Here is a 263,504-nt window from a genome sequence, read left to right on the forward strand (position 1 = left end):
CTGGCTGCCCTCCAGAGCTGTGTCAATCCACCCCTGCTTCCCAAGCAGACAGTCCTCAGCACTGACGCAGGAAAACAGCCTACACTCAAGCCCACACAACTGAGACCGTTCCAGTAAACATCAGCCTGACTCTCACAACTGGACCAGGATCCTTCAGACTTCAGACAGCTCTCAGAACTTATGCTGACTGATGTTTTTCCCCCCTCACCTCCCTCAAAGGCAATCCCAAATTAGGGCTCATCACACATATCTTATTTCTGACTTGACTTTTTCATAACATTGTGTGGTCACCTCGCAGCTGTGTCCTGAACTAATGAATCCTTTGTCCTTTGCACATCTAAATTTACCAAAGATCACTTCAAAATCTTGCTCATTTAGTTAAATTGTAGTTTTGTTTAATGTAGTATTATTTTTTTAGTTTTATATTCTCTCATTCCTGTTTCCTAATTCATACTACAATGACATAAAATCTCCTAATGCCAAAAAAAGTGTTAAGTTACATCAGACACTCACAGGAACTTCTGCCATTCAGAGTTCACTCGTGAGAATGACAACGGACACACAGCCCTGCCTGGGAGAAGGGACAAGCTCTGCTCCCTCTCCCTCATCCCTGCACAAGGTCCCTTTGGAGTGCTACAGTTTATGTTACTTTCCTGAATATAACCCTTTTCTCTTGAATCATTCTGACAGCTGCACTCCTGTCCAGGTCACACATCGAAAACCAGCAATCACGGAAGATGCAAAAGAAATGAGTGCAAAAATGCCACCAGCTGCTGAGCATCTGCAGCATCCTGGTGGCATCCCAGCTTACCTGGCCTGTCTGCAGGTAGGCAGAAAAAATCTGTTCTGAGAGTTACATGGAGACAAAAACCTATTCTTTTCACTTCAGCGGCACCTTTCCACTACAGCTTCTCCTTGGAAATGTTAAGTGCACTTTCCATATCAAAGGCAAGAGGCTGATTTGGCTGCATTTGACATGCTAAAGGGCTTTTTTCTCTTAACAAGCAGTGCAGAGAGGATTCAGAGGATAGTGTAATCAGGGAAATACCAACACAATAGGCTCCTTCAGAGAAGGCTGCCTGTGTGTAGTGATACTTCATGGCATCTGCAATGTAATAAGCAGTAGAAAGAGCTGTTCAAGCTAAGAGAAAGGTAAATTGCTGAGTTTAGAATTATCGTACAATAAAGCAAACCTCAGCACAGTAGACTAGAAGGAAAAAAAAGCTCCATCAGAAGTTACAAGACATGGAATAGGAAGCCATGTAACTTCATGCCTTTGAAGGCTGACGTATTCATCAGCCAGCAGTAGTTTTTCACTCTATGTCTATATACCAATGCATGCAATATTTTTCTGCCACTTGAGTGCCTTAAAACACTTCTTGGTAATTACAAACAAGAAAAATGCCATACAAGGAAAGTATCCAGCTTTTCAAGAGTATTCCAGTTAGTGCGAACGTGGTCTGAGCAGCTGCTCAGTGCCTTGGGTCCCAGCACCAGGGTGAAATAAATACCTGCTCCAGTGCAGAGACCAGCATCAGTCCATCAACACACAGCAACATCCCGCTCCAAGCCTCCAGCCTCTCCAGGGTCATTTCAGCCGTGTAAGCATGCAAGACCTTACTTTTTTTTTCCTTCCCAAGATCTGCCCACAGGTAGTCCTGTAGGGACAAACCACCCGGTGAGCTGTGACATAAACCAGGACACTGGTGATCTGGACTAGAAACAACTTTCCCGTTCTCCTCGCAAACGCAGGTTACGAAGGTGACAGTCAGAGGGTGAAAAGGGACCAGGACAAGAGAAGTGAGAGCACCTGAAAGTGGAGTTCTTTTTCCAAGTTCAGTTTGCCAAGATGAATCAGATAAAACACATCTATATGCATCAAAAGAAACAAGAAGTTTCACAGGTATTTGGCAATCACATTTGAATTTCTTGCTAATTGAAGAAGCATAAAGGCCTACGCAAAGAGGCCTATGCAGAAGGCAATGAAATGTGCTCTACTCTTGGTCCCATCTCACTACATCTCATTGAACTGTTCATTCAAATTTCCCTGCTCAAAAAATAATTTATTCATAAGGCCCTTGAAAGACCCAAACCTTGGGGTCTACAGCCATTCTCCCTAACAACTGCATACAGCACAAAAGACGGCTAAGATTTTAACTATGTATGAGATCACAGCTGAATTATATGAGATGCATGCAAGTTATGAGTTGTTTTAGTCTAAGGTTTTAGCAACAAAAAGCTACAGAAATAGCAACAGAAACAATCTAATTAATTTCAGCAGCAACCACAAAACTATTCATCTAATTCAGTCAGTGCTCGGAGGAAACTAATACCAAATATGCCACCAAAAAAGATGAGACAGGGATACCTAGGTCAAAGGAAAGAAACCTGATTTGCTTTGAGAAAAAAAGAAAAACATTTAAGGAATAAGTATCAGAGCCATTAAGGAGTTGCAACAAAAGCATTTTTGAAAAGCCATCAACGTAATAATTCCGTGGAACAGGTCAGGTAGCACCAGAACTTCTCACAAGGTAACATTTGAAGAAGAAGGAAGGGACTGGTGCTAGTGATGGGAACATGAATTTCTATAAAATCAACAAAACCTTATCTCCAGGGAACTGCTGCCATCCCGTGAGAAACTAAGTTTCTCACACTCTTCATAACAGCAGATGCAAATTAAGAACATCGAAATGTGTGTAAAGAGTTTGATTTATCAAGGGTCTGGAAAGTGGTGAATAACAGTGAATCAGAAACATTGCAAAGCAGCTGTCGCAATCTTGGTTCAAACCATCTACGAGAAATTCAGTTCCAGTTTTCCAATGCCATTATTCAGTAGTTTAGCAATGTGATGTCACAGGAATCAAAAACACATCATGTAATTAATGCTGGTGCACCAATACTACATCACAGCAGCAGGGATGAGGAATGTTTCACAGCAGGGTTCACCCTTGGCTTCACAAACATCTAGGGATCCACGCCAACAGTGAGCACTAACTATAACACTGTAGGCATATTCTTAACACCATTTGATCAAAAGGAAGCAGTACAACTTTATACAAACACTAACGCACCGATAGCAAGGAAACTAGCCAACAACATGTCCATCGACCTGACAGCTTCATTAAACTGTTATGTTGCATATCTAATCTCTGCTGAGGCAGCTTTGCATCAGAAGGTCTTAAATTTTACTAATTTCATTCTATACAAAATTTAGCCTGTAATAGCATGTATCTGCTCAACTACAAATCTAGCTGAATGAGAGGGCTTGCATATTTTTAATTTTATTTTGAGAGAGGAACCAGCTACAGTGTTCTGTATTTGCATTTTGAGCTTTCTGTCACACCCAAATTGTTTCCTAGGAATGCTACCACTTCCAGCAATATCCATGGACAAAGTCACATCAACACGACAAGCTGGGGCTGTGAACGCCTATGGAGCGCTACTCTGACTGGAACGTATGTCGCGTTTGACTGAACCACACCGGCTGCATTACTCCAGTGTTACCAACAGCATGGATATCGTTTTGATATTAAATGGTCTGTTGATTAGGACAGAAAGGTTTTTGGGTCTCCTTGAAAAATGTCTTGCACTCCTGGGGTCTCTCAACCCTGGCAATAAGTAAAGGACATTCTGTACCATAGGTGGGGACCAGGATATTTTTCCATTCTTTTGAAAATTATTCTTGTTTGTATCAAGTGATTAGGATAGACCACACGTTTCAGAAGGAATTTCCAGACATGGGCAGAGCAGAGTTCTTATACCACCTTCCTTGGGAGCAGACCCAGGTCTTGCACACACTTCTCAGTGAGGGTCATCGAGGCAAGTATTAGCCACTCCTACAGACAGTGATGAAATACAATCGGCTTTTGAATGCAACCAGAAAAAATTTATTATGGATCAATGTAATGTTTTAATTATTCACACAGGACTCTGCCCACATCATGCACCATGAGCACATGCTCTTGTAGCAGTGACAATGATGGGCTTTTTACCCATCTATAAACAGACAAAAATGTGCATCTGTGGGAGTGCAGTTCCATGTGAAATGTCACAAGAGTAGCTCAGAAGCAGCCCCACTTATTAGCTGGCACCATTTACTGTAGGCATTTTACAATGGTAAATTTTCAATTTAAAAGATTAAGAACAACTGGGCCATGCTTAGAGTTGCCTACAGGGCTTTTTCTATGAGTCAGTCATTCAGTTTCCTGACAGGATCACTAAATGTTGGGGGATTTCAAATCTGAATAAGAATTCAAAGCTTAGTTTTGTAATCCATGTCTGTCAAAACAATATTGAAAAACAGCTCAAAATTGCAGGTAGTCAAAGTATGAATATAGGTAAGAATTTTGCTGTCTGAATAAGTTGCTATTCAACTAAATGAATTCTTCATAGATAACTGAAGCCGAATTGTTATCCTGACAATGTGTTTTCATGTTTCCAGAGAAAGAGAGAGACAGAGAAAAAATGAACAACATGGAGGAAAGTTTTGCAGTACAAACCACCCACTGGTGCTTTAGATGGCCTATTATATATGAGCTTTGATGAATATTGTTAGCAGTTCATGCATAATCTTAATAACTATATGACAAATTATGCTGTCAGTTGTATGTTCCACAGTCAAGTTGTTGGGCCATATTACAAATTTTGGAAGCCGATTACATATCCATGCATAGAAAATTAAAACAGATTTAATGTCACATTGTAAAGTCACTTGCAATCTTTCCTATTAAACAAATGCATGCTTTCAAAATCCTTATTTAGATTGTTTTCAAGTTTTAGTATATGTAAGTTCAAGAACATTCTTTCACAAAATTCATTGCAATGGCTTTGACTTAATTTTGTATATGCTGCAGTCCTTTAAAGGGATGAGACATCTTTAGTTTAGAAAATCATTAAATACTATCGTGCATGACCACTGGCTAACAAATGCAATGACCAGTTGGCTATGAATATCGTCTAGTTAGGTACAACCTATGAAAAGGTACGTGCTTAAATTAAACTCAAAAATGATTATTACTTAATAGTGAAGGTATGTAAATAATGCAGATTATACCATGCTGCATTAAGCAGTTAGTTATACTTCTGGCAACAATTTCTTTCCTAGGAGTCTTGGAACGCTTGACACGAAACAGAACAATTCACTGAAAGAAGAGATTCTGCCTTATGAATCCTTCCCCCCGCACCCCCATTTTTTCTCCTTTATGGAAGGATTTTGTAGATTACTGTTCACTTGACTGATAAGTATATATGCACAGTTAACCTTCTTATTAGTTAAACATTTCCTTGGGGAAGTCTAAGATCCTTCAGTAATGACCGGTATATATACTTTTTAATGCAGTTGATGAGTTTTGCCTTAAGAGATGCTGAGGGCTAAAATGAGCTCAAGTAGTGTATTACTTAGAAATCCTCCTTTGCTTCAGAAGCACAGGCTTAAAAGATATTTTAGAGAGCTCAGCAGCCTTAACCCTCTCATTGCTAAGAAGGGGCAGGTTCACTGTGAAGTCCTCAATGGCATATTGGTGTATTGCACAACATAATTACTGTATACTGATATCTGTATACTGATATCACCAGCAAAGGCCCTGTTTCAGGTAAGGAAGCTGCGTGAGATGAAGACCTCAGGAAAAAAAATAAAAAGTGTATCCATGATTTATCAAATGTAGACAAGGTCAAGACCTTATTGCATTTGCCCTCAGTATATAACAGGGAGTTATTTCCTAAGGCTGATAAATGCAGTGATGCCCTCACTTGGTCTTTAGTTGTACATACTCAAATTTAATGGTTCTATTTAACTAAAGATTTTACACTGGAGTCACATATAAAGAAGTTAGTTATATCTAAAAAGGAACAGGAAGATGACAGATACTTACAGTGATCTCCAACTTTTTCATACAGCATTGGGAACAGAGGATAGATGAATCAGTGACAGGTCTGTATACCATGGGAACAAAGGTTTTTTTCCAGTTTGACTAAGAAATTTTGAGCTCTCGTGCATGTTACAGAATACAAAATAGAGGAGGAGGAAGGGGGGAAAGTGGAGATATAACAATTAGGGTCAGCCATGCAAGAAGCTACTTTAGTTTTGCTGTCTCTTATGTAGATCAATTCGAGGTCCGAGATATGGTGGGAACATAACACTACCAAATACAGTGTCTGATATCATCAAAAGAACACTCTCACCCCTTTTAAGAAGCAATCAGAACTGGTTTCCTTCACAATTAATTGCACTGGGCTGTGATCTTATTTACAGCCCATTTGGGAGGAAAAATGTTGAGAAGAATGAAGGTGTCTTTGACCTTCATCATCTTCGAAGGATGGAGATAGTGCTGCTGTCTATTTCCTGTTCCATCCTAATTTCCATGGCACTGCACTGCTCATTTGGGAGACATGAAAAATAAGGTTGAGTCAGTTCCTCCGAGTTATTCCTGAAGAGTTAGACTCTTGGTAAGACAGAAAGTGATTGAAATTCTATGGCTCCACTCTAAGTTATTGAAAAGAGAAAATTGTCAGCTGCACAGTACTGAATACAGTACAGGATCTCGGCAGAATACATTAGAGCCTATTATTTTGTTGCAATTACCTATTGTGCATTTTTAACCCTTAGTGTTCACTCCAGAGATGCTGCCCTACAGCTAGAATTCGGATCAGTGCACACACGCAAAATAATCACCGCAGCGTCCCCCTCCTGACAGTCATTCTACCTGGTCAACAGCACTAACTTCACTGAGTTTCATCTTGGTGTTCTTCAAAAATCAAAACTATGGAGGAAAAACTATGCAAGTCTGGGGAATTCAGTCCCTACAGCCATTATGGTACTCACTATGCTACCTTAGAAATCTCTCATGAAAACAGATTCTGACATGATTTCAGATTATTTCACATCCTACACTCAGCTCATAACTATAAGGAAAAGTGGGGGGGGTGGGGTGACAGGGAGATGCTCCACATTAAGGTTTCAGACTACAACTTACATTTGGAAAAAGCTTTCAAAAATCTCACAAATTCTGGAGGACAGTAACAAGATGGAAGATACTGGTCCAGGACGAGATCAAAGGGCTGGGGCCCAGGATGGGTCTGCCATTCAGCTTATTTTCTGGGTGACAGGTGACATTATCACACCTGAACGATCCCTCACCCAAGCAGACTTGGGCTACTGATTCCACGCTTCCATTTCAGCTCCACAGCACCACACAGGTCAACCTATCTAGTGTCTCAGCTTGTAGGGCAACTTGAGCCTAACATGATAGGGATCTCATCATTTGGATATTTACTAAGGTCATAAAATGCAACAGCAAAAATCTCCCCAGATTCAGCAGAAGGAGCACAAATGTGTGTGTACACGCATGCACAGGCGGGTACCTCTGTGAGAAGGCTCTAGCACCCAGTAGGTTTCATTTCATTACTGTGCAACTGCACCATATGTGGTACAGTGTCTTATCCTTTCAAGCAATTGCTCACTTTTTGGAACCAAAATAACATCCTGATTATTTCCAGAGTTCTGAGTCAGCTGAGGGTGGCTTAATCTTCATACACAAAGGCTACAAAATCCTGATGGGTTTTGTCATTCATCTCTGCTCACTATCCCTCTTGTTATCCTCGAAGCTTCATTTCCCCTCTCACACTCCCCGCATCTAATGTTCCTTTAACAGTTACTACCTAACATTTTAAAACCTTAAAGGATTTTGGTTTTCTATGAACTGTTTCTGTTCTTATAGCCAGGATTTCAAACCTGAACATGTAGTTCTGTGTGCTGTTGAAAATGCCCCATTGTATGTTAACTTCATTTTAATGTACTTTCAGTACTGACTTTCCCCTGTTCCTGAGAACTAATCAGAAAACCTGAAGTGCTACAACAGAAAGTAAGTGAAATTATTTTAAATTAACACTTGCTCCATGGATCTGTGTTTCTCCAACTAATTTCAATTAGGAAATTAGTAGATATCTAGTGGGGAGAACAAACACTAGTTTTTTATAGCACTAGTTTTTTTTAGGTGAGAAGAGTCTATGTTAAGGCATCCACCTAGGATCTGGGATACCTGTGGTCAAGTCTTAGCTCTGCTACAATCTTTTGTAAGCCTGTGCAACTCACTTTGCCTCTCCATGCCTCAGTTTTCCGTCTGTAAGACGGAGATAATGAATCCCACCCTCCTCAGGCCCCTGCTAAAGCCAAAACGAGGAGCCACAGAAATAGTAAATAAAATATAAAAGGCCAGGGCTTGTTTAGATTAAAAGCAGCTTATGAGAGATGCAAAGAAGTCAATTAGCAGCAATTTGACTACTATATTAGACTTCATCTAATGTACCATTTCTGTCTCTCTTCCTCTTCCTCCAAGACTGGCAGCATCCTCAATATATTAATCCATACTAGGGGAAGTATTTACAGCCATCCAGTCAGCTATAACAGAACAAAATTATCTGTCAGAAAGTAGAGGTGGCAGCAATACATTTTGTCGGGTTTCCAAGATACTTGAAGTTCACAGGGATTTAAAACATGTGGTGTTTGTTCTCTTTAAATGACGTGAACATGGAGACTCTCTGCCTCTGATCCCAGCTCTTGCACAGTCATTTCAGAATCAGGGCCCTGCTGCTCAGCAGCTCTAGTGACAGTGACCTCACCTTAGTAAGGGAAGATATTTTGCAAGCTACCCACACACCCACATTAAAAAAAAATATGTGTATTGTATATATATATATATATATATATATCTCAAGATTACTGGAAAGAATCCAAGTTTCATCTATCACACTCTTCCTGTAGGGCTGACAGGTAGGAGAGAGCCTAATCGTCTTCTCCCCTCAAGCTAGTCAGTCAATCAGCTTCCCATGAGCTGGCCAAATACCGATACGGCTGGAAAAATAAAGTGATGTTGCCAGATATATGAACTCTCATATAACTTTTAAATACCCACGTGGGGAACAGAGCTGCTAAAAGCTAGGAGCAGGAAACTGGGACTGCTGTCGGAGCACCCCGGGTATCCAAAGCCGCCCATGCCGCAGCGAGTTTCAAACACGGCAGGAATTAGCAGGTCAGCAGGAAAGCAGGACAGATTTCATCTATCTAGAAGTTCAAACTTTCAGGTTGAACTCATGGAAGAGGACGTGGTATTGATAAATTCAGACCCATCCTAATTTTGTAACTAAATGTAGACAAGGCAAATAACCCATAAAACAGGTTTTGTGAAAGATCCCTAATATTCTTCAGGAAAGTGAATGCCATGCCCACGAAAGGAATGGTCAGATAAACAACAAAAGATGCACTTGCATTTAAAAAACAAACAAACAAAAAAACTGACCAATTTTGATTTGAAAAGTAACATAAACAAGACTGCTTAACCAAACAAAAGGATTTTAATTTTCTAATTATTTATGTACCTTTCACAACGATGCTCTGTTCCCAAGATTCCCTTTAGGCTAACCTCCTTTTGCCATGATAGCAGCTGCTTTTCTCAGATCCAGACTTATTCTGGATCAGGAATAAAGGGAAAAAAATTCCTTCAAGTAAAACAGTCCTTTCCATAAGAGAATAATAGATATTTATACTGCATCAGAGGAAAAACTAGGAACTTTCAAGCACTCATGTGAAGCTGTCTGTTCTGTATAAACTGGTGAATGATAGGTTTAATCATGAAGACAAGTACCTGACAAGCTCCCCCATGTGCAGAACAGGGAAAAGTCTGTCGTCATGTTTGGAGAACAGAAGTTATCCCGCTTTTCCAACCGGCCAGCCTCCTGACACGCTGGTGGGCAACTGCCTCCACTATCTGATTCCTCTTCGAGGACAGCAATCAGCAAATTACATCTTGGAATTAAGACAAGCTTTCTAGTATATTTTCCACAGGGAAAAACCCAGCTCTGAAGTAATCCTTCCAAAGTACGTAAGACAAACAACTACTGTAACCCATTTTAGCAACCAGATTTTTGAGATATTCACATTATATTGTTAACACATTCTGTCTGCAGCTCTCCTATTCCCCATACAGGCACTTACTGTTTATTCAAGTAAAGCCTCGGTCTGACCTTGAAGACTGCAGGCAAAAGTGAACAGTTACGTAACTAGTGACAGCTAAAATTAAACAAATATTACAGAGCTAGAACTAAGACATGCATCACAAAAAGGAAGGAAAGGTCTTCAGCCAAATAGAAATTTGAAACTGTATCTCTCCCCAGGTAAGGTCTATTGTTGACTCTACATATTAGCAATTATAAATATCAATATTATTAACAGCATTGGAATTAGAACACGATTTACTCACATACTGGGCTACCCGCATCTTATTCAGACAAACACAGGTTAATATTAAAACACCAAGAATCAAACTTAGACAGATGGAATAATTAAAATTGCTAGATGGTGACGACTATATTTGTTCAAACCTGATTTTGCAAGGGCTGAACTACGACATGATTTATCATCCATAACCATAAAAAGATAACATTGTGAAAGTAAATGTATTAGAGATTCTTTCTGGGGGAGGTGGAGGTGTTGCATCTTGTAAGTCAGCAGTTTTCTCAAAGAATATAAGATCTTGTTTACTACCATTGTGCTTTTACAGCACTCGCCTCACTAGTCTGACTCATAAATAATTATGAAGCCTTGGGAATACCAACTTTGTTGCAGCCAGCTGGTTTTATTTATGAGCAATACAGGCAGCCAGTCGCTGCATGCACGCTGACACCAGCTTATCACTACAAGGAGGCAGCAGGGTGATGGGGAAAGAAAGGTGCAAGGTGTTACTCCACCTAGGAGGCAGCAGTTAGCAACTCACCTGGCATATATTTTTCCATTGCCACCAGCAACCGGTGTAGCATTTTGCAATAAAACCTTTTAGTACTTACATTAGTGCATGCACACACACACACCCCCACATCCCTCCCCACACACAGATCGATAGCGGGAGGGCGGAAACTCCCTCAAAGGGAGGCAACTTGCACTACCGGGCTGACATCAAACAACATCTCCTAGTCACGTCCCATGCAATGAATCACAGCATGGATGAATAAGACTGGAGGGAGGAGGAGAAGACAACAGCAAAACAAAAAAACCAAACAACAACAATTAAAAAATAATCCACGCACCACAGCTGCTGATTAGGAGTAGCAGCCCCCATCCAAAGCTATGTGCTGACATTCCTGCAAACGGGGAAGGCATGCTGAAGTTGCTGTGAGAAAGGTTACTAAATGAAGCAGAATGTGTTAATAGAGGAAATCCCATTCTAGCATCTGGAAACACTTTGGTGCAGGTTTTTTTTTTTTTTAAATACTTGAGGTTTCTGCTCTATAAGCACAAGCAAGCCTAGGTTGCATAGCCCAGTCCATCCATGTCAGGGTGCTTTCAGACCAGGGCTGTGGTCCAGTGCACATACCTGAAACACACCTACATTAAGTCCAGAAAAAAAAGACCCTCCCAGGGGCTAAAGTGGCACACACATCATACCCTGGAACTCGTCCCCTGAAAATAGACAAGGCAATGGAAAAAGCCACCTCAAATAATTGGTTGTTTCCAAGTATGAAGCAGTCCGTGGGCTGAGGTCTAGAAGCCACTGGCCAGAACAGTTTCTAGGTGGTGGCATCCAAGCAGGGCTGGGGACTGCCAGCCCCAACCCCACCAGCAGCCCCACTGCAACCATGCTGCTGCCCCTGCTCCACGGCCAGGGAAGCTGCCCAGGGGCCTCTCAGCTCTGCTCTGTCAAACTGCTTCATGCCTCAGTCCTTTTTTATAACTCTTAACTATGGTAGCAACTGTTTCAAGAATTACAGTCACGTGAATAAAAGACGCACACAATCTTTAATCAATCATTTGTCCTTTTTTTAAGCTTGCAGTTCTCCAAATGTTGCATCTCTGAACCAGCCCTTTCACCCAAATAAGAAATTCAGACACTTACACATATAATAGTAAGATGCCAAAACCTGAACATTACAGCTAAAAGCGGTGTGCTTTTTCGTTACAGGGTTTCAAATTTGTCCGGGTTTTACCTTCCTGCTAGTAACCAACATTTGACGTCCACAGGGCTTTTGCTAGGTCTCTGAAGTGTGATTATATATGACAAAGTGCATTAAGATTCCTGTTTAACTTGGTTAATTCATGATTTCAGAACTTACAGGGGAGGCTGTGCAGAGAAAGACAGTGAATGGCCAGCAATAAAGAACTAATTACAGCAGGAAGAAAAACTATACCCTAGGGAAGCTCTACAGACCATTAGGGGAAAGAGTCACACAGCTGAATGGGCTTGCTTTTTTGTTTTTTCAACCCAGAAAAGAGATGCATGTATCACACTAATGTTTTCCACCTGCACACCTGTCTTCATTGAAGTATGGACAGTCCCAAGAAAGGGCTTCCGTTTTAATAGCTATATCAAGTTTTCCTTCTTTCAGAAGACTGTGTATAAAGAGAGAGCACTGTACTTCGAGGTACAAACTGAGGAGCCTGTTGCTGCAACAGAAAGGCCAGAATCGTTTGTTTGCTTGATCATTGCAAAACATGCAAAACAGCGCATAGGCAGTGCATTATGCTGCAAAGTCCTGGCAGCACACAAAGCGTGTAAAGTATATTTTACAACTCTATTACCCAAACAGAAACTAGACCACATTCAGCACAGGGCAAAATACGTGAGGTTTTTTTGATTTTTTTTGTTTTGTTTTGTTTTTGCTTTGAGCTGATACCATCATTCCAGTCCCTGGATGAGTATATACCTATACACCTTTCTCACGTCTACTGGCTGATAAAGGTTGCTGACTTTACAGGAATGTTGTTCCTACGATCCTTCCAAAAACATCATGCTCTAAGAGGCTGTAGTGCTTTAGGACTAACTTTGGCTTCACTTTCAAATGACTGATTTGGGGTCTCTAACCACCTCCACAAAACATCACTATTAACTAGTGAACTTAAGAGCTTTCAGTCTTCTCGTAAACACAACAAAGAGTTTGTCTTAAGTGTGTGACTACCTTCAAAATCTTAGTCTTCAATGGCTTTCAGTTTGCAAGTCCATTACTGTTGCAGGGAAGAAACCTCAGCTCTCTTCAGCGTGTCCATATTCAGCCTAATAGTCTAGTTCCAACATGTGCTTAGCATTTTATCATTATTGCAAGATATTGAATTGAATCTAACTGGGTATCATCTTGAAGAGTAACAGATGGAGTAGTCACAGCCAAGGGCTAGAATCCCTTTTACTGCCCACTTCATATTACATAAATACTTCTGTGGCTGGGCTAATTTCCAGAAGTGCCTCCAAAAACTGCAACTTGCCGGGTATCTGGTTTGATTATCTAGGTCACTGTAGTGGAGCTCACCCTTGACATTATGAACCATGAATATTTTAATCTGAGGTAAATCAGCTAATAGTAAATAGCTAATAGCTATTTTCAAGTCTGTTCCATTGTTTTCAGTCCTCAATTTACCTGATGATCCTCAATATATCCACCAGGCTGCCTGTATCTTTCATTTAGCTCCACCAGATAATAAAGATGCCCCTTCCTCAGAAAAAGATTTGAAGGTCCTGCAGTAGTTTTGCAAAAACTAGTGGATTTCACAATGCAACAGTATCATGAGCAACAGATCAGTATTACCAACGTCTAACTTGCTTTTGAAGTCTCTCTCTCTGAAGTGTTTTTGTATTTTGTTAAAATGCTGGCCTGGGAGTGAACTGACTGTTTATTCTCTTTCCTCATGCTGAGAATATCCTGGCTACTGCAAACAAATCTGGGGCTTATTTATCCTGCTGTCCTGTACTGCATGGTACTCCTTTGTGTCAAATTCTAGATGACCCGGATTTCACCATGCGCATTTCTTACTTGTGGCTTTTCTGTGTAGCTGGGTCTACACTGCCACTCTGCAAAAAATGAAACCTGTAAGGGATCGTATAGCAGGGAATAGCAATCCCTGCTATCCCAAAATCTATGCCACAGAGATTTTCTTCTCTGGAAGTCACCACACTGCCAATCACTATAGAGCCACAGCGTGTTTTTTTCTGCATAAGAAAGTTGCAATGTCCTCATCAAAGCTTTTAGCAGTTCTCTTTCTCATAGCCTTTGCACTACTGCCTTTGGATTGCTTCTCTTCTCTTCTTGTAACATTAGATGACTTCCTACTGTTCACATCCCAGCCATAACCCTCTCACATCATTCACATCTGATCCACTTTGTGAACAAAGCCAGGTAGGAGTCAGTTTTCCTGTCACACCAACTGAGGGGTTGAACCTGCATTGCACACATCCCAGCTGATTCACATTAATGCCATGTTATTTACTTCGAGTTTCCAGATTTTCTCTTTTTGTCCTCACTTGTTCTCTCTTAATGAAAATGCTAATTAGCCTATGTGATCCTCCCAGACAAAAGCCTGTTTTGAAGGCCATCAGATTTGAGAGCAGAAAATGTATTCTTAAATTGAAAGATTGATCATATTTAGTCAATTGCTTTGTTTGCAGGCAGTGTCATCCTGATATTTCCAAATGACTGAAAAAAGAGTCCAGACATATTCACAAACTCAAATTCATTCAAAATGAAAGAAAAGAAACTGCAGCTCTTCAAATCGCACAGAATATTTCTTGCAATATTTTGAAGAATGACATATGGATAGACAAAATAGACTCCAACAAAAGTAAGCTGTTTTAAACCTCTGGTTTGTGGATGATGGCATAAATATTCATGAAGAGTTCAATGAACTGTATAATGTACCCTGAACATCAGCAGAACTAATTGTGTCAGTAATTAAAGGTGTGTTTTATTGCACCTACAGCTGAGAAACTTCACTGGTACTGATCATGCTGTAATAGGATGCTGCTGCCTGCATTAGGTGCAGCAGCCACATTGCAACAAGAACCACCAGAAATTTTTATATTCATCATCACTGGTGCACATTAAATTGGGCAAGCTCAACACTACTGAAATTAGTAATACTCCAAAAGATCTTCCTGGAACTTCCATGCAGCTACATTCATTTGAAAGTCACCTAAATGGAATATTGCATTTCAGAACATAAAATAGTCCTGAAATACTTCAAATGCATCACTGGGTATTTGGGTTCGCTGTCCAGCAAGAAAGGCTGTCCATAAGGAAGCATTAGCTTACTCAGTCATGTAAATTTACTTCAAGCCACACAACTGGATGACAGGTAAATATAACTCCAGGAGCTAGTCCAAAGAACTTTAATGAGATCAGTGTTCAAATTCACAAGGAAGAGAGAGGCTTCCAAGAAAACTGCTAATAGGAGCTTGTGACCTGGAGCTACCCAGAAATCAAAGATATTTTATAAGCACAACTACCTGAAAAATAATTTTTAGAAAGGATCAGTTCTCTTAAGTCCTTAGCATTTTTTCATTCAAGAACAAAAATCTGCAAAATCATCCCAGGATCATGAGATCATGACATCCGCAGAACAATGCCAAGCAGAGGGGGAAAAAAAAAGTTTAAGCCATACTTGATGTGTTTAGTTCTGATTTCAGATGTGATTGACTGATTGCTCAGCTTCAGCTGCTGCAAACAACATGGCAGCTTGCAGAAAGATCATGGAAGTCAGTTCAGAAATATTGCAGGTAACTCAGCCAAACTGAACAACCTTTCCAAAGTCGGGGTGGCTGGTTATAGTAGCCACTAGTAGCAAAACAGTAGTTTCAGGGCCCTATGATGTGTTAAAACAGGAGCTCAGTCCACAATAATCAATTAATAGCCACAAAGCATAATCAGCTTTATACACAACAAAAGAAGAAAGTAGAGATGTAGCAGAAGCAATTTCAAGAAACTCAGATCAATAGTAGCTTTTTAGGGCCTCTGCTAAAGGCTAAGATAATCTTTTGCTGCTTGTTTAAATATTGTGAATAGTTTTGTACCATAACTGCAGTGGTCCACTTCTAACCTAAGAAGATAGAACGGCTCTTATTCAAAAGTTGGTATTTACTTAATGAATGCAGTCCCCAAGGCCTCCAGCTGTTTGTGCCCAGGAGAAGGATACCAGGAAACCTTTCTCCGCACAAGGCTCTGAAGACAAAGGAATGCACATTTAAACAATAAATAATAAGAGAAGGGACCAAGATTGGCTTCCAAGGAGGAAATGAGCCTGATTTCTACTGGGAAAATGTTAACGTGCAGGCTGCTTAATTGAAAAGAAGAGATGCCCTCCTGATTTTTTCCATCTAAACTACTTATGTTCTGCCTCAAAAACATGCATTCTTGATGGCTGCTGACATATTCTTAGAGGCATATCAATTTGCACAGTGTGGATGGCATTCAGAGAATGAGCTTTTATGTAAATGACATACCAAAGACTTCAGCAGAACAATGCTTTAAACCCCGTGTCAGCTACTGTCACCTCTCGCCAGCTCCCCTGCCACCGTTGTTAGGAGAGTCATACTCTTTCCTGCGACACCCCATCCAGTGCCGCTCCAAGCGCTGGCAAACCACAGCAGATGGGGTGGTAGAGGCAGCACCCTGGGCCAGGCACCCGCCGTGCCAGGCACCCGCAGCCTGCCTGCTGCCTCGCACGAAGCCTGCCCTGGAGCGGAGCCCCGTCCGGCTCGCGTGCTGCCCAGGGCAGCACCACACCGGCAGTCTCAGGGCTGGACATCCCTGCTCTGGCCAGCGGCCCCAGTGCTTCTTCACGCCCTGAGGCAAGTTCCTTGTCACCAGCCATCTATAATTTGCAATTACTGATTTCTCAGTATGCAGGTCCTGCCCCTTCCGGCAGATGCAGCACAAGCGTGCTGCGTACCTCCTGCTGCGTGGAAGGCAATCAGGAGAGCAATCCTTCTCGGTAGCTATCCCGCATGGCTGAGTTTCTATTTCTCTCTCATGGCGCACAGGTGATTCAAGCAGGTTTGCTTTTAGTTTTAGGTTAATGCAAAAATCACAGGAAGATTGATCTAAAGTGACCTAACAGCTACTTAGACTGCTAAACGCTCCGTTCCACTCTGGCAGAACAATTGATACATTTTCACTAGGTTCTTTCATCCTAAATGATGGGGGCGGAATTTCTACTTGATACTGAATTAGCCCCTTCCCTGCCTCTGCTGAGCAATGGGTATACAGGCAAAGGAAAGCAGAACCAGTACAGAGGCATTACCTTTTCATCCCGTGCAATCTCAAAAACGCAAGTGCAAGTTTGAGGGAGCAGTGGCCATGTGCCTGCAGCTGGAGGGGTTCACACCCATGGTGCACGCAGCCAGTTTCCAGGGCAGACAGTGCTCACCAGCACATGGAAATGCTCACCAGCACATGGAAATCCTCTGGATGACAGCAGAGGAGACGGTGCACAAGACCTGGGATGCAGTGAAACCCAAGTCCTTTTCGGAAATGGTAGAAATTCTGCACAAGATTGAGGAGGTTTTCTCCATCCGAACAGACCATTCTGAAAGCCTGGTCTTGACTCCAGAGTTGTGTTGGGTTTCCTGTCCCCCCTTCCTCCCCCCTGCCCCGCAGTGGAGGTCTTGTCCCCCCTCTCCCCATTGACTTTCACAGGGGTGCAGTCTCCCAAGCGCTTACATTATCTGTGAGAACTGACTTCAGTAACCAGGATGATTTGGGGCTTTAAGAAAGTGATACCGTTTTTAGTATCCTGCAGCACAGGGTCTAAATGACTGCAGCCACAATGGTGTTCAGTCAACAACAACGAACACTGAGGCTGGTGACCCAGTACTGAATGCCAAGGTTGGAAAATACTGGGCTATGCCTTGAGCTGAGGCTCAAGGCAAACTGGTTCTTCGCTATTCACTGTATTACTCACTACATTGCTATATTACACTATAATTGAACAACTAATCTAAGTTTAAATAATGTAATATATGTTTTACTCTTGAGAAAAAAAATTCAGATGTACTTCAGTTAAAGTTAGGTGCATTTCTACAATATTCACTAAAATGCCATTAAAGGTCGGTTGGTTTGTAGAAATCTTTGAAATGTTACTGTTTTAATTACAATGTCATCCATAATTTACACATAATCAGAATTCAGATGTAGCTGAGTGGGTCCTTAGTACAAATCGTGAATCCTCCCACTTCACATTAAAAGCACTGTTCAAAAATTATACACTCGTGCCGCACAAATTCAAGTCTTGTATTGTTAAAGAATATCACTACTCCCCTGTGAAGCAGCAGACAGAATAGGAGAACCAGTAACTGCTAAAGAGTTGAAAAATCAGACTACAGGCACTTGCAAAGAATTAACATAGAGCCCATAACTTGTTCATAAATCCAAGCCCTCATCCTAAGTATTTACTGACACTGTCAAAAGAGCTTTTTCTTCTATTTCTTGTAAAAATCATAAATTCAAATTCCAAAGCTTATTTCTATCATTTTAGCACGGTCAGGCAGCATTACATGGATAGCCAAGATTACTGTATGGGGAACGTACCCAGCAGTGTCAGCTGCCCGCTCCTGCCATCGACTGCGCACTGCTGCTTTTGCTGTTCTCGGCACTCTCAGCTGCTACACTGGTATGCTAGCTAGGAGATTCATAGGCAATAATCTGCAAGACAAGGATTTTCTATGAGCTTGTTATTTTGGCAGCACAAAATGAAATCATAATAGTACCTTTTTGTTCATCTGCAAATCCTGTAGCAGGAAATACACATCCAGTACTCTTGGCAAATTCATTCTGAATTCAACAGAATGCAGCCATGTAATTTCTGAAGCCTATAACAAACACATCACTGCTTTGCTTGACAAGAGCTGGAACTACCCCAACTGACCATCAGGAATTATCTTAATGGTGCACCACTAAAGGCACTTGACAGATTCAGAAGGAGGTTTTTTCTAATCTTACAGCCCATTTGAACATGCCCCAAAGGTGTAACAGGGAAATCAGTTGACCTCACTTAATGTGGCCTCGCTCTTTAGAAGGCTTCTGTCAGTGTCTCTGTATCATGGTTAACACACCGTGTTGGGGTCTAGGAAGCCTAACACAAAGAATCCCCTGGGGCAGACAGATGCCTGTAGATACAAGCCAGACAGAGAAGAACCCATCATCCCACAGAAGCAGCTTCTGACTTCAAGATTTTAGAGATGTTCCTGTCCAAGAGACAGTTTAATATAGGTAAAAACACTCCTATAGATTACGTACAAGACACCTGGAAAACATGGATCATACTGGACATTCCAAGGGGAACAATGATATGCCAAAGACTATGAGAGGCGATGAGCTGTCTATCATATAGAAAATTGCAAGTCCTGGTTTCCTGATTTTACTGAAAAGGAAAAAAAATACCCACAAGGATCTGGCAGGTTTCTGTATTATAATTCAATAGGAATGTTTTCCTTCTTTGCTCCCTGTCCTGTCATTTGCAAGACAGGAACAAGAAAAAAGTGCAGCAGAGCCAGCACCAGATAAGCTAAAACTACTATCATGTGTTGTTACTTTTAAAGTACATACGCAAACCTGGAAGTACACTGCTGATATACCAGACTTTCTATGGGCTTCGAGGCATGATAAAAGTCTCACCCTGCAAGAAGTCCTGTTTCTTAATCTACACTCTAAAGAAGCTTCATAAAATCACATGCTGCGTGTGACCAAAAGTAGTACCTTGACCATCTGCAGATCTTCAGCGATAATGACAATTTGCAAACAAAGATGCATCATCTCTTGCCATATGGATCCCAGTCAACTCTCTCCCCCCCAACCCCCAAATGGTAGCCTTACGCCTCGGCAGGAGATACCACACAATCAGTAAAGACACACGTTGTATGCAAGCAACTGCTATTATGTATGCTGTTCAGTATCCTGCCTATCATGAGTGTATATGAGATTAGAGCTTGAGAAATGTTAAGTTGTCAAAGTGATGAAGTTTACATTAAGCTGCCCAATTCAACCAGAACGTGTATTGTGTGTGGTGTCGTTTCGTGCTCTTTTCCCTCTCTGCTCCTTGTTGCCTCTTTCAGAGCAATTATGTACCACAGCACAAACAAGAGATTAGAAACACCACTAAATCCTGTGCATGCCATAATCAGCACATCATAATGTCCAAATCATGCTACAACAGTTTGTGTGCTACTGCATAAAACAACCAGTCTATGCCCCAGTTCCAAAAGGTCAAGTACGAACCATAAGGGGAAAACAAACAAACAAAAAACTCCTCCAAAATGCAAGACCAGATCTACATGTTTCTCTGCAAATGCCAAGATTTTAAAGAATTTAAAGAAAAAAAATACAATGAATTCATGCTGTTAACATCTAGGTTATTTTTTGGCTGCTGCTTTTGAATGAGGATCTAGTAGGATCCAGAGAGATGCAGACAGGGATGACAAGAACGAGCAGAGCAACAGCAGAGCTCCAGCAAGAATTCAAATGAAGCAGCACACCTGGGCCTACAAGGGACCACAGAAGGACCGATATGATGCAGCTACATCAAATCATGATCATCACAGAGAAAGTAGATGAGGAATTCATTGGTCACCATTTCTTGTAATGCAAGAATAAGGGGGCATCAAATGACAGGACAAGTAGGAAGTTAAAATAACAGAAGGCGATACTTTCAACACAAAGCAGATATAAATTGCAAAAAAGTGATTACAAATTTATAGAAACAATGTCCATCAAGGCCTAAGAAGCACAACGATTCAGAAAAAAATTTCAGCCTGGAAGCCCTGCACTCACTGATTTCCCAACATGGGAAGGCTGTCGCTCAAGACTCGCTTTTTTCCAGCATATTTTGGAAAGCGGCCTGGTGGGAGGGTGCCAGCTAGACAACAGCTCTGATGCCATTACCATTCCTTTCGGGATGCAGGTGGAGGCATCAGTGGTTTAAAAGGAAATAAAGAGAGGTAACCCTTATCATCTACACCACTACTACTCGGTCCAATTCTACCTGAAAGAGATGAGGAAATCTATGTCAGCAGTGTTACAAGTAGACAGATAGGCCACAAATAAAAGGATCAGAGTAGAAAACAAGATTTTAAAGACTCATATTTGCCTACACCATGACGGGAAATACAGATGGTGTTTTATTAATTTCTACAAGGGCAGAAGACAGACCAGACATAGAATCAAACCAAGAACCAGCCATTCTGGGGCCATCAATAAAAAACAGGGAGGCAGAAAAGGGGACAGAGAGAGCAAAGAGATGGATCAGATGGCCAAAAAAGGAAGAAAAATCGGGGTATATTTGTATAGATATATTCCAATTAGAACTTTGTGTTCACTTAATGGGCATAAAAAGTTACTGACTGATGCTGTTTTTTCTCCCTAGGAAACAAATATTTGCTTCTATGTTCAAACAGAGCTGACACTGACATGGTTATTGGGATTTAACAGCATGATCAGCTTCCAGGCCAACGCATGAAGACATTTTCTGCTTCTGCGTCAGCCTTGCTAATTGAAAACATTTACAGAAAGTTTACATCAAACTAGTTTTCCACTGGAAATGTTACTGTATTAAACCTCTTAAATAATCAATTGACATTTCATTGAACACTACAAAACAGAGCATTTTAGTATTGATTTTCCATTTCCAAGTTTATGTTATTACTTTCCAATACCAGACACAAAGATTCAGCATATAAATAAAAGATTTTTATTGATCTTAGATTTTCAAAATTAAATTAAAATACTGAATTTAAGTCAAATGTCAAAAATTTAGATTTCTGACCCTGTTTGAGACCCTTTTTTGGATCCTGTTTGAGACCCTTTTTTGGAAGTGCATGTGAGACAGAGGTAAACACAACCAGGACTTGTAATTCCAACACCTTCTTCCTGCTCTCCTTGCCTGCGCCCTGGCCCACGTGGCAGGTCCTTGCACCATACAGAGTCCCCCTACTTTTAGGCTTCCTATAGATCATTTCATAGCAGCTGAGACTTGAAGGCACAGATCATTCTCATTTTTAAAACAAGCCTGAACCTGTAAGATTCTAGATTTTGAGCTGCCACAAAAACAAGAATGAAAACAATAGTGAACTGTACTGCCAACAGCTAATACCAACAGATATATCACATGGTGCCTCCCACTTTTTAACTGAAGAAAAGCCAGTTGTAAAGAATACCTCAGGCCCAGTCCTGCTCCCCAAGGAATGCAGGTGGACAGTTTTGGTCACAGAGAGCCCCATGGATTTAATTCAGGCTTATTCTGTAATCAAAATAAATGGCTTGTCTTCAGTTATAGCTCTGCATTAAAAAAATTCAAAATGTTACTTTAAGACTGACCTGAAGATGTGTCCTTTATTTAACCAGCATAAAAAAAGGACATCTTTTGATTAAAGAGACTACTTTCACAAATTAAAAGATCATTTGAAATATAAACCTTCCTTTCCACATCACAAGAACAAGATAAAAAGAAATCACATTCTGTTCCCTGCCAGTAATTGCACAAGGGCTCAATATTAACTTGGTCAATGAAATTCAATCAGCTGATCATCACAGGTAGCACAAAACATATCAGGTCGTTCTTTCTTGGGGACATTTTCTTGCAAGTGAAACAAAGGAATGTTTATCCAATATACATTCTTTGCTCGCGAACTTCAAGCTCACTCCGAAATTGCATACTTAATGGAATTCTGAACGATCACCCGCTACCGTTGAAAATAACCCCCAGATCACAGACTTGCTTTGACAAAGCCTGTTCTTACTGGGTAGACTGTGATCACCAGTCACTAACGAGGGATTTTATGGAAGGGCCCTCAGTTAGTGATATTAAAAAAGCAGAAAAATCTTACAATAAAGGAAAAAAAGTAATGATTTCAAAGTAATTGGAATTCTTCCTAAAAGAACAAAATAAGTCTAAAGCCACAAAAAGTGCAAAAGAATCTAAGATGAGAGAGCAAGAAAAGATACTTTATGCTTACTCTGCAAGTCCTACACAGAATTTGTCCCGGGTTCTCGACAGAATAAGAAAATTAGTGAATTACAGTCTGATCTGTCAGAAGATGTCAACCCTGCCTGGTTTGGCTTGCTGGTCAGAACAATATCCTTCTACCAGAGGGATCACCTGGCACCGATTCCACTAAAAATAAGGGAAAGCAAATACAGGAGTACACCATGGTACAAAAGGTGGTTCTCAAAAACAAGGGTGCGGGATGGCCACACTGGAGGAAATCCTCCTAATATAGATGTGCCTTCAACTGCAGCTACTGTCAAAAGTTAAAGGCAACGGTGAGCACCCAGCAAAGACGAAATAAAACACCTGGTGTCACCACAGCACCCCACACGCACCCTTGTTACTATGGATTGCTTTTACTGTTGTTAACTCTAATGCATTGCAAGCAGCTAACACTGAAACAGCAGAGTCTAGCTACTTGCTCAGCACTTGTTTGTTACCCTGAACTCGAGTTATCCTGTATTTGGCTCGGCCTGCACCGAAGAAAAAAGGAAAAAGGACCTGTTCTTGGTGGCAACATCAATTTAAACTGAGGTTCACAACCTTCACACTTCAGACAACATCTTACAATGCTGGGTACCACTGGAGTAGACAGTTCCCACGGCAGGGACTGAAAATAACTATTCCTATTACATGTCTGGGGAGCCAGATACAAAGGAGCTGATTTTCACTGGGATCCCAATTTAGCTGTCACCTTTTTACACACACAGTCCATCAGCTGCACCGCTCTGCAAACGAGAGGCTCAGCAGCAATCCCTGTGCAGCACCCGGTGTCCCTGCACCAGAGGAACATCCTGCTTCCCCTCAGGCTGCTCTGTGCTCAGCTGGAGGCCAGAACACAGAAAAATCAGAGCCTTCAACATGAAGCTCTTAGGCCATGCAGCAATAGGATTAGAGATTAAAACATGATTCAGAAGCTGCCAACCACTCCTATTACAATTGACTAACAAAATGTACAATTACAACTTCTGTTCCTTCCAGTGCAGCCAACAGCTGAGATTTCTATCATAGGTTTTGCAACACAGGTACTTTTGGTAAGCTGCAATTTGTGGGGTCTTGGGGTTCAGCCAGAATCACAGACACTAGGTTTTCTTCCTTGCAGAGCAAAGCTTGAAAGAGGAGCGAGGCATAACCCATAGGCTCAAAAACTAAAACACAAGTCAGAGACTCCCATAATATTGGTATCTGCACACAGAAGTGGACCAAGGAGGCTAAGAGTCACGGCTTTTGAACACATGGTATTAGCAGAGCATCTCCTCTGATGCAAAAGAGATGTCCTACCTGGGCTTCTCAGTGACTAGGGAGCCCAGGAAGACCAGCAGTGTCAGTGAACCCAAACACACACCACGCAACAGCCAAAGCAGCAACTTCCAGTTATAATCATGTCACATGGAAGCAGAAGTGCATCTTTGTGTGCTTTTTGAATTTTGTGGCGAGTACTGATCAGAAAGTATAGCAGCACATGGCTGATCAAGAAGCTTGCTTTCTTTTTTAAAAAAAAAAAAAAAAAAAGCTTGCTAAGACAGTAGCTACATTTTCTTTCTTCTCACTAGCAGAATAAAATGCCAGTGATTCCTAATGTATTTACATGCGTGCCACACAAAAATGAACCAATTCCACATAAGTTTTTTTTTTTTTTTTTTTGGCAATAGTCTGTCTTGGCCTCTTGCAACATTAGTTCAGCCTCGTTTTCTTTTAAGATGCAATTCACTGTCAACAGCTTAGAGATTCACTCTCTTAAAGATAATTATGACTGTACATTTCATATTTACAGTCAGTTTTGCCAGTTCTGTGTTAAATACCCTGCTGGGGGGCAGCAAAAGGTCAAGCTGGATTTGATCTTTTTCAAATCTTTCTTTGTTCACCTTTAGTTTATCTACAGTTCCAGTAAAACTGAAATCCCAAACAACAGAGCAAAAGTGGTATTTCAATGACATCTAAAAAAGGCATTTCAAATCATCCTCAGCAAATCCTGCAGCCTTCTCCAGCTAACAAAGGTACCCGACAACATGCAGTTGGGAAGCTATCTAATCAATAAAATCAGAAAACCCTGCTGTTCCTGCTCCTGATTTCTCAAGGAAAAATCATGCCCAAGTGCACTGCATTGCCATCAAATCAGGATTTAGCCCCATCTCCCAGGAACTAATGTCACTGGGGCTTGGCCTCATTTCATTAAGTGAGAACTGCTTCTTCCTATCAATAGGAAAGGAAGAGGAAGCTCTCAGCATCTCAAACATAATTTGTCTGGAAAAAGCACTAAATAGCAATACAGTTACAGTGTTCTGAATGAAGCAGTTAAGTAATTATTCCTCACAGCAAGCTGAGAAGTGGGTAAATAATTATCTGTTTTACAGCTGGAAGAAACAGACATTGAGGCTAAGGGACATGCTCAGCACCAAACAGTAGAACAGCTGGTGAAGCTGAGCTTAGCACTGGCTCAGATTTATTTGCAACTCTTATTTCTGCTCAATTCTTGAGACTGTGCTCCATGCCAATGCCAAGTCCTCAGCCCAGGCATACTAGCCTGGCTCATGAACTATGACTGATAAATATTTGATTCAGCTTCAGAGGAAAGACTGTGGCTTCAAATAACTATTTTTTTTGATGTCTCCTGTAATTTGCTTTGCATCTGCACTGCTTTAGACTCATCCCCACACAGCTTACCTGTTGCAGCATCTAACAGTGGAGGCAACCCATGCCACCAGCACTGAACAGCCAGCAGTTATAAATACTTGCTCTATTAAAAGGTCTGGATCATCCTCCATTAAAATCACTGACAAAACTACCAGTCTTAGTGTCAGCAGTATCAGACTATTCTGGGTAATTTCAGTTGAATCTAAAGTTCTTTGGCACTCAAAGTTGCATGTAGCTTTTTTTTTTTTTTGTGAGGTCCTTTTTCACCCAGAAGGTGTTACTTTATTTTTAATAGCATAGAGGATTTGACCCAGGCACAGTCCTTTCAGTACCTGTTTTGAAGGAAACTTGTCAGTATCTTAGGGATTGGTTGTAAACCACCTATCCATACTACCTTTGAGTTAATGACAATTTCCTCCTGCCATTAAAAAAAAAAAATCCATAAAAGCAGAATTAGATCAGTATCTTATGGATATTTTATATATTAAAAATATCAATCTCATGATTTTATATCACCATTTGTATCTTTCAAGATGGAATGTTAATTTGGTATCCTATTGCATCACTCCCATGTTGTAGATTTACATTCTTCCTACAGTTTTAATTAGACACTATTCTCTACTAATTGTTCAAAACTTGCCTTTTGTTCAGAACTCCTTTCTGCAAACAGACAGGCGAGATAACCCCTCTATTTCAATGATCAATGTAAATGAAGCAGAATTTTATTACCAGGCAAGAATGCACTACTTTTAGTTTTTAACTTTTTGATCTTTCAGGGCATCAGAATATTAGTATTATGTTGACACAGTACGAACTGTGTGATCACACAAGTGTCTTTTTCCATGGTCAGAAGGCACCCAAAACACATGAAGTACTACTGCTTTAATTAAGTCATTTTGCTTACACTTTTTATAGCAGGGAGTTAATGAACCTTGGATTATCAATGAAACGCAGATGAGAAACTAGAGTTACGAGATCCTTATTTGAGCTACAGTAGATACCTGCCTGGCAAAGCCTTTCTCTGGCACACGCTTTGTTTACAAATATACATCATACAATACCTAGTGCCTTTGTCTCCCAGAGATCTAGCAGCTGGGACTTATAATTTTATTCTTTTTCTTTCTTGCCGTCTTAGCTTTGATGGGAACACAGCCCCAGATTTCACGGTATTTTCCAAAGTGACAAGCAGGTGCAGACAGTGCTACACAGCTGTAGCTTTAGTTCAGCATAAGAATGAGCCAAGCAGAGCCCATTGTGCTCTGTGTAATCCACGTCTGATGAGATCTGTGTCCTTTCTCCAAAGGACCACACAACTGCAATTCTTTTTATGATAAGAAAATATTAACCATTTTAGGAGAAGAAGGAAGAAAAATTCATTGTTATAGGCCACAAGGTGAAATTCTCATCCAGGGTATTAGTTCCAAATAAAAGTATAGGTAAAATAATCCTGAGATACAAATCTTCACAGATGAGTTGCATGGAACTGTGACAGTCTTCACTGCAGACAGCTGTACTGAGGGTCCCTCTAACAGACTCAAGCTGTGGCAAGACAAGTATCTGAGATTCCCAAGGGCCTAAGTACTGCTGAGGCTTGGGCTTCTCTTCAAAAACCTTGTTACAGGTTTTATTGCAGGGAAAGGGAAATACATCTTGCTAATGAGAGAGAAAATGGCTAACACTACACATATAAGCAAAAGGTACAATGCATTGCTTCTGCCATCTGGAGGCCTTTCATAAAAACATCACCAAGTGATTTCATCTACTAGAGAACTGTCAGACTTAGTTAAACTCAAGTTGGAGCTCCAGAACTATTGCTTTTCCCCTCCCCCCTCAACTTGTGAGAGCAGTGCAATGCGAGGCATAGATAACCCGTTAGCACTGAGCTCTGATCGCTTGTTATAGCCAAAATTTCTTCCGTTATAGACCTGCCAAACTCTTCTCTGTTCTGGCCTCTTCCCCCAGTCAAAAGGGATGACAGTAAAGACACCTTACAATTCTTGTTCTAGAGGCTTTCAATGCTTGGCATTAGAGTTAGTATTGGGGGATGCTTCAATATTAATACAAAGAAGAGTTGATTTTCAGAAACCTAAATTGAGAGTTGTCCATTGCTACAACCATAAGTTGAATTTCCATGAATTTATGTGACTTTTTTTTCAGCTTTAGTACTGATGCATGCCTACAATTTTATTGCTACTTTAATCTGGTACTATTAGCAGCACAATCTCTATGGCAACAAATATAAGCCTATAAATCCATAAACCTATTAATCCTATAAAACCATAGGTAAATCACCAAATTATTTTCCTACCCTTTCAGTATGGAAGGCTTCAGACAAAGTTTGCAGGGATGGAGTATACGCGCAGGCTTCTGAAATAGGGAGACATTGTGGCAAGTCTTCAATAACTATAATATCTCTGCAAGGGACTGCTTTAAATCTGGTTTGGACTCAGAATTTGAGTGTTAGAACGGAAAGAAAGCAGCCAGCCATGGTACTCCAAACCAAAGACGTGTTTCTCCCCAGCACATGGGAGTACGTATGTTTTCAGTACACTTCAAGCTCCAGGTGGGCAGCACAAGGCTCGCTTCATTAACTAAAGCACTGCCATCCTCACTGAAAATTGTGCCTGTAAGCACAAGAAGTATAAACATTACTAAAGAAGTTGCAGGAAGAGAACGTACCTTACCGCCACAACTGATGGCATTACTCACTTCCCTGCACATCTATCTTGAAATAAAGGCTGTAATTCTTGTACCCATGCCAGACAGTATGTTATCTGGATCCATAATCTGAAAATGGCAAAGCAATAGAAGCCGCATCCACTAAAGCTATAGAGGTAGGCAGAGCTGCTGAATGTCATGTAAATACATTATTGATTTTTTTTCCTTCCTCCAGATGGTGCAATTCAGAAAAATTGTTTTTAAATTATGCCTTGCAGAAACACTAAGAAGTGCAGCTAATAACAGGCATATTTCAGGTGAGTACTGACCTCCTTTTCCTCCCCACCAAGCTAAAGCATCCAAAGCACCACAAGCACTTTGTATAAATTACCTGCAGCCTATGAACTTAAACAGGAGGCACTCTAATTGGAACTACATAACCACAACCTCTTACCTATTGCTCATTTATGTTTCCAGCAGTATTCAAGGATGGCTACAGAAAACAACTCTGATTAATTGCATTGTTCAGTACAATTAAAAAAAAAAAAAAAAAAAAAAAAACTTTTAAAGCCAAATAACTGAGGGCACCTACAGAATATTAATTTGACTGATGAACCTAACATATATCTACTTTAAAGTGGTCACACAGATTTCAACATGCAATGTGAAAATAACAACAGCCAGATGCCAAAAGCTAGTTCCTGATGACTGCCTTTCGGGGGCAGATGTCACTCGACGCACAGCAAAGCCTGCAAGCTCTGTGCCTGCAGCATCATCTCCATCCGGAAGATTGCCAGGACCAACACCTGCACGGTAATCTAGAGTGGAACATGCCAAATGGAGCTGTTTTAATAAGTCATTAGTTAAGAACTAGGACTCCTATTACCAGAAGTCAGTTTAAATCTGACAGATGGAAAACCGGGTAAGGCTCCACAGAGCTAAAACAGTTTTGATCTGTGAAGGAACAGGAGATGGTCTCCTTTGGAATTTTAAATTGAAAAAACTGTATCAACGTTTTCTTGTTGTGAAACACTGAAGCATCTTTTCTGTCCTTTCACCTTCCAGCTTCTGCTGGAGTACTTGGAATCTTTCCATTAATTTTGGTGGGACTTTCCATAGCAAAGCAAAGACAACAGTGATGTTGCACAAACTTTTTTCCCTAGTAATCCATTTCCCCTCTGAATTAATAGCAGGTCAGCCAGTGTTAATTCACTGTTTCCACTACAAAACGCCACTTGCAGGATACCTTACTCCCTCAGGACTTTGAAGTAGACCATAGATTTTGGGCTCAGTCTTGCTTCTAAATTTATGCACCAAAGTAGAAATAATAATTTTTGGCTAACTGAAATTTTTCAATTAAAGTGCATCACTTCTATGCAAAATGTTGCCATTTGCTAGAAAGCAAGAACTCAAATCCTCCTTTTTGCCTTTATAACTGCAGTTCTCTCAGAAGACACAGAGAAATGCCATAGGTAATAAGGAACACCTCAGTATCCCAGCAAGTCCAAGAAAGTTACATGCACACAGTGACAACAGGGCATAGGGAGAAAAAAAATAGCTGAAAACCTAACAAAATAACTTGTCTTTCATCAGAGGAGTTAACAGATTTCAAGAGCTGCCATCTGAGATCATGGAGAAGCCAAGGAAAGAGCAGCAAGGTGAGCTGGACACAGCTGACACAAGCAGCCAGGCAGGGCACTGCCCTGCTGGTGCCGTACGGATGAGAGATTTCAGTCTCTCCTGCCCCAGAAAGCTGTCACCCTTGGACACACCATGCAGGGGTGACCTCAGTTAGACAAGGAGCACTTACAGTGACAAGGAGTAAAGCACCCTCTGGTTACCTGTGACCTACTCTGCAAATTGCTTCGAGATCTTGCATTAGGAAAAGCAAATATTTTTGTTATTATACAGGGAAAATACTTTTTAAAATGGTGGGGGTTTTTTTTTCTAACTATTTCATACAGTTCTTCATGTTGCTTGGAAGCATGATGGAACTAACCAAATTCCACTTGAAATCAGCGCTTTCAAAATAAAGTTAAAGGCCTCTCTCAGTAAAACATCCAACATCCACATCCTACCTAGTAATGTTCCAGATGAATATTATCCTGTACAATTTATCACTATTCTTGCTTAGAAAAATACTGTCAGCACTGCTAAATATACCTCAGTCCAATGACCATATTTCCTTCTCCTCTATCAATATTGTAAGGATAACCTTTGGATGCAAGAAATCACATTGCTCTTGCATTTAAATTTCTTTCCTGATGGAAACTGATAACTTTTTTTAAAAAAAAATTAACCCTGTCATTTTACTGTTAAACAGAAATAAATTGGATAGAGAAGCGGAACAGTCAAAGCAGGAATCTCTAAGTTTGCATTATACCATTCATGCACTGAATACTTCTGCCTGTAATTTTGTCTTGTGATAAGTAGCTTAAATCTGGATTAATGACACTTAGAAGGAGGACACAGTTTTCCTCCCCCATAAAAACAGTTGTAATTATAAGTTGTACCACATACAGAGTGCAGGGGAGACTCCAGGTCTTGTACTTGCTTTCGTGTCCACACACCACTGTCAAAATCTCTGTTCTCTTGGCAGCTACGGAGTTTGCAAAAGACATGAGAAATCCCCAGTTCACTTGGGGTAGCCACATTCAGGCCAGAGACCAAAACACAGACCATCCATGCCCCAGCAAGTCCCCTCCGATCCAGGTTGCTGTTTGTTTTCGGGAAGACACTCTCTCCACTAGCAACTGTCATGACCGAGTCTGTTCCAGTTACAACAGGTCTGTGAGTTTCCGTGAAAAGTTTTGGTTATGACAAACCAGGAATATTCGTGTTGTCTTTTTTTCTAAAAACACTCTACTAGACATATTAATGATAAAGGAATATATTTTGTAGATGCAATGTTCTTTTGGCATGAAAATTTATTCCTTCTTTCAATGAGGCATAGAGACAATGTTACAGAGTACATAATGAATTTCCTGTATGTTCCTGGATACTCTTCAGATAAGCTCATATAAGAGTCTGTACATATAAGTCTATTTCCTCTCAGAAAACCTGACCAAATATTTAACCTTTGCCTCATATCCAGAAGCTCAGTAAGTCTAGTCACTCTCCGTTCAGGAAGGAGGAATGACTTCTAAAATTACAGATCTTGTTACAAAAACATCCTTCCAGCAAGCACCTCCACAGCACCACTCTTACAAGCCAGCATAGGGCTGAACTCACTTGAGAGAGCAAAACTTCAGCAGCACATTCACCACCTGTTTTGTTTCTTGTAAAGAAAGACAGAAGCTAATGGGCCAACCTCAAAACAATTAAGACTTAACTTTCTGGCAATTTTCCCAGAACTTTAAAAAAAAGAAAGAAAGAAAGAAAGAAAAGAAAAAAGAAAAGAGAGCGCTGTAAAGTAGGTCACTGTACAATATGGAATTTCCCAGTTATTTGCACTTGCTAGCAGAAAGCTAAACACTGTTTGCAGAAGGATTTATACCAAGTTAAAAATGGGCTCGAGTGTGTCGCAGGTGTGCAGAAATTCCCTTGGAGCTGCTCGTGGCTCTCCGTGGGCACGAGAAGCCGCTTTCCCAGGTCCCGGAGCACCTGAACATAACTAACGCATTACTGTTACATGTTCTGTTTTTGGGAGGTCTAGCAAGAAGAGTTTAAAACCCCTCCAGAATACTCCCAAGCATAACCAGTGCATTTCATCTAGCACAAGATGACACTTTTATAATCATTTGAAAAATGAGCTGGTAACTTGCTGTCCCAGTTCCTACGCACAGGCAGCAAAACCAGGGAACAGCCACAGCCACAGAACACGCGCACGTGTGACGGAGAGGGCTGCTTCTCCAGCCTCGATGAAGCACTCAGACACCTGCGTTTCATTGCATCCGATATATTTGAGACACTGCCCCAAACCTCAAGCTGAATCTAAAATCTGATTAACGAAATCATAAGGTCGTTATTCCAGCTTCCTAGAGAATGAGCTAGGTAATTAATTTACCTTGGTTCGTTGGCTGTGAATCAGCCACACAGGATATCATTGCCTGGTTTGTTATTTCAGGACTGCTGTCTGCAGATGATCTACGAGCCATCAATGGTTCAAGCAAGGCACTCCAAATGCCCTAAGTCAAATCTTAGCGTTAGGGGGCAAATTTGCATCGACTGCAATGGTGGGGGGTTTTGGGGGGTTTTTTTTGAATAAACAGGGCTTCTTCTGTGATCAGATACGCATCTTTTGTGGGGTCACATTTCAGGTACAAATATTTACACTTGGAGTTAAAAATCCTTTTCTATGAGTATTCGCCAATTTTCATGTAGAATGAACTGCTTTTGCAAGAACCCTGACAGTAAACTCAGGAAAAATGAGCACAAGGTACAAACCTGACTCTTTATCCTTCTCCACAAACTTTCACCAGATACATTCGCTATCAGATCAAACCTGACTTCCTCTCTACAGCTACTTCCATAACTCAGCACATTTTCCAACTCCTCTTTTTGTCTGGCAGCAGCAAAGATCACATAAATCCCATGAAATCAAATTTGAGTATCTTTACAGAGCTATCCTGAGAAACGACCAACTTCTCTTGCTGCACAATGGGATTCTAAGTACCGCAATTATTAAACAGTGCCAAGCCAGTGAAGGCTTATTTATCATGTTTTTTTTTAAAATGTAAACTTTAAGGATGTAGACAGTCACTGAGATGAGATACATGCAGATTTTTTTAAAAGTAAAAATATTTGCTTTTATGTACTAACATATTTTAAGAGAAATGAGACAGGGTTGACTGAAAAAACACTGATTTCTCATTTTAAAAGTTAGGTTGCATGACTTCATTTTCTGTGAACTTCGTTAGGTAGAAGAAACAGAACATTTATCTATCAAAACTTCATATGAATTCCAATTCAAGTGTAAACACAACCAGAAAGCAGACTGCAGTGAAACAGTAACATCAAGAGACAGCTGACACCTTAGCTGAGAAATTGGAATAAAAGTATTATCCCCAATACGTATCATGAGGGACGAAGTTATGTATCATTATGTTTATTCTCATAAATTTAAACGTATATTACAATAGAAAATACAGCTATGTCCACAAAGTAGTTTTTTGCTATTGGAGTTCATAAGCGTATCATAAAAAGCCACTCTAATAAGATGTACTTTAGGAATTGAAGTGTTAGATCTTCACATTATCTTATATTTGCACTCCTTTGTCTAGGTCCAGTGCAGAGAGTCTAGCAGCCAAATTCTCCCATTTCATACTTTTTCTGACATAAGTGACATAAAATTGGACACAATCCAAAAGAGAATTGTTCCCTTTTCTGTAGAGATATTGTTCCAACCCACCAACAAACAGCACTGGAAGGGATATTACAGGAAGGGAAGCTGGCACTGGCAGGGGAATTGACAAGATGGTTTGTAACAGATATTTTTCATCTTTGAAGTCTATGATTCCAATACTAACCTTTATATCATATTTAACACACATTTTTATCCTCTTTTAGATTTATAAGCAAAAAAAAACCTACTGAAAAATCCAAATGCTGTATCTTATTTCTGAAACATTACATTCTTCACTATTTCTGTTTTACTCCCCTGTACCCCACATACCTAAAATAATGTTAGGTTGATGCTGGAAGTAATTTCCCAAGAAGATGATGATTTATTTCATCCAAAAGAAGAAAAACAAGAGCTGGGACACTCAGTCCTGTCTTGGTGCCCTTCCCCTGCAGGCAGGCCTCCCACCGGGTTGCACAGCCGGCACTCTGTGCCTGGGCGACAGGCAGCCCTGACGAGCAGAAAACCTGCTATTTTTGATGCGTGCAGAGGTAGGAACGGGGTGCAGGGGCCTTGGTCTGTGCAGGCCCAGGAATGTGAAGCCCTCTGGTTTCCCCACGGCGTGACGCTCCCCTCCCTTCTGTGCACCAGCCTCCTCTGTACTCAGTCCCCTCAGCACAAGCCATACCCCAGCTCCCCAGGCAACTCAAAAATCGCCATCCATCTGAAATGCAAAGATCTGCTCTCAAGTCTCCAGCAGGTAAGCCCTCATGCAGATGGGAAATAAAGCTATGATGATATTTGATGTGTCAAGCATTCACACCAGCTCCAAGAGATTCAGACCACAAATGCACCTGTGAGAGAAGTAACAGAAATTTCACTAAATCTGAGGGGGTTTTGGAAAGAGGCTGAGGACCTCAGAGAAAGAAATCCTTTTACGTGGTGTCTTGAGGATTACTTCTTTCCTTTTCCAAAACTTGTTCTTTTTCTGGAGCTAAAATGAGTTGCAGTTGTAGAGTTCCTCTCATTCCCAAATAAACCAAGGAGAAAGAAATTTGCTAACAAGTTGCGGGTGGGTTTTTTTTTTTTTTAAATAGCACTTTTTCAACATGATTTTTCCTGAGGAATTCTCTGCTCTAAATAAAAGCTCAGTATAACACTCCCAGTATTTAAAGCAGCAGCTCCTCTAAGTTAACATTCTCCACTTACCCATGTAGCAAGGATAACAGTCTTGTTATTTATTTACAGCCTGTACTGCCCACAATATTGAAAGATTTTAAAACCATATGGAAGAAAACTTGATCCTTACCGCAAAGAGTTGACCCTCTATAAACTGAAAAGGATACCACATGCAAGCAAAACGATTGAATTGATGAACAACTAGTCATTTCTTTGGTTTAGGTATTGGCAGCTTTTTTTGACTGGGGCATATCTGCTTGGAAGGAAAACGACAATGCAGGAAATAACTACAAGCAACCGAATGATGACTCTTGCATCTAATTCTACATCTGGCCTTCACTTCCCCCAGGTGAGTGCCCTAATCATGAATCACTATTTTCCTTGCCTGGTCCTTCAGGTAAGATTTACTGCCTTTTATCTGAACACAGAGGCAAAGGATGACAAAATCAGCCCTATTGAGGAAGAAGCTGCCTGTTGTATTCAGGGCTCAATCTGCTGAGGTCAATGCTTCATCTAAATAGGGCAGATCACAAAACATCCCATTACCCTACGATGCTGCTGTTTTCAGGCACTGCACTGAACCAGCCTGCATCAGCACTCTAACTAGCTGCACACTAAATAAAGCACATGGGACACCACTGGAATTTGCCTATCAACGATGCGTTTGTGTGAAAGGTGCTGTTATTCTGAAAAACAAAATGGTGCTGGTGTGAAGCCTTGATCTGATCCCCTGACGGGGCCCAAGAAACTGCCTGCAGACACACTCAGGCGAACCACCTCCTGATGCCCGAGATTAGGCTAAAGGGCCAAGTACTGTACTGGGGGATTTAAGTGGAATTTAGGCACTTACCTTATTTTGTGGTCCTACCCCTAAATAATCTCCCACTAAACATCCCCTAATCTCTTGCCAAAGAGAGCTCTTAATATCTAGATTTCTGACCCTGCTTTTTTATTTTATAAGATAAGGGAAATTGTTGGAAGGGTTTTTTTTATACAATAGTGAAGACGCATGCTAGATTAGGTCAAAGATCAAAGAAAAAAATTAAATAACTGGATAAAATCCACATTTTTTTTTATACAACAATCGCTAGTAATTTTCTGCTGTGCTTTTGAATACCACTGTGGTACTCTCGCCCCTGTGGTTCAAACTCAGCTGCTGTAGTAGAAAAAACTTATCTGTAGTTACACACACTTTTCAGCCTTGTAAACGAGTTTTAGTCATGCTGGGTTATTATTAATTACTACCTTCATTTATTCTAAATTTCCTCATTACAAAGGGCAATTTGTGGGTCTCTGCATTGCCTGCAGAGAAAAGCAATCGTAGCTTCATTGTTCACAGGTAAAGGGGAATTTATGGGGCTTTCGGAATAAAATGTACTATGCTTACTTGTTAATGAGATTTATTCTAGTATTTTGTTTTATTTATAGTGCACTGACTTCAAACCTTTATAGACATTACACGATAGCTTTCATCTGACCAGTTTTAAATATTTAAAATCTTTTTTCAGAGACATTAAGAAGGTAAAAGCTAAATAGGGGGAAGGAAAATAAACTTTCATTATAAACCTCACACAGAAAGTTGATTTATACATTTTTAAATATGAAGAAGACTATTCAGATTTTCCCTCATTTTCAGAATAACACTTGCCTTTGTAATATGTATTAGTTAGTACATATTAGCTATATGCACATACTTTTGTTAAGATCAGCCATGACATGATTCATAACAGCTATGAATTGTCCACATAAATAAAGGACTTTAAAGTGGAAGTTAATTGGAGTCAAGCTTTTAGAGAGCTGGCAGTTGTCCTCATAGATTTGTGGGAAATACCTTCTCTCAGGACTACCATAATCTACATTTACAAGAGTCAGAGATGTAACACCATTTATTTTTTCCATTCCTTTCTCCTTCTTCAGGATGGAGAAAGAGAACAATACTTCAAACACAAGATTCACTCCTAACAGAAAAACGCCTGCGTATTCCTGCATCTTGCACTGGGCAACAAGAGCGACAGGACAAACAAGAGCATGAGGAAGATCACGAGAAGCCCCTCAGAGCCTCTACACAGATAGGTAAGCTCAATTTCCATAATACATCAAGGGTCTGGTAAACACAGAACAGTGTGCTTCTCCAAGAACAGTCTGTCACAAAAATTTCATCATCCCTTTCAATAAGATAACCCTTAAAACAGAGACTTAATCTTACCTGAGACGTGGGTCAGAAGCTGCAGGAAGCACCAAGAATGCACGAGGACAGCACAGGAGCAGGGCAGCTTGGCTCCACAGCCTGAAGCACCCCTCCATCGAAGTCGAGGGGCCGGGGCAGCCAACCGAGGCATGGGTGGAGCCACCTGCTTCCCATCAGCAGGCAGGTGGGTGCCAATTAGCAGCAGCCCCTGGGCCTCCCATGCCCAGCTGCTGCTCCTGCCCAGGGCCCAGCAGCACCAGCTGCACCTGGGAAAGCCCAGGTCACAGCCTAGAGGTAGTTCAAACACATCGCTGCTAAGAGAGAGGATTAAATATAGTGTTAAGGCAGCCAAGGAGACAGTAGTCCCAGGTGTTTTTATCTTAGATATCAGCATCACTCTCTTACTCATTCACTTATGCAGGAAGTGCTTTACTGGCAAGGCCAAGGACCAGATTTCTCTAAGGAAACCACTTGATCACTCATCTTTTATCATGAAAGAAACCACCAGCCACGTAAAAGCTGGAAGGGCTTTGTCACAAAAGGTATATGCAAAGATCCTGTGAGCACTCCTGTTGCTGAGCAGGGGGTTTGTCCCAAGAAGGCTGTATCACGTCCGTCAGACCAGCGTTAAACTCGAGGTAACCAGAACTGAAGATAAAGATGGACACAATTTCCTTTTTTCCTCCCTGCTAGCCATGCACTGCACAGTATCACCTCCCAGTAGCACAGCAGCTTCTCCCTTCTCATTCTTACCCATGCCTGTGGACAAGTATTTTGGTGGCTAACTTCTAAACTCAACTCTATTTGTGATAAACAGCTGCCTTGAATCAGTTGCAGGAACTACAGTCACACAAATACATATAACTCCTATTTAAATGAGACTCATTAAAGTTTGATCAATTTTCTGTGCATAAATATTTGTAGAAGTTCTTTATCTTCTTTCTCTCTTAAAGTTGTATCTTTCTGCTAAAGTGCCCAGAAAGCCAGCTTTTTATTTGTATTAACTATGAAGAAAATGCTAAGCTTAAAAAAAAAAGCCTGTAACAATGTGAGAAATGTTATTAGCACAGCATGCCTTTCAAATGGAAACGAACGTATACCTGACAATGGCTCATTACATGCACACTGTACCTGATCATGCTAAGAATGAAAAGTTTCACACAAGATACCATATCACAGCCCCAAAGAAATAAGCAGGTGGGTCATAAAACTGTTTGTTTGCATCAAGGTTTGGACTCCCAGCAAATATAAGATTTCAAAGCTGTGCCATGCAGCCTGTTCCATAACTGTTGGCTACATCAGTCTGTGAATTATGTTGGGAATAGGCAGGATTTCTGGAAGAGTGCCGTTCTGAAGGCAAAAATTGAAGAACGTGTATGCTTTTTTCCCCCCAGCTTGTCTAATACTGTACTTGCCTAAGAATGAGGCAGAGCTGTTATTATAAAGCTTCACCAGCATGACTCTCCTATGCATTACATTGGTTCAGTTTGTTTGAGGCTGGAACAAGGCTGCACACTGAGGTCCACTGACCACTTACTCTAAATCTCAAAAATCTTTGGCTTCTGCTGTTTGCTAACAGAAAAGAAAAAAGTTAGCATTTGGTCCGATGATGTTTTTTCCATCTCCCTGTAAATGCTTCCCCCTCCTCAGCCCATAACATACAAGGATAGCAGGGAGTTGATTACATGCTATAGAATAATATAACTGTAATGTTACTTTTAACCATGAAAAAGAGTTTAATATTGTCTATTCACAAAGGAATCTTGCTTCTGACAATAGCCAAAATACCTCTGGAAGGGGGCACGGATGCTGCAGCCAAGCACCCATGCACAATGTACCCGGGACAGCAGGAGTCCTGCTGATGGTAGTGACATCCCAATTTGGATAGCCAGCAATTACTAGACATAAGGAAATGGGAGGCATTAGACTGCCTAGAGCCTTTTATATGTGTCACTGTAGTTGACATAAAAATACTTGAAATGTATGTTCAAATTCACCGTGAACCACATGTAACAACCAGTTTGCAACTGCCAGTCAGAGGATTCTACTGTTCCAGAAATAAGAGGTAGCCCTTTCACACAATAGATCCCGAGATCGCAGAGAAAAAAAGGATATTTGCGCATAAAAGAGAAAAAGGAAAGGACAATATTCTAAGCTGTCTTCACTGATTTTCAGATGTTATTCCAAGGTGTCCAACAAAGAAAAGTGGCTAGTTACATCTGTGATATTTCAGATTCTTAGCTTCTTTGTCTACATCCTTCCCTACCAACAATTGCTGAGGCTGGTGTATCGAGCCCAAATAATAAGCCCAATGTTACATAAGAATATAAATCAGGAAGGGTGTTTGTTTGGCTTTTAACAAGAAATAACAACATTAAAAAAAAACTTTCTATAAAAGTACATTTTGTTCAATGTCCTGTTTTTGTAAGACTACACCATAATAGAACTGAGTCATCTCGTGGCATTATACCATGATTTGATCTAATTTTCCTAATAACTCCCCCCAGTCTGTTCAGTCACTGTAGGACAAATTGCCACCCTGAGAGTGAAGGACAAAAAAGACACGCAATAGCTACAGATTATTATAATGTAAAGTTAAAATTCATCTTGTTATTCAAATGCAGCAACAAGCAAGAGTATGAAATAGCCAGAAACACAATGCGATTTTAGAAAATGGTTAAGTTTAGGGAAAAATTAGGACCATTTCTTTAAACCATGAAAGTATTATTAATGATCAACAGCTAGGACAGCAATTTTTGAGATCAGCTAGTGGACGGGGGTTGCCATAAGTCTAGGAGAGCGTTGCCAGAAGCACCTCAAACTGTAAGAGCAGAAGGACAGCCCAGTGGCTTGGCTGCAGAAACAGTTATGTGTTCTTACACGGAAACACGCCACACCACCGCAGACCGTATCAGCAGGCAAGGGCTGAGGCAAATGGAAGAAACCGAGTACCACTTAAAGGAGGGTGGACAGAAAAGCAGATGGGCTGGCAGAGACAGCTTGGTGCCACATCTCTGCGGGTGCGGACTTGCCCGGCCACCCCAGCCTCACCCCTGGCAAAGCCAGCTGCCATCCCACCCACCCTCACAGCTGGACAGGCAGGCGGCTGTGCCTTTGCTTTCCATTATAACTACATGTAGGTGATAGGGTCAAGACCTTTTTTCATGCAGGGAGGATATTTCTTTCATGGAAGCCTTAAGTGAAATTTAACAATATTAAAGCAAGTTAATACCTGTAGTGAAATATTTCTCTCTTGCTGCTTTATGAGGTGCCAACGAAAAGCACTTCTGGCTTTAAGTGGCTTCCTGGAGTTGTTGCAAGGCTTACATACATGAAAACATGCCCTTAACAACCACTCAGCGTGTGCTATTTTTTGTAGGAAAACCAGCTAGATTGTTTGTTGATTATAGTAATATAATATGCAGAAAATGGGACTATTAGTCCCCCTATTCTAGCTATTTCTGTTGTTCTTTGATATCTCATCTCTGTCTCATTACCTCCCTTTGTTTTGGCAGAGTAGAAGCATTATTTTTCCATCTCTCACGACTGCTGAAGAGTTTCAGGGGGCCCGCTCTGCGTGTTACAAGCATGGGGAAGCATTCCCACAGTGAGTAGCATGGTTCCCCACAAACTGTCAAATTCAGTCTTATCCCTGGAAAAAATGGTAGTAGGATTTGTCCAGGATGCATTTTAGCTCCTTGGGGGTAAATTGTTGCTAATGTTATTTACTGTACACTTCCCGGTTGGGTACAGAGAACAGCTGTAAGAAATTACCTGCACAAATATAGCCCCAGAATAGTAAGTATTCCTGTCTTTATTTTGTTTTCTGCTTGTTCTCCCTAACAGCTTTTTTTGGTTTAACCATATCCAGTCATGCAGAATAATAACTAGCTGGAAAGCTGAGATATAAACATTGGTCACAAAGAACCGTGAGGGATAATCAAGGGAACATAAGGTGTGCGTGTTCGATTGCTGCTGGGATATTTGCCCATATGGTCTGGTGTCCACACTTCAGAGAGGGCTGAGAAACGGGGGAAGGTTGAGAGAAGGGCTGTCAGTATGAAGAAAGAATTGGAAAACATGGCTTATACTCAAGGACATCGATTTCTTTAGCTATCAGAACAGGCTAAAAAATGACTTCATCATCAGCTGTAAGTAACTTCAAACCAAAATTTAATCATGGTGAGCCCTTCAGTCAGTTGGGCAAAGGTCTTGCAAGAGCCAGAGGTTCGAAAGTTAAGTTAAACCTCTTATAACAGCAAGAGTAACTCACTGTTAGAGTATCTATGTGAGTGGGGTTGATTCTTCACCACCAGGCATTTTAAATCGACCGTTTTTTCTATACCTTCTAATGCAATCCTGGACTGGAGGCAGGAATTGATTCAGAGATGTACTTGGCCTGTGTTATACAGAAAGTTAGAGTCAGATGCTCACAAGAAGTTGTTCTCACCACAGTCGTGGCATCTGCAAACCTCAAAGCTGGACACACAAATGAAATTTTTGGCCTTTTTCTTTTCTTTTCTTTTCTTTTTTAACGTAGTCCTGTTGGTCATCTCTTCTTAGCACTCACACTGCTCTGGCTACTCTATCTTAAAATACAATATTTTTTTTCTTTCCTCATACTAATAAAAATCAATATTCCCCGGGTCTCCAGGTCACTTCTAGTCAATCTACGCCACCTTTAAACGACTTAGCAATTTAACAGGGAGATATACAAAATATACAGCAAAAATCCCATGCGCTAGTATACGCTGCTGATGCTGCTGTCAGTCGGCCGCGGTGCTCTGGTCCAAAGGATGAATCGTGTGACAACACTACGCCTGGGGTACTCAAGCGAAAGATCAATTCACTTTGCTAATGCCCTAAAGTGGTATTTGCTCCTGGGAGTCATTTTGTTTTTCATCTTGTAATGGAGCACAACTAGCACCATCTTTCCAGCTGTCTGGGCTCCCTGGAAATGCATCGGCCGAGTCAGGAAACACAGGTTAAGCATCCCTGCCCCTGAAACAGGCAAATAGATTTGTCCTTTCTATTCTCTTTAATTTTTGAAGCAAACAATTTATCCCCACTGCTATGCCAGTCACCTTGTGCTGCCTATTAAATTTACCAGTAACCTCAGGGAGGGCTGCAAACCCAGTAGCAGGATTTTTCTGCAGCTTGTGGCATTAGTCAGTTCCACGTGTCACACACTAACACAGATGGGCAAAGATCACCCGCTGCCTTGGAAGGTTAAAAGCTTTTCCATTAGCAACTTTGTTGGATGCATTTTGTAAAAAGATAAAGTATGAGAAAATAAAGCCCTGTCATTTACCTCTGCAAATAATTCAGGGATGATAATGAGAATATATCAATCAAGACAGAGCAATTGTATTGCAAGGTCTTTCCAAGCAGTATCAATGGGAAAAGCATATAAAACCCTGGCACTTTAATGGCTTCTCTATATTCTTTTGCAAAAGAGCAAGACTGTCAAAGAGAGTCCAGTCTATTTCTCTTGGCTGAAGAACTGGGATGTTTAAAACAAATCAGAATCAAAGCAAAAGGAAGTGAAAAATAGGTTGGAAGGAATTCTGCAAGGTAGGATGAGAAAAAGAAATCAGAGAGTACATCACTGGAAGAGAGAGAGCATGTGCTCAGAGGCAGATTCCATATTTCACAGAAGCAGTCTTTTAATAATTGCAAAAACAATTGTCTAAGTCAGAGCTCAGAGAAAGACTCGAACAGAAACTGTCAAAATTGGCCAATATAAAAGTTGAGAAAGTTTTTGCAAGGATGGAAGCCTGTTCCTTCTGAAAGTACAAGGCAATATTCTTCACATCAAGACAGCGAAAATGTGTGAAATGCTGGTGTGAACATGTTTCTCTCCCACCTGGAGCAGCAAACAGATCGTTAGGCCCAGCTATGGTGCTCCTGGAAAGGATGAAATTGAAAGGTACCGTCCATTTGCCTAAGAGAGCTGGAGGTGCAAATGGAGTGGTGTTTGTCAGTCCCCGAGTGCCAGGAGGTCTTAGAGCTGGGTCGCAAAATCAGCCCTACCAACAGCACAAGATCACTGCTAATGGGAGAGGGTGCCACCACAGAGCAAATCAGACTCTGCAAAGTTTCTGTATTCAGAGGACCATGTAAATTACTCACACAGCTGGTGAGCTTAAACTTGATGGTACCAGGACTTTTTCTACATCCGTGTCATTCAAACAGATTGCAAAAGCAAATGTAATCCTTTGGGAAGCAAGATACCAAGGAGTGAACAGCCATCCCTTTGCTAGATTTTCTCCTAAAAAATTCAGATTAAACAACAGTACAGAGAGCTTCCAATTCCCTCAGACTTTTCCTGCTACTTTTTCCATATACAAGATTTCCTGTAAGTCTTGGTTTTAGTTATATATCATATTTTAATGACATGTGGAAGACACATAATTCACCTTGACAGTTTTCATACAAACACACTGTAAATTCGAGTTTGAGGCCAAAGCAGGCTCTTAATTTCCTCTAGAAGGAAAGATCCACTTAAACACACACATGGCAAAGTTAATTAGGAGGTTGGTTCATAACATGTCACACACACACAACTGCAAAACTAAATGTCTGCAGCTTTGTGCATACTCTTGAGCGTCTGTTTCTCTGCAAACGCTAAGCAAGGACTTGTCACATAACGGAGGAGGAGACTCTCTCGTACATTTAATGCTGCCTCTGGAGCCCACACCAGTAATGGAGCCCAGCAGGACTTCCAGACGCGTCTAGCACTGACCTCCAACCCATGTCAAGTGCTGGGTTTTTGTTCTTAAACCTCACCACCAGCTTTTATGTACATAAACACTTTGTCAAACCTGGCTTTGTTTAGCACCAAACCGCAGCCAGAGATATCTATGAAGGCAAATTTTAAGTGTGCAAGTACTCGTATACCACATGACCATACTGGTCTGGTTAAAGTCACCAGAAGGAAGCAGTGTGAGCAGTGCTAATTCTCTGGGCAAAAGCTGGCAGCTGTGTGCATGGAAAACTGGTCTGCACCTTTAAAGAATAAAACATTTGAATCTTGCACAAAGCAAAGAGCCATTTCCTGACATTTGGAACACTTTATATTTCATATGCCTGGCATCTGGTAGTTAAAAAAGAAAAAAAATAGTGGAAATTTACTGTCTCTTTCCCACAAAGACAGTGTTCGTGACCTAAGATTACAGTGATGTCCCTTCAAATGTCAGAAATATTTAAAACACTTTCTGTTTACAAGGCAACAGAAAATGTGACAATTTTTTCAATGTGGTACTCTAAAACACATCCTGCCTCTTGATAGCAATGTTCCTTTTCAGAAGTCTCTCCTAATTGATCGTGGGAGCAGATGAAATTATTTTCTCTTTGAAAGTATTCCATCATGGGCATTCTTTATTTCCTTCTTAAATATAATGAAACTTTCTTTAGAAGGAAAATACTTTCCACCATATATTCTGCACTTTTAAAAAATGGTTTCTAAAAAGTACAAAAGATCAGTCCACCGAGTCCATTTTTTTCTGGACACTTTCTTTCTTCAGCTAATGCAAAATAAAACATAATAGCATTAGATGGATCCAGAGAGTTCTTTATTTAATTGATCTCTTGTCTGCTCATTGCTTTTGCTTCTCTGTATCTGCTGTTTTGGGCTCCTAGCCAAATCAGACTTTCTAGTCTCCCACTAAGGTGAGCAGTTTATTCACTGAAAAAAACAAAGCTTCTGGCAAATTCAGCAAAAGGATTTGGACTGCATAAAGAACCATGAGACAAGATACTGAGGAATACTGAACAATCATAAAACTTAAAAAAAGAAGAAATTCAAAAATGCAACTTAATTACCTGCTTAACTCTCTGCCACAAAACAGGTTGAGCAGAGAGGAGCAATGGGGATGTGCAGCCAGGCGCTGACGGCTTGCTTTCCCTGCATCACAAGAGCCAAACTTACCAGGCCACAAAGTGTGCTGTAGTAGCCAAGGGTCCTCAATATCGCATTTTCCTGTTGGATACATGCTACTTTGTACAGAATATTTACTTCAACATCATGGATGAAAATATCCATTACTATTGAGCCTAAGGGAGATTTCTAAAATGCCTTTGTAGAAGATAAACCTCTCCATTTGGAAAGGAATCTCTACATTTTGAGGGTTTTTTTGAGATCAAGATTTAAGAAATCAGCTACTTCGTCATCTTATGTATATGGTTTATAGATATTTTATAGTGACAATCTCAAAACCGAATGATGTGCAGTAAAACAGCAAGAGCATTACAAGCATCAGATTGTAAGCACTAATTTCTGAGACTTACTGGAAGTTTATGCCATTTCACACCAGTGTAACTGAGATCAGTCTGTTGCACAGGTGCTGAATCCTGTATTTGATGAGCACCCTCATGGTACGCTCTCCTTATGGCGTTTCCTTCTTCAGCTGTTGACTTCTAATACATTTTGCTTCTTGTAATAAGTAGGATTCACTGAAACAGCTTTAATTACCTGTCATGTTCAAAACATTTTCTTGGTTTAAGGTGCTGTTTAAACACAGAGAATAAGAGTACATGATCTTCAACTCTAATGGAGAATTTGCCTAAGAAAAGATTCCAGGATTTGGTTCTGTGCAATTGCAGCTCTCTCATGATGCAAATTAATCACTATGCTGTAAAAACTGTTGAGCACAATAGGCACTTTAATCATTAAACATGGCAAGCATTTACTAAACTCACAACATTAGAATCTTGCCCATCTTTTGTCTTTAAAAAAGGTACTTTGTGTAATAAAGGAAAAATGCAATCAGTATTAAATAAGAAACTCCAGTCTGTTAATACCTAATTAGTGGATAGCTGAACAACTGTTAAAGGTGATTCATCCCCTTATGATATTATAAATGCTAAGGCCAAAACAGTCACTATTTTAGGATGAGCATGCAAAAATTCTGAACTCTGTTAAAATCAGAAGGATAAGTTCTGCGACAGCTGCACATCTAGTTAGTTTACGGGGCTATCCCAACCGCAACGCTGACGGCATGTCCTGCAGGCCAGGCAGTCCTGGTAGGAGAGGGGATATGAGCAGTATGGATCGCACGCCAGCCAGTCTCCCCCCCGAAGATGGGACCGTCAGCACCAGTGAATACGAGAAACCAGTGGGTGGGCACAAAGGATTTGCCTCAATTTTAATTTGGTGTTAAATATTTTTAGCTTAGTGAGGCTGAAAGTTTTACTCTCAGCTCCATTCCCTGGAGGGCACAAGCTCTTCCAGCTGTTAAGGTAACTAGAAATTCAGTTTTTCCCCAAGGCTCCATTATATCTCCAAATAAGGTAACTGATTAATATTAAACTTCATAAGCGTTCTAAATCTTGCCACTCTTACTGAAATGTTTGTATCATTAATAAGGCAAACATGAAACAGAATTCGCAAAACAAGAAACAACAAGAAACAGTAGAAAATAATACACGCCTAAAAACTGGGAACATAGCTTTAAAACGCTGCTTTCAGATTGCTGCAAAACTATCATGAATTTAATTAATTTGTATACTTCAGAGCTGTCAGCCTGTCAGGATGAAAATGCACACTAGGTCTGGGGAGGGCAAACTTCCAGATTTGTTGTACTGTAAACAGCAAAACTGCTATTATATCAGCTAACCAGGAACTGCAAACACTGAGTGAATAATAACAGCAATAATAGCGCTCAGCCCTTGGACAGAACTTTTTATTATCACTATGTCAAAGAAAGCTGCTACCAAACTGATTTCTTATTCTCCACCATGTTCCTTCCCTCCTCTTTTCTCCTATTCCCTTTTTACATCCCAGCTCTTTTTAAACTGTATGATACCTGCGCCAACCTTGTTCCTTGCAGAGTAATTTTATGTAATTTTTAGCTCTTTTGCACTTCATTTCTCACTCTAGGCAGTGGGAAGGCAGTGCATTTTGGACAAGCCCCTCATCACACAACCCCATGACCATCACAGGGGAGGTTTTAAGGCCCCTCACAGGGCCAAGCATCAAGGGAAGGGGCCACACGGGGTGGAGGGAAGGCAGGCGCTGCCCCGGGGAGTTTGTCTTTAGCTGACCACGCAACCTCCAAAAAAATAGCAATTTATTTTTTTTCATTTAACCTTTTTTCATTTCAACCTCATTTTTTCCCATTTTGATTTTTAATTCAGAGTTTCTCTACAGATGGGTCTCACAGTGTTGTCCGAAAAGCGGATTCGTTGCCCGGTGTGCAATGAGCCAATAATTACACACTCAGGAGAGACATTTATTTATTTATTTCAGAGTTGCGCAAGCCTGGGTGCTCGGTGGTCTCCCACAAATCGAGCACACCCCCCCAACTTTTCAGGTAGCATTTATACAAACAAATTGCCAGATTTGCGACTTTCCCTTGTACACTGATTGGTTAGTGATTTCTTCATTCCCTGGGTCCCACCCCTGCTTCTCAAGGTCCTGATCAATTAACACTGCCCCAGCTAGGTCAGTAGACGTTATCTCCCAAGGTCCTGACGAAGAGGACATAATCCAGACCCCTTAATTAACACTGTTTCAACAGTGAGAGGAGGCTTTGCTTCCCAAGGTCCTGGCACCCAAACAGGCCTTATTTCTCAGCCTTGGCATCCTCCCTTCTGGAGAGTGGGGCACAGGAATGCAGACTGCTTGTAACTCCCTTATCTTTCCAGCCTGCACCAGCTCTGAGGCCTTTTCTTAACGAACTAGGAGCGCGGCCTAAGGCTTCAGCAAATTTAGCTACTTATGCTAAGCAAGTGTGCGGCTACTCATGCTAAGCAAATTCTATCTAAGATAGAAATTATCCAAATCTACCTGCTTCAAACATTCTTTCTGAGCTTCTCAGGGTTGCCTTGTAACAACAGCATTAATACTCTACAGCTCACTGCATTATGTTGTTTTAATTATTTGCTATCTAGCAAAATGCGGTGCGGTTTTTGTTCAGCACTTTTTTTTTCAGAGAAAACCAAGTGTCTCCTACCAAAAAAAAGGCACTTTTTAAAAGCACAAGGATGAACACATTCAATCACACATGGCATACTATGCTCATCGAAAAACAGACGAGCCAGCTTCCCAGCCTGACAGTTTGCTCAGCCATCGGGGGCCTCGCGCAGCGCCCAAAGCCTTTACGTGGCCTGACTGCTGCTTTCTGCGTAACCAGGGTTATGGCATCATTAAATAAGGTCTACCTGAGCTCACATCTGGAATACACAAACTGGGTTTCGTTTTTAAGAACAAACCAAAGCCCTCAGTTAAATTCCAACACTGGTTTTGTTGCAATTAAACATCCACAGCAGAAGCCTGTTCCCAGTGAAACTATTTTCCTCAGGGCCAACTGTTCAGCTTGCTCATGTGATAAAATGTATGTCACCTCCCTGGATGAGCAGAGCCGCGCATATGTCACGGAAAGATGGGGTATAACAACTTACACGGTTTTTTTCAGCGTTTGTGCTGCTTCTTCCGAGTCGCAGCCAAGAGGCAGCGTGTGGCGCTTCAGACACCTGCGCGCGTTTACAGTAAATAGACGGGAAAACGCGGATCGCGGGGCCCGAGGGAGGCGGCGGCGAGGGGCAGCGCTGCGCCCGGGAAACGCCGCCCCGGGAGCCCGCGGGCGCTGAGGCGGCTTCGGGGTCACTCGCGAGGAGGCGGCGGGAGGCGGCGACGCCGGATCGCGAGGGGGGGGCGCCCGTGACAGGGGAGAGCGCGACGAGGGCGCCCGTGAGGGGAGAGCGCGTGAGGAGAGCGTCCGTGAGGGGAGGGCGCGTGAAGGGGGGAGCGCGGGCGACGAGGGCGCCCGTGAGGGGAGAGCGCGTGAGGAGAGCGTCCGTGAGGGGAGAGCGCGTGAAGGGGGGAGCGCGGGCGACGAGGGCGCCCGTGAGGGGAGAGCGCGTGAGGAGAGCGCGTGAAGGGGGGAGCGCGCAACGAGGGCGCGCGTGAGGGGGCAGAGCGTGAGGAGAGCGCGCGCGGCGAGGGCGCCCGTGAGGGGGGAGCGCGCGCGCGACGACGGCGCTCGTGAGGGGGGAGCGCGCGAGGAGAGCGTCCGCGTGAGGGGGGAGCGCGTGAGGAGAGCGCGCGCGACGAGGGCGCCCGCGCAGCAGGGCATGAGGGGAGCGGCGGGCTCCGCCCGGAGGCCCCGCGGGCGTGACGCCCCCCGCCGCCTCGCCACAGGCAGCACCCGCGGGGCCGGGAGCGCGTAACGCCCGCGGCTTTGGGCCCCCTGCAGCTTTTCCCGGTAGTTTTTTTTACCGCGTGGCCGCTGCCGGCCCGAGGCGCGGGCTCCAGCGCCACCGCGGTCCTGCCCCCCGGGCGAGGGCCCACAGGCTCCTGCGTGGGGCCTCTTCCCACACGGGGAATGAAGTGATGTGGGAACCTACCGGCTATTTCCAGGAGCCTGAAATAAAGAGCAATGGCTGGTTGAAAATTACACCCCTGAGTCGCTTGAGAGGTTCTGAAAACTTGCCTCAATTAGACTGATCACAGCAGGAAAAAAATTGAAAACTGTTAATAAACACAGCACATTATGATAAACATTTTTTTGTTAGGTGCATGAAGTGAATTCATCGTGAAGTTTTTCTAAAAGAGCTGTGTAAAAGTTCATGCACCACAGAAGGATGAAAACTACAAGAGGACAAACAGGATGGATACACTGACTTTTTATAAATGTTTTGTAAACAAGGAAATGAATTCCAGCTGACATTTACCATACACCATTCATGTTTCAGGGATGAGAGTCGGGTATTAGACAAAAAAACTTTTTAATGGAAATGTTGATAGATTAGCTTTAATGGAACACCACAACACAGTAATTGAGTGAAGTACTCATTCTCTCAATTTTAGAATTATAATTACATTACTTCAACATTTTTAGACCACATTTATGTAGCAGTTACTTGCATACATTTTTAGCCCACACAGAATCAAACAACTGCATATTATGTTTGTTTCATAAAACAATCTGGGGCGGGGGGGGAAGATTGTATTTCCTTTTCTTTTATGATCCTGTTATTTAGAAAAATAGGCTAGCACAAGTGCCATGAGATAGCAATTTCTGAGGGCCTAGTGTTGTCAAAACTCCCACTGTTCAGATCTCAGAAAAAATATTGCAAGCAAGTCAAATCGTTATTTAAACCGTTATGGTTATAGCTGGCCAAAGTTTTAGACGTTTGAAAAATACATAAAAAGTATAAACAATGAGCTTTCTCCTTTTTTGAGCAGTTCCAATTTCAGCATCGTCTTTATACCTAGAGACTAAAGTTGTATTCCTAAAGCTAGTAATCAGTGTAACAAAACTGAAAGGGGACAATATCCAGTCAGTTAGTTTTCTGTATTTATCTGGAAATACCTATCTTTATCTTGGTATGGCCATATAAATCATGAAAAACATACAGATACACTTATAACACACACATAGATGGATGAAATTAAATGCCCAACGAGATTAAAACGTGCTTTAACTAATATGACATTCTCCCTCACTTCCAAACGCTCTCTGGTAGCTGCTGCCCCCGTTAGCCTGTCAATTCAGCATAGTCTGGGAATTGCCATCCCTTGCTCCTGAAGCATAAGCTGTTGGAATACAGAAAATGGATCTTTTTTTTTGATCATTCACCACAAGCAATATTAGGCTGAATGTGACCTTTTATTTCATTCCATTCCCATCTCTATGGTAAGCAGCTTCCCTGAGGAACTTGTCCATCACGTCCTCTGTTTCCTGTCAAAGTCACTTTGCAGAGTCCTATGGGACTTTGTCAGTCGTGTTGACAAGAACTTCTTCGATCTCCCCGTGGCTAATGATTTTGCTCGGAGAGGATGCAGGAATACCTTTCAGCAGCAGGATGCCTTCAGCTTCAGCAAGACAACCAGCACTTGCAAAGATCTTCAGTACAGGAACTACTACCCTGGTCCCAAAATTCACAGTGATGCAGGAAGAGATAAAAATGTTAGTCCTAAAATTGCACATAGCACTTCAAATAATTTGATAATTTCCTCAGGCACACAAAGCAGTAACTCAAGAAGAATAAATATGCTAATGAATGTATTTAGTCTTGGTCATTACATTTCATAAATATTTACTGTTCAGCCTTCAGAGTCCAGATTCAGGAGAATCAGTTAAAAAAACAAAAGAAAAAAGATGAAGGAAAATATCTTGCTCCACTGCGCCAATATAAAATACAGTCATTTCCTAAGGACCATGTCATGGTTCCTCATCACAATGTATGTGTTTTCCCAAAGTGTAAATTATGGAGTACCAGCCATGTAAGCCAAAGTATGTGGATTTACACTATAGGAGAGCTGGTCCCTGACTACAGTTTGTAAACTGCATTGTTTATTAGTACACTCTCGTTGAATGTCAGAATAGGATAGTTCAGACTATTAACTAATGACATAGGCAGGTCCATAGCATTCAGACATAGCAAAAGGAAGAGCCCACAAAGTTTACATCACATTTGAGAAAATAAAATACAACCCACTTTTGAAAAATACAAAGCTCATCATTTCGCTGTCAGACTATCAGCAAATTGGTTCAAATCTCCAGAAAGAACAAAACACGTTTAGACGCAGGCTATTCTAGTTCTTTTATTTTATAAAAGATACAAAATTAGCATGGTGTGCTATTGCAGAATGGGGATGCCATTTAGTAAATGTACTCCACCTTCACACTTTGTATTTTAGCTTGCGGTCATGAAACCTTAGGACAGTTGCATGATGGCACCGCAGTACAATATTCACAGTTGTGGTCTGAGAAGAAGACGGGCACAGCTATCCAACAATTAACATACATACAAAATAAGACAGCAACATCTCCTCGCATGGCTTGGTAGAACTGGCAACAGGCCTCCAGGTCAATATAAACTGCTTTCTTGCCAGATTCATGGCTCTATGTCATTTACTAAGGCAACAGTGGGTATGCCTAGCAAACATATAAAGGTGATTACTACCTTCCATAAGCAGTTAGCCAGCTGAAATGTGCTAACAAATGCATTAGCGAAAAGGACTCCTACTGCTCATGTTATAATTAAGTCATTTTCATCTCATTGCAGAGCTCAAACTCAATATAATTAAGAAATGATTAATTGTATTTGGAAATACAGTTTGTCCCTCAATTTCCCAGGCTCTTGGACTTCAGAAAGCTTCAATTCAACATTTTATTTATGGATTCTTTCAATTTCAGGTATTACACCTATATGCTGGATTCCAGCACTCACCCACCCACCCCAAGAAGTTAACAGAGCTGTATGGTTTTGAAAAGCCGGTCGCTCATTTGAGGCCCAAAAAGAGACGGAACAATTGAGACTCAACAGTCTTGGCCTATGCAACAACAATCATCTGCTTGTCCTACAGTGAATGAGCTATGTTCAAGCAGCCTGTCTCCTCAATCAAACAGAAACACTGTCATCGTGGAACATCTTGGGAGTGTTAAGTAGTCATCTGACTACTGCTTACATGTTGTTTCTCTATCTGGTCCATTTTAAACTTTAATATGGTTTTCTACCAGATCTACGCAGTTGTCCCATCTGAGCTTCCAGATAACTCCTGCTGCATTTTTCACAACGCTGCTTGCATCAGACCAATTTTAAAAACTGGATAATCTCAGAGGACAAGCAGTGCCAGAAGGGGGAGGTCTGAACGCACTCTCAAATAGGTCAGTAGCAATAAGCTACTAAAGGAGCTAATCTAGCCTCACACATTTCTTATCACATGGAGTTTTTCTCTACACTTCCTAGCATGAATCATCCTTTAAGATTTTTTTTTGTTACTGTGTTTAAATTATTCATTCATTAGTCTCCTGCAAGATTATGCAAGGATAAAGCTAAAATATCATCCAGTTAAGATCAGAAGTCTCTCTGAAGAATAGAAATAGTATGAAAAACTGGAGTACATTATTCCAAAATTTAGAATCACGCAGAACAATTACAAAATAGAGAGAGAGAGAAGGATACCAAAACACCAGGATTACTGTCAAATTCATTAACACATTTTCTTAGTACAAGTGCTTGTCCTTTTATGTATCATCTTCCAACTGAAATGAGTGGGATAAATTTTCACACTTGGGCATGCCATGATATTTCTGTCATGTCAAATACTGGATATGCAACTTGTAAGTCAAGCTTCACTTTTTAGATGCATGTTTTAGTCTTAACCTTTTTAAGCAACTTTTTACTTAAAAAAAAAAAAAAAAAAAAGTTTCTTGCCACTTCTCTAGCCCACAGGGTTGGAAAGGACTTCATTGTCTAGTCCAATTAGTCAGCTAATAATAGCATTTCCTTCAATCCACAGAAACTTTATTTCGCCTTTTGCTGAATTCCTCTAGCAACAGTGATTCAAGTCTCTCCCTAAAATCAAATAATGTTCTCATTAAAAGCTGAACATAATGTCATCTTTGCTTTTAAAGCCCTTGCGCTAGGGCATTAAATACAGAAGTCTTCCGGCACTTGACAAGAGCGTATGGATTTGTTCAAATTTCCCTTCTCAAAGTCTTCCATAGTGAAAACAATTATGCTTATACTCATCATAAGTACTTACTTGCACCTTTTAACACTATGATTTCAGTGGCTCTATTTGTAGAGTGTGATACTATTCAGCCTCAATAAGAGTATCAAATCTGGTTTGGGATTATCTGAATTTTAAATAAATAGTTTAAAATAAAACTATCCTGTTGCAGTGTGTGTAACAAAAGGAGGGAAAGTATATGAGATTCTCTTTCTTGAGAGCTTTACTTAAATTTTATCAATTCCCCTACAGATTTCCTTTTCTGTTCAGAAGCCGAAGAAAAGAAACAACTGAATAATCCAGTTGTTTCAATTGAATTGAAAATATGCACTTAAATATATGCACTTTAAAACTTGTATTGAGGAATGTCTTTACAACCCAAAATAATCATGCTGGCATTGTTATAACAACCAACCATTTCTAACACAGCAATCAGGACTGAAATAATTAACACTGTTGACCCAAACTGAGAATAGTAACCCTACTCAGCTACCAGAATTGACCTTCATTTTTGTAGGACAAAATCTCTATCCTACAGAATTAAGCTGTGAAGTAACCAAAACCCAGATGCTTGCATCTCCCTTGATAAGACGAAAAGCAACTGGTTGACTTGAGAAGGATCTCTTCGTAGCAACAAGGACTATTTTTGGTTTGTTGCTCTGTTTTCCCTTACTGGATTCTTAGTCTCTAGAGATTACATCACCAATTCACAGGAGGACGCTATTTCCAAGGTTACATCTGTTTCTCCATGATTTTCACATTCCCTTAAGTAGTATGATTCCTTAATCTTATGTAAAGGATTTGCGGTCTTCTCTTCTTCCAGCTGTGCATATTAAATTCTCTTTCCTCAGTGAGATGGTACCAGTAAAGTTTTGATAATATCCATGGAAATTCTGATGGCAATAAAGATACACTGTGTCAGTGAAACTCCAGACAGATACATTTTCATCTGTAAAAGCAGGGAAAACAGGTTTTAGAAAAGCATTTATTAAGAGGTAAATCAATAGCTATTTGCTCTTGTTCTGAAGCTACTTTAAGAGTTGACCCAATCTTCCTTCCATAGATAATCCTTGGAGATGCTATTTTTCAGTAAAAAATCTTTAGATACAACTAATGTCTTATTTTACACCAAGTCTGACTATCACACTCATGATATGTTAATAGAGGACAGAAGACATCACTCAGAAGTCTTAATCAACATGCTCTTAAGAAACTCTGGAGCAGTGTTAAGTCTAACCCTGCAGATCATTATTTTTCTTGAAAAATGCGTAAGTGTTGCATAGTATTTGTAACAGACAAGAAAAACATATTTATTTGTAGAACCAAAGTGTATAATGTGCAATAGATACCACAAACTCAGAACATTTTTTCTTTGTCTGTAGTTGGATGTTGTACTCACGACTGTTCATTAGAACGATCACCCAAACTGCTCCTGAAGAAGTGTCTCCATTATTTTAATACCCTGAAAAAAGCACAAATAAATGCCAGTTTTACACACAACTTAAGTATTTCATACACTAGAAGGAATATCCACACAAAGTACCAGTAAAGTCTCCTAAAAAATGAAGCATTTTATGATCCAGTCCTAACTCAGTATAGTTCTCCCTACTGCCTGGAAGCCACAGAGAATGCTTTTATGGCACAGATGTTTCCAGAGGGAAGCTGGAGGGGACAAGAGACTGCTGCAATTTGCAGGCAGAGCTTTGTTCCATGTTACAACAGAGCATCGGATTTGGTCACACGTTTTATTCCAGTTCTTCTACCAGTTCGTTCGGACCAAGCCATCTCCCCTTTCACCTGGATATACGGAGATATCATCACTTGTATTCTTTGTAAGCAATTTGGTCTCTGAGGATGAAAGCTCTACATAAAAGCCAGTTATAATTATTTGTAATGAAGCAAAGGAACATTGAAAAAGGTCACAAATATCGTAAGAGGACCATGAGTATATTTCTTCTCCAGAAGTGATCTGTGAAGGAAAGAGGAACTACAAAATAATAAGCTGCTATTAAAGCAAAATAAAGGATGAATCTAGATTTTTTCCTCACTGCAGATTAGTCCCAGTTTCTAGAACATGAACTAGTCATCAGCTAGCAACAGCTCAAGTGCAGACTACCAAACTATTTACAATAAAGCAGCCATTTAAAAAACTGGGGGAAGCTTGGTTCGTGCCAACAGTTCTTCTCATATCAGAGCTAGAAACTGCTCCAGAGCAAGACACATGTGAGTCTGACAGCTGAAATGGGGTTTAATCGATCAAGCGGAATCTTTCAACCATAAGCAATATTCTGTTTATTCAAACTTTTATCAGTAGTAGTCGAATGCTCTTCTGTCCCAAATCAAGTCACCCCCTTGGACAGTTAACATGTCATGGTTGATTATGCGTAACTTTTCATCAACTTCTTCACAAATGGAAGAGAGCAAACGGACTTCAGTGAATGCCCTGCCTGATAATCAGTACAGGTTGTTGTAGTTTGGGATTTGTTCTAGTAGAAGCTGGGCGGTGGAACAAAGAGGACAAAAGCAAAATGCTTTGAAGATACTTGCACTTGGCTTCTGCAATAATGGCAGTAAAAACTCACACTAAAGTATTTATCTTTCCACTACATCCTGGCAGTCAATTCTGTTATCTCTATTTTCTAAGCAGAGAACCGCAACAATGGGGAAAGAATGGTGATAATTTCTCTAGAGGGAAAAACACAAAAAACTGCTTAACAGTTAGGTTGGTAAATGCAAACTGAATAGCTCGAGGTCAAGTCCCAGGCAAAGTACACAGCCTGTAACTTCTCTAAAAAGATTAGCAGGCCAAGAAAAAGGCTGTCACCCTGTTCATCCTGTATATAAAAAGACTTATGGAAGTGTGCAGAAGTTACAGACTGTTTTGTCTCCACTTAATCTCATTGTGAGTTATTTAATTCACTTCATCCAGTTAGCTCAGTTTAGAGCATCTCTCTCTCTCCTCATGGAGATAAATTCTTAAGCGAGGAGCTCCCTTTCCACCAGCATCCCAGAGGTATTCATAAATTCTGAACAATGCCTTTATTTAACAAAATGATCAGCTGTACAGTTTTTCTGCTGTATCAACATAGAGAGGCATTTCATTCTTGACAGTTTCTAAGTATTATTTTTCTTTATCTTGAAACGAATTCAAGTTGAAGGTTCACTACAAAGTGAGAGAAAGTTTCGGTTTCGTGAAAAGCAAAAAATATTGTCCATTCCCCGTCCCCTGCTTTTTGGTTCTGCCTGTGTACTGAAATTCTAATCATTTGCCAAATCGTACCATTAATCTTTGGTCAAATCTTGTCAACATTCAACTGAAGGAAGCTTGGAGTTTAGCTATAACCTGTGTGGGGGATAAGACTTACCCTAGTATGTTCTCTGTTTAACAGGATAAAAGAAAAAGGATTTCTCAGTTTGAGTCACCATGAGGCCAAAAAAAAACCAATTAACTTTTAAGAGTTCAGGAGCACATCTTTCCACAACTCTACATAAAAATTGGATATTTTATATCTATAAAGAATAGTTCATCTTTCATGGCTATTCTCTGCATAAGGCAATAAGCCAACTACCTTAGTCTATCAATCTAAATCAAACATGCCACTGTTGACAGAATAAAGCACTAATTGACATAAGTGAAGACTCAGAGGTTTGCCTGGGGAATTTAAAAATGTTATTTATTGAATCAATTATGTTCGCAGTGGGACAACTGTTCTTCTTTTTTTCTCCTCATAGCACTTCAGACTTTTAAGCAACGTTGAGGAAGAAAAGGGGAATGAGGGGGGGAAGCTACTAAATGAATAAAAATACAGAAGGGCAGGTACAAGTCATTACCCAGTATCTTTTCAGTGAGGAACAACTAAATCAAAGACTAATCAATATATTTCTTTCAACTAAAGTTCAAACACTTATATCTCAGCCCCAGGAGATCAGGCTTAAAGGAGCTAAATTTATACTACTTAAAGTGCAATGATGCACTTGAAATGCAGAACAAACACTGCCTACCCATTAAACTCTCCACCTTTACAGCTACAACTTAAAAGCTTATCTGATTGCCAAGCCATAGGACAGTTTTATTTTTCAAAGGTGGAGGTATCCTGCTACTGTAGGAAGCTATCCTGCTGAAAGTGTCTACATATTTCTGTACCTATCGACATAATACCCCACAGTACTCAGATGTGCAGGAGTCCCGTGGATTCCCAGGTCAGCAGCATGTACTTATAGGTAACAACTTCTCTACTGAGTGCCAGCTTGTCCCCTCACATTGCTACCTCCTACTTTTTCCTTGTACCCTCATCTCACCTGAGCGTCTCTGAACACCTGGACGGAGAAGTGCTCTCCTGGCAGGTTCAGGAGATAAAGTAGGAAAAATGGTTAGGCTTTGAAACTCTTAACATCCTTACTTTTTCCAACCGCTAATAATACCAGGCGCAAGTAAAACATGCCTTTTTGATCAAATGGTTAAGAAGAATGCAAGTCAGGTTCCGGACGATGATTAAGCACTAATGAATTGTTCTATAATTCCTTCTCCAATACAGAAAAAAAAGCCATTCATCAAAAGGGTAAAGTGACTATCCTTAGTAAGAGATTGAAGATGATCACATTTCTGCCACGTGCCATTCAGTTGGCTCTATACAATGGACAATTCTGTATGAATAAGTCTTCCATTTAGCCCTACCTTTGCGAATACAGTAAACCAACCACAAGGGAAGCTTGGAGAACGTTTATGAAGCATTGTCATTCATCCAACGTATATTATTTTAAACCTTTCAAATAATGTCTTTAAATTACTATTTAAACAGAGTTGGGTAAAAGTGCCTTTCAAAACTACTCTATGGCCAAGCCACAAAAGAAACCCCAATCCAGAGGCTTAAAAGAAATCACAGGCATAGATTCAGCTGCTACCTGAGGAAGACGGTTTTTTACACAGGGGGAAAAAACAGATAGGTCTGCATATTTCTCCGTCAGATCTGTTTTGTTTGGATTTTTCTTCTTCACAGATCGGCAGACGTAGCCAAAATTATTACAGAATTTCTAATGCAGCACTGTACAGACACTGTGAGCTAGTTTATCTGCTAGCTCTGCACTGTCATAAACTTGCAAGACATGTAAGGTTTCACTGCTCCATAATGACTGCTTGCAGTAGCATAGCTGTCTACCTTTTTTTTCTTTCTTTCTTTTAAAGCAGCAACAAACTGATCTTACAGTTTATCAAGAATAAGCAAATGAACAAATCCTCATGATGTGGTCTGAAATGCATTGCCAGCCGCACCTCCTGGGGCACAGATTCCAAAATCAGATTCTACAGCAGGAATGAGAGATTACAACTGTCAACTGCCCCTTGAAAATGGAGAGTCTCAGAATGATGTTCCAGAAAGGATTTAGAGTGCTGCCCAAACCCTGCACTTGAATACCCACTGACTTCAGTGGGAGAAAAGATAGGACACTACTAAGGAGAAACACAAAGCAAAAAAACAAACAAAAAAACCCAAAACCCAACTACCTTTAAAAATATTGACCACTTGGACCACATGAATAATTAAAGAATGGCATAAAGCATGATTTGAACTGTGGACTTTTAAGTTCATCTAAAAACTAGATTTCTCCATTAGATACTAAAAATGATAAACAAAGGTAAATGTAGGCTCATTATAGTCTTGCACTAGGTAAGATCATGATCCCAGCTGTGAAAATGCCATCTTTCCAGGGACGTACTTACACTTTACTTACACTTTCATTCATCTGATAAACAAGATACACACTGGAAAAAAAAAAAAAAACCCTCATTTATCTTCTCATCAAAAGGGTTTACTTAAGTATTCCATCCAGTGATTTCTCTTGCTCCTCTTCAGCAGATATAAATTTATAAAAGCCTACAAGGAACAACCTGAACCTCCAAACCTCTCCAAGGCACAAACTTCCAGAAAATAAGATTCCACATAACTTCATTTCCTGAGGAATGCTTCAGCAGACATTGCTGCTAAACCTAGTTTATCAATATGACATGACTTCCAGAAACTAAAGGCCTTTGAACACTAATTCCTTTGGGATGCAGCACCGGATAACTGGATAGCTTTTATCCTCTTTCATAATTCTTATTGAAAGACAGAATTATTGAGGTATATAGAACTGCTACAGGGAGATTGACTGCAGCTATTGTAAATGTATCAAGCTGCCAAAAAAATCTAACATTATTGGAGAAAAATGTGTGACATGATATAAATTCATGTTGACTACTTGACTATTTCAGTGTAAAGGTGGTACAGAACTGCAAATTATTATTACATTATTAGCTGGTAAAATGGGACATTAGGAAGAAAAAGCATTTCAATGCCATGGGGAAATCAGGAATAAGAATGAATTACAGAAATTGATGCAGTCATACCTGCTGTATTTTAAAAACCTATTTGCAATAAATCTATTACCATAATAAACCATAATTACCATAAAAACTAAATCCATTTTTGTTCTGCTTATTCTATGTAAACAAAAGAAAAGATCAAGTATTTTTTCCAATAGTTAAAAGATTTAAAGAATCCAAATCTAAAACACCAATTTAAGTCCAAATGATCTGGCAATTTTAGAAGATTTAGAATATAATCTTAGGAAGAAATTCAAGCAATAAGTAAACCTACCTTCTTCACACCTTGTTTTAGAAATGATTGAGCAAAAGCTTCCAATACACAGTTGAGCAAACCTGCCCCTGTAACTGATATTCTGCCTTTCTGTGTGAAGTCTGTCCTACAAAACAGGAAAATAACACCATTTTATTTCTGTCTACTTAGTAAATATTAAATGTAAACTCTACTTCAGAAAGTTGTTGTTTTGATACCTGACTATTAATCTGTTGCACTCATATACTTTGTATGACAGTCTCAAAAACAAATTAAGGATACATGGTCCAGGGAAAAATACTACAGGATAAGTACAGCTTTAGAAGAACACATTTAATGTGGAAAACACACCATTATCAACAGCTCACTCTCCAAACGGAAAGATGCATTAAAGGGAGCTCCACAGGGATTGACCAGCAGCCCAGCACTACTCAGCATCCTCTTAAAGGCTGGATATCGGAGTCAGGTGCGTGCCGCAGCCCTCATCTGTAGATGAACCCAAGTGGGAGGGATAAAAGTCACATTGAAGACATGCTAAGAACCCAACACCATCCTAGCAAATTCACCCTGAAGGGAGAGGATTCAGTAACCAGCAGTGCAATTTGTTCCAGTTAGCCAAGAGCAAAGACTTTGGGAGGGTAAATGGTCAACTGCTACAGGATCCGGCATAAAGGGAGCTGGGAACTGTTGGGGCTCTCAAGCTCAAAGGCTGTTCAGTACTGCCATGCTCATTGCTGCTGAGGAAAAGACAAACGTACTGAGACGTAGAAACAGCAGTGTGACGGGAGGATGCGTCGCAATCCTCCCCCTGCAATCAGCACTGCTCAAGGTTCAGCGGGACACAAGGGCTTCAAGAAAGATGTGAGCGACCTGGAAAAGCCCAAAGAGCACAGCAACAAAAACAGAAGTCGAGAAGACATCACATATGAGGCAAGATTGAATCAGCAAGGTGGCTTAGCCTAAAGAAAACAGAAGGAACACAACAAGCAATCTTCAAATACAAGACTACTGCAGAAACAGTAAGCTAAATTTATAGAGTTTAAGCTAAATTTATATAGTTTATCTAAAGAGTCCTCAGGAAGTCATTCCTCTCAGCCTAGGTAGGGACAGTGATAACAGCGAGATCTGACATGAATGCCTTCCCACCGCTGGCACTGAAGCACACGTCGGCCTGGCACCATCGGTACTCGCGGTGGGCCAGGACTATGTCTTTATCGATGCAATTTCGTAAGAAGGAAAACGCATGGCGTTCAAGTGAAAGGCACAGAGAACAAGAGAAGTTCCCTCCCCAGCCACAGAATGGATGACAGCAGTAAAAACCCACCATTAAACTTAGTTACCCTGGTTGGGATTTATTTATTAATTTTGCTGTTTCACCATTCTAAGAGACAAAAAAGGGACGCTCAAGGAAAATATTGATCTCTGATTGATTTTCGTAGCACACAGCTGGCAGTGCTGCATCATTACAACACCGTCAGAGAGAAGTCTATTAATGAGATCCAGCTACTAAATTATTGACTAGTTAAGTACAGCAAATTTTGTCTAATTGTTTTCATGACGGGAGTTTAATTAAAGTGTCTTTAGTATAAAAAGTCTAGCAGTATTCCCGTTCAGATAGTGTCAAGGAGAGTTTCCGAAGCCTGCATGGCTTTCGAAAGTAAATTAAAAGTCACATTAAGTGCAAGTTCCTTCAACAGAGGGAGCTTTTCTATGGGAACCTTTTTTTAATTCCTTATCTCTAGTTTAAGACAATTTTGACCACTACTCATGCACCATATGCTTTTCTTGCATCAGGGAGACATTTTCTAGTCCTGTGCCCACTACACGATGGAAAAAAGAAAACTTCAGATCTCTCAGGCTTGTACGTATAAAGGAAAGGGCTCAGCGATAAAGGAAATCTGTAGACAATTATGGGATACAAAAATGAAACAGCAAAGAATTCTACTGCAGGGGAACCAGTAAAATCAAACAGAGGGATGGCAAATGGCACTGGAGACAAAACGCAAGCCATATGGGATTTTCCAGTGCTGAAAGACAGGTAAAACTTGCCTAGATACACAGAAACATGGAAGTTGCATACTGGCATATAAGTCCAGCAAGTAACAGCAGGAGTTTTGCCACAGACTTTTCCCTAAGATCTGGGCAATATGTACAGAAAAATCTTCGCAATATCCTTCCCTTTACGGTCAGTGCAGAAATTGCTCAGCTCAGCTGAGCAATTGTGTGGAAAGTAAGACCATACCTAAAGTATGTAAAGCAATTTCATAGGCTAAGTGTATGCAAATTAGTCTAGAAACGTTCATTAATCCAAGCATGTGAACATGCAACTACAGGAAGAGGCTGACGAGGTTCAGATTGGTTTGATATATCAGTAGTGAAAATACAGCAGTACAGCAAGGCCAGCACGGAGGCACCAAGCCCGACGATCTCTTTGCTAGCACAGTATACACGGCCAACGGACCAACCTTTTTTGTGCCGTCACAGATGGCATACACCAGATAGATCAAAATAAAAAGGAGAAAAATGTATTAACTAATTATCCAAAACTGTAACATAGGAGAAATGTCTTCCTCAGCCCAGCTGCTCACCAGCTTATCACCTGAAGCACAAGGCTTAACAGTCCATGTAATTTTGGTTATGTTTGCACTGCAAATTTATACAGCTACATGGCATTTGCAAAGACAAAGAGCAGGGTGACAGCATTTGTGTTTTAGTCCCTTTTAATTTAACAGATTACGGAAGCACAGCTTCCAATACCCTGTTTACCTTTAGAGTAGCTAGAGCTGAAGAAAAAAATCATTGCTTTGATGCTGAACGAAGACTAACATTCTAAAAAAACAAAACAAAACCCCAAAAACAAAAACAAAACACAGGAAAAAAACCCAACCCCCCCCCCCCCCCGAAGTTTCACACCGAGTTGCAGGCTCAAAAAAAATTTTTTTTTTTTTTTTTAGTATGGAGAATACAAAAGCAAAGCCTGACTGTGTGTTGAACCAGGTACTTTGAATTACATCCAGTAATTAACTTTATAACATATCATCCATCTGAAGTTAGGGTAATTCATATCAGCAATAAAGTTCACATTTTAATAGCAAAGGTAATTAGCCACTGTTACAACTTTACTAAGGCAAAGGTGGTTGTAGAGGATGTTAAATAACTGGCTTTTTTTTTTCTTTTTAGACAGCAAGATTCAATGTTTGGCTAAAACAGGAATTAATTCAAGGAAACCCATTAAAAAGTGTCATGAAGGAGGTCAGCCAAGACGATAATATAGGTACTTTCTCGCCTCCTAACATACAGATATACTTCATCATGCCTTTTCAATGACTTAAAATTTATTTCTGGTAATATTTGTTTGCTACTAGATACCTTCCAGACACTTACAGCCTCTGCTTGGAAGCACCCACAATAATTCACTTTGAAAGAATATGTAGCACTTGGCACCACTGCGTTCATATTTATTTGAGACAAAATAACTGTCTAATTTTGAGAGGAAGAACTCTGCTGTGGTTAAATGGGCTGGTTGCAACTCAGGAAACATCAGTTCAATCCCCCAGTTCCATTAAAGACATCAGGAAGGTCACAGTCTCCCTTCCATGAGCTGCAGTTCTCTAGCTGAAAAAAAGAGAAATGACATAACTCCCCACTTCAAATTGGGTAACCTAATTCATATCCTGTGGATGAGGTCCCACCTAATGCAAGCCACTGGTCCCAGCAGGGACTGGGTTCCTGGGGTGAATTCCCACAGCATATTGGTCTAAATTCATAGCAGCTGTGCTCAAGTCAGCAGTTTAAGATAGTTACAACTTCATCCGACATGCACAGAAATATTCTGGATACGCAACAGCACGATCAATATCAAATACGGCATCCCACCACCAGCACCCAGGGAGCTGGGCAGGAAGAGCAGCAGTCCTGCAGCCATCCAAAACAGTAACTCTCTCTCTAACCCCTCTGGCATAAGATCTGTTTGAAGAGACACCGAACTAATCCAAACGCTGTGGGCTGTAATGCACTCCAGGGAACACCCAGTAAGGTTGTCTGCAGCCCAGTTTGAACCATCCAGGGCTCACAAACCTCTCTGAGCTACCAGCTCTCTTCTCTGCTCGAAGATGCCAGTGTCTGTCTGCATCCACTGCTGAACCAGTTACACACACCAGAGGTGCTGGGGGACGCAAAGGCAGTCAACCTGCTGGAGGAGCCGATCAAGATTCAGGCCAGCAAAGCAGCACTCTGCTTTCATTCATCAGTATCTTAATAATGTTACATTAAAGCTAATTAAACAAACAAATATCCTGCTACAACATGCGCATGGTGCCTGGCTGACATGCGGGGTTTTGATGTTCTCCTCATGCTGTTAGTGCCCTGAGAAGTTTCACAAAGTTGCTATTGAAAACTACTCAGCAGTGCTTAGTAAGGGAAAAACAAAAACACCTTTTACAGGAGGTTTCTATCTTTACTCAGGTTACCCTGTCTCATAATGCTGCTCTCTCTTCAGGGGCATAAGGTATAATTTTGCCACTAACCAGGAAACTTGAGTTTCCTCATTGCATGTTTTCTTATTTCTCTCCGGTGCCACTGTACATCATTAATGTTATGTCCTTTGCATAATTCCTGCATCAATTCAAATGTCAACATCCCAACATGTACACTACAGGAAGCTGAAACTTTCATGCATGACCTGCTTGTTTTGGCAGCTAGCATTTGTTAAATAGGGTTCTCTCTATAACGTTCCTGAAGAGGTGACAGCGGTATGCACGGACAGACCCACGTTTGGTTGAATCTAATTCTCTGGGGTAGTAAAGCTGAGGTCCATGGGATACTACAGGCATATATATATATATTTACACAGGTATATATACAGGATATAGTAGAGCTGCTAACCTTCATCAACAGCTACCTTATCTCCAGAGGCACTGCCATGCCTGGCAGGCAAGCGAAAGCTGGTTTAAGTAAGCTTGCTGAGGCTGCAATCACACAGCTATTGGCAGCCCAGATACACCTTTAATTTAAACTGCTTCTCCACTTTCCTGATTGCCACAGCATGCTTTAAGACAAGAGTGAGCAGTAGTCACTTCTGAGGTTAGACAGCTCTCCTGCTCCAGCCTCAAGGAGCAGAGGAATCGTGCTGAGGACAGCATCTTTTCTAAACTGGAACCAAAGAGCCTTGAAAACAGAGCTCAGGTGACTGATTAGTTGAAGTACTTAGGGTTTCCACACCAAAAGAACCAAATCTACAGTTGCAGCATAATTCTGGTGCGAGGCAAATTTTTGTCTTCCCCAGATGAAGATTTAGGTGAGGCCCTAAGCTGCCACTCTCAGAAGCCTCAATCAGGCCTTAACATAAGGCTAGAGGATCCCAGCAAACTGAAACAAAATGGTTTAAAAAGCAAGAAAAACATGTCCTCTAACAGCTAAGTCCTAGCCTGGGGCTTTCAAAAATGCCTAAACCACAAGGAACTAAAGGGTTTTTTTTTTTCCTTAAACATCAGAGCTTTCAAAAGTAACATGGACCCTGCCAAGCAACCCTGATGTGCTTCCCAGGGAATGTGACAAGGCGAAAGTAATGACTAATTACAACGGACACCAGAGCAAAGTAAGAATTAATGGGAATCTACGTTCCGCTCTGCATGAGCATGAATGTTTGTTTTTCCAGGAAAAGTCCTAAGATAGCTTGTATCTCTGGTGTCATAGGGGGCCAAACACTGGAGAAAGAAAATCGTTTGGGAGCACGTAGCTCCGTGCCAATGACTGGCAAGCAGGCGTTAGCTGACGATTTTATGCTGCTGGACAGGCATCTGTTGGCAGACACGAGGGCAAAGGGAAAGCCCTGGCTATGCCTATTGCACAGGAACAGCAGGCTAGTGTCCTGTGACATGGAGGGAAAATTAATTTGGGGCAATTACTTGTGCTCTAGCCAGAGAGCCTAAGCTACAGGGCATCTACAGCTCCTGGCTTAAATGCTGTCAAGACATACCAAAGAAAATCATCAGTCAGACCCCTCTCTCTCCAAGCATTCAAAGGCAACAGGAAACATTTTGTCAGGGCTCCGAGGCTGCGGCAGCCAACTCCGGCAAGCACATACACACGTCTGTATTCGCAGGCAGCACTCACCAATTGGGATTTTCCGAGCTTTCCCTGAAGACGGATTCCTCACTTAGCGACGCGTACTGTGTCCACGTAAGACAATGGGTTTTCATAGACATTTTTCTTTTCCGCATATTAAGCCAAGATTCCTCTTCCAAGTAGATGTCAGACACTTTTAAGACACTGACCTGGCAAGTAGAAGAATTACAACTTTGAAAGTAACTGTTTTGAGGGCAGAAGCACTTCTCAATATTTTGAATATATTACTAGCCTCAGATGACAAAACTGAGGTTTAAGGAAGAGTCACCTGTGTTTAGCCCCTGATGAGAATGGTAAACTTCGACAGCAGCTACTAAACGCCATGCAAGTGCTCAGAGGTTTTCAGAAATTGCTCAGTCCCCAGCCAGACTTCCAAGACTACTAAACGCTAAGTTACCTGAATCCCTTCATATTTCCTGTCTTGCTGCTGATGGCCTATTTAAAACAACGAAGGATAACAGAACTCATTTACAAATAGTTGCATGCAAAACACAGACAAAAACTGCCAGTCAAAACACACAGATGCAACAAAAGCTTTCACCTTTGCACCATCCTGTTATCAGCCTCTCACCCCGTCTAAAGGCTACAAAACGCTGCCTGCAGCTGCAAGGCTACATAATCCGCCTTCATTCATAACAAACCCATCACGTTCTGCAAAAGGGATTACAAAATCATAGTCCAAACACCAACTCTAACTCCCTTCTTCAGTTCCTGCGCTGAAAGAAATCTCCCTCAGCCAGGCCTTCCACTTTTAGAGCCCACTTGCCAAACTAAAAGACTTTTATCTAGCACGTGTGGGCTAAAGAAGGGATGGAAATCTCACCATTAGTTTATTTTACATTCTGCATGTATAGGACAATGATATGTTCTCCTTGGTGGATGAGGCTTGAAAAAGAAAAACAAATATTTAGAAGCATAAACATACAACATCTTGAGTACCAAGAAAAAAGGTACATACTGTTTAAGCATGCAAGCTGTAAAATAATACAGTTATTGAACCATGCATAAACACAAATATACTTTTCTGTACATAGACTATCTTATGCAAGATACTCTACAATAAAAAATATAAGTTAAGGCTAATTCTCATTGCACAAACTGTAAAGAAAGGACTGATACAAAAAGGGACACAGGAGATAAACAATTAAGGGGTCACACATCCCAATGGCTTATATTTTCTAGAGCTTTTAAGGATTCATGCCTTATCTTTTCTATAGGGATACTATATTTAAGTTGCAACTTGCTATGAGCACGTTAATAATAATTTTTCTTTCTGAATTCATTTACAGAATGGCTTTGTAAGAGGCTACAACCCAGTGTGTTCAGAAGTCATGGATCAGACATCCAAAATCCATGAGATCAGCTTAGAAATAATTGCCCAGCGTATATGATCAGCCGCCTTCTTTCTGAGATTTACATGCATCTTCTCCCATCTGAGACCCAGGAGATTGGGCTTCATAAAAATACCATCAACCATATGAAAATTGTGAGAGCTGACAACAAGGTTCCTGTATTGGAGTGGGGGGAAATGCCCGAGTTTCCACTGCGGCCCGTTGATGGCAACGGCAGCGGCATCCCGGGACGCCGGGGATGCAGGAGGGCTGCTGCATCCATCCCTGCCCGGGCTCCCGCTTGGATGCGGCTGCGGGAGGCAGCCCTTGGCTGGGGCAGCCCTCGGCTCCCGCGGGGAAGGCACCAAAGCAGTAACTGGATACACCTTGCACGTAACATTTCCCAACGCCCACGCGCTGGCTTTACAATGGCATAACACATAACTTGATTAAACTGTTACCTTTCTTAAGATTTCAGGAATGACATTCTGACAGGTTGCAATTCTCCTCCGGTAAATAATCCCCGTAGACAAATCTGATGACAAGAAGAAATTAGAAACTTACAGCAGCGAATATTACCATTTATCAATAAAAATAAAACCGTTGGAGGACTTAGCAGGAGGCCAAATGTGCAAGCAGAAATGCTGGCAAATTAACAGTACATTGTGATTTTTTTAAAGTATAACCCAGTATTTCTTCTCCTTTGCCAGACAGAAGGCTGTAAAAAAGACTGTTACAGGCATTTTGCACTGTGCCTCAGGAGGAGGGTTTCTGCATCCCCCACTACTACCAGCCCCCCTTACCCCCCCCCCAAGAACAGATGGTGCGGTACAAATATTTTACTGGCATTTACCCCAGTACTGAGCAGCAAAGCCCTGCCTGCAGAGCCACCTTCTCTGGGCAAACATACTGCATAGGAGATCTGCAAAGAGTCCTGTCTCATTATACATTTATTCTTCTATTGAATTGGACCCAGTGACAAGGACAAAACTATCTATTAGGAAGCAAATTATAGTTATTTAGTATCTCCAGAAAAATGTCTGGCTTTTAGAATCACTTTGCATTTTAATATTTAATGACCTAGATCAAGAGCAGAAACCTCCGGACGCTCTCAAACGAGAGGCCAGCTGGCAGGCAGCCCACGCCGAAGGCTTCCCAGAGATAAGGGAGCACCTTCCCAAACAGCAGCACTGGGCAGGATCTGTGAGACGAAAACTTCCCGGGGTTCAGTTTCAGAACTCTAACACACACATCACACCAACAGCAACATGAAGCATCTCCATGCGATGTAGAGCAGAAGCAGCATTCTCCAGAAAGACTGGTGTACTGCATTTGAAAAAAACTGCAGTGGCAGTGCTAATGCTCTGTTCTCCTGAAACTCAAAGCAACCTCAGTACAGCTTGCCTAGAAAGAGAGCACAACCCTGGAATTAAGAGCCACCAAACCTAAGCTGCAAGACAGAAGACGACTCTAGGTGTATGATAAAGAGCATCCATGAGCACGTGGGACTAATACTTGAAGTCCAATAGGTCTTGTCTCATCCCAAATGAGAATTTGACTGCAATTCCAGTATGGGGAAATATCATGGCTATTTCCACACAAAGTTTCACAAGACTTGCTTCCCATACAGCAGCATAACTGTTTAATGCATATTCTCCATAGGTGTATTGCTTTAAGTGCCTAATTGCAAATATATGTTAAATTGCAAACTCGGCAACTGGACAACAAAAATCCACGCGGTACCAGCATCCTGCTCTGACCGATGTGCTCCCACCTGAGCAGATATTTTTTCCCCTTCAGTATCATGAATGACTGGCAAATGGTGTAGTCCAATTTTCAGTATTTCAGGAATTCTAATTGCAAAAGCAGCAGACTGAGGATCTGTGTTCACTTTGTAACCATTCGCATCCCATGAGACAAGTGGGCAAATACCGATTCCTGGAACTATTTCCTGATCTGTAAAGTGGAAACAGCAATATACCCCGCCTTCAGCAGGGAACAGGAAACTGCAGTAGCGAAATGTGTGTGGAGCGCCTGGCGCTGGATCTGGAGCTCACTACGGTTAATGCCAGAAGCCTTAAACCTGAGCCCGAGAGCACTGCAGGCAGAAATCGTCACAGAAACATGAAGAAAATGTACTGCAAAAGAAAATACTATAGAGCAACTAGGCAAATCACACCCAAGAAGCTCAGAATAAGCTGAAAATTCAAATACTTAGTGCAATTAAATGCTTCTGGGAGAAGGTTTAACATTTTCTTGTCCCTGCTCACACCACCCAGCACTCTGGAAGCCCACCCACATCTGCAGCGCCGCCTTCCACTGACACACAGCTATTAATTAACCTTAAAGGTTGTGAATAATCTTAGTGATCCAGCTTACCTGTTTTCTCTTCCACTGTTTCTACAGCCGTGACATGTTTCTCCATGGGACTAGGATACTGGGACAGAAACGCAAAGTGTAAATGTTACCACGTGTCTGAGGGGTAGAAGAAAACAGCTAATAGTCACCGATGAGGTCAAAAGCAGTTTCATAGCTTCTCTCAACAGGTGAGAGCTGCTTTATGTTAACAATCTTCAAATTAGCTAAAAGGAAGAATCTCAAATGTTTTATTGAATGTACAACTCTAGTTTATGGCTGTAATATTAGTTTAGCTATTGAAAAAAATCAAAACAATAGAAAACCCACAATAGTGCTACAGAAAAACTGCTTGAAGGGGAGGTTTTAGCTCCTCTGCAATGTACAGACAGAACCAGACGTTTCCATTTCCAACAGAAATGAAGTGGGACATAAACGCTGAGCTCTCAAACTGTACCATGTTTTTCAACCCGGAGCTAACCCCAGCTTGCAGCAGCTTGGCAGATCCAGGTCCCGTCGGGCCGCTCCGCGCAGACGAGCGGCGTCCCCAGTTCCTGCAGGGCTGCCTGCGCCCGCCGCCGAGCACGTTCACCCTGCAACCCGCTTCCCGAGGCAAAGGAAGGACAGCGACCGCACAGCGTCACCCCAACGCCGAATATCGCATGCAACGTTTCACCGTCCTGCAACCGTTTCTGGAAGACTCGGCAATAGGACATCACTCGCGACCACTGCGTGCAAACCCCTTTCGGCAAGGGAGCAAGCGTGCCGTCCTGCTCCGGAGGAGGCAGGAGCGAGGACTTCCCACCGCCTCCCCCTCCTACGGATAACCGCCTCGCACCTCGGCTGCGCAGACGGGCTGTTTCCAGGCTGAAAGAAAGGGATCTGCGTACAAGAGCAAGGCTGCAACTCAGACCTGCTCTGCCCAAAGAGGAGCCAGAGGAGGCTACCAGGCCTGTATCGCCCATTACAAAAAGCAAGCAACATCCACAAGAATTATGAAATCTAAAATTTAAAGCACAAGACACCAAACTCGCAACCTCTGTGTTAATACAGGTGCCAGACTGAAGAAATACTTACTACCAGATAAAGATTAACATTAAACGAAAATATGAAGCATGAGCAAAGATGGGAAAATTGCATTCCAAGACTAAGGGAGTTTAGGCAGCGCAATCATTACAAGCGATAATAGTTGCTCTAAAATTCCGATTTAGAAGAAATCTTGGGTTCTGAGCTAAAAAGATCTATAATTCCAGAATAGGCTGTTCTACAATCCAGCTCTACTATTTTTTCTTGCTGCAGAATAAAAGTTGATTAGAAAAAAGTGCAAGGTTTTCAAGCCCTATTCTGTGCAAAGATTGGAGGCTTCTCTGCAACACGCTGCTTTGAAATGGCAGCAGTGGTATAATTACGTTATCAATGTAACTTACACGGCGAGGCCCAATCGTGTGAAACAAAGAGCCATTTACATAAATCTCTCACTAAATAGCAGGCTCTATTACCCAAGTGTTCAAACAGAAATAGACTCAATTTCCTACACAGCAGAGTAAAAGAAATAATGCTAAGAGCTTCCAAGCAGACTGAATGGCTAAGAGAGTCTAACAGCCACAAAAACAGGCTCTCCAGGCAACCCCAGCCTCCCCGCGAGGTGTCCGATCCCTGGGGATGCTAAAGCTAACGGCAGCGCAGAGCAGAGATCTCAGCCCGGCAGTAACTCCGTGCTCGGAAAAACTCCTCCCCAGCACTTTGGGCACACAAGTCCCATCCCCGCTTTGCAAGACTGCCCTGAGCCCCAGGGCTTCGGCCCTGCCCCGGAGAGCCAACGCCAACCGCCCCGCAGTCACCCCTTCTGCTCGGCACGGCCCGGCGAAGTCCGTGCACTGCAATTGCTTTCAGAGGTTACAAGTGACATGGACTCCCACGTCCTCCTTCCCAGCTCCTCCTTTCGCGGCAGCTCACACGACAGCAAGGGCTTGCAGAACTCCAAAAAGCCTGGAGAGAAGCGAGTGCAGTCGCCCTCGAAGGCTCACGGCTTGACCAAACGTGTGCACCAACTTCTGACATGCTCTTTGGCAGCACCACCGCACCAGCAAGAACCCGACGGAGGATAAAGTCAGACATTGACCTATCAAAGTTATAATTTGGTATGTATCTATCTTGGGAGAGGCAGTTCCTGAAATGGCAAACAAGCAAGATTTAGCCTGAGATACTTGTTAAGCATAAGACAAGTTTCTAACCACCTCCTGCAATCAGAAGTGTCCAGCAAACCCAGCTGCGGACACGAGTGCCTGCTGCAGCCTCAACCCATGGCCGCGCGTGCACGGCAAGGCTTCCCTCGCACACTGCCCGGCTGCAAACGCCACCGCCGGCCACGCGCCAAAGGACCCCCCTGCCCCGGGAGGCAAAGGACACGGTGCCGAGACAAACCGGAGACGGGCCGCAGACCTGGTCTCACCACGTGCTCCTGGGATCTACCAAGGTGAAGCTAACGTCCCCTTGGTGTCCTCTATCCAGCTGGATATCATCGGCTATGAATGAACTGCTTGGAAATAAGAGCAGCAACTGCTGAGAACGGGGCCTTAAACAGCTGCTTATTTCTTGGTTTTATGCCAGTGGGACATGCACACCACTAGATGTACAACTCGGAGCTCCCGGGATGGAAACGATGCCCTCAGAGCACGCGAGCGGGTTGCAGCATCTCCGGCGTCGCCCGCCAAGCAGGGAATGCCATCTTGTGGCCAGGCCTGCAAACACGGCAGCTCCCTCGCCGTCCCCAGGGCCCAGCCAGGCGCGCGGGGCGCTGGGGACAACCCGGAGCACTCGCGGGGCCCAACGCCCGAACCGAGCCGAGCCGGAGCGCAGGCACCGGCAGCGACGGGTCCAGCGTCTCAGACGGTCCTCAAAACACAACGCCAGCGCGTGCTGGGACATGGGTCTGGCGTACACACACAGCAGTCTCCACATCTGGGAAACGAGGAGACACCCGTGATCCCTCTCCTTCCCTTGCTTTGTCCTGGCACAGTCACCATCTCCTTCTGCTTAGGGATAATCTTCACTCCTCGTCTTCGCAAAAGACTTCTCCGGCAGCTGTTATCTAGATCTCAGAGTATATCTGGGAAAAGCGTAACTCAGAGCGCTAGTCTTTCTCAAAAGAGGAATAATTACCCAGATGAAGTGTGAGCATTTCTTGTAATTCATTAGTTCCAATGAGTTTCTGTAATACATTTTTAAAAACATTTGCCCCTCCATCATTCTGGAAAGAGCTCTGACAAATTACTAATAGTGGAAGCCATGGGGCTGACTTTGCCTCTAAGCTATCCATATCTTTGAAGTGACTCTTCCCTGCCCTGACTGATGGCCCTGGGTGTTGGGAATACGTCAGAGCGGTTTTACAGACGCAGAGCGGCAGACGCGGCGTTAGCGAGTGGCGGTCCAGAGCCATGGAAATGGAGGCACTGCATTCCCTACGTGAAGAAAAATGGCAATTAAATTGTAAAGAGCGATTCTTGTGCCCTTATTCGCTCTTCCTAGAAACGACGAGTACGTTTGCACAAACGACAGCAAAAGGAAGCGATTCCAGCGGTCCTGACTCCGAACCCGGGGTATTTAGACCCATCCTACCTTTCTTAGCTGGAACGCACAAGATTGTTTATCAAAAGAAGCAGTTTCTAACCACACTTCTTCAATCATATCAAATTCCTGGTCAGAAGCAAGTAACGCACTTTGCTGGCACAGATAAAAGAGGATTATTTTAACCTTTCTGCTCTGTGCTGTCACAGTTAGGGTCACTATTCACCTCCAGCCGCCCCTCCCGCGTCCTGCAGAAGCTGCCACTGAACGAAACTGCTGGCTGCATTTCTCCTCTGGTTCAAAGCTTTTGCAATAAAAGGCGCCAGCTCTGCTGCTCCCCGACCTCTCACGGGCAAACGCTCAAGCAAACCACGAAGGACGGCCCCGGCCTCCCCCTTTCCAGGCTCATCCGGAGGTTTCGGATGAGTATTTCGGAGCACACCCAGCAGTCAGCCCCGGCGCGGCGGTCCGCAGCGCAGCGTCAGTGCAGACGACCGACCGCTCGGGGCTGCCAGAGCCGCGGGTCACAGCTCCTGCAGCAAGGCGAAACCAGAACACGCCCGTGCTCCTCTTTCTAAAGGCACGAAGCGCACTTTTGCAGAGTCCTCTGCTGGGCCGGGAACGGAACAGCTGCGGGAAATTAACAGGAACAGAAAAACAGAAGCACTGCAGACTAAGCGTTTCTGTCTGGATTTGCTGCTCAAAAAGTTTTCTGGCACTTCAGCTTGTGAGAAAAAAATAGAAATGTTTTTTTCCCCCTTGCAGAAGAATTTAACACACGAGACATTTCCCGTCCTCAGCGCGGGCCGCGGCGCCACCGCCGCGACCAACCCACACGTCAGAAAAGACAAAAAAGGGGTTACTGAAAATAAAAACAAGCTGCCCCGTTTTTAGGGACTCGTTTTTCGGCGCCCACGGCCGGGGCGGCGCCGGGGCAGCAGGAGGCGGCGGCCGCGCTCGCCCCCCCCCGGCCGCCGGAGCCCCGCGGCGCCCCCCTGCAGCCGGGGCGGGCGCGTTACCTTGCGGAGGTAGCTGGCCACCACCTGCTCGAAGGGGTACCGGTACACCCGGTGCACCTCCACCGTCACCCCCATGCCGCGCCGCGCCCCGCGGCCTAGAGGCCCCCGGCCGCGGCCCGCCCGCCCCTTCCTGCCCGCGCCGCCGCCGCCGCCGCCCCCGGCACCGGCACCGCCCCCGGCACCCCCGGGCCCCGCCCCTCGGCACCCCCGGGCACCGCCCCTCGGCACCTCCGGGCACCGCCCCCTGCACCGGGCCCCGCCCCTGGCACTGGGCCCCGCCTCTCAGCACCTCCGAGCCCCGCCCCTGTCACCAGGCCCCGCCCCTCGGCACCCCCGGGCACCGCCCCTCGGCACCCCCGGGCCCCGCCCCCTGCACCGGGCCCCGCCCCTGGCACTGGGCCCCGCCTCTCAGCACCTCCGAGCCCCGCCCCTGTCACCAGGCCCCGCCCCTCGGCACCCCTGGCCCCGCCCCTCAGCACCCCTGGCCCCGCCCCCTGCACGTTATCGATTTCCCGTGGCCCGGGACGTTAATGGGGTCACCGGAGTCGTCGCGGTGCCGCCTGGGGCCGGACCCGCCTGGGCGGGCAGAGGCGCCAACCCGTGCGGCGGTTCCCAGCGTGTCACCGCAGCCCCGGCCCCTCCGAGGCCCGGCCCTCCTTCCCGGGGTCCCCGCGGCGGCGGCAGGGGGACAACGGAACTGACCAAGACCAGCAAACCTCGGCTTTACGATGTATTTGCATCTGGTTTTATTGCAAACATGAAACTCTCAGGCAGCAGTTTTGCCTAGTTGCGTCTCGTTTCTCTGGAGCCGGCAAAGCTTCAAACAAGCACGACGAAGCTCTGTGCACTTTTTGCAAAAATAAACTGTCCATGCCCACTGAAGAGTTTCAGGAGGAAACACGTGGAAGCCCAAGAGCTAAACAGCGTTGCTTCGAATCAGTTTTGGTTTTGGTGCAGCACTTCCTCGTAATAAGGCTAAAACTTTTATTAAAATTAACTATTGTAAAATTTTCTTTTTATAGCTCCCGATTTTGGGAAAGTCTTGGGGGTCCCCACCTAGACCAGACTCCCGAGGAGGAGTTGTGTCTGTTACAGCAGGGCCAAAAGCAGCAAAACCTTCAGGCTGCACTTGTGCCGCTACAGCATAGAGTTAGCTGCAAAACATGGTGTGAGTTTAAGGTTAGCTTAGGGGAAGCGTTCCCCTGCGCAGGGCTGAACACGGCGCGTTTGCAAAGCGGGGTCTGCGCTAGCCGGAAGGTTGCAGCGACGCATGCGACACCCAAAGGGAGCCGCCAGCAGCAGAGGCTGGGTGGGAGCGTGCCCGTCCCGTCGGCCGAAAGCTTGCCGGTGTAACTAGGCTGCTTGAAGCCTAAATAATTCAGTTTTCAGCACAGCGTTGGTGGGTGCTTGGAGCTGGCTGGCGGGACGGTGGCTGCGATCAGGCCGCGCAGAGCGGGCAGGGCTGCCGGCCGCTTTCGTTGCAAGCGGGACATCGGAGGGCCCTGTAGGACTCTCTAAACCTGTTGGCCAGCATGGAAAACTTGCTTCCGTGGCACAGCGAGCAGGGAGCGGAGCCCGAGCCTTTACACCGGGAACAGCCGCGCTCAGCATCTCCTTTCTGCAACAGAGCGTGCAAAAATGCGTTACTCGGTGGTGAGACGCGCTGAGCCGGGCTTCGTCTGTTCGCGCCCCTCCTCTCCCGCACCCACCCCCCATCTCGCGGCTCCTTCCAAGCTGCCCCTCGTGCCCGCGGCTCCCTCCTGGGGCGCCAGGAATCCTCCTCCAAAGCCCTCTTGAAATTCACGGCTTCCACAGAGCCCAGAAATGATCAAACATCCCGCGCCAGGAAAATGCATCACTGCCCGGGTTCCTCCCTCTGACCTCAGATTCGGTGGTTTGCATCACTCCTGCGCAGTGCTTCTGCCTCACAGCGCAGTACAAAATTATTCTTAAAAAAAATCATGATCTTGGGACCTTCGGATTTTACATTTTATCCCCAAACAGAGGTACTTTGTTGAGCTCTTACAGGGTTAACAAATTACCCTGAAACGATGCCTTGCAGGAGCTGTGGTCCTTCTCCAAGGTGTGCTCTTTGCAACTGGATGGGGGCAATGAATTACCTTGCGGACATCCTTCTCTGCATATATCCCCCAAAAGCTAGTAGTGATTTCTGATGGCTCAGATAGGTGCCTGCCGGTACATGGGATGAATCTGGGCTTTTATGATGAAATCCTGTTTCTGAAAATCAGGTTTATAGCAAAGCTTACACAAAACCAAGGCCAAAATCGCTATTCAGTTTTCCAGAGTTGTTTTCAGTTTTCATGGTGTGCTCACACAAACGAGCCATAAGCAGGATTTGTGTCTGCAGAGCGTCTAGGACAACCTGCACCAAGCCCGGGAAGGCGCTGCCGGTCTTGCAACACAGCAATGCTCCAGAGCTGCCTCACACAGCAAAATTATGCTCTGCGGGACCAAATTATGGTCAGACTAATTGGGATGCTGACCAGGGAAGACTAACCCACGAGAAAACAAGTGGAAGACATAATCTTATTTCAGATAATACTAAAGTTTTAGCCTCAGGCAGGCTCAACCACACAGCAGCCGTGTTGAGCCCGGTCAGGCTGGAGAGACTCTCAGGCCTGGTCTCCTCCTCCGCCGGGAGCCAGGGCTGAAGGACAGACCCAAGCCAAAATACATAAACAGTGTAAAAAACCTCTACAGGGAAAAAGCCTGCAAGGGGAAGAAAGGACTGGGAGACGTGAACATGCTGGAAATGGGGCAGTTGTCCCCGGTGTGCAGACAGCACGCTGCAACGTTGGTTAGTTACCTCCCCAGCTGGAAGAGGAGCAAAACTGATGCTTTATTCCAGCGTTAGTGGAAGTGTCAGGTAAGACATAGATGGGGCTCGGTGGGAAAGCTCAGCAGCCCGACCAGGCCTGCAAGACCCCAAAGCCTCGGGGAGAAAACGCTGGGCTGCATTTTCTCTTACCTGCACGTACTGGCTGCAGGCAACCTTTTTCTCCACCTCTTTTCTGTGTCCATCACTCAATCTTTCTTTCCTTTCCCGGTATTTGAAGGCCCAGTCATTCATTCCCTCAGTCTGGATGATTCTCCTCACGAGCTCTTTCTGGTCCATCGGCGCCCGGATGATTTTCAGGTTATTAGTGTAGATGATGATCTTGCCAAAATCTAGAATTGGGGAGGTCTGCAGAAGGGGCTCATGAGAATCTCGCCTGCACGAAAACACCCTGCGAACTCTGCTGCTGCCCGGCCTTCCCGGGAACGCGTGCTGCGCCTGGGCACCCGCGGGGCTGCCGCTGCAGCAGCCAACGGGCCCGGGAGCGCGGAGCCGAGCTAGCGGGAAGGTGGCCATGCGGCCGTGAGGGCAACGCCGGTGGGAGAGTGGCCATAGCGGGCCGGGAAGTCAGACTGAGACTTCGGATCAAAGCTTGAAAGTCTCGCTTTAATTCCATGTTCTGGACGGGGAAAACCTCCTGGGATGTACATTCTCACTTCAACCCCACATGCAAGGGGAAAAAAAGCAATTCTGAGAACAGTGGAGCAACCTCTGCTCTGCAAACTGACCTACACTTCTTTGAAGGTTGAATAGTTTGTGTAATTCTTTTTCCCATGTTTTTTCCCAGAAGGAGGAACGCTGAACAATGGTGACGTATTCTGTAGCATTTGAGGGGTTTTTTTTTTCAGATTTAAGAGTGTGAGAAAACAGTTTGGCTGTTTTGGATCAATTTCTTTGATCCAAATGAAGAGGAATACTGAGAGGTCCATGCAGGAGTAACTCAGGTCCTCGCCAGCGTGCTCTCCCCTAAGAAATGCAAGTTCCAGTAGTGAGGTCTGTTCATGAACCACCTCATATACGAGCTGCACTGTGTGCTTATACAGCCAGTGCCCTGTCCATCTCGATCGTCGTCACCCTTTCTGATCAAAAGGCAGGTGACAGAAAGGAGGAGAAGCACGATCTCGTTATTAAAATGCAGGGCTGGCCAAGGAGCATCCTTGGACCTCCAGGCTCACCGAGCCGCCGCAGCTTCAGCTGATGTAATTCATGCTACCGTATGCGCTGGCATCCTTGTAGCTGTTGTGGAGACGAGACCTTTCCAATACTTTGGACTGGTCAGAAATTTTTTTCCTTGTCCAAAAGCAGGAAAACCTCTTTTCTTTGCAATTTAATGCTTGCAAAATGGTCAGATTTAAAAAAACCAAAAAAAACACATTATTAACTTAAATACCTGTCCCTAACAGTGAGGAGCCAGTGTAAAACAGCCAAGGAGACACCCTAATTTGCATTATTTTCTAATGCTTTTAAAACTAATCTTGGTCTGGTCGAACACCTCTTTGAAAGCAACATTTTGCTCACTGTCCCTTTCCCCTTATCTCCGAACTCAGTATCATGTGGCAGCTGCCATAGCCTCTTGCTTTACACACTGTTCATATTTCGCTCTGTGCAGGTATCTGTGTCAAAAAGCAATGCAAGAGGAGATGCTCTGTTCTGAGAAAATACCGTGCCGGGCTTGCGTGAGCTGAGGTTAAACTGCCTGATGGCTCCCCGGCATTTGGCACCTGCCTCTCTGTGTCGGCAGAAGCTTGGGAAGAGAAAGCAGGTGAGCAGAAATCCCCCCCGCCTGCAGAAGGCTTTTTTAAGAGCCTCCTATTTGTTACGCAGACGTGGTGCTTCCGGGTGGATGTTGATCCGTACATTGGACAGGGTGATTCCTCAGAGTAGTTGTGGTTAGGGAAACGGGGGAATAGAGATGAGCGTTACCCAGGAATGCAGAACAAATTAATGGCGTAGACAAGAGCACCTGAGTGCTCTGTCTTTGGGCAAATATTCATCGTGGTTTGGTATTTTCAATTAAACCAGACGGCCATTGCATCGAGTAGATACACTTCAGCTATCAGCAATTTGGGATTCCTGCACGTAACTCTGATTAGCACCGAGAACTAACAGACTTCTAAGGTGGAAGTAAAGTATTCAACAAAAGCCATAAAACGTATTTTATACTTTTTAAAGGGCTTCTTCAGTCCCTGTAGTTGTGGGAGTGCCAAAGTGACTGTTCAAGGGACGTTCCTCATTTAAAGACGAGGACAGACCACAGTACGACTTGCTTTGCACTGCAGCTGTTGATGCACTTGAGTAAACTCCGATTTCTCCCTAGGGATATACTCAACTCTTGACCCTTCTGCTAGCAACTGGGGCAAAGAAACCAGTCACTGTAGGACTGGGATGACGTGTGTCAGTGTTTACTGGACGAAGCACTGCCTTGTTCGTTGATAATAACTGCTCGTTGCTGCCAGTCTGAGCTGGATTTGCACGAGCTGTCTACCGGAGTAAGGCTTTATACAGAGACCAATTCGCCAAGCTACCTAGCTTACATGGTCTTCCTTTTTATCTTTCTTTCCTGAGCAGACTCACCTTGAATTTTAGAAATCTGCCAACTGCATCAATGTAACGCACAGCATTTAGAGTTTGTGTACTTGTAAGCGTAATGTGGCGGTGTTATTAATAGTGCTCATATGTCATCATTATTATGTGAGTTATTGTTTAGTTGGTACATGAAGACTGGATAAAATCAAATAGCTGCATGATACATATCTAATTTGGCAGGATAAGAATCTGAACATAATCCCTGTCTATTAATCAATCGAACATACATTACACATACATGCGCTTTTCGTTATGGCTGAAGAGGCACTACTAAGGCAGCGGCCCTGGTTATTTGCCAGTGAAACGAAGCTGGGGGTTTCAAGGCAGCTGAGGGGCCCCTCTGGCTCTCTGCAGGATGCAGGTGCCTCACTGAGGTTCGCTCGTATGCTGCCAGTGCCACCAACCTTCTCACCAGCTCAGGTCATGCAACTTTAGCATTAAAGATAGCTAATTAAGGTAATCTCCACCTTACATTCGACTGCTAGAAATCCTAATACAGCTATATGTATAAATATTGATACACACGGCATTGCAGTGTATTATTCTGTAAAACGCAGCCGTGCAGAGCTGACCAGCACAGATAACAGATGCTGCTCCTTTGCTGACCGCCCTTTCGCAGAACACGCGGCTCCTGCAGTTTGCAGAAGAAGCAGAACATGGAATTTGTGGCATAAAGGCGGAAGATTTACAGACACATTTTAAAAGACGGGATTGGCAGAACCGAGTTGCATCTGGATGAAGCCCCAGCCTGGGATTCCAGTTTTCTATCGAGAAAAGGTCTAGCCTGAAGCTGGTTTCCAACGAGTTTGAAGGACTTAGGGTAGAGGTCACTTACCCTGCAAAGGCTTTCACTTGACTGGCAGTCAGTGAAGAGAGGAGAGTTACTCGTGAGACTGTATTTCTTATCCTCTTTGAATATACTGATCCTCTGGGCAGTCAGCTTGGCTGGTGAATGAAACCCGTGTTCTGGCGTCTCCCCAGCCCCGCGGAAACGGCCCTCCGGCTCGAAGCTGTGGCGGACGAAGCGCCGAGCGCGTTCCTTCGCAGGCGGCTCGAGCTCCTGGCCGTCTTCATAGACCTGTTTCAGCACGCGACCGCTGTAGGCTGAGGATATTTTGAACCTCACTTTGCGGGGTCTTCCCTCATGCCTTTGGTTGAGTTTCTTCTGAGGCTCATCCATTTCTTTGATTTCAAGCCGCAGCTCCTGGAAACCGGCTCAGCAAGGAGAGATTTGGGTCCAAAAGAAAACTCTGCCCAGCTTCCCCAGCCGTGCAATGCATAATTCAAGGTTTCTAGTAGTTGCTCTCATCTTACAGCAAAGCTGACACCACTGTATTAAATATTGATAGATATTCACAAAGAGAAAATAGTTATGGTGGTGGAATATAAGGCAAGTTTTACTGGACTTTGCTGAATGGTGGCGAGGTTGGCTTACAAGATGAGAAAAGGAGTTAAATTCGGAGGATAGGATTAAATTAGGAAACTCTGCCCATCCTCTGAAGCCGTGGAAATGCTTCTGCTATACACTGTGATAAGAACCAGCCCAATACACCATCCCGGCAGCTTTTCACAGTTTTCTGACAGGGTGAAAAGTTAAAAAGACAAGTTCAGAGAAAAAGCAATCCAGCTTCACAAATAGCAAATGTGAATAATTCCTCTCCCATTCTTGCTCTGAAGCCCTGCGAGTACAAAGCTCCATTTCATTTTAATCCAAACGTGTTTCTCTACAGGTTGGTGGAGATCTAATTAAGATTTTTCTCTCCTTAGCTTCCACTCCCTATTTGTAATTCCTGCTGGCTTTCAGGGCCCTTTGACCATTCTGCTTTTGCTTTTCTCTTTCTAAACGGCAGTCACCTCCCGAGAGGCACAGGAGGCCCAGGCCGCTGCTCTTCTGCAGCCCCGCACACAGGTACGAGGAGGGGGAAAATACAGCTGCTCCGATTTGGCCATTTTGGTTTTTACAGGAGGCCACGTGCAAAGCAGAAGGGGGTAAAGCCCCAGGAACGCAGATTTTCCCTGGAAAAGAGCAGCCTTCAGTGCCGCGCACATCTGCACGTCGGCGCGTGGTGCGGCAGCCCCGCAAGACACTGGTTTCTGGTGGACAACCCCGACCGGTGCCCGAGCCAAGCACGTCGACGTCCTCCGCCCTCCCGCTGCCCTGGGCCCGCGCTGCGGTTAGCCGTGGCCCAAGCCCTTCACCTCCCTGCGAGGAGACGGTGTTTTAAGGGCTCTGCCAGTCACCAGCAGCCGATGCCTTGCTGACAGGTACTTTCTTGTTCTGTTAAAGGAGATGTTTGCTCTTCCCGTGCCCGGCTGTACGTATACCTTGGGGTTTTTGTTCCCTCCTCTCAGACAGAAAGCAATGGAGAGGATATTTATGAAAAGTATATTTAGCACCAAATGCATCAGCGGAGTAACTGCTCTCTGCCTCCTAAGGACCTCGTAATACCATTTATATCAAGCACACACAGCAACAGCTACAATCTTTCTGCTTTTGAGTTTCCATATTTCAGTAAACTGCTTCCACAATTAAATGCAGGTTCCTCACGTGGGGCTTAAGCTAAGCTTTCTGCCTACCTCCTGCCCAGCCTAGAGCTCATAATTTAAAAATAGAGCTTTGGAAGCTAAATATTCTCCATAGTTTCCCGTATTAAGTTTATTAAAGTGATTCGTTCACAAAGCAGGAGGCAGACAGCTCAGAGGTGTGCGCGTCAGTGAAACGCTGAGCGTTCACTCGGTGCTGGAAGAAAACCTTGCTCCGTACAGGCCTTGCAAGCGACGCAGCCCTCTTTATGCAGTGAAAACGATTCCTGCTGTGGCAGACGCTGCTCTTGCAGGTTCCTCGGGCTGCTGGGAGCCTCGTCATAAATATATTTAAAAGATGCATATTCTGCCGACAGAGCACCGTGCACACATGCATGGATAAACGCGTACAGCCCTGGAGGGGGTTTTTTCATTGCCGAAACACTGTTAGGATGTTCGTTTTCATGCCAGCCTATCTCAAATAGGAAAGGCTCACATTATATGAAAGCAACTTTAATTTGTATTAATAAAGCTTGGTTCTTACTGTATTTGACTGAAAAGTCTGATCTGCCCCTTTCCCTCACGTGCACGGTGTGAATCAGCCCTCAGCACTGCTGCTTCTTCCCAGGCACAGCAATAATCCGTATTTGACCCACGTCATCCTCGCTCAGACGTGCTCGTGTTCCTGTACAGATCAGTCTTGTAAAGAAAAGAGTTTTAAACAGCCTTCTTGTATTTCTCAGCTGTTCTACACAGCTCGGGCCAACCGTTCTACGTTAAATATCCCAAGCAGAGGGACTTTCCGGGCAGTGTTTTACGAAGCCTTTCCCCAAACCAGGCAGGTTTCGCTCCCGCCGAGGAGCATCACGGCTCGCTGCGGGCAGCCGCAGCCCTGGCCGCCGGCAGCCCCGCTCCGTCCGCAAGCCTCAGCGCCGGTTTCTCCCCCAAAGCTACTGCAAGCCTGACTTGAAATACAGCAGCAACAATTTTGCATGCAACAGTGAAATCATTGCGTTTCCTAAACTACATCATCACGGCACAACGTTTCACTGCAGACTTCCCAGCGTTTCCACCTGCGGGTTTTGCTGCGTTTTGCTGGGCTTCGTTTCCCTAAATCCAGCATGGCCGCGCTCCTCCTCGTGAAGGCACGGGGGAAATCGCAGGCGGCGAAGGGGGATAGGGAGCAGCGTTGTTGCTTTAGCCGCGGAACTTCCCAAAGCTCGGTCCTGTCCCGCCCCGGAGAAGGGCTGGAGGGTCGGGGCACGCGGCCAGGTCGGGTCCCAAGGGAGCAGAGAAGCCAGGCGGAACCTCAAAGCAAGGGCGCAAGCGTTGAACCTGCTTCAGTGCGGGAGCAGCAAGCGGAGAGATTCAGGCCGGCAGGTCGGGGAGGTGATGTGAGCAGCCGCAGATCTGATGGATTTAAAGGAGCTGGAGGGGCTGGGAATAAAAGCAAGAGGGAAAGGCCCTGCCCGAAGACATGTGTGAAGCTACTTGCTGCTGAACTAAGAAAAAGTTAATATGCTGAGAATAAAATCTCACCAGCTTTTGGACAGCTCGTGGACGCATGGGCAGAAAGCAGGGCAGGAATCACCCACCAGCTGCGAGACTCGGCGGTGGGAAGACAGCGGCATCACCACGGCGCGTGGTGGGGAGCGGGAGGAACCAGCGGGCACGCCGCGCTGGCCGCAACTCGCTGTTAGCAGAAGGAAGCGCCTCGTTTCTCGCAGCTCTTCGGGATTTCTCTGCAGCAGGGGGCAATCTGTCCTCAGCTATAGCGAGCAGCGGAGCCCGGGCGGCACCGCTCCCGGCGCCGGGTTTGCCCCGTCGCTACCAGGCACCGCCGAGCGGGAGCCTCCGGCACGCGGGACCCCGGGTCGCTGTGCCGACCCGCTGCGGCAGCCGCGTCGCGGAGCCCCTCCATGAACTGGGCTGTCGGGAACATCCCTAAGCTTTGGCCTCTGCTGCTTTATCTGCTACAGAGGCTCATTCCTCGGATGATGAGAGAGCTGCTAATTTCCAGCCTAAATTTATTCACTGCCAATTGATGCCCACTGTTTCCTGCACCGATGCTGTCCTTTAGCTTAAATATCTCTTCTCCTTCGATGGCTTTTACCTCCTGATGTTTTTATAGAGAGCAACCACATCCCCCTCAACCTTCGGCTTGCCGGCTTGAGCAAAGCAGGGACTTCAACGTCTTCGCACCGAGGAGACACCGCGCTCCCCCGTCAGCCCCCAGCCCTTCCCAGGCCCTGCTCCGAGCTCGTTCCTTTGCCGCGGTGCGCTGGGATCGCGCCAAGGGTCCTGCGGCACCAGCCCCGCCCTGCCTCTGCTGCGTCGCCTTGTCGGATGCTCCCCAGCTTTTCGTCCCCCCTTCAGACGAACGGCCGCTGGTCGCTGTCGCTGTGAACCTCCCTGCAAGGGCAGGAACGCAGTTTTCCTCCCTTTCTGTTTTCACTGATACTGTTTCTTTTCCCCCGTAATGAAAGCTCGGTGCAATAGCCTCCCTCCCCTTTGCCCCTGCCCCTCATCAGGACGCAGAGCGCTGTCCCCCGCCTCGGTTTCCCAAGCCAGTCGCCTTGGCTAATGGCTCGGGCTTTGGGTCAAGTTCCTCAGAGAGCAGAAACACAAACAGCGTAAGAAGCCGCAGAGCCAGGAGCTCAGGACAGGAGCTTTGTCCAAGCCAAAGCTGTTTTTCAGCTCTTTGGGTGTTATTCATTTCTCTGCTCCTCAGTGTCATTTTCCGACCCCTTCTGCCACTCCCCGTTCTCCTCCGAGCTGCAGAACTGCCCCACGAGCCCGACTTAACTATCCCGCGGCTGCAGGTACGTTTCTGTGGTCCGGGAGCCGGTCCGGCCGGCTCTGCACCCGCCGTAACCCGCGAGCACCGAGGATCTGCCGCCGTGCCCGCGGGACAGCTCGATTCCGTACGCCCCTGTTAACCAGACTGTCCAGAAACTGCCCTAGAGCTCTCCTTACCCTGGAAAAACGGTACCCTCGTATTTCTGATCTCATGAAAGGGGAAGAGGGGAAATCCACAGAAAAGCTACTTCCCTGGTTGGTAAAAGTGCCGCTAGCACAGACCGACGTCCTCTCCCCGGACCGACAGCCCTCGCCGGGCCCCGAGGACCAGCCTGGCCAGCGGCGGGTGATCAGACGTGGCCGGGTCACCAGGCTGGCACCAAGCGGGTCGGGAACGGGAAAAAGTGGCTTGTTCTTCAAATAGAAGATGTGTGACCCTGCATTCCCTACGGTCAATTTATTTGCAATCATTAACAGAAAACAGATGCAAAAGAGCGACAGACGTGAACCGAAATGGGTGGTACCCGAGCGAGCAGCAGGGGAATTAATTACCCCAACAACACGATTTCAAAATCGTGGAAAACATTGCAAAGTTTGCTCAGCCCTGGGTGCGAACGTCAGCACTAAGGCTGCGGTCCGGCAGCGCCAGGCTTCTCTCCCCGCCGTCGGCACGCAGAGGTGAGCCGCCTGCCCCGCAGATGCGCTGGGCGACCGCAAACGTCCCCGAGGCCGGGGGAGCCGCGGGTGGCTGCCGGAAAGGTGTGTGAAAGGAAAAGTCCTCGGAGCTTTAGGCAGGTAGCTTCAGTCCTGCTGCAAAACACGGGGCAAGCACGGATGCTGCCACTCAAAGGCAGCCGAAACAGGCGTTTACCTCCCAGGTGTCCCCACCCCGCGCACACCCCCAGCTCCCGCAGCCCAAGAGCCTCTACGGCTTCGGCTGAGATCTGTGGGGTGAAGCCTAATGTTCCCACACGCCTCTCAGAGGGTTTTCCTAGTTTTTGGGAAGCAGAATAGCGCTAGGCAGCAGCTAGCCCTGAATCATCAAAAAGTGCCCATCACGAGCTGATGAAGGGACCTCAACAGGCAATAAAACGCTGATCACCCACAACCAGCCCCGCAAGTGTCTCTGATCCCTGACAGCCAAACGTCTTCCTTATGCTTGTTGCAACAAGGGCTGAAGTCTGTTCAACGCACCCGTACAGGCCTAACGCGGGACGGGAACAGAGCAGGAGTGAATCCACAGATACTGTAGTAAAAGGTAGTAGGTCAGTGCATGCAGGAGCTGAAGAAAGCCTGATTTCGTATGGATTTAGCTCATGGTTGGATTCTCAGATGTCTGTTAAGGTGCAAAGGGCCTCTCTGGTTTGGATCACTTTCAACACCTCTCTCCTGTGGGCATTTTTGAGGGCGTAATTAGATTTGAAACAAGGTTCGACGTCCTCTCGCATCATATCCCTTCATGAAGGCACTAGCAGAGTTTCCTTCTTTTGCGCCCAGCCTCCTATTTTCACAAAAGTCACAGGATACTTAAGGTGCTGGATGCTCCTGCTCCCTGCTAAACTGGATCCACCAGTCATGAGGGTGCACAGACAGATACAGACCTATACATACACTTCTGTACGCACACGCGTTCACGTACATAAACACTGCGATTTCATGAGGCTCCGTTTTCCGAGGAAAGCGGGCTGAGGACGTCTGCGCTGTGCCGGCTCCTGTCTGGCCCGCACCCGGGGCAGGGCCTGCGGCGCGTCCCCGCAGGCTGAGGTCGGTGGGAGGGCAGGACACGACACGGCTCCTCCGGGAGTGGCTTGCGTGTTCCCGGATGGAAGCCAGTGTGCCTAGCACCCGCCTCAGCCTTGGAGACTGTTACGCGAGCAGTTAGGAGAAGAGCCCGAGGTGTAGCATAAAACCTTGCAGTTACAGAGGAACACAAACCAGGAAAAGAGGGAAATTCCCCAAGGCTGAACTTTCCCTGGGGAGTAAGTTAACCTCCCGAGACTTGCTCCTGAGGCTGCTCTGGACAGCAGCACAGGACAGAACATCATGGAACCTCATTTGGAAACAGGCGTGTGCGCTAGAAAACAGAGGACGGTGACCATAGCCAAGGAATGAAAGAAAACGTCACCTCCCGAGGAGCGCGTCCAGAAACGTGCAGCGGTCGCAGCCTGGAAACAGAAGCCATGGGACAGAAAAGAGCTTCTCGTGTGAAAGGCACCGCACGTTAGAGGCATGCCGCCAAGTAACACTAGTCCAGAGTATGGCTGCAATACGGGTTCCAGACACCTGCAGCCGTGGTCACGGGTCTGCAACGCTGCACGACGCTGCCACGAGGACTCGGCTCCCGCTGCGCCTTCCCGTCGTGCTCTGCTTTAGCTGGGCTCAGGAGCAAGGCTGCATCCTCTTCCCTAAGCTCCCCCCATGAGTAGCACTGAGCTGCAAACAGGAACTTATGGAAAAACAAACTCACACTACCAGGCCCCAAATCACCAAGTGATAAAAAGAAAAAGCAGCAAAGAGCTGAACCAATTGCTTCTTAATCTGGTAAAAAAGAGATACATTTGCAACAGATTTACTTCCCGTGCAGGCTGCCGAGGACTTACACTGCCACGCGTCCCTGCTGTACCCCAGCTTTCCGCTTCATGACCGGAGCTGAGGCTTTCTGGTCAGCAGTGCTTACCTCCTCCCTTGCTTCCCTAAGCAAGCTGCGGGCATGCCGGGGGCTGTGGCAGTCGCTAGGTTTCCACTGGCTAGAAACATCTGGGAGCAGTAAAGGGTGATGTGTCCCTGCGAGGAATGTTGTTGGTTGCATCTGTGTTTAATTAGCTAACTGAAGCCTGACATCGTCTGTGGTCAGGCCTGGGTGAAGAGCAGCTGAGAAGTGCTCAAAGCAACTTTCCAAGGGCTGTTAGGCTGCTTCTCAAGGTCTGCTGCTGCTTGAAAACCTTTACTTTTTATCTTAAAAAATGAAAATTACTTCTCTGCAGATTCAGCCCTTGTTGGGCAAATCCCAGTGAATTTCACCTCCCTCGACCTGCTGGCAACACTCTTCCTGAGGCAGCCCAGGACACCTTGGCCTTCCTGGCCACAAGGGCATGTTGCTGGCTCGTGGTTAAGTTGTTCACCAGGACTCCCAGGTCCTTCCCTGCAGAGCTGCTTTCCAGCAGGTCAACCTCTGACCTGGCCTGGTGCCTGGGGTTGTTCCTCCCTGGTGCAGGACCCTGCACTTGTCTTTCTTGAGCTTCATGAGGGTCCTCTCTGCCCATCTCTCCAGCCTGTCCAGGTCCCTCTGAACGGCAGCTCAGCCCGCTGGGGTGTCACCCGCTCCTCCCAGCTCTGCATCACCAGCAAACTTGCTGAGGAGGCACTGTCCCTCCATCCAGGTCACCGATGAGTGAGTATGACCGAGAGTCGTATGAACAGTACCGACCTAGAGCCCCCCGCCCTGGAGCCCTGCCCTGGAGTCCTGGCCTCAGCCGGAGCCCGTGGCGGTGGCCTGGTGCCGGCAGTGGTCCCCGGCGCTCAGCACCCCTGCGCAGAGAGACGGAGAATGACCCAAACCACGTCACGCTCGGCACCTGAACAGACCCGCTCTCGCAGGAGGCGACAGAAGAAAACTCACCGCTTGCTACTGCCACACTTTGCTCCTTAATTTTAGCAGGGGGAATGTGGACAGTGCTGGAAGCAGGGGTCCTTCCCCTGTGCAAAGAAAGAAGCCAAGAAGGCAGAAACACAGCAGCTCCAGCAGCCAAGGCAGCCCGCTCCAGGCCCCAGGACCTGACCCGGACCCTGCCGAGGTCCCCTCGCTGCTGCCCGGCCCAGCTCCACCCCACGCTGTTCCCAATGCCACTTCAACAAGTGCGTAACATCCTGCCTTAGGGAAAAAAAAAGGTGTTTGAATTTCATTTAAGGATATTTCTCTATTTCTGGATAGACACCACACTGCTCCACTTACTTCCGAATTGGCTGAAGTCTTTGTGTTACCCGAGTTCCCAACAGTAAGACTGTAAAAGGCTATTTGGTGTAAAATACAGCGTGTGAGTGTCTGAGATTAACGAAGAGCTTTCTAAAGCAGTCACTGTTCTTACACAGGTGTAGAAGTCTTCACAATGTTTGGCTTTTCTCCAGCAGTTGATACATACCTCACTAAAGAGGCTGCTATTACACATAAATGCATACCGCACAACTCTTAGCTAGGTCAAGGAAGCATCCTGAACTTCTCCTGGCAAGCGCGACGGCCGGTGCTGAACGGTCGTGTTTAACCCCGCCTGCCTTGGAGGAGCAGGGACACGGTCAGAGCTGTCAGTGGCTGCAGACCCGGAGTTCAGCCTCCACGAGCATGGACAACATCTACCTGGCAGGGATGCTCACGGCAGCAACACAAGCAACAGAGTTAAACCCAAAATGTCTGAGTTTGTCCTTGCTCTTTGCCTGTCTCTCATCGCTGCAAACCAAGGCTGTCAGAGCCAGGGAGGCAGCTGGTCCCTCATTCGCCTGCCCGTGTTACGACAGGCAGCAAACGGCTGAATGTTCGGTTGCGAGCTGGAGAATTTCAGGGAGGCTTTTGCTCTGCTCGCTTCAGGTCCCCGTGCCGTGCACGTCCCTGCAGAGTCACGCTGGCCTCATTGTGTTTTTAAGCCAGTGCAATGTTTTTACTGAATGCGAAGGCTTTTCTAAATTAGCGTTAGGCCGTACGCACAACATCCACGGCTGCAGCTATGCCTAGCTGGTTGCCTTGGCCACGTTCCAGGCCCAAAGGACGCGCTGCCCTCGCGGACGGGGAGCAGCGGCGGGAGGGAACCCGGGTGCCGCGGTTGGGCTGCGAGGCCGCTGCGTGCACGGACACCTCGCTGCCCGCCGGGACTTCGGAGGCGCAGGTGGGACCCGCCGTTCGCTCCCCTTCGGAGGCAACGACGCTAGCTCGAGCGTGTGTTGTGCTTGTGGGTGGGTAGGAGACAAGCTGTTAGTTCTAGATCTATAATTTGTAGCAGCTTGTAAGTGGCACCCCCTCTCCCTGCCCTCCAGCATCTAAAAACAGCGCGAAAGGTCCCTTTTTTCCCCGGAGGAGGAGGAGTGCGGCATCCATTTGGGATGTGCAGTGTAACAGAAGGCTTTTTATAAACTCCCCAGCGCAGCGCTGTCATGCATTTGCCCTCTGCCAGCTCCGTCTCCTAGCACGCAAGCTTTCGGTACGTGGCCGTCACGCAGGGTGCCTTTAACCGCAGCCCTGCGCGGGGCTTCGCGGTGCCACCGCGGAGCTCACGGGGAGGCCGGGGGACAGCGCTGCTTCCCTGCTTGCGCCTTCCCCTGCCGCCCTGACTCTGGGGGGGGTGATGGGCCAGAGGACAAGAACGAGGCGCGGTGCCTCGGGAGGGGGCTCAGAGCGCAGGAGGCAAGAGGAAACGGAGAGGAAAGCTCCTTTTATTGCCTCAAAGCACTCAGCCTGTGCTGTCCTGCCAAGCGGAGCGCACGAAGGCATCCAGAAATGACAACGCTTCCACCGTTCCCGCTCCAAAGGGAGCTTCTCCGCTGCTCATCACCAGCCCGGCGCAGGCTTTTCTGTCCCGCTGCAGAGCAATATCGTGGAGGCTGAGCAGCTTCGGCCACCGCGGAGCATCTCGCAGGGGCGCAGCCGTCGCACCAGCGTGACTCTCTGAAGGGTAAAGGCAGAGACGCTCTAACGCCTGTCTGCGTCCAGCCCCAACACCGGCGGACAGCAGAGCACGGCGACAGCGTCCTTCTGGCAGGCCAGGGCAAAACCTGGTCTGTTGTGAGAGAACGGGCAGCTTGAAACACCGCTTTGGCTGTGTGACCCGGTGGTCTGCAATAGCGGGATGTTCCCTAACGGTTTCACCATGATCAGCATAGAAAATGTCTGATATCTATGAAAGGACTGAAGCTTCCCCTTTCTTATCTTCTGTTAACTCTGTCCAGGTAGCCACAGGAAGAGCAAGAAAATTAGTTTCAATATGATAAGAATGCATCACAACATGTGAGGGCATGAGCGAGGCAAAGCTGAAAACAGAGGTCATTTGATGTAAATGCTCTTCCTGAGTCTGCTACCGATTGCGTTCATGACCTTGAAAAGTCCCTCCGCCTCTGTTTTCCCCCTCTTTAAAAGCGAGTAACTATGTCCAGCTTCATGAAGTTCTTTGAGATCTTTAGTTATTAAGTACACAGGCTTGTTTATGCATTAGTGTATCATAACGATGAGAACAGGAAAGAGTCAGGCATGTCAAAATACACCAAATTCAGAACTGATAAAAGGAAACACTTTTTCAAGCAGCATAATTACACTTTGGATCGCCCAGCCACAAGCTGCTACCTAAAGCCAAAGGATGAGCTGCACGCACCCAGATGCATACAGAAACCTCACATTTTGTCCAAAACCAAGCAAAGCAAGGTTTGAAGCAATGTGCTGGGATACAGCAAGGGTGTCACACAGCAATTGCCTTGACAGCCTCGAGAAAACAAACCTAATGCTTCTTGCAGTGACAGATCTCGCCAAGTCTCAAATGCCAGCAGCAAGAAACTCAACTGTAAACCTTCCTTACTCCCCGAAATGACACAGTTCATTTCCAGTTTTGCACTGTTTGCTGATAACAGCAAGCCTTTCTCCTCGGAGAAGCGAGTGGACAAGTTCCTACAAAGCTGGGCACGTTCGGTCTGTCCACAACAGTTGACGTTTGCCTGGGCAGACGGAAACTCCCACTAGACAACGAGACTCCCGAGGAGACAACGAGGACAAGGTGTATTTGCTGTTCGGCTTGGAATTCATTTGAGCTGTTTTCTAAAGGAGTGAGCCGAGGCGATGGGGAAAGGCCAAAGCACGCCGCTTCTCTGCCATGAACGCATGCACATGCACGTCTTGCAGGAGTCAGGACAGGCACGTCAAAGCAGAATGACTATTTCTGCTCTAAGTGCTGTTTCCCAAATTCCAGCTTCCCGATGAACCACTTCGATTAAAAGACTTCAGGAATATGCATTGCACGGGCTTCATGCCTTCAGCACAAGTGGAGGAGGACTCGTGCAGACGTGCAGGGCGAAGCTGAAAGCAGGCCGGGCGTAGCCATGCCCAGGTAGGAGCTCTTTCCCCGACAGCGCTTCGCGCTTGCAGGAGCAGCAGCATTCAGCATGCTGCCAGACTGAGCACGCTGCTGGAGCCAGCCTGCGAGTTAATTACAACACGAGCATCAAACAGAGACTTTTTAAATGAAAGGGAAGGACTAGCAGCTTTCTAGCTCTGCCTGTATCTGTTAATTCCCAGTTGTGAGCCCCACTGCAGGGCAGAGGCAGTGGCAGATAACACGGCTCAATGGGACGGTCTGAGCATCCGGGGGGAAACAGGGAGGCCTCACATCCTCATCCCAAACTGGACATTGATTTGCTGTGTGGCCTCATCTCCTGCACTTCTCCATGCATAAAAAGGGGATGTTACTTGGCCTGAGGGGTGCTTCACAGGTGAATTAGCTTTTGGAAAGTGCTTTGAAGATTTAAAGTGTTATATAAATGCTAAGTGCTAGCACCATCTCTTTTTTTATACTGCACCAGAACCCAGAGACTCCAATTAAGATCAGAGCCTCACTGTACAAGGCAATTTAGAAACTCTTGGGCAGAAAAAGTCCCTGCTCCTCCCTTCAGAGAATTCACAATCTGTAAATATGAAGCAGACACAAGGTGGGCTATAATTACTACCAAATTCAGGAGGAAAAGGCTGCCCAAAGTTTTAGCAGGCAGTGACATTCTCAGGCAATGAGAACCACTGCGTGCTTCCAGCAGCGAAACATTTTGCTGGAGAGAGTCCTGAAGTCCGCGCAGCCCCTCGGCATCCCCAGGGACTGATTCCCGGTCGTCCCGGCCGGGCCGCAGGAGCCGCGCTCGGCATCCCTCGAACCGGCAGCACCCAGTGCCCCGGCACCTGCTGCCTCCACCCGCCTCGGCGGCTCTTGGAAGGGTCAGGAGGGAGAGTTTGAAGCGTTTGAGCAAAAGCAGATTGATTTGGCCTGGTAATTTGCCACGGACTACAGAACTATATGCTTTAAAATACAGATCTTTCATGTGCATATTCAATCCTGTCCCTTGTTTTTACAGTACAACTAAACCAGCTTAGGATTTACTTAAGGTTTAGAAAAAATTTTAGAAGTATTTATAAAGCAAATTTGATCACATTTAGCATTAATTGATATACACAAAAACAGCTCATCAACTTCATTTCTCATTGTTTCTCAAATATGAGTTATTTCATATTTTTATTTCATTTCTAATCACACAAAAATACAACACGTAAGTATTAATCACAGAATGAAAATAGGGAAGAGAATGTAAAAAAGAAAAACCCTCAAGAACTTTGGTGTCAGTATAGTTTATGCCAAGCAGTGAATTTAAAAATGCCAGTACATTCGATGACGTTATTTTCAACATCGTTCATTGAGAAGTTTGCACTCAGTCAGCCAAGCACAAATCAGCATATGACAGACTACAAAGAAATACCAAAGTAAATGGAAACCTGAGATGAAACAGAATGGAGGAATTGTTTTTTGCATTATCCTGAACATGTTTGTCAACATTTTAATTTAGCCAAATAGCCACTATTTAGAAAAAGAAAACAAAACTTCTTTGCTGCAACAAGATCACATTCTGTGGGGGAAAACAAATGTTTCGAAAATACACATTAACTAGGTCCACTAAGTACCTCTGAAAACAGACCTTCTAAAAAAACCGAAGGAAGGTATGTCGTATGTGCCGAATACCAGGTGAGCGCATCAGCCCTGAAAGGAACAAATAGAAAGACTTCATTTAGATCTGGAATCTTTTCCTCTCCCGTGGAATATCTGCAGTTCTTGTATGTTGTAAGCACACAATTGAGATATGGTGGAGGTTGTAAGGAAAAAATATCTTGGATCTTCCCTACATCTGCTTATCGCTCCTGTTAGGCAATACATCAGTATGTATGAGCAAGGACAGGCATCGAGATAGGAATTGCTCTGATAAAGCGAGAGACGTTATGCCAGCAATGCACGTGAAAAGATGCCGTGAAATTCCTGTTACCTTCCCGTTCCATTTCCAGGCGCTCTGTTTCGTTGTCTCTCCAAATTAGGGGGCCCTTATCGTTCTGCAGTGCCTCACTGAACAGAGGCAGCGAGGAGGGGATCGTTTCAGAGACATACGCTATTGCTGGACAGGTTGACGTTGTATAGGGCAAAGAGGTGGCAGGGCCAGCACCAAGCCGCTCAGATGAATGGTGCACAGCTCATGTGCTGCAGCCTCACCGATTTAAATGTGCACATCGATCCCCGCCTGCACTGATAGGACTCCTGGTGAAGTAACAGCCGGAGCAGAAGTCTACGGTCTCACCGTCATTTCAGACTCCAAATACTGTTGAAAAAGCAAACAGGGATGTGGGTAGCTGCCGGGAAAATAAATCTCATAAAAATCCGCACGCACTCCCGCAGTACGTGGGTCATGAAAATCCATGCCAGGCTGGAATGGGAGTAGTTCTGTCCCTTTTGAGGTGGACGTGCGTGTGTGAATACTGTTTGTCGTGGTGAGACCTGGCCGTACCTGGCACCGCACTGGAACCACCACACTTCAGCTCAAAACAGGTTACCTAAGAAGTGGGTATCGGCCTGGAAGCTCCTGGGACCAGCTGCTCCTGCCCGGGGGACAAGGCTGACACCCGCACCTGGAGTTAGCCCCAGCCTTGCTAACAAACAAGATTTTTTTCCCTCTTATCTTGCGTAGCTGTTGTTGCTTACTCAAGCAGTCGTAGGAATGAAGCCTTCAAAGCGGCCTCTCCCTTTTCCAAGAAACGGGCCCAGCTGTGCGCAGAAAGCTGGGCTACAGCCTGACCTCACGTGCGCTGCGCAGACCCCGGGACCCCCAAGGAGGCTGGAAGCAGGACCGGAGCACTGAGCAGCAACTCGTGGGAGCCGGTCACACAGCGGAAGAGCTAACGGGGCTGTGCCAGTAAGTTGGTCTTGCTTTGCAAGGAATAAACGTAGTTAAAGTTTTCAGGAGAGCTGCAGCCTGGGAGCGAGAGGGAGCTGCTACCTCCCGAGCCGCGCAGAGCTCATCTGTTGCAGCAAGGTCACGAGCACCAGGTTGGTGGCACTTGCAAGAACCAGCAGCACGTCCTGGCTTCTTTTACAGCTGACGTTTTCTGCTGCAAGCTTAATAAACGACCGCTCAGTTACGCTGTCCACAAGACCTGCTCGTTAGGGGGTCGGGTCCCAGTGCACATCACCCGTATTCTAGGCAAAGGACCTCAGAAAATCTGGGTGTTCAACGTGGGCAAACGTGCTGTGCTGTTTTCAGCAGGGAGGCTTCAGCGTGGTCAGCGTTTGCTGTAACACCGGAATGGAAAACACTGCTGGTAAACAGGCGCTCGTTAGGTTTCACAAGCACACGCGCTGAAGCGCAGAAACGCTGAGGAACTGCTCTGCTTTCACAAGTCCTGACTTGAATCCAGAAGTTGTCTATGTTTCAGTTTAAATCAGCTTGCAGTTTTTAAAGGAGCTGAACAGGTTGAGTGACTCCACGCTGTGGGAGGAATAATCTTCCCGGGCGGCTTTAGGGAACCAAGGCCGCCAAACTGGGTGAGGATGTCGCTGCAGACCTGACGTCTCTCTCCCAGGTAAAAAAGGATGATATTTGTGTATAAATGACTTTTTATAGAACTGCTGTCAAAACTGGTAGATAGAAAGCTTAATTAGGACTGATCTTGAAAATGAGGCAATGTGTAGGTGTGCGAGGGACTGTGTGCAACAAACGGCTGCTTTAAACGAGAGCGGAGAGTAAACAGGTCCAATCTGATGTTTATCAGAGCATCGTATCTCCTGAGCTGCTAAAATTTTCACTGCGCTGTCAATTTTGTTCTACAGAACAGAGAGCATTAGAGAAAACTCTGCTTTCAGCATGAGTAAGACTGAGCCCACTCGTCCTGTTTCAGTCACCTCCGCTTTGGATGATGGGCATGGATTCGGTTACCTCGCCGGAGCCGCGGCTGTTTATCTGCCCCAGTGAACAGAACCGGGGTCTCCTCTGCACCTGGCACGAGCCCGAGCACGGTTCTTCTCGCTAGTCCTGATTCATAAATGACTCACTTCAAACTTGGATGCGAGCGCAAAGTATACATTTGCAAATTGGCTCGTGAGGCACTACTTTGCAATGTAGGTGGGATATATTACATACTGTAGCAGTCAAGTTCTGCTCTTTTTTTTCCTCCTCCCTTTTCCTTCGTGCAGGATGGTTGTCTGAGCCTAGGATTTTGGTGGCGTTTCCGAGGGTACGGAAAGAAGTCTCAGCCTGAATGTACCATGTGGATGTCTCTGGCTCTGCCTGCGACAGGAGCGCTTCGCTGAAGATGGATGATTTAGCTTTACTTGACCTGTTGGAGTGTCCCGTGTGCTTCGAGAAGCTCGACGCCACAGCCAAGGTGCTCCCGTGCCAGCACACCTTCTGCAAGCCGTGCCTGCAGAGGATCCTGAAGTCCCAGAAGGAGCTCAGGTGCCCGGAGTGCAGGACTCTCGTCCTCTGCAGCATCGAGCAGCTGCCGTCCAACTTGCTCCTCATTCGTTTGCTGGATGGTGTCAGATGTGGGCAGAATGTGTCGAGGTTTGGTTCGATTCAAAGGTCCGGGGTCCTGTCCTCCCCTGCCTCCATCAGGAGAGTCCCGAGAGCTTTACAACTTAACCAATACAGGCTGGCACCGAACCCCAGGGTCTACATGGAAGGGGTAAGGAGAGTCCACATTTTTTACTATTTCCATAAACATAGAAACTTATGTTATTGTGTGCCAAGAGCTATGAAACTTTCACGTTACTGATTTTGCAGAAATGTTTTAAGTAAGAGATCGTTGATTTGTTTGCAAATCTGGCTGTTATTTCCCTGTGATATTTGACTATTTTGAGTTTGTCACAACAGTAATTGCATCGAGTCTCGAGCTTATTCAAAAACAACTCGTCTTTCTCCTTACAAACACTTCACAGCAGATGTTTTTCTCAGGAGTTTTCAGGTGCTTCCTGACTTTTGGGGGAGGCATTTTAGATGCTCCAAATTTCAGGCAACATATTGATTTTTGATTGACAGCACTTAAGTCAGTAAGTGCAAAGCTGTAAATGTTAGAGGTGGAGAAGAGGATTTCACTTCTCTGAGCCTCAGTCTCCCCATCGGTTAAAAAAGGAGGAGAGGACATAATGACACTTAAGTCCTTGGCAAAACACTTTGAGATTAACTAATGACAAATTTGAAACAAGTTACTTGTTATTTTATCTAGGGACTGATTTGCTAGGTTAATTTTAAAATTCTCAGTTGTTTCTGTCATTTTCTATAGGAGTACTAAAGCTTTTCTTAAAGACTTAAGTCATGTTATTAGACCTGTTAAAGCAGCTTGGCTCAGATTGGATTTGGGGAGAGATTGACTCATGGTTTCATTTTACCTGCATTATATTCCTGAAGTATTCTTTGTATAAAGTCTCTAAAAAGCTTTTCACAATATTTAATGCGTAACTCAAATGACTGTTAAATCTCAGAGCATTTTTCAGAATTGCAGAGATATAAAGACAGATATTTGCCTGCATAACATAAAGGTACATGCTTGCCTGTACTGTTGTACACAGTGCATACAGTGACGTATACCGTACCTCGTGTGCGTACGGTGTGGTGTATGTATCCTAAGGAATCTCTGTGGTGTTGGTAAGTCATCTGGGATGTATCACACACAGAAAAGATGCATCTTTGGAGCTCAGGTCTCAGGTTCTCCCATGAGAAAACGCGGCAGTGTGGCTCTGAAATGCACGAACTGGGGTCCCTCCCGGTGCGGGCAGCAACGACGAGCGTAGGGTTTGGGGTTTTTTCTGTCGCTGCCTCAGTTCCAGCCCAGTCGCGGCGGTGCTCAGTAAAAACAACGGGGTTATTTTTATTCCTGTTGCAGCCCTTACCAAGATCCTTTGCTTCTCTCATTTCCATATACCGATTTTTTTTAGGACTAGGCAGAAACACAGTAAGGCTGTAGGCAGCGCAGGTAGGCTTGTGCTGCGCCTCGCTGCCTCTGCAGCGAGAGGCTCGGAGGTCCCGGGATCTCTTCTGCCGAGCAGAAGGGGAAGATGTGCCGACCAGCAGCTCCTGCGAGGAGACCTGCCTGACTCGGTAGCTCAGGAGCAGGTACGGTCACGTCCCGCTGTGCACCACGGGAGCGCACGGGCCAGCAAACGAGCATGCGAAAGCCAGCCTGGAAGATGTCATCCGGTTCTCTCGCACGCATCTGTGCAGCCCGGAATCATGTTGTGCCTTAGACGAAGCAGCTCGATCCCCAAAGGCACGGAGCAGTGCTCCGTAGGTAGCACTGGGGGAGGCGGGGAAGGCGGGAGACCCAGCACTATACGGGAGCAACGTGCTGCTCGCGTTATCATTTCGGGTGAGGAATGACCGTGGGGGAGAGCAGGGCGGGCTGCAGCTTCGCTCGCCCCACACGTTGGAGATATCCAGCCATGGCATAACAGCAGCTGAGCAGCGGCTGCGCAGATTTCCCTCGACGACAACCCGTAGGCATTTCCCATCCCGAAAGTGCCACGTGGCGCTTCAGCTCCCGTCACCGGCTCCTCTGAGCCCCCTTCATGCAGGTTTCCAGCTCTGAGACAAGCGGTGCCATGGCCAGTTAGGCATCTTTCTGCTATCCACGCTCTCCCCTAGGAGCTGGAATTAGTCGCTAATGTGGTTCACACGAGATGGGAATCATCGAGGGCAGCAGCTTTCCGTCACTATCGCCATGGGCTGCATTTCAACCTAAAATGGGAAGGGCTGTAATTCTCCCAGCTGGAATCCCCAGGCCCCAGATAAAAAGCCCAGATGTGCTCATCTCTTTTCCTTCTCTCTCATACATTTCACATTTCTCTTATTAGGTCTCAGAACAGGTAGAAACTCGTTATTGATATTAGGTGATGGTGACATTCATCTGTTTGCAGCTCCCAAAAACATTTTAAGATCAAACTCTTGGGGATCAGCAGAAATAGTGAGGAGAGAGGTCTCAGCAATGGCACGGTGACTCTCCAGCCCAGCTCTGTCCTGCTTTAGCACGTAACACTGGGACAGGCCTTTAGCTTCCCATGCCTGTGTGACAAAAGGATATGGAAGTACGTTACACTGAAATGCTCTTAGACTTAATTAGTTAATTAATTATAAAACACTTTGAAGTCCTCAGCTGCGAGGTGAAGAATGCAAAATGCTAGTCACACTTGGGGTTTGGTGGTTTCACACACATGCAGGACGGGCCACGCGTTATTTCAGCTGCTCCAGGGGGACATGAAGGCACACGGACCTGTCACCGAACTGAAGCCTGGTAAGATGCAGCCCTCGATCCGCGAGCAGCCAGAGTCACCCTGGAAGTGCCTGCGGTGTGAAGGTACCAGGCAGTAACAAGCGACGGCTTCTCCTCTCCTCACAGCAGGGAGTGCTTGAATTTACGTGTTTTTATCACTGAAGTGATCTGGATAAATCAGAGGCCTCCCAAAAACTTGGACTGAAGAGCAGACACTTTCGTTGCAGTCAGCTTTTGTAGAACTAAGCGGCACCAGATTTCAGCAAACACGGAGGGAAGGTGGTTTTGCGGGCACCGCACCTACAAGCGCTGCGGGCATCTGCGTAGCCCCCTCCACCTCCCCAGCCCGGCTGCGAGGAGCCGCTGAACCACCACGAACCGCTCGGGCCGGCACCAGGAAGGCTGCGGCTGGCTGACCTCCCCTGGCAGAGTCTCCAAAGAAGTTAACGTTGGCAGATATTCACCAAATATTTTGAGACTTTAGATTAAAGGACACTAAAGGATCCTTCACTAAATCCCACTGATACCTTTCCATGGGCTTAAGACCTTCTAAGTCCAAAACCCTGTTGTTATCATCATTTAACAAGCACAAGGACATCTTCCCAAACAGCCGTCTAGTCTTACAGGTATTTTTAGACATCTTTTGTGGAAAAGTAAGCTTAAGCTTCTCACGTGATAGCTCTCCAAGGCTTTGACAGTGTTCTTAAAATGACTTGATTATCAAAAAAACCCAAAACAAGGGGGAAAGAGTGCTCAATGATAAGTAGTAAAATCTGCTGGCCAGATGCACGGAGGACTCTCGAGTTTCTTGACTTCAGCCTGATTGTTTGCACTCACATGATGAGTTCCAGCAGTTCAGCTAATTCCCTTTCCTCTGTTAGGGATGTCTGAAAAACTGCTATTAGTTCTAGTGCAGAAGAACAAACTGTTCCTAGGAGGAAACCTGGGACTACTTTTCATTTCTGAGATTTCCCATCTGATGCACAACAACGCACGCAGCACCAACAGCCATTTCGCAGACGCTATGCAGAACTGCTAAGGAGCGTTATTAGCATCTAACTTTCCCCACCCGCTCTCCATCCCAGCACAGCCGTGCGCACCGCGAGGCCAACCCACCCGCCCATGCGCCCGCTCGGCCGCTCCGTCTCCTCCCTAACACCTCCCCAGCCCTAGTCCCATCTTCCGTCTTTCGCCACCGCGCAGACGGCACCTTCCTGCCGCGCGGCAAACAGCTCTTCCCGTCCTCGGCAAGCCAGCCGCTTACGGGCTGCATCTGCGGGAAGCGTTTTGCATGTGGCAAAACGGAAGGAATTGACCTCGAAGGGGATTTTTCAGCTCATACACACACAGTCTTTGCAACCGTAGCCTTTTGGGGGGCACCGAGTTCATTATTTAAACACTTCTCTCTTTGGACTTGACCCAAAGCACCGTGAAACGGATGGAAAGGTCCCCAGTGGAAGGAGTGGCCTTTAGAGACGATCCTTCATTTCGTGCTACAAATATCCACTTTTTTTCCCCCAAGAATCACTGTGAGAACAACCACCATGCAATCCTGCTCCGTCACGGTTACCACCACCACAGCCACTTCCTTGGGTACGATTAAATGCAGTACCCATTCGCAGCTGCATTAGACGGCCATGCGATCTCCAGCAAAAGACTGCCCCAGTTTGCACAGACTACTGATTATCATTAATACTATATACTACAGCATACTACAAAGCAAATAAAATTACATAATATGCACCACGCTGCGCTGCAGCCAGATACGTCATCGAAAGTAGGATGCAAGACGTGTTTTGTTTTCAACAAAGAAGTTTTTCCATAAATAAATTTCCTTTACTCCATGGAGCAGAGGAAACCACAATTTGACTGAAGTCCCTCCTCTCAGCAGAGACATTTTCTTGCCAGCTTGTTGCTCTTCATCCTCATGAGCTCAGGAGCATCCATGAAGCCAAAAACTAAAATAAACCCCATCATCATCAAGCAAGCCAAGAGTTCATATGATTCCAAGTGCGGAGAGCAAGCAGGAGCCCGCAGAGTTGCTAAATTAATATTATCAATAATATAAGATAGAGGCTGCAGTCAGGAATTTCACAAAGTCCTAAAAAGCTTAGGGAATATTTTAGTTACAGCCCATCCCAAATTATTTCTTATCTGGTAGCATTTAAACCACATTTGAATGTACTTCTATGTACTAATACAGGATGGGTGCAATCTGGGTGTCTATATACAGACAGAGTGGTGTATATCCAGCATATAGCTGTACATGCACAACAGAGTATCCGAAAGACACCGTGAAAGCGCAGCCACTTACAAAGTATTGCACTAAGACAAATTAGAATTGTCCATTAAACTATTCCAGAGAAGTCTGGCTGGGTTTTAAGATCTTTAACATCTATGCAGAGAGGACAAGACACTGTATTTTTCAAGATCTCCACGTAATAAACTGTCTGGAATTCAAGAATAAAAGGGTTTGCTAGGAGGTGAATGCATGAATAATTCGCACAGAACCCTTTGAACTCTTAAGAACCTCCCCAGCCTGTGCAAGATGTGGTTATTTTTTACATTAACGTATCCTCCTTATCGGGCTTCAGCCCTAATAAAAACTAAACATGATTTTGCCACTGGTGAGAAAACAGAGAGATGCTGCGTGCTGAAGTATATACGAAACTACCACGCTTCCCAGAGGAGCAGCAGGCCTCAGCTATACCCTGCACACGGCGATAACCTGTGCAGGCCACTGAACAGCTACCTGGATGGTGAACTTTGCAATGCAGCAAATATCGGGGCAAAGCGAGCCGGGGGGGGGGAAAACTCAGAGCACGAAAGTTTGCCCTTGGAAAACACAGGACATACAAATTAAACTGTGACTTATGCTATTTTCTCTTTGCATGAACCGAGTGCTGTAACATCCCCCTCCAGCAATTTATGGGAGATAGACAGATACCTCCTCTACCGGGATAAAAATAGGCTACGCTCCAACGTCGCCACCTTCACATAGACATCTATAAATAGCGACTGTGCCTTGGTGTTTTCTTCTCCTCCAGAAACATCTCCAGCTCCTTTTTCAATTTGATAAACAGGATTTAGATTGCTGGATCTTTGTGAAGCTTTATTCAAAGCGACCTTCATGCTTGCACCTAGCAGGAGCAAACACGTTTTCTGACCCACTCGCTGTGCAACATCCCTCCCCAAAACAACCAGTTCCTATGCAGTCGCGGTAATGACTGGATAACTGAGTCACAGCAGGCTTGGGCTGGACAAATGCTGAGCATACATTATAAAAAGGGGTCTCCTAGGAATACACATTAACTCTGGCTTAGGAGGTGGCACAGGCTCCTTTTCCTCTGCGAAGGGAAAACAGGCTCCTTTTGTGCAGCAGCTGCTACAGGCAGTGGCCTGTGCACCAGGCTGTTGCACCACATGCCACGTCCAGCTGTTCCACCAGCTGAAGACGAAACTGGTTCCTTTTGCTAAGAATTTTGTGTGGCCTTGTGACCATCTGGGAGAAGAGATTTACCCCACTTCTCCTCCACAATTTGTCTCACTCTAAAAAAAAAAGCTAAGCGTGCTCTGACTAATTGCTTCCCCACTGCCAGCTTGCACCTTCTATAGATTTATCACTGTATGCCTTTTTCCTCTTTCGCATATAGTTTTAGCACATTGTATGTACTGTAAGGAGACAGTCGGCCCCTTCGACATTGAGTGCCTGACAATATGCACCCCAAAAGATGTGGCAGATTCAACAGCCCAGAAACAAGCAGCTTTAGGGTAGCTGTGAACATTGCTGCAGCCACTGAAAAACCAGCTGCTGCTTAACACAACCTGGTAGCAAGGCAGTCACTCACCCTTATTCAAGAGGGGCATAAAGCAAAACTACAGCCTCAGAGTTAGGGAATTATTACTATTATTACTATTACTAATGACTATTCCCCAGCCATTTAATGCTGCCCAGAAGCGTCCTCGTGAACTCTTGCGGCTTAGCACCAGGGTACTTCGGACACGGCTCTACGTGGCAGGAGCAGCGAGATTCCTCTCCCAGGGGAGCAGGAACACAGAAGGAAAAGGGCTGTTCTAAGGTGACATTGCCTGGTTATAAAAAAGCAAAATGACCTCCACTGTGAAATATCAGGAGCCAGTTTCCCTGGTTTTACAAAATTAGGTACTGAACTGCAAACACATAAAAGTGTTTTAATTTGTTACCAAGGCGATGAGTCAGACTCAGATGGCAGGTGAAGAATAGAACAGCAGGATTTCTGCAGCGTAGTACGTTCACCTACTGACTACGGCGGTCAGCGAGGAGGCTGGAGGTCTGAGACGCTTCGCCCTCTTTCTCCCCCCGGTAGCCAGCCCTCACCTGCAGGACCACGAAGCTCCAGCCATTTGGACTGACTTTGTGATTTTCAGCTCTGAAGGGAGGGGACAGGAAAAAGGCATATTCACGTGTCAGCTACGCTGATAGCCCAGAGGTGAAGCTAGAAATGATCCGAGAGAAGAGGAGGCTAGATCCCGACAAGCAGCACACTGACCCAGTGCTTCGATTTAAACTCCTCCCTTGCTCTTTACTTCTGTGCTCTTCTCACAAGTAAAACTAAAGTGCTTGCTCTTAAATGCTGGGTTTTGTTTTGTTACTATTTTTTGGGTAGTCAAACTCCATGTAGCATCAGGACTCCATTGGGCAAGGCCCTGTGCAAATGAATAAAGAAACATTTTTTTAAAAAACAAACAAACAAACAAACAACACTTTTCCTCAGGAGCTTGTAAAGTCGATATTTGAGCTTACTCTCTCACTTGATTCAGGGAACCTCTGTTTTGTTTTGACACCAGGATGGAGGACACAATTTAGAGCTCTGGTTTTAAGAGAGATAAATATTTATCCTTTGGAAATTAGATCCCTTTAAGAGGCTTTGCTTTGGGTCCCAGACAACTGATGTATCCAGAAGTTCTTATTAGCTTTGCAGAGGAGAAAAGCCTGTTCGGAAAAAAACTTGTTTGCTTGGATCTTGCATAACTCAGTTAGAATCTGTCTCATTTAGGAAATGGAAATACAGAAAGGAGAAGAATGGCTTCTTTTTCTTAGGCCAGGTCTGGATAAGAGCAAACACATGCAAGACCATGTAGACAATGAGCGCTTTAGTCTGGAACTAGTGTTGACGCAAGGCCCAGTAGACCATCAGTTTCATGATGATCATTAATTTTCCATCCAAATGCCTGCTAAGGGGACGTTGCAGAGCAACAGACAGATGTACCGTCATTAAGCACTTCTCTGAAATAATAGGAAAACCAAGTCTCTGGTTGTAGGGAAAACACAAGGTGCAAGACTAAGTTTTTAACAGTGGTGAGAATGGGGCACAACGACACCAGCATTTCGCAAGCTTGCTAACTTCATGCCAAGCCGCTGGAGCAGTGACTGGTTCAGTCGCCAGTGCTCCATTCCCTCCGCCGGGACAGCTGGGACTCGGAAAGCATCCATCATCTCCAGCTCCTGCGTCCCTTCGAGCAAGTGAGCACTGCTACTCCTGGCATTTGGTAGCGTTAAGCAATGGGAGAAGTTAGTGTATTCCCCTTTTCTAGCAAAAGGAGACTAGGGAAATAGCAGGAGCAGAGAAGGAGGCTCATATCTAGGAGCAGAAACAGAATACAGATTTCCTATTCGTATTTTAAATAGCCCTTACTACAAACTGCAACTCTGGAGCACAAAGCATCGTGACCGGGCATGCCGAGGGCTGACACATTTTGTTTTCGATGCGGCTTAAAACCATGACACACAGTTTAACCACTATCCCAGACTGCTGACAGCAGCAGAAACAAACAGATGTGATAGCAATAACCATGAATGGAAGAGGCGTAAAAAAGTTTCACGCAGACGCTGCAGCTCAGACGCAGCTGCTGTAGATACCGCCAACAGCAAACTCATTGCGCCCCTCGTGAGGAGGTTCCTCACTACCGACAACCCTTTCTTTCCCCTGACAATCTCTTCTCCTTTCCCTCCTCAAGAAAAGACGACTTCTTAGGCCTGTCCCTGATCTGCCTTTGCCTAATAGCGCTGCCTGCACAAAGGACTGCGCGTTTACGAAAGGAAGCCAAGTCCAGGTGTAATTCCTGCATTGCAGGAGTCTTGGCACCAGTTCTGCCGACCTAAAAACCTCTCCCCGTGGTTTCACACAAAGTAACGCCTAATATGGCATTGTCCTCATCTGGAGCTATTGTGAAGCATTGCTGAGAAACGGCTGATGCCTTCCACCCCGGGGATGGGTGATTTCGGCCGTGAGTCATGCGATTTCTGGATGCAGAATTCGCTGAGCTGCTTTGTGATAAAAGCTGCTCTGTATTTTCTTTAATCATTTTTCCCACTTTCCATTTCACCTCTGCAGTACAGAACCAGAATGACAATAGGCAAAGTTCAGAAGTGACGTAAGTTTTGATGTGGTTGCATATCAAAAGCATATTAGTTAGAAGATTATGTAAGTGCTCCCATTTACCACTGATGTCTCACCATAAGCAACCGTGGAGGTGCACAAATGTAGCAACAGAGAAATTAGCCCTATAAGCCTCGGTGACAGGCTCTAATACAAGCTTTTTCATAATCCTTTGGTGGCTTTTCATCTCTTTAGTCTGTAAATTACACCCACTTACACCTGTAACTTAAGACAATGTTTTCCATATTCAGTTAAATGCAAATAATTTACATCCCCAGCTTCCCCATGAGCGAGCACCTGCTCACACAGGGGTTCAGTGCAGCTCGTTAGGTTTAGCCACAAGCAGCTTTAGCCTCGTGTCTCAGAGAGGTGAGAAGGAAATACGGCGGATTTGGTGAGCTCTTGGTTAACAGCAGGACTGGCTTTGTTCTCCTCCGTGCACAAACAGCCTGTTTGTGCCTGGAAGATGCTGGCAATCCTCCTTAGGGGAGAAATAATGCAGAAACCACCCAACTGTCTGAATCCTCAGAACATAATTATACGAAAAGATTGAAATGACAAGTTCACTTTTGATGGTTTTGTTCTCTGTGACAAGGCTGAAGTTATCTCCTCTGATGAAAAGCAGAAAAACAGAATCGTAATGGCAATTAATTTACATTCAAATAGCTCTTTTCATCCAACCGGATCCTAAAGAGCACTGAAAACTGTGCTAACTGATCACACAAAGGAAACGGATGTAGGACTCATTCGTCCCAGCTAAAGTCCCATCTTTAGCATGACGTTAAGGGATGCTTGCAAAAAGTTAGTAATCAAAACAAAGGGTAGTTTTTACGGATTACCTTTCTTTGCAAAAAAGCCAGTGTTTCATTTGGATTCAATATGTAAATAATAACCAGCTCTCCATTTACAGTAATTAAATCACTATTCATGACGAATATGGCCTGGATATTGCTCAGATCTGCTCTGGACTTCCCGTTTGCCTTTGGGCAAGTCAATTCAACTCTGCCTGCCAATATTCCCCAGACAAAGCAGGGATGATATTTCCTTCACTCCACCCTTCATCTCTGCTGTCCTTTTAGATTACTTACTCTTCAGGGCAAGAACCGCTTGTCATGATGTTTGTACAGCGCCTGACACAGCCATAACCTCGGTGGTGGCCTCCAGATACGGATGACAGCAGTGGCAGCTGACTGTCCAGCTCTTGTCATGGAGATCTGCTGGGCTACATGGCTGGGTCAGAGCACAAGCTTTCCATTTCCTACTTGCTTCATATATTCTGGATATTTCCATTTGCGCAGTGAAGCAGCCTGTCACAAGCACGGCCAAGGTCCCCGCAGTGAAAATCACACATACATATGCATATGCCACAGATACATAGGCCAAAACAGCTGCTCCTGCAGCTCTGGATTGCTCCCACAAACACAGGCTTTGAGAGAAGAGGCCGGTCGTCCTTGTGATGGGGAACCCTAAGCAACCAAAGGAGCTACAAACTGCACTAACAGCTGGCAAACTCCTGCTTTTAATATCACTGCTAAATAACACGAACACCAAAAATTAGTTACATGCAAACTAACCCTAAGCAAAACTCCTTTGCTGTGCCGCACCTCCTTTGGGTCACAGCACAGGCTCATTGCAGGGGTTGTGCTCTGTCACCTGGTGCTCCTGGTCACCCCAGGCCAAGGAGGGAGCAAGTGTGATCTATCACTTCTGCAACCAGCCTCAGACATCTCCAGTGCTCATCTTCGGCAGGGAAAGATGCTTTCACCTGTTACATATCACCTCTTTACGCCTTGTAGGAATTCTTTAGATATAAGGAGAAATGTTAAGTGGGAAGAGCTTCCTCCATCCTTTGATATTGATATTTTTCCTTTACTCCTCAGTGGCTTTCAGGGGCAGGTGTGTGTGTGGGGGTCTTCCAAACACCTCAGTAGAGTTTAATATTTAAACTATACTTGGACTCCTGCTTACCAGGCTTAGAGCCAGCATGGTGCAGTTAGAGGCACGCAGGATCCAACTTCACATGTTTCCCTTAAAAACGAGCCTTAACAACTCCCAGCTCCCAGCATTCCTAAGCTGCAGCGCTCGGCACAGCCGCATTTTGGTCACCTCAAACTGGTGCCAGAAAAGCCCCAAATGGCTCCAAGGAATTAGAGGCTCCAGAAAAAAAAATAATCAAAAAACACTTGCAAATTGAACCCAAAGCGTCTAGTGGGAGAGAAATCAAACTGGAAGACATCCAGGACTGGATTTCTTTTCCTCCTGGCAATGATTAGCACCATCCTAGAAATAAATTGTTCTTCTCAAGGAGGCTGTTATGTGTTATACAAATCATGCATTTACGGCAATATCACTGCCTCTGCACAGCATGGGTGTTTAGCTCTTTTGCACAAATAACGCAGCGCTGGAAGAGAACACGGCGCTGCAAGCACAGCGTGGGAGCCCGTCACCTTCCCCTCCAGCGCAGGACTGCGCACCAAGGAATGACCGCGTCTCCGCTCGGCAGCATCTCTGCTTCTCCATGGCCTGCCAGGCTTTTTGGGCTACACATCTGGGTTGGCCTTGCTCTTCACAGCTCATTTGCAGTGTTCCCGTTCCATTTCTGGTCAGCTGTTTTGTCCTTCCAGCCTGACAGCGACTGCAGCCTCCTTAACACTCAACGCAGAACAGTTCTCCAACTGCTACTGAAATTTCTGCCCATCAGAAGCCAGTGCTCTACGGACATTTAGCACATGAATCGGTTTTCTTATACACCAGACCCTTGGGAATAATTGCCTTCCTGCAAGTGAAGTTACACCCACGAAACTGAGATCAGAATCAGGCCCTTATTATTTAGTGCCAAGACATTTTATGAGTCTGGGAGGAGACCGCAAGCTTGGGATGGCTTTCTGTATTCGAGGGAATAGATGCAGAGAAGAGCAACTCCAGGGCATTCCCTTTGCAGCGTTACTGAAATCGGAGCTAGGAAAACCACTTGGTTGCAAGTCCAAACTTGTCTGAGACGATTCCTAATCAAACCTGCCAAAAGCCCCTTCAGCCCGTGAGTCTGTCTCCACCATTTAAACCAGCAGCGAGCTAGGGGAGGGTCACCTGGACGGCCGGTTAAAATGCTGAGGTGCATTCACCTCCGCTGAAGTAAGAAAATGTCCAAACTACAAAAAAACAGTATTCCTAAGGCTCATTCCTACTGAAACGTATTTCAACATAGCAAATCAGGGTAGACAAAGTATTTGTACGGTTTTTCCCTGGTGGGGACTACCACTTACCGAAACACAGACGCATGGTCTGATTTTTAGCTCACCAAGGCTCTTCTAACACTGCTAGACTAGAATGAAAGTTTACCGCAGAGGAAGAAATGGCCGCGGAGCAACAGTCTGTGCATACAATACCTTCACAAGGGCAACACCAGTTTTCTATGACACACTCCGGTTCTCTGCTAGCATTGACCTAGGCCCACAGAAATAGCCCCGAGAAGAGAGCACACCTGAAAATGAACAACAGGCTATTCAAAGAAATACATTATCATTCATTCCTTATGCTCACCTACGTAGTTGTTGACATTACTGGAATCAGCTATTTGGGAAATGGGAGGGATCCACTCCGACACCCTTAGCTTGGTCTCACTGAAGTTATTTGTGGTGAACTTGCTTGGAAACGGGATGAAAGAGGAATTGGCTCCCAGCTGCAGAGCAGTTCACGGCCTTATGCTTGTGCTCATCTTGCGTATCGCAGAGAGCGGCCTGTCTGCTCTTGAAGATGGGCAGCATCGCCAGCCGGGTCGCGGTGCTCGTCACGGTGGCTTTACATGGAGTCGCCTGGGACAAGGTTCATGAACGCTCACAGCGTTAGTGTTGTACTTCCCTTCGTTGTTCTTCCCAACTATATTTTTCTTCCTTTCCTGGCAAGTTTTGATGCGTCTCTCTGGTCATCTCCCTGCCCTTTTTTTATGCCAGTGCTGTGATTGTGTGATCTTATAATAACACATTGTCACTAACGAGGAAGTTATAACTAGTTCATTTAAAATAATTACAGTGTGCATTTCCCCTAGCTATGAAGAGATGCTTTGAATTGCTTCCTCATACAGGCACATACACAGTTTTAATTTGCTTCTTTGTTTTGTATGGAGGGAGACTCAGATGTGTTGGATGATTGCCCTAGCACAGTTGATGCCAAATGCTGAGAATAATAATAATAATATAATCTTTTCTCCCATATCAGCCTCAAATGCACTAGCTAGGGGGAAAACACACTGAGGTGCATTGCTGTGCTCACCTCTGGGGTACAGTGGCCAAGGAGAGAAAAATACCTTGCACAGAGATTGTGCACTGTATTGCAGTGATGTGACATGGAGTTTCTTAAGCCTTTAGTTCAGCTGTTGCATTTTCCCACCTTAAATCTCACAACTGTTCTGTCAGCAGCTCCACAAGGCATTCATAGCCCCGAGGACTGGCCTCACTCACTGCAAGCAGTGGGCAAGTGCCTTTTCTAGCCGTTCAGAGAGCTGGGGACACCTCCTGAAGGGCTCTAACGAACGGGTCATATTTCACTCAGGCAGAACAGAAGAAAAAAAATGGAGAAAAAAAACAGTAGAAAGAAAAATGAAGCAGGGTCAGAAGCAGGCAGCTGAAACAGTTACAACCAACCACAAACCACGGAGACAGAGAAAAAGGCTTTTTAGGGGGAGAGAGGTGATTCTCTCTGCAGTAATCAAAGGCACACATTTCCACTAGCTGGAAAATTTGCATTTCCTCAGCCTGAAACACACACGAGTTTGGGTTTATAAACTCTAACTGGACAAGTCCCAGAGATCTTGCAATACTTGCAAAACATAGCATTGATGTATTTCTACTTGATATGATGAAAAATATCTCTGGATGCTTTAATGTACTAAATTATTCCCTTTTTCTACTCAACTTCCAACTAATTTTAGAAGCTTTCACATAAAAGAACATGAAAGATATGCCTCTTTCTTTAATTTAGTACTACTAGAGGTGCAGTACTGCATGTCATCATGGAAAAAAAAATCTTTTCCTTTCACCAGTGCCTATTATTTTTTCATACTTGCTGCCTCTGCCACTACTGGGCAGCAATTTGGGGTTCTAAATACATGCAAAAGTTGATAGGAGTTGAATGATTCTCAAAATAAATTAAATAACCAGAATCCAGAAATTTATTCTGCACAGATTTTCAGCAATTTTTAATTAAGCTTTACATGGAGCTTTTTGTAGCATTTTTTCCAACTGAATTTAACAAGAGACGTGGAACCCAATGTTTGGCAATATTTGGGCTGAACATCTTGCTGCCACTACCAACTCACGAGAATAAAATACTGCCTTGGATTAATAAAAAGCAGCTGGACAAATTAGCAGGAGAAAAATCCATCAAAACTTAAATAGAAGGACACCAGGTCTGACGCAGGAACTCGGGCACATTTCAAGACCAGGAACGGGACTGGCAATGCACACGGCCGCACACTACCTCCAGGCACACCGCTTCTTTATCGCCGAGTTTAATTAGCACCCTGGTTTCTGCCATTACAATTAACCTACTTTAAATAAGGCTAAACAGACTTCTTGTAGAGGATCCGGTACAAATCTAAGAGCGGACAGAAACCAATCAAAGGCTGAGAAAGGAATCAGATTTTAGATACGCTCGAAGCTGCCAGCACTGCTGTATTTTAGCACCATAAGGAATGATAAGAAATGGCAGAAGATGTCTACAGAGGGTTTCTACTTGCTTCTCTCAGCAGGGGTTGTTTAGTGCAGGTTTATTTAGTTACTTCTCTTTTTCTGAACATGCTAAAAAATGGTGACTCTGATGTACCTCTTTCTGAGCACTTCAGTTTGAAGATATACCGTGTGAAAGTCCTCCGAAGGAGGAAAGCACCCTGTACAGTGAAAACTTCACTGGTAGCTCCATCTGGGTAGATAAAGGCTTGTTTTATGTCCTGAATAAAGTTGAGAAATCAATGGGGTTTTTTGGCTCAGTGTCTGAGCAGACAAACAAAATTTAAACAGGCATAGTAAAACCTTGGTAAAAAATGACTTGGACCTTAGAAAAAAAAATCAGTTTGAACTGAAAGAGCTTTTTGATGAAATTAAGATCTTGAAAAACTTAATTCCAACTTAATTTCAGTTGGTTCCAAAATGAAGTGCTTTGTTTTGCTATGGCTCTTTTAATCCTTCTCCTCTTTTTAAAATGACATTGATTTTTAAATATTGCTGTTATTAGAGTATTAAAATATTAGAAAAAATATTTTGGCAGTTCCAAAGAACATATTTTGAAAATGTCAGTTATCAAGTGCTGAAACAGTCCAGCATGATTAAAATTTTCCCTTTTTACATAATTAGAAATATGCATCAAATCTAATGTGACTCTTCATGACAACACCAGTCTTTTTGAAACTTTTAATTCTGAGGTGTTTTTAACTGGGTGTTTGTGGAAAACAAAGACTGGTCTCCTGGTTCTAGTCCATCTAGTGCAAGGGGAAAATTTGGCTGATTCTGTTCTTAGTGATAACAAAAGAAGGAACTGCTGTATTCCACCCAGATTTGAGCTACCTCCATTTCTAATCCTAAATCCTAGTGAATTATAAAGCCAACAGAGACCTTCCTTGGATTACGATGAGCTTTGGAGGTGAATAGAGTCAAATACATCGAAGAACCATCAGCATTATTATAATTCCTTAACAAGATGGCAGTGAAGGAATAGACTAATGTTACTTTGTGAGTGCTCAGAATTAGCAACAACTTCCAGAATACAAAAACTCTTTACTACTTGATAAATAAAGGGAAATGAACGTCATCTGTGGTCTCCTACTGCATAATTAAGCATAAACCTAAGTGTTTCCCATGCATAATGTAGAAAAATCCAAATGTGCAAAGGCAGATTGAATACTTTTTGGATGCTGAAGAAGCATATAGGCGTTAATATTAAGTACTATATGTTTACCTCCATAAGAGGTTTGCAACAAACTTCAATGAGTGAAAAGATGCTCTCTGCTACATGAAGTCACACGCAAGGTTGGGTCTGTGTCTCATGTGCCCAGACTGAATCTGCCGACTGACTGAGGAATTGTAGAGCTAGAGGGGAAAGCAGAAATGAGAATAGAAGGAAAAATACAGAAGACAAAATGTGGAGTGCGGGGCTGCTGAGTGACAGAATTAGAGAGAGGCTCTGCCAGGCACAGGAGGAAACCTGTATGGAGGAAAGGCAAGAAGTGAGTGGGAGGAGAGGAAGGAAGCTTTAAGAACTGAAGGACGGCTAGAGATAGGGGGGCGCGAGAGGCGGTGTAGGAAGAAATGATACAGAGATACATGTAGAACTGAGACTGTAAAGACCTCTCACAGTGATTCAGCCTATCTAGAAGGAAGGGGTATATTGCAGAGAGGCTTTCAGGGGGACAGGATGGGAAGAAACTTCATATGTTGCATTTTGGATAGTTTGTAGGCCTGGGAAGTGCAGAGAGATAAATTTGTAAAGAATTAATCACTGCAAGTTCCAAAAAAATAACAATGGGAAAGAGAAAACAAGATTTACAGAGAAACTCGAAAAGGAAGAAGCAGTAAGATTTGAAAGGGCATAAAAGTAAGAGGAAAAGGTTAAAGGAGAGATGAAGAAATGAAGGTTATGACCATGGTTAGAGGGAAAAAAAGAACGGTGCATCATCCTTAATGTTATGCTCGAAACTGCGGGGAAGCTGATGCGTCAGTTGCTGCCACATTCCCCCGCTGAGGGCAGAGCACGGGAAAGCCTGCGCGAAGGAGCTGGCAAGGCCAGAGGTTTCTCACCCCACGAGAAAGAGCAGCTCGTACAAGAAACGCTTTCTGGAGGCAGGCCACAAGCACAGCAGCGATTTGATGAGCCACACAGTTCCTTCCCACACGGATGGCCTCGGGAAGCTTTGAATTCCCTAATGCTGGGCACCAGTGCCATCTGCCAGGGAAACACACAGCTGACTAGGCTTGTTTCTCCCACCACGTCTCAGTACCAGACCACAAGCCATTTCCATTTATTTCTGAGCAGCCTGAGACTGCCAGACTCGCCTGTGCTCTGGGGAGCAGGCTGTTCACGAGGGCAGTCTCGGCCGGGAGCTGCGGCCGGTTCCTCCCAGCCCGCCGCAGGCAGCTCGTGCTCCGCGTCTGGCATCAGGAGTCTCTCCCACCTCCCGCAAAGCGAGGTGGGGTCGGCGCCGGTTGACTCGGAGTCAGAAGACCCTGACAAACTCTTTTCCAGACAAATCAGCAGTCACTAACGGGGCCACATATCTCGGTCAAACTTTGCTTGCCAGTCACACCACTTCCAATATTACAGCAACTCTGAACAGGACCTACCTGAAATAGTGTAGCAGCCCACTCACGTCCCGTCAGAAGGTGCATCTCTTGTCCTCATGCAGCTGAGCGATGCCTAGAGGAACAGAGACAGTCTGAATATTCTGAATATGCTGCTATATCCTTACAGTTACACATTTATACAATGAAAGTTCCTCTTGTTTAGGTATAACTTAAAACAGATCAGAGCAGGAGCCAGCCCTAGGTTATGCACCTAAAGCCAAATATTATGTTACCCAAATATTAAGCATTACCCACAAAGCTTAATTTCAAAGAACTTAGCACATTTAAAAAATTGCTGCGAGCCGGAGGGACTAGGATTGAATTCAGTTTGAAATCTCCGGGTAGCACTAGTGCCATTTTGCAGGTTTATGTAATGAATTTTTTTTTTCCTCCTATGGCAGTCACAAACGTGACAGACTTTGCAGGGATTAAAGGACGTAGATCCAAACCCAACAGGCTCAGGAACCCGTCGCACCAGACGGCAGCCCACGGCAGGGCACCCGCCTGGGACACGGCCACGCTTCGTGTCTCAAGCAAGCACAGCATCGCCCGTGGCTTGTGCAGGGCAACTCGCTGAAAAAAAAAAAACAAAAAACCAAAAAACAAAAAACATAATCATTTTCTCTAATTCCTCCACAGAGGATAGATACTAGGGAATGGGGGCACTCTGTAGTCTGAACAGATATGTTTGCCTTTAGCAAAGATGTCTCTGGGGTGAAAAACCTCTGACTGTACACGTACCCCCCCAGCCATCCCCGGAGGGACACGACAGGCAATCCCTCTCGAAGCTGCCCGCGGAAAGGCCGGGCCTCCCGTCTGCGTCCGAGGGATGCAGCTTTGAGTCTTCAGCTATTTATTCTGGCTTGCACTCCCCGCTCATTAAAATTAATTCACAAAGAACCTGATCACCATTTTTTTTTAACCAAAGGAAAGAGAGAATATTCCAGGCTCCTTAGCATCCCATTGCTTGCTCACCTTTCCCCAGGTAGTAATAGATAGGCATTTCACATCAGTTTCTCTTATTTGCAATATATTTCCATAACTCGTTCTCAATGCCTTTTATGTTCTGATTCTTTTGCACAATGACCGTTCTCCCATTACCCCTGTATGCTTGTGCTGTTCCTCTTCAGGCCCTGTTTTCACAGGGCTTTTTCTTTTCTTTCCCCTCCTCCCACAGAGCGTTTTTGGTTTTTTTCTGGTCACTCTTAAGGCACTAATAAAGGTCTCTTCCTATGAAGACGAGAACATCCGCCACGGAGTCTTTTTCTGAATGAGATTTAGCGCTCCTGACATCCTCAATCCTGCAGATTATCCTCCCGAAAGACCCCACGTTCTGTTTTTTGCATGAAAAGGCGAGTGTGTGCTGGAAACGGCAGCTCCAGAGCTCCCGGGGGCCGGGCAGAGTCGGCGTCTCCAGCAGAGCAGCTCGCTCGGCGGCTGGCGGGAGGACGGAGCTTGCACGAGCCCCATTTCCACGATTTTCCTCTTTGCCGGAGACGCACTTTCAGTATTATCAAGCCAAGTGCACGCGTGTTTACTATAAGCACAAATTAACAGGCAGGATGACTTAATTAGAACTAAACATTAAATTAATTGCTTCCTGTTTCAAACGCTTTGAAGCGAACGCCGTACTTGGACTTGTTCTCTTCCCGGTTCCCTTTCCCGAGCGAGGACGGGTGTTGGGGAGCGCTGGACGATCGTCTCCCGCCATCTTTCCCACACGCCAGGAAACCACACGTCGGATTTCTCCCCGCCGCCCGCCCGGCGTGGTGGAAGGTGGCCAGGGCTGGGCGAGGCGGGTGAAGCTCCCCGGGACGCCGGCACCTCGCGCCCCTCCGCCGGGGACGGGGCCGACGCCCGAAGGGGTCACGCTGCGCGGGACGCTGAGGCGGCGGCGGTTTGGCGGCCGTTCCTCGAGGAGCCAGGATCACCAGCGCAGACAGGAACACGCACACAAAATAGATAACGCATACAAAATGAAATAAGTAACACGGGGAGGGGGGCGAGGGGGCCCTTCCCCGCCCGGCCGCGGTGACATGGACGTCGCCTCCCCTCACAGCGCCGGGCCCGGCGGCTCCTCACCTCCGGCCCGCAGCAGAGGCGGCTCCTCACAGGAACCGCTCGCCTCGGGGTGCGTTCGGCCTCCGAGCAGGCCGAGTTGGTCCCGGCGGGAAGTTTTTCCTCAGAATCGTCCCAAGGGCTGGGGAAGGGGAGAGGCAGGCAGCCCGGCCCGGCCTGAGGCAGCGGAGATGGCCGCAGCGCGGCGTCGGGGTCCCTTCGGCACACAAGCATACGTAGGTACGTTTTACACGTTTTTGTGGGATTTAAAGTTACAGCTCACAGAAATAAGCCAGCTTACAAACCGATATTTCATTTTCTGTGAACAAAACCAGCTGGCATCACTGCTGCAGCATTTCACAGCCAGGGAATGCGAGCTGTGGGCGCAGAGCAGCCCCAGGCCTCTGAGCAAACCAGGGCCGGAGCCAGGAGTTAAAGCCCGCTGTAGCGCTGCGCCGTGTCCTGCCCGCAAGGCCCGAGAGGCAGAAATCCGCGTTCCGCCGTGGGGGGCCGGGGCACCTCGCCTCCCGCCGCAGAGCACGCGGCTTCCACAGACGCCTGCGGCCAGCGGAGCAGCGCTCCCAGCTCCGGAGGCTCCTTCCTGCGGCGTCCACGTGTGACGTTGCAGTCGCCGAAAAACGGAGAAGGACAACCTAGATCTCCAGAGAGTGACACAAAAGAAAGTTTAAAAAGCCTCACAGCACTTCTGCCTACAACTGATCTGAACTGGGAGAAGGCCCCGGAGCCAGGGGGGAGTCTGGCTTCCCGCGTTCCCAGCACGGACCTCGCGCAGCTGCCTCCCACCAGCGAGGAGGCTAACGAGAGATCGGGGGTTTCTACCTTAAAATTTAGGGCTTTATTGTACCTGGGAGACGTAACGCCGGGTGAGGACAGGCAGCCACAGGGCTTCGACAGAGCATAGGTCTGTAAGGGTGCAGACCTCTGCTAGATGTGGCCAGCAATAACAGTTTATTTATTATTATTATTATTTTTTTAATCTCATCCTGCCTGCTCCTCTCGTGCTGGTAGATCTTACTCTACTTGCTCCATCCCCACTTCAGAGACTCCCTTCACGGTCCAAGAAACCCTTTGAAGACGACACTACCGTATTTTGGAAAACAGACAGAAGCCAGTAAATGGCTCCGTTCACTATTTCACATCAACTGCAGTAAAGGTCCCAGAGCCAGAAATAACATAACAGTTAATCAAAAGGGATTAAAGAAAATGAACGCCACAATGCAAGATATTATTGAAGCAAAGAATCTGGTATGATTCAAGAACAAGCAATATCTGCAGCTATACTACTTCGCATAATAGTTTAGAATATATATTCACTGTCTTCATGCCAAAAACAATCACAATTTGCCTCAAGAGACAACGAGATTTCTCCCGCAGGCATACTGTTGCAGAACTGCCTAGCATTTTGTGTTGGCCACTGTTGCAAATTGGATATGAGACTAAATGGACCACCAGTCTGATACATGATAGAAATTCTTGTATTATATAGAAACAAGAGTCTGTGCTAAAATAGCATCATTAAATGATCAATGCTTTATTAGCAAACACGGAGCTATTTGTTCTCATGATTTTTATTTCTAACTTCTCTGAGAGCTGCAGACGGTCAGAAGAGTGATCTGCTGGCAGTCATGCCTCTGAAGGAAAACATACTTCCTTACAGCATTCAAACCCAAAGTGAAATTCATTTCCATCTAAAGGGCCAGCAGGACAGAACACAACTCTCATCACTGCTGAACATCTTTTCCCAGTGTTCTGCATTTCACATAGAATTATGGTGTTGCAAATGACAATAACAGACCAACTGCTTATTTATTTTAGGATGGAGTTTTGTGGAACACACTCCTGTCCAATAAATCTGCTTGCTCACTCAAGGTATCTCCATCAGACTTCAGCACAAGCACATAAAGATAAAAGCCTTTCAGTTTTCCTGGTTTCCTGTGTGCATAGACCCACAAAATGCATACCTAAAACAGCTACATAAAGAGCAGAGAACATCAGCATATCTGCACTTTCTATGAAAAATATGTGCCAGACTGCTTTCAAATTGTACCTCTTGGATTCCCAGCAAAGAGTCCACGGATGGCTCTAGTTTTTATTCAGCCATCTAAATGATCTGTTGTACTGTATATTACATGGAGTTTTCTCATATTAACAAAGGTCAGTAAAGTAGTTACTTTAAGTTAACTTTGTAGTTTCGTTTTCATGAGAGTCAAGATGGTAAACTTCTCTCATCTCTTCCGAATGTGGTATATCTCTTCTTTCCACTCATATTGTACTGCAACAACACCACCATTAAGAGAGTCTCTCTTCCTGTAATCCAGATGAAAGACAGAAATAAAGTCACGGTCACAGTGTTAAAGCAGGAAGATTACCCTGGAAAAGTAATAACCTGCACTTGCCTTGTTCTTCTAGCTTTTTCTAAAACATGCATTGCTGGCCACTTCGGGTGACAGCAAGTGGGTTAGCTGGAGCAGTGGTGTGACCACCAGTCATTCTAAAATAGAAATAGCTGAGTCCATTAAAATAGGTATTTGATTATAGGAAAACTTACAGGAGACAATAACATCCCATGGGAAGACTAGCTTAAGGAATTAATTGTTTCTTAATGTTCTTAAACAAGCTGAGCCTGCTTTTCATGTTGATACAAATTTGGAATAAGGGTTTAGGAGCTTATCTTCAGTAGAAAAAGACATGAAGAAAGGATGTGGGTAGTTAATTGCAATAAATGCTTGCTTAAGCCTTAGACCTCTAACTTTTTCCCAGCAATTACCAATACTCCTGGGACATTCTACCTACATTAAAGATCACTGTCACAGATGAACTTAAGGGTTGCTTCTTGTCCCACAGGTTCCACGAGCCAAGGCCCTGTACAGCTACCGTGGGCACAATCCCGGGGAACTGAGATTCAATAAAGGAGACATCATCATGCTGCTCCGACAGCTAGATGAAAACTGGTATTTGGGCGAGATCAATGGCATCAGTGGTGTTTTCCCAGCCAGCTCCGTACAAGTCATCAAGCATCTGCCGCTGCCACCACCCCTCTGTAGAGCACTTTACAACTTTGACCTAAGAAGCAGGGACAAAAATGAAAACAAAGACTGCCTGACATTTCATAAGGTAACATCACCCTTTCAGCAGCCAGCGGCTGGGTAGTATGGGTTGGGCGGTTTTTTCACTTTAGACTGTGTCATATCCTACAACTTTACAGCTCCATAGTATCCTTCTTTTTAAAATCCTAAAGCTCTCTACAAAACCAGTAAGGTTACCAAGCCCCACTCGTATATCAGACACTGATGTCAGTGGCTGAAAAAATCTCACACGTAACTTCCCTGAGGACACACTGATATTTATAAAATGAGGAGCATCTTGAGAGGGATGCAAGCACAATCCATGAGTAGCAATTTCAGTCCCTTGTTTCAGCTTCTCTACAAGGCTTCTCTAATCAGTCAGGAATGGTTGATAGTTGCAGTCTACCTTCGGTACCAAAACACTCCAGTGGTATCTTTAAAAGATGCTTAATGACATAGTAAAGAAAATTGCTTCCGAGTCTAGGGATATATTGTTTACACACCTTGAACATATTCAGCAAATCTATTAGAAGCATACATTCACAGAGTAATACCTGAACTTTTGCTGCATCTTTTTATTCCCCAAAGGTTACAGAGCTTTCATTTATCATCTGTTATGAGTACACAATTTTCCTGAGTAACTGCAGCTCCCAAAGTCTGCTCTCCCTACAGTATCAAAACAATGGAGCAGAGCAAAACAGAGAAAGCAGTGCCTACGGGCATCAGTCTCCTAACAGAAAAGTCACCTCTTCTTCTTCCCAGCTGGCAGCACAGCTCTGATGTTCTTCTAGCTCTCATTGATGGAAAGAGGCCTGAGAGGGAGGCCAGGCCAGGTGTCTCCAAGGAGCCAAGAGCTGAATGTGGGGTGGTCAGGGGACAAGAAAAATCAAATAGCCAAGAGCCAGCTGTGGTTTCTGACTAAGAAGGGGAGGAACCAAAATAGAAAAAACAGGTCTCAGATAAGCATCACACATCACCAGCAGCACTATAAAATATGGGTTTTCTCCTTGCTAGTGCAGACACACAGAACCTGGAGAGCCAGCAACCCTTTCTTTGTCATTATGATTTACTTATGAAGGGGAGGCACCTTCCTCAGTTTTCTCCTGTCTGGATTTGTTTTTTCTTTTTCACTTTGTCTTTGTTTCACTGCTTACTCATTCTGTTTATTTGCTTTAGGAGGCTGTGCTCATCTCCACTCCCACAGCAAAGTTCACACATGGAGAGTTAGCACACATCTAAAACAAACAGATGCTTCTTCAAAGAGGCAAGAACATCCTCCTATACCCATGCTTTGCAACACCAATCAGTTGCTGTATGAAGTGTTGAAAGATTGGAGCAGTTACTTCGGTAGCTTCCTTCTGCAATAACCTCGAGGAAATGCCAGGGCCAACACTGCATCTTCCTCCAGCTGAGCACAGTACTCCTGGATAACTGGCCAGCTGCAGGGGGTGACTAGGGAATCCCTCCTCTCTGCAAGCCATCTTAAAGAAATAATCTATGCTTCCTGGAGCCCTAGCAGATAGGAGAACCTTAACACAGGCATGCTGGAGCCTTGGATGGGTGATGCGAGACTTGCATTTGTCCACGGTGAAACACAGCCTGGCTTTAGACCAAAGTTCTGCTGGAGGCAGCTTGATTAGTTTTTCAAAAGTAAGAGCTGGCTTCTGAACTGGCTGTTTAAAAAAACAAAAAAACCCAAAAACAAACAAAAAAAAAACCACAAAAAAAACAACCAAAAAACCCACCTCCAAAGCTTCTGGACAAGATACCTCTATCTTTCTGTTTAACATCCTGCTGTTTGCCCCATCTTCACATACCCTTGCCCTACCTCTGGGGTAATCTGACAGTCATTTGGCAACAAACCTGCCTGGAAATTTATGCAGTGATTCTAGCACACTATCAAGTAGCGATCTCTTATTATTCAAGGAAGTAGCCAGCAGATAGCCTTGATTTGCCTCTCTGAACATCAAGAGCCATTTACCTCACTGCAAGATGAATACAAACTCCCACCAATCCAAACGGAAGTTTTGTGCACGTATTCTGTGCAAAAGCAAACATTTTGGCCAGCAGAAGCCAGCCTCCTGTGCCACCTGGAACCTTGGAGTCAATAAAATATTAGCCCCGAACTTTGTGTATTAGTTCAAAGGAGAGAAAAACATAAATTTGTTCCTGTAAAATTCTTTACTCCCTCCAATACACACACCCTGGCAGATATCCTTAAAAAGATGAAATTAAAATATATTAAAAATTATCAGGATTTAATTTTTGCTGGGTTGCTCAGGGTGTAGGTCTTTCCAAAGAGATTTAGCTATCTGTCAGTACAAACTAGCTTTTTTTCCTGTGGAGCATTTCAACTATTTCCACTTCAATAATATCAGGATTTTTCAACTCCTAAAAGTGATCCGAGTTTCCTGGCAGCATGACACCACTCACCTAGACACTTGCATAGTTTTTCTCCTTGGTACACAGGAAAAATGCCATTTTCATTATTAGTTCTGTGCATGGTGAGTGTAGAAGAATCTCCACATGATGAAAGCCTTCAAACAAGTTAAAAGCTCATGTGCTTTTCATGCATTTTGCATCAGATTCATGTCCATGGTCCTGATTCAGCCAGGCTTGCACCTTTAAATTAAAAACATGTTTAAGCATGGTGCTGAATAAGGACAGACAAGCCTGTGTTCCAGAATACATACATACCAAAAGCTTTGCTGAACAGAGGACTTCATAGGGGACACACCACTGAGGCTATTTAACAAGGTTGCTTTGTGAAATTACAGGGCGAACCCATCTTCACACCTACTATCCACCTCTCCCACAAGAGACGGCTGGTAACAATGTACTCCTGCCTTTCAGGGTGATATCATCACAGTCATCAGCAGAGTTGATGAAAACTGGGCAGAGGGCAAGTTAGGCGACAAAGTAGGGATCTTCCCCATCTTGTTTGTGGAGGTAGGTACAGTCTGTTCTCAGCCATGTATTCGATCCGTCACAAAACTGAGCAGACAGCCCTGTGTCTGTACCCCCTGGGGTTAAAGCCACTCTCCATGGGGCCCGTTACAACTCGCTGGCTGTCTCTCAGTTTTAAGAAGCAAGAACAGCTTTCCCTCTCCCTCACTGAAATGAGACCATCAGAATATGGACAGAATCGGGGTACAAAAACACCCAGAAAATTTCTGGCAGAATATCAAAATAATATTTATAATTAGTTCTGCTATAATTATGTATAATAACTATGTTTCATTGAGGATACATATCATAAGTCCAACCAACAGACTTCGGATCACAAGGGCCTCAACTTACAAGCAGCCTCTCTCTGCCCAAGCCAAACCGGAGCGTCAGAGGTGGCGTTCATGGCCACGTCAGTCTCCAGAACCCTTTAAGCCACCTGCTCTAACAATTTTTTTCATTATTAACACTGGTCTAGACATTAATTGTATTCCTACAGTTAAGCTTGAGTTGCAGGGCGTAAATGGCACCAACAAGAATTCCTAGAAATAAAATTAATTTTAATCATAATTACTGCAAGCACTTCCTCGTGACTATTTTATAAAAGGACACTAGTAAAACGTCTTATTTGAAGTTCTTATATATTTTGTAAAATGTCTTTTCATTTAATGAAATCATTTTAATTCAGTAATTACTTACTTAAATCTGGCTTTAACAGAAATAAGTTAACTAGGACCATATAAAGCCACCAAGGAATTGGAAATAAATTATGAAGAGGGCAAAGGTAGGTCTAGTTTGGCAGATAGAAGACTCTTCTTGGCTTTGACACTTGAATTTGTGCCCCATTTTATCCAGGCCCATGGTGCTGAGTGAAGGCAAAAAATGGTTCTGGTTTAGGCTCAGGTTTAATTACACACAGGAATGACAATATTACCGCTTCATATGTGTATACATGCGCACACTATGGTTTTTAAACCTTGATTTAAGAAGTGAGGAGGAGGGAAACTTGAAAACAATCCATGCTTTAAAATGATAATGCTTGAGACAACTACCTATTCTGTGTTAGACTAATTCTCGTTCATCCCAGGAGCCAGGCATATTGCTTCACATGAGTGGGTGAGAATCTTAAAGTTTTGCAATTCGTTAATGTCAGCAGTAAATCATGATTAATTCCTTTGGCAGTCATCGTGGTAAAAAAAACATTGTCACCACATGCCCTTTGCTATTAATACTGTAGTGATCAGCAGTTTCCAAGAAATGCTGTTTAAATGTTGCCTCTATGCAAATTCAGGACCTGACTCTTCTCTCATTAAAACCAATGGTTAAAAAAAGCTGTTCTTTTCAATAGAAACAGGATCAAACTAGGTATGTCTTGGCCTAGAGAGATGTAATTGGATGGATCTAATTCTGCTCACAAACCATCCACTATCAGGGAGGGCTTCTCTAAACTAACACCTAAAAGACGGCTGTAGAGGTTTAATATCCTGTTGTGAAATACACCCAAACTTGCTACCACAAAATGGAAGAGGAAGATGTGCCCAGATGTCTCTTCTAATTTAGAGTTAAGTTTCTTATAACACTGCTGGAGAGTCAGCCATCTCCTCTAATGCCTCTGTAAGTCAAAGGTTTTCATAAAAAATGAAGCTTTCTGTAAAGCAGTGGGGAGGACTGAGGGGGGCAGGGATGGGGAGAAGACATTCAAGCCTCAGTAATGTTGTCTAAGCAACAAATTTTTCAAACCAATTTTAATTTGGCTGTCAGGTTTGTATCAGTAATTTTGCATTTGAGATTTGTCACAGAAAACATAAGAGTAACATAAAAAAGAGCCACAAATTTTTAAAGATCACCTATGATGTCATCTCAAATCTGAACACAACTGCGCTTCTAGACGGGAAAACACGGGAATAAAAAAAGAGCAGTCACTGGGCTGAATCTGTGAAAAGTGTAACTTCTGAAATAGCATCATTAATTTTTTTTCTTTCTGTTCCAGCCAAACACTACCGCAAGGCAACTCCTACAGACAACCAAAAGCCACCAGTCCTCTCAGTTTAAATGTGCATCACCTTTAAGAATGGTGTCTCCCAAATCAAGAGGCACAGATTCACCAGCTTTCCACAAGGTATCAGACTCGAGAAGGAAGAGCCTGAGACAATTCTCAATCACAACTGCCTTAAACACTCTCAACAGGATGGTCCATTCACCCGCCGACCGGCAGACCTTGGAGATCAGCTCTCCTGTGCTCATCAGCTCCAGTAACCCCACGGTGGCAACCCAGAGCAGTGAGAAAGGGGAATTTCCTTATGGCACACCTGTCCAGGTAAGACAGCAGCGGTATGAACACTATAGGAACAGTACTATGCCGAAATGTAAATTCTAGGTAGAAATGCTTGCTGCGCAGATAGAAATTCAAAGAGCTAAAGCACAAACAAACAATAAAACAGCTCTTTTAGGAAGGATTAAGTCTGGCATTTAAGGATTTCTATTGGTGGTGATATAAACAGTATGCCAAAGCTTAACCGAACTTGGATCCTTTATTAACTTAAGACTCGCATATTGTTTAGAAAAAAGAAAGATGACAAAATTTCCCTGGTAACAGCATCTATAATGCAATATGTCTCCTCTGAAGTCCATACTTTTCCCCCTCCTTTTGAACTGGAAAGGTGCGACTTCAGAGTTCAGAGACCCAAGGGAATTCATAAAAAGAAAGATTAAGTTATCAAAGTGACTAAACTTGGATAAAACACATTCCCATTCTGATTTTTTTCTATCCTTGCAGCTTACCATTGTAGGAAAATGAGAAATTGGACAGCTTAACTTACAAAATAAAATATTTTATGTTTTAGAAACGTACTGAGTGGGTCTGTACTGCCAGTGATTATTTTAATGGCCTTTTCATCTGACACTGCTTAAGGAAAAGTAGAAACCTGCTCTTTTCTATTGCATTTCAATTTTGTTGGTAAGCTAAGTACACAAGGAGCCCCCCAACCTCAAAAACTATTGATTAAAACCCAAATCTCTGAAGGATATCACGTGTTTTGATATCCCTATGCACAACCTTAGTTCTACCTGGTAATTTTGTACAGGTGGAACCTGAGGACTTTGAACACTTACATAGGATTCCTGCACATTCAGCAGCCAAACCAAAGTGCCTTCTGCAACTAGTCTGCTGCAAGCTACCCACCGCACACGCACCAACCAGCTCTGCAGCGCACGTACCACAGGGCTTAGGCACGTGGAGCACACAAGATCTCCCGGACGTGCACTGCACAGCTGCTCGGTACCCATGCACTAAACCCAACGTGCTAGGGGCTTGCTTCACAGCTGGTTTGCAGGGCATATGCAGATACTTCAGCATGGGAAATCCTGTCCAGAAGCATGGAGCTTCACTACTACATTCTAATCCACTATGTTTTCTCCAAAGCCAAACCATCTACAGAACAGGCTTCCTCACAAAAAGCAAAGGTGTGTTCAGCAGTGCTATAATACCTGCTGAAATAATTATCTAGCCTCCTGCTTCCTCTAACCAGGGTCCCTTATAGCATAGGGCAAAGACCCTGAATGCCTGTATCAGTCTGCTACTTGCACCTATCCACTTCCAGATGAATGGTTTCTACCATGAGAGAGTAATTACCACGGAGTCCTGGCCTGTCTATGAGCTAAACCTAAGACTATGCTGAGAGGGGCTGAATTTGGGGCTGAGATAATAAAGCTAGACTAACCTTTGGACTATATTCTCTCCTTATTTTAGGAGAAAAAGTCTCATTCCTTCTTCACACTCTGACCTAAGATCTCAATATAGAATCTTTGCAGATCATTTGAAATGGGAGAAAAAAGCTTCTGTTTAGATTTATATGACATCTGTCATATTCAAGGTTGCTTTAAACGCTTTATAAAGCAATAAGCCAGCCCCTAGTAGTTCAGTCTCTATGCAATAAAACCCAGCAGGCATTTTATACTTAGCAATAGCCTACAAAGAGCCTTGGATGTTAGATCCTGTTTTATGTGAGAGGAAATGAAGCCTTACAGCAGAACTATAATTCAATTGAAATTGTATCATGTCTTATGAACCCAATATCATTTTACCAAAAACAGCTCAGTGTGAACTATTGTCAACAGCATAAGCAATAGAGTGAAAATGTTAACTTCTTGCTTTAAAACAGTTCTGAATTTCCTTTTTACTATATGATTTTTTTTTCTCCTGGAGATTTACAGAAGGGTATATTTGTTCTTCTTGTGGCCACACAGGTTGCAGTTTTTCTCTTTTTCATATCTGGATTTGGGTTGCTGTATTTGACTGACCTGCAAGTTTGAGATTCTTATGCAAGTCTAGACACAAGCTGCCAGGTTAGACAGTGTTGTTTTTTAATATTGTTTTCTAATATTTCTAAAATTAAACAGATTGAAAGCTACAGTGGGCAATTTGTTAATAAGGGAACGGTCACGATCAGAACAAAAATCCAAGGTTAAGAATAGAGAATAACAAATAAAGAATAATTATAAAACAATGGGAGAGACAAGAGCTGATGTTAATTCCACAAGTTATTTTATCCAGAGCTTGCCAACTTCTTGTGAAAATTTTTCCCTGATAGTAACAGACTTCTGAAAAAATGGTAGTGCATCTCCAAAAGCAAGGTATCATGACAATTTTATATACATGACATCATCTGGAGGGGAAAAGATCTGTTTCTTGGATTTAAACTACTCCAGATAAGATAGAAAACAGTTGGAAAAAACGAACAGCTGAGCACCTAATGCCAACGCTGAAAGTTCAGCCTTGGAGTCTGAGCATCAAACTGTTTTGGGTTTTTTTTTGTTATTAGCAATGATATAAATGAAAGAGTTACACAGATTGAGCTGCACCCTTAATTACTTCTGTGCATTTTTGTGCCTCTACTAAGCTTTCAGAAGTTGAGCAGCCTAGATCTTTGTGGGTGGTCACAAATACGGTGCACCAGATGGAGCGAGCCTCCAGCTCAGCCCTTTCAACTCCTGGTTGTAATCCTCAGCGCAGTTCATCCAGGTGTCAAGTCTGCACTCATAACTCTGAGTAACGAATATGGATCCTTGCTCGTGATCCATCCGAGAGCAACCTGCAAACAGCACAGTGTCTCAGAATGGTTTTCCAAAACCTAGCAGGCAAGACTGAGTAATTTTTGAGAGTAAAGCAGGTAAGGATTTCACTGGTTGTTAAATGGAAGCTGTCCCATGAGACAACGTATAAGGTTGGATAGTTTTAGCTGAAGAAGGGCTTAGCTATACGCAGCAGCTTTTGAAAGGGGGAAAAATCCACCCACAGGAGGCTGGAAAATACTTGCCTTGCCAAGCCCTCTTGAAGGGAGTGCTGATGCCATGCCTTTTTGCCATACAAAAGGAGGTACAGTGCTGGAAGGGAACGAGTATTTGCATAAGAATGAGGAGCACTGGGTGAAGACTTAGAGGCTCTGCTCTTGCGGTTAGCGGGTGAATCACTGGCAGGAGGAATGCACACCGCAGCATCCGCCCACCCTGGGAGCGAGGGAAAGTCCATGTTCTCCTATCTGGTGCTTCCATGTGAAACCCAACAAAGTCCGAGAGCAGCCACAGCCCCCAGGCTCCACACCCAAACCCCAGAGCTTTTTTCCCTCTGAGAGGGAAACTGCCCTCGTCAGCAGCATCCCTGAGCCCTGTTGCTCGCACCTCCCCTCGCCGGCACGTGCTTGCTCCGTTGGTACACACCGTCCTAAGTGTGCCTGACCGGGAATTTTGTCCTTTCAGGCAATGACCTCGTTTCATACCCCCTGTGAGATAAGGATTTAAGGCCTTATAAGACTAATTGGAAGGAAAGAAGTAATGCTGCAATCAGGTTTGAAAAAAGCAAGGCCTAGGATCGCAGAAGGGAGAGTCTTAGCATCTGTGGTCATTTGGGGATGGCGCAGAATCTGAAACTGAAAAACAAGTGACCCTATTACCATTTGAGCCTTTCAGTCCATCTCCTCTGCAAGGACATGCTTCCAGACAGATATTGAATATAGATTTAGATCTACTAGCTTAAAAAAAAAAAAAAAAAAAAAAAAAGGCATTTTGAACGGAAGTGTCCATCCCTTAATTCCAGGCATTTAGGGCTTTTTCTCCCCACGTAAAAGTGGGAGTTTTCCAGGAGTCTCTAGTTATGTGACACTTGCTCTAAGCTATGAGGTCACCTGTGTTCCTGGGAGACAAAGAAGAGTGTCAGCATCTTGAAGAGCCCTGTGCTCACATCCCCAGGGAGGCTGGCACAGGGCGGGAGAAAGCACAGGTTATATCAGCAAAAAGAAATGAAGGTTAAAAAAGCTGTGCCAGGTACGTCTGGAGTTTCCCGAACATTATGTATCTTACTGCATGGCATTTCCACCGATGAGGATCGAGTCAGACTCATTTCAGGCCATAAAAGGGAATAACCTGGGAGAGGCTGGCAGTCCTACAGGCCCTCCTACCGCCTCTCTAAGGGCTGGCACATTAAACACTCTTCCTTCCTTTTCACATTGCACCACAGTGGAGCTAAAACCAGTTTGCAGGGCTTGTGGCTCACCCCGTCTGTGCGTGTGCTACGTTGTGCAATCGAGCAAGCTGCAGGGGAGAGGGAGAACGCTGCACTGCTAATCCGAACCTTTCCTCTCTGCTTTCAAGAGAAAATACATGAAGCTACAGGAATCTCTTGTCAAACTGCTGAGCTCATTTCCCAGCCACAACTAAGCTTATTGCTGTGGGCCTAGTAGTACTTGAGTCAGGAAACATTTGACTAGAAGCTGCTGCTACCCTTTACTACTCATTAAAGTGAGCCAATAAACCTGACACCCACCATCAAGTACATTTGGGTTTTCTTGTATGATAAAATTATCTGGAACATGAAGGACTTTCAATAGCACCTAGAACATTTTCTGCCTTTGCAATGGAAAGGGGAAAATATCCCTAACCCACAAATCATCTCATGAACACTCTTGCCAAGGAATTCCCCTGCTTCAGCAGGGAGAAGTAAGAGCTCTAGAAGAAGCCAAGCTAGAAAACATGTTAGGGACAAACTGGATGGGGAGATGGAGTAACAAAAGGTGTTAAGAGACAGAAGACAAAATTTTGTACTTTCCAAGGCTTGCATGGTACTTGTAGGAGATGCAGCAAAACTAAATGCTGAAGTTGCCTTCATACTTATGAAGCTAGAAAACATTCAATGAAATATTTTCTGTTGAAAATACAAAAGCAGTTTTGACACAGGCTCTGAAGGGATTGCTGCTTATGTGCCAAGTAGGAATGAAGACAGATCAAAAAAATTAACCTCCCCAACCAGAAGTGACAGTTCCATCATGAATACTAGCAAAAGGCTTTAATTTTGCTCCAGTACAGGAAAAGAACCCCCAAATTTCAATGCTGTTGATTATCAAAATTAATTAAACAGAATGATAATTTCCAATGAGCTTCATTTATATGAAAGGCATGTCTGATCCCCACCAGGACTAGAAAACAAGAAATGCAAAGATGGTTTGACGCTTAGCTGCCATTCCACATCCAGAAACAGAGGCTATACTTTAATTAACTAAATTCACTGCAGAGAAACAGAGCTGGTGAGTCACTTTTTTCTCCAAGATCCATGCTAAGAAAATGCCCCAGCACTGTATTAAAGACATGACCACTAGAAATTAGGTTTGAAATGAATAAGAGATGAAAGCTCTGACTACCTGCATCATTAAAGATCCTGTGGTCTTTACTGGAGAGCACAACTGCTAGCCAAATTCCAGCCTGCTAACTTTCCGCTGGCCTAGGATTTCCCAGGGACTCTCCACTGAATGAGTTCTGCTGGGAACCTTGTTTTCACCTCCCAAAAACAGCTGCACTTCTCCAATGGTGCGATACAGCTAATGCCCTTCAGCTTATGTAGGGCTAAATTTCAAATGTGGACGAACTGATTGCTCACATCAGTTTCTCCCCAGGACACACTTTTATGCTTCAGAAGGGATAAATCAGCAGAGCAGAGTATCATGAAAATGCCAAATTGAGCAGCGCCATCCTTTCCTTCAAACCCTTGGGTCCAGTCTGTGAAGACGGGCCAATACACTGCTTACTCCATTCCCTCATGACAACCTGCCACCAGAACCTGTGACCCAGACTGGCTGTGTTGTAAGCATAAAGACAACAACAACAAAAAAGCAAAGTTCATGGGTAGAAACTGGAAGGCACGTAAGGAACACACACCGATGGCACAGACCAGCACGCCCAGTAAGATAGACCTTCCTGTGCAGGGCTCAACTGCACTGCTTGTTTTCACAGTTCTTTCAGAAACAAATTTTGGCTGTGAAAGGCAGTAGATCAATAACCCAAGAGGACACAGATCCCAATTCCCCGAGCTGGTGCAGTGCCAGGTGTGGCAACGCTGCTTCTTCCATCTTGTGCAATAGACCTCAGCCTTCCCATCTGTGAAAGAAAGATAACAAAACCTCCTTGCTTCTGAGGGTTTTCTGAGACTTCACTAATCTCTTAGTGTTTGTAAAGCACTTGGAGATCCTCCAAAGCAAGGCATTACGGAAGTGCAGGATATTACTATCACGTGCTTCAGCCCTCTGCCCGGAGGGACCACCTCTGGAGGAAAGAGATTTCATTGTCCTTGTTTCATTTAATCCCCTGCCTCACTGCTGAAAGAGTGAACAAGGAGGCAGCCAAGGCTGGTGAAAAAAAATCCAGATTAAACTGTTTTGCTTTTGCTATTTGACAGAATTGGACTTTCAAGTGAAAGGGAAGGGTCTGCCTTCCCTAGAAAATTTTCAGTTGTCATTGAAAGACCTTGCACCCCAATTGCTAAAGCAGTTTGCAGCCAACAAGCAAAATATTTCCATTAAAACATGCTGTCATACAGCTCCCAGCAGGATATAGCCCAGTGCCTCCACTCTTTGGTGTGGCAGGAATTTCCTAGCCAGATAACCTTCCCACGACGCAAGTCTCCTCACCAAGAGGGAAGAGGCCAACACACGTTCCAGGAGACGTAGCCCAGGCAGAGAGGAAAAGTGAGAGGAGAAGACGCTTAGACCTATATCTTCCATTGAGCACTGCAGTAGCATTTCTTAATCAAAGTATTTTGTATAGTTGGCTAGTATACTTAAGGTTTTTTAATCTCTGTATGTTTCTGGAAAAGGAAACATCCATCTCTAATAGCTCTGGTACCAATCAGTCAATAGAACAGCTACGAAATGGTAACTGACTTTGCACTGGAAATCAAATGAAAAAATCTCCATGTCTCATTCTCTGCATCTGGGAGGTTCCCACCCTCCCTCCAGCACGCGAAGTACGCTGGACACGAAGCTGCAGAGTTTACTAGCTCCAGAGGTCATCCTATTTGCCTAAGTTTAAGGCCTTGAAATAAACTGCTGAACTAATGAAATGACTAATCACAGCCCTCTCACTAGCCATGAGCATTTTTCTCTATTCTTTGGCTCACACCATCTCTCTAAACCCCTTTCCTAGAGGAGTTCACAGGTATGCGAGAGACTTCAGCCTGCAGGTGCCTGCCCTTCTTTGCTGGCCTAGATAAATTAGCCATGAGGCTCAACAAATGTTTTCTCTCAAAGCAAGCAAGTGACAGCCGTTATCTGCTAGTAGCTAGTAGAGTACAGGCTGATTTTGCAGGATGAACTGGCACCAAGACTGTTACTGATAAGGAAAACGAGTGACAAAATCTCTTGAGTTGATGGACCTTGTCCAAAGCTCATCTTTTCTGCACTGAGCCAGCTTTGTGCTCAGGTTTCTCCTCCTCTGCCTGGTTTACAAGCAGCCTGTGGCAGACGGGGGCCCAGAGGTGATATTCCAACCCGGGCCATTAAAAAGTAACTGGGCCCGAGTTCCCTGCCTACGGTGTGTTCAAGCCCTCCAGTAACTTGTGCAAGCCCCACTTCAAGTAAGCTCGTCTCCAGAAGAACTCAGTGCGGGAGGAGACCAAACAGCAATGACCGCCCCTACGGTTCTCACCAACCGCAGCTAGTTCACTGCCAGTTTCCCCTCACTTCCCACACACCACACTGAATTCTCTTAGGTGGTCAGATTTAATTCCTTCATTGATACCAAGAGCAATAAAAAGCAAAACGTGGTCTCAGTTACAATCAAGCACCAGTGCAGCTTTAGCAAAGACAATTGCAAAGGATGAACTCAGTGGTGAATATAGTCCCAAGTTTCTCTTGTTTGTAGATGCTCCGTATTTGTGCCTCATTCCTTTCTGGGGAGAGCTTTGCCCATGAACAGTGCTGGAAATTAAATGCTCAAAATTGAACACCAAGTATATCAATAACTTGAAAATGTGAGGACATACAAATGGGTGAGAAAGCAGGAAAAGCTCTGGCACAGCAGAAAGAAGTTTGGTTTGTGAACAGCCGAAAATAATCAAATGATGAACTGGTTGCTCATTTGTTTTCTCAGAGACAAACAGAGCCAATGACACCTATGAACGGCAGCACCTTAACTAGCTGCAACCAAGGAAAGTTAAAGCAATTTCTACCACATACAATTCCTCCAACACATACAAATCTCAGAAGCTAACAGGAAGGGAAGGTTGTAGCAGTGTGGATTCATTACGCTTTATTCACCTTCTAAAGCATGCTAAAGTAAAGAAACTCACTGCGGTAATAAGACCAATTTCCAGATCTCTGATGAATAAACCTAGGGTGAATGCAGTAACGTACACACTGACTTTGGAGGAATTGCGACACGTGCCCTCCTCCAATAGGCTGAACAGTAGCTTCTCAGTCAATAAATCCTGACATTCACTTCGAAAGAAACCAGTATCAACCTATCTGTCTTCAACAGCTAAAAATCACTCGAAGTGTACAACACAACAGGGTTTCAGTGTTGCTAACCGAGTAAGTTTTAAAATCAGAACATCAAGGGACCCAAGGCAGAGAAGAGAACGCCAGGTCTTTATTGCAGCGCGCTGGCGGGAGGGTGCAAAGTTCAGCCATTAAAGGTAATGGATGTGTGGGAATTCTCTGCCTTTCCCCCTGCTAATTACTGCCTGGGTCGCACGGGGAGAGGTGTGGGCTGCTGAGTGCTGTGCTAGTCTAAGGGCCTCAGCTGAGCGCGCTGGTCAGCCCCCCTGCACCCCACGCTCTCCATCCCTCGCAGGACCTGTTAGACTGCCTAGGTAGGGAGATGAAAACAGTGAGCAACTTCAGGCAGTTCTCAATAGCAGGGACTGGAATGAGCCTCCAGCTGTCCTGGTGCTAAAAGCCAACTCTTTCCCCTGAGTGACCTTCACGCTTTGGACAGAAGCCTCACCTCTTCGCGGTGGCCTGGTGCAGGCACAGCTTCTGCACACCTCAGCGCCACGGGAGAGGGAAGAGCTGCCTGTCACGAACACGAGGTCTGCCCGAAGCATAGGGCCTCCCTCCGCACGCCGAGAGCACGAGCCACAAAGCCAGAGTCCAGTGAACGCAACGGACAATTAAAACAAAACTCAAAACAAGAACAAGAAAAAACCCACTAGGCAAGTTCTGAAGTCACGGGTAAACAGCAAGGAAGTCAGAGGGGAATATCGGGCAGAGAAAGCCAGACAGCACACACCTCTCCTCAAAAAACAGAACAAGCTGATGATGCCGCACAGAGAATTTCTGATGAGAAGTGTGAAGCAACAGGGAAACAGCCGCACTGCACTGCCCTCTGTGCTGGTATCCTGCCAGGACTACACAGAGGTTAAAAGATTTATCTTCCGACTTTCAGCCTATTTGCAACAGAAGCAAGAGCTTTAACCTACCTCAGCAGCAGCTGTGGCGAGGCCTTGTTCGATACACAGCTGCCAGAAATTACTTCGACAGCAGAAACGATGCTGAGGTTCGTTCCTCCTTTAAACATGAAAGACTCCTAGGAGAGGAGGACAAACTGGGCATTAGGCTGATGGGTACCTCTCCTTAGATGCAAAATGATGGTAGGGAAACAGCTACCTCAAACCCTATGCAAATGAAAGACTCCTCTTCCCACGCTCTTGTACCACAAATTTTACAGCAGACAGTTGTTTTCCTCTACCTGGCAAGGTTGGCGTTGTATATGTGCAAAGGTTTATGGAGCTCTTCGGAGGAAGGATGCCACAGACATGGTAAACAGCCTTAATAGTTATTAAAAGATCACTGGGGCAAGGACTGTATTATTTATGTTTTATGCGATGCCCATACACCCAGCTGGAGCTAAATAAACAGCAAGTGAAATGACAATGATCATACAAGTCCCTCTCACCTGGCAGACATGAGTCTCCTACTGGTCAGCAGGTCTGGATTTTACATTTGGTTTTTGACAAAACCCTTTTTATTCCTGAAGCGGCCATTAGACATAGTAAATGCATCAAAGGCACTCGCCTTGTTCAGAGCTGACCAAAAAGGAGTGGGAAAACACGGAACACAAGGACAGAGATGAATGAGCGTCTCCCCACTCAAGTGGATCTCATATTTAAGACTAACCATGATTACAGATTTAGCAGATTTAGGGCTCAAATTTAACATTTGAAAGTCATGGCTGCTAATTTAAGTTAATCCTGTTTAATCATTGTTCTGAAAAACTCCTCAAACACGAGATTAGCTGTCCTAATAAGCCTGCAGGTTGGCATCTTCCCAGCGACAGCAGACTGCCCACCCAGACGTGTCCTGCCGTAGCCCTTCTGAGTGCAGAACTCACTCACGAGCAGAAGTGAATCGAAGATGAAACTGCACCAAGAGCAGTGCACTACAAACCCAGGCAAAGCCCACTTGTTTCTGTTATAAGGATACAGGAGTGATACTTGTCTGTTTGATACCTGTGTTATTTTACTGTCCTCAGTGGAAGTAGTCCTCATTTTTAGTATTGTAAGTACGGGGTGCAAGTACATCAGCCACTGATGAATGAGCTCAGTATGATATGAAAATCTGAGTTCATTATTTATTTACAGAACAGGAGGAGCACAGTCAGCCCTACCAAACTCTATCCAGGAAATCATCTCACTGCTAAAGTACAAGGACCACCATGTGTCCTCCTGCCATTGCATTTTGCATTTTAAACTTTTTCACCAAATGCTCCAAATTCTTCTTTCCCCTGAAATGTCTTTGTAAATAAATCAAAGGCACTTTAACTGACCTTGTGTCGATGATAGTCCTGCTTCAAGCATGGGATTGAACCAGATGACCCGCAAAAATCCCTTCCACCAGCATTTCTGTGACTCAGAGATGGTGTATCTTAAGTTTTCATTTGTTTTATGCCTGCAGCTTCACTGCTGCAACTGCACCTGACTGAGAATGACGAACAGCATTAATTGTCATGTAGTCAGGGGTCTGAAATGTAGACGTTTATCTCCTACAAAATGAACTGAGATACTCACCTCATTCCACGCAATCTACTGGAAAGATGTCAAGGGAAGCCAGTAATTGCCACTGAACAGGGTTACATTTGAATCAGTTGTCCTCTCTAGATCTGTCATTACTTGGTATTTATCAGAGCTACAGAGCAACAGAAATCCTCTTGTTAAGAAGCCTGATCTCTCTTTTTTGAAGTGTTAGTGAGGCCTGTCAAACAGTTAGCTGCTGTTCCAATGGCTAAAATAAGTCTATATTCAAATTAATATTTTGTTTTCTTTGTTTCTTTTTTTTTTTTTTTCTGTAGGTCAGTGCGTCTTACTATCCTGCACCAGGATCTTTGGGGCATTCAGCAGCTATTGTCACTCTTCCCCATCTGCAGCATCACATATCAGCTAATATGTACGTAAGGAAACTGAAACTTGGTGGTGGTGGCATGCAGTTCTCAGTACCTTCTCCTGAGGTTTATCTAACCATGGCAGAACACCTGCCTGAGTTTTCAGAGTCAGAAGATAAAACCAGATTAGAATGCAGGATTCCTTATGTTCATTCATACTTTGCTGTTCTAACCAAGAGATCACAGAGACTTAATATGACTCAAAGATCAATTTTAGGGAAATCAAGGGCTATAGAGGAATTTAGGTACCCTACTGGAAACATTCAAGATAGATTCTGACCATTCCCTAATTATTATGCTCATCTATTTCAATTATTATATTCTCAGCACGTGAACCATCTTGGCACCTTATTACCTCACTTACTTATTTCTAGATATCTAGTTCTGCCCATTCATCAGCAGCATATTTTAATTTTTTAAATATAAAGAAGAAAATTACTCCTTAAATATCTCTAGCTACTTACTTTAAGACAGTAAAGCTCACTAATGTTTTGTATGATCCAATCTGATAAAACTTTCCCAAATAAGTAGACTTAAAATTTGCAAATATACTTGGTGATTTCTTTTCCTCTAGATAAAACTCACCAGCCTGGCACTATAGTAAGCTACCCAGTAATAACAAAATAGCAACAAGCTGCCTATATGGTAATTAGCACCTCCATAGTAGCAAGCCAGCCCTTTGGAAACATTAGTATACATGAGCAATATCTATAAGTCTATATTGCCCCGACAATATTTGCTATATTCATGCATAAGCATAGGTTATCCAAGACTCTCACACATACCTAATCTAAAAGACAAGAAAACTCTTAAAACCTTAAAACAGTGAAATAATGAGACAGAATAAGGACTGTATTTCAGTGTTTACAGAATCAGCTTCTTGTGTTGTACAGCTCCTTTTTCAGCCCTACAATATCAAACCAATATGTGCATGTGCTCTCCTTGAAGATGAATCCTGTGTGAAAAGATGAACTAGTGAAGCTTTCCTGGTCTCTGCAAGAAATAAAAGGAAAAATCATTTCTATAAAGAAAGACTTTTCAAGTCAAACTTTCAAGTGATTGTTATGAACAATAGACAGTGAGAAAAAACCTTTTTTAAACTTATGGGATAGTCCTTGTGAGTCTGTTTTTTTGTTCTCTTCTTTAATACCACCTGGTTTAGAGGAAATGATAATTGCTGTAGGATCTGTAACTCATTACTATTTAGGAACAGATCATATCCCCCAAGGAAAATAACAATGCAATTTTATTAAAGGTGTTCCGCTGGAGAAAAATGAAAATTTTTTAAAGCCACCAGGACCCTAGGTAGTAATAAAATCCAAAAACAAACAGGAGAATTTGAGAAATATGCCTTTTGTTTTGCTGTATGCTCATGTATGGTTCACTGTGGAGAACAAATAATCTCATTGCCTAGACAAAATCTCAGAATAGTGACAGAGATGTCTAGACAGAATTTCAAGTGATCTTTCTAGTCCAATTTCCTCACTAATCCAAAGCAGAACCATCTAGATCTCAGTCATTCCTTATTTATCTACTTTATTCTTAAAGATCTCCAGTGATAGTGGCTAAAGTCTGGATGTTCTTTTAGACTGCTATGGATGCCTGCCCGTGTGTGGGCATGGAACAAGGAAGGCAGGGAAGACAGGGTTAATACACTAGTGCTTCTTCAGAGATGCTTTGTGCTGCTGCATGAGGAATACTCCTCCCCGCACCTCTCAACACCTCCAGATGATTCTCCAGCCAAGCAGACGCAAGGCCTCCTGCTCACCACGTACTTCAAAGGCAGAATGTATTCTTGATACTATCACTCAGACAGATCATCTTAACTGCACTCTTTTATGCTGCTTTGCCTTAGGACGTTAGTCCTTAATCAGTACTCACTATGTAAAGTCAAGAACAACTCTCTCCTCCCTAATCCTTGCTTGTCGCTCTTGGCTGACACTTCTGGGACAGAAACCATTGACAAGATCTGCTTTGTTCTTCATTTCTGTTGGCTTTTCTTTTATTCATATTCCCTTTGGCCTCAAGTTATAGACAGTGTCTTCCCCGCAAGTTCTCTCCACCATAACAGCAGCGCCCAAATATTTGATGCAAGCAGTGGTTGAAGAGGCTTCAGGCAAACAGCTGCCACTCACCCAAAGCCAGCAGCATCAGTTCTTCAGCACAATTAAAACCAGGAACTTCAGGATATGTTTCAACCATTTTGCATTAAGGCAGTTACTTCTCTACAGCCCGTGTTCCCTTCCCTTCATCTCCCTCTCTCTCCTCTCCAGGTGCGTGGCCCTCCATTCCTACATGGCTCACGGACCCGATGAACTGGAGCTGCAGAAAGGAGAAGGGGTCCGTGTCTTTGGGAAATACCACGATGGCTGGCTGCGGGGAATGTCACTTGTCACAGGAAGAGTGGGGATCTTCCCTAGCAATTACGTTGCTCCCCTTTTCAGGTCTGATTTTTCTTACATGAAACAAAAGCATTTGCAGAAGGGACTGGGCTACACATAGGATGTTGGGTCTTCTCATCCCTGGGGTGAGATCACTACAACGGGTTCTTGACTGTCAACAATGGCTATTTATTCCTCATCTGGGTGCGATGACATCTTGCAGCTCTCACTCCTTTTTATGTACTGACTAGCCTGCATGTACTACAGGGGAAGAGCACCTCCCTCCAGAAAACCGGGTACTGTTGCAAAGAGAAGTCAGGCAGCTCAAGGGAGTCACCACTGTTCCCCTCAGAGGTGGCACATGGTCTAGATTACACAGACAGATTAACGGCGCAGCATCAACCTTCATCTGCTTGTTTTAAAACTGGGAGGTCAGAGACATCAGAAGCTTCTTCCAGGACTGTTTAATTCAGCCCAGGAGTTCAAGTAGAAACCTGTAGGTGACATAACGCAACGCATGTTGTTTAGTTAGTCAGGGAGCCAGGACAAACAGCAGGGCTTGTATGTGCTCAGACTCACCTTTATGCCTTTTGGATTACTCCAGTCTTTTTTTCTTCCAGAAGGAAAGCTGTAAGTTGAAGGCTCTTTTAGACTCAAAATTCTGTCTTTAGAGCAGGCATTTAAACATTGGAAACTGTTGATCTAACTAAATAAATATGCATTAGCAAGATAGAATGGTAATTGAAAACACACAATTTAGGAAAGAAAAAATGTTTGGGTCCTTTGTTCCCTTGAGATACACTCAGCTTAGGCAGAGAAATGAGGAGAATAGATTAGGAATGTAGTGTTCTGTTTCTGCAAATGGAAATGAAGTATAAGTCAAAAAGCCACTTTCAGGATTATCATTTCATTATTTGAAGAAGAGTTTCCACAGCTGAAAACTCAGTGTGACTGTCAGAGCTCCTCAGGCCCCATCCAAGAGAGGCAGTGGTGGGCACTGCAGTAAAGGCAACCAGGGAGCTCTGCTCAGAGGAACAGCTGAGACCCACGGGATAATTTCCAGACGCACCCACCTGCCTTTCAGAGGATATCACATCAAAGCAGCGCAGCTGCCTCCCAGTACAGCTGGTAGGCTTGTCACTCAGTGCGCTCAGGTTGTGAGTACCAAGGTGCGAGAGAAATGGTTTGGGCTGATTCAAGGAACAGAGATGAAATTACAGCTGTGAAAATGCAGCCTGCATGTCAAACAGTTTGACTTTTGGTGCTTCGCTGACACGAGCACTTCCCAAGGGGAATTACTGCCACCCCCGCATCACTTAACACTGGATTTGGAAGAGGATCAGTCTCTTGCACCACACTGAGCGGCAGGTTGTCCTAGCCTCAGCTAGCCCTACATCCGAGCATGGGACTAGTCTCGCACTAGTGCTGAGAAAAGCTTCCAAGCCTAAAGCACAGCATACCCCCTTCCCCTGCTTAGGTTTAAAAACAGGTCAGTGAAGCACATTGCCCTGCCTAAAAGGTGAGCAGAGTAACAGGGGGCCGACCTCTCAGCTGTCGGTTACCTACCTGCAGCTGGAAGCATTTGGCTGTACGTTGTGTATTATCCATAGCATACACCAAAAGGAAATTGGACTGTCTCCAGAAGTCACCATCTGAATCCTTTCTTTTCTCCCTTCTCTGGAAAGCTTAGCTGCATTTGCTTCTACTCAGGATTAAACAAAGTGTCATGTACAGTAGAAAAAATAGCACCTGGTATCTTGCCAGCTCCCTCTCCCATATTTTCTTTCAGTGGGGTTAATAGGAAAATAAATAAAAACCAACTACCACCAAGGGAAGACCCAGGGAAACTCAGTCTTTGCCTTCTTGCAAGCCTTCTAGTGTCATAACAAAAATATACCTTAAACTCTGAGATACTCCTGCCATATTTGGTTTCCTCTCCCCCTCACCTCTCTTTCCCTACTCATATTTTCTTCTGCCAAACCACTCACTTCAGACTGGAGGTCCCACTGCCGTTTTAATTCCAGCATTGCCCTCCACACACCCTCCCTGCATTCAAGAGCACTGGTGATTAGTCTTTGTCTCTCCGGCTCATTTCTTCACGATATAGCTTCTGATAACACCAAGGCCCCACCTCACCAATAAACAGAGCAAACAAATAACCAAAAGTACAGCTCAGTCACCCTAAATAGCCTCATAAAGTGCTCCAACCATAAGCACTCATTTTGGAGCTGCTTTTCTATCGTCCTTAGGAAATTTCTTCATAATAAATTGATGCCTCAGTTCTTTGATGAATCACTGCTCTGTTATTAAACCATAAATCATTCTTCTACCTCCAAGAAAGGTAAAGAGAAGAGCCAGAGGAATGCCTTTCTTTTCCTTTGCAGAACTAGTAAAGGGACTTCATCAGGGCACACTCTCCCAAGGAATCTGGAGTTATTTCGCCAGCACCCTGATGAGGAAGATTGATGGCCTTTTTGGCAATTTAATAGATTTAGGTGAAAGCATATACATGACCCCTCTAGGGAATAAAGGGGAGGAGAAGGGTAATCCAAAATAGCTGCTATGCAATAGAGAGCTGTCTAAACAGCAGCTGGGAAGCTAGAGCCGGAGGACAAGCAGTACAAATATTGCTTCAACCTTGTCCCTGCAGACCTGCTCTCCCTCTCTGCTTTCGGACGGGAGATGCCTCTTAAGGCTTCAGCTAAAGGCATCATCCAGCACTTTCCCTAACCTTGCTCATTCCATGCACGAAATGGGGTAGGATACACAAGTTTGCTTTTGCCTCCAAACAAAACCAGTCTGATTTTGTTGCATGGGAGTTTTATGGTCACCCAGAGAGGAAATCAAAGAGGAACCATTCACAATGTTAATGGCACTTCGGGCTCTAACAGCACCCAAGATGCTCTAAAGCATCCACGGAGACAGATAGTTCCTGTTCTCTACTTTTGTCTAATGACTGCAGCTTACAAGCACTAGCATCTACAATCAGAGAATAACACTTAACATAAAGGAAGCAGGACAAATCCCAGTCTTCCGTGATGTAGGGAGCATGCTTGGGCAAGTTACAGAGGGAGGGCTGGCATCTGAAAGTCCTTTTTTGAAATGCCATGGTGTTACTGTAAAGAATTCTAACTACATTTGAGAAAACTTTCTTAGCATTTGGGTGCAGAAAGAGGAAAGCCCTTGTTATAACGGAATCAGAAACCTTCACTAGATATGGAATTCCACCAAACCCCTGACTCAGACAAACCTATTTTCCTTGCAAAACTCCACGACTGAAGGACTTGCAGACTGCATGAATGTCAGCTTATTTTCATTTCCTTTTCAATCTCCACCAACAGGAAATCTAACCTCCCTGACTCGAAGATGCCTTCCCTGTATGCCTCCTGGACGTTATCGACCTCCTCGCTCTCCTCTCAGGGAAGCATCTCAGAAAATGGCCAAAGACAAAGCCGGCCTTTGAAACCGGCCTTGCTGCCCATGCCCGTGACCTCGCCAGGGAGGAACACAGTTGTGCTGACTACCTCAGGACAAACATCACTGCGGCGCGGACGCGGCAGCACCAGAAAGAGTAAGTGCTTAGGAGGGGTCTCTGGGAGAGGGAAGCCGTACGTGTCCCTCCCAAACTGCGCTGGCTGCCTGCAGCTGGAACCCTGAGCCATAAAAAGGAAATGTTACGTTGCCAGGAGCATTTACAGCTTTCACGAATGCTCCCTGCCTGGGCTTGGTTTCTGCATTCAGGCTGAACATTATCGGAGAAACGAACAAAGACTAGCGATTTCCCCAAGGGCACTTACAGGATCTCATCTCACCCAGGGAGCGAGCTGGACAGAGAGGCAGGTATCTGCTACTAACACGGCCAGGTTTCCATACGCAGAGGGACTGAGCTGTCGTTCAGCTGTCGCTCTTCACCCCTGTGAAGCAGGCTTTTGGAAAGGGTCTTTTACAAAGAGTCATTAAAAGCACAAGGGCTGCAGCGTAAAGGACAGGGAACGTTACTGGTACCGCTTGGCAAGAGCACTGAATACGAAGGGAAATGTGAATTACTATGTTAAGTATAACAGAATGTACCACCACCTCTGTGGATTAAACTTCCAGGCTTACATGCAAAGGGTTTTATTGTCCCGGGGTCCCACAGGGCTGTTGCTGACCAGAGGTCACAGCTGTGAAACGTCAGGAGAAGTTAAAGTTGCTGTGAAGACAGAAAACGCAGCAGTCGGGGAAGATCCCAGATAGATTACCCAGACAGGCTGACTCTGTTACATCAGGGAGTGACATAACTTATTTCTAGAAGCAACAGCATCTCAAAACAACTAATGAAAGCAGCTGTCTGAGGGGAGCAGCTGATGACCATGTCCTGAACAGTCACAGGAAGGTGGCTCAAAACTCAACTGCAAAAGAGCTCTCTGTCCTAGAGACCACAGCATGCTCATATAGAAAAGGAAAAGGCAAAAACCAAAAATCCAAGACAGTAACACTTAAAAATTAAGTGGGAAGTTATATAAAAGGGGGACACAAAAGCTTGTTAAAAAGAAATTAGAATAGTATTTTTGAATGATCAAATCCTTGCAGAAAACAGAAATTGTTTAAACTATTAGAAATCTGGGGTAAAGTCTGGGTATCTTTTAAAACTAAAAGGATGCACCAAAAATTGTTAAACAGTATTGGAGGCTATTAGAAGGAAAAGTATCCTTATACATGTCAAAAAAAAAAATAAGGAAGCACAAACTTTAACAAGTTAAACGTGAGCTATACTAAGACAATATTATAAGTCTCTAAAAAGGAATTCTGCAGAGATCTTGGAAGATAAAACCCAGTAAACCCAACTTCTGAATCAGGCACATTGATAAAAACCACAATAAAAAGAAAATTAGTAGACAGATACCTAAATGGTATATATCTTGGAAGGTACAGCATTTTGCTTGGAGGAAAAATCACTATTTTCTGCGCAAGGAAGTCCCATGTCACAGGTACATTTCAGTTCCTTGAGTTAGAGTGCACAGACAGATAATGTGGTTATTACAGCAAACTCGAATCTATCTACAACATCCCTTATCAAAGGGTTTTATAGAAGCTAAGCTTGTACGGAATACAAGGGAAGGCCTGTTGATAAATTCGTGAACAGTTAGAAGATGCAAAACAATGGGTAAGAACAACGATTACATTTCCAAAGGACAAGGTTACCAGTATGGATCCAAAGAATACGTACTAGAACTCACACTGTTCAACATGCTCACAAATGATCTAGAATCAGGCATGAGGACTAAAGGGCAAAGTTTGCTGCTTGTTTCAGGATTGTTCACCCTAAATCTACAGCTGGCTGCAAAGAGCTCCATGCTAATTTCACAGCACCAAGCAGCAGGGAGATAAAATGGTAGCAAAAATGTCAATACACAAATATGGGGAGAAATAAGCCCTAATTATACATAGACAAATTAGGCTTTAAATTAGCTTTTGTCACTCTAAAGAGAGCTTTTGGAATTGTCACAACAATTCACTGGGACTCGAACTCCATGCTCAGAATCAGTTAAAAAAGGTAATTTAAAATATTAGAAAAAGGAACTGAGAACAAAACAGGGAAAACTTAGCTATGCCAATGTAGGAGTCCTGGTAAATTTGCATTTTGAATACTTCACACATTTCTGGTAGCTCAAAAAGAATATAGTAAAATTAGAAAAAATATACAGAAGGATGATCAAGAGAACAGAATAATTTCTATTTGAGGAGCAAAATTTTCCATCTTGGAAATGTCTGAGATGCAAAAATCATGAATAGCATGAAGGCAGGACAGGATATTTCACCAAAAAAAAGAGGCACACAGTAAAATTATGGAGTCAAAAGCGTTGATAGCAGAGAGCTAGAGAAAAAGAATACTCCACATATGGTCTACTTTTTGTCCTCCTCATTCCCAAAGAGCCAAAATGTGCTTCTCTTGGAGGCAGCACCTCAGCTCAGCTGGCTTGATCCCATTCTTGCATCCCCAGACTCCGAGCTGCAACTACAGCAGAGGTGAATTTGCCTCCAGAATGCAGAGCCTCTGCTCCTCAGAGCAGCTTGGCCTGTTATTCTGTATCCCTGAAAGAATTATAGGTAAAATGTGTTGAACACAAGTATTGTGGCATTGGATATTACTTCTTTTCGTTTATCTTCAGAAGCCATTTTCTGAAGGAAAGTACTTTGCACAGCTTTAATCATACAAACTTCATGCTCTAATCAGCTGCTCCCTTAAGCAGAAATAGCTGCAGTTCACCAAAGCTATCAACATATTGAGGTGCTAACTTAATACAAGGCACGTTTATTGCATTACTTTGGCTCTCAGTACTGCAATAGCCAAGCACAACAGAAATACCAATAAACTCATTCACATACACTCAGGGCTATAGGAAATACCCCTCCCAAGGATGGAGAGCAGAGACAGAATGCCTTCAGGAATACCTACTGTGAGGCTAGCACTAGAGCCCAGGGTCCTCACACCACTGTTTTTCCCCAGTTATGGTTATTTTGGTAATTCCAAATTCTTGACTTGGCACAGAATGACTCTTTGTAAAGGTTTATGCAGAGCTAAGTTGGTTATATTCTTTCCAGTGAGGTTGGCAAGGCTAATTTTCAGATCATACGTGCTGCTTTGGAATAAATTTCCAAGTATATTTAAGCAACTAAGTGGCATATTCTTTAATACTTTCAGACAGAGCTGCTGCTAGAGATAGGCAGTGTCATTGGCAGGAGGTGAGGCTCATTTGCAAAGGCCATCGTCAGTGTTTAGACTCAAAATTGGATTTATCTTAAAAGTTGTTTTACTTTAAAGGACTCATTCCCCTGTGGTGGCTCTGTTTAAAAAAAAAAATCAATCTTGTGAACAGCAAGAAACCGCAGAGGAAATAAAGTGTGTGACTTCCAGTGTTGTTGCCTGGAAAGTAAGTATGAGGTGGAACAGCCAAAATAGGAACAACAAATAGTACCAAACTGAGAGGACTGTCAGGTGGGCTCAGGTGCAAGGGCTCACGCTCATGGTTATCACACGTCTGGCAAGAAAACGCAATGGGAAGAGGGCAGGAGGCACCTGTGAACACCATGAGGACTGAGGACACGCTGCATCTCACTGGAGACTTTTAGCACCTCACAAAATAAGGTATTTTCAAATTAGGAATCTGCTCAGGCACAGAATTGCTAGGGGAAGGGATTTCTGCCCCTTTCCCCCCCCCCCCCCCCCCCCCCCCGCCAGCAGCAGCACATGCTGGTGGCACAAATACACATCACCTTCCACGACTACCCACCTCTGCAGCCTCCCTCGCCCCTTTTCTGTTGGGTTCCTTCTGGTCCTACCCACGTATTGCGGTGCCTTCCACGCAGCAGCCCACTCCTGCACCAGCACATCCTTGCCTTCTCCCCCCAGGGACCAGAACCAGCCTGTGGAGTGCTAATGCCGTGACTCATTGACTCAAGAGTCGGGCAGGAAAATCCAATACTGTCATGCTGTGACAGTGCAAGCTAATGTTCAGCGTTAATGCATTTCAGTGTTTGGTGTTCTGCAGTGTATTTACAGTCCAGAAGTCAAGGCAAACTCACAGAAATTGAATCTGTCCTACCCAAGACAGGAGCATTAAGAATTTCTTAGCCCTCAGTCATCTGGGAGGACTACTCCACCTCCAGACAGAGGTCCTCAGAGTACAGCAGCAAGTCAGGCAAACTGCTGTAGCAAAAAAAATATGCAGTAAATTGAAGACACCTAAACAGTTCACCATCAGGCACTTGCAGTTGAGGGAAGCCATGTTCATTCCATCTCCCCTTGTCTGGAATATGATAACACAGCTAATCTAGTTCAACAAATTGTAGCTGTTGTGTCAATACAGAGGGATGGAGAATTTAAGCTTATGAGCCTTGCCAGTTTTCAGCAGAGCAGTAGTCTGTTAGGAAAGGGCTGTGGAGGCAGAACTCATTACTGCCTGCCCATTCACTGTACCCCGGCGGTGGGCTGCAGGCAAGCCCCTGGGAGCTCTGGGCCAAGAACAGAGCAGACAGTGGGTCTGACAGCATCCCCTGCAAACAGGTCTGCCAGCCCAAATATAACCGCTGCTCATTTCTGCATCATTGCTCCAATTATATCATCTTCCTTTTGGGATCTATTGAATTTCTGTTAAATTTTATCTCCTGCAAACTGATCTTGTTCCCCAGATGGATCCCTGCAGAGGCCTGGGCAGCCAGGAACCCCTGTTCATGTTGCTGGCTCCCTCAGGCGTCTTCCTGCCACTGCAGTGCGACCTCAGCAGTTCCAGCTTTACCAGCACATCAGCCCTCAGCCGCACAGCATCCCTTCAGGAGCTGCCATGACTGATGCAGGAACGAGGCCAAACTTCTCTCACGATGCTTCACCAGCACTTGTGGTCAGAGGAGGGGAAAGCAAAACTCCTTCTGTATGTAGTTCAGTGAACCTGGATGCCAAAGATCCTCCAGCAAAAAGTGAGACTGCTCCAAAGCCACCTGCATCAGCTCCGCCATCCATCCTGGTGAAACCAGACACTTCCCGGAACAGCACTGAAAAGGTACGGCCAGAGGTTACCCCCTGCATTCAGAATATCCTCACAGTCCTTTTAGGACTGAGATTCAGTGTCGGCTCAGTATCGACCAAGGGCCAAGTTTCCAGAGGGCTCTGCTCAATTTTCACTAGGTTTTCTTCTGACAGTGGGATAGGTGGATTGGTACACCTGCATTAAGAAATCTGCTGTTTGAATTAAACCCTTTGGAGAGGTGAGATGCTGCAAAGTCTCTTTCAGCATAATCTGATACTCAGTCATGACCAAACCTTGACACTTTTTCTGAGATTTTAAATCAAGCAAGAATCCCACTGAGATCCTAAGAGTTTGGGTAGCAAATGAGCAAACATCTGAGAAATGGGAATGTTAGACCTTACATTAGACTGGTCTCTACAGAGATTCAACACATCCCCCCAGCTCCCTTCACTTGCATGCTTCACATCGCTTTGGGTGAGGCATTTGGAAGGGAGATTTCTATTCCCACTAGCAACAGGGGTGAAGTTTCCAGAACGGTTTTATACTGTCTGTGAAACTGCCCCAGTGACAACTTTCCCTTCCGGTGGCACCCAAAGAGCAAATAGCTCCATGAGTCTCTCAAAGCACACACAACCTTGGAGCTTCTGTGAAGAATATTAGCCTGAGACAAACCCTTGTACATGCTCTCAGTGAAGGGCACGGCAGGAGAGAGGCTACGCTTTCTCCTCTGTTTCATACTAACACGTGCTCTTCCCCTTCATTTTCTTGCACTAATTTGAGTGATAGCTGTTCAGACTAGTTTTCATAGGCCTTCATAATACCTGGCTGTAATATATTGATTATGCTGCTACACAAAGGTGTGCAGTTTCCCAGTGTTTTCATTCATGTGCCATAAGCTGCAAATCATGGCCATGCAGATGGACACACAGCTTCTTCATAGACATCATGTGTCACTGAGAACAAACCAGCCTTCTCTCCTGGAAGCACAACATCCTGGTTCTGTAGAGCAGATCAAGCAAAAACTAAGGGCCATTCTGTTTTCCCAATGTTATTCTGGGTTCTGTTCTCATTCCAGCAAGTGAAAACAGTGAGGTTCCAGAACTACAGCCCCCCGCCGTCCAAGAGGCACAGCCTGCAGCCATCCCCGAGCCTGCCGCGCGGCAGAACGGAGCAGGGAGCCGCAGCGGATGCTCTCTTGTCGGAAGCAAACCCGATGGGCCCTGACTTGACGGTGCTGTACTCACCCAGGATCAGCTCCAGTCCCCTGCACCAGCGAAGGGTGTTGCACGCAAAGGCATCATCGCTGGACCTTTCTGGCCAGGCGGGACAGCTGACCTTCCCTATCAAAAAGAATTACAGCAGCATTTCTGCAAACTGACAGGTTAATTCTCTCTACTTGCTTTTCCTTCACGAGTGTGCTTCTCTCCTCTGTTCTGTGAGGGGTAAGCATCCTTTGGACTGCACACCAGCCTGCCACCTCCACCGCTTTCCCTCTCCCATGGCTAGAGGCAGATACTCCCCATATCCCTGTGCCTCTATGCGCCACACTGCCAGACGCCCTCGGGAACTGCCAGTTTGAGTTTTGCAGAGAACTTGGGGAGCTCCCGAGAGAGCAGAATGGGACAATATCTATCACTGTATAGGAGAGTCCTATTTCTGAGGCACACCTCAAGCTACACCTTCCCAACCTGTCAATGCGTCAAATACCCATGCCATGCCAAGCGATGCTAGAGGAGCCCCCATTGACACAGAGGCTACTTCAAACACCACAGAGAAACGTGAAGTTGGGTTTGTGGCATCCACAACAGATATTATTTGGTATCATATAAAGCTGCTTGTAAGATAATCGGAGAAGGAGTGGGAGAAGGAAGAAAGCGTGCAGGTATCAGAAGTAGTTAAACTTGCTTCATCTCCTGGCTACTACAAGAAAGCTCACTGAGATCAAAACAATGGTTCATTACCTTCCTAATTCGGCAGGATAAAGAAACCATGAATCAAGATCAGTCAGTTCCTGGCTTAATGTTCAAGTTCCCTTTTGCAGGGTTTTCACTTCCAATTTTTTTGTTAGGTGTTTTTTTGTTTGGTTGGTTGGTTGCTTTTAGTCCATGAGTTTTAACTTAGAATATAGTTTAAAAGGTGATTTGGAGAGGAAAGGGACAATAGAAAGGGATGTGTCATTATGACAGTCATTTAGACTTTGTGGACAGGTGTTTTGGATCTTGCTTCTCTTGGGTGGTTGGTTTCCTCTAATTACCCAACAGCTACTTCCTAGCAGTCCCTCAGTTCACTCCAATGCTTCTTTTTCCACCACCCAGACATTTAGATATTGCTATTTACGGGTCTAAGTCTACATTAAGATGCATGAAACATTGTCTAAATAATAGAAAGCAGAAATCAGCATTCACCGTACCACAGACCACCCTTCTGCCACAGCAGCACCAACTCTAGTTTTCATCTGACCTCTATTTTGGACATTATCCTGTGAAACCACCGAAAAATCAGCAGAACTGGAGAGCTGTACCCAGCTATCCAGCTGTGACTGCTGTTTAGCAAACTGGTGCACAACAGGCTTTGTTTTTCACACTTTGCTTTTATTGGTGGTTTAGAGACCACCAATTCCCATCCTAGCCACAACAAACAAACATTAGATCTCCTAACAGCGGTTGTTGTGCTTCTTCCAGAACTGCTGTAAAGTAACATCTTTGGTTAATTGCATACAAAACCCATGAAATTAACTCCATTGGTCAGTGGAAACTGTGAGGCACTGGCACAGCCTCAGAGAAGGAAGTTTTCCTTGGAATTAAGAAAATAGAATGGATAAAGACATCTATTAGCCTACAGCACTAATTCTTTTACCCTTTCAGACTATTTTTCTTTTGGTGAAGCTGGCTTCTGCCTGATCCCAAAAAGGGGATTTTCAGTAGCACAGAAACAAGTGGTAAAACAAGTATGTTCTTCACGTTGAACTATCTGTCACTATTTAAGTTCCTGAAAAAAGATTCTGAAATTAAAAATGTGCACTTTGCCCAGCTATAAAAAAAAATGCTGTAAGCTGCAAATAAAAGGATAAACATGTCTCACAGCAGTGCCACTCCAATGACAATCAAACATTTCAGGGAAAATAGGCCTGTTCTTTGCTAAAGATTCCTCTCATTCCCTTAAAACTAAACCAGAAAGCCTCATAAACTGGCTCTATAACCAGGAACAACTTCATTTCTCCCAAACACATTCAGATTTCCAGGATCAGCTCATTTTGTAATCTATAGTGTTAGTTTGGAGGTGAAGGAAGGGGTACCTGCTCATGCCTGGCTCCAGATGATCATTTACTGCACGCTAATGAAAGGATAGATTGCTTGGTATGACCTAATCTGTAATCTGCCGAAGAAATAACTAATGGATTTCAACAGCTGACCTCCCAGGAGACTCGCTGAAGACAGTGGCATGGGAGGTCGAAGCTACACATGAGAATTAATTATGCAGATAGAAGTGCTGGTAAAGAAGAGGGCACAATAGAAAATGTGAAGCAGAGGTGAATAAAGAGAAGGGAGAGTATGTAGAGAAGCAAGGGGAATTTTTGTATTTTACTGCCAAAAAAACCCCAAAAAACAAAAAACAACTCATCTCATAATCATATGATAGAGTCAAAGTCTAATGTGACTGCCTGAGCCAAAGCCGCAGCTGCTGTGAACCGTATCTGGCCCCAAGCCTGGCAGCAGTGATTAGCACGCCACGAGCATTGCACCAAGCTCTGACTTGCCACCGGCTTTCGCCGAGGCTCCGAGGGGAAGGTGGCAAATGCCTTTCCGGACGCTGTTCTCCCTTTGGGCCATGCCTGTCTAAAACACCGAGCGGTTCCCTGCAGGAATCACTTCAGGACATCCGTGCAGAGCCTCCCCTTGAGCCCTAGTCGGGAGCCATGTCCTCCAGAGCTGAAGACCACCCCAGCTCCTCAGGGGCCAACCAGGGCTGGGGGGAAGGTGGAGTATGGCTGTACTGAGACTGAGCTTTATACACTGGCGAAGAGGGTGGGGAACCAGCGTTTTTTGCTTGCAGGGGTACAACCTGTTCCTGAACCTGCATGGACAGATGGACTCCCTGCATACAGACTGTGGTTGATGCCATTTCCCGAACTTTTACGTTTTAAAAAGAGCAGGCAGGTCTGAGCCAATCAGTTCCAACTCAGTATCTCAGCATCCCTCAAGAGCCAGGAACGAGATGATGAACTGGGAAGTCTGCAGCAGCTCTGATAAAAGATCTTCACTTGTTATTGGCAATTAACCCTGCCCTGGCTAGACCCTGGTGCCCGTTTCATCAGGACCTCAGAGAGAGTAGTACTTGAGACCAGAGGAGAATACATCAACAATTTCTGAAGCTCAGGAGGGAGTTCAGTGCAATTTGCATGCAAATACGTATTTAAAGATGAGGGACAAAAAGGAAACAACATACTGTAATCCATCGGGGGCTTAGACAGAAACGTATGTTGAAGGAAAGTCACCTTGTAAATTTAACCTACGAGTGGGGCAGATTTTCCCACACAAGGCAGGCGTGTTAGGCAAGGCAGTGAGGAAGACTTTGAAGTTCAGTCTGGGCCTGCAAAATGAAGTGCTTAGAAAGCAATCTGTAGAACTGATTGCAGCTCTGTTTCTCATGCCTCAGCCCTGCCACCCAAGCCCACGTATGAGGAAGTGTGTACAGAAACATCTGTAGCCTCTTCTGTCAGATGCACTAAGCCTCAGTGGACACCACGAGCATCAGCAAAATCTAAAGGTGCCCAGTATGCCTGAGGACTTAATAAGCCATAAAGTCTTTCCGCATGTCTGGGCTCACAGTCGCCAGATCCAGCTCATAATATTGTCAGTTTTGAGTATTTTCATGGAATGAAACTACCCCCTTATCCTCTTACATCAGGATAAACAGCAATAAGGTTTTGTAGCACCCATGCACAGGGCACTTTTGCACAGAGGAGCACAATGAGTGACAGCATCAGGTAGATCAGGAAATAAAAAAGCTCTTACACACGTGCACACACACACGTTCAGTCATGAGCAATGACAGGGAAATACTGACAGTGAAATTGGCACTTTGGGAAAATAGCAAGAAGCTATTTTGAGACAGATCTCTCAATCAGTTTCTTTCACAGAATATTTCAGTGCTTTGATGCTATGGTGATAAGTGCGCTAAATATATCCAAAATATATACGGAGACAGAGCTCCAAACATGACATACTTTAAAGCAACAGATCTAGTGAGCATCTTGTTCCCATTGTCCAGCCCCTCCTAGCTGTAAAGACACCTGCCCACTTGTTTAATATTGCAGTCCACTAGGCAAAATGGTTAAAGTATTCCCAACCTTCCCTCCTTGCTCACCTGGCAATGCCGAGGACCAAGGAAAAGGGGCTAGAATTCAGATCTCTCTTATGCAAAAATCCAAGCTAAAAGAGACTTTCCTGTAGGAGCTAACCTGGGGTTTGGTTATCAGCTCTGAGCAAAGGAATGCCAGACAAGTGCTTCTTGTCTACGAAGTGAAGCCAATCATGTCAGGGAAAACATCAACTGCATTTATGGTGGAAAAATTTTCTAATTGCACCAGAACAAAAGTGACCCTATTCCAGAACAATTACTCTAATCACCTTTATTCTGCAAGCAGAACTTCCATGCAGGTACTTCTGCTAGCATAAACAAACATATTTTCTTTGGTTCAGCTCTTCTGCTCTGCACCTTTCATGAGCAACAGCTGACCTGAACCCCTGTTCACCTCTGGCTGTTCTCATCCAATTCTCTCCCCCTCATTCCTTTCCCCTCCCTCCTCCCCCCCAACTTTTTTTTTTTTATGGGTAGCAATGAAAAAGGAGACATCACATGCTGAAAGGAGGCTGGTAGCTTTACATGGAGGTGGGCGAGCTCTTCAAGGGTTTGTTCTCTTTCTATATATTTTTAAACTACCCTCCTCTCTTCTCATCCCCCAGACTCTCTTCATCCCAGTTTCCCCAGAGAAGGGCGGTTAGACATCAGTACTGTGACCCTATTCTGTCATTCCCGAGTTAGCCAGAAAAGCTCACCAAGGGGCAAGACAATCCATGCCCTCCCCGGGAACGTGTCATCTCCGTAGCTCTGCAGACTTGACGGTCTAGAGGGACCACTCTGGCCCTGCCTGCTAAATCGCTACCTCTGCAGTCTTCTGTTTCAGCCACAAATTATCACATGAAGTACAGAGTGCAAAGAAGGTAACATTAGGAGAGGCAAAATACAATTGCAGATGAACTGCAGTGTAATGTATTTGTATAATGAAAATATATTGCTCTCTGCCTTCCCAGCTGAATGTGAAAGAGAAGGCTGATCGCAGAGGCTCTGGCCATCCATAGTGTCTTGTTTGCCTGCAGAGCACAGGAACGGAGCCCAGGAAAAGCGAATAAAGCAGTGCACTGGGACAGAGGGACCATTAATGAACCTCTCTCAGTTCTTGAATAGGTCTTCTTTTCCATCTGCTCATTTTTTATGCTTAGTTAATGAATTGGAGCCCAAACCAGATCATTCATCAGCGCTTCCTTAATTGCCTGCCTAGCCTTGTAGGAACCTGGAAATCCTTCAGTAAGTAACCTACCCCCATGAGCTTGAACTGCAGTCGTTTCCTGATGAACTGAGAACAAACGAGGCAGAAGGATGAAAATGTAACATATTTAACAAATTCTTTCCACATTTTTCATGCAAAGAATGCATCTGTACCCTAGCCAGAAGCAGCTGATCTCAGACACAGAAGGAGAATCAGAGCAGCCTCACAATCCATTCAACAACTGGACATTTTGGGCCCAAAATGACCACTCCCACCCTTTGCCGTGGGAGAGGCAATATCAAATATTCACTATATACAAATAACCATAATATTCTATGTCAGAAGATAATTTTGCAAGGCTATTTCCGATGGAACCTGGCTTTTACATTGCTGGCACTCTCTGCTCTCCTGGGAGCTCAAGAACCAGGCGCTGGGGGCCTGGGCTCAGTTAAAGCGTCCCTCAGGATCAGTATCTGCTCTGTGACAGAGGGTCTGACTCCCCCATGGTCTGATGGCAGCAGTCACATAAGAGGATGGAGGTGACAGGAAGGCATTTAGAATCGCATCTTGAGTGCTGGGAAACACTAGTGAGGTGCTGCCAGAAACTCACTTCATCGACTTCAGCAGGACGGCCGGGCTCTGAGGCTGTGCACGCTAGGATTACACTGACCTCACACAAGCACTGCCACCTCGAAACACTCACAAACGTGGTGAGCTCCACAGGGAGCTTGCTAACAACGAAATAAACCCTACTGGCTTGTGATTTCTGTCTTCCAGTTGCTGAGCTTTTGAGAATTATATTCCTCTTATTTTTTTAAGAGGGGGGGAAAAGAAAAAAAGGAAGTTAAGAGCTTTTTTTGTTTTGTTTTTTTTTATACGATCACATGATACCAAGAACTTGGGACTTGAAGAAAGCAATACTCATAAGCTAGCAAAAGTCTGCAACACATGGGACACCAGATCCTTACCTCTTACTCTCTCCCAACAACCCCATTCTCCCTTTGGCAGCTTGCAACCGAACGCAGAAGCCAGCATTTAGGAAGAGAGCACCCAAGGGAAACCCGTGGCCTGAGAATGAGATGGAGCAGCAATCATGTCCTATGATAGGCAGGGTTCTGCTCTGAAAACAGCAGGATTTAAGAGGAAGTCCAGTGGTTTCCAGTGCTGTTCAGAACGGATCAGAAATAGCCTTTGTTGGTATCTTGCAAAGCAGGTGGAAGCTTACACATCACTTCTCTTTGCCCAGTTTCTTCTATCATCAGCAGGTATTAGGCAGACTTGGGCAGGTCAATTTATTATGCACCAGGACCAAATGGCATGCAATGCATGTTCTCTCCTGCTTCAAGTATTTTGCCCTGAACCAGAAAGGCCATTTTTAAAATTAATACTAGGAAAAACAATTAGGCTGTGGTGCATTTAGATTTCTAATCCGTGATACATTCCTAGTCACCAGGTGTTTTAATGAGCACTTATTTCCAAATGTTTTATTTCCTGGCTTGATCCTGTTTAATTTTTCACAAGCCACCAAAGCAAAACAAAAACAGTTAACACACCAAGCATCTCATCTAAATTCACAAAGCTCAAATTAGCTTGAGAGATAAAAATCTGAGAGAATAAACAGTCTTTTGAAGCACCATCGCTCATCCCTTTCCTCCCCTCCAGCCCTTTCAGTACGGAGCAAGCAAGATTTGCCATCTGGAAGTCACTGCAAACTGCAGATGCCACAGAACTTTTCTCCAAACCACAACACAGCCCAGAATTTTCACAGAAAAAGGATGTCTTTACAACTCCCCTTCCCCACTTCTGTACCAAGTTCTGGGAAGAGGAAAGTCCATATTTTGCCCCATTGAGAGCAAAAAGTTGACCCCCAAATATTTAAGTTGGAAATACCAGAACAGCCCAGAAATGAGTGAGCTCATAGGTGTATTTATAAAGATTTTTAGAATGCTTATCCACTGCCCAATAGAGTTATTGCAATTAATTTATGTAACTACATATTTTTAAAGTATAACAGCTGTAGATTTTTTAAGCTTTCCAATTTTTTTGCCTTAAGTCTCAATATCTCAACTGTTTTAAAAGTAACATTTCAAAATACTCAGAAAAATCAGCAATTAGAAACCAAAGTGAAGAGATGAGGACTTACCAAAAAGCTTCAGTGGAAGTTTGTATAAATTGATCACTTTCTGTACTTGCACCTGTTTCAAATAGAAAGTTGTAAAGACTTCAGAAACCACTATATGAACTGGCACACAGGAAACAAAAGTGATCACACTGGTGAAGACTATACATTTAATAAAAGCAGATAAAAGATTTTCTTCATACAAAAGTTCCAACTTAAATACAGTTTAAAGACAATAGGAATCACTAAGTAGGTAATTTACTTTGATCACCTGCATAACAGACGAGTAAATTTTGTCATCTTCTTTCTGCATTATGTCCAGGAAATATTACTATGAAATGTTACAAACATGTTATTATAAAGGGAGAAAACAAAAATGACTATTTTTGTGTATGTGTTTAGAAACAGTAGAATATATAATCTTCCCTTATTTGGTGATGGGTAGGAGAATAAACAGAATATATACATTTGGTTTATTACTCAAAGATCCTTGTACAAGTTCAGTTATGTTTAATATTTTTTCCATGATGTGAAGCTCATTTTTTTAAAAGGGTTGGGTTTTTTTTTCAATTTAACATACTAATAGGGAGAAAAGTCAATAAACAAGAAAAATTTTCTGTTTTGTATTAACTGAGATATTTATTTTGTATTTCCATAACTGAAAAGCAAAGGCTTAACATTTTAAGTTTTCAGAAGTTTACTTGTCTAAGTTTATAGCACTAATGTTTAGGTTTGTAGTCTGTAGATCAATTAAGCTAACCGGAGCCGAGTGGGTTCCTGCACCTTATACACTGGAAGCGTAAATGGCAGAACTGAGTTGCAGAACGAGGGCACTAAAAAATTAGCTTACTCGCATGGTGGGGGGCAACAGGTGGAAAACATAGGTCTTGATAAAGTTTTCAGTGCCAGACATGTATTATTCCATCCTGTAAAAACTATTGTGCTGACATTAAAATTGTTTTTGCATGAGACAGGAATTTTTATTTTCACTTTCATATTTCACACTTCTGCTTTGCCAGTTGCCAGCCTTGAACAAGCCATGCGGAAAAGGAAAGTTATTTGGTAGCAAAGACAGGGAACAAGGAGCTCAGCCCCGCTTCACTAGCCGAATTCCTGCTGATTTGGGACGGCGACTTGAGTTCAGAAATCCAGCCAGTCTGACCTAGAGCTACTATTTTCAATTGTTGTCATTCATCTCCAGTAGTAACCTACAACCAAACATAACAGTAACACTTAGCACCAAGCTTTAGAGGGGCCAGTGTTTAAAGTGCTTTGAAATCTCTGGATAAAAAGAGAGCAAGTTAGATTATTTCTTTTTTAAATGGGGCACAAGTGAGTCAGAAGCACGGACAATCACAGCGCAGGGAAGGGAACTCCTGTCCTGCTTCCAGCCTCCCCTCTCACCACAGCACTGTGTTACTACCCCTTCATCCTATTGCTATAAAATCTCTTGAGCAGCAGAATGATTTGGTCACTGCTGTTCCCATCGATTAAAGTGTTCTGCACTGCGTTATCAGATCACAGGTCTAGGCAAAGAACACAACTTCGGTTCATGCTTTCAAGCCATTGCTGCATCAGTAAACAGTTTTAATACTAGACTGCAGAAAGAGCAGGTCACTGGGCATTACGTCAGGGTGTAACATACCGAATGCGACAAGAAGCAGTAGAAAGACTGCTATAAAGTACTCATGCATTTTATTTTTAAAAGCAAGGCATTTTGCATTGTGGGTGGCGAGGGAGAAGGAATGGATGGATAGAAAGAATCATGACTCAGGCTCCCTTGCTGGGAATTTTTTTAACTAGGACATCTTCAGCTAAAGGAGTAGCATTTATTTCACAGATCTGGGTCATAGCCCTCCTCTTCAGTTCTCGGGCCACTTGACAGACAGCAAAAGGCCAGCAGCAGTAAACTGCTATCCAGTCTTCATAAATGGTTCCCTGGAATGAGAATTAACACAGTTTTATACAAGCGGAATGACCATGAATCAGCTTTTCCACTTCATCATGCATGCCTTATCACGATCACTCCACAAGAGCAATGAATTCAGGGGCCAGATCCACATCTAATTCAGTGAATTACCCTGGACTGACTCAGGCACGAGTGATACCGAATTTCAGCCCGTGACCTAAGAGCATTTGCCTACTACACTTTTAAAATAGAGAGGACTTAGATCTTGCAGGGTGCTGGACACCCACAAATTTCCCTGGAGAAAGAAAGCTTTTAGGATACTCGGTACTGCATATGCCCTTAGCCCAGTTTTCCAGCACGATCTGAAAGTGTTCTCTGTTCCCTGCCAGCCTGATTACAGAGTAATGTGTATTGTACAGCATCGGCTCTGGGCTATGTAATTCTACAGCAACTTCAGAAACGCACATACAGTCCTGTTCTTACAAAGCACTTTGAAAACATGAGTAGTTGCTTGGAGTTGGCATTCTATTATAAAACAAATGCTACTTTTGCCTCAGCGCAAGAAAAAGGGCAATCCTTGAGACTTAATGCATTAGTTCTGCTTTAAAAATGTATCAAGGTAACAGAACAGATTTTCAGATCAAAAAGGAATTTGGCTGTAGGATCCTGCAAAAGCCTGTGTGAACAGTGCGTAGGGGGTAGTAGGTGGAATCCATCTTCTCCAGGATTGAGTCCCAAATGAACTTTTCACATTTGCGTCATTTCAACATCATCATTATTCAGTGCCACTCTCCAGAACAGAAATGCATCTGGCTCTGGCTACAGATATACAGCTACAACAGCGGGGTCTCTGGGGAACGAGGGTACCTCCTATCATTACAGGAGCTCAACGAAATCAGTTTACAAAGAAGAGTTCTCCATGTGCAAAGACTTACTTGTATTTTGTATTTCTCCCTGGTGCCAACTCTTAATGCCAAGGTGGAGCCCGGCAGCAGCGGGAAACACAAGCACTCCCCGGCGCGCGGGGCCAGGCTGCACTCCAGACACGGGCTGCACAGGGCACCGCAGACACCTGCCGACAAGCACAGCCAGAGCAGCGATCGGGTACTGCCATCTCGCCTTTACAGCGGGGCGAACACAGCTGGATAATCGTCTGCACGATTCATGGTCCAAAATTCGTAGGGGAACCGGACAAGAAAAATTCCAGCTGAACTATCAGAACCCCAATAGATTTACAGTAGAGAGAAAGGTTGTTTTTCACCAGCTTTTTTCATCCTACCAGTACCCGGGATTCTGTTTCCTCTTCCCTCTCCCCTTGGTCTTCAGATAGGAAGACATGTCCGAAAGATTTATGATGGTGACTACCACGACTGGCACAATAGCGCAGCTCTAATTACTAACGTTTTTGAGCTTTTTGCTGCCTTCAAATAAATGAACAAACAGTTCTTGATAGCAGTCTCATACTGGGGAATGGGACTTTTAATCCTGAATTTACAGTAGTCAAGCCATATATGGTATAAATCAACTAGTCTTTCAAAAGCAGTTTGGATAACACTTCTTTAAAATAGTGACAGCCATATATACACATACTTTTTTTATATGTATTCTTCCATCTTTTTTATATATATAAAAATATAAATATATATATAAATAAAAACATATCTCCCCTCAAAACCTTGCTTGAATTCCACCAAGTTTCTCATATTTATGGCAAATACTATATCCAACACTGGATTTATTCCCACCACACAATGGGCTCCAGGTATTATCTCCACTGCCAGTTGAAAAGGTGCTATTAACTGGATGAATGGCAAATTTTTGTAGCTGTGTCCCCAACGGTAGTGAAGACAGGCTTCAAGATCTATGAACATTATAGATCCTTAAGAAAAATAAAGGAGAAAAGGGTAAAATGCATCATCCTCAGAGTACGTAATAAGACAATGCTGACTCTTATTTGGATATGTTAGTTCCCTCTCTCACTATTTTTGCCTAAGGTACATTCAATAATGTTTTGCTATCAGTCTCTTGCAATTCATTTAAATCACCTTTATTTGCGGTTCTGGAGTAAATACATCTAGGAAAACATCTTTAGCAGAATGGAAGCTCCAGGCCCGTTACTATGAAATCACATTGTTTAAGTCTGTTTTATGATAATACTGACAGTACTTTAAACATAATACTGTTATAATAATATAATGCTTCCTGTTCTGTTAACCTCATCTGTAAGTCCCTTTTATGAAATTCCTGCAGTATTTCAGTGATTTTTTTAAAAATGCCAAAGGATAGAAAATAATAGGGCCTCAAGCCTCCCACCTAATTTGTGATGAGACAAGAGAAATTAAAACACAGTGAAGATGACACTTCTCATGTTGAACAGAGCAGAGTTTTCCACATCTTCCAACAGTTACCTTAGCCATATTTTTGGGACTCGGCAGAGAAATCAATCCCACAGAAAACAGTAAGCTGGAAACAAGGATTTTTAAATCTTCCTTTAATTTAACCAGATTTAGAGAGAAGAAGGAAAAGGGGTCATAGCTCTAACACCTATGTGTTTATCTCCATAGCAACAGGAGAAAATCTAGACACTTCCTCCCCGGATGTCACGACACAAATAAGCAGAGTCCACAAGCAGGGAAAGTGCCGTTTTCCCCAAACGGTCAGTGCACAACCCAGGAAGCAGCCACAACACGGCCGAGGGGCCGCTGACCAGGCCAAGCCTGCCCAAGGCACAGGTGCCCCTGGCCTCCCTCCAGCAGCAGCTCTCGCATGACTGTGCAGAGACGCCTGACCCAACTGGAAACCAACCCCCCAAGAAAAGCGCAGTTTTTAGCTGGCTCGGACCTTGAGGCCGGTGGGGTAGTGAAAACTAAGGGAGAGATGCAGAGATAACCTGAGGTGTTGCTCTGCCTGGAGTCGCAACATCCAAATACCACGCGTGTGGCTCAGAGCAGAATCCACAGTCCTGAGCTGGGCACATCCTTACACCATGCAGACAGAAGAGACAGACGTTTCCCACCGGGCACCGAGACCATGAATTAGAAACCACCTGAAGCATCCAAAGCTGAAGAAAGGGAGGTGTCTGAAATCCCATTCTCAGAGGCTTGGACATCTAACTCATGGATTCAAGGAAACGTTCCTCTCGATTCCCGTGTAATTGCCCTTTTCTACAGCTTTGTGTTTCCAAAGAAAGGTGGTGGTCCTTGCTCTGTTCTCACAGACAGCAGCATCCAAACCAGCATGTACAAGCTGCCCTGTTCTTGTGGAGAGAGAGCACAGCTTAACTCTACTGGACAGGACATCTTACAGGAACCAAAGAAATGGCGCTTCCAGGCAACACTCTACAGAGCTAGGAGACAAGCGCTGTTCCTGACCCTACCAACATCTCACCAAGTTCCTGTCAAAAAGCCATATAAACCATCCAGGCTTTAGTTTCTCCACATGCAATCCAGATTCATAAAATCCATCCCAACCTTGAAAGAGTCAAGACAAGTACTTCTGTAAGCATTATGAAGTGAATACAGACTCATCTGTACTGCAAACGCATCTTTGACATACTCATCACATTCTCAAGTCACAACAGAGCACCTGATCTTCAGTTCCTAGAGTCTTAACTAATACAGAGCACCTGATCTTCAGTTCCTAGAGTCTTAACTAATCTACATTTGGTTTTGGTTTGAATTTGTTATTATCTCAATATTTCTTTGCTTCAGGAACAACAGATACATTCAAGGAATAACAAAAGAAAGCCACGCAAGCTCTTACAAATTTTCTTGTCACTGCAGACATCGAAGAGGCCAGTGCTCCAACCTCCGCCCGTCCACATAACTGTTGTGATAGCAGACATGCCAACCGTGCCGGCTGGCTGGGTTGTCACAGGCTCTCCAAGTTTCTTGCTACACATTGGGAAGAAAAATAAATGTTAATTAATAATCGAATGTTAAAAGCTAGAAATTCATTCACAGCACAGATCTCCTACACTTACAATAATGTAACAAGTCAGTCAGGATTTCTCTGGAAGGGACTTAAGGGCTGTGCTACTGATCATGATTTTTTTCCAGAGTGGGATTATTTTGCTTGCCTGCTGGCGTAACTCTCTCTTTTGGAAAGTGTGAAACTTGACTGCCAAGCCATAGCAGTACAGTGGACCACTAATTTAATAGGCCACATCTGTGCTGATGCCTTAAGACATGAAGCACAGAAGAGGCAACGCACAAGGAGGATGGCTGGAAAGGGGAGGCTAAGGATGCCTTTAGTCCTCCTTTTACATGAACCAGATCGATGCCAACAGCCCAGCTGTACAACAGGATGAATGTTCCCCACTACCACACAAATAGTTCAAGAACTGATCAATATTAGTAGTGATTCTTTGAAAATACAAAGAACTGTACATCAGCTGCATCAGCTATATGATTTTTATTTAGATATATTTTATGCCAGATTTATAGCATCAGCCAAGGAACAGGCACCTAACTTTGCTACTTACTTTACACCGGAAAGAAAAGAAGTCCCATCTTCAGGTGTTATCAAGGAAAGAATAAATGGCGACTGGATCTCAGACAAAGAGATACTCATCCTATAAACAGAGCAGTGGCTTTCAACCAGGAGTGGAAAAAAAGAAAAGCCTCTCTCTACTCAGAAAAATTCAAGTGAACTGAATAGTGACGACATCACAGCGCTCCGAGTCTCGATGTCATAGTCGTTTCCACCAGCTGAGGAACCAGGTATTTGAAATAGTCCTGCAGCAATACAGCAACAGCAACACGACAAATCAGTTAATTCTTTCGAGTAGAAAGGAGCTGTAGCCTACTCCAGTTCACTGCTGGCAAAAGGCTCTAACATTGAAGTATTCTATTGAATCAACTTCGAAGGACAAAGATAAATCAAGCAGACAAGAAATTAAGTGCAGTTTTAACACTTCTGCAAGGCAGCCAAGAACACATTCTTCTTTTCAAGCTTTCCTTGCTAAAATATGCCAAGTTCAAATCCTCCCAGTCAGTCAAATAAAAAGGCCAGCCCTTTGCTAATACCATGGGAAATCCAACATACTAGGTGCGTTTGTTTTGTTTTGATTTGTTTTAAATGAGACAGAAATTGGTCAAGTACTGGTATAACAGGCACAGTGCTCACACCAAAGGACAAGTTTCATGTCTTTTATTGAAGGTCTCCCGCATTGTTCCTGATGATGTGAACTCATTTCTGGCAGGATACATGCAGAAGACAACTTGACCTGAAATTGCAGGTTCTCTGGCATGTCATGAGACAGGCAGACAAACACTATCAAAGACGTACTCACTTCACTTTGGAGAAATCTGCAAAGAAAAAAAAAAAGTCTATCTTCCATTTTGAGTTTATTTTTAGATTGCTGAAATTGCAGTGCAATTTCAGATTTCATGCAGTTTGTCTTGCCATTAAGTGATGCAGGTGAGGTCACTTGCTGCTCCACTGAACCTTTTAACTTTTCTATAATAAGTGTTATTCATATCTTGTAACATTTCTGAAAAGAAAAGTATGTGTTTCTGCATAGAGGAAAACTGAAGCATATACAAATTAAAGGAAATATCCTATGGCACTACAGCTGAATACTGGAAGAACCAGGAAATGAAAGCAAGAGACCCATTCTTTATAGCTGCAAAATTATATACTTCAAAAACTTGCTCAATTGAAAACAAAAAACCCAAAGTGAAAAAAATAAAAAAAAACAGTTTCCAGACTTCTCTAACCAAAATCATAACAGGAAGACTATTAAGTAAGGCCAGAATTTTGTTAGTAATGTGAGGAATCTAATAGTAAAAAAACCCTCTTTATTCCGCCACTAGCTTTTATTGGACAGAAAATGCACATGAAGCAGCATAGCAGTGACATCTCCTGGAAGTCAACAAAATCTGTAGGAAAAAAATTCAGTTTATTAGCTCTATCTTGTTCATTAAAAATCAGTTTGTCTGAACCACTAGAACTTTGAAAAAGTAAGAAATACCATCTCTAACTTTTCCATTACAGGAAGAAAAACAAACTGCACACACACACTCCACACTCTTATAAACCAGCTCTATAAAACATCAGCATGAGATTCTCTTTGCTTTTTAGACAACTGCTAACAAAAAAAATCCCCCCACACACACACACACAACCACAGATCATGAAACACTAAAGCAGCAACATTTTTTGTTCTAAGACTTTGAGCTAAAATTTATCTGCTTGGATTATCTGGTTGCTGATTCATCAATACATTAGGTTCTTATCACTGTCCTGCTTATTGGAACTAATAAGGATGCTTTCACACATGGAAAGTAAGGAAGCTGGTACTCTGCCGCTTTCTGTGGAGCGGCAGCGATCAGAATGCACACGTTTGGGAAGAGCATCAATCTACAACTTCCACTTGGCTACCAATGGCAATATAAGGGGTTTAATTCTACAATATACTGGTTCTGCCACCATTTATCCAAAATGCTTGCCTTCTACTTTAGAGATTAGAGAGAAAATCTGGCATCTACCTTGACATGTCTGGAAACATCAACCCCTTTTACATGTCCCCTAACATCTCTAACAGAGATGTCTGTTTTCAGCCATGGAGCTGAATTTGCTTAAAAGTAGTCAAACAAGCAGCAGTACTCAGAATCTGATAATGCCCCATAAACCAGATTTGCTGGATAGACTATAGATCAGCAGTTTGGGAGAGAGTGCTCGAGATGCAAATTCATATTTTGACTTGTTCCTACACCTTTCTCCTACAGCAGGAGATTTTTCCAGAGCCAAAGAGATAAATAGGTAAATAAGGGCACTGTGGAGACATCTAATGCCAGAGAGAATTCTTAAAAGTATTTCCTTTCTTTAGCTATACAGAGTTTGTTTATTCAACAGTATTTGTCTGAAATGATATTCAATACATAGCTATGAAATTAAGAGGGCATAATCTCATGTTAAGTGATAGCAGTGTATCACAGCATGAGCAAGGTGCACTACGTCCCGTCTGCAGCTAACCAGGAATAAGCACCTTGAATTTGGCCAGAAAATTGGGAGCATGGGCATGAGGACTACCTGCAGAAAAGAGGAAAAGGAGTAGGTCAGTGGGAGTTTTAAGCGAGACATGATTCTAGGTGATGCAAATAACGCGGACCCATGCTACGTGACTTTATGCAGACAGAACACAAGGGAAAGCAGGTTACTTCTTTTCTCGCCAGAAATCAATAGACTGTCACTAAATAACCAAACCGATTTGCACGTACTGCACTGTTAGCCTCACTAAGCTTTATATGCTGCCAGAAGCATTTATAGGCTGTGTCAGGGATTAGCAAAAACTGCCTTCCTGCTGTAGGCTGAGGAGCAGAAGTGAAAGGACCGATGATGATGCCTGCAACGTTTCAGTGCCTCACCAACGTGGCACTATATAAATTCTTGTCCAGAAGCTTCTGAGCTCACGTTCCTCCATTCTTGTTATTCCCAGCCTACTTCAGAAGCTTTTGCTCCTTCTTTCCTCTCCATTTCTGCTAACCTCGCCATCAACACATTTATTTCACCTTATTCACCAAGAGCACTGAGAAAACAGACAGATGAGGCAAACCAAAATTTCGTAATTTAGTTCAAAAAAAACCAAAAACAAACCCCAACCCCCCACACACCTTGTAACAGTGTTGGACACTATCAGAATCAGCAGTTTAAGAAAATGGAGTGATGTTATGCAACTTTAAGTTATGAAGTCATCAACAGAGCCTTTGCTCACACCTGAAGCCATGAGCTATTTACACATTACACGCTTCCACTTCACTAAGCTTTCTTCTGTCTTTGTGAGCACATCAACTCCTTGCCACTGGGAATCTTTATCAGAACCCTTTAAGTATCTATCCTCTTGCTGACTGAAGATATTGCCATATACCGTCAAAGACTTTACACACTTACCCACAATAAAGAGCTCAGTATGGAGGTCTCGCAGCCTGTGAGGATATTTAAGCATTGTGCCCTGGCAGCTGCTATTCTTCCTCCAGTGAATACAGAGTTCAGATCAGGCTCCTATTCCTGCAGTGACATGCATTCAGCAGGCACTACAATCACAGAGTTAAGATACCTTATTTTCTTGCTACCACGCTGTTGTCACAGAGATGCCAGGAGGCAGCCTGACTGTCTAGAGAGAAATGGATCAAAGTATTAGAAGAATAAGGGGACCACTGTCTTTCACTTTCGACCCTTTACTCTGTACTGGAAAGGAAGTAATTTTCAGAGATGATGATTAAGTGTGAAAGAACCACATACTAAGCAGAAAAATGGAGACAGATCTTCTGTTCACTTTGAAAGTCCCCACCTTTCTGCAAGGGGAGATCTGGAAGTCTGTGCCAGAGCAGCACTAACACAGACACATCACCAGCACCCTCAGAAGACAAGCTCTGAACACCTAAGGAAAACAGCCCTGTATGAGAGGCAGTGTGGGACTTGCCTGTTTGCCGTTATTTTTCCAGTTAGGACTGGAAATCACTCACACAGCACAAAAGCAGACCTTTAACAAAGAACCTTGGACATCATTAAACAGTTTCATGAAATAAGGGAGGGGGAAGACAGATGTCTTTGCCTGGTAGACCTATCCCCCTTTTGCCTTGTAAAATGATGAGGACTTACATACATCATTAATTGTGCCCGAGATCATTAGTGCCTCTTAGATGGCAATAACCAGTGAACAATCTCTATTTTCTCCTAGCATCAGTTTTGGCTCCCTCTATGTGTCTGAAATCCGTTCAGGAGTACGTGCGAGTGCTGTAAGAACAATCGGACAGGTAAGATACACAAAGCCTAGCAACCTGTCTCCAAGAGTGGTCACAAGCAGATACAGGTTTTACCAGAAGTAATATAAGTAAAAGGCAGATAGAGAGTGACTACTCCTATATGTTTCTAAGTTCCAGTAATTCATACTTTAGTGACCTCCTGGTCCAGAGCTTGCTTTCCTACCTAAAGCTCTGTAAAGTTGTGGCAGAGCTATCAGTTCACATTCACTCTGCTTGAAATACTTGCCTGGTCCATCTCATGCTTCTGTGTCATGACACCACAATTTCTTCCCAAGTCCAAGCTGCAGCTGGTGAAGGGAACTGTAGTTTTCTTATGAGCTGTGCCTGGTACCAGTAGCTCAAGGGAAACAAGGCCATGCTGCAACCAGCGGTCTTTGCTCAGAAAAGCTGCACTGAGAACACTCTGGCTGCCCATCAGGAAACTAAATGCACCTGGGGACAAGCCCATCTGAACCAGCAAGCAGACACCTCTGCCAATCACAAATGTGGCACTTACCTGTTGATATTCCAAAAACTTGAGTTCTTCTCCTGAGATTCTGCAGCAGAAGCAGTATATAAACATGAACTTTCTACCTGCTAATCACTAGAAGCCAAGCCTATTATGTGCTGCCCTAGACTACGAACTCATCTTTTTTCTCTCGACAAGTAAACCTGTTTAGAGAACAGCATGAGTATTTGCTTAGTAGGACTGCAGAGGATCAGCAGAAAAGAACTGCACCTGTACTTGTATATCCTCCCAAACAAAAACTGCCTTTTCAAAGGGGATAATAAAGGGAGGGGCAGAAAGTGGCACACCCAACAATATTTGGCCATGTCAGTATGGCAGTCTTTTGCTACTCCCTTTCTTTCCACCAAGATAATATGTTATTAGAGGAAGTTCCAACGTTACACTGTACGCAGCAGCAGCAGGAGTTGTGAAACTGGCAGAGTGCAATTGTGCAGAACAAAGTACGCCGTTTGTCACCAGCCACCTTTATGAATTTCCACAGAAAAAAGTTCTTAAGTTGTTCGTGCTGACTCATGACTAAACAAGAAGGGAGGAGGAAGCAACCTGTGAGAGAACTGAAATTACAGAAACAACTACAATTTAAAAGTCTATGAAAAGAACACTTAACCTTTCCACTTAAAATATATTTGCAAACACTTTTATGGACAAAAGAAGTTAAAAGTCTGGTTTTAACATTTTGCTACAGGCATTTCATATCCATTTCTATTGTAGGAGCTGAAAAGCATTGAAACTTTCATATTTAACTTTTGCTTAAGAGTTCTTCAGCAGGGAATTATTTTTGAACTGCTGGTTGACATAAAATGCCTTCGTGTTCAAAGTCACTTAAATCACTGAAAAGACAAATACAGAGGTGTTTGAGCAATTTTTTCCCTCTCCATCTATTATATGAGATCTACAACCACCTTCTATAGACAGACCCTAGTATATTTGGAAAGGAGAGGAATTTTGAATGTAGTAAGCTGGATTGCTTCTGAAAACACAGGCCACAGCTGAACAGGAGAATTTGTCATGTTAACGGTTGGGAAAATTGTTTTTTCCAAGAAAAGCCAAATGGCAGGAGGAAAATAATTTTATTATATCCATGTCTAAAAGAGTAAGGGGTGAACTTACATGCAAAATTAGGTTGTTTGCAGTTCTTTTTTTTAAAAAAGAACAAATGCTCATCTTGGTTCACTACAGATGGTTTCAAAGTCTCTCTACGAACTTTCTCAGTGTCAGTGATCAAGCCAGGTATGTGCCAATTTAATGAACTAGATAAACAATTGTGTCGCCAACATCCTTTGTCAGACCATTCTCAGTAACATGAACGTGCTTCTCAGCCAGGTCAATATGGAAAATCGCTTGCTCTAGAATAGGAGTTTTCTCTGCTTCTTCTTTACCAAGGACTGGAACACGACGGGGTCCAAGTACAGGATCATCAAACCTCATCAGTTTCACTTTAGAGAGATCTACAATAAAAAAAACTTGCTAATTAGGTTACAGGTTCTACATACAGACTATAAAAATCAACTGAATTAATCAAAACAATGTTTAAGAAAGAATACTCAGTACTTCTGAAACATCTCCAAGGAAATACATTCGCCAAGAAACAACATCCACGTTAAGATTTACACCCACTTAGACGTCATTCAGTAGTTACACAGCAAGTTACTAGCAGAAATTGGGATAAAACAAATACAAATACCAAGTCCTAATGCCATATCCCAAGCACTAAATTTGCCTCATCTATTTCTGTGACAGCTCTGAGTAAAAGAACAGTTTATCTCATATTCTGGGAAACAAATTTCAGAAATTGAGAGAAGGATGAAGGTGACAGCTGTTTTAAATACTCTTCCCTTTTAAAATTCACGCAAATAAAAGATTGCTAAACAGACAAAAAAGTTACTAGGGAGCCTGGAATCTTTCAGCCAAACCTTCCTCTAAGTACAGCCTTCCACTACGTATGCACCAACAGAACAGTGACAGTTTTTGGAAATAAAAGGTTGGAAAGAGTCACTGTTTAATCTCTCACTTGTTTCCAACCATTTCCAAATATCCAGTTGCCAGAACGCTAGTAAATTTGTACAGATATCTACAATGCATTTTCCCTGCTCGTGTTTTGCCATGCACATTATCATATATTCCTCGCTCTGAGGCTTTGAGGTACTATTTCAGTGTGTGCCATCATCAATATGTAGTTGTCTTTGTTCCAAAGATAAACAATAAAATAAACACAAGCTGTTAAAAGATGCAGAAAGAAAAGAAACTCGGCTGTCACAAGCTTTTGGGTCAAGTGCAGTTTTCCTTTTATACCCAGCTGCCAATCTACAGCAGTTCAGATTAATTTTTAATTCCTGGATTCTCCAACAAAAGCACAGCTGCTGTTCTTTTAAGAAGGCTATTTTCTTTCATTACACTGGCTGGAAACAAAGTTTATTTCAATAGTATCTTTGACATGAAACTATAGGAAAACACAGAATTTCTTGGTAAACTACCTTCCAAGCAGGTGGAGAAATAAGGAATACTAAAATTAGCCATGAGTAGACTAAAAAGAAAAAACAAACAAAAAACCTCATTTCAGCACAAAAATTGAAAAAGTTTCCCCTTAAATATTACCATTTATAAAGAAGTTCTTCAGATTGTCAAGATACCACATAAACATTTTAAAAAATTAATCATAGCAGCGCTAAGAGGCAGCTTTTATTCCAACTGCAACAAAGCAAAACACAAGAATCTGAGGCTAAAATTTCTCAGTGCCATGCAGTGAGACAGAGATGGTGGTAGACAGCAGCATCTCTCCCCTTCTGTCCTGTCAGTGCACACCACGTCCTAAGTACTTACATGGCAGAATAAAATCCCTGCATAAGGTTACTGGATAGAAAACTATTTAGAAAACAAAGCACAAGGAGACAACAAGTAGTAATTACAGGCAGGATCCTGTAAGAGAATCGTAGCATTCACACCCACCAAACCCAGTGAAGGTTACTGTGAAGGAATTCAAGCTCCCAAGCCGCAGCACACCAGACACTTCAGAGCACTATACATGCCCTAAGCAGATATGCCAGTCGCAAAAGCAGCACCTCCAAGTTTTGTTTGGAGACCTTTATCTGAGCCATACAGTCACCACTAAGGCTTCACCTTCTGATAAATGAGCAGTGATGACTTGCTGTCAGACACAACAGCAAATTCTGGCTCCCTAACTGCTCTTGCTTGCATCTCCACTACTGGAAACTAGCTATCAAGGGATGGAATAGATAGTTTCACAACAGCTTAAAAGCAAAATCTGGTTCACAGGTGACAAAATGCATTTGTCTTAATGCTTTCACAATGGAGTTCACTATTGCCAGGGATTTGAGTGCTTTCACAGAAATTCTTCTAGTACATATTGTCTCCTTACCACTATAGAGTTCAAAATTTAAGAGCTGAAAATAAAGCATCAGTGCATTAAGAAAATAAAGAGTACAGAGTATGACTCATAGCTCATGGGATTGAAAAGGAGTATTGGCCATTTTGCACAGAAGTTACTGGTTCCAATTTAGCACACATCAATGGTAATTGAAAGGCGATTGAGCAATCCCAATTTTAAATGAACAGGTAATCTCTGTCCAGGTTCACAGTGGAAAACTGTTATGCAAGGAATCCTGTAGCAGCTGGCATTGATGAGTAACTTCTTAAACTCAGATGATTCTAAGACACACTATGAAAAGAATTTCTGCTACAAAAGTTATATCCATGGATTGGGTATTATTAGAGACAAAGCATGCAAGGAAGATTAAACTAGAGAAAATTTTAAAATGTCAGCTTCATTCCTTTTCTAGAAGTGAATCTACCTTAGGCTAAATAGAAAAATCAATTTGGTAATTGCTTTCAGCCCTGGGGCACCAAAACAAAAGAGGTAGAAGTTATATATAACCAGTTATGGGACCACACTCCTCTTGAGAATTCAAAGCACACGCGGAAATACCACCTGTATTAATCTGTAGCAAAAACTACGTTTCAGTGTACCAGTAGCAGAATAAAAGACTAATGATGAGGGAAAACCCATAGGAAAGCCTGCTTATTTGCATGGTATCTCTATTCTTATTCACCTAAACACAAAACCTTTTTGTTCCTAAGTATTTGTAACAGCAGGGCAAACTTCAGCAGCTTTCTGTTTCCACTTCACTCCTGGAAATGTTAATCTAATCATTGCATGATGGCTGTATTCTTCACTGGAGTTTTACCTTTGATTCCTCTGTCCATCTTCATTAAGCGCCTGATCACTGTGTCCCTACTATCTCCTTGCCTGATTTCTATTTTTGTAGAGAAGTGGCCATTTGATGGTTGAGGGTTCACCAGAAACACAGATACGCTGGGCTGTAAGAAAGTTAACAAAAACATTAAAGCAGAATCTGTGTTGTCCAAGTCTCAGAGAAAACATGCAACTAAGAAGCAAATAAACATTTTCTAACAGCAAATATTCTGGATGGATAACCTTTCATTTAGAAACATTAACTACCAGTGATAGAATGCAAGTACTCCCACAAATCTTAGAATATGGTAGCTATAGTATACACATAAAACTGTTTAGGACATGTTTAGAGAAATAAAAGTTGTATTGTTGAAAAGTACTATAGTGAAAAATATTACCACATGATATACGTGTATATTAATACATACTGTTACAGAATATCACTTAATCTTACACACAACTCATTCTTTCAAGACTCCATGACACAGCAGTAGCAATACTTTAAAAGGCTTTATTTTTATGTAACTGAATGCAGTTTATTGGCCCACTATACATTAACAGATAAACATCTAAAAAATTAAAGTTTGCTTCAGGATTCAGCAAAGAAGTAACACAGAAGTTTATAATTCCTTAAAACAGACAGCATAAGCAACATCACAACTTCAACAACAGCGGTGAAATGAGATTTAATCATACTCACTTAAGACCAGGAGAGTCTAGAATCTTGATTTCCAACTTTTGGGCCATGTTTTAACTAGATGAGAATCTACCTCTTCTGAAGAGTAGTACTTCATACTCTTTTTTTTTTTTTTTTTTTAAGCCATATGCCTGTTTATGTTCAAATCACTCATTTCTTAGTGGTCTTCCAGTCACCACAATTTAAAGATTCAACCTTTAAAGAGCCTTAAAATTATCATAGTCACATTTATAGCTCTACACAGAGACAGAAAAATCATAACTCCTTCAGATGATGTTTCTAGTTTTGAAGGAGTATTGGGTCAGAAGAAGAAAAAAATTCTATTTATTACAAAACAGATTAAGCAGGCAGTAGCAGTGTAAAGAATACTCAGTGCTATGACACCCAAGGGATCACATCTTCAAGTGAGTTGTTTAATCTCTATACACCTTTATTACTTGACTGTTTTAGCAAAGGCATGAATCAAGGTGTCAGTAAGAAAGATGCAAGTTTATGATATAGAATAACATCTCCTGGGAACTGCACCAGGACCAAACTCCCTGCACAGTTTGATGGAAAGCAGAATACTGGTGCCTTACTCCTTCATAATTTAAGCTCAACTTGAGCCATGAAGTTTGTTCCCAATGCTGAGCTATTCAGCCCTCCTACACAACACCCATGCCTGATGAAAGTTTTCAAATGGCATGCCTAATTATTAAAAATGAATTTAACAAGTTTTCATGTATTTGCAATATCGGAATATCTGTGTTTACCTCAGTTCGGAATACAGAAAATGGTTTTCCAGGACAGCAGTCTTCTTTTATTTTATCTTCTGCTTCAGAAGCAAACTTCACTTCAATATGATCCAGCTGCAGGAAGAGAGACGGAAAAGAAGAACAAATGGAAGTTGAATCATAACAGAAGTTATCTGGCCTCCAAAACAACTGTTTCCATAGTCAAACGGAAAGTAACATGCATTGACATAAGGCAACAATAGCAAACCTAAATCACAAAAATATCATTTGGAAGAGAGCTCTGAAGTGCATCTACTTCCTGCTTGAAGTGGGACTACTGCCAACACTGGATCAAGTCAGCTGTGGCTCTGTCTAGCTGAATTCTGAAAACCTCCGAGCACAGAGATCCCACAGCCTCTCTGGTAATCTGTTCCTCCGCTGTCCTAGCAAAAAAAGTTCTCCTAATGCCCAATTTGAGCCCCACAAGCTGCAACTTCTGGTTATTGCCCCTTGCTTCACTATCAGTCTGCAGACTATCAAGAAGAGTGTTGGCTTTATCATCTTTGTAACTTCCCTTCCAGACTGCCGTTAGATCTGCCCCTGCGCCAGTCTAAACAAGCCTATGCCCCTCAGCCTCTCAGTGCAGGTCACGCACGCTAGGCCCCTAACAATCTTGGCAGCCTTCTGCTTGACAAGCTGCAAATCTCAACATCCTTTTTAAACTTGGGGAAGGGTGCGGAGTGGGTAGGTAAGAGGGCAGCACAACACTGACACGTATTCCAGATGTGGGTTCGTTACAGCTGAGTAGAAGGATAACTTCCCCGATTGCTGATCATCTCCTACACACGAAACTCCTCCTAACGTAGGGCAACGTGAAGCTTGGCTCATTTGCAGTGAGAGCGTACTCGCATTAAACTTGGCAATCACAGTAACCCCAAAGTCCTTTGTAGCAGGGTTGATAGTCAGACAGTCAGGTTCCCAGCTTATATGGAAGTATAGGGTAATTCTGCCCTGATTCAGAACTCTGCAATTCTTTTCAAAACTTATGAGATTTGCTAGCGCAATTCTTAAGTTTCTCTAGATTCTCCTTCATGGAGGTTTGACCATCTAAAAGTCGACCGCTCCCTTCCCCAATTTAGTGGGTTTTGCAAATTTGTGGATACTTGTAAATAAAAGTTGTTGCTTGCTCTTGAATTTGCTAAGATGTGGAAAGAAATCAAACGAACCCATTTTATACCCTGTGCCATGAAGTATACACGTGCGGTTTCGATTTCCAAAATTTCTAATTCCCAAAACAGCATATTTCTTTCAAACTGGTATGAGCTGTCCCCTTCACTAAAGTACTGCCTCCTTTTGAGCTAACCTCTGGTTATCATATGAAGCTGGTATAGATGCCAATCTAGAAGCAGTTATTTTACTATATACTATAGTTTTAAAAGCCTGCCCAGAATCCACTCCTTTAAGAAGACAAAGTAATCTCCTACAGTGAACATATGTGCCATTTTAAGATTCAGAAGATACAAAGCTAAAAATTCTGATCATTCTTGCTAATAATATTTTGAAACACTTCTTTCTCTTTTCTTCTACTGAAAGAGCCAAAATGCTGCTTGGCTTAGAGAAAAATGGCTCTTCAAGAGTCACAGGAGTTCACTATCATAGATACAACTAGTCTTTCAACAGCCTCCTCCATTTTGTGGAGCCATGTCAATACCCTACCCACCTCCCACTGTCCATCTCATACCTATATTTAACAGATTTACCTAGAAAAGCCTAGATTTGACAAAATTAAACAAGCTCAAAATTCAAAAAGTTGATAAAAAATAATATTAATCGAGCAACCGACACCCAGAAATTAATGGAAACAGACTTAGATCCTTAGAAAATAGTGGTCTTTCAGCTATCCCAATGGAAACCAAGTAATGAATCTGCCAAATATATGCTGACCTCCAGGGAATTTGTCAGATAAACTATATTCTCCATGAGCACCACTCGTTCATCAAATTCCAGTTCCAGATCAAGAACACGTGAACCATTCTTCTCCAGATTCTCCTGTCAGAGGACAAAAAAAGCTGGATTAAACCTCTCTGAAGGCTGCAAGTAAAATGACACTTGAAAATGACAAACTCTTCACATTAGTCATGCAAAGAATAGGCTTTTAAGTACGAGAGCTCTCTGCTGGCACAACAGGCTAGCACAGGAGTCATTTTCTGTGACGTGGTTTCTTCCACAGGGAGTTAGTGACACTGATGGGAGGAGTAAGAGCAATTAGAACATGCAGACACCTAAATGTTCTTTTTAAAGGTAAGAACACATTTTTAATATAGTATTGAAAAAGTGTCTGACATTCACGGTTATTTAAGATCTCTATTTAATGTGCAGGTTGAGAATTCTCAAAATAAGCCAACAATTCAGTGCTATTTCCCCACATGAAATTCGCTTTTATGACCTGGTTTAAAATAAAGAATGAGCATACAAGAACTGGACATGTTCACAACAGTTGCAAAACAAGTTCTCTGCAGGGAAATAAAATTTATTTTGTATGTTAAAATAAAGGTAACTGAATCCAGAAACCCAACTGCAACAGTCACAATAGAAAGTATTGGAAGCAATATAAAAAGCCACATTAAGTTTTGTTTGTTTTAACTAAAGCAGAACTTCCTCTTCAGAATTTAATCTGTCTCTTTCTTGCTTTCGTATGCTGAGCTAGCTGTCTCCTCTGAAGCTGTTTCATTATGCTCAGCACGGTTGTAGTTTCCTCATTTCCTTGTCAGTTTTTAACGTGCAAGATTCCCTAAATTACAAATGAATTGCTTCCCTTTGTAAATCACAGAGTCTCTTCATCATGTAACTCTTTCTTTGAAAAATAAAATGCACAAGCAGAAATACTTTTTGAATGCTGAAATTGCTGCATAATCTGTTTCAAAGCATAATACACTGGTCTAGGGAATCCAAGCTCAGATGTTTCTAGGCCTCTACACGTAACCACTTACTATTCGCCCCTAGAAACAAGTGGAGTAACTGTTGTGTAAGCCTTATTCCATTCCCCTAATGCAACAGAGGCTTAGAGCACAGTCATTAGCTATTGCCAGACTGAGGGCACCCAACAGAGGTAAGCTGCAGACTTAATACACTTATATGACTATAAGCTTGATTTTTTGCAACTATGTAAGTTGATCTAATAAATTATTATCATCTGTTTTTACAATCTTCAATTATTTTAACAAAGCAGATGTTGATCTAGGAGAAAAGCAACCAGCTTTAAAGCTGCTTTGTGCTCTTTGTGCTTTTTGTTATTCTGAAGACTTTTAAGGTTCTATGAAAAGGAATAATCAGAATAGCCCTAGATGAAGGGCAGAAGAGCACTTGTATTTATAAAATGCAACAAAGCTATCAAGTAGAAGATATTAATTGCATACACTTTAAAAAAAAGCCACTTTCTACAGTTTAAGGTAAAATATAATATTCATCCCTAGTAAGATTTTTTTTCAGTACCAATCCCTCCCACCTTGTACAAATCATGAGTAAAAGTCCACAAGGTTTCTTTTGTTTTGTTTTAAAGATTTTGTTTATTCTTTGGCTTTTGAACCTTTTAAGTTCCTCTACTCAAATTTTATCTTCAACAGCAAGTGGAAGATTTCTATAAAAGTGCAAGCCAAGATTTTTAAAGGCTTGCATGACTCAGGGAAAATAAAGTATCAGAATATTAGTGATTAAAAATTTAAGAATAAATAACATACCAAATTCACAATACCATTCAGGGCTCAGAACTTTCCCTTTTTCTTAAATACAGTGTGCTCCATTACATCTGGTTGTGTTCTTAACATTAAGAGTTTTGATGTCTCCAGAGCAACATCTTGTTCTCATTTCAGAAAGAAAAGCCAGAAAAGACACAGCAGTGACATTTCAAATGTAGAGGGATCTACCTGTACTTGAAGCACAGATTATATAACCTTTATAATACACAAGCTACTAAGCCTCAACTAGACCATTATTTCACTTGGGCCAATTCATAGAGACATTTTTACAATACCTTTCCTTCAGAGATCTCAAAGAAATTTATAAACAAAAACATGAAAATACAAGACCAATGACAAAGTAGAAGGATAGAGACTGAAGTCAGATGTTAGTAGCAGGTCCATGATGAAATAAAGGAACTAACAAGACTCTTACACCAAGTTACAGGCATCACTGCCTTGATCTGACATATTTCATTCATTTATGAAAGCTTTTTCTATACAATGACTGTTCCTCTGACACCTACCTTAATCATGGCAACAAAAGGCATAACCTTCTTCATATACTTCTTCAGTTCTGGCAAGGTGTTCAGCTCACTGGCAATTACTTTATTATCTGGCAGTTGACCTCCACTGACCTAAAATATCAATAAACTTCCATTATAAAGTATAGATGCCATCCAAACAGGATTTGCCCTTTGCTACCATATACCTTTCATCCTTTCCTAAAACACCAGCAAGCAGGGTAATCACATAATAGTTTGGGTTGAAATGGACCTCTGAAAGTCATCTAGTACAACTATAATCACTGATTCCACATATAGTCCTTTTCCCACCCCTTTAAATTATTGCTAAGATAAAATTTTAAAAGCTTGAACAAAAAAAGAAAATTGCCTCTTCTGCCATTCAGGCAACTCAGTATTATTCTGCCTTTTCTTTACTCTTGCCTTTCACTTCCCTAAGCATCCTGGTCCTTCCCATGCCATTCAGATTGTACATGCTACCCCCAGAACAAGAAAATGACATCTGAATGTAAGTCTCCACCTTAGAAAGACTTGGGTATTTCAAGGAGTAGACTCAACACCTTTCCCTTCAGGAAACTTTATCCTCTGTCCCTACTACTGAAGTACAGCAATCTTCATAAATATAAAATAAAGTAATATCTAAATTTTCTACCAAAATGCATTTTAAGCTCACATTTAAGCCTCCCCTCAAGCAGATGTGAAAGCACTAGCTTCCTGAATTATTTAGGTTTTACACTTACTATTCAGATATTTGTGCAACAACTCCCATTCAGTGTATCAACAGATCAAATAACAGATTTTGACACTGATGTGGAGAAAACCTATAATGCCCCAAATTTAATGCTCCAAAGATAAACCAATATTCCTCATGTGAAATTTAACTCCATACCGTAAATTGTAAAAGTCGCGACTCTGCAATCTATCAGCTATGACACTGATCAAGTTCAAGTTGAGAAGGATAATGGTTCATTGCCAAGAGCCAATGTTATATCAGTTTCCCTATGTCAGAAGTATAGGTTCTGCTGCTTATGGAAAAGCTTCTTTCTTCTACTTACCGTAGATGATGTATTGCATATCAACATACTTCTTGCAAAGTCACTGAAAAGTATACACCCTCCCAAACACCAAAATAATGCTCCTAAGCCCACTTGCATAGTAAGGCAGCATTAATCTGAGAGTCACCAATATTTCCCCAGAAATACTACTGGAAAGAGAAATATTTTGAAAGCTATCCATGTACAAAAGATAGAAACAACTACAAGGTCCACTTTTTGCACAAAAAGTGTCAAAACGCAGTAAGGTCATACTGTCGACCCAATGACATTCCTCAATACATTTTTGTTAAGCACCAAAATCCACTGGACAGTTTTAAGAGCATAATAAAGCATATTAAAACTATCTTGCTTTACATTCAAATAGCTCAGTAAGAAGTTACACCTTATGGGCTTTATAAATATAAAAAAATTATTCCATAGAAAAGCAGGTAAGTGGCCCAAAGAAAAGAGAGAAGATGACCACCTGATAGTGCTTGCGCAGAACTGATAAGGTGGTGTGTTGCCAGGGTGGGTAGTTCTTTGCCACATAGATGGTACAGTGAGAAGGCTTCTGGGGAGGCTCTTTAGTAATGTTCTGAAGAAAGAGGAAAAAAACAAGTATTTAGCATCAGAAAGGAGTCCTGAAGCTGCAAAGAATTATCAAACATGCATAGAAAGAAAAAAGAAAAGAAAAGAAGAGACACACACACACAACAATCTAGTGCCTTTCACCTTTCCTTTAGCTGGTGCCATGTAGTTCTTGAGACGGAGTCTGAGGTCATGAGCAACTTCCATGAGGTACTGAGAAGAGCGAATTAACACCTCATCCACAGGACCTGCTATTGGCCATGAGGCTTTCATGATGGAATCGGGCTTTGAAGAAAGGAAGAAGTTACATGTACCGAGATTAAAAGATATTAGTTGCTAGAGGTTTCTCAATCAATTATAGCTTGATTGGAAACTGGAGTTTAAACAGTATGAACCTCAACACGCACCCATCTATAACCCAGCTGTAAAGGGCCAAGTATACTGCCAACAAGCATGTATTTGTGAGCAAGCATTAAAGACTACACATACAAACACATCGGCCATACAGCTGCGTAACCTCATTTGCCATTACAAAATTTACTTCTCCAATCAGACTGCCAACACAAGTTAAAAGAAGTTCCATACATAAGTGTATGAATGTTGCATTATTTGGGTTAGTTTTAAGTCACCTGTTAGTAAAAGAATAAACAGTGATCTGTACTAAAGTAACACATCATTACCGTAACCTTGAAGACACACGTTAAACTCAGTGTGTTCACTGTTATATGGACAGTAAGCTGATACGCCCTGTGACTGTATGAACACTCATATTTTTTCTACTTACACATGAAAAATATTCACAAGTCTGATATTAATCTCACTAAAATATATATATAATATACAAATATATATCACTAAAACTCAGATCTGAACCAAATGACGAAGCTGAAACAGTATTAGTACCTTTCCCAGCAGCGACCAGATGTGCTCACATAAGTGGGGACAGATAGGAGCCAACAGCAGAGTCTGAACTTCAATAAACTGAAACACCAGGTCCCTGTGCATTCCTTCTATAGCCAGCTCACGATACTTATCTTTTGCTGCCTGAAACACACCCAATGTAACCATCATTAAAACACTCCAACTGCCATGGGAAAACATTTAAAGAGAAGCAGGAAAGAAGAAAAAAAGAAACAGCACATGCCAAATTCTTTGCTCTAATAGGCCTTTAAAATATAAGTGGCTTAGTTCTTTTAATAATCCATTTCTGAGCTCTACGTTTTCCTGAAACATCAAAGGGAATGAACCTGTCAGTTGGCCATTTTATTTTTACATTATTTTGGTACTTTAAAAAAAAAAAAAAGTACTTATTGGCACAGACATAAAAGACAAAAATAACTGCAACTGCATTTCAGCTACTATAATCCTGAATAGCCTGCATAAACATACTAATAAGTAGTAAGAAAAGGGCAATGAATATGAGCTAGCATTATATATCTAATTCAGCCTACCTAATCATATTCCTGAAAATCAAGTCAGCCACATAAAGGAGTCTCTGTAATTCATTAAGTAAAGTGGCATGGTTCTGCAGACACTCTGGAGACATGCTTTATGGAGTGTATCAAAAAGCACTCTGCTTCCAAACAATTCTGTTGATGTATTATCTGGATTCCTTATGCAGAGTTCCCTATTAAAAATAAGCTAAGGAAAGGAAACATTTTGTTTTAAACTGATATTTGCTCGTATTACATATCAGGACTATTTCCAGCATCACAGTTGTTTTCCTGTGAACCTTTGTAAAATGCTGTAAAGTAGACCTTCATAACTCCACGTTTAGTTCACCTAAGTTGTTCCTTAGTACAATTCTGATTCCAATTCTGCTTTATAATTAAGGATCAGAGACATCAGGATCAAAAGAAATCCACACAAAGTAACAAATGCCAAGTATTAGTTACTTACTACCTGGAGAGAGACGACCTACCTGAAATTCAAAGAAGCCGGTTTTCAGAGCTTCTTTAAACACCATCTTCTCATAATTTTGGTCTGTCTTCATTATACCTGCACTCATTTCACTAAGGAGGAAAGGGAAATAGGAATATCAATATTGCATAGTCCACCTCACTTAATTGCAACATTATGTAAAGCAACATTATCAATGTCCCCAGTGCAGCACAATCACAGACCAGTCTGAAAGTGAATCAAGTGTTTCGTTTGCTTTAGGGAATTCATGAACATGTAAAGGCGAAGGAAAGGAGGGAAAAAGAGATACAAAGACTACACTTCTCCCCCCCCCAAAAAATAAAGAACAAACTATATTAGCTTTGTGTGGTATAGCACCTGGCAAAGACTCTGTCATTGAAGGTGTTGGCAGGACCACTTCTTAAACTGTCTCTATTTGCAATCATCTCCTTTACCCACTCCACCCATGTGTAGAGACGTAGAATACCAGCATCTGCCATGGCTTCCACAAAGTTGGCATCTTCAACAGTATCTCCAGCATCAGCCAATGCTAAACGCATGCCTGAAAAAAGATAGATTAGTTAATATGCCTGGCATGCCATCAGCTGATAGATAAAAGATGCAGAAGACACTGGATTCAAACTCTGTAACTAACTTTTCATTCCAAGTTAATAAAATGCGAAGTGAATTTACAAGCTTTCCTGTCCAACGGGGGGGGGGGGGTGGGGGGGTGGAGACAAAAGACAGAGAGAGAGAGAAAAAAAAGACAGAGAGAGAGAGAGAGAGAGAGAGAGAAAAAAAAGACAGAGAGAGAGAGAGAGAAAAAAAAGACAGAGAGAGAGAGAGAGAGAGAGAGAAAAGACAGAGAGAGAGAGAGAGAGAGAGAGAAAAGACAGAGAGAGAGAGAGAGAGAGAGAGAAAAGACAGAGAGAGAGAGAGAAAAGACAGATACCAAGAACAAGGAGATTAGCATGATCACTGTCTCCCTCCCCACCCCTGGCACCCCTCCCTCCGCAGAAAACCACATGCCCCCAAAAATAAAGGATGCAAAAGGCAACACATGCCTGCTTGCCTGCCTTCCCCCCGACATGCATCAGGAGCAGCAAAGCTCTATGGCACTATTTGCCTTATAATGTTTTGATCTCCAAAGTAGATGTCTGAAGAACAAAATTGACACCCTAGGGGAAGCCTCAACATCAGGGACAGTTCCTGGTTTAAACAGCTGTTCTGTTAACATAAACCCAGTTTTCCAAATAGAGTTCATGAGCTTTTCAAACAGAAACAGTTGGTAAGTGGTAGATTTGCTGTGGTAAGATATTCCAATAAACCCACTGTTCCTTTGAGAGCAAAGCATTAATTTTAGTTGTTTTGGCATCATTAAAAAAAACAGATGCAAGTCAGAACATACTTACCATCTGCAGAAAACTTGTCAACAGCTTGCATTAGGGTAAGAAAGTTGCCTGTAGATTTAGACATCTGAAAGAAAGAGAGCCTTGGGGTTTTCTTATACATCCATTTTGCTGTCACAAAGACATAAGCAAGACTGATGCAGCAAGGGTTTGGGCAAACCACTGAGAAAGCATTCTCCCTCAGGAAGCACAGTAAAAGCAACAAATTGATAAATCTGAACTAGGTCTCACAGCAGAACCACTCACTAAACTTTGCAAGTACTCATCCAACTCCTGAATTTTGAACCTGTCTTGTGACTTTGACAAGTTGTTACTACTAAGGTCCACATACACTACAAATGCAAGGAAATGATAGATATTTTCTGGATCATTTGGGTTTCACCCCAAATGTGGCTTTGAAAAGTGGGACGATCGGTACCAAAATATCACCCCAGAAATGATCCGAAGTAAACTTCTGAAAACTAAAAACTGTTTTAAAAGTGGCATTTTTAGCTCATCCTACATTGATTTTTCAAGAAGGACTTTCGTTTTGTTTCCACATTAGACCAGTTTCCAAGATCTAATTTCTAGGTTCAGGCATTTTTACATTCAATTTCACAGCTCACATGCATAAGCAAATTATCCACATAAGCTTTTTCCTCTCATATCTATTCCAATGTAAAACTTAAAGCCAAAATTTAGTCCAAAAACATCATTCCACAAAATAAGTTACCCTAAAAGTTACAAGAAATCCACCAAAATCTTCACCTAACTGATGAAGCTGTACAAGACCTAACAGAAGAAAAATGCTAAGACAGAAACAGAGGAAAGGCAGATCTTTAGCTTTGGTGAATGAGAAAATAGAGGGCACCGATGAAAAATCTAGTTTTTTCACCATTTCCTCCTCTTAACTTCCTAGAAGGTTTTCTCCAATCTGGCTGGTAAGCAGCTATTGTGACAACCATAAAAGCCATCTCATACATGAAAACTCACTATACCTTTTCAGAGTTGAGAAGGATATGCCCATTTGCTCTCACAGCTACTGGCCACTTCTCTCTGTTTGAAGACAAAATATAAAGCATTTGATAATAAAGCAATTACATTCATTCTTTTTTTAAAAGAAGAAACAATTTTGCCAGTTTGGGATGGACACCTTAAGTGGAACCTTCAAAAATGTACCTAGAAGAATGTCTTAAAAATTAATGTTGTCTTTGAAGATGAACTGTGATACAAGGGCTGAGGCCCATCATTGCTGAAACGCAAAGCATGGAGCACTGCACCTACAATTATATTTCATTTACCCTATCTCCCTCTCTGTTCAGTTACATTTAATTTAAAAGTCGTGATTAGCACAGCCCAACAGCATTTGATAGAGTGAGGTCTCACATATAAGCAGATATCAAATCTCCCATAACTATCTTTACTACACATGAGAAAATAGCTTTTTCTATATAAAGTTTTATACAACTCTCATAAATAGGGGCTCAAGGAGATTCAAACATAGAAACAGCATATAGACATTCCAGTAGACTGTGTAGTACAGATTGAAAATCTGTGCCAACCACATGGTGCTCTTAGAAAGGATGTAGTTCCTGTGCATTAAGATGACACTAAGTGATCCATGAAAAAAAAACAACAAAGCAACCTTACTGATAATAAATTCACACAAAGCCTCTGTGCAGGAATATGATTCACCACTGGAAAAAATCCATAGGAGGTGACTTTAACAGAATATATTTTTCACTTTTTACAAAACAGGCCAGTGAGAGCTGAAGTTAAAATTAATTTTAGTTTTATATATTTTCTATTTAATTTGGCTATCTCAATGTCAGCATTTCATGCCTCCACAAATAATTAAAACAATGAAAAATAATGACAAACGATGCATGTTCCAATTTCAGCTGCATATGGCTTTCGCTCTAGATCTTGTTGCTTAGTATTATCCATTTTTGAAGAGCAAATGCTAAAAAATACTGCAATGCAGTTTCAATACTACTTTTCACATACCCTGTAACGAAATATCAAGCAAATTTTTGTTTAGTTAGGAAGTTATAAATCCTTTGGTTTGCTCTACATCTATGACTGAAACTGCCAAATGAGTTGCGCTAACACTTCAGAATTCCAGTGTTTAGAACAGGGTTCCAGCAAATTGACTAGAAATCGGCTATACAGTAAAATTTCAGTTTTACTTTTAAGAAAATCAGAATTTATATGTATAAGCACCTCACATTTTATAATATTTAAATGATTCTAGAAAAACAGGAAGAATAAGGGTAAAAAGTTGTCAATTTCAATAGCTTCTAGTATAGACAATTGTAACAGAGCTGCGATATGAAAGAATGCATTTTTAACCTAATTCTGCATGTTGGACAGTCTGAAACAAGCCATTGGCAATGCATCAGAATTACAAACACTCCAGCCTTATCTCCTGCACACCTGTTCCACATTACTTCTGACTTACCTTTCTGACCACATAGCCACATGATTATAGAGGTAGTATGACAGGTGATTTGGAACAAGATCTTTGCCAGAAACTCTGAGATCCACAGGATACCAAAATTCAAACTCTTCTTTTAGCTTATCCAGCTTTTCTTTTGGAATCTCTGTTTTAGGAAATGGAGCTGTCTTGAAGAAGATGTAATCCCAGACTTCTTTGCTCATTTGATGTGCCCTGCATAGAATTACTGACATCTCAATAAGAGAGACTAAAAAAACTATTCTTCCACTCCACAGCACTTAACAAAATAGCTTAAGCTAGACTATAGCTTAATATTCTTACAACATATTCTATTTGATAAGTAAAACACACATGGACAGAACATACAGGTACTTTGTCCAAGATCAAAGGAGTGAGTCAAAAATCAGAAACAAATTCAGAAGTCAGAAATGCTAGCTCAGGCCATGCCCTGCTTAAAATGCCCTTTGATACTTCCCAATAAAGCAAGAGAACTCCTGTAAAGAGAAAGCAATTACTAATTAACGCACTACCTTGAATGTCCTGGAAACCAGACTATTTCTTTTCCAAATGCCCCCCTCTGAGCACCGCTTATGACCTTAACTGAGTGCTGAATATGAATTACTAGTACACAGGTCCCTCTGCCTTCCCTTGCGTTGGTCATACAGCCATTCCTTTTGGTTTCCATGAAAGCAGAGGAAAGAGCAGGAGGACAAGAGAAATCGCTGTACAATTCAAGGTCACCTCCCACACTGAAAAACTTGCATTCTTTCCCCACCTTACCAATACAGAGCTGGAATACTGAACCCATTCAAAATTAACATTTACCATCAAAGAAAGACACATTCTACCAATTACTAGAGGTAGGATCTACAATTTGAAAGACCACACTGTGGCAAGACGCTTCCCTTGAGATGGGACTTAAGAGTGACCGTTCTCTAACCACTGGCCTGCATAACAAAATAAAAAAATACCCCCCCGCCCCACACACACACAAACCCACACACCCTTCTCATTTCTACAGAAATATTTATTCTCAGCCTCTTAAAAGAATTTCACTGGAGTCCACAAGATACTGCCTGCACACATTTCAAATTGATTCAAACTAATTAACTTCTAATTGAAGTTCACCATTTTTTAAACATCTACTAAGGTGCTTTACCCTACACCATACAGAAAGGAAAAGCAATCTGGATTCAAAGTGCTTTCAATACAAATTAGACAACTAGTTCAAATAACACAGAAGATACCATCAGTCTAGAATATAGTCTTACCTGCACTATTTTAATGTTTTAGCTCCGGTAGTTATTGTTCTATGCTATAAATTACCATCGTGTGCTGTGACTTAGCTATTGTGCCTGATGCTAAAGATATTTTATTCAAATGGCAAGTGAAATGATGCACCATAAATCCCTTATTTGCCTTACCCTAAAGAAGTCTTGGTAAGAAGTGCTTGCTAACACTAAAAGATATGTTATTACAGTGTACTTTTGCCTGAGTAGATAAGTACTTAATTACATCAAATCTATAACTCAATGCACAGGCTCCTCACTTCAGAGTTTGTTTCCAGACATGACTAGTATGTAGGTAACCTCTCTATAACTAGAGATGTTTCTTGAGCCAAAATGAAAACCTTGTCAAGTCTTTCAAAATGGATTCTGCTTGTAAGAACCTTTACTTTGGAAAGATTTCCAGATTAGTTATGGTATCAAATAAAGTAAGTTCCAAATCCAATGTATAAACTACTCCAGAAAGTATCTCATACAATTCAGAAAATTAGGGCATAAGACTCAAGGCAAGATGGGCAGTGTTTTTTTTCAATTCTAGACAAACTGTACTACATCTTCTCGTGACAGAGGCAGCTCTATCGCCCAAAGTTCACAGCCACTCCAACCAAAAGGTCAAAGAACAGACTTAAATATTTTGGCACACAAGTCTCTGAAGCCTTCTGGAAAAGACAGCCTAAAAGTCTTTGTTTCCACATACTAGTTGTGAATGAAAGGCAAGTCTCAACTTCTAAGACAATCACCAGCTTTTAATGCAGTGATAGAAACCAAATGGTGATTTTGCCCACTTTGTACTCTGAAGTAAGCACACAAAAAAGATTATACTTCCTCATATTTGCAAAGCAGTCTCAGCAAGCACTACTGAGACACATCAGCAACCACTCAAAGTGGTTGACCAGCAAGTCACTCAAAAACACCTGGCAAGGACTATCTCAAGGTAAACGAAACAAGTACTGACAAAGATGATTTACTTACATACAGTTCTGCTCAAAAATCTCCCTTCCCTCCACCCACCATACTCCTTTTTCTTTCCTTATTCCTCTCCTGCAATATGGCTATAACTTAGCTAACATCAGGTTAAGTTTCGACAATAATGCTTTTTAATCACAAAAGCAAAGAATCAGCCTGCTTGACCAGTATTTGTCAAGAACAATCCACAAGAATAGCACACAGAACTAAAGCAGCAAACTTAGGGATTCACTCTCCTTACTTGATGCCTAGAGGAGATTCTCCCTGGCCCCTCAGGTTCCCTCCCTGTAAGAGATGAGCAACAGTGTAATAAGCCATGTAGATAGTCGAGTCGGAGAGCGATTCTATCAGCCACTGCTCATCCCAAGGCAAACGGGTACCTAGAGAAGATGAAAGCTAGTTATCAGATACAGTCAACATCCTTACTCGCAGAACCAACAATCATGATATTCAAGCATATGTTAGCGGTTTATGACTTTCAGTGGAACCTATACACATGCAAGTATTCATGTTTACACTTTAAAAGTTTTTTCTTTTGAAAGTCTTACACATTTGAAAGTCTTATTCAAGAGAACACATTTGCTATTCCTGTAGTCCACTTCTTAAGCCAACTATCCGCAAATTTCAGCTCCTGATTATTGTTTTCTATGAATTACAGTGCAATTGTAATAGCTGTCCCATGTTGAGCTGTGCCTGTTTTGGCATCTTACAAGCTACACAAGATAAAGACCAGTCAGTATTTAGGAAGGAGAACACCCAAGAGGCAGTAGTAGTTCATTCTGCCAGGATCCCTTCCAGATCAACACCCCAGGTAAAGAGCTAAAGAGATGCTGCACCAAACCACTGCAGTTATACAGAAATAAAACAACCCTTGGTCACATAAATTATCAGGATAAAGCATGTCTTCTCTGGGATGTTGGGTAAAGATTTAAGTTGGATAACTCTGTTCTACACTTAAGTATTCCATTTTTTATTTTAGGTTTTAAAAGAGCAATTTGTGTAGTATTAATGAGCTTTCCAAATGAAGTAATGAGTATTATGCCCATGAAGCACTGAGTGAGAAAAGGAGTGTTTTGTCTACCTAGGCCGTATGTCCTGGAGCATGCATGCTCTTGCAGCCAATCAAAAGTAGCTTCAAAATTTCTCCTAGTCTCTTCACAAAACCTGTAAGAAAAAAAAAAAAAAACCCAGCTCTCTCAGAACACCATCAGCAAACATCACTCCACTTTACATCTGCTTTCTGTAACTTACGTCTCTAGATGTTTCAAGCACTCTGATGCCTCCTTCTTCCAACTCACTTCACCATAATCTAAATACCTATGATCAGGAAAAGTTATTAGAACACAGAAATCCACAAGCAGGATGCAACTTTACAGTAACTTCGTAACTACAGCTTGACTTCACTCACCACTGGTCACAAAGGGCCACAACACATTCATCAGCAGACCTCGATATAACTTGTTTCTCAGGTTCCATATAAATCATGGCTTCATCCTAAGGCAGACAGTTATACACATGAAAGAGCAATAAAGCTAAGATAGAAGTATTTAAGCATAGTCTTGAAAATCCTCCCATCCTACTGAAAAGCATCTTCATTCTAATCTGTCTTACATTTATTGTGTTGCCTTCGCCACAGACTCTCTGCCTGAGTATCTGCTTCAGTAAAATGAGGATATTTCTTGACTGTATCTTTCAGCGGTATTAATTCACATAATTGTCAAGCATGGAGACATTCTTAAAAAGGAGGGGAGAAGCACAAAATACTAGTTATGCCCCTACAGAATAAAATTATTCTCAGGTAAAAGGAAAGTTATTCACAATAAAACCTAAAACATGTTGCACAACTGTCACAGCTGCTAGGAAAACGTTGGGTGGGGGGACAGGGAGAGAAAGAACAATAGAATGGTTTGCTTTACCTCCACAGATCACATACTCCATACAGGGTGAAACTGAAGTGTTGTACTACAATCTGAACACAATAATGCTGCAATAACTAGAAAGTATTGACTAAATAACTGAAGCCTCTTCCATTTCTCAGCCTCATCAGGAAAATCTTATTATACAGAGATGACACAATCACTGTTCATTTACTCCTCTTACTTCTCGGCATGATGAACCCCAGAACTCGAACTTCTACATGTCAGACATTCTTTATTGGTAGGCTTGAAACAGACCGGCAATTTAGATCTTATGCTTTCAGTATCTTCACAACAATTTCAAGAATAAAAATCAGTGCATCAGAATGTTCTCCTCTAGATAAGCTGATGGTATGAAGCAGGGAATGTGACATCTCTCTCAGAGCACTCATTCCACTTAATTCAAGAACACAGGATCTTATTTTAACAATATTTTGTACTCTGCAGCTATCCTAAGGACCATAAAGAGGGCTGCAGAACAAAAACAGTGAGGTTTCTTTAGCAACTAAGCTATTGTGAAAAGACAAAATGGATAATTTAGAAATGGCATGCATACAACCACATACATTATCCACCACCATCTTCTGTATAATTTTCTTGACATCTTGAACTTTCTGTCCTTTGAACCCATCCACCAACATTACCTGTAAAACAGGGGGCATATGAGTTTATTTTTAAAAACAAAGAAAAAAATCATTATTGCAATCTCTGACATGCAAAAAATAGGAAGTTAAGTCTTCTTTAAGCAAAATAAATTTGTACACTTTTCAGTGCGCACACACATGCACGGAATCCCAAATAGCTAGTCAGAAATGCAAAGTGCTGCCTCACAAAATTTGCTCAAGTTTAAGGCAGCTTAAGAGCAATCAGCTAAGGAATGTGTGACAGTAAGCCATTACACAAGCAGAGATCAGAGAAAAGCATCATTTTGCTATCATTTCCTATCAATTCCCAAATCAATACTTGAAACAAAATTGGTATTTCCTCAGAATACAACCACTTTCTAGGAAGCCAAACTGTGAGCCTCAGTTTGCCGACAAACATTTCTCCCATCTTTTTACTACAGTTCTACATAATTACTCCACCAATTGCAGAACCTCACCGCAGGAGAAGTCTTTACAAAAAATTGACCAGGAAAACAAGACAAACCAGCAAAAACCAGTCCTTCCTTGCAGTCTTTTTTTCTTCCCCTCCTTTACCCCTTCTAATCAAACTCAACAAGAAAACATACTCAGCAAAATCCCTTTTGTTACTTACTCCCTCATAAAATCCCTTCAGGTATACTCTCTCCTTGGCCTCAGCAAGCTTCTCTCTGTCATTTTGACTCTGAATTTTGAGCTCATCACAAACAAATGAAGCGCAAAGATTGCCATAGCCGGGGATTTCAATGATGGGCACCTGAGAATTAACAAAACAGTGTCAGAAATCCATTTCAAATTATGTGAATGCAATAACATCTACACAAGTAATTGTTTCACAGACTTCACTTTTATTTCATAGACTTCACTGGAAACTATACACTGAACAAAACAGGATCAGGTATATATTTCTTGGTTTGCAATCCACAGGCCAACATGGACGCTTGAACCAAAGAATGGAGGAAGACATGCCAATAATTACTAGTAATCTGAAAATACTTGTGTTGCACAATAGTTTGGCAAACTATTTGGCATACAGTATTAAGCAAAGAATCCTACTGAGAGCAGCAGCAGGTGTTTGTGCAAAGTCAGAACTTCCACTGTCCTGAACTATGCTGTGTGCAACTTCACATTATCTATTACTAATCGAGTTAGGTAGGACTCTACAAAGAAACAGTGCAATTCCACTCATCGCTTCAAGAGTTCCTAGCAGTCCCCAATGTGACTCTGAGAAGCAATCACCCAGACTTATTTCCTGACATGAAACCAACGCCAAACACTGAAGCTAGCGTGCAAAAGGAGGCACAATACAGAATATCAGGGTGGCTTTACCTGTAACCTATATTTTCTAGCTAACAAACTGATTCAGACATGAGTTTGCATTAACAGTAAGGGGTTTTAGCTCTGTAGAGAATAGACAGACAGCCTTCCAGGCCAGTCTATTGCTGGAAGTTTTAACCAGCCAAAAGGTTATCAGTATAACAAAGCACTGCATCCTCAAAAAATATTCATTTCCACAAAATTTAACACTTTATATCACAAGTATTGCACAGAACATCAAATTTTGGTGGCTCCCCTTAACAGACCAAATTTTACAATTATAATGAAACATGACGATATTAGGTTGCTCTATAAATATTCCAGTTCTTTCAGCTGAAAAGATTTTAAAGACAGCAATTCTGGAAGAAGCAGGTACACTTATCAGTGGATACAAAGCCATGTGTACTGAGATGCACACGTTCTGGTAGACTTACCAGTTCAAATGGCAGGACCATTTCATCTTTGATGCCATACTTCGCCCTCAAAGCCTTTGAAAGTTAGAAAAAACATGCCACAATATTAAATGTGGAAGAGTTTTGGGGCTTTCTTGTACACAGTATTTTACCATAAAGCAGACAAACTGCTTCCCTGTCTGCTCGCCATTCCTCAGATCTGAGTTTAATTACTGTCTGATTTTCAGGTGATTCTTTGTCATAATTTCTACATTTCTAAGAGGGGAAAATATGTCATCATTCTATCCTGAAAATGGGTGAGACAAAGAAATCTGACAGCCAGTTATAGCTGCTTAGACATTGACGTACTTTTGAAGTTGTAATAGCAACAGCTACTCTAAGTCTTATTTGAAATGAATATAGAGGTCTTAGTCTTATCTACAGAAGTCATTTCCACAACAGGCATTCATTTCTATCTCACTGGTAGACTTCTCTATGTTAAATTGCAGTAGAAGTGACCTGATTCTTGTCCAAAACCCTTCCTGAAGTCTGAGAGAAAAAAAAACTATTCCAGCTCTGTTGATTTTAATCTCATTTATTTTTAACCAGTTTGATTTCAAGTTAGAGATTGCAAAACTTCAACCAAAGAAAGTTTCATTTTACTCACTGGATATCCACTCTTGTCTCTCCATGCTCTGGAGAGAAAACAGGAACAGAAATAATTCAGATAAGAGACTGACCTGTTTTTTTTTCAGATCTCTCAGGGCTGCGAAGTCATCAGGTGAATCAGAGGGAACACTTGTTATCACTCCAGTTCCTTGCCAAAGAAAATAAAATACAACAGATAAAAAGATTAGTCAACATGTATTGAATGCACAGGGTGCAAATAGGCTTAGGCAAGATGCTGCTGTAACGTTACCTTTGTCTTCCTTAATTGTGAGCATGGGAAGAACATATATAACTTTGTAGGAGGTTAGAGGTGCAGAAAGTGAAGTGCCAAGAATCTCCTATGCAAGGCAAAGGAATATTATCATTAGATTAAGTTGTACAGTTTCAGCCTGGCTGAGTACACTGATAGCTGATACCCTCAGTTTGCTGGCATTCTTTACATATTACAAATAAAGAAAAATTGTTTGACAAGGAAGAAGCACTTATGAAAGAGATCTGTGGATGTTTTGAGACAGTATAACAACTATTCTATTCACTGGTAGAAAAATCAAATACCAGATAAAGAGGCAAAAAGAAATTCAGAGGAAAACAAAACTATTGAAAAAGCAATAAGTGTAGAATTGGAAAGAGATAATAAGCAGGGAAACAGTTTGCCTTCAGATACTTGAAGCACATCAGCATTAAGACAAGAGTGAACTAGCTAGCCAGTTTTAAAAGCTAGATCAAACAAAATGTAGGAAGAGCATATTCTCAAGATCATTTATGCACTGAGAAAAGGTAGTCTAGATGTTACAGTTGTGTTCTCTCTCTAATTTGCTTGGATTCATGTCATCCCTACTAATGAAGAAACAAAGTATACTATTTTCTACTTTATACAAATAAGGACCAATAAAGACAAGTTTTAGCAAATGGAGACTGAATGGTGTAAACAACATCTGTACTATGATGAACAAATGACACTAACTACATTGTTATTCAGAGCACAGGAAGTTAAGGATACTAAATACCAAAAACACTAACATTCAACCATTATGCAAAGAAATGCTGCGTTCACACAGAGATGTCCTGGGAATCTCATCATCAACCCCCCCCCCCACTTTTTCATATAATGCTTTCTAGCTATTACCTTTTTTTTTTTTTAAACCCTTTCCATTCCCTGTAGAGAAAAGAAGTCACCATTCCCAGCATGCAGAATAACATTACTTAAACCATTCATTCATCAAGTAAAGCTAAAGCAACAGTGATGCATTTGTGTACAGGCTAGTAAACCTGTTTAATCTTCCAGAACTGTAGCTTAGCTGCCAAGGAGGCTCTCTTTTCTGCTTGCTTTATTTGGTCACTTAATACCCCACAATTGTTTTTCTTGGCACCTATGTTTTCTTTACTTTTAAGTAGAATTTTTACCATCACCTTTATAAGTATTAGTTTTAGAGGAATAGATAAACTTGGCCAGCAATCTGCAAGACGCTTACTTCTCCCATCAGCTCCTTGACAACAGGTACAACTCCATTATCTTTTGTAAAGCCCTGGTAGGACATGTTCCTGGCAGCTCTTTGAGTACAGATAAAAATATCTCCGTTCACAGTTTCAAATCCGATGTACTTCATATCTGGTCGAACCCAGCAGTTAGTCTGTCCAAACAAGGTCTCTGGTCTGAGTGTAGCAGCCACCAAGAATATATTTTTTCCTCTTAGGCCACTGGAGGGGAGGAAAAAGTATTTTGTAAGTCACCAAAACAAAAACACTCGGGGTAACACAGAACATGTTTTTTTAAGCTAACGTGAACTACAAGTAACATTTGCTAAAGGATGAAAATGATCATTGCGCTCTTCAAGGTTTGGGGTTTTTTTCTGTCCATTTTTGTATTTTGTAACTCCAAAATGGAGTTCCATACAGACAGCAAGTCTTTGAAGCAACAGAAACTGCAGAGTAAAATTTACATTCTGCATCAGGCAAAATAAACTGTTAATTTAATAGTCACTTCTGGCCTTAAAGATAAAACCTATCTGCCATTATGAATTCAAGACCTACCTTAGTTTTGCAGGATAAGGATCTAGCACCTTCATTTTTATTAAAGTATATTCTTGTGGTCCAACACCCTACAATTCACACACAGAAGGCAACAATCAATATACGAAGTTGACTGAGGCAGTAAAGAAAATAAATTCTATTCTGTAGTAACCTAACCCAAATGCAACTTAAGGTATAGATGCTTTCTTTAAAATAAATCATATTTCCATTGATACTAACAGCTGTTTAGTAGAACACAAACTTGAAACACTCTACTTTATCCCTCTGTCCAAAAATTTACTCATAACAGCCACTGCCCCAGCACCATAGAAGTTAGTAAGAGCTTATTTCTTTTGTTTCAACAGATAAAGAATCATACAATGTAGTGAAGCTGATTGCACAAATTGCCAAATAATCACAGAAAACAGCTGCAATGAGAAACATTATCCGTAGTTCAAGACAAGTTTTCTCAATATAGACATTCAATTTTCACATGTACTGACAGTTGAGAACAGATAAGTCAGTATGTACAAAATATATTTGCTCCAGGATACAGCTTGTTTCTTCATTCACTATTTAAGAATCATAAGAAATGCATAAAAATCACCATTAAAAATACATTACCTCTCCTGTTTGCCTGTCATGATCCATGCAAGGCTGTCCATCTTTTGGAGAATAAATTGTGTATCTAGGAAAAAGTACATTTTCATTTAGTAGCAAATACAGTACTCTATAGGCCAGGAGAAAAATACAATCTTTACCAAAAAGAGACCTCCAAATGATATTTTCAATTTGTGCCTAAATTGGTTTCCATTGATGTCTACAGTAAGTTTTTACAAAAGCTTTCAGTATTCGCCCAGCTTTGCTTTAAGTTGGTATCCATTGTAAAACTCTAAAAAGTAAGAACACAATCTTACAAACTTTGCTAACACAATAAACCTACGTTGCTATGCTTAGTAAGACATCTGAAATCAAAGGATTTTAGTTATAAGCAAGTTCTAGAGATATGCGGTAGGGTTCCATCTTTCCTAAAGCTGAGCTCATCCATTTCCATGATAGATTCTTTGTGAAAGGAGAGCAGCAGGCTTACCGTTTCCCAAACTTAATCTTATTTCTTTCTCTTAAAGTAAGGAACTGCCATCGGACAAAGGAATCATAGTATGGGTTAACATCCGTGGTAATGAAAGAACGTCTCCAATCCACCTGAAAATGTGTAGAAATCTCATTTTACTGGTAACAAAATGCAATACAGAAATTCAAAGAACTTCACATCAGCAAAAATATTTTAAAGCTTAGAAAAAGAAAAAAAAAACTCTTCTCCAAAACATAATGCAAATATGCATCACAATAAGGGTGTGTGTTTTAAAAACAAAAAAGTCTACAAAAAGCTATGCAGTCTGTGTGTGCATGGTCCTTCAGAGCTGAGATTTTAAAAATGTCAAGGCCCTGTCTGCTGAATATGAATTAGAAATTTCACAGTAGTTTTAATCACTCAGAAGTTATGTTTCAGTATGGCCTTACTTCATTTTCTGTCTGCATTTTTAGAAATTTGTTGTCAGTAGGATAAATATATTCAATACCATATCCTTACTCCTAAAACTACTGTCAATATTCACTACAGAACAGCATATCTGATATGCACACAAGAGGTACAAAGCACAATTCATTGATTTGATTCTTGTTTTAAGTTGTGATACTGCATAGGATATTATTCATTTAACCTTTTAATATTCTTGTTTGATCAGTATTTTCTTTTGTATAGAGAGTATATCATAAATATTGGAAAGATTTCTAAAATAACATGATTATTGTGCAGAGAATCTCTTCTCTAAGACAGAAAAAATAGTAAACAAAAAAATAATAAATATGAATAAAAGAAATTTAAAAAAATGAATAGCAAGTATGGTTGCCTGCATAATAAAATTTTAGATTTTTTAGTTACCTTCAATCCCATGCTTTTCAGGTCCTGAATAGCAAGAGGAGGGAAATAATCTAGCCAATGCTCAGCTTCAGAAAAACTGACTACTTCTTCATCACAAAGACCCAAAGACTTCATGATTCCCCACTGGTATTTAGAAGAGCCTGTCTTGGCAGCAGCCTTACTCTAAAAAAGATAATCACGATTAGAAAATAAAGTGCACTCTCCTGTATTCATAACAACTTCATTTGCTCCAGAGAATTTTCCCTCTATTAATAGAGTGGTTTCTATTTCCAGGAATATAAATTCATAAAAATATTCTAGTGGCTTTTCTCTAACAGTGAAGGTGGTTTCAGTTTCTAACCTACACTTTTGCCTAACTGATATTCAATGGAGCATACTTTGAAACATCCACTTTTCAACTGCTACATCCTGAGATCCATCAAAATATATCTGCAGAAAAGGTGTGCCATAGCTGGAAGTGGCAAAAAAGACCAGTTAGTTGAGGTCTTGGTCAAATAAATGGGTATTTTGCCACGAAAACATAGAGCAGTCCTGTATTATATCCTTGTAATCAATCAGTTGTCTTTTCTACTGGTATTTTGCTCATATTTTTTCCAGCTATTGACCTTCAAATATTTTGCATCTCTACCAGTCATTTGACACCTGAAAGAGCAGTCAAGATCATTTTTTTGGTTGATGCAGAATGGACAGAATCCTAAATCTAATGCTTATAAATGTGATTATTTCTTTTACATAAACAATATGCATAAAAATGTATTTCTGAAGTTTTCCCAGATTTGTTTCTTTTTTTTGCCTTGTGATACTCCCAGAATCATAAGTCTCATTTAAAAGTCTAATAAGCCAAAAGAGTTTTAATGATTATACTTAGTGTATCTAACCATATTTCAAAGAGCTAATAATCACAACAGTAGGTTCTCTAATCATCCCTGCTGAGAAAGCAGGATTTTTTCATATAGTTTGTGAACACTTTGTGCAGCAAAGTGTTCAGAGTACTATTCTGGATGATCTGATTTCTCCTCAGGAAACTATCTGACTGTACACCAGCTCACCATTAACAAGTTTTCATGCACTAGAATAGTATCTTTGGAACCATACAGTTAATGTTCCCCCCTCTGAAATCTACCGTATCTGAAAAAACAATCTAAATACTTGTATCATTGGTTTCTCTCTAAGGAGTGTGTGGAAGGGAAACAGACCCATAATACCTACTTTTATATTTCAGTATCACAGATACAAATCCAGAAAGACTTTGTTTAAAAACTGTACCTTTTTGCCTTTTGCTTTGTCTTTGATGATGATCTCTTCCTCCTTTTTAGCAGAATTTTCCTCCTCCTCTTCTTCCTCATCAGGAAATTCAGGTGGGCAGCCATATAATTCCACTTCTCTTTTTAGCTTATCTGCACAGGCCTAAATAAAGAGTTTTTGATAGACTATCAGCACTTCTCAGTTACTACGATTGAAGCAATTGCCAAGGACTGATTTGCTTTAGAATAATCAAATATGGATTTTTATATTAATTATGCAGGTACTGCTAATGCTTTGCATTCCATTACAGCATTTTAAACTTTTTCTGGAGGTTACATTAAGTTCTAGGAGATCCTCTAACATCATCAGTACCTGCTATGGCAGGAAGAGGTTTATAGTGACAATTGTCCTGTAAATGAAAGAAAAAACTAGGCGAACGTAATTCTAAAACATTTTATTTTCTAAAAGGTCATACTATACAGTCCAACTACAACTCACTACTACAAATTCAGAATCTAAATTGCATGGTCTTGATGAATTTTTGAGTAAACTAACACAGTGTTCTGGACAGAGAGTAAGCAATGCTTTATGCAGCCCTAACTATAAAAAACGAAAAACTCAGTAACTCAAACCATCTTACCTTTATAGGCATCCCAGTGCAGTGTAGACCAAATGGGAATAAACAATTCTTTCCTTTTAGCCTCTGATACCCAACTGCAAACTATATAAAGTGGAAAAACAGAAAAACATGAAACAAGAATGGCAAGAAGCTAAGTGCTCGACCTTCTCAAAAAATAAAATTCATATAATAGAAGAATGCAGTGAATAGCACCTAAGAAGCTAATTGAAGGAATAGAAGGTGAAACTGTATTTTATTACCAACTCTGCCACTGCCTCACTGTGTAAGCGCAAGCTTTTCTGATTTTCAGAAGGCTGTTTTTGACTAGAGAAAAATAGGTGCAAAGAGAACAATTTTGTGCAACCTTGCCCAGTAGTGTAAGACCTGTACCCGTTAACATGCAGGTAACATAAGACAGCATTCACAAACAAAAGACTGTAAGGTTCTCTGAAGTTTGTGCCGTTTAACAACTAAACAATAAGGGGCAGCAGCTGTTAAAGTCTTGGCAAATCTGAAAGAAAGCACATAGCAGGAAACACCTCTAGTCTAATCTCCTAGAATGTGATGGGTGGCATTTCCTTTCAACCTCCTTCCTTTCAACATTTCTACAGAAAGCAGAGAAAAAGAAAACTGGAATATGTGCCTTTGAGTCTATGAAGTAATTAACAAGGCATTCTGTTAGTTCAAAACTTAACTACAAAATTAGCATTTGATTTAGAATAGTAGTTAAAGAGATATTAGCAAAGGGAAATTTTTACCTCACATTTGGATAAAGAAAATGTGTGTCCCAGGTGAAGGCGGCCATTCATGTAGGGATATGGAAAGGTGACAAAGTACTTTCCTTTGCTGAGAAGAAATTCAAAGGAGATTTAAAACATCTAATGTAATTAGAATATGTTTAATTAAATCAGTTAACTGATATGTTCAGCTATTACCAGCTCACAGTGACATTAAAATAACATTTTCCCCACAAATGACATCAGTCTTTGGTCTTAAGCAGCTGTCTTACTAACAGGTTTTATTGATTTAAAGAAAAAAACAGAAGAGAAAAACAAAGGACTGACATCACAGAAGAAACTTTGAAATACATGCAACATCTTCCAAAATGATGAGACATTCTAATCCTGATTCTGTAAATTAACTTCTGCAAAGGCTTAATTAATTTATTTAATCTCCCACTGCCTGAATTCAGCTGTTCTAGTGACATGCTGAAATTACTCATTTCATGAGTACGCAGCAGCTTGAACATATATTATTATAACCTGACCTCTCAAAGCAACTAAGGTAATTCCAAGATCTTTAAGACATCTGCAAGTTCTACCTCCACCTTTGCACTCTACCTCTGTCCTGTGCCTTGTCTTTATTCTTCTGACACCACCACTGAAATACAAACATGTATAATAGAGGCACAACCATCTGGCTGCTTGCAAAATACTACAGTTTAAGAGGCTGCCACCTGTTATGCCACATTTTCGTTATCTTGGTTTACCTTGACTTTTCCATGTAACAGATTAACAAATCTCACATTGTCAGGGTCACTGCTTTTTTGCTCAGAGACTTCCCTAAGCCACTAATGCTGTTTCATAAGTAAACCTTTGTCTTCACTATAAGAAACATCAATCCTACTGATTCGTGAAAGTAATTCTGCTCCCAAGCAGGCTTGGGAGGTTCCAGAGGTTCCATCCTAACCAAATTTCCCAAGGTTACTCTGAGGTAGGAACAAAACCCAGAGCTAAACATGGTCTTTCTTAACCCCCCAGTATGTTCCTTTCCTCAAGGAAATATGCTCCCTCGTACCAGCACTCTGTTCACATTCAGATAATCATGAATGCAACTCATTTTGGTTTTTACAATGTTGATAGTCCTCAGTGAGCTGTGACCAAGGTAACTGAGAGGCTTCCTCTCAATTAACTCAAGTACTGCACTTACCACAAGAGAATTTAATCTTGACAAAGAGAGAAATGGAATATAAAATTAAAATTTGGTAGCTGCTTAGACAAGAGAGACTGTATCTGTCATGTGAAAAGAGAACAGTTCAAGACAGAGCGAGATGTACCCGGTATTTTAGAAGGATCAGTTTCACAAAGCTAAAAACAATTATGAAACCAACTAGCTGGGAGAAAATTTAAACAAACAATGAAGAAGCCACCTCTGCAAGAGAGAGCAGCTTAAGAATATTTTACTAGAAGGCCAAAAAGCTGTAGTCAGAACAGAATGTTATGCTAAAAACAGCACAGATTAAGAGTAGAATGTTCTATTTAAAACAAATCATTATATAACAGGTGATAAGAGATAAAATTCACAGCAGTTCAAATTGATTTGAAGTAGCAAATAATACCACCAGGGAATGGAAAAAGACACACACAAACCTCAGTATAGATTCACCCCCAGAGCTGATGTCAAAGAGGTGTTTTACCTTCATTTAACAAAATAAATTAACAAAAGAAATCCTACTGATGGCATTATTAAATGGAAACAGTAGAAAACAAGAGGTGGTTGAGACAGGCCACAAGCATCTCTACAAACAGGATAAATTGTGATAGCAGAGGAAACTTCAAACAAGGAGGTAGAAATACAACAAAATGCAGTGGTTGAAAGCTGAAATTAGATATTCAGGTAAGAAAACAAACATTTTCTGTGCATTAAAAAAAATGTGCTCTGTGGTGGAATTCTATTCCCTTTCAATAAGGATTAGATTTTTTTTTTTTTTAAGGAATCTGCTCTAGTTTAAACAGGGATTTTATCAAAGAATTCCTGAAGCAGGCCTTTAGGAAAAAGTCTACATCACAATGGAGCTTTAAGAGCTCAAGCCCAAGGTAACAAAGAGCACTATAAGTAAATCCTTTTCCTGAGACGGGTTTAAACCCCTCCGTGAATATTAAGGACTGACTGCAGAAATGTTCATGGTAGCATCACCTCTCTCCTCTAGGGCAACCTTTACTAGTATCAGCTATTTTTTTTAAATAGAACTAGAAGTTTAAGAAAAAGACCAAAGTAAATACACATTATTTTAACTAGAAGCATAAAAAGATTAGTTTAGCAAAGCAGCTTTTTCTCTATTTATAAGATGGCCACATTAACATACCGAACACTGAAATTTCGTATTAAATTGCTTATTATTGTAAAACTGTGTAAACAAAGCTGACCTACTACTTTTATTTTTAGTCAGAAATTTTAAGTGTTAATTATAGTCCTGAATTTCAGCCTGTAACATAATCAACACTTAAGTATAGAGTGCAGTTCCTTAAAGTAAAAAGATTTCTACAATTTGAGCAAAAAACATACTCACATAACAAATGTTTCTGCTATACCTCCTAATTTAGCATTCAAATTGTCTGACCCTTCTGGTCATTAAATATTACTCAACCCTGGGACTAAATTCAATGGAACTACAGATCAGGACAAAAAGTCCAAACTGAAATTCTTAGACTAGCAAGATAGTCAAACTTTCACAATATATTTCATGTACTTAAAAGAAATTACAGCCCCTCATCTGAAAAACTGTAAATATCACAGATCTGGTCTTCATCCATTTCTATGCCAAGTAAAACAGGTTAGCCTACATCATGACTCAACAGGTTTGTTAAACAATTTTCCTTTCTCAGTGAAGCAGAGTGAGTACACACCTTCATTCATCCACCGTACCTCAGACAGAGGAATAGGAATAGTACTTTCCAACTGAGAGGCAGTAATTTCTTAAGCTGTAAGGGCTCAGACTTCACCTTGAAAAATATTCTCCATGCCAGAAAGTTGAAGTCACAAAAGAGAATCTATTTTTAAAGTCTCAGAGGATATTGATGCTACCAAGGAATAAGAGGAAAGCTTTTTTTCATCTGACTGGAACTTGGCCAGCACGTGCACACCAGTGCTTTATGCTGTCAGCTATGGAAATGCCACCATAATGCACACATAAGTACCTTCATCTGAGAACACTATTCATTTGAAAAAAAAGGATACTTTTTTCTGGGTTTTGATGGGAAAAAAAAAACCCTTCAAAAGAGATTTCAACAGTTGAAGATAAAACCTGTAAAAAAGGAATGATACCTTTTCTGGTCCAGCCTATCTGAAGCATTAATCTCAAAGACTCGCTCATCATCCCACTTTTGCTGAATCTCTTTTTCAATTTTCTTCAGAAAATCTACTTTTGCTGTCCCTTTACGTTCCTGTTCAACATAGAAAGAAGAAGAAAACTCTGGTTGAATGGGTTAATAAAACCAAAAATTGTATTACAATGTATGACAGACCTCTCCTGCCCTCATTTTGTTACCGAACACCAGCACGGTAGAGCATATTTGCAAACATCTATCTGGACCCCATAACATCGCAGCATCATCTCATAGCAGAGTATCATTAACATGATCAACCACTGGTCTGTGTACACTTATATCCTTAAGATTCAGCCACCCAAATCAAGATCAAAAAAAGTCTATGAGGAAAGGACTAATAACATCTTTCCAAGGCAAAGGACTCTAATCTAGCCAAAGTAACATGCAAGAGGCCCTACTAACTAATTATCTCAGCAATATCTAACAAACTCAAAGATGTCTGAGTTGGAGAGATAAGAATGTGTTTAAACCCTGGGTGAAAAAAATCATGGAATTTTTTTCATTCCAGATTCTTCCATCAATGTTCCTTGATTTTCCTATCCATTAGGTGGAAACAATATCTCTGAGGCCAACAAGTGTCTGGCATACAACTCTTCTTTAACTGTAGCTCAGAAAAAGAAAAGAGAGTTCTTTAGAATTTAAAACTCTTTAAATATTTTACCTATCAGTATTTAAACACCACCATTAAACATTAAACATTCCTTCGTTTTATTCTCTTATTGTATAACATATTTAAAGTGTAAATAATGCATACATTACCAGTATCATAGTCATAAATCTTGATATACACAGAGTATTTTTTTTTCAAGATCAAAGCACTAAGATATTTGGGGTAGATGTTGCTCCTAATTTACTTCTGTAAGCAAACAGGAATCTTAATAAAAATAGAAAGGTACTACTGTAAACTACAAAATGCCTTTGAAAGAAAAACCATAAAGACACTGCTATAACTTAATGAAAAGTTCTCATCAATGCAAAAGTTTCCTCACCAGTCTCTTGAGCTATACTACTAAATAATATACCTTAGTACAATTGTACCATTTTAATAATTATTAAGCTACCTACAAAAAAGGCAAAACTAGCAGCAAGAAATAACATGGGGTTTATAAAGCAGTTTAAATTACTAGGAAATACTACCTATCAGTACAGTTAAGTAATTTAAAAACATTTTTAGTTAAAAGATGTTGGCAGCCCTTCACAGTGCTCCCAGCACTCCTTATATCACAAAACCACATCACGAAACACAGATGAAAGCCCTGGAAGTACACTGGAATTACTGCTAGCCTCGGAAACGCAGAGCTGTCTGCGAGGAAACAGAACCAGCCGGAAGCCGGGAACCGGTGATGGGAGACAGCTGCTCCGCTAAAGGCACCGTGGCCTCGCGGGGCATTCCGAGGCGGCCGCAGGCGGACGGGCAGACGGGCAGGCAGCTTGGCAGCAGGCCCGAAAGGCTCAGCAGCCTCAAGCCGGGACCCCTCCGCGCCGCCTCACACGGGAGCCCCAGGGCTCGGGGCAACGACACCCGCCCCGCTACGGGCAGCGGAGGGGCGGGGCCGGGCCGGGCCGGGCCGGGCCGGGCCGCTCCCGCAGCCGCCGGCGACAAGCCGCCGCCGCCGCCGCCGCCGCCGCCGCCGCCGCCGCAGGGGGCCGGAGCTGCCCCCCTCGGTGGGGCCGGGCTGGGCCGGTAGAACCACGCCACACTCACCGCCATCCTGCCGCGCCTGCACCGCGCTACGCCTGACGGGAGCTGTAGTCCTTCCGGCCCCGCCCCGCGCCACGCCTCACGGGAGCGGTAGTCCTTCCGGCCACGCCTCACGGGAGCCGTGTTCTTCCGGCCACGCCCCGCGCCACGCCTGACGGGAGCCGCAGTTCTTCCGGCCACGCCTCACGGGAGCGGTAGTCCTTCCGGCCACGCCTGACGGGAGCTGTAGTCCTTCCGGCCCCTCCCCGCGCCACGCCTCACGGGAGCGGTAGTTCTCCCCGCCCCGCCCCGCGCTGCGCGGCGGGCGCGGGAGCGGGACTACGAGTGCTGTGGTGCCGGCGGCGGCCTGAGGCGATGCTTGGGCGGAGGCCGCTGCCGCTTCTGCGCCTCGCTCAGCCTTTGCGCTGCTGTTACTTGCTTGCCCAGGGGAAGCGCAGCGCGAGCGCGGAGGACTGCACCGTCCCCCTCGGCTGGGTTTAGGCTCACGACCGCTGCCCTCCCTCACGGCCACAGGCGCAGCGGCCTGGGCAAGGAGCCGGGCTGCGGCCTGGCCGCCCTCGCCCCATCTGCGGGCCGCGGTGGGGAGCGCCGGGAAAGGCGCGCTCCTCTGTTCCAGCGGTGTTTTTACAGGCAGGCCCAGACCCTCCTTTCCGTGCTCCCAGGGAACGCAGAGCCGCGGGTTTGCGTGGCACCGAGCCTCGGCTGATGCCGCACGTTGACTCAGCGTGGGTGCCGCCCTCGCGTCACGGCTGCCCGGCTCCGTTGTGGCGTGGGCTCACAGCCAGGCAGCTCGCAGACCAGGCAGCGTGATTGCCTCTCCCCTGGAGCTTCGGCTCCCCTCTGCCTGCAGACCGCGCAGGGGCACGCGCTGCGGCAGGCCCCCGCTCCGGGTTGCAGTGGAGCCCTGTGACACCACCCTGGCAGTGCAGCGGTCCCTGAGCGTCCAGAAACAGCCCCCATGCCCTCTGGGGTGAAGCGCGCCTCGCTGCTCAGCCGCAGCGGCCTAGAGCCTCCGAAATGATCTTGCCACAGGTCCTGACGGCGGGGCCCGGGCACACCAGGGGCTCGGCAGGACAATATTCTACATGTCTCCCACGCTGAAGTGCCGTGGCACCTGTATTTTTTTGTGTGACACAGAATTAAAAACAACTCTGACCCAAAACACTTGAAGCGCAAGCAAGCAATCATGAGCCAGGCTTGCTGACTCAATGGTGTATGCACGCAGTAGATTCGTTTTTTCCTGGTGAAAACGTCAGAACAAAAGAGCCTCCGGCCTGCCGGGCGGGCGAGGTGGAGAGACGCAAGCGGGGCCGCTCGCCCTCCGCACCGCCAGGAGCGCCGCTGGGCGCGGGGGCGCGGCCGCGCCTCGCCTCGACCCGCCGCGGGGTGCCTGCCCCTTTAAGGGCCCCCCCCAACATGGCGCGGCAGGGTTCATGTGCTCGCGCGATCTAGCCTGCTGCCGCCGCGGTGACCTTCGGGATAGGCGCCTTGCGGCTGTGATTGGCTCGGCGCGTGGCGGCGCCCCCGCCCGATTGGTGAGCGGCGGGCGCCGTCCCGCCCCCGGCGGCGGCCAGCAAGCTGCGTTGCGGGCGGGCGGGCGGCGAGTTCCTGTGCTAGGCCTCGGCGGGGGGAGGGGGCCGGTGGCGAGTAACGGCCGCGGGGCGCGGGCCGGGGCGATGGTGGCCGGCGTGTAGGGCGCGGGGCGGCGCGGCGGGGGGCGCGGGGCGGCCACCATGATCATAGAGAACGTGGACGCCCTCAAGTCCTGGCTGGCCAAGTTGCTGGAGCCGATGTGAGTGGGGGCGGGGGCCGCCCGGCCCGGCCAGGCCAGGCCCGGGGGGGCCAGTGTGAGGGGAGGGAGCAGCGGGGGGGCGGAAGGGGGCGGGGAGGGGGCCTCGGTGAGGGGAGGGAGCACCGGGGGGGGGAAGGGGGCGGGGAGGGGGCCTGCGTGAGGGGAGGGAACACCCCGGGGGGGGCCACTGGGGAGGGAGAGAGCACGCGGGCGGGGGGGAACGCCCTGTGGGAGGGGGCACCCGGGGGGGAACCTGTGTGAGGGGGGGGATACCCAGGGAGGAGGACACCTGGGGGAGGGGTCCTGTGTGAGAGAAGGAGACACGGGGAGGGGGGGGGACACCGCGGGGGGGGGGTCTGTGTGAGAGGAGCAGACACCGGGGGAGGGAACACCTGGGGGGGGGGGCCTGTGTGAGGGGAGAAGACACCTGGGGGGGGGGAGACCCTGTGAGGAGGGGATATGTGGGGGGAACACCCCGTGGGGGGGGCCCTGTGAGGGGAGGCTTCTGCGGGCCCCCCCCCCGAGTCCCTGTGTGAGGAGGGGGGGAAGGATGCCCCCCACCCCATGGGCAGCCTGGGGGCCCTCTCTGTGCACATCAGGGGGACAGGGGTCTCCACTGGCAGCCCAGTCCCTGGCACCCCACCCCCTGCCCCCGAGCAAGCGGCCTGTGGGGCTGGCAATGGGCACTGCCCCCCCCCCGTGTGCCCCCCCGCTTTGCTGTGCGGCCCTGGTGACCCTGAGCAAGGGGACAGACCTGGGCAGCGACAGGGCCCAGGCGCAGAGCCTCGCTGGTGGCTCGCGTGGCAGCTGGTGCTCTCAACCCCATGCTCCCTTTCACGCGTGACTTCGGTTTGGGGTGCTCGGGTCTCGCAAGGGCCCGTGCTCCAAGTGTAGCTCTTCTCCCCCAAACCTGCTGAGCCACCTCGGTCTGTGTGGAGCGTGCATAAGAGTCTGTGCTCCATGGGACGGGGGTGCAGAGGGCTTTACGGGCTCTGAAAGGAGAGTGCTTAAAGGTCTCGTTTCTCACTCGCTTTCCGTGTGACTTTAATCTCTAGCTGTGTAACATTGGTTTGTAGCATAATTCTCAAAACCAAGCTGTGAGTGAATTAATAAGAGTAACTGAAATGGCTGAGTACAAAATTAAGAAGGTTTGCTGCAGAATACGTAGGAATTTTAATCAAGCTTTTGGGAAGGGGGTCGGGAAGGTTGTTTCTTGATCTTGAGATTTTTCATGATCAATGGAGTGGGGATGGGGAACACACACCTAACCCACCTTGCATGCTGACCTAACATTTGTAGCGTGGGTATAACTAGATACTTCATGAATTTCATCTGTAGCGAGGGTCTTCTAAAGGAAGCTAACTCTTCAATAACTAGCTAGTTTTATAATTATGCTGTGTGCCATGTGAAATTGTAGAACATATGTTTGCAATGTGTAGTTCATTGGTTGATATTTCTACAAATGTTTGTTTATTTTATATTTCTAATAGGCTTTAGAGTAGAGTTAGTCAGTTACTGACCATTAAGTAGCGTGCTTCTAAAAATGTTTCAGGGTTTTAAAATCTGCCCTATCCATCACGTTATATTGTTCTTTTCACCTAATTACAAAGTATCGCACCTAATTACAAAGTATCGAAGTAACTGTGTCTGAAACTTGGCTTGATTTCTTATTGCCGATTCGTGAAATAAGAAACATGCAATACTGTTTGAATATCTCATGCAATTTTCAGGCACACATACTTTTTTTCACAAGAAACACTGAAGCTAAAACTCTGAATTACACAAAGGCCCTGTCTTAAACTAGTCAAAAAAAAAAAAAACCTCCCTGAGGTGGGAGGGTGGGTTTGAGAAGGAGAGGGAGAAGGACATCGTGGTTTTGTTTGTTTTCAGCGAAGTATCCCATGGCAGACTTCCTTGTCTATTTTGTTTTGTTTTTTTTGAAAGAATAGGTCTCTCTGATCTTCAGTCAAATCTCTCTGAAAGTTTGTCTAGACTGGAGTGTAAATTTTGCTTGTACAGCTTCGCTACTGATTCTAATTTGCCTTCTATCTTACTCTCTAGCATCTTTTTGGTATCTGAGCTTAAGTATACAGAGCTAAGTTGGAGACTAGGGCTCATGAGAGAGTCATAAAATTTCCTGGTGGATGCTGACTGTTCGGCATTAAGGAGAGAAAATACAAGATGGTCAAGTTGGAGAAGTGCATGTTCCCATAATGTGATATAAATGCCTGGGATAAATTAATATGAGGAGAAAGGAATGGGGCGGGTTAAAGTAATAAATACGGTATAACGTGATAGATCATGTCCTTTGTTTTAAATTGAGGTTTTATAGTCTTTAGTTGCATGTTGGTACTAGCATAGGATATAATAAGTACAGCTTCTTTCTTTTTTTTTTTTTGGTGAAAGAACTGTAAAATCTGTAAATTTGTGGTTTCTTTGTAGTTAATTGCTATATTTAACATGGCTTTCATCAGCTGTTGGAAACAAGTAATCAAAATAATTTAGAGTAGAGCTGCTTGATTGGAAGCTTATTGAGGATTTTTATTTTCTTTAACTAGTTCTCATCTACATGACTTTTTTTTTTTCTTGAGATTATATTTAGGTCTGTCCATTTTTATGCTATTTCTTTGTATTTCCAAAGTTAATATTCTTAAAAATACACAATTCCCTCTCTAAATATTAGTATTCAAAATTCTTTTAATCATCAGATTGCTTTTGGGTCATACCTGCCATCTGATAGCTCATGTTTGCATCTTTAACAAAGAGTAGCAAAACAAAGAGCTATTGTTTAATAATGCTTTAATGCTGTTAATCTAGTTCATAATTGGTGTGTTTTTTCTGATGGCTGAATAATACAATCTAAAGCAATATCTAATTTAAAGATTAGTAGTGGAGAATTGTTGAACAGAGTTGGCTATCTTTGGTCTTTATGATGCTAGATAAGGGCTTAGATAGCGAGTGAAATGAATCTATGTTAATAATTACATCCCTTTAGGCACTTAACCAGAGTTAATGGATTATTGTGTGATCTATAGGCTTGGAAATCATTCTAGAGAAGGAAAAAACCCTAATATGTTATGCATAGTAAATTAAGCTGTACAGAACATAATGTCTGTGCATATTTAAAATATGCTTTTGGGATATATCTTTCTAAACTGCTTTTCATGGTAATACTGTTTTAATGAGCATATACAGTGATGTTTCTACTTTAAAATAATTATGTAGTGAATTTCCTGGTAGTCGCTCTGCTATCCTTATAGAATCATAGTTGGTGGTGGTTGCTGTGGTTAGAGAAAGTTAGGGAACAATGGCATTTGCTCAAGTGCCCCTGAACAGGATCTTTATACAAAAAAGAAAAAAGGTAGTTCTTCATAAGTAAGCCTTGGGAAGGATCAAAAGAGTGAGAGCATTGTCAGGTAGGGATGTGTGTTGAGGGGTGCCCCAAGGCAATTAGAATATCTTGCTGTAATTGAAAAAAAATTGTTCCTGGCTCAGTCCGCCCTGGTGCAGCTGTGTATGGTACTGGATGTCAGAAAAGCATCCAACATGTGTTGCCAGGCTTTCTTCAGTGACTCTTCTGTAACAGTGATATTCCAATGTACAGTGATTTTTAGCATACTTCAGCAAAATCAAGCTATGTGGTTGTGAAGAATAATTCTTTCTCTCCATAGATGTGATGCAGACCCCTCAGCCTTAGCCAACTATGTTGTGGCATTAGTCAAGAAAGACAAACCAGAGAAAGAGCTGAAAGCTTTTTGTGCTGATCAGCTGGATGTCTTTCTGCAAAAAGGTACTGCACTATCCACTACTTTATCATTTCAGTGTATTTTGTGTGGTGGGGGGAAGGGTGATACACTGTTGTTTCCTTCAGGATACTTCCTTTTCCCATGAATTTAATATTTTTTACTGAGTATAAAGGAATAAAGATCTTTAAGACCTTTTTATCACAAGATGAAGTGATGAAGCTTTGTAGCTTTTTTTTTCCTCCCCCCATCTCCAGTTGTAGATAAGTCCTTTCATAAAACCCTCTCAAACAAAAGCTAACACTTAATTTCATTTTTCAGTGTCAGTCATGCTGCCAGAAGTTTCTCTGGCATGTGTTTGATAACTTTTGAAAACCTAACCTGTGTTGGCCTTCCAGGCATCTGGTGAGCTTCTCATTGCAATTCGGTTCAAGTTACAGGTGTTAAGCTCTTGAAATTCTGACCCTCAGTGGGCAAATTATTGTGTATGCTTTTGGGATCTAATGTAAAATTGATGAATAGTATTATGTGAATGATGTACTGTCTCATTAGAATTGCTCTCTGAGGCTGCCAATTGTAGCTATTGGAATAACTGTAAACTTGTTCCTTGATCTTAAGTTTTGTTCACACTTGCCTCTTAGAAAACTTCGAAGTTGTAAGTGTGATTGAAGTAAAAGCCTCTGTTTCTGTCTGTGATATAACTGATTACAATTTTTTGTCTATATAAACAGCCTCAAGTTCCTCAAATGTAATTCCAGTTCCTTAAATTGAACTAATGTTCATTAGTTTAAGATGCTGCTGCTATAACCAGTCCTTCCAGATGGCTTTCCTCAGGGACTTCTGTGGTCAATCCATTCCTAGTAATGGACTTAAATCAAGATGTAATGATGTTCTCTTGTGTTCTGTATCCCCAGAAACTTCAGGTTTTGTAGATAAACTCTTTGAAAGTCTGTACACAAAGAGTTACCTTCCTTCTCTTGAACCAGCAAAAGTAGAAGCAAAGCCTGCAAGTCAGGAGAAAGAAGAAGTCAAGGAGGAGGTAACGTTAATTTTTCTGCCTACCTGCTTCTGGTTCTCAAATTGGCCATCCTGTAACATTTGTGAGGCAAAGTGTAAAAACAAAATTCACTTTGTTGTGACTAGTGATCTTTATTATTCTCTCTGCAGCTGGTAATGATTTGGGTGGGTTTAAGTGATGGGGAAGAAGCAAAAGTATTCGAAAACTTTCCTTTTCAAGTTCTGGATATTCTGTAAGGAATAGAAATTATTTTAAATGTTTTCTGTAAGACTTAAAATCAATGAAGTATGGTAGCCTCTATATTTGGGGATAATTACTAAAAAAAACTGATGTAGCCTTCATTCACCAACAGTTCTTATTGACAAAACTGAAAACATAGTCAAGTTTTTGAGAAAGCAAAGTAATGTATCCATAATTATCTATGTCTCTTTCTATATTGTATAATTCCTACTGTAATGTGTCTATGATACATTTTTTTCTTCTATATTGGTAATTTTCCAGGGGAAGAGGTCCCTTCTCTATGTGTTTATGGTATCCTAATGTACCAGCTGTGAGAGAGAGAGTTACAGAAAAATTGCAAATAAAAGTTAATGTTCTTTCTTTTCATGTACTCTGATCACAGTTGACAAAGATACTTTAGGCTGAATATGTGATTTAATTGCTACAGGAACGATCTAGCTAAATTTAGATGAAGTCAAAGAGGTTATAAGATATTCTGGTCCCTTTCCCTCATGCTGCAGATGTTTCTCATGCAGTATTAAAAGGAAAAACTGATATTTACTTTTTTTATAAATAAACCATAACAAATGTGGTTTAAGACAAGTACTCTGGGTATTCAGGTTTGTGCTTTTTGCCTGTGAGCATGAAATAAGATGAAGGAAAGATCTTGCTGGAGTTAGTTGTTCTGTCTTCAGTGTTAAGATTGGCTGACAGTCATGAAGGTGATAAATAATTACAGATCAAAATCTGTCAGTCAACCAAAACAAAGCTGTATTATGTTGTATTGTGGAAAGCACACAGAACGTGATTCATTAATTGATTTAAACAAAAGTGACTATATAGTCTTCTCTTTCCTTTGTGATGTCCTCTTTTTGGTTTTGAGGATGATATCCAGAACTATGATGACAATTTTTTGAAGTAGCTTTGACGGAAACTCATAATTTGCAACTGTTCAATCACTTTAATAGTTTTCTGATGAGTTCTCTAAAGAACTATCTTAACTTAGAACAAGTTTTTTTGGAATGATCTTCAATTGGCTTAGTGCTCCTGGAAGGAAGTTTTTTTGTTTTCTTTGTGGAGAGAAGGCCAGGGAAGATACCTAGCACAGCTTTCTGGGATCAGGCATTATGTTGCCATTTGGATAACAGTGTCCAGAATAAACTTTCTATTTTTAATTATTAAATATTAATAAAATATTTAAAATATTTTGTTCTCCTGCCAGATGCTAATTGTGCTTTGAACTAAATCTTGATCTTATTTTCTTAATTAAATAAAAAGTGATGTTCATGCTTAATAGGTAGTTCTCTCTTGAACAGAATCTTCAAGAATCACTTGAGGAAGAGCGAGATGGCAGGAAAAAGAAGTATTCTAGCCCACAGAGAAGCCGTGCAGATTCCAGTGAACACAGGTTAGTAGTACTCTTGAACCAAGATATTAGTATCTTCTTTGCTATTTGTTGGCAGTGCTTAACTGTGGATTTTTACCTCCTAGGTAGTGGTTTCATAAAAATGGTGATATCTTTCCCACTTTTCTATATCTGCTGTGTATGTCTGTGTTTATCACATGTATGAGAACCCTTGAGTAGAAATTGGTCTGTGGGGGAAAAAAATGGTGGTGCTTCTCAAATACTAATTCCTAGAGATGTCATCAATTCCTTTCTTTCCTTTGTGATATAAATGAAAAGCATTGGATTTGGTTTTTTTGTTGTGTTTTTTTTCCTTTGGTGGGGTGGCTGGGGTTTTTCTGTTTTTTTGGGGGGCGGGGGAAATTACATAGTGCTAACATCTGTTTTCAAAGTTTGTTCTAGTCTGGTTTTCTGTAGCTCTTTCTTGCCTTTCCTGTTCTTCTTAGTCCTTCCCTCACTGATTTCTGTGAATGACCAATTCAGCTTTGAGATTTTTTTTTTTTTGTATAACTTGGGAATTCCTTCTCAAACACGATGTCACTGTCTAAGTTGGATGGGGAGGATGAACAGTATCTTTGCTTACTACAAACTTGTTTTAGAATTTGGTTTCTTTCTTCATAAACATGATTTATATGTATGTTTTCTAGAACCAGAGACAAAAAGAGAGATGATGGAAAATGGAGGGACTATGACAGATACTATGACAGGAGTGACTTATACAGAGAGAAGTCTGGATGGCGACGAGGCAGGAGTAAAAGTCGTAGTAAAAGCAGAGGGTTAAGTCGAAGTCGTAGCCGCAGTAGGGGTAGAAGCAAAGACCGTGATACAAACAGAAGTGTTGGTGAGTACCCAAGGTGTTACTTTAGGAGAAAATCTGATGTCAGTGATGTGTTGGCTAGTACAAGTTATATAGGTTAGCAGGCTCTAGATGTCCTTGAGTCGTTGGAGCAAATTTTGAGTTTTGCGTTGCTGAAATCGTTAATTAAGGTACTATTCTTCAGAGTAGAATAATTAAGGGGATTGTTTTCTTCTTTACTAACTTCTTAATTTATCCACAGGTGTATACCACTGAGTATCTGTAGCCAATACACTTTTGCTCTGTGTTGACAAAGCTGTTTCTTTTTTTTTTTTTTAAAGATGTGCTATTTTTTTGCAAAATAGTGTTACTCCCTTTTTTTCTACTCTGTTACTATGTATTTTTAGAGAAGGTTTCTTTAATTGAAGGCTGTTACCATGTGATGCACCATTCTTCTAGGACTAATTCCAAAAGCACTGGTGGAAAAAACAGGGTTTTTATGTGTGTGTCTTTTTCCCTTCCCCTCTCTCTTTTAAAAGAGAATATTGTAATGTAGGAAGGGATAAGCATCAGAGGAATTAATCTGCATTTTACAAAGAAAATGTTTTGATTTCTGAGGTAAAAACCCTGTTTGCTTTAGATTTAGTTCTCATTCCATTTGTAAGACTAAGCATCAAGAACAGTTTACACAGAATATTTAAGCAAATGTTTCTGTTGTTCTGTAGTATCTTTTTTCAGGGCTCTGACATATGGAACAAAACATGAAGATTTACCCACCCCACTTTTTTTTTTTAACAGAGCATAGGGAGAGATCAAAATTCAAGAGTGAGAGAAGTGATGTTGAAGGCTCATATAATCCAGTTTCTGTGTCTGCCAGTAACTCTACTGAACAGTATTCCTCTGCACAGTCTATTCCCAGTGCTGTTACTGTAGTTGCACCTGCTCACCATCTTGAAAACACAACAGAGAGCTGGTCAAATTATTATAACAATCATAGCACTCCTGGTTCGTTTGGCAGAAACCCTCCGCCTAAAAGAAGATGTCGAGATTATGATGGTAATCTTTTTCCTAGTCTTCAATTTCATATGTGGTTCCATTATGTTCTATGATTTACTTATCTTTAAATATTCACTAAATATAGGCAGTCAGTGAAAATGCAGTAGCATATGGAGTATCTTGCATGTAAAAGTGCATGTATGACCCATATTTCACTTGGGAAAGAAGTAATCTTGCTGGAAGCAGTTTACTTATCTGACAGTTGTTGGGGAAGAGCATACGGAGTTTGTTCATGATTCCATATATGCCTTGGCAAATATTTCAACCACTGGCACATCTGAAAAAGGCTATAGTATGTGTGTTTAATGTAAAAACAGGTGGTCCTTCTGCATGCTTCCCCCCCGCCCACACCTTTTATAATGGATGTATGTTTGTATGCCTTTATGGAAGGTTGTTCCAATTTGAATTTTAGTCTGAAACTTTGCCTGATAATGTAATGTTGGATCAGCAGTTGCATGTTTTTTTTGAGTAAGAAACTCCAGTAAAAACTGACATGATATGAATTATTGACAACTTATTATGTTTATATATAAAAATAATTAAATATCTTGTTTTGCAGAGCGAGGGTTTTGTGTACTTGGCGATCTTTGCCAGTTTGATCATGGAAATGATCCTTTAGTAGTAGATGAAGTTTCCTTGCCAAGTATGATTCCTTTTCCTCCACCGCCTCCGGGCCTTCCTCCTCCTCCTGGTATGCTTCTACCTCCTATGCCAGGTCCAGCTCGCAATATGAGGATGCCAGTTCCACAGGCTCATCCACAGGCACCACCTCCTGTTGTGCTTCCTGTACCAAGTAAGTTAAATATTGTTCTGCATTATTTTATGTCACAAATGATCCAATGATGAATCTTTGTGGAAGAGTTCTGTATGTATTCAAAGTAATGACTTCCTCAAGTTTCTTTGCTAGTGCTGTGCTATTCAAAATATTACCAAAATGATTTTGAAAAATCAGCTCTTAAAATACAATGTTCCTTGTGCTCCAAATCAAATCAGACAAATGCAGGAGGGAAAAGATGGGGAAGATCTTTCAGATTATCTGACAGTCTTGTTATTGTTTGGACTGATCCCTGTCAATTGGATTGATAATTTTTTCTAATGCAAAAATGTTGAGATCTAATGTCCTGAAAGCACTAATAAATTTCCCTGTTCATGGTATATTACATGTGGCTCTTTTGTAGCCAATACTTCATACATCTAAGACCTGTTTTAGCTTGACAATGATCTCTGAGACTGTCTAGCCATTTTGTTATCTTGTTGCATCTTATAATTTAAATTCTTCAAGGAAAAAGCTTAGACTATTGGATATGTGGTTGCTCTGTTTCAGTACTCTCTATTCCAGTAGCACAATATATGCTGTGACTGTTGCATGAAATAGCAGCTGCTATGGGCTAAGAAATAATTTTTCTATAGGATTAACTATAAGCATTTAGTAGATAAGCTTCTGATTAATATTTTTAGAAGGTAGTGGATGGATTGATTATGAAACATTAATACTGGGGAACATAGTTGTTGTTTCTTTTCTGTCAAAAACAAAGGTGTTTCCGGTAAAATTACACATGGCCGTAATCAATTCTGTGAAGGGCACCAGTCTATTATATCTGGCCACACATGATTAATTTTATACCTGTGTTTCTTTCCTTGAATTACTTTTACCACAAATTCTAGTAGCAAAAGCTTAAAATGACTGAGACAGTAAATAATCCTTACTGTATCTGAAAGAAGCTTTTCTAATTGACAGAAAAGCTTCCTTGAAACTTTGCATGAGCATTTTTGTGGGTAGTGAGTTGGCTTGCTATTAAGCAAACCAGTAGTACTCTCCCATTGTATTTATGTCTTAATAGGTTGTGTGATATAACTCATTGTTCTCTTTGACCATATAATAACTAGGAGTGTATGTATCATGTATGGTGCAAACAATGCAAAAATAGCCGGACAGACTTGTGGAAGACTTTTGCCCTGTAGTTCTTGTTTCAGAACTAGAATCTAAATGTTGCTAATATGATCTCTTGCTCCGAGCAAGCCTTGGTTTCCTCCCCCCACCTCACCCATGGCAGCGCTGAGGGAGGAGCTGCTCTAGCTAATGCAAGCTGTAACAATAATAAGCCTCTGGGGAAGAAAATATATTTTTATAGCTTAAAACTTTGCCCTTTGCTTAATGTGAAGATCTTGTAATCAGAGTAACTTACCTGAGTGGCTGTTCTCATCTGCAGCAAACTTACGTTGACTGTAGTGAGATTGTAAAAAGTTCCAATCTTGGCCTTGCTCAAAGCAAGGCATAAAGAAATTGCACTGGATTGTTTGCATGTTTATCTGTGGAGCTGTAAGTCTTAGTGATCTATTCTGTGGTGTCATTGTAGGACCACCTCTAACACAGTCAAGTCTGATAAATAATCGTGACCAGCCTGGGACAAGTGCAGTACCGAGTCTTGCACCTGTAGGAGCAAGACTACCTCCTCCTTTACCCCAGAACCTACTGTATACAGTATCAGAACGTAAGCAAATATCTATTTTTTTCTTTAAATCTTCTTGAGATATAAAGTTAAAAATTTTCCTGTTGATGTATGATTAGCAATGATTTCCTTTATCTTCCTCCGCTACATACAAATCTAAAAAGAAGTCTGATGACTTTCCTCGTGGTCAGTGCATCATCTGCTGTTGCTGTGTAAAATGCAGTGGCATTCTATCACTGTCTGAGGAAACATCATTTATAGAAAGATTCATTCCTATTTTGTATGCTCAAAGCAATATGCTCAAAACAATATGACTGTAGGTTAAGGAAGGGATCCCTTCATCTTGAAGTTATTTAGCAGAGCATCAGTAGGCAAGTGATGTATCTGCAAATCTAATTATTACTTAACTCAGTCTTTATTCCTTGACTACTACTTCAGATGAGGGCAAGGGGGGAAATTTCTTCTTAGCTTTATGTCAAAATAGTCTCTCCGTTCTTCGTATACATTAGTACTTTCTATTTGTTTTTTTCCACAATTGACTTATTTTAGCTTTCTAGCTAAAATAATAGGAATGGCTTTCAATAGACATGTCCATCTTTCTTACAGAGCTCAAATTTCATACAAGTAATATTTTATGAGGGGAATAACAAAATAACTGGAGAACCCTAAATTGTTCAATTTAAATCCAACAAAGCTTTATGTTTATTTTGATAAGGAAAGGAGTAATGGCATTTCCATGTTTTACATGAGCAGAATAAGATAATTTAATCTTAATTTTTTTAATACTCCTATCTGGTATTTTCGTATGTTTTTTGTTTTGTTTTTACATACACTTTAGATTTTATTCAAAGGCAGTCTTTAGTTTATGATGCATGTCATTTTCTTTGCGACTTGCATGCTTTTCAGAACTTCCGTCGCTCAATATCTCGTTAGAATCTTTGTTCAGTCGTCTCCATATGCTATCAGGCCGTGTTATCTAATTCTTTCAGCTTCAGAACTTCTTTTAACAGTGATTCTGTCTGCCTTAAGTCACAGGACATCATTGACCTCAGTGACAGTACATAATTCTGTTCTCCAAAACCACTTTGGAGTTTTCATGTCATATTCTTACGCAGTTTCAGTAACAATTGCTGATTGCCCTCTTGCAATCATATGCAAAATCTTGGAGGAAGAACCTCATGCAAGGCTAATGGAAGGTCTTGGCAGAAACTGAAACTAAAATGCAAGATAAAACATCAGTATTGCAGTTCTGAGGGATCTATTCTTAACTGTAGAGTGTCTTCACTGCTGCTTTGGAATAATAAAGCTGACATGTAGAATGCTTCAAGTTTGCAGAGTCACCCTGTACAGGTGTCCACTGATGTTCCAGGATGTATGTATTTGTGCTTCTCTGAAGGCTTTTCATAGGTTTTATTCATTTTAGTACTTGTATCGCTTTTCCTTTTTATGCTCGGAAGAATGAGTCGTCATTCTTGATTTGGCCCTTGGGCTGGAGGAACAGTATGAGTCAATTCTGTCACCTTGTTTTCTCACATCATTACCTCTTTTGATTAAAATAATCATTAGTACCTTACTAGAGCTAGCCAGCTAGTCTCTCTCTTAGATGAACTGAGAGAATTTAATAGGTAAGTATTGGTCAAGTTATCTGATTTCTCAGTTTGCTTTGGAATTATTTAAGCACTTGCTTCCCAAAAGTCCTTTTCTGAAAGAAACTAGAATGTCTGGCAACAAAGACTGAAGATTTTTTTTGCATCTTAGGCCCTAGAAAATAGATGCTCAAACTAAATCTTTTGTTGTGCCCCTTGAAACACTGTCAGGTGTAGTGAAGGTTGTCATACAGACACCTCATTCATTTTTCAGGTGGTTCATCAGCAATACTCCATTATTGTAACCTGTGCACTTTTGACAAACAGTAAAGATCAGATTAAAAGAGTTTGCCTGAATAAACTTGGGCATGAAGTTCAGTCGAGAGTTTTAAATGGCTGCACGCATCAGCTGTACAACCTCTTTTCTCTTCTCTTCATCCAAAACAACTTCTGGTTCTTGGACATCCATGTATTTCCCTAAAGGAAAATTAACCTAGAGTCTTAAAATCATTTGAAAAAAATCCTTTCATTTCTCTCCTTTTTTTATAGATACATATGAGCCAGATGGCTATAACCCTGAAGCTCCTAGTATTACCAGTGCTGGTAGATCTCAATATCGACAGTTCTTTACAAGAGCACAAACGCAGCGTCCAAATCTAATTGGCCTAACATCTGGGGAGATGGATACAAATCCGAGAGGTAGGAAGGGTTTCTAGTCACTGCTGTTGCTATTTTCATCCAAGACCGTCAACACTTATTTTTCCCTTTTTCAGGCTCAAAGCAAGTTTTTCTCACTGATCTAATATTTCAAAGCAATTTTCAGACATCTCTACCTTTTTTAAAAAAAATGGTAATATGACTATATTAAACTCAAAGCAGCCTTACTGATTTAAAAACAACCACTTGCCTGGGAAAACTACAGGGGTTTTTGTTTTTATTTTTTGTTCTGGTTTGGCTTTTTCTCTTTAACCTACCGAGGCACTTTCTGGGTGCTGAGTGCCTCAGAAAAAACAAAGTGGTGCAAAAAGATGGCCTTTAGTATGGTCTGAAGACTGCTTTAATTTGCTACAGTTATATTTAGGAGCTGGGGCACAGAGGTAATGATCCACAGCGCTTGCCTTAGCTGTTGTGGTGACAGTGATGAGGGAAACTATCATGGCAGGTGTTTGTACTTGATGGTATGACTTTTTGTCAGCCAGTTGTTATCTTAAAATGACTGTTGCAGATAGAATTCTAATTTTCCTAGCCCATGGAAATCTTAGTCTGCCTTTAAGTAATTCTGGATCCTTAACTGGATGAAAGTGTATGTAGTCTCTTAATGGCTACATATGTAAAATGTCTTTTAGGGGTCAGAACAAGTTAAGGCTTTTAAAAGAGAATTTTGTTCTGTTAGTATAGCTTTCTTTCTCCCTCCTGCCTTCCCCCACCATCCTTAAAGGAGAACTTGTTAAGATTCGGTGTTTTCTGTTACACTCCCGTATTTCTTACTTAGCAGATAAGAGAGATTTTTTTCAACGTTTCCTTCCAGTCGCTCATCCTATATAGAACACAGTTAAAGATTATTGCAGAAATTGTTATTGCTGTTTTCATCTTAATGAGTTGTAACATCGTAAAAGCAGGGTTGGGGCTTTATCACTGGCCCTCAGATCCTCTCTAAGAACCCATTCCAATTATAAGGCAAGGGTGAGTGTTTGGTGAAGGCACTTCAGACAACTTGTTTTGCTGTCTTTGTCTATGGTGTGAAAGGTTTTATTCTAAAATCATCCTCTGAAGTAAGACTGAAGCTATTTCCCTGTTAATACCTAGTCTTTGTTCTCATTGTGTGATCAGCAGAGCTCTAGCATATACAAAAGCCACAGAAAACTGATTTACAACTCAGACTTCTTTTTAGGAGTTGGATATTTGGTGTACACAGGAGACTAACAGCAATAGCATCATTTTAAACAGGCTGTAAATAAATACTTGACAAATTGTGATCTGGTGTTTTAGCTTTATAACTGTAGAAGATCATTTAAGCTTTAAGTGACAAATTTAGTGTCTCTGAGAATATAATGTCATGCCATAGCTGTGCTTAATTAACAGCTTACTGTTGAAAACCAGATGGAGGGATGGAAAGGGGATAGCAGTGGGAGGAAGAGGGTCTTGCTTGCCTTTCATTTTCAAGGGGTAATACAGAGAAAAGTGAGTTGTTTATTCAGTTCATGCCATATTGTGGAACTCTAACCTGAAGTCTGGGATCCTAGTCTTGTCTTTTTTTTTTTTTTTTTTTTTTGTCTGCAAAATCTGAACTTTATGTACCTGGAAGATGAAGTTTTAGCTTAGTTTTATGAAGCTGATATTAAGCTTAAAGGTCAAAATCGCTTCCCTAATGGGTGGACTAATGTTCGTTGCCCACAAATGGATTAGTTAGACTACAAGTGATCTCTGAAGCAATTTCATAAACAAAACTGACCAACTTGATAACACCTTCCTAACTCTCTTTTTTGTTTTTAACTTGATTCTATTTTGCTGTTTAAATGGAAGCTTTTTGGATGTCTCCATTGAGGTATGGTAAATAATATGGGCCTCTTTTCTTTCCTCTAGCTGCCAATATTATCATCCAGACTGAACCTCCCATTCCCATTACAAATAATAGCAGCAATGTAACTAGAGTCGTGCTTGAACCAGACAGCAGGAAAAGATCTCCAAGTAGTATGGAATGTCCACCACTAAAGAAACCGTGGATGGGAAAGTAAGAATTAAACTGCATTTGAGTAGGAATGTATTTTATTGCTCATTCTGTGAGTATGGCTATTCACTAATCCATGTTATCTGAGCTGGCTGGATTAGACAATCTGTGTCCAAATAACTGGAGCATAAATTTGGGGGGGCTTCTTTTCTTGTGTTAATCTCTAGAGTTTATTCTTTTTATGAGAAAAGAAGTGTGTGTAATAACTGCTGACTTGGATGTACTTATGTCTCTCTGAATTACTATCTTGCTCTCATTTTTTCTAGGCAGGCCAGTAACAACCAGAATAAACCAGGATTTTTGAAGAAGAATCAATATACTAACACAAAATTAGAAGTTCGAAAAATTCCACCAGAATTGAACAACATTACACAGCTCAATGAACATTTCAGTAAATTTGGAACTATTGTAAACATTCAGGTAAGAAACAAAGTTCTGTTTTGTGTCTATATGTGGGTTTTTATTTCCTTGAAACCTTAAATACTGTCTTAGCTGATCTATGTAGCTTGAGAAATTTTTAGCAGAGGCTAACTGGGAGAGCAGATAACCACATCAAAAGAAATTTTTCCTTGGTTCACTCTGTATTATCATCTTATTCTGTAAAAGTGTATGTTAGCTTCTGCCTTCATGAGTTCTTGTTAAACTTGAAAGGCTTGCAGGGTTAACAGTACATTTAAAACATGCCAGGTCATTGAGCAGTTTAGGTGGGGGGCGGGGGGGGTTAGTTCTTCTTTTTTTCTTTTTTCCTTTAATCTAACAATTTCTGTTTTGTATTATGATCCTGCAGTGTTTCTTAATCAGGATTTTGTCAAAGATGCTACAAGGGAGTCTTTTTGCATCAGTTTACTACCACTTTGCATCACAGAAGTGGTTCTAGTTTAGTGATCCTTTTAGCACCTTGCATTATGAAAAGTAGAAAAAGCACTAGTTGTGTAACCACTCATGTTCTGCTTACATAAAGTAGCATTTAATTTCCATTTATTTGTTAGAGGAATGAGAGGCCTCAAGTCCTTGGTTAGGGGGTCTGAATAAGATGGGCATCTGTGAAACCACCCTATTCCTTGAGCTGGCAATTTTATGTCTTAGCACAAATGATACTGTGTTTAAACATGATACCTCAATCACGTTGCACTGGGAAGTCCAGGGTGTGTTTATATTTCTGTGATGATTAATTTTGGAGAAAAGTAATCTTATTCATGACAATTAGATAATGCTTCTCTGAGAATGTGGTGAACCTTTGCATTGTACATCCTTACCCTTTAACTGCATACAGACTTTGCTGTAATTATATGCAACACTTATCAAAATGTGCTTGACTTTAACATGGAATGTGTCAGCTTTATGTTAAGTTGTTAATAGCATTGAATATTTAGTTCCTTCTGATGGCAGATTATTTGTAGGTTGGTTTGCTTGCAGGTCTTTCTTGAGAAATAATGTATCACAATGAACTTGTGTTCTAGGTTGCTTTCCAGAATGATCCTGAAGCTGCTTTAATTCAGTACTTAACTAACGATGAGGCTAGGAAGGCGATTTCCAGCACAGAGGCAGTTTTGAACAATCGATTTATAAGGGTGCTGTGGCACAGAGAAAATGAACAGCAGCCCCCATTGCTGCAGCAACAACAGCAGCAGCCACCCTCACAGTCTCTTCATCACCAGCTTCACCTTCAGCAGCAAGCCCTGACCGCAACTCCAGCTGTAACAATGCATAGCAATATGTCAAAGGTATTGTGCTGTCGTTCCCTGTGCGATGGCTTTCTTCTTTAAAGTGGTGATAGAGCATAGAAGGTTATCGGCATTTAAGTGACTACTCCTTTTAAAATGCAGAGTATACAATCTTTTCCTTTTAATATCAATTGATACATAGGTGATGAATAAACCGATGGCATCTGGTGCCTATGTCCTTAATAAAGTCCCAGTGAAACGTCGCCTTGGAGCAGCAGGTGGAAACCAGCCTGACTTAAGTCAGGCTGGGGCTGTAGTAGAGGATTCTCAGGTATGTGTGTAAAGGCTAACCATCTTCATACTTTTTCTTAAAGCTTTGACCTGTTGGCTAAAGGAGATAATTAGTGCCTGCCAATTCTGTCTGCAGTTGGTTCTGTTTATTTTCATTAATGCTTTCTGTGACTGTGGCCAGTCACTTCCTGGTTTCGTCAGCTGCTTAAAGAAAATAGGGGTGATGACTTCAGAAACAAATTATCGCTGTTTTAAGGAGCGTAATTTGGGGGGGGGGGGCAAGTGCTCCCTTGTAAACAAATTTGACAGCTTATATGCGATGTCAGCTCTCTATTGGATCTCACTGCTTTTCCCAGTAGTGATTTTTTTAGAGCTTATTCTGTGCTTTAACAATAGTACTGGCAACTTATAAAATACTTCTGCATAGAGTTCAAGCTGATACAGCTTGATTTGCGCTGATACCATGGTGCGGCATGCATTCTAACAACAAAAAAAGTACTCCTTTGTGAGAAAGGAAGCATGTAGTTGCAAGAATAGTAACTGTTGCCACCTTATTTCTTTTTGAAATGTTTGATCAGAAAGTGTGATGCTAAACTGTGACTACCAAGCTGAATAGAATGCAGATGCAAAAGATCAGCTTCAGCAGTACTTCTAGTGGATATCAGGATACAGGGAGAGTTCTGGATGAAGGGGAAAAAACAAATCTCTTGCAGAAAGCCTTTTTAACAAGTGCTTAAGCTTATTGCTTCCAAGTACGTTTGACTGCCAGACTGATGCTTTATACATCTGTTCTAATTCTTTTTCTCTTTTTTTTTTTTTTTCTCATCACACAAATCTGGAAGTATATGTCATGTTTAACTGAATACATTACTCTAAAAGTTGGTGGTGGTATATTGCATTCATTTTAAGCTGTTATGCTTTTTGTTTGTTTTTACTATTTCAGTCATTTCCTACTTCTACAAGCCACTCAAAAATGGTTTACAGTTCTTCAAACTTAAAAACACCTATGAAGCCTGGTGCAGGGTCTAAACCTCATGATGTGCAAGAAGCTCTTAAAAAAAAGCAGGTACTTTGCTATATGTTGTTTAACAGTAGCAGTCAAAGTACTTTTTATAAAGAAAGGATTGATAGGCAGCTTAAACCTGAAATAATCCCATGTAGCTTTCTACACTTGGTCAACATAGTTTTTATCATAGTTATTGGCTATCTTGCAAAGATAACATTTAAGCATTTCTCTGATTTTACTCTCGGCAGGTGTGAGACACTTATGACAACATGGGATATGTTTCTTCAGGGAGCGTCTGAAGCGGGCAAAAACTTAGTAGAGTATATCACAGCAGGAAGTTGGCATCTTTTCATTGTTTTCCATATAAGTTCTAATTTATGCTTGTGCAGTATGCAGTCTAGTTATTGCCATTATGGCCTTCATTTCTACAGCTTGAAGAGGAAAATATAGCATATATACACACACATACAATGGTAGTCTGCCTTTTACTGACCTGTCTGTCATGTCTGTATTAAGGAAATAGTGACCAGAAAGTAGTCTGCCTAACGCAGTACTGCCTCTCCCTGCAACTTCTGCAAACTGATGTTGTCCTAAATCTTAGTGGAGTATAATATAATCAGATGTGTACTTTTTAATTCTGAAAAGAATGTTTGCTGTTTGAATGAATTTTCTCCTCATATAGGAGGCAATGAAACTCCAACAAGACATGAGGAAAAAGAAGCAGGAGATGTTAGAAAAACAAATAGAATGCCAGAAGGTAGGTCTGGAATGTGTTCTAGTATATACGTCCTGATTTTAGTAAATATTTGTCTGTTCAGTGATGTTTTTGCTGGAATTTTATATTCCTGCTCTTTTTCTAATACACAGATGTTGATATCCAAGCTGGAGAAAAATAAGGGCATGAAACCAGAGGAGAGAGCAGAAATAATGAAGACCTTAAAAGAACTAGCAGGAAAAATATCTCAATTAAAGGATGAATTAAAAACTTCATCTACATCCTCTACCCCGTCAAAATTAAAGTCCAAGACAGAGGTATTTATCATGCAAGACACTAGTGCCTGTCTGGTTTTTGTAGCTATTTCTAATGTAATGTCCTAAAAATGCAGCAACATCAGATCAAAATACTCCCAAGCAGTATTTTGAGTTTGAGAGTGATACCTATGGATAAGCAAACTATGATTTTAAGTAGCTCAAGTGACCTAACTTTGCATATAGCTCATTCAAGTTCCTGTCACAGTTCTAAAGTGGAAAAATCTGGGTCCTTCAAGTTAGAACCAGGTTTGTTTTTGTTTTGTTTTTGGCAGGGAGGGACTTCTAGTTAAAAAAGAAAAGTCTGAACAACTGAATTTAGAGAAAAGTATGAGTATGGTATGGTGATCTGACTATATAATATGCACAAGTTTATTGCTGAAGAAGTGGAATAAAACATTAAAAGCATACATTAATGTTCTGCTTTTCCCTTCCATTTTCTATCTCTACACCTTTTTCTTTAAGGCACAAAAGGAACTTTTAGATGCAGAACTGGACTTTCATAAAAGACTCTCTTCTGGAGAAGACACAACTGAATTGCGAAAAAAGCTAAATCAGTTACAAGTAGAGGTGAATTTGAGTGGATTGATGCTTTTGTTATATTTATCCTATGAGGCTTGTTGTTGTTGTTTTAAATCCTTTTAAACAGAGGATAGATTTATAAGTCAAATGACTTCTTCTAAACAGGCTGCCCGTTTAGGCATCTTGCCTGTTGGTCGAGGAAAGGCAGTGCCTGTCCAAGGAAGAGGACGAGGACGGGGTCGTGGAGGGAGAGGAAGAGGCATGTTGAATCATATGGTGGTGGATCATCGTCCCAAAGCACTAACAGTTGGAGGCTTCATTGAAGAGGAAAAAGATGAATTGTTACAGCACTTCTCTGTAAGTATGCGATCATATTCAAAAGAGAATTTGGGCTGCACTATAAGTTAAGTAGGTAGCCGATATTGTGGATGTGTGCTTACTTGCAAAGAGAGGCGTGCTAAGAACTTCATAAATAAATGCTTTTCCTTTCCAAAATATTGAGGCTACAAGTCTTCATATTCTGTTAGTGCAAACCAACCAGATGATCTTATCCTGAATTCATGGAACAGGTTATGGATAAGCAAACAATTTCAAGAGCTATCAAGGGTGTCAATGTATGTCTTTTCTGGCTGCTTTACAGTAGCTGCCCAATACATTTTTTTAAATATATATATCAAAACATATCTGAAGGATGAAGAATACCTATCGGCCTCTTTCTGTTTACAAATTATTGTGCCTAGTAGGCATTCATAGCTATTTATCTCATTTCTCTTGAGCTCAAGAAGCAAAGCACAGCTTTGCAAAACAGGACATCAGCTTTCAAAAAAGTTACATTTGTATGCAAAATCATGTTACAGCATTCAAATAGCCTGCTAGTGTGCAGACTGTGCTAATGGATGTGTTAGCATCATAACTGAGTTAATAAAGGAAAACATGATTTTGGATTTCCCTCAATTACACTTTCTGGTGAAATATTTTCATTTGCAAAGCTAGTTAGCTTTTCAAGGAGATCATAAAATTCCTTGTAAATAGACACAACATGAAATCTAACCTTGATCAAATTAGTCTGTGGTATTTCCGGGTACTCTTCGCAAAGCAAGTGACTGAGCCGGCAAAACTAGTTTTGTAGAATCGTTCTTGTACTGCCTTTTTGTGACCAGATCTAAGAGCTCTGTAGAGAACAGGTAATTTGAAAGCTTGCTTAGTTTCATTGTGAGTGAGGACACAGAACTTCCCAGTTCTTCACACAGTAGGGCAAGCTTTGCACCTTTTTGTCCAAAGAAACAGGTACAAATGCTGCATTGTTGCTAGATAATGCAGCTGAGATTTCTTTCTTCTTCAGACAGAGAGGAGAACCATAGGGGGGAAAAAAAAATATTTCAATGGGGCTGTGGTACAGTATGCTGCCATTGTAGCACATGATGGTCATATTTCTAGAGGAGAGTTTTATAGCTACTCCTATTGATTTTTCTCTCAGAAATTTGGAGATATTGAAGACCTTCAAGAAGAGGATTCACCACTAAGTGTTGTTCTGACTTTTAAATCTCGCTCAGAAGCTGAGAATGTAAGTAGAATAATTTTCTTTTTTTTTATGGTTCTAAAATAAGAATACTATAATTATTTGTGACTGTCTGTCTTTTCAAATCTAGCAGGCTTTGAGCCAACCAATTTGAACTAGATCGTGTGGGTATTTGTTGTTATTACATATAATGTAACTAAAGGAGGAAAATATTTCCTATTTGACTAGAGGCCTTTTTCTGATAAAGGCTCAATGTGGTGATCAATTTAAAGCTCTGCTGATATTTTCAGATTGCTGCTAGATGAGTTAGCTAATAGATTCAGGTTTGTGTGAAGTTGCTCTCAGCATGACTGAAGTTGGATGGCTGTGATATATGTTTGAGATATTCAGATATGCACAACTGCAGTTATAGATATTCTTTGGGTCTAGTTCATTTCTGGTGATCTTAAATACTTAATTCTCTTTTTGAAAATATGTTCATTTAAAATACAATCTAGGCTGCTAACCAAGGATCCCGGTTCAAAGACCGAAGGCTACAGATATCGTGGTACAAACCTAAGGTACCCTCTGTGTCCACAGAAATTGAGGAAGAGGAGCCTAAAGAAGAGGTATGAAAACATGCTAATAAACTACTCACTCTTAACAGTCTAGTAGCTAAGAGCTTTTGGGGGGATGCATTCTTCTGTTTACTGAAGAAATTTATGGAAGATATTTTTCTACGAGCTAGAAACTTAACTATTTTTGAATACTCAGGTACATTTTCCATATTTAAAAGCAGGGGGAAAAAAAGTCCCAACCCTGAAAACTTAATTTTGTAAACTGCTGGAAAATAAACCTCACAATCTCTGTGCAAGCTGCTAAGCTTTTTATTTTGCAATATTGATGCTCCAATGTAGGATAAGTTATGTATTTTCTTTACTGTATGAGTGCTTTGAGACAAAGAGAGGTATTTCTACCTAGCTGCTTTTTAACATAAAACTGTTTTGGAGAACTTGAGTGTTCTTAATTCTTGCTTCCTTTGAAGTTTGACTTTCATTCCCCCTCCTGATGTGTGAGAGTACTGTTCAATACTTTAGCTTGTTGAATGTAATTTTGTGCATTTCAGTGAGACTTATTGGAAACAAGAACCTGCTATAAAGTACAACTGGTGCTCTGTTCCATGACGGGTTTCCTGGGATACAGAGGAGAACTACTTTAAAACCATGTTTTTTCTTCATCTAGGAAACAGAAACCTCAGATTTATTTTTGCACGAAGACGATGATGATGATGACGAAGATGAGGATGAATCCCGTTCTTGGAGAAGATGAAACTTGATGTTGGAAATGTATAATTTTAGGAATATAGTTCAAGCTACATCTTTTAAACATTTATTTAAGAAAGTTGATGAGCCAAAAAAAGCTTTACTTTCTTTTCAAACCACAAGATTTAAAGTGAGCGAAGTTTGTTATAGAAACATTTCGGATAGAGAGCTGTGATACTAAGTTAGCCAAAGGCCCAGTAACTTTTTACAGAATTCTCGAGCTCACTGGGGGTAATGATTTTTCTATTTAAGAAGGATAAAAAGAGAAAGAAAACAAAATTAGTATTTTCTTGTCCTCTTTTTGTGTCGCCTGTATTACCTTGTTTTGGGTTTTTTTATAATGTGATTAATTTGTTAGTTTATAATTGTAAAGATGTTACAGATTTTATTTAGCAATATTATAGGGTTGGGGAAAAGACACACAAATTTCCATTAAATGTTATAAAAGAAAAAATTGCCTCATTTACTAATTGAAAAACAGTAGCATTTTATTCTATATGTAATCACTTATTGTAGAAAGTACTTGTGGCTGAGTTCACAAATCATTTATTTTGCGATGTTTGAAGGCTACACAATTTCTATGTTCTACTGCTTTTTGTGAGAGGAGTTGGAAAAACTAATTTAACTGGGTATTAATATAATATTGTCCAGCTATAGTTCACTCTTTCTTCAAATCCTGCTTCACGAAATCAGCAAGGAAGAGATTTGAGTAAGTTTTCACTTGCTATTGGTTTTTTTCTTGTTTCAGTGCAAGGTTTAAAATTAGAGCTAGGCTGTTCACTTATTGCACTTCAGTATTAATGAGCACAAATGTAATGAGTTTCATACTTCCTCAAAAAGAATTCAACTGGTGCGCATGTGCATGTATGCACGCACGTGCGTGTGCGCACACACACCCTCAGCTGTTAGCTCTTCCTTCTCTCCCTCTAACCAAACTTTTTATACTTTCATTTATGTTCAAACTAAATCCATGAAGCGTTCAGAGCAAGTTGTTTTTTAGCCAACAGAATGTCAGTGTCCTACTCAAAGACTTGCATTAAACCAGCACTTTAAGTGATGAGTCTTCAGAGTAGTGTTCAGACTTGTTTTTCGAAGATTATTCATTTATCTTCGAGTATAATTTTGTTTCAACATGTTTAAGGTGAACACTGTTATATTCTTAGTTGCCTTATCTCGGTACCACTTTAAAACATCCCCACCCACCCATCCGCCCACCAAAAATGGTGTGTATTGTGGTAGAAATGAGGATAAAAAGTTTAGATACTTGAGCCATTTATCTTAACTATTACATGGCTCTTACAGCTCACGAATAGAGATGTTATGTAGTAAGCATTTCCTAGACTCTGTGCATTTGTACCGTACACTTTTCAGTACATTTTTATGTATGTTTCTATACAAAATAAACTGAATGACGGTGCAGAAATGCTCTCCTTTGAATAATTAGTTTATCAAGATACTTGCCAGGTAGTTCCTGACTGAATATAAATATATATCAAGACCTTTAAGTTAAAATGGCTCTGAACTTAACCAGTGAAATGAAGTTGAGCATGTCTTTGAGTTAACAGTTCCCCTAACTTTATACACCACCACAGCAAATGGATAATAGAAAGTTGAAACAGTAATTCCTTGTTAGTGGAAGGGAATATGTCTTTCAGTATTCTTTCTCTTCACATTAAAACTTCACCTCTCTATATAATTATGACTTTCTTGCTAATGTTGAGGCTAAATTACGTATGTGAAGAAATGAGGGAAAAAGTCCTCCATACTTAATGTCTTGCTTTTCTCCCATCATCTCTAATGTTTTTCTTAATGTCTGTGGCTCAGTCAGTGTAAATTTTGAGAAATATATTGCAGCAAACATTTGAGTCCTGACAGTTTAAAAAAAAAAAAAAAAGAGGGAACAAAGGATTTATATATTTTTTTGTACAGAGGTTTTTCTTAAACTGTATAATTTTGTAAATATTTTCCTTTTTGTGTACTAAAACTACCAGCGTATAGATTTCAATAAGAATTGTTGTATTTTTGTATTTGGAAACTGAAGATTACAGTGAATGAATGAAGCTGTAAGGAAAAAATTGCGGTAGCCTTTGACACACTTAAACTGGGATTCCTTTTCATATGGTTTTAGCTCTAAAATGGCATTTAATTGGCACACTGTCTTCAGGGACGTTTTTGCCCTTGCTCAAACATGCTGGCTTTTCAAAGAGAGAGGGTGAGAGAGGAGGGAAGCATGTGAGGTAGCTCTATTTAATGAATTTTGGAGAGCTTCATATGACTTTTTTTTTTTTCCTTTAGAGTACACATTGGCAGGCTTACATAAATCCTCAAGTGACATCCCAAACATGATTTCTGAACATTGAGGCACAAGAATGAGTTGCATCTCCGAACTTACCATGTGTATTGAAAGCATGCTATTATATTACTGGGAATTTTAGTGATGGGCAGTATAGTAGTAACTGACTTCTGGTGTGTAAGGAGTAGGAAAGCTGCTTGAAAGTGACCTTCATTTTGCGAAAGCTTATGGACCTCCCTGTATTTTAGGGTGTACTAGGCTATATTAAACTGTTTATTTTTAATAGGTAATGTAACAGTACAGCTTATTTTTTATGGTAACATTTTATTGTGAAATTAATGTGTACTTTCAGAGTTAATTAGACAAAACTTATAATTGCCAATATAACTTACTTACACAAGCCAGTATATTTACAGGATATGTAAAATAAGATGTTACCAGTCTAAACTTAGTTTATCAGCATTGAAAGAGTATACAATAAAAAGGGAAAGAAATTGTGATGAAGAGTTATCCTTCGTCTCCTTTTTATTGTTGAATTAAGCTAAGCAAAAAAAAAAAAAAAAAAAAAAAAAAAAAGGAAAAGAAAACAACCCAAGAGTTGAAAAGATAAATCTAAAAACACTTGCCTGCTTACAGTGAAAACATGACAACTTTTTTTTTTTTAAACAAAATCATGTGAAAAGGAATGAAGTTCCTCTTGGTGTATAGTAAACTTGTACTATAGTTTTTACAAAATCGTGAACTTGTGTAATAGTATAATAGGAGATATTGTTGAATTTCTAACTGTTTATACATTTAAATTCATATATGTAATGTTTGTTTTATTGATTACGATCTGAATTTCTAAGATGCATGTTGACTTTTTGCAATAAAGATATACTATGGAATGGTTCAAGATTTAGAAAATACAAAGAAAATTCTAACTTAAAAAATAAATCAGACTGGAGAACCATTCAAAAAAAAAAAACCAGCTATCACAAAAAGAGCTTTATCACTCTTCCCCCGCCCCCGAAATGTATGTGAAGAGGGGGCGGGATTGTACGTGGGAATATGTATGCAATTTCATTTTACTTCATAGTGAATGTTCCTGAATAGTGTTGAAGCAGCTAGAAAAAAATCTTTGTAGTTCAAATTATGATAGCTACATTGGAGGGGGGGGGGGGGGGGAAACACACATACAAAAACTAATTGTGATTAGATGCTTGGGGCGGGGGGGGGGGGCACAATCCACAAAGGCTATATTAAGTCTGGGAGAAGTTCAAAGTTCAATATAAAGAGGAAAATGTTTTCGAAACCAGGGCAGGTTCCATGATCTCTGTTATGGATATACAGTTTGTCTTTGTCGCAGAAAATAGTGTGTACAAAGCTAGAAATTCTATAAATGTGAATTAACCCTTTTGCAACTTGGTCTCAACTAATTTTCTATGTTCTTGGTCTGTGCTTCTGTGACTAGTTTGTCTTATTCCCTCTGCTCTTTTCCATGTTGTTTGCATGAATGCAAGGATTTCCCTGACTGGTGTTTGAAAACCTCTTTCCTTCTCGCATTCTTTTTTTTTTTTTTTTTTTTTCCTCCTGTACTGTCACTGTGCTGCGATAAGATTTTGAAAACAGGCTATGTGTTTTACAAGGAAATTTATTTTTCCTCTCTGCTTCTTTCTCTGTACTCTTGCTTTAATAGGAATAGGGGGAGGAGAGGAAAGAACCTCTATGTATATTTAATAGCTGTGTACATTCTTCACTGTATTTGTCTGTATCATCATCTCCCTTGCACTGCTCTCTGTTCCTGCAATGTGAATATTTTAAAAACATGAATTAGCTTTTCTGTATTTTTAAGGAGACCCTTAATGATAAACCTGTGCCTTTTGGAACTTTCTCATTATCATTGATAGAGCTTTAAAATCTTTCCTTAGTTCACTTTCCATTGTATAAACATGCAATAATCATCAGATAATTCTTACTCTGCGTTTTGCAAGATGCAGTGAATTTCTTTAAAGACACTGAGTCTTGAGGCTGAATAGGCAACACTTTGCATTCAGCTCAATACAAGATTCCTTTTGTCCTATTTGACCAAAATTAATTTTAAGCATAAAAGGAAATAAAAACAATTTGAGGAAGTGGGTTAGCTTTTCTCTCCCCCCCCTTCCCCATTGCATGTGTATGTAGCTTTGGGGTTTTTTCCCCCACAGCTCTTTCAAATATTAAAAATTTTCTGTATTAAAGTACTTCTTTGGAGTAGCAGCTCTTCCTACAGTGATGGAAAGGAGTCTCTTTCAAAGCAAGATATGTTAAAATGTGTTAAATAATTTGTTTAACTGAACATATGCACAAAGGTAAGTTAAGTTGCTGCTGTAATTATTAAGTGAAGAATCTATCTAGTAGTTATACATATAGCTATATAAATTTCAATAATTGTATACATAGAGATTTCCCAAAGATGGAAACATAATTTTAAGTTTTTAATGTGGGATTCAGATCCATCTTCTGTTATTGATTAAGTACATAACATTTATCTGGTTTGTTATTCATAAGATTACTGATACAAGCATGTAGTTGAAAATATAAAAATAGATTTGTCTGATGTTGGCCAATGCTAGTGTCAACTGTATACTGGACCTAATATTCCTGGGTTATAAAAACATGTAGTATTTAAATTTATCATTGAAGAGAAAGTGGAAAGAACCTGGCAACTTTATTAGCTGTATGGGTTACAGAGTTACAGAGTTAAATCAGGTGAACATGCCTATTGCTGCTATAAATATTTCTCTAAAGTTTTTGTATGTGTACTCGCACTGCTTTTTTCATCAGATCTGTGATTGTAATGACCAAAATGTAAATGGATTAACTAGCGATTTCTCTCTCTCTCCTGTTCTCTCTCTTTTGCGCGTTCTCTCGCTCGCTTTGTTTCTCCCCAGAATCATCCACTGATGATTCCCAGCTGATGCTTGTTAGTTTCAAGGTAGGTTGCTCTGTTTTAAGTGCTGGAATCGGGGTACTTCAGAGAGGAGCCAGATGTGGAAAACCGCTGTAAAGGCCCACGTCAAGGTGGTGTAAGGTCATCTGTGTAGTATGGACTGGCACTTTACAATCACCCAATTATAGCTGCTTATGAAAAAATACTGATAATGTAAAGATGGTGTAAGTAACTAAAACAGTACGCAGTCTTGAAAGATAAAGCAAGTGTTTAAAGGGCACTTCAACTTCTGCGGAGAGGGCTTCTAGGGACGGGGTCATAGCTGGTAAGCGCTTCAAGTAAGCAGTCGTAATACTCTGATCTTTCTATCGCTGTACTTGTTAAATAATTGTGTTGGTTATATCTGCTTTGTTGTGTGCGCTCACTGTTAGGTTGTGTTAGTGCACGTAACTTTATGATGATGTGTTGTTTATAATACTTCCTCTTTATCCAGTTTTAGGAACTAAGGATAAGAACTGGTGAAAAGTTTAGGTGGGAGGAACTTCCTTAGCGTTTTAAAGTTACCCTGTAGAGGGCAGAAGAATGCAGAAATCCTCGCTTGAGAGGGAACTCCAGCTACGCCTGCCCTTTGAGGCATCTGACTTGCCTAAGCATCTTTTAACATTTTCTTGCCATTTTAAGACAGACTTAATTGAAAGTTAGAAGCATCCAAACCTAATGTTTATTTTAAAACATTTTTTTAAGCTGTGTCTTTAGGCATCTGAATACTTTAAATATCTGATCTGTATTACCTTCACCTAAGTGAAGACTCTTGCCTCCCTGTGATAAATGCTAGGCTGCTGAATAAGATCACAGGAATGTTACCCTCTATCCCTTAAAAATTTCTCTTGGGTTGATTTGCACTTAGTAGTGCTACTCAGCTTCTCAATACCTCCTTTATTTGAACTGATTACACTTTTGCTCCATGATGTTGGACAGTGTCCTGTTTATTTTTTAATAAAGCTGTGGGCATTTTAAATGACATTAGGCTACCGGGTCTCATTAGTTTAAACTTCTTCCATTTTTGAGGGAAAGGCCAGTAGTATGTTTCCCGGATAAATATTCTAGGTCATTTATTTTTGGAAGGGTTCAGAGAAGCAACAGGGCCCAACAGATAAGGTGTTTTCATGCTTTCCAGATGACTTACTAGGCTTGTCCATTTCCAGACACAAATGTTAATGTGTCTGAGAGTACAATACAGAGCTATGTTTGTGGTGACTTATTTGAAGCTTATTTTATAGGGAGAAGAAGCAGTAATCAGGTTGAATTTGCAAATGAAATATTTGTCGCACCATAGTGTGGGAATATTTCCTCTCCAATAATATTTCTGTCATCAAGAGGAGCCACAACTGGACACTTCAGAAACTTCTGTGCGACATCTCCACAATCAGGAAAAGCTCAGCTTTTTCCAGGTATGCAGAGTAGGTGTGTTTCACCAAAGCATAATAAAACCCAAATGCCTGCACAGTACTAAAGCCAGGAAGGAAAGAACAGCCTATTCTTGCACAGCCTGACTCGCACTGGAGAGCTTGCAGTCAGCAATTCCCCTGCGTCTTCCGAAGAAACGAAATATTCCAGTGTCGTGTCTCCTGCCTGCTCTCCCCCAAAGCATTCAGCGTTGACCTGTTTGCTGCTGTTGAGGTCTTTGAGAATAAAGAGCTTCACTGGTGTCTAATGCCACTTGATGACTTGTTTAAAAAAAAAAAAAAAAAATCTATGTTCAAATATAAGACATTCACAAATGGATCCACTAAGTTGCTGGGCATTGGTCACATCTGAAGTAGATATGCTGAGTTTTGAAGCCTTTCACTTATGCGCTTTTCAGCATTATAAAACCCTAGCACTCACACTTCCATCAGTGATATGTGATGGGCCAAACAGGCCACGTGGTCTCAAGTGTCCGGCTGAGAACCCCTATGCTAAAAGAGAAACGAGGGCTCACTAGGGCTTAAAATAAGTTTTTAAGGTCTGTCTTCCCTAAGCCTTAGCTGACTTTCTTATTGTCAGCACATCCTGTTTTTTCCTTTACTGTGTGGGTCGTATGCAACAGCGATTAGTATGAGCCTTTCTTCTAAAAGGACTGCTGTATTTGGCTTCTCTCTCCATGTGGGTTATTGTTGACTTGCACATAGGTAAGTATAGTGTCACTGTCAGCGGGCTACTTGATTTGCGTCTCTCAAGTCTTACTATCCTAGCTTCATCTGTCCCCATCTGCAAGTTGGATTTTGAGCTTATATCCCTAGGGAGGCAAAGACACGCAGAAAAGTTTATTGGAAACCATGTAAAATAGGATTTATGTTAATCTCAGGGTAAATATATTTTAAAGCAATATCTTCAGTGACCCTAGCAATGTTCATCCAGGAAATTTAATGCATTTTACTGTGATTTGTCTGCTTATTTTATTTTCAATTTGATCTTAAATGTGCTTTCACAGTGGTAAACTCAGTTATGATGATACAAGTTTTTATAAACTGTTTCTGTATTTTTTCAGTATTTTCCTGCTTGATGTCTTGCTTTTAACCCTCATCTAAACTGAAAGTTAATAAACTTATTTAGCTATGTTCTTGCAGCTTTCATATGTCCTGTGAAATCGTATTAATAGAAAAAGCTGATGTAGTGGTTTTTTGAACTTGTGACAGCATGAATATTGCATGCACAAGGCAGGATCACTTTGACACTGTACAAGAAATACTGATTTCCGCTCCGGCTGCCTCTCAAAAGCAGCATCCCTTTTGCCATACTTAGGATCAATTGTGTGAGGATGGATAGGTCTGCATTTACTCTGATTCGATATTATCTTCACCATAAAAGCTATTCTGCATGGTTATATGGGATATGTAGCCAACTGCAAATTGGTATTTGGCATCTGGGATGACCATCACTTTTGACTTTGTAACGTCATGTAGATCAACTTAATGCCTGTAACTTAAAGTTAGTGTGTGATACAGACAGTTTTGATGTAGACTTTCACTGTTGTTGCTCCTGCTTTGCATGTCACCTATAAACGTAACTCGCTTTGAGGGCTTTTTGTTGTTTACTATGAAACCCACCAATTAAAGGGTCGGAGATGTCAACTGTTAAAAGTGAAATGTTCAGTTACAGCAAAAATATTTTTTTGCTTTGAAAAGGCAATGTTCCATTATACTCTGATAAAATCTGTCTCTGGTTCATCAGACACGAACTGTAAAACTTCTGTCACACCCTGGAAACTTCAGAGGAGCCTTTTCAGCCTGGAAGGGACTGTAGGACATGGAAAGGTCTAGCTTTCGTTTCCCAGAGCTGATCCCAGTCTGAGGACCCTCCGGACAGGTTGTTGGATCAGGCCGGGATGACCTGCTCATTCTTTTTTTTCCATCCAGCTCTGGCCATCCGTCTTTCCAAGGCAAAAAGCAGTGTCTAAAGCCTGCCTGGCATCTCTCAGGCTACTGCTTGCCACCTGCGGGACTTCCACTACCCTGCCTACTTCTAGAGATTCCTCAGTGCCTCGCTGGGTCCTTGGACTGAGGAGCCAGCTGGCCTGTTTCTGAGGCTTGTCTTAACTCCAGTCAATGGTAGTACTCGTGCTAACGGTCTACTCCGGCACTTTGGGCAGAAGGTGGACTCTTCATGGAGCCTCATCTGAATATGGGAATGAGCCAGATTTCCAACCTCGGAGATCGAAGGAAGACTGAGCTTTAATGAATGAAGGTATTTTCTTGGCATTGTTTTGTTTTGCCACAGCAGAGTCGAATGGAGTGTAAGAATCTGCTTAACTTCCTAAATGTCATGCTCCAGCTGTGTCTTTCCCTTTCCTCCCATGAATGTGTGTGTGACTGTGCATGTATGTAATCTAGAATATATATAAAAAAGAATTTCTCCATGGCACCTGGCAAAAACACTTTGTCAGAAAGCTTTCAGACCTCAAACTTCAAAAAAGCATTATCTATTAAATATGCTTCTCCAAAAATCAAGGGAATGATTGCAGTTGGTGTTACCATTCTTAATATATTTAGCTTTATTGAAAGTTAGTAATAAACTTCAAAGTGAAGCACCCTAACAGAATTCGTACTGACCCATTGAATGCTAGCTTTGGTTGTCATGGTGTAAACGATTGAAGATAATAGATATTCAGTAATATGTATATTTGTTTAATTTGCATTTTCTCCAAAGCAGGTTAATTTAATTGGACATTGTAAACTATTTTCTAATTGATAGACAGCATGCAAGCTGCAGAAAGTTCTTGAACATGTGTGCATGGTGGTGTGGGGGGGAAATCTGTACTCTAAACTCCAGAGAAAATTACTGCCAGTGAAAATGTCAGGAAGAACAGTACAGCCAGCTTTACTGCTCAGTTTATTACTGCATTCATTATCATTCTTTTTTTTTCCTCTCTTTTTTGGGGGGGGAGTTGAACTCCTTCTGCATTGTTTGTCTTGCTGTGCCTTGATCATGTAAATGTGATACAGCTGAGACTATTGTATCTGATATTTTTCAGGTAATTATAATCTAGTCTGCATCTTATACTGATAACCTTAAAGCACTTCTGCTCTGTGATTTATTTAAATGCTAATAAATTATACATTTCTGGCACTTTAGTAATTCATGTGAAAATTATTTGGAGTCAACTCAATATAATGTACTTCTGTGGTCTCTCGTGGCTAAAAATATGTCAAACAACAATTTCATCCACTCTTCACTTTCACTTTTTAAAGTGACTTTGGGTTATCTGTAGGTCAAAGAAGAGTGAGGAGGACTTCTTTAATGAGCAAATTTTCAACTTTTCAAATCCATTTCATGAAAGATAGGGTTAGGTCTAAATTAGTATAAAAGTTTGCACAACTTTAAGCATATTTAGGCTTATAGGAAAGTATTTTTGGTTATATTTAGCTGCAGTGCAAGCTTTAATGTCAGCACACGAAGAGTGATGTGACAGTAAGCAACACAGCGGTATGCAGCATTGCCTTCAGTGGAAGGAACAGTTTCTTCAAGGTTTTCACCGCCTTGAAACTGTTTGATCACTTGCTCGGGTAGAAGTTCAATAAAAGGCAGCAAAACCTTGATGCCAGGAGCTTTAGGTTGTTGTGCTTCTCCGAACCAATGGAAGGGAAACCCGCAGAACATGCGTGACTTGTAGCTGCACAGAGCTTTGCAGATTTTACTAACAGCAACGCAAAGCTTCGCATGTGTTTGAGCCCGAGTTCACTCGCTGCACTCGGCCTTACGTGACCACAAGCAGTTTTGCAGAGAATAGACCATATTCACAAAGAGAGTGAACGTTCTTCCCTCTTTCTCTGTTCGGTGATACTTCCAAAGTAAAATTTCAAAAACAGGACCATTTCTTTCTCAGTCCACTCCAAGCCTGCAGAACCAGGGGATGGGGAAGGATCCTCTCTGCCCTGGAGAAAAGGCAGCTGCAATTCCAATGGTAGCAGCAAAGGGCTATTCCTCAGATCAATATTAAATCATCCGAGGACACCACTGTTTAGCAGCCTCCATAAATCGAGGTGTGATCTTTAAACCCACTTCTGGAGCAAGCCTAATTTCATCACAAAACCCTGCGTCGCCGTTGACCCAGCACCTTTTGCATCTCTGCTGCAGGAAGCCGGGGGCAGGGGCCCATAGCCCTCCTTTGCAGCCACTTCTGGCAAAGGGGCTCCAGCCCTGCTGGCAGCACTGGCTGTGAAAGGCAGAAAGCTAGGGCTCTTCCTTGTCGCTGTTGCTGAACCGGCTTTCGGGAAACTCCTCTCCCCGGCTGTGCTTTGGAAAAGACTGCACATTGCCCCGGGCTTGCTTCTTACACCGCTATGGTTCAGTAAACTGACCTCAAACAGTTCACTGAGTTGTTACCGGCTCTGGGAAGAGTCGACACCTTCCCCCTAACTTCTGAGCTCCCCAAGCGGCACGTATCTGGCAAAGCCCGTGTGTAAGTGTCCCCCCAAAACCTAAGATTTTGTGCAAGAAGCAAAATTTTTCCATCACGGGTGGCAGGGTAGCGCCGCTAAACCGGGAGTCTGTGCTGCAGTTATACAGATTTTTGGGCTTGTTTTTGTTTCTGGATAGAATTGTGTTGCCGGTGGGGACCGACGATACGATGGTGCTGCACAACTGATTACCTTTCTTTTTAAAGCAGGCTGGAGCATTCCTCAGTCACTTCTGAATTATCTGGCACTTCGGCATCTGCGTTAATTGCTGTAATATAATGACTAAGTGGATCATATGACCTGTTCCATTACAGTACCTCTTATATCTTGTAGTTGCTTCACAGTGGTATATTAAAACAACTCCCCAAAATTTAACGCACCAGTATAAGTGTGAACACTAAGTTTTATTCTGATTTCATACGATAAGGCAAATACAGAACTTGCTTTCCTTCATGTTACGTTTATATCGCTCTTGTAATTGCTTTTTTAATGCCTGTTTCAATTTGATTGTAAGTGGTGGTGGTGGTTACGGGGTGAATGACTAGATCATATTATTTGTGCAGCGGCAGTTTGGGGCAGGGCTCAGATTACTTGCTCTCCAGGTCTCATAGCGAGGTGATGAGAGAGGAATAGAAATCAGAAACTTAACCTGCTGCTGGCGCCTCTGCAAACAGAGTGGCAGATTGCACAAAGTAATTTATGACTGAATTTGAGCTCATAACACCGACATCATGTGTTTGGCTGAACCGCACTGGAACTGGTTAGGCTTAACCTCTGCCCACAGCACGCGCGATGCTCAAGCACAAGCCTAACCTCACGAGCGAAGGCGGACGGAAGGGCTGCTCAGGGCTCTGCGTGCTTTCAGCAAATGAACGTCTCTGCTGTGAAGTCTGCAAAGGAGGCTGTTCCCTTTGGGAAGGAGCAGACGTGGAGAAGAAGGGCTGGACCAGGCTTGTGCTGCGGCCTGGGGAGATACCAAGGAGCGAGCTGGTCACCGCTGCCGGTAGGTATTCTCACGAGCAGCCCGTGCGTGGTGCTTCTGACGGCTTTGATTCCTTCGGTCCTTGCACCAAAGTACTGTTCCTGGGCCGCTGTCCTCTGGCAAGCAGTTAAAGTATTAATGCCTTTCTCTTTGAATTTCATTTAAACTAGGATTTTTCTGATCAATGTTGTGTTCTGTGGATACGCTGGTGCTGCAAGGTGGAGAAATCTGACGTGGGCCGACTTCTCCGAGCCCAGCTTATCACCCGCTCAGGGTGAGGAGTTCTTATTCCTTGGTTAAGGTAACCTTTGGGTTAATTTGAACTAAATTGCTCCTAAAGGGAAGGGGCTGGTTGTCTCTTTCGGATTCCTGCTTGCTCGCAGGGAGGCTTCCGTCTCCTTTCCTCCACCCCCTTCCACGCTATCCCAGCTGGAACGGGGCAGATGTGCGCTACGGGCTTGAAACCTCCAACCCGCTCCCGATCACGTGGGAAGGGTAACGCAGGTTATGCTGATGGAATTAGTTTTTCTCTGCTCAGCTATGATTTGGTTACTCCGTGTTAGAAATCTGTAATATGTAGTACTTTGTCCACTTCACAATCTAACTGTTCCTTTAATTTTTTTTCAGTTATGCATAAATTAGCAAAAGGCAGCATCTGCCTCACAGTTTATTTTCACTGTAGACGTCTCGCTGCAGCTCTGGTGTCAGCGCAGCTGTCCTGACAGAGGCGGCATTTCCTGGTGTGGATTTTGTATTAAACCGGCACTTGTTGCTTAGACAAAAAGAGCAGACGACAGCAAAGCGGGAGAAGCAAGAAAAGGAATCTGGCAGCAAAATCATATCAGTGCTTTGTTTTGGCGTCTCGGGTTTCAGCACTTCTTATGCGTATGTAAGTATATATACGTGTGTGTATGTATGTAGGAGCGTGTTGTCTCAGGAGGAACGAGGGAGAGCTGGACTGAGGTGGACAGAGCCCCGTGACGGTCCTCTGCACGTCCCCCGTGTCCGCACCCTTCCTCCGGGTCCGATCGCGACCAGACCCTGCTGCCAGCGATGGGAGACGCCAAGGAACTCGATGGCGGTGGGCAGCGGCCGTAGATAGGGACGTGTGTTAACGCATGGGAGGAATGGTGTTTTTATCTCACCCCGTAATTCAACAGAAGGGAGGCTTGGGAAGACAGAAATTACAAGAGACCTTTCACACAAGGGCTTTAACTTTTTTTCTAAAGGATGTTAAGAGCTTTTGGTGTGATAGGGGTAGATATTCTTCTGCACCATCAGGACTAAATATCTGTTACAGGTGTTGTAATCTATTTATTCAGCTAACATAGGTTTCTAGGTGGAAACCCCATCACTTGAAACTGCTTGTGTAAAAACCTCTGATAAGAGGAAATGGAGGAAGAACCAAATTCACTTGGGGAAATTCTTCTGCCCCTCAAAGTATTTACAAGATTCCTGAGAGAACAGCCATGCAAACGCTTTCTGTTGTTGGACTGGCAAAAAGGAAAAATCCGAGAAAACTCATCTGGGCCACTTGTAGGAAAAGAAGACAAATTAAAGAAGTGCAGAGCATGGCTGGAAGAGGAGACAGCAGTGTCCTTCTCACAGTGCTCCCTTATTAATCAACTGGAGGCATGAAACCTAGATGTGTTTCTCTCTTCTTCCTGAAGACAACGAATTTTCACATTTCCCTTGTACCAGGCTTGTGTCCTGGCCATAAAGCTGCCCAGTTTTTTGAGCTAGAAGTTCTCGGTCTTTCCAGCTGCCTCTTTTGTACAAAGTGCAGGTAACATGCCGTGAAACGCACTGCGAGAGCTGGTGCCGCAAGGTTAGCGTACCCGAGGGAGGAAGGGTGGAGAGCTGATCTAGGTCTAGGGTGAGGACCCGCCTGGGTACGTTACACAAAAATTCAATAGCTCCAAAAGGAAGAAGGGCTAAAAATATTGTACAGTCAGATTTAGGAGTACTATCTTGCAAGTTAGATTATCATTTATCTCCTGGAATCACAAGCCATTTTACCTTTGGCTGTTCCCTCCTCCCTCCCCGGTGTGTCCTAACCATTGGAGAGCAAGATTATGGGTTTTTAGCCTAGCAGGATATTCACCCGCCTTCCAGCCCCTGCTCTAGTGCACGTCAGCCTGTTCATATCCAGCAGCATCAACATCTATTACGCCTTATTCCAGGATAGCTCGTAGCCTTGTCGTTTGGATGATCTAAGAGGTTTGTAATGTAGGTTCAACTCTCTGTAGGTAAAAAAGGAGAATACATATGGGTTTCCCGTGTCCTGGGTGGGTCCTTTAGCCATTAATGTCTCAGGTGGAGGGAAGATGATGACACCTCCAGCAATTTTAAGAAAGTAGTACATGGGAGGGGCGGGGGGGGGGGGGTGCAGCTTTCTCCTTCATAGAAACCTTCCAGCTATGTTGGATGTGCTGAATAATCTCATAGATTGTAAATAGATTGGCATAACTGAAATTATCAACTGAGTATGTTTCTGTTTTGCAGCTAATAGAGCAGAGTGGCATTTTTTTGGAACATGGGCCCCTGGAAATAAAGCAATGATGTGGATGTCAAAGGACTTGCACTACAAATTCCTTGAGATGCTTTGGGAAAACTCCCCAGGAATTTCTCTGATGCTTTTTATACAAAAACTTGTTGCTGTCTTGAAAATATTTCTTGCCTATAGGGCTTTCTAACTGGGGTGTTTGCATCTAAATGTGAAGTAGCTTAAGAACTTAAGGTCTCCTTTTCCTGAGCACAGCAATCCTTCCTGGTGTGTCCGATCAGTGAAAAACTATGCAAGAACCAAAGAGATGTTATACAGAAGACGATACGCAGAGCTTCTAAAAATACTGTGTAATGCATGCAGCTCGAGAGCATCTGCAGCAGCGAAGGGAAATCAGCTGGTGTGGGTACAGCAGGCACTGCCAGCTACATGGCCCAGCAGATTCTCCTCTTTAATAAAACATAGCTCAGCGGCACAGGAAGCTCTGGCTTGTCAACACTGACACCATACATGGGTCCTGCAGTGGGAGCGTAGCTAGCGATACGCACGCCTTGGCCGGTGACAACTTATTTTCCCCAAACTCTGATATAGCAGCCAGTGTGACTTCTTTAATTAAAAACCCAAGAAATGTAAATGTGCAAGGGATGAGTTTAATGTCAGGTGACAGGATTTCTCCCCTTCCCCCTTTGATTGTTACATTTTAATTTCAAATTTTAATGAAGATTTCAGGGAGCATTAATGTAAAAGAGATGCGAAGGCAGCACAAAGCTGAATAATTTTATAGAGCTACGGGGCACAAAGCACCCTCCAGCTTTTAAACATCCATGATGCCTATAGTTTTCAGCCTTTGGGGCTTCAATAGCTTTCCGGGGTGCAGACCTTTACAAACCTTACTTCCTAGAAGCGACCCGTAACCCGTTATGTGGGGTCCCATAGTGCCTGATAAAATTGGAACAAATTTGAAACAATTCCCAAGGTGCGTGTGATGGAGAATTGTTTGTTAGAGAACAGGAGCTGGAATCTGTTCTGGGTTTGGCTGTTAAACTGATGACCACCCTGCTTTGGGATCTTGGGGAAAAAATATGCTCCATCTGTTGCTGCTACAGCTATGATATAGATCCAGGGTTGAAGCAGCTTGCCTTTTTTCTTGGACTAGTTTTGAGATGCAGTGTCTCTGATAGGCTTTTGAGCCATGCTGGATGTGCGGAGGAGAAATTCTGTAGTATAGACAAGTCTAAAAATCTCTTCTGTTGTGCAGAAACTCAATGGCATTGGCGACGTGTGCTGGGGGGAAATCCAGACTTACAGTGCTTCGTCAACAACTGCAATGTTTTAAAAAAGCCGTCTTAAAGGTAGGAGTTGAAAGCTTTATTTCAAAGAAGTTCAACACATCTGGGGTTTATTTTTCCCTGAAGAAGAATGTTGGGCTTTGTTTAATCTTTATTTTGATCATCACGGATGACCTCTTAATAAAGTGGAAAAATATACAATTTTGCTTTTACTGACTTACAGATGATGATCAAATTGTGGTAAATATGAGACAAATGGGTATATTGGAAGAAATACATGAAGACACTAAACTGCTTTCTCTAACATTGTTGGAATGAACTTGCTCATTGTTGAATTTTGCTGGGCAGTGTAGTTTCGTGAGTATTTCTGCATTACACACCCTGTGGCTCCTTTTGGTTGGGTGTGGAAGAAATCATCCCTAGCTGAATTAGATGGAGGACTTTCAAGAGTCTGTGTGTGTAAACACGTGCTGTACAGTCCTCATGGCTCTTGTTCAAGAAATGAACAATTTCACAGCAGTTGAAAACAAAACTTTGGGCTGCTGGATTTTGGCAAAGCAAGAGGGCTCTGAGTCCTTTTTTGGCTATGGGACCTCTGTCCCTTTGGGGGAAAAATATTTTTAAAATTTGTTTGATGTTCCAAGCTCTTATTTGAAAACAACTTGTTCTGTAATTATGTTTTGATTTTTTTTTCCTAAACCTAGTGATTAATTTTTAAGTGTGTTCTCTTAGGCAAATGTCTAAATAGCATCATTGATGTAGGTTCAATTCATTACATTCGCCCAAATAAAGGCACAGCATGAAAAGTAAGCCCTAAAACATATTTATGGCTTGTATTTTTCATGTTGCTGGATGTTTCCTGTCTTCGAAGACAAAGCAATGAGCCTTCTGATCTACAACTGTGCTTCAACAGACAGAAATGCCAAATGCAGGTTTTGTTCAGCTATTCAGACTCTAGTTCAGATCTGTGTAGCTGAATCCCTGTTCTTCCCAGGTTTTTTTTCCTTGTCTTGTTACCTTAATTTTTCCTAAAAAGGGCTGAATCCAAAGGTCAGTGAAGTCAACAGAGGAATTGCTAGTAGCTTCAGCTGACTTTGGTCAAGTCTACAGCTGATGTTTTGCTGTAGTGCATTTCAATTCAATATTATAACAATGGATGGCTTTAGAAATAGCAGGAATTTGCATTTGTGTTAAAGAAATGTAAAAACTAAATGCAAAACTTTGGGGGCAGTCAGGTAAAGTGTATCAATGTTGTTCTTTTTTTATACTCTCCAAGATTGCCCTTATAAAGATACAGCTGTTTGACTTGTTGATTAGCAGAAACATTAGCAGATCTACTGTTTCAGGACATGAATAATTAATATTTGTTCCTCATTAATTTCTTGTGCAACAGAGTCTTGTTGGACTACATTTAGATATATTTCTAGAATTAAAAGCAAATATAACAAGAAAGAGCTGTCTGACAGATAAGTACCCAGTTCCCCCTCCACGCTTTGGAAAATAGTCATGATGGTCATATCATCTTCATCAGAAATGGATAGTTTTTATTTTTAACAAGCACCAATGTGTCCTTTGTTACAATTTTAATTTCAGGGAAAGATACAAGAAACAAGTTCTATAATTTATGCACACTACAAATGAGTACAAGGAAGACCTCCCGGTTAGTATGAACTGTCTGGCATCTTGCATTCCTGTTACCTCAAATCAAAACCTTGTTTACTGAAAAATTCAAAAATGAGATTGCATCAGTTTTCCAAATGCTTCTGTTAGAAGACGGGATGTTTGTTCTGCTCACTTCCCATTAAACAAGCATTTCAATGTTCCAGCTTGGGCACTTCTTATTTTCTAACGTAGCCACAAAATTTTTGTAATATTACAGGCTTTGTATATATATATTTATTTATTTATATAAGATTAATACTAGGAAATGGTAGTTCGGTTTCATATAATTCGTTTGATAAACTCTAAAAATACATGCAAGCATTAATTTTTCTATGCTTCCTCCATATCCATAGACAAACACCTTCCACACTAAGAATATGACAGAAAATACCTGACTTTCTAGAACTGTCCATGCCCCCTGTTCGTGACCAGAAACATATCTAAAATCTGGATTTCTTACAGTTCCCCTGCATCTAGCACTTCCTACAGCAAAACCTGGTTTTTTGTGCAAAATCGTAAGTGCTTCCCTGTTGCTCTCTTTTAGATGCAAGTTCAACAACTAGCCTCATTATACCATCTTCCACGGGCGTGTTCCTGTGAGTTACCACTTGGATGTCCCATTTGCCTTGTTTCACAGTGGGAAATACTGAGAAACAAATGTGAGCTCCCCCATTTTTACCTTAAAAATCTCCCTTGGTGGTGTCTAAAGCAAATGTACACTCTTAAAAACCATGTATAAACGCTTATTGATGAATACATTTATTATTAGTGTCACTTTGTTCATGGGCCTCTTTCATATTTAGTGAGATAACATAACGGCCAATTAAAATCCAGTTTCTTATTCAAATTTAATTTTACCTATTGCTTGTAGGGCCCTCAGGTTATAGCTGTACGCCTTCCTCTACAGCATACCCTGATCAACGACCCTCCCTTGCTGGATGACCCCAGAGCATCTCAGATGTTCAGTACAGTTCTCTTCTGCTTTTATTAGCATGCCACCGTTAAACCAAGTGCCTCACCTTCAGGGGTCATTTAAGATAGGTGATGAACATCATTGTTTTATACCTCACTGCAAAGCACAATAATATATACAAAAATAAAAATTTTGTTACTCATTAGTGGTATTTCCTGATCCTTCCCAAGCTCTGAAATGCCCACAAATTATGGGAATCACAGATATTCAACTCCAAATTGTCATTCTTCCCTGAGACAGGGGAGTGGTTTCTTTTAAGGAGTAAAACAGACTGTTAGTTATCTTTGTAGCTGACTGCTGTCACTATCAGCCTAACCTGGATTCCAATCAGTAATCTCTGATGATCAGAAGATAAGAGAGTCCCAGCTGTTTTTTAGATGAACATAGATCATTTTTATCAGCCTCTCTTTCCATCAGCAGCAGACTTAGCTTTTTTGTTCGCCCGAGTGAAAATGGCTGAGCTGACTTGGAGGCTTTCCTTCCCTGCAGAGGAAATCCGTCCTTGTTGAGATGAACAGCTGTGAAGGACGGACTGCTGGAAGGGAAACTTTCACTGCTATTTCCCGTACCTTAGAAAACGAGACTTGAATTTAGTCATTCCACTTTCCACAACCCTTAAATCACAGAGCCACAGGTTTCCCTTCGTGGCCTATGCTTTACAAACAGAGCAAAAGGCAAATCATGGAAGAGAAAGATATGGCATGAAAATGCAAGTAACAAAAACCTTTTCTTGAAGCCTAGATTAGCTGTGCACACTGTTCTTAACTGGGCAGCACCAAGACCCACAAACAGTGTGAAAACAGTACACCGTCACCACGATCCAAACCGCTATTCACAAGGAAGTAGACTGTGTGCAGGAGCCACTGGACAGTGTCAGAACACGGCACTACCCTCGGCTGCCCAGGAAAGCCTGCTTGCAACACAACCCGCTGATCCATTTCAGTGGTGACAGCTGAAGCATATGGCCCGGGAACGTTTGTTGCCAGAACAGATCAATAAGGCTGATGACACAAATACTTGCTGGGAAATTCTGGTTAATAAGAATTTTGCTATTTTGTCTCAAGGAAATGCTCAGCATTTATTATTGTTATTTTCTCAAATTTTCTCAAAAAGGGTAATCTTGCAATCACAGAATGGCTAGGAGAAAGTGCCTTCACTTGTGTAACTACAGGCATTTACAGTTTTATGACTTTTAATTTGTTTTGATTGTTCTCTTCTAGGCTACAAAAATTTTCAAGGTAAGCTGCTCTGCAGATAAAACTGTGTGTCCTGTTACAGTTCTTCGCATTATTCACTGAAGATTCTTTTCCATAGCTGGGGTACTGGGAGCCTCCGGTGCTGCGGAGCTGCTGCGGCGAGCTCTGAAACCCCGTCAGGTAATAGATACGGCGGCGTGTGCTGCCGTGCGCGCGCTACGTGCTCCAGCGATCAGGAGAGCACAGACACAGTCACTTCTGTCCATCACCACCTCGTCTCTTATGTCAAACACACCTCACTAGACCCGAGGCTCGGGGTCTTCATCTGTTTCTCCAAGGGAGAAACACCTGCATTTTATTGTCCTGAGTTGTGTACAAGTGTGGGACAGCCAAGACTTCAGTTGCGACGGGGGCCGTGTATCAAGGGGCAGAAAGATGCAGAACACCTACTAGAAATGTTTGTTTGTTTTTACTTTCCACACGCAGTTAAGCGATTTGGAACTAGGGGGGTTTGCCGGCGTGCTCTGGGACGTGCTGCTGAATGCTAATTGACTCTATTTTTAGTTTCATAGCTAGTAGCACTGGTACAGAAAGGCACATTGAATTTACAGCTTCAAGGGCTTCCCTGCAACAGTTACGTGAAACCTCTTTGCTACAGCTGCCCAGCTGGGCAGTGGTGATCTTCAGCAAGCTACCGAGCTTGCCAGCACCTGGCCCGTTTGGGCTGGGGCAGCAGTTTAGGAGTGGTGGGGAACTCAGATAAAAGGGAAATATGCTTTGTTTTTGCAAACTGCCGCCTAGATCTCTGTGACGTAGGACCCTGCTGAGGAAATTTGCTGAATGGTAGCTTTGAGGTGATACCACTCACAGCTTTTCTGCGCTGAAACAGAAGTTCCCATCCCACCCCCATCTGTATTAAAATCTTCCTAGAATGAAGCTACTCCTCCCTTAACCCTTCACATTCTTGTTCAAAATATTTTTACACCATCTTTTTTTCCCTCAAGTTTCTTTTCTTCTGGTTCAAGACCCCAGGTAACCTCCCACTGTACCTGTATAGAGGTGGAGTTAAAACTCACGGAAACTCTTGCCTCTCTGTTTAACCCCCTGTTACTTTCAACCTTGCGGAGGTGTGGACGTCTCTAAAAACCGAGCGCTGCGTGTGTTACTCTATAGCCTATCAGACTTCCTCTCTGTGAGACTGGTTTCCTTTGAAAGTCCGACACTGTACCGCCTCGCTACCGAGCCAGGTAGCTCCTGTAACGTAGCAACTTTCTTTTTGCTTTGTTAAGTTGGGCTGTTCAATCTCCTTAATGAATAAGAGAATCAAGCCAGGTAATTGATGCTTGGCCATTTAGCTGATGAATAATTGACTGTCTGGGTAATCCTAGATATTTCCTCGATCAGATTGTGCAGTGGAACAGCCATATCATACTGTGTACAGCGTTGCTTGTTCTTTCACGGTACTAGAAATATGCTCTGTAAACCCGGGTTCTGAATGAATCTGCTAAAGCCTGTGCTCTTCACTCTTCCTTCAAGCAGCATCGTACACTGTGTGATAACGCACTGTGTCTCAGCAGTACAACTTACTTTATCACTTGAATTTTGAATCAGACCTGAAAAGTCATCTTTATTTGCTGTGTATCTTTGTCAGATACACAGCGAATAAAAATGCTGGGGGGTAAAAAAGAAATCTTCCTCTTTCAGGGCTCATGATGGCCACTGCAGGTGATCAAATGCTCCACAGTGGGAAACAGAAAGCACACGTACGTCATTGTGTTCACCCAGCGACAAAAAGGAAGAGGTCTTTGTCTTAGCTATGCGCAGTTTAGTTTATGCACAGATCTTGAAATGTGAACCCTGTGGTTGTCCCCTTCCAGAAGAGCCAGATTAGCAAGAAATTATGTTTTTGTTACAATCATTTTGTTACAATCAGCAATTAAAGGAAATTTTGTGAGGCAAGTTATTTTGGCTTTATCATTGTAATTGCTGGTAGTGTTCACAGTCTTCTGTAGAGAGTATACTAGAAGGAATACTGTGTTAAATAACAAACATGTATATTACAAAGCTTCCTGTCAGCTCTGAGTATGTTGAAGTATTTATTATGTAAATTTTCAGTAAAATTATACAACGAAACTGAGGGCCTATTGTCAACACATGGACTGCAATGGGTTTTGAATTAAATTCTGAGTGAGAACAAAATATTTTGATATATTGGGAAAATGGATAAAAATCTTTGAATCGTGACAAAGAATAAAATAGTACTGTGGGTAAAACACATGCTTTTAATCTGACTTTTACCTTCAGATTTTCAATGAGTCACTAGTGATGTTTCATCAGGGTATGGCTTTGGCTTTTCTTTTTTTTTTCTCCCAGAAATGCTATTAATTATTTAGCAGTAGGTGAATGATCTTTCAAATCTATTGCAGTGACACCTTTGAGTCTGCAGATAGTTTCTGATGGGAAACCATCTGGGCTCTTTTAACTTGTTATTGTTTATCCTTTGGACTTCTCTCCGCTGTTTTTAAGGTGTAACGTCAGTAGACAGGGCCAGGAACATCAATATTTTACAGCTTTAATTAACGTGAGCTGAGCAGCTAGATTAGCCAGTCCGGTTTCTTTCAGAACAACTGCCTTCAGGAGGAAAGGCAAAGACTGTACTTAAAACGGGCAGTTAGAAGATGTGTTCTTGGGGTTTGCTAGAGTACGAGACAGGCCCGAGCTGTGACATGAACCCCAAACCGTGCTCTGTCCAAACACGTAAAGCTTAGCTGCAGCATATCATCCGAACGGTGCCTTCAGTTTCACAAGGGGTGAACTGGGAAAGGAGGTCTCTGACATTTCCATTTCAGTCTTCTTGTTTGAAAGGGAAGGACGGTAACAGCAGAGAGCTGTAAAAAAGTGCCAGCCCAGTGCAAATGCTCTTGGAGCCAGGGAGGGGGAGAAATACCTCTGAAGAACCGGCACTACCTCGAGCTTTCCGTTTGTATCCTATTTATTTACTTTAACCAGAGAACGCTAAATAAAGGGAGGATTAAAAACAAAACAAAACAAAGCCATGAAATTCATCCCTCTATTAATTACCTCCAACATAGCGGGAGTGCCTATAAATATAGTGCCACTTTAAATAAAACTTTCATGCAGCTATTTAGGCCCTTTGAAATATAAATGATTTCCTTTAAATTTTTTATCATAAATCAGGGCATGGAGCTTCGCGACAGCACGCCGATCCCCCCCCCCCCCCCCCCCCGCAGCCTGCGCGCCGCCGCTCTGCGCACGGGCGGGGCGGGCGCTGTCCGCGGTGCTGGCGGCGCGGGGCGGGCGCTGTCCGCGGTGCTGGCGGCGCGGGGCGGGGCGGGCGCTGTCCGCGGTGCTGGCGGCCCGGAGGGCGGGGCGGGCGCTGTCCGCGGTGCTGGCGGCCCGGAGGGCGGGGGTGCCGCCGCCGCCCCCCCCGAGCTGCCCCCGGCGCTGCCTCTCGTGGTGGTCTCGGCTTGGGCAGAGCAGCCCCAAACCTGCCCTCAGAAGCGCAGCCAGCGCTCACGGGGGCCAGCCCTCACCGGGGCTGGTGCATCCCCCCAGGGGCTCCCACCAGCCCTTTGCTCGACGGCGCTGCTCCTGCCAGGCCACCCTCGCGCTGGCAGAGGCAGAGCCTGTGCGGACGGGGCCGGTGCTAAACCCCCCAGGGCCTGTCTCCATCCACCACCGCCTGGGACCTTGCTCCAGGCCATCCTCCTTTTCGGTCTGGGCAGGTCCTGCAGCGCTGATCCAAGGTGCAAAGGGAGGCACGTTACAGGGAGCACTCGACTTATTCCTCCACCGAAGCGGTTTGAGATCTATGGGTGGAAAGTCCTCTAAACCTTATTATCTGTTCAGTTCAGCTTAAAGCCAGGCAGATCCCAATTGTGCTGTTGGGTCCCACGGGCAGAGGACCACAGTACCTTGCAAAAGCTACTTTTTCTATAAAGGCGTCTTTACATTTTTCTGTGTTTCACAATTAGCTTCTTGTCCCAGTAGCTCAGTCTAGGCTCCCACCTCTAGGAGACAGAGAGCATATCTCTAAATACGTGTAGCAAGCAATGTGAATCCTTCTTTTTGGAATGAACTGTAAAATGCATTGTTTCTTGTCATTTTTGACCATAAATTCACTAGCTTTGAGATTCAGAGGCAAAATAGATATCACAACTATATTTGGAGATGTCTCCTAAATGAAAGGCATTTTTTCACAAAAGTAGAACCTCTTCTTTTCTCTGGACACCACATCAAAGTTAGTACATTCATCAGGAAACCAAGCGAGCTATTCCTTTGGCTATTGTTCTGTATTTATTAAGATTCATAAAGCCCTTGGACACTTTAAACCTAGGCGTAGATTTTATTTTTTTAAGAACTAGAAATTTCACGGTTGCAAAATACTGAACGCCACAGACCATCAAAGTCCAGTAAATTCTGAAGATGTGTGAAGATGATGAGAAATCAAAAATAAAATAACTGTTCATTAGTAAAATCATGCCCACTTCAAGACGATCCTTCTCTAGGTGTTTCTGTGTCTTTGTTTTCTTGTAATGAGTCAAAGATCACATGTTTCCAGCCCATAAAATGTGTGTGAGCATGGCACAGTTATGACTCGCTAGCCAGCTCTTAGGAGTTGAAAATACTTAATATCTCTGAGCTTAATTTACTCTTTTGTAGTTTGTAATGTATTTTACAGGCTTTAATATCAGTCATTACAAAGGTTCACAACCAGCTCCCTCTGTATGCATGTTTGCAGAGTAACTTCAGCTACTCAGAAAAGTGCACTGCTAGTATTACTCTAATCTACTTCCACAGGCTTAAGCTGCGAGTCTGGTAAGGAATCTTAGCGTCTCGCTGGAACTTGAAGCTGCACCTAAGACATTTAAGAAGCTCCGTGTTCTACCCATACAGATAGATTTCTCACGATTTCCTACGAAAAAAAAAAATCTTTGGTGGAAGTATTTCCTTGCACTTTTCTTAATTTTAACGGAAATCTTGTCCACAGTTCCTCTTGACCCATTGTAATGCTGACAAATGCTGAAATCAATTGAATTTTACCCCCACCAGGTCCTTCCTCCCGTGTAACACAGACCCGTATGGCGAGTATTGCACACCCAGGGCCTGACCCTACTGCTCTGGTTTCAGCGGGAGCTTTGCCTGAGTCAGAAATGAAGACTGCATTCCCGGGCGAAAATTAGTGTGGATACAGGAGGGGAGTGGGTGACACAGGAGGGGTGGTCCTTCAGCTGGAAATTCAAGCTCGCGATTCCAGTCGCCGGGTGTCGGACTTGTTGGCCCCTGGGGATGGCGCGGGAGCGCTGCTTGCTCTGCGGCTTTGCCATGGCACGGTCTCGTCACACGCGGCTGATGCGTCGGGGTTCCTGCTGGTCGCCAGGAGCTAGGAAAGGCTTTTCCCCCTCTGATGCCAGTTCGGTTTGTGCCCCCAGTCTGTGCACGGCGACGACACATCGCCAGACTGGGGGGCGGCGACGGCTTGGTGGGCGCCTGCAGAGGCGACGTGCTGGGACGCGGAAGGGCCGTTTCGCAGCCTCCGTCTGCTGCGCCGGAGGCCGGGGCTGAGCTGCTGGAGCAGCCCTGCGCTTCGCGGCCCGAAACGGAGGCTCGCGGGATGCTCCCGCCCCGGAGCCGCCCGGCCTGCGCGGGACGGTGCTGGCGGTCCCCGGGGTCCCCTCCAGCCCTGCCTTCCGAGGCGGACGGTCACCGGGGAGCGGGGCCGCCCCGTAGGCTGCCCCTGCTGCCCCCCCCCGAGCGGGTGCGGCTGGCGGGGGGGCGCGGGGTCCGCAGGGGCGGGAGAGGGACCCGGCTGCGTGGCCTTGGGCGCTGGCAGGGGCCAGGCGCGCTCCGCAGCAGCTGCTGAGGGGATCAGCGTCCCCCGGGCCCAGACTTCAGCCCAGCTCGGAGAAAACCCCCCCCCCGCTTGCGACCCCTCCTCGGGGCCGGACGCCGAGCAAGGGGAAGGGGCGGCTCGCCGGGCTTCTCCTCCGGATCGGCAGGATCCTGGCGGGGGGGGGCACAGCCGGGCCGACCCCTCCGCCCCCAGCCCGGCCCGGGGAGGGGCCGAGGGCTGCCCGCGCCCCTCCGCCCCGCCGGCCGCGGCTGCTGCCGGCGGAGGGGAGGTGGGGAAGCGGCGGGGGCGGCCTGGCCCCGCTCCGCTGCGCTCCGCTGGGCTCCGGGCCGGGCCGGGCGGTGCTCGGGGCGCCGTGGCGGCCGGGCCGGGCTGCCCTCCTCTTCCTCCCGGCGCAGCACGCCTGCGCGCAGGGCGCGGGTCCCGCCGCTGGCAGGCGGCTTGTAAGATGAGTGAAGAAGCAGGTGCGGGGGGAGCGGCAGCGAGCGAGGAGAGGGAAGCTCTGGCGTTGGGAATAGCTCACTTTGACAGTGGCAAGGCGGAGAGGCAGCCCTGAACCTATGCCAGGGGCTGCCTACCTGCGAGGTGGGCAAAGATGATGGCCATGAACGCCAAGCAGCCGTTCGCCATGCACGCTGCCCTCCAGGAGCCCAAGTACTCCGGCCTGCACTCCAGCTCGGAGGCTATGCGCAGAGTTTGCCTCCCGGCCCCGCAGGTATGTAGATTAAGCATAATTACCGCTTTAAGGCACATTTTTGACAGACGCTCGCTTAATGTTTTTTTCATGTCAGCAGAACAATCGCGTATCTCTGAACCTCTCTCTCCCCCCCTCTCCCCTCTCTCTCTCTCACTCTCGTCTCTGATCCACATGTCTATTCAAGCAAAGCTTCTGCCTTCATATTAATTTTTATGACCTGAGCTTTGAGGAGGCATCTCCGTGCTCGGGAAGGGTTTTAATCCGGAGATGACAGTATTCCCCGCTGACTCCGCTATGCGCATCCCTGCTTGCAGCTCCAGGGCAATATATTCGGAAGCTTCGATGAGAGCCTGCTGGCCCGCGCGGAGGCTCTGGCGGCCGTCGACATCGTCTCGCACGGCAAGAGCCACCCCTTCAAGCCGGACGCGACCTACCACGCCATGAGCAGCGTCCCCTGCGCCCCCGCCGCCGCGGCCCTGCCGCTCCCCGCGGCGCTCGCCCCCCACCCGGGCCTCGACGGCGACCTCCTGGAGCACCTCCCGCCCTCGCTGGCCGTCGCCGGGCTGGGCGAGCCCCCGGCCGTCCCGGCGCCGCTGCCGCCGCCCCCGCCGCCCCCGCACGCGCTGGGCGCCGCGGGCCACCTGGCCGTGGGCATGGGCCCCCCCGGGGGCCCCGCGCCGCCGCTGCCCGCGCCGCCCTGCGCGCCCGACGTGGAGTCCGACCCGCGGGAGCTGGAGGCCTTCGCCGAGCGCTTCAAGCAGCGGCGCGTCCGGCTGGGGGTGACCCAGGCCGACGTGGGGGCGGCGCTGGCCGAGCTGAAGATCCCGGGCGTGGGCTCGCTCAGCCAGAGCACGATCTGCCGCTTCGAGTCGCTGACGCTGTCGCACAACAACATGACGGCGCTGCGGCCGGTGCTGCAGGCCTGGCTGGAGGAGGCCGAGGCCGCGCACCGCGACCGCGCCGCCAAGCCCGAGCTCTTCGCCGGCGCCGAGCGCAAGCGCAAGCGCACGTCCATCGCCGCGCCCGAGAAGCGCTCGCTGGAGGCCTACTTCGCGCTCCAGCCGCGGCCCTCCTCCGAGAAGATCGCCGCCATCGCCGAGAAGCTCGACCTCAAGAAGAACGTGGTGCGCGTCTGGTTCTGCAACCAGCGGCAGAAGCAGAAGCGCATGAAGTACTCGGCGGTGCACTGACGGCCCCGGCCCCGCCGCCCCCGACGGCCCCGACGGCCCCGCCGCGCCGCGCCCCGCCACGGGCCGGGCCCGCGGCGCCCCGAGCCCCCGCACCGCCCGGCGGAGGCAGCGCGGCCCCGCTGCCCGCGGGATGGGGGCCGGGGACCGGTGGCGGAGCCGGTGGCGGGGCCGGGGCTCCCGGGGCCGCGGGCACTGCTGCCCGGCCGGGGAGCGAGGGCTCGCGGTCTCCCCGCGCGTCCGGACTCCGATGCACCACGGGAGGAGCCGCTTTCGGCCGCCGGGCCCGGGGCCGCCCCAACGGCGCCTCGCCACGCGCTGCTCTCCCGGTTTGTCCGTTCGGTCCGCCCCGTCCCTCGGCGAGAAACTCTGGAGCGAGCGGTGCTCCTCACTCCGACTCTGGAATAAAGGCTTTATTTTTCAACCCGGAGAGAGCGCGTCTTTCCCTGCCTCCCTCCCCTTCCCCTTCCCCTTCCCCTTCCCCTTCCCCTTCCCCTTCCCCTTCCCCTTCCCCGCGCCGCGGCGGGCGGGACGCCGAGGAAACGCAGCTGCCGTGCGGTAGCGGCGCCGGGCGCCCGGCGCTGCGGGACCCCCCTCGCAGCGGCACCGCCTCCCCTCCGGCTTCATCTACACGACACGAAAACATCCCCCCGACAAATCTACCGCGGGTTCGTCGCCAATGCTGTTTAAAAAGGGGGGCAGGCTTTTATTTATCATTCCCAGAAGCACCTTAACGATTAAAAATTAATGGTCGAAGCACAAGCCTCTGCTGAATATTTCACTGTAGCATTTCAATGAGCGTCAAACATCCACCCTCGGCGCGGGTCTCCCCCGCCTCCCCCACGCGGGGAGGGCCTCGCACATCCGGCCTTGCGGCTGCGGCTCGCCGGGAAGCCGGAGCGCTCCCTCGCTCCGTGTTTTTCCGATCAGCCCCAACGATTTTTCCCCAATCAAATGTCCTTTAATAATAAATGCCCTCATGCCATTACGTTATATTGTGGGTTTTGAAAATTTAAAATACGCGTGATGCAATATTAATCGCCTGCCGCAGTATAAAAGGGGCAGAAGGCAACTCAGACGGCATCTTCTCCCCGCCGTGCGCCAGGATTTCGGCAGACCCTCCGCGGCTGCTCGTGCTCCCGGGACTCTGGGCACCGCGCGGGTGGTTTTGTGCGAATACGCCAGGTAAGACGCGGTTTCACCTCCCCGCTCCTTCCTGCGGCCCCGACGGCATCGCCCCGCGCCCGGGACCCCCCGCGGCCAGGGACCCCCCGCGGCCAGGGACCCCGCGGGCGCCGGCTTCTCCCGCGGGGCCGCGGCGCTCCGGCCCTGGCGGCGGCCCTCGGGGCTCCGGGCGAGCGGGCAGGGCCCCCCGCAGCCGCCGCCGCCGGGAGGGAGCTGGGGGGCCGCCGCCGCCCGCCCCCGGCCGCGTCCCCAGCAGGTCGCACGCGCGGGGACGCGAGTGTCCGCTTCGGGGGGCTCGTGGGGGCTTCAGCAAAACCCCGCCGAGCTGTGCTAGGCTTTGCTCTTGTTGCTGTTGAATCTAAAATATTGATTTTTGACACACCGAATTCAAAGAAGTTTTCAAAACGAAGGTGCCCGGATTTGCGAAGAGACCGTGCTCCTTCGTGGAAAGGGAAGATCCACGCTGAAAGCCGGTCCCTGTCATTCCAGGCTGGACACCGCAGACTCGCTCCATTTCACAAACCTTTTGTCCTCCAGCACGGAGCAAACACGACTCTCAGCCTCCTAAAGCTGTCCTGAAACGGGGTAATCCTCTCCCGGCTGTGTTAAACCTAGCTTGAGCCTCGCTGAGACTGTCTCACAGTCACCGTGCTGTGTCTTCTTGCCTTTTCACTTCTGGAAGAGAAATCGGGTTCGTGCTTGTTCTTAAAATGGCAAAGGTGTCACTGCAGTTTTACTTTTTGCCACTGTTTATGTGAAATGATTTTGCTTATTGTGTATGTGTTTATGTTTACGTGACAATTCTGCATTTGTCCTTTTTAGCCAGGTCTAGAAAAAGAGCTTAAAAATGTAAAACAAGTTCCAAATGAACTTTTGGCCCCCAAATCTGCAATGACTGTCACAGGAATGAGAGCTCCTTGTGCTCCTTCTCTCCCTCGAGTGTGCTAACCGGGGACATGTGCAATGCCCGATCCTTCTTGCTTGTCCCCGCGTTGCTCCCAGGTCCTCCCTGCACGGAGACACAGCTGCACCAAGATGCCTTCACTTAGATTCAGGGGACTTGGAGCTGAGATGATTTTCTTTGCCCAGATTTTGCTCTTGGCAAATTCCAGGTTTCTTTTTACTCTATATGTGGGGTTTTGTGCCTTGCTTTGCCTAGGCACGATACACATACCCGAGCACTGCCTTCGGGATTTTACTTCGGAGACCAGGTACCTATTTTTTTAATCATAGTTCGTGCCTAAGTCTCTCACGGGATCTGGCTCTCAGAGGTCTGGTTCCAGATAAATACGCTGTGATACTGGAAACTCACTTTATCTTCCCGGAGCTGGGGATAAAAGTTCCCTTTGCCTTAAGCAGAAATAGTTCAGAACCTGCGTTTGTTGCTGAGGAGACACAACGAAACGGCATACATTTTGTTCTTGATGTACGGAGTAGTGCCCTAAAGCTATGAATAAACGCGGAGGGATGAGGAAGGGAAGGGAGGAAGGGCTTCAGCGCTCGGAGCCAGGGCAGACCGGCGGCACGGCCAGCCCTCGGCGTGCGGGATGCCGCTCGTCCCAGCTCCCTGCCTCTGCTGCCCCGGCGCCGGCTGCCCGGCTTCCCCGCGTCCCCCCGCCTCCCGTCGGAGCTGGAGCCACAGGTAGCTTCAGCCGCAATTAGGAGAGAGCTCTGCTGGCTGCTGGTCTGAAACGGGATCCGTACCTACGGTGCCGGGAATACGTGTGCTCTAACGCAGCCTAACATACCACATGCACCGCGGATCGCCTGTTCTCTGGTGTACGTAGCGCTATTGAAAGGGTCCCTGGGAAACGCAGCTCCGTCAAGCGGCAGAACGAACAGTGGCAGGTTTAACCCGGACGGACCACCGGGCCGGCGGAGCAGCTTGTCGTCCGCAGCCCGCGCAGCCCTTTCGCTCGGGAGCGACGCCTGTGCTTCGGGGCTGCGGAGAGGTCGGGCGCGGGACGCAGGGACGCCGGCTCGGGAGACCACCAAGAGCGACCAGGCAGCGCTGACCGGGATGGGATTTGGAGGCGCAGACTCCGGGGGAAAGTGTCGCTGACAGCTCTGGCAGTTCTGGGGTCTGGTACTCAGATCCCTGCGGATATAAAGGATTAACTCTGTTTCCATCACTATTAAAAGCTGTATCAGACCTCACTGCATTACCTAGATAGGGCTTATGTAAGACGCAAAGCCTGAATGCGCTGCCCGAGAGCTGTGATTCAGCATCCGTGCCCAGACCCTCGCTGTTTCCTCCTCGAGCGGGGCTTCTCCCTGCGGCACGACGGCCCGTCCTGCCCTCTGCCCGTCGGGGCGCCCGCCCAGACCTCGCGCTGCTCTGGGCCTTTTCCGGTCAAGAACAGGAACACCACAGCTGAGCTTTTCCCCGAGTGATGTCGCTGAGCATTTCCATGTCGTTATTAACTCGGGGGCCTCGTGGTCGGGGCCTGGGGGCACTAACTGGCTCTAACGCCCTGGCCAGCCCCAGCTGAGCCCCCCCGCCTGCCCGTTTAGCTCAGCAGGGCCCCTCTCTGGGTGATGCTCTAGGGCACTGCGATCCCCAGCCCTGCAGCCTGGGGCCTTGGGCCGTGCCGTAAGTACTGGGTGTCCTGGGCATCCCCTCGCGCATGTGTTGCAGGCTGGGGGGTCCAAATCCCTCTTCAGAGGCTTTAACTAAAGGATTTCAGGTTTGTTCTGCACTAGTTCTTCCTTGTCCCTCTTCTGTAAAACGGGGCTGGGCTCTGTCCGGTTCACCCCGTATCTGCTGCTGGGAAGTGACTTTTACAGCCCTGCTGATGAATGTCACAGTCTGGGTCACTGTCTGGATTGTGCGCAATTTTCAGCAAACCTTAATTGCATTTTGCACGCAACGCAGCTCTCTCTTTGTCATTGTGGGACGCTACTAGGGTTGAATGTGGGGGACAAATCCTGCCCTTGTGGGACCGGAGGGTAAAACTCCACTTTAGTAGAGCCAGTACTTCACTGCAGCAGCTAAAGGTAGAGCCCTCCTCTGCCCGGGGAGGATTGCCCTGTGGTGGATTGTCATTGCTTGTGTTATTTTGTAAACATCTGTATGTGTATTGAAGTGCTCGATTCTCCCTCCTCCCCTGGAGGCAGAGTCCGCACGGGAAAGCTGCGGGAGTGCAGACTGCAGGCTCGGCCAGCGCCTTTCTTTCCTCCTGGGAACAGCGGGAGCGATGCAAAGAGGCCGTGGGGCTGGCGCGATCTGGTGCGCGCTGCGGCGGTGCAGAGCCCTCCCGCCCGCACCGGCCCACCGGGGCCCCGGGGCTGCTCGGGGTGTGCGAAGCTGCCGCGTCCTGCCACCTCTGCAGGGCTGGAGGGGGGACGAGAGCCGTTGCACCAGACAAGCCAGAGCAGCCCCTCGCGGCCCTTGCATTTCGGTACTACACAGGGTGCTGCATGTGTTTTCCTGTGCTCTTCAAGTAGCTTCTATGGCTTTCTTTGGGTCTTGCGTTGTGTTAAATAGGGTCTGGTATGCAATAGGCAGTGCCTGTATTTCTTTAAACCCTGGAGACCCGGTGAGAAGGATATAGAGATGTATTATTGAACTTTTAAAGCCCTGTAGCCATGAAAGCCAGACCAAGCCATGAAAGCCAGACCAAGCCGGGACTCTGGGGGGCTGTCAGAAAGCCCTTGGGAGCAGGGAGCAGAGGCAGAGGTGGAAGTGGAAAACCTGAGTCCGATCTGCTGGACTTTAGCACTGTACATCAGCGCCAAGGCGTTTGCATGATCTTCTGCTTCATCGGGACGTAGCAGTAAGGCGGCACCCGGAGAGCAGCACGGCTCCTCAGCGGGGCTGCTTGGGGGGTGCTTGGTGCAAAAGTATTTTAGATACCTCGAAGCAAGTTCTTGTTTCTTCCTCTCCTCCACCCTTTCCATCGATTATACATTTAAATCTGTTCTACACAGAGCTTCCCCTCTGCACCTTCCCTCTTTCAACCCCTGCGTCCCCCACTCCCCCGACTTGCTTGGTTTAGCACCGCTGAAGCTCAAAGAAAACATCGTCAGTTTTTGTTGGTTTAGCAGAACCTGTATTTTATGCCATGTTTTAACAGGGTTTTGTATAGTGTGAGATCTGTATCAGACTGTCTTCAAGGGGAAAAGAAAACAAAGCTAATTTTTTTTTCTTTAAAGGAGAAAAAGCAGGGGTAGCAAAATTGCTTGAATGTAAATAATAACAATCATTCTAAAAGCAGTCATCCATGCACACTTAAAAATGCGTTGGGGCAGCTTCGACCAAGCTGCAAACCCCTATACTGTCATACAGCTGTTGAGCTCTCCAGATGTGTAAGGTCGACTGGCCCTGACCCATTTGTCTTTCAGTAGAGGGCTTGGGCTCTCAGGACTGGTCAGTGGGTCTGTAAAACACCCCCTGTGATAATTACCTGTTTTTTTATTATTATTTTTGCATGCATGATTGGAAGTTTAACAAAAAATTCAGGCCAGCTGCTCCGTGATCTCCCTGCGAAAGGGAGTCCCCTTTAATGGCAGTCAGGCTGGAAAGGAGGAAGTGAAACCAACCCTGAACCCAAAGATGGGCAGGAAATAAAAACGCTCAATAAAACACACGTGTGAGGCACAAAGATTCGGCAGGCAGACCCTTCGTAGGGTTTCTGAACCGCCAACAACTGATTCCCCCCTCCACTCCGTGCTTGTTCCATAATACCCGGCTCTGTCTCCCGGGAGCTATGCACGAGAGATGAAAGCAAAGCAAGCCAAACAAGCCATTGGCGGTGCTCACTCAATTGATTTTTACACAAAATTTGCCTTCATGCACAAGGATGGAAAAATGATCCCATTAATAATGAATAACAGCAACAAATGCGGGGAGGAAATCGATAGAGGCACGCGTGATACCGCGGGAGGGGCCCCGGGATGGCAGCGTCCCGGCACGGGGTCCAGCAAAGCCACCGCTCGCCGTGGGTGGGTGCGTGGTGCACAGCTGGAGCCGCGCGGTGTTTCTCTCCCTGAGAAAAGCAGCAACTCTCAGCTGCAAAAATCAGAGCTTTTTTTCCCCCTCTTTACCCTTCCCCACGTACACCTTTTCCTGAGTCTGCAGGGAGGTGGTTGTCCCTCCCCTGGAAGACCCTGCAGCTTTGGGATGAAAAGTCCAGTGGTTCTTGGGAAAACAGAGTTTCCAAGAGAACCGAGGTCCAGTTGAAAACCCAGTCTTTGGCCAAGCCCTCGTGCACGTGATGTGGGGTCTGTGGCAGCCGGGGTGAGGGCCGTTGCCCGTGCTGCGCAGAGGTGGGCCTGGAGGTTGTGCGTTGGCCACGAGCCAGCTGGTCACGGGGGACTGGAAGAGCGGGGGTCCTCGCGTCCCCTTCAGCCTCCCCGGCTGCCCGCGGCCCCCCCAGCCCGGGTTCGCCGGGGGCTCTTTGAGCAGCACCGCAAAAACCTTCCTTCTCCCAGGCGGCCCCAGAAGCAGAGTCCGTCCGCGAAGCCGGGGGGTCCTTGGCTGCCGGGACGATCGCCCGCCCATCCCTGCTCCAACAAGCCGAGCGCTCGGGGCAGCGAGGGAAAACGGGACCCACTTTTCCTCCACCTGTTGTTTCCGCTCAACCAGTCTCGGGACGCTGAGCACGCTTTGCCGCGGGCTGCGCGGGAGCTTTCCGAGCAAACAGCTCGGCTACGAGCGCTCTGGCAACCCGCCGACTCGGGAGGAAATACTACCCTGCACCAGCACAGGGTAACAGCAATTTATTCCAGTCATACGCCCTTTCCAGCTATTTTCAGAACAGAGAGTTTTAAAGCAGTTTAAGTGGATTTGTCTTTTAATGGCAGTAGCTGTGCTTTGCAGTTTGCCTGGAAAGGTTAGATACTAATTTATTCCATCAAGTCATGATTTAGGCTTTGTTTCTTACAGCAAAGTTAGAACTGTGTGTTGAGATACATGTCATAACACTTACGGTAGAATTTTATATGGAGAGCTGAGACAATATACAGAGGAAAATGAGATGCTTTGACTATTAAGTGCAAAGGGAATTTTAAAATGTACAATAATGCTGTATAAATCTAGATCAGCTACTGTAAAATAGTACCGATGTAAGCTAAACCTCTTCAACCTGCCTGATGAAAATGAAGCTCAGAAATGCAGTGTAAATAAAGTAGAGGTGATTTGCAAAGCTGTTTAACCTCTGCATCATCCATTGCCTGCAGCTGAGTTTGTGGGGGCTCAGAACCAGCTTGGGACCAGACTCTTCACTGTGCCCAGACCGGGAAAGCCAGAGCTGGGGATCAGGCTGGAGACTTCTGGCCTCAGCCTGTTGCTGAAGCGGAATAGGCTACTGTTGGAAATTACCTTTTTGTCCTCATCTGCAGGTTTTCTGCCCTTTTTGCCAGGGCTTGTTGAGGAACAATTAGGTGTTTCTGGGGCACAAACACGTCTGGAAGCAGAGATGAAGAACCGCGTCACGCAGCGCTGCGTTACGTGCCCCCCAGCCCCGGTGCAGGAGGGAAAGCCGGGGCCGCGGGAGGCCGAGGGCTGGGCGCTGTCGTTGGGCGGCACCGCGGCGGCCGCCCGCGCTGGGGTTGCTGCTTCCCCGGTCCCTCGGTCTGCGCCTTCGAAGCCTAAAGCGTTGTATATCTTCGTTACCTTAAGGTGTGCAAGAGGAGCTGGGAGCCGACGCGCTGGGCAGCAGGTGCATCCCCGGGACCCCGTTCGGGCAGTTGGCGGTGGAGGAAGCGGCGGGGCGGCCAGGTCCCCGCTCGAACCCCGGGAGCAGCCCGCAGCCCGGGCTCCCCGGCCCGGGAGCGTCCTGGCCCCGACCCGCTCCTCGCGCAGAGCCTCGTCCCAGCCCGCGCTGTCTGCGAGTGTCTGAAGAGTGCAACGTCTCTCCATTTACTCACTGTCATAACAGAGGAGCTGGCAGGGAAACCAAGCCATCATCGTCCGAAAGAGCAAAGCGTTTGGGTAGCGCGAGGGCGCTCAATAATTCATCGCCTATTTAAAAGTAGAGCGTTTCGTAATTCCCCGGAGCCGGGCTGGTTTGGCTCCCGCGCCGCCGGAGCGGGCGGCGATGCTACGGGCGAGCCCCGCCGGAGGCAGGGGAGCAGGAGCGGGCGGGCAGGTTAATCGCGCTGCCAGCCTCCGCTCGCTGCTTGAACTGGCATGAGTCTGAGACCAAAATGTAGGGCAGAGGGATCCGCAGGAAAACCTTCGATTTTTCTCCTCCCGAGGCTGGCGGGCCTGATGCACGGAGGAAATCGGGATACGGCTTGGGAGGAAGCTTAAATTCCCAGGACCTGTGCGGGATGTGCAGCGGAGGAGGCTCCGGCTCGGCACCCCGGGGGCAAATTCCCGCGGCGTTTTGGCGGGTCGCCGGGCAGATACCGCTCCGTGCCCGGGTTCCCCGTCGCCGTGGGCTCCCTGCGGCTTCTCCCACGCCGGGACCGCGGTGGTGGGGTGACGGGTGTCCCCTCCGCAGACCCACGACTCCAGGACGGCCGCAGACCGCCGGTGACCACCTGGGTCGCCTCTGCAGCCCAACGGCCTCCCCGTGTTCCACCCCAAACCGCACGGCCAGATCGCTTCTGATCAGAAACCGCGGAGGTCTGCGGGAGAGGCTGCAGGGGAATACCGCCTTCGAAACCAGGGGCTTCAGCCCGGCCGGGACCAGCCGGCATCACGACAGGCTCCCCCGGACCGCGCTGCCGCCGCGGTGCAGCCCGGTGCTGGCGTCTCCTTGAGCAGCTCTGCCGGCAAGAGCCCAACGTGTCCAGGCTCTGAGTCGGAGACGATATTTAAAGTTTGATATCTTAGCTGTTTCAGAATGCATTTGTTTTTTTCCCCAAATGCCAGGACAGATCAGTCCATGAGCATTACCACATTACGGACTAAGTGCAGTTCTCTGCCTCAAAAAAAAAAAAAAAAACCCAACAATCCTCCTTTAAGTAATGCAGTGAAAACATATAAAAGCATCTGAAAAAACATCTGAACTTCTGTTTATTGCTTGGTTGATTTTTATTTCTTATTTATTTATTTTTTCCCTCTGCAGCCCCTCCAGCCCGTGCCGGCTGCGGCCGGGTGCGCGCCCGCGGGTGCTCCCAGTCTGC

The 263,504-nt window shown here is 43.4% G+C and overlaps 7 protein-coding genes and 1 long non-coding RNA gene across 14 annotated transcripts; 3 read left to right on the plus strand and 5 right to left on the minus strand.

The window, feature by feature from the left end:
• Nucleotides 1–51,263: 51,263 nt before the first annotated feature.
• PRELID2 (PRELI domain containing 2) lies at nucleotides 51,264–116,251 on the minus strand. Of its 6 annotated transcripts, none has more exons than XM_064521194.1 (8): nucleotides 116,108–116,251; nucleotides 114,026–114,098; nucleotides 69,639–69,696; nucleotides 67,721–67,794; nucleotides 65,917–66,077; nucleotides 59,824–59,929; nucleotides 54,591–54,653; nucleotides 51,264–54,140 (listed from the first exon to the last, which is right to left on the minus strand). In XM_064521194.1, exons 2-7 carry the CDS (start codon nucleotides 114,068–114,070, stop codon nucleotides 54,609–54,611), a joined length of 489 nt encoding a protein of 162 aa, XP_064377264.1. In that variant the 5' UTR covers nucleotides 114,071–114,098; nucleotides 116,108–116,251; the 3' UTR covers nucleotides 51,264–54,140; nucleotides 54,591–54,608. The 6 variants fall into 6 exon arrangements, with proteins under 6 accessions (XP_064377264.1, XP_064377262.1, XP_064377261.1 ...); XM_064521192.1 differs by lacking the exon at nucleotides 116,108–116,251 and adding an exon at nucleotides 115,001–115,803; XM_064521191.1 differs by lacking the exons at nucleotides 114,026–114,098; nucleotides 116,108–116,251 and adding an exon at nucleotides 74,201–74,353 and having other exon boundaries at nucleotides 51,264–54,084.
• GRXCR2 (glutaredoxin and cysteine rich domain containing 2) lies at nucleotides 74,893–84,629 on the minus strand. The gene is made up of 3 exons (XM_026118296.2): nucleotides 80,479–84,629; nucleotides 77,190–77,405; nucleotides 74,893–75,818 (listed from the first exon to the last, which is right to left on the minus strand). Exons 1-3 carry the CDS (start codon nucleotides 80,821–80,823, stop codon nucleotides 75,639–75,641), a joined length of 741 nt encoding a protein of 246 aa, XP_025974081.1. The 5' UTR covers nucleotides 80,824–84,629; the 3' UTR covers nucleotides 74,893–75,638.
• Nucleotides 94,736–156,339, plus strand: SH3RF2 (SH3 domain containing ring finger 2). The gene is made up of 10 exons (XM_026118295.2): nucleotides 94,736–95,595; nucleotides 96,206–96,696; nucleotides 118,949–119,218; nucleotides 122,023–122,118; nucleotides 124,106–124,432; nucleotides 135,724–135,818; nucleotides 138,087–138,257; nucleotides 141,536–141,765; nucleotides 146,367–146,734; nucleotides 147,777–156,339. The coding sequence occupies exons 2-10, from the start codon at nucleotides 96,271–96,273 to the stop codon at nucleotides 148,077–148,079; spliced, it is 2,286 nt and encodes a 761-aa protein (XP_025974080.2). The 5' UTR covers nucleotides 94,736–95,595; nucleotides 96,206–96,270; the 3' UTR covers nucleotides 148,080–156,339.
• On the minus strand, nucleotides 120,919–139,000 carry LOC112994127 (uncharacterized). Its single transcript, XR_003261868.2, has 5 exons — nucleotides 138,774–139,000; nucleotides 135,443–138,688; nucleotides 135,202–135,353; nucleotides 133,856–133,962; nucleotides 120,919–121,791 (listed from the first exon to the last, which is right to left on the minus strand). It is a non-coding gene; the product is annotated as an uncharacterized LOC112994127 (long non-coding RNA).
• Nucleotides 156,340–156,418: 79 nt separating the features above from the next.
• On the minus strand, nucleotides 156,419–167,457 carry PLAC8L1 (PLAC8 like 1). Its single transcript, XM_064521189.1, has 4 exons — nucleotides 161,763–167,457; nucleotides 161,042–161,172; nucleotides 158,215–158,351; nucleotides 156,419–157,308 (listed from the first exon to the last, which is right to left on the minus strand). Exons 1-4 carry the CDS (start codon nucleotides 161,849–161,851, stop codon nucleotides 157,141–157,143), a joined length of 525 nt encoding a protein of 174 aa, XP_064377259.1. The 5' UTR covers nucleotides 161,852–167,457; the 3' UTR covers nucleotides 156,419–157,140.
• A 151-nt stretch (nucleotides 167,458–167,608) lies between these two features.
• LARS1 (leucyl-tRNA synthetase 1) lies at nucleotides 167,609–202,740 on the minus strand. The gene is made up of 32 exons (XM_064521188.1): nucleotides 202,615–202,740; nucleotides 200,848–200,966; nucleotides 197,562–197,649; nucleotides 196,825–196,905; nucleotides 196,206–196,346; nucleotides 194,940–195,101; nucleotides 194,088–194,200; nucleotides 193,622–193,685; nucleotides 193,019–193,086; nucleotides 192,460–192,685; nucleotides 191,238–191,325; nucleotides 191,059–191,135; nucleotides 190,361–190,414; nucleotides 189,226–189,366; nucleotides 188,535–188,612; nucleotides 187,461–187,546; nucleotides 187,304–187,369; nucleotides 187,134–187,216; nucleotides 186,294–186,432; nucleotides 183,804–184,013; nucleotides 182,341–182,398; nucleotides 181,367–181,430; nucleotides 180,333–180,516; nucleotides 179,977–180,067; nucleotides 178,959–179,099; nucleotides 178,200–178,340; nucleotides 177,952–178,062; nucleotides 176,437–176,547; nucleotides 174,120–174,224; nucleotides 172,215–172,310; nucleotides 170,758–170,890; nucleotides 167,609–168,003 (listed from the first exon to the last, which is right to left on the minus strand). The coding sequence occupies exons 1-32, from the start codon at nucleotides 202,618–202,620 to the stop codon at nucleotides 167,798–167,800; spliced, it is 3,531 nt and encodes a 1,176-aa protein (XP_064377258.1). The 5' UTR covers nucleotides 202,621–202,740; the 3' UTR covers nucleotides 167,609–167,797.
• Nucleotides 202,741–204,139: 1,399 nt separating this feature from the next.
• RBM27 (RNA binding motif protein 27) lies at nucleotides 204,140–229,924 on the plus strand. Of its 2 annotated transcripts, XM_064521196.1 has the most exons (21): nucleotides 204,140–204,403; nucleotides 208,075–208,193; nucleotides 209,061–209,185; nucleotides 210,700–210,791; nucleotides 211,436–211,629; nucleotides 212,383–212,640; nucleotides 213,200–213,433; nucleotides 214,998–215,132; nucleotides 217,226–217,375; nucleotides 219,260–219,407; nucleotides 219,671–219,824; nucleotides 220,865–221,128; nucleotides 221,271–221,399; nucleotides 222,303–222,425; nucleotides 223,048–223,122; nucleotides 223,233–223,397; nucleotides 223,860–223,964; nucleotides 224,082–224,273; nucleotides 225,394–225,480; nucleotides 225,933–226,043; nucleotides 226,657–229,924. In XM_064521196.1, exons 1-21 carry the CDS (start codon nucleotides 204,345–204,347, stop codon nucleotides 226,741–226,743), a joined length of 3,006 nt encoding a protein of 1,001 aa, XP_064377266.1. In that variant the 5' UTR covers nucleotides 204,140–204,344; the 3' UTR covers nucleotides 226,744–229,924. The 2 variants fall into 2 exon arrangements, with proteins under 2 accessions (XP_064377266.1, XP_064377267.1); XM_064521197.1 differs by lacking the exon at nucleotides 217,226–217,375.
• A 23,030-nt stretch (nucleotides 229,925–252,954) lies between these two features.
• Nucleotides 252,955–254,246, plus strand: POU4F3 (POU class 4 homeobox 3). The gene is made up of 2 exons (XM_064521198.1): nucleotides 252,955–253,074; nucleotides 253,371–254,246. Exons 1-2 carry the CDS (start codon nucleotides 252,955–252,957, stop codon nucleotides 254,244–254,246), a joined length of 996 nt encoding a protein of 331 aa, XP_064377268.1.
• Nucleotides 254,247–263,504: the final 9,258 nt, after the last annotated feature.

The sequence above is a fragment of the Dromaius novaehollandiae genome, chromosome 15 (assembly GCF_036370855.1).
Source record: "Dromaius novaehollandiae isolate bDroNov1 chromosome 15, bDroNov1.hap1, whole genome shotgun sequence".
NCBI lineage: Eukaryota > Metazoa > Chordata > Aves > Casuariiformes > Dromaiidae > Dromaius > Dromaius novaehollandiae.

Excerpts from the sequence above, each read along its gene's own strand:
- PRELID2 (XM_064521191.1), bottom strand. The coding sequence starts at position 74,275 with ATGGGGGTGACGGTGGAGGTGCACCGGGTGTACCGGTACCCCTTCGAG. Across the intron at positions 69,697-74,200 it reads TGGCCAGCTACCTCCGCAAG|TATCCTAGTCCCATGGAGAA; the intron begins GTAACGCGCCCG and ends TTTCTGTCCCAG. Across the intron at positions 59,930-65,916 it reads AGCTCGGAAAATCCCAATTG|GACAGACTTCACACAGAAAG; the intron begins GTGAGTGCTGCC and ends CCTGTTTTGTAG.
- GRXCR2 (XM_026118296.2), bottom strand. The coding sequence starts at position 80,823 with ATGGATGAGCCTCAGAAGAAACTCAACCAAAGGCATGAGGGAAGACCC. Across the intron at positions 77,406-80,478 it reads CAAGTGAAAGCCTTTGCAGG|ACCTCCCCAATTCTAGATTT; the intron begins GTAAGTGACCTC and ends CCCCTTCTGCAG. Across the intron at positions 75,819-77,189 it reads CCTGCAGCCAGTACGTGCAG|AAAGGAGATGCTGAGCGCGG; the intron begins GTAAGAGAAAAT and ends GCTCTGTTGCAG.
- SH3RF2 (XM_026118295.2), top strand. The coding sequence starts at position 96,271 with ATGTACCATGTGGATGTCTCTGGCTCTGCCTGCGACAGGAGCGCTTCG. Across the intron at positions 124,433-135,723 it reads CTTATGGCACACCTGTCCAG|GTCAGTGCGTCTTACTATCC; the intron begins GTAAGACAGCAG and ends TTTTTTCTGTAG. Across the intron at positions 146,735-147,776 it reads CCCGGAACAGCACTGAAAAG|CAAGTGAAAACAGTGAGGTT; the intron begins GTACGGCCAGAG and ends TTCTCATTCCAG.
- PLAC8L1 (XM_064521189.1), bottom strand. The coding sequence starts at position 161,851 with ATGAGTATCTCTTTGTCTGAGATCCAGTCGCCATTTATTCTTTCCTTG. Across the intron at positions 158,352-161,041 it reads CTGCAGTGACAAGAAAATTT|GTGTCTGCGGTGCCCTGTGC; the intron begins GTAAGAGCTTGC and ends GCTTGTCGGCAG. Across the intron at positions 157,309-158,214 it reads GGGAGAAATACAAAATACAA|GGAACCATTTATGAAGACTG; the intron begins GTAAGTCTTTGC and ends TTCTCATTCCAG.
- LARS1 (XM_064521188.1), bottom strand. Across the intron at positions 181,431-182,340 it reads TCCTTCTCAACTCTGAAAAG|ATGTCTAAATCTACAGGCAA; the intron begins GTATAGTGAGTT and ends TCTTTCTTTCAG. Across the intron at positions 172,311-174,119 it reads ATCTGACAAATTCCCTGGAG|CTGGATCATATTGAAGTGAA; the intron begins GTCAGCATATAT and ends CTCTTCCTGCAG.
- RBM27 (XM_064521196.1), top strand. The coding sequence starts at position 204,345 with ATGATCATAGAGAACGTGGACGCCCTCAAGTCCTGGCTGGCCAAGTTG. Across the intron at positions 211,630-212,382 it reads TGATACAAACAGAAGTGTTG|AGCATAGGGAGAGATCAAAA; the intron begins GTGAGTACCCAA and ends TTTTTTTAACAG. Across the intron at positions 217,376-219,259 it reads GATGGATACAAATCCGAGAG|CTGCCAATATTATCATCCAG; the intron begins GTAGGAAGGGTT and ends TCTTTCCTCTAG.
- POU4F3 (XM_064521198.1), top strand. The coding sequence starts at position 252,955 with ATGATGGCCATGAACGCCAAGCAGCCGTTCGCCATGCACGCTGCCCTC. Across the intron at positions 253,075-253,370 it reads TTTGCCTCCCGGCCCCGCAG|CTCCAGGGCAATATATTCGG; the intron begins GTATGTAGATTA and ends CCCTGCTTGCAG.